The sequence below is a fragment of the Arvicanthis niloticus genome, chromosome X, assembly GCF_011762505.2.
Source record: "Arvicanthis niloticus isolate mArvNil1 chromosome X, mArvNil1.pat.X, whole genome shotgun sequence".
Lineage (NCBI taxonomy): Eukaryota > Metazoa > Chordata > Mammalia > Rodentia > Muridae > Arvicanthis > Arvicanthis niloticus.
In genome coordinates this window covers 112,491,726-112,760,628 of record NC_047679.1, presented here as the reverse complement: position 1 = coordinate 112,760,628, position 268,903 = coordinate 112,491,726, and the positions used below count along the sequence as shown (strand labels likewise).

Sequence of the window (268,903 nt, the reverse complement as noted above, 5' to 3'; positions counted from 1 at the left end):
CTCTCCCTCCTCTTCCTCCTCTCTCCCTCCTCTTTTTTCCTCTCTTAATACTTCTTCCTCTTCTCTCTACCCTCCTCTTCTCTCCATCCTCCTTCCTCCTCTTCAATCCCATCACTAACCTCTCATCTTCTTTTTCTCTCCCCTGTCTCATTCCCTTTGCCTTCTGCTTACTTCTCTTCTAATCCCTTTCTATTATCTTCCTTCATCCAACTACTTGCCTCTTCTGATCTCTTTCCTCTTCCCAACCTTTCATCTTTCTTCTTCATGCCTGTATTCTCCTCCTCTATCTTCTACTTGCTTCACTCCTCACCTACATCTTCCTCTTACCTACTCTCTCATCTTCCCAATTCTCTTTTTTCCTCCCTTCTCTCCCATCCATCCTCCTTTATTTTCTTCACTATTCTCTTGCCTCCCCTCTTCTACCTCCCCTCTTCTGCCTCTTCCCTCTTCTTTCCCCTTTGCTAACTCTATTTCATAATATTTCTTCATTCCTCCCTCCTCTTTCTTCTTTCCACCCTCCCCTTCCCTCCACTTCTCTCTTTCATCCTCTTTTCTACTCTTCTCTGTTCCATCCTCCTGCCTTTTCTCCTTCTCATTCCTTTTAACCCTGATGTCCTCTTCCCTCCCCTTTCCTTTTCCTCCCCTTCCCTCTTCCCTATTCTCTGTGTATTCTCCATGTCCCACTTTCATCTTCCATCCTCCCTCTCCCCCCCACTTGCCTGATCTCCCTTCCTCTTCCCTTCTCCTCTCCCTTCCATCCTCCTCCCTCTTCCCCACATTGTCTCCTTCCTCCTATCCTTTCTTCAATCTTGTTCCTTAGTCTCTCCTCTTTCTTCCTAATTTTGATTTCTTCTTACCTCCTATTATCTCTCTCCATCCCTCTTCTCTTTTCTGTTCCCTTCTCTTTCCTTTTCTCCTCTTTCCTTGTATCTCTACTTCCTTACTTCTTTTTTCTTTCCTTTATTTCCTCTCCTTCACTCTTCCCCCTCTTCCCTCTTCTTCCTTCCTCATTATTCCCTCTCCTCCTTCCACTTCTCTCCTTTCCCTTCTTCCCTCCTATTCTCTGCTATTCTACTTCTCCTTTCTGTCATCCTCCCTCCCCTCATCTTCCTACTTCTTTCGTCTTCCTCCCTCCTTCTTCCTTCCAACCTTTTCCTTTTTACATTATCCCTCTTCACTTGCCTCTTCCCTCCTTCCTCCTCCTTCTCAGCCCTTCCCTTTTTCTAAGTCACCTCTCCTTCATGCTCTTCCCTCCTCCCTGCCCTCTCCTCTGTATCCTCCTACAGCTGCCTCTGCTCCCATTCTTTCTCTTGTCTCATACTGTCTTCTTTTCCATCTGCTTCCCTGTTCTCATGTCACTCTTGCCCTTTCAGTCCCTCTTTCTGCCCCCTTTCCAATCTTTCTTTTCTTCCTTCTCTCCTCCCCCACTTCTGTGCTAATTCCTCTTCCTCATTTTCTCTTCCCCCTCATCTCCCTCCCTTAATTCCACTCCCCTCTTTCCTCTTCCCTTCTCCCTCCACTTTCCTCTTCCTCCTGTTCCCATCTCTTTCCTTTCCCATCTTTGCTACTCGCTTTTGTTCACACTTCCATCTACTCTCTTTCCTCCTCTATCTTTTCTTCTCCCTCATCTTCTCACTTAAAGCTTCTTTCCTTCTTCCCTCTTCTCTCCTCTTCTGTTCTTCCTTCTCTATCTTTTTCATCCTTCTCCCTCCCTTCCCATTCCCTCTGTCTATACTCTTCCATCTTCTCACCATTCCCCTCTCTCCTCTTCCTTCTGCTTGTTTTCAGAGTTTCCTCATCTTCCCTTCCCTAGGTATTCTCTGCTGTTCCCTCACATCTCCACTCCTCTCGTCCCTGCTCTTCTCTCCTATCCCCCAACTCTTTTCCAGTCTGCACTCTTTTCCCTTCTTCCATTCCCGTCCCTCCCCTTTCCCCCACTTTTCTCTTCCCTCTTCCCCTCCCTCCTCTTTCTTGTTTATAACTTTTCCCTCCTCTTTCTTCCTCTTCATTCTTCCTTTCTCTTCTCTTTTCTCATCCCTTCTCTTCTCCCCTTGTTCCTCTTCATCCACCTCCCCTCCTCTTCCCTCCCTTTTCCCTTCACTCTGTATTTTTCTTACCCTCTGTTCTCTCCTCCATCCTAGTTCTTCTTCACTCTTTTTCCTTTCTTGGTCCTACTTCCTCCTCCCTCCACTTCATACATCCCTCTTTTCCCCCTCTGCTCCTCACTTCTCTTCAGACTTCCCTTTTCTCCCATTTTCTCCTCTCCTCTCCTCTCCTCTCCTCTCCTCTCCTCTCCTCTCCTCTCCTCTCCTCTCCTCTCCTCTCCTCTCTTATTTTCTCTTCTTCCTGATCTTCACTCATATCCCCACTTTCCTGTCCCTCCTCATCCCCAATCTTTCCCTTTAGCTCCTCCCTCCCAGGTACTATTACCTATTCTCCCCTTTCTTTCTCTCTATCCACTCTCTGATTCTCTCCCCCTTGCCTATTTCTCTCTTCTTTCCTCTTCCATCCTCCTCCCCTTTTCCTCTTCTTTCCTATTCCTTCACCCCTTTTCATGCTCGCCTCCTCTTTTCCTCTCATCCATCTTCCCTCCACTTCTGATTTCCTTCCATTTCACTCATCATCTTTCTTACCTCACCTTACCTGTTCTCTCATCCCTCCTCTTCCCTACTCTTCCTCTTTTCCAATTCTCTTTCCTCCACTTCTCTCCTTATCCCTCTTCTCGTCTCACTTCTCTTCCCTCTTGTTCTTTTCTCCTGATTTTCCTTCCTCTATCTTCTATCCTCCTCCCTTTCTTCTCTCACCCTCCTCTACCTTCCTCAAACTTTCTCCCTTATTTTCCTCATCTCTTCATCTCTTTCCTTTTTGTCCCTATAACCTCTGTTTTCCTCCTCTGTCTTTCTCTCAACCTCCTCCCTACTTCCCTCCCCTTCTCTTTCCATTGTTTGCCCCCTCCATCCCCTTCCCACTTCCCCTCTCTTTTCTACTCCCTCCTGCTTCCTCATCACTTCCTGTCCTTATTCCCTCCTCTTCCGTTCTCACTTCCCTTTCCTTTTTCATTCTCTTCTCTCTTCCCTCATCTTTACACTTCCCCTAGTTTCCACATCTCCCTTTCTCTCTTGCCTCCTCCTTCCTTTTTCTTCTTCTATCCTCTTGTTCCTTCTCCCTTTCCTCCTCACAATACTTTTCATTTCCATTCTCTTCCCTCTTTTCCTTTTATCACATTCTCTTCTCCCTCCTCTTCCCTCTTTCACCCTCATCCATCCAGCCTACTCTTTCCTCTTCCTTTCTCATCCATCTTCCCTATTCCATCTTCTTTATCCTTTACCTTCTCTCTTCTTCCCTCCTCTCTGCTCTTTTTCCTTCTCTTCATTCTTTCTTGTCTCTTCTTTTCTTTATTTTCTCCTTCCTTCCTCTTTCTTCTATTTTCTCCTCCCTACTCTTCCTACCTCAACTTCCTCTTCCTACAATCCCCTTCCCACCACTTCCTCTTTCTTCCTCTTCCCATTTCTCTCTTTTTCTGTCTTCCCTGTGTTCATACTTCTCTTATATTTCATATTACCTCTTCCTTCTTCTCTTCTCTTCCCTCACATCTCCTCTTCATTCATTCCTCCTCTTTCCTCTTCTCTCCTTTTCCCTTCTTCCTCCTCCCTGGCCTTACCTCTTAATTCCTCTTTTCTATTACTGCCCTTTTATCTTTTCTCCTTTTTCCTCCTCCCTATTTTTTCTCTTCCCCTCTATCCACATCATAACTTCCTCCTGTTTTCTCCTTTCATATCTCCTCCTGTCTATTCTTTCATGTTTCTCTTTGTTTTTCCCTCTGCTTCACTCATTTCTCTCTTCCTTTCTCTTAACTGCTTCTCTCTTATTCCCTCATCTCTCCTGCATCCTCGTTCCTCTTCACTTCTCTTCCATATTCCTTCCTCTTCCTTCCTCATCCTGATTACTTTCCTTTCCTCTTTTATCCACTTGATTTCAGTTTCCTTATTTTCCTTTCCCCCTTCCTTTCTCCTCTCTCTTTCCTGATATTCCCTCTTTCCTCATCTAAGTTCTTAATAATCTTTTTCCTCTTTTCTCCTCACTACCTACCCTCTCTTCTTCACTTCCCTTCTCTCTTCCCTCCTCTTCCTTCTTCCAACCTCTTTCCTCTTCTCTTCTCCTTGTCTTCTCATCCCTCTTCCCTCCCTCCTCTTCCCCTTCTCTTCATTTCCTTTTCTTTTCACTCATTCCCCCTCTTCCCTTTTCTTTCTCATTCTTTTTGTGCCTCTTCCCTCTTCTCTTCTATTTCATCTCATTGCTCATCCCTATCTCATCCACTTAAGTTTTCCATCCTCTTTCCTCTTCCTTTCTCTTCCATCTTAACTTTTCTTTCCCCTTTCTTCCTCTGTCATTCTTTTTCTCCTCTCTTCTCTTCTATCTCTCTGTTGTTCCCTACCTCCTCACTTATTTCTCTTGTCTTTCCTCTTACTTTCTTTCTTCCCTCCCCTCTTCCTTCTTCTTCCTCATCTTTCCTTTTCTCTTCCTTTCTCATTTTCTATTTCTACTTCCTTATTCCTCCTCTTTTTTCATCTCTGCACTTCATCTTCTTCATTCTTCTTAACTGTTTCCTTCTCTTTTCTTCTTTCTCTTTTCAACTTCATTTTCACTTCTCCACATCTTTCCCTGTATTTTCTCTTTCCTCCTCCCTTTTTTGCATTTCTTCTCTCATCCTTTCTCTTTAATATTCCCTCCTAGTCCCCCCTCATCTTTCAAATTCCTCACTTTTTCCTCATCCTCCTTTTTGATTCTTCTTCTCTTTCCCTTCCTCTACCCTCTTCTTTACTTTCTCCCTCTTCATCCTTCCTCTCCCTCTTTTCTCTTCCTTCCTCCTTCCTCTTCCCTCTAATTCCCTCTTTGCTGTCTTTCTTGCTTCCCCGTTCCCTCTTTCCTTCTCTTCTCTCCTTGCTTCTCTTTCATCTTCCATTCTCTTCTCTCTCATCCATCATTTTCCCTCTCTCCTCCTTTCTCCTTTTCTCTTTTCTCCTTCTTTCTCTTTGTTGCTCCTCCCTCATTTTTTCTCCCCCTCTTCCCTTCTCTCTCTTTTCTCCTCCCTCCTCTTCCCTTGTCCTTCCTATTCCTCCCCTTCTATCTTCCTCCTTCCTTTGTCTTCTTTCTCTTTTTTCTTCTTTTGTTTATTGAGACAAGGATTCTCTTTGTAGTTCTGGCTGTCCTGAAACTTAACCTGTAAACCAGGCTTACCCAGACCTTAGAGTTCCATCTGCCTCTGTCCTCCATATATTGTGATTAAACACATGCACTACCAAGTCTGCCTTCCTCAACTGCTTCTTAACCTAGTAGGCAACTTGACTCAACACTAGAGTTCTACGCCCAACCACCTAGCCTCCACTTCATGCTCTGACCCTATATAGGCACCTCTCTTCCCCCCCCTTTACATTGTCATAACACTGAAACCTTCCCCTTACTCCCTCTTCTCTACCCAAATTTCTACTTTTCCCCCCAAATCATAAACCATATTTAGAGTCACTAGAACCTCCTTCCAGTACTTTTGTCCTACCATCATAGGTATAAGCTCAATCTTTTCCTATTAGTAAACATCTCTCTTGCTTAAGAATCACTACAAATTTTTTGTGAATGGCTACGTGTAGGTTCAAAGCAAAAGCTACATGCCCGATCCTAGGACAGGGCAGAAGGTGCTTCAGAAGTCCTGGGTATGGAGTAGCAGACCTTTGTGTACTTCATGTGCATGTTCTCCATCAAACATCTAGCCTGTGGAATAGCAAGCACCTAAATGCTGATACACATGTCCACCCAGACCATCCTACTGTGTTCAGCCCCATTTTGGACAGCCGGATCCCACTTTTCTATGACCCTTCTGCCACCATAGATACATATCTTCTTTCTCACATTTCACCCTGATCCCCCAAACCTACAGGCAAAACCAGGCCTTCTATCACACTCTTCATTCTCCTACCTACATGCTTACTCTCTTTGCCTCCCACTGACACCTGATCATCTGCACATCTTCTTGTCCTCCTGCCAAGCTTTCTGTCCCTGCTAGTCATCTTGATATATATATATATATATATATATATATATATATATATATCTTCCCTCCCGCCACACAGGCTTCCTGCCCATCCCAGATTTTGACTCTTTTCTTATCTTCCTCCTTCGTCTTTCATCTTTCTTCTTCTTAACCAATCTAGCCTAGTCACTACCCTTCCTGGTTCCTGATCCTCTCTCTAGAATCCATCTTGCTTTTCTCTCAGCTTCTTGTACAATGTATGAAGTCCCCATTATTTGTTCCAATCCTATTGATCCTCCTCCATGCTGTATTGCTGTCCACCTGCTATGATGCCAAGCATGCAGCCTTCCTCTGCAGAACTATTCTCTTCCTTTAGTCTCCTACCCTCAACATAGATTCCTGCTCTCCTGGTCCAAGTCCATCTCCCTGACCTTCTAAGCCCCTTCTAGCTTTCTCACATCTCTATGAACCTGTTGCCTTACATCTCAGTCTTTTTTCTCCTGGTGTGTATCCTGCCCACTTCAGGAGGACTGTGCTCAGGACAGTCTCTGAATTTCCCCCATGCTTAAACACTAAGGTCAAAGTCCTGTGCTTCCACACAGACTCCTAAAGCCCCATACACTTGTTCTCTACATCTGACATATAAACTTAACCTGGCCATCCTGTCATCCTCCTGGCTTACTACTCTGCCTGTCAAAATCCTGACTTCCTCTGATCCCCTTGGCACACCCTGAACCTGCTGTTCTCTTATGAAATGTATTCATCTTCCCAGACTTCTTCAGCTCTTTCCAATCTCCCTATGTGACCCTGACACCTAGATTTCTCCCTTAACTCAGTCTCTGATTCAGACATCCTAATACTCCTGCCTTCATCCCTAGCCATTAACCTCTCTCCTCAAGTTCCTGACATCTCAACCCAGTCACCTACAGTGTCCTATACCCTTCAGACAAGCTACCTTTCTGTTCTCCATCTTCTAAGTTTCAGCTGGAGCCTCCTGACCTGGTACTCAGATGCTTAGAAACCCTGGGACTTAGAAACCCTGGGACTGCTTCTGGTCCTCAGTGTCCTGCTCTCCCTGGAAATATATTTCCCTCCTATCAAACTTGTCAGCTGCAGAAGGCTCCTATACCTATCCACAGGGCTGGCACTTCCAATCGTCTAGACTTTGGCCATCTTTGTCCTACCTTTGCCCTCTACCCACGACTTGTACTCGCCCCATTCCTCCTGCTTCCCTCCTAGTTTCCAGCAACCCCACTGTGTGTTCTGCTCTCCTCTGTCGTCCTCCTAACCTCCTCTCCAGGCTTGTTCCCTGGACCCTCCTCCCCTCTCTTTTAAGCCCCTATCCTCAGTACCCTTCTGGATGCCAGAGCCTCACACTCTCAAGAGCTGTTGCCCCCATTCTCAGCCTCTACACATCATGACACCATCTCTACCTTCTTGTGTCTCTGTGCACCACCTGGAACATGATATCCTCACCCTGAACCTCCTTATTAGCCTCCACACTCGCACTCAGGCTCCTCTGTGTTCTCTCACCAGAGATCTGTCCATCTGCAGAGATTCTTGGAGTCTTCCTAAGGCTTCTGCCCTTTGAGGGCCTTGGGCCTCCTCTTCAACCTACAATGTTTGCCCTGAGTCTTCTGCTCTGGCCCTCACCTTCCCATGCTACTTCCTCCTCTCTCCCTACCATCCTCTGTAGACATTACTCTCTACTTCTTCCCCTTAATTCTCTGACCCCCTCTTCAGTCTCCTATGACCCTCGAGTGCTCATTCTCATGCATTCTGTCCTCTAGCCCCCGCTACCTCCCCAGAGTCCTGTCACTCCCCATGCTGCCTGAAGCCCTTACCCACACATCAGCCTCCTGTCCACTGCCTAGCATCGGGTCTGTCTCCCCAGATTCTTACCCTCCTCTGTCCACATATCTCCTCATATAGCCCCCTCCTAAATTACGCCAGACCGTCCATTCTAGCCTATTTCCATACTCTTGAGCTATCTGCCTACTCTAGTGCCTATCTTTACTTAACCTGCTTGCTTACCTCCCTGATCTCTACCCTGCTTTTCCAGCTTTGGTCCTGAACAGCCTATTGGTCCCTGCCAGAGTCTCCTGCTATTCTACCTAGGCCCCGCTGCATTCTACCCATGGTTTGTGCCTTTACAGAAACTCCTATGCTCTCCTAAGCATCCTTGCCAGCCTTAATCCCATCATCCTAGGTCTGGGTGTTCCTCTAGCCTCCTCCTGCCTCCTGAGTCTCCTGCCATCCTGCCCATCCCTGCCCATCCTCTCTGAGCCCTCTTCCCCTCTTCCCCTCTGCCTCCTGTCTGCCCCCTCAGCAGCTAGCTTTCTCCCAGCTTTCTGGCATCCCTCAGAGTTCCTCTCCAGGCTTCTACCTACTTCGAGAACCCTAGAATCTCCTGAACCTCCGTCCTCTGCCTCTCATCCCTTTATTGCCCCGTCTAGTGCCTAGCTCCCAATTTCACAACCGTTTCTTGAGCATCTGGCCTTTCTCCTCAGCTTCCTAGGCTACAAGTGCACATCTGAGCTCCTTTAGTGCTATCCTCCTCTCAAGGATCCTTGTCATCGTCCTCCTAGAATGTCTGCCCTCCCTGAAGCTTCCCCTCCATCCTCCTTCCCTTTTCTGGATTTGAACCATCTTCTCCTCCTCCCTTGCCTCCCATCTTGCTCCTCAGCTTTCTGTCCCTCGTCCCCAGTTTTCTTGTCTCCTCAAGCCATCTATGTTCCCCTAAACTTCCATCTCCCTTCAGCCATCAATTTTCTTTCTGCCTTCCTCCTGAGCCTGCTGCCCTCCTCCTCTGCCTTCTGGGTCAAACAGACCCTTCTGCGTCTATGGGCCTCTGGCTATAGTCACCTTTCTACTCTATCCCTGCTCCTCTCCAGCCTTCTGCTCCCTGTTAGGCTCCTCCCCCTTACTCCTGCCCTTCCTCAGACTCCAACCCCACTCCCTAGCCTCAGGCACACTGCCTCAGCCTTCTGCCCTTCTCCGCCCCTCCCCATGACTCTCATGCTCTTCTCAGTAGTAGGCCCTCCCATAGAGTCATTAGTGTCCCAGAACCTCCTGCCCTCCTCACCCACCTTTGCTCTTCTCCTGCCATCTAGGGACTGTCCTCACCAGCCTCAGGCCTTCCCTAGTCCATCTGCCCAAGTCTCCTCCTCCTCTCCTACCTAGCCTTCTGCCTCTCACATCCATCCTGGGTTTTGACTTCCTAGCCCATGTGCCCTTCTCCAAGACCTTTGGTCACCTCTCCTATGCCACCTCTCCTCAGTTGCTTCTGTTTCCTGCTGTCTTTCCAGCAGACTCCTCAGTTTTATCCTCCTTGCTTCCGTGCTCCAGACCTTTTCCTCGTACCCCAACCCAGCCTCATACCCTCCATGACACTCTGCCTGCCTCCTCAGCCCTCTGTCCTCACAAGCCCCAGGCCATTCCTTTTCCAGATCAGCCTCATGCTATGCCTCCATCCCTTGGGCCTCTCTTGGCTCATGCTCTTAGCAGATTCATGCTCTCTTCTGATCCTCTGTCCTGGCTGAGGTACCATCCTTCCCGAGGGTCCTGCACTCTTCCTCAGTCTGGGCCTCCTGTAAACCTGTCCTACTCCAGATACCCCTTGTCATCCTTGACTTCCCCCTGAGCCTGAGGCCTGCCTCTCTAGCCTCCAACTCCACTCTATGAGCCTCCTGCCCACTTGAGTATGTAACCACGCCTCAAGGCTCCTGCCCTTTTTAGGGTTTCCTGCACCCACTATCCTCCCATTATCCCCATATTCTACCATGTCCCTAGCTTGCTGTCACCCTCCCCAGAATCGTAGATTTCCCTTGAGCTTCCTGCCTTCTTCTCTTTCTTCTGCCTTCCTCTCCAGCCTTTCCATCCCTACCCCCACCTTAGCCTCCTATTGTTCCCCATGAAGCTCAGGTCCATCTCTTCAGGTTTTTGTCTTCTTCCCCCCAGACCTCTACCTTCCAAGGGGTCTACAGTTCCCTGGAGCCTCCAGCCTGTTCCTCATGATTCTACCCTCTCAGAAAAATCTCCGGACTCCCTCCTGTCTCCCAAAATACACTTGAGTTTTATACCCTCAGAGCTTCTCCCAACCTTTCTTTCTCCCTTCCTCCTCTCTGTTGCTTTCCTGCTGCCTCTTTTTCTACCCTCCAGCCCTTATAAAAAGTCCTTTTTACAAACATGCTGCCTTTAGGCTCCCGCCTCCTCCCCAGTGAGCTCACCTCACCTCAGCCTTAGAGTTCCTGGATTCTGAATGGAGTTTTGAGAGCCCAGAGCTAAGACCAGGAGAGCAAAGCAGGCATCTCTCAGTTCCAAATTCCAAAGGCAGCCAAATACCCGGAAATGAGCTCAAACTATAGGAGGGCTTCTATTGGTTAGATAAAATCCAGCATTCCTCTGGAACTAGTGAAGCCAGTTCAGTACTGTGGTGGAGGGGACAGATAATTACCTGTTGCTCCTGGAATCTCAAAGTGCATGCAGGTATCACAAGCAGTTGTTACACATTCCAAAGGGATCCTAGCAACCTTCCCTAGCTTGTATACACTCCCTCCAGTTCAAGGGCTTGCTTGCCCCCAGCTACTCAACCTTGCTATTATTGCTCTGTATTCTCCGCCCCTCCCCCAGTGCTCTGCTCCTGTGCATCTCTCTATATATTTTCTCTATTCTCTCTCCCCTGTTCTTTTCCCCTGTCTTGAAGATTGCCCTGGTGAGGCCCAGGATGCTGCCCATGCTCAGTCTCTCTCTCTCTCTCTCTCTCTCTCTCTCTCTCTCTCTCTCTCTCTCTCTCTTTCTGTGTGTGTGTGTCTGTCTGTCTCTCTGTCTCTCTCTGTCTCTCTCTGTCTGTCTCTCTCTCTGTCTGTCTCTCTCCCAACATTAAAAACCTCCCCCTTACACATACAATGCAGTAGCTGTCATGTCTTTAGTTAGTTTATACAGCACCCAACTTCAGCACCTGCTGGGTGCTTTATCTCCTCAGCAGTCTCTAGCAAGCTGTCTGCCAGAAGGCACTGAGGACTTTACCACTTACGTAACTGCAGAGCAGACTCTGGGCTGCACATGGTGGCCTGTAGAGATGTGTTGCATTTCCCCTTACTCTTGAGGTTCAACTTGCATTCAACTCCTTGACTCCAGACCTAGAATGATAGAAAAGCCTTTGATTCAGTTTCCTTCTCTGACCAGTGTGAATGAGGCCAAACTGAAGCCTTCTGAGCCTGGCTCCACAGTTGCCCACTGAGAGAGAGAGAGAGAGAGAGAGAGAGAGAGAGAGAGAGAGAGAGAGAGAGGAGATCAGAGGGTGGTCGTTCTGTCAAAGGTGATCTGATGGAAAAAGGTTCTGAAGAAGCGGGGTTTCCCTGGTCAGCTCTGGATTGCCCTCTTGGCTTGGAGCTTGCTGTCCCATATCCCACCCACTTCCCCACCCAGGGTATGGCATGGCACTCAGCAGAAACAAGAGAAAGCCAGGCAGTGTTCGGTGTACAGATTTTCTTTTACCTTTGGGAGACAACAATGTGACAACTTCAGAAACCACACCTCTGACCAGAGAGCACTGGCCATTCAGAGTCCCATCACACACAGAAATGTAAGGTCATCCAGGTTAAGTCTCTGAATTTGTTGAAGCTCCACTGCCTGCAATACAGACTGCAAATAAAGTGCGCCATGACATCGTACAGAGAGGGCGCCATGGACGAACAAGAGTAGCCAAGGGGATGGAAAGCAGAAGCTCACAGACTAACCAGGACCAGGATGGGACATGAACTTAATGCTGAGTCTTAGCTCTGCCCCCTCCTGACTGACAGCACTGGGTCCAAAGTCCAGCCCAATATCAGTGCCTCTGATCTCACACCATAGCCATGCCTGAGCATGCTCAGGGACGGGCCTTTCTGTAGTCTAAGGTCTAAGAGGAAGGGGCCTCAGACTTCATACTCATTTCTCCTAGTAGTCCATGATCTTTCCTGTACTTGGGAAACAGGGGACCCCCAGGAGCTCTTCTCCCTACCCAATGGCTCCACCCCCCATACACATTTACATTCAAGCACACACATGCATTCAGATATACATACATGGACTACTAGTGGAACTTGGGAGAAGGGAGACATCAGCCCTGTCTTATGATGAGTGGCAGAGGCCACATCGCAGCCACCATTCAGTTTGTGTCCTTTGGGTGAGACAAACAGATCTTCATCTGGGTCCCTGACTCTGAGTGGCCAGTTGTGCCACTCTGTCCCCGGGGCTGGCTGGCATGCTGAAGGTTTCTGTATCAGGAATGGAAGGAATAGACCTTGAGATACCAGTGCCAGAGGAGCTGGGGGAGTATGGGATACATAGTAAAAGTATCCCTTGGGCCATTCTTGGGCATTTAGAGATTATAACTTCTAGCCTACATAGGGCCTCCTGGACAGGCTGTTCTCAGCTTATCTGGACAAGATTTCCCATGTGATGCCAGGAATGGGCCTGCAAGCCTGGAACAGAGAAACAGGGCCATACCATGGGTCTCAGCCCACATCTCCTCAGCCTTCCAGTGACATCATGACCCTATTAACCACAATGCACTTATCACTGCAATCCACTAGCACACAAGTGCTCAGGAGCCCTTGGTCAAGCACCAGAGAAGTGGGGGGCTTGGCTCTGGTGGTGGACTAGACATTTTAGGAAATTCTTGAATCTCCTTCTCTGTTTATAAAATCAACTGTTCACCTGTCTTCCAGACCACTCCAATAAAGTACAGATGCCTAGCTACCCTATCTCATGGCCTCTCTTTCTCCCTATGTCCCCTGGTAGCTCTCTACTCCCTCCCAACCCCAGTGTCCTGCCAGGTCATGAAGAAACTGCAGAAAGGGTGGAGGAATGCTGGTTCAGCGTCCTCTTCTCTGTGTAACAAGGGCAAACCCCAAGCCTTTCCTTAAGCCCCATCGAGTTCATGAGATGGGAGAACACATCTCCCTCACAGTGTCGCTAGAAGATACCAGTGCCCAAGGTACACTGGCATCTTTTCTGTGGAGGGACCAGGAGACCTGAGCCACCTTACCCTTCTGGGCTCAGCAGAAAGGTCCTTCTTTTAGGCAGGCCTTTCTCTCAGCTGCTCCCTGGGCTGCTACAGGAGCAGTGGCACCTCTAGGATCCGAGTTGAACTGTTCAGAGAAGGGGTGAGCCATCACCGGGAAGACCAATGCCTGAGAAAGAAAGAGAAACTTCAGTGTTGGCCTCCTGTGCACTCCCTTTCTCTAGCCTGGAAGGGGGTGAGTGGGGCTCCCTGTCTGTGTGCAGATGACGAGCTGACCCTCCAAGATACCATGATCCCCACACTAACAAGGAATCCCACTAACAGAAAACATGGGAGAGCCTCACTTACCTTTTTAGCAGGTGTGCCGGGGATCTACCTCCTTACACAACCCTCTGCTTTTCTAATCTCTCCAAACCTACTGCTCTACAGTTCACCGGACGGTCCTGCTCTCACCCATCCTCCAAGTTTCTCCTGCTCTCTGACCTTCATCCCCAGTCTGTTGTCTTCCTTTAGCCTCCTCAATGGATCTTGATCACCTTATCTTACAGTTCTTATGCTGTTTCCCAGCCCTGTACCCTCTTGCTCATCACTCACTCAGCCTGTCTTCTCCTGCCAGACTTCCTGATTCTCCTGTTCTCTCCTAGACTCCTGCATTCCTCTCCTGCTTCTTATCTCAGCTGTCTCCCACCTGCCTCCTCCTTATCTTCCTGTTCCCATGACTTGTGTCTTTCTCTGCCTCCAATCTGCTTCTTGACCATGTGATCGCTGCAACCTTCAGCCTTCTCTGAGCCTCCTACCCTTTTACTGTGGCATCCTCCTCAGATTCCTACTCCTTTCCAACTTTCAGCTTTCCCACCAGCCCAGCCTGTTATCCTCATCCCTAACCTCCTGCCTTCTTGAAACCTCCTCCATGTGTTCTCCCCTCCCCGGAGTCTCATATCTTCTTTTAGCCTGCCATTATCACCCTAAGCCTCCTGTTCTCAGATTCCATGCTCTCCCTGAGGCTCTCACCACCTGCTGACATTCCAGCCTTTCTTCCCCAGACCCCTGCCTTGTCTCTAGGCTTGTGTCATCCTCTAGTGGTATCCTATGAGCCTCTGAATCTCCAACCTTCCTTCCTCTTGAAGCGTGTGTCACTGCAGTTTTTGCATGGCAAGGGCAAGGGATCAAGTGCCTTTAAAGTTCCTGTAAAGGACCCCCTTTACCCCGCAAAAAGCCTAAGTCCTAAACAGAGCTCAAAGTTCCAGAAAGCTGTGGCATTAGAAATCATTAAATGGACCTCAAAAGGAATATGCTTGGACTAAATATGAATACTGTGCTATATCTGTGTTTGTATCTCTGTGTGACAGCATGAAGACAATCCTTTGTGGTTGTAATTGAATAAATTTTGGGGATGTTAAAAAAAAAATTTATGCACTGACATCCAGAGGTTGCTAAAGGATTTTAGAAAGTCACAATTAAATTGAAATTGTAATTTTCTTTCTTTTTACATTATATTGTGTTATTTGATTGATTGACTTTCTTGGTCCTTTTATTTATTTGTTTATTTGTGAGCACATGTAGAAGTATGAGGACAATTTGTCAGGACTGAATTCTCTCCTTCTACTATGTGGGTCCTGGGGATTGAACTCATGATATCTGGCTTGGAAGCAAGTGCCTTTATCTTGATGAGCCACCTTGTCAGCCCAGAAATTGTCCCTTTCTTAAAATTAGAAATGTGGAGGGTGATTTGTTACTCCATGTGAGAAGGATTTCTTCAGGGCATTTCAGCAAATTGAGTATCTGCATATGGGATGGGTGGTCACACATATCCTGATCAGTGTAACTGTGAGGCAGAAGAGTGTGACCTCTAAGGCTCTACAGACATCTTGGTATCAAAAGAAGAAACAAGTAGCATGTCCTTAATTCCTGCTCCATTTGGAAAAAAAAAAAAAAAAACACCTCAGCCCCTTGATCATTAGGAGTGTTTCTGACACTCCAGTACCTGCCCTTTAAAAGAGGCAGGCAAGTAAGGGTCACACTTTTCTTGGCATCTTCTATTTCTTTAATTTACCACATACCTCTGCATACAATTTCCAGGTTACTACAATTACATATCCCTTGCATAGCTTGGCATTGTTCACACAGTGTGCAGTAGTGTTGTTTAATAACCATGTGCTAGAAGGCCAGTCTCAGAAAACACTGCAATCCATTTTACCCTCCTAAAAAACTCTGGCTTTCTGGTCATTGAAACATCACACACAAGGACAGAGAAAAAGACTGTGGCAGTCTGTACTGCCTGCACATACCAATTACATAGGTGAACACATGTCTCTCTCTTTCTGTGGGATTTCAGACCAACCTTGAATGCGTATGCCATCACATCTGTCTTTGTCATACTGCCCAGGGGAACCCAGGCTGCTAGGTCGTATTCCGTGCCCAAGGGGTTCCTCAGCCCATAAAATGTGAAGATACTGTGGTGTGGATCGAGGGAGTCCCACAAGGAAGATGCTGCATGCATATGGGCCTGAGTCAGCCATGCCTGGGCCAGCCTGCTGACAGAGAAAACAAAGCAGTAAAACATAGATCTGAATACTTGAGTCTAGGCTCCCAGTTCCTTTGGTTCTCCTATAGAAGATGGCACTTTAGATCCTATGACTATTATCTTTTATAATAAGGAATGAGTTGCCTATGCAGCTATCTCTCATTATGTGGCTCACCCCAACTTGGAAGAACACAGAGACCATTGCTGAGACTTTGTGAAGAGGGGTTACTGCTTGTATCTCTCCCCATCTTAGGGAAGAATAAATGAATGAATGAAAGTTTGGATGGATAAGTGACCAAAGAACTGGGCTTAGCGTTTTTCACAATAACAAGAATGAGGTGGGTAACAAAGGATGTGGAAGTTGCTTATATTTGTGTGGTCCAGACTGGCATATTCCTTTCACCTTGTATGAATTGTCCTGAGGTAAAGGGGAAGAAATGGGGAACTTTTGAAAACCCCTTTTTACATTCATGAAATGAACAGGTTGCTATCCTCTCCCCCTCTTTAGATCCTCTATATGAAGAGAAGGCCTAAGGACATGATACCCTCATGTCTCACTTTGGGTAGATATGATAATGAGTGTACAATGTGACTCTCCTCTCTCTGCTATGGTTCTCTGGATCTTCTAGCTGTCACAACCAAAAGTTTAGAAATAGATTCCACTCCTCAACACATCTAGCTGTGCTATATTGTATGATAACCAATCTACTTAACATTTAATGGGTCTTCTTTAAAGTAAAATGTAGTTAAGATTACTGAAAATTACATCAGCTCCAAATTAAGATTCTCCACGACATGAGCTCCATCTGAGGTACTCAGGATCTCTCTGTGGCTCGTGGCGCCATCATCAGGCCAAATCTGAAGTTTGGTCGCCCTATTAACAGTGAGTGGTTCTAAGCAGAGGCACAGCTGTCTAGTGACATCATGATTTCTGTTGACACAGCCCACGCCACCCATGCATATGCTCAATCAACTATTAGAATATAAGGCACTATTACTTGTCCCTTTATATCCCTGCTAGATGCCAGTTGACTCAAAGGTGGCAAGCTTCTTCTATAAAGTGGCACTGATTATTTTCAGTTTCAAGGGCCACAGTTGCAGTCTGCTGTTCTGTTTCCCCTCTTATGGAGCACTCTTGCCTCATTGCCCCGACTCATCTCACACTCACAGACTCAAGTGATCCTTCTGCCTTACCCACCAGGGTGTCAGAACTCCAGGAGTGTGCCTGTACACCCAGCTAACCAGTACTTGACAAGGTTAAAACTATCATGAGCTACTGAGACAAAGACATCCCACAGACAGATTGTCCTATAAGCCATATGGCAGTGCAGTGATGTTTTGATTAGTGTGTAGAGAAAAAGATATGCGGACTGAGAATTTCATTTACTGATAATAAATGAGGCATTGCCATTGTGTGTTGGAGAGAAGGCATGGGATCAGGAACAGTGGAGAGCCTGTGACCTCTATGCTGACTCCAGCAGAAGAGAATGTTGAAAAGGACTCTGGGGAAGGCTGGGGACTGTGGGATGACACAGAGACAGAATGGCTCTTCCTGACCCAGCTGCCTGGCCCCACATTTGGTCTAAGAGTAACCAACCCCAAGATTCTTCACCTTGTTTCCTGGCTTTCTGTCCTCTTTCTTTAGGCCTTCTATCAGGGTGAAAAGTCTTTGTCTGATCTCCGGGCTGAACGGCTCGGTCTCTGCGTTTGTGGGCAGAATGTGCAGGAACTGCTCCAACACTAGCAGCGCCAGGATCTGCTCCACAGACCGAGTCTGTGGCTTCAGCCACTGGGAACAAAGTTCCCAGAGTTTGCAGAAGGCTTTTTGAGGCCCTTCTGCTTCATCATACTGGAACTGCCTGAAGAGCTGGCGGGAGGCTTCGCAGGCCATGTCATACTCTTCAGGCTGAGGATCCTGGTGGCACAGAGAGGGGCCCTGTGTGGCAGAGCTGCTGGGTGCAGCCATTGTGCCCACTGGCTGGCTGCTTACAGCTTATCCTGGGCCTGGGGACTCAGGTCTCAGCTGTTTCGTTAGGCCTTCAATAGGGACACCACCTGCAACAGAGAAGAGGCCACCATGAGAAAGGAGATATGGGAGTGGTTGGATGGGCTCTAAAAGTCCTGATCATGGCAAATGTTGCTTACAGGCTTTGCCCTTTGATCCCTCTTCGTCTCCCTTGCTAAAAACTTACATTCCTAAAGCCAGTCCCTAAGGTCCATGCCCTTATTTGGCTATTGATTCATTCCTGAGACAAAACATCAAGGCCCAACAATCAAAATCTATTATTTAGCTAACATGTCCAATCAGGATTTACCAACTCTTCCTGACATACTTCTCTGTTTCCCACTTAAAATCTCACTCCTGTACAAACGCCCTCTCTTGCTCTTACTTCTCTTTGCCTCTGTTGCTTTTCTTGCTTGTGCTGCTGCTGCTGCTGCTGCTGCTGCTGCTGCTGCTGCTGCTGCTGCTGCTGCTGGTGTCTGGGAATGTCCTGTACCAATTCTGAGGGCCAACCCTCCCTTTCAGTGGTGACTAGAGGGCGTTGTCACTGTCCTTCAGCTTTCAGAATCTGACAAGAGGTACAGACTCTTCTCAGAAAGGTAAACATACAGGTCGGACTCTGCACCCAGCTGGCAAAAGTGTTAAAAAGTGTCCAGCCCATCAACAGATGCCCTGGGCGGATCCTTTCCATAAGTTAGCACTGGCTCACTACTGACTCCTTGTGGCTACTCAAGTGGGTATTCGTGTAAAGCCAAAGCTCCATTTCCTTTTTATGTTTACCCTGCTCCGTGGGCACTAGTGAATAGTGCTACCTGCTGTTGCACAGCTCAGCTTGAGTGTTTCCAGGGACCAAAGGCCAGGACTCCCTTCTCAAGAGGTTTAGGCCTCTAGCCCCACTCCTGGTAAAATAACACTAATCTTATGTTTTGAAATTCAGGGACATCCCAGAAGAATGAGAGAAAAACATCTACAATCGCCCTGAGTGGCCCTCAACAATCTCTCTAGTCTTGAGTTCCCCTTGATAGCCTTCAATCTGAGAGACCTATGCTGGAGCCTTGCTCTGTAAAGGTAGCCAATCCTCACTCCCCAATCTTGTCATCAAAGGCTGCTTGTGAGCTAGCGACCCCACACCCTCCTCTAGTGTCTACTCTTGCAGTAGCTGTCTGTCCTAGTTAGGTATCTGCCTGTGTGATGCACATCATAGCCAATGTGACTTTGGGAGGAAAGAATTTATTTCATCATGCAGTTTGTAGTCCATCATCAAGGAAAGCCAAGGCAGGGAGTCAGGAGAAGAGTTTCAAGCAGAAACCACAAGGAACTGCTGCTTATCAAAATGCTGCAACCTGTACAAGTAAGACAAACAAGCCCTTTCCTCCCCAAGTTGCTTTTTGTCAGTGTACGTTACCCCAGCAACAGAAGGAGACTAAAACAGATGGCCATCTATACCTACAAGAATGTTTTCTGAGTTACACAAGCGTTCAAAGGTCTAGCTGACATTTAACATACATAGTTGACCCTCATAGTGGCCATGACCTACAGTTTAAAACTTTCATCCAGGTGATCCCATTTCTTTAAACCTCCCATCTTTACAAAAGCTCTTTGGGTCTAAAGAGATTGCTCAGTGGTTATGAACACTTGTTGGTCATCCAGAGGACCTGGGTTTGGGCAAAGAGCTAGTTGCGGTTAATGTGGATTGGAATCCATGTCAACTAACTGACAGTTCTGCTGCTAACACGGCTCAACCCCCCACAGGCAATGGAGAACAGGCGTCTTGTTCTTCCTGGTGATAACATTTCAGAGGCATGGGTTTCTGTCCTTGAGAAAGATACAATATAACGTAGATTGTGGGTTGAGAACAGAGTGCTTTGGAAGAGCTATTGTCTCAGAAGGCCTCGTGAAATTCGTTGGGTTTTTATCTAGAGCCTTGAGTACTGAAAGGAGTTTAGGCCCCAGGCCACGTGAGCTGTGGGGTCTCAGATACCAAAGCCATGAAGGAGTCTCTAGACTTGGGAAAAAGAAGAGCTCTGTCATCACCTCGCCAATAATGGCAGCATGGAGCATAGCCACAGGAAATAATTTCTATCCAGGTCTAGAGGCTCCAGCCCATAATTTCAGATATCTGGCAGGTTGCTGCAGGAAGACTGCAGGTGTATCAGGCCTCCCAGGCCAGCACAATAAGTTTAGGTAATCTGAGTGAGTTGAGTGACACACACCAGCATTTAAAAGGTGGAAACAGAGGGAGGGCCAGGTCATCCTTGGCTACTTAGGCAGGCCTATAGTCTTCATAGGCTACATGAGACTCTATCTAAAAGAATGACAACACAAACAAACTGTTTAAAAACCACAGAGGCTAGTCATGGTGGCTGATGCCTTTAGTTGCATCACTTAGGAGGCAGAAGCAGACAAATCTCTGTGAGTCCAAGGCCAGCCTGGCCCACAGAGTGAGTTCCAGGAAGGCCAGGGATACACAGAGAGAATCAATGAAAGTGTAGGAGAAGCAGTTTTTCCCAGGGCATACCCAGTTGGTTATCCAGTTTTCCAGCCCTGAACAACATGCACACAAGTAACATTATTCAGACTGAATCAGTTTAATTTAAAATTGGGAGGGACCTTAGATGAAATGCCCTACAGTGGGGAGAGGGAACTTGTAGAGTCCACCTCCAGTAGAAAGACAGGGCATCAAGTGATGGGTGGGGTTGCCATCCCACAGTCAAAACTCTGACCCAGAATTGTTCCTGTCTGAAAGAACTGCAGGGACAAAAATGGAGAAGAGACTGAGGAAAAGGAGATCCAGTGACAGGCCCAAATTGAGATCCAGCTCAGGGGGAGGCCCCAAGGCCTGAAAATATTACTGATGCTATAGTGTGCTTACAGACAGGGGCCTGTCATGACTGCCCTCTGAAAGACCCAATAAGCAGCTGAAAGAGTCAGATGCAGATATTTACAGGCAACCAATGGACAGAAGCTGCTGACCCCTGTGGATGAATTAGGGAAAATCTGGAAGAAGCTGAGGAGGAGGGTGACCCTGTAGGAGGACCAGCAGTCTCAATTAATCTGGACCCTGAGATCACTCAGATACTGAGGGCTATCAACAAGGTAACATATATACCAGCTAATATGAGGACCCCAACACATATACAGCAGAGGACTGCCTGGTCTGAACTCAGTCAGAGAAGATTCATCTAACCCTCAAGAGACTGGAGGCCTCAGGGAGTGAGGAAGTCTGGTGGGGTAGGGGGTTGGGGAGTAGGTGCATTCTCGTGGAGATGTGGGGGAGAAGGTATGGGATGTGAAACAGTCCGAAGGTGGACTAGGAGGGGGATAAAATCTGGAGTGTTAAAAAAAAGATTAAAAATAAATCCAAGCCTAGTATGCTCACCCTGGAAAAATAAAATAAAATTGTAAAGAAATAATTACAGATTGGGATGCAGTTGAAACATATCTTAATTTTATCTTTATCCATTTCCTGGATTTTCAACAATACCTTGCAATACTTCAGAATGTTATTCCAACTGGGATGCTGAGATTGGCACAGCCCATTACAGAATGGTTTGTGAACACAAATATCCCCACAGCTGTTCACTTCCAGCTTCCCCCAACACCTTCCAAGCCACCTTGATCCACTGCATGAACTCGTCACTGACAAAGCACCCATCTCTCCCCATTTGAAGACTGTTTTCATTTTTGTTTTCACAGTGCTAAAGGAGCTTTAAACTTGGCATCATGGAGTATGTGCCTTTTTACAATTGGCACCGTTTCTGATTCAACTTATTCTGGGGAGACTCATGCAAGTTCTCCTGTGTAGCAATGTCCATGCTCTGGCCACCATATACACAAATAAATGTGATTTGGAAAATAAAAATAAATGCAGTCTTTGTGCCCTGGACAGCCCTGGGGTGGAGGACGCGTGATCTCTGATCTCCTCCCTCTTCCACTTCCTCGGCCTCAACTCTTCCCCCTTTCCCTCATAGTGAGACTTGTGCTGAGCCTCTCCAGCCAGTGTCACAGGCACAGGAATACTTGAGTATGTTCTACCCACTGTCCCTAGTGGGACATGCACCTCTGAGGATAGATTAGAACCTGTGCTGTCACTGCACAATCAGCACAGACAGATAAAGGGCAGGAATGGAAAATGACCCAGAGAGGTGAAGTTGTGATGCCTAAGGATCAGCTTCTGGAACTTCCTTCTTTCCTTCCTTCCTTCCTTCCTTCCTTCCTTCCTTCCTTCCTTCCTTCCGTCTTTCTTTTGTTTGTGTTTGTTTGTTTCGTTTTTTTTTTTTTGAAACAGGGTTTCTCTGTGTAGTCCTGGCTGTCCTGCAAATCACTCTTGTAGACCAGGCTGGCCTCAAACTCAGAAATCCACCTGCCTCTGCCTCCCAAGTGCTGGGATTAAAGGGATGCCCCACCACTGCCCGACTTGGGACTCTTCTTTTTGTAAGTCTGGTTTTCACTATAAAGGCTAGGCTGGCAAGAAGCACAGTATCCCCCTGACTCAGCCTTTAAAATGCTAGGATAAAAAGTTCACATTAACACATTCAGCCTTCAAATGTCACTTCAAATAACTGGAGTGATGTTTAGAATGTGCTTTCATTTTAATGGTTGAACCTCCCAACATTCCCTTTTTCTTGTTACTTAGGTTTGCCCATATCTTCATTCAATCCAGTTCTTAGCTTTCTGTTTCCTGCTGTCATTTTCCATCTTTTAATATATACACATATACATAATTGATGTTTATTCATTCATATGTGTGATTAAAGAAGAGAAGGGAGTGAATTGGAGAGAGTATCAGGGCAAGGGGCAGACATGGGAAGGCTAGGAGGGAGGAGAAGGTAAAAAATGTCATCCTCTAGCATGGGCAGGGGGTGGAGAGAGAGAGAGAGAGAGAGAGAGAGAGAGAGAGAGAGAGAGAGAGAGTGCACTGAGGCTAGAAGAGAGTGTCAGATCTCCCGGGTCTAATGCTACAGGCAGTTGTGAACCATCTGACCTGGGTTCTGTGAATCAAACACAGGTCCTCTCGAAAAACAGCAAGTGTTCTTAACCACTGAGCCATCATTCCAAACCCTCCCATCTGTCATTTCTTTTTTTTAATTTTAACTAAAATATAATAACATTATTTGCACGTCCTCCTCCCTCCTACCCCTCCCATGCCTGCTCTTCTGCCCCAAACCACTCCCTCCTCTCTTTAGCCACTGTTACATATATGTATGAATGAATAAACAACTATGATTTGTCATTTTTCTAACATAATATTTTTATTGATTATTTGGGAATTTTACATAATGCATCTGAATTACACTCACCTCCCAGTCCTTTCAGGTCTGCCCCCCCAACCTGTGTGGCTTCTCCCCACAAAAAAAAAAAAAAAAAAAAAAAAAAGGGAAGAAGAAAAAAAACGTCCAATTTGTGTTGCCCATATACTCACTGAAGCATAGTCAAACTTCTGGTACCCAGCTCCCTAAAGAAAAATGAGTCCTTACTCATTTGCAACCTCCACCAGATAATAGCGACCATGTGGATGTCTGTGGTCTGTGCTGTCACCACAAACCATGAGTAAATCCATAATCCATGCTCTCGCTGACTGTAAAGGACAAGGAAGCTACTTTTACCATAGTATTGATGACTATAGACTCATAGTTGAGAGAGAGGGACATAGAAGGGTTCTGTGACAACACTTCCTCCCACCCTTTGCCCTCCAAAAAAAGTAACAGTCTAGATGGATGCTGAAGTGTAGCTCTCCACAATTTGTAATTTGTTAATGCCCAGTTTCTTACACAATTCCCATTCTGAATTTCTCAGAGTGAATATAATTTACTTAGTACACCCATTAGTGGATAGAGCTTTTGAATGTGAGTCATTACATAGTTATAAGCTATATGTCCTTTAGGCAAAGAAATTCTTTCCCATGCATTGCAGTCTGAATCTCTGGGAATAATGATCAACTCAAGATGGCATATATTCTAAAATCCCAACCTAGTCTGCTTTGCTCTCACCACTGTACCATTGCACCAGGGAAGTCGGTTGGATTTTACAGTGGAATGTAGTGAATATCTCTGTAAAATGGATAGTGAAGAGAGTCTTTGATACTGACTGGCTATGTGCCAGAGAGTTATGCATACACAATTACACTTCAGACTAGTAATGGAAGAGACATGATATGCAATGCGACCTCCCCTCCTCATCCTCACTGCATCTGAGATCCTACAAGAAGAATATCAAGATGGTTATAATATCCTGCCCAATGCAACCCAAGAAAGCCAAGTGAAGAAACACACAATGTACCCAAAGCAGTTGCAATGAAGACTAGTTTAATAGGTCAATCATGAGAGTGGCTTGTTATGTCACTTCTTTTTAAAACATGTATTTCAAGTAGACATAAACATGAATTTTGGCAATGGCCACTCTAGTCTGGAGAGGACATTTTATTTTATTGACCAAATCCATTCAAACAAATCCATATCATTTCTGGGCCTCCCCAGCTTCCTGTCAACTAAATAGATCAGAATATTATTGGTGGACTTCTGGCTTTTTAACTCTTTCGGTGGGACCACCTCCATGTTCTGTTCTGGTGGGCTGGGGGCAGTGTTGGGATTTTCATTATCCATGGCTGGTATTATCCAAAGGCCTCAAGGCAACGGAGAAAGTCTGGAAAAGAAGATAGATGAAGCCACACAATCAGATCAACCAGAGGCCTCTTTATTGTCTGCCTCCTCCCTTCTTTGTCTGTCAGTTTCTCACACATAAATGCTACACGCAATAGTCAAATAAAGTTGTTTTGAGATACAATTTGATTTGCAGTGTCCCTCTTATATTCCACATTATCATGTCTCAGGCTAATGTCAGGAGACATGAAGCAGCATAGTCCATATCTGAATATTGGAGTACAGGCACTCACTTCCTGGGATTGCTGTGGGTCTACCTTTTGAGCCCAGAAACACGGTCTCTTAGCTATAGGAATCACACCTTTTTATCAGCTGCTTGAGGAAGAGGCAACAGTGCTTCAGTTAACTCTGTCTCCCATCAGCAGACTCCAATTGGCTGCACTCTACCTTAAAATAATTGACTGGTTAAAAGCACTTAACAGTTTACCATCTGTCAGGAGCCATAATAGGACAAGCTAATAACTGGCAGATGATCTTCCTGAAATGATCTGCTATGGATTATAATATAACCTGTGAAAGATTTGCTCTTATTAGGCAAAGCCCTAAGAGAATTAATTTTAGGAAATATTCCTGCTATTAATATGCTTTTCCTGTTATTATTAAACATATATAACAATCACTAGATATTAGCCCACCCCTTTTGAGCAGATCTCTGCAGATCTACAAAGATGTACTGTCTTGTATTGATGTTATATAGATAAATAGATGACTTCTTAAGTCTTAATGATGATCCTATAAGAATTCCTAAAATTATATCAGTGATTATTAATCTCTTTTATAGTGGGACTACTATTAGGTCCTTTTCTGATAGTCAAAACTGCAGTGAGAACTCTGCCAGTTTCTCAAGTGTCACCAGGTAATTGCTCTTAGATAGTAACCAGACTTTCTCCTACTCAGAGCACATTCCAAGAGGTTATAAAACAATTAACCGGAGGTTATAAAAAAGAAACTAACGATTCATTATAGGTGCTAGGACAGAAGATAAAATATTGACTGGGTTTACGTATCCAAAACTTCACTAATAACTTATAGTTTTAAACCTCCAGTGAACCTGTGGAGCTAGACAGGTGATGGATGTTTAGCCAGATAATTAATTACTCCTAATGGATATGCATGTAAACATTCTCTGTTGTAAACCTGTATTTCAATTTATGATTTGATTTTATGTGTGAACTTGTGATGAACATTTTAACATGTAATCATGTATTCTGAAATATGTTTTTTAAGTGTTGAGGACAAAGAGAAGAGTAAGAACTGAGCAGAGAGGGAACTGAGCTGAGGATAACCTTTTGGTTCTTGTCCCAAAGGCTCCTGTTCATATCACAGTATAAAGCACAGTCCAATATTTAAAAGTTCTACAGTCAAATTCTGCCTGCTTCTCTGGAGGCCTGCAAGACTCAGGGACATCACACAGGAGCCTAGCATCACTGTCATCTGAGGAGCTTCACCCCATAACTGATGAAAACAGATGCAGAGACGCACAGCCAAGAACTTGGAGAATCTTATTGAAGACGGGGGTGGGGTGGGGTGGGGTTGGGAGGGGGAGGCTTGAAGAAGCTAGAGAGGTCAAGGCACCACAAGAAAGCCTATAGAATCAACTAACCTGAACAGGTAGGGACTCATAGAGACTGAACTGCGAAACAGAGGGCATACACGGGGTAGCCCTCAGCATATAAGTAACAGTTGCGCAGCTGGTCTTCATGTGGAGTGGGGGCTGTCTCTGACTACATTGCCTGCCTTTGAATCCCTTTCCCCTAACTAGGCTACCTTGCCGAATTACAATAGAAAATGCACCTGGTCCTACTGCAACTTGATATACCATGGCTGGTTGATATCCAGGGGAGAACTCCCCTTTTCTGAGGAGAAAGGGAGGGCAGGAGGTTGGGGGAGAGGAGATAAGGGAGGGACTGGGGCTGAGGGAGATGCAAGCAGGATGTAAAATAAATAAAAAAAATTGAACTAAAAAAAAGTTCCACAGCCTTTATAGTTTTTGTTGTTTTTACTTTTTTATTTTTTAATTTTTTAAATTTTTTTATTTTTATTTTTTTTATTTCCCACTCGCTGTCCCCCTTCTCGTCACCCCCTCCCACAATTCTTCCCTCATATCCCCCACCTTCTCCTCTGGGAGGGTGGCACTTCAAGTCTCTTGTCAGTTCCTCCCTGCATAATAGAAGGTCTTACTAGGGGCACTCACTACAGGCCTAGAGATTTCAGGACAACAAGACTAGGCCACTTCAGATGGAAAAGGCTTCCCGATCTGGCATAAAACATAAAGTCGGCTTATTATTTTGAGGTGGGATGGAGACTATAATGTTTTAAGGGAGGAAAAATAAGAGTGGAGAAATAGGTAAAGCAAACAAAATGGATTTCCCAAAAAATGTGCCTCCAGCACAAACTTGGAAGAGTCTCTTCCTTGGCCCAACAAGGCTCTGCTAGACATCTTAATTCAAATGGGATCTGAGTTGTTTGTTCATAGGCCAATGGCCCACCCTCCTGAACATGAAGAGAAAATGTAACCATATCTTTGACTGTTGTAGAACTTCTGCTCTGCAGGAAATAGCTTCTCTAACTATAATATAAAATCCTGGGTTCTAACTGTCTATGCTCCCCAGTCGAGTGAGGTAACTAAGTTTCCATCCATCACTGGCATAGGATTAGGTGCAGTTATCCAGAATATCCACCTTGTACCCACAGGATATCACTGGGTTTATCTACAAGGTCAAATGGTTGTTCAGAACCCTGAATCTATGCAGCCATCTGCAGCCATCTTTGTTCTAACACAGTGCTCTATTTTGGTCCTAAAGACCCACTTCTATGAGCCCTTCTCTTTCTGCCTGAAACCAAAAAACACTTTCCCCTCTCACTGGGAAGTAGCCAGAGTGTTTTAAGGGAGGAAAAATAATCTCCAATGGCAGTGGGTATCAATCCCTGATCTCTGAGAGAGGGGAAGGGAGGAGGATCAGAGGAACTGGAACTAACTTAGAAGACAGGGACTGGCCCCTTAGGAGAGGTTGCTCCTGGCAACAGTTAAAGGCTGTGACTGTTACAAAGTGCTAATGGCTAGAGGACAATAAAATGAGGGAGAAGGGGAAGAGGGCTAGAAAGGGCAGAGTTCCAGGGAGCCTAAAGGAGTCTGACACAGAGTCTTCAGGAATATTCCCATCTCTGGGGCTCTTCCTATTCCCTTGATGGGAGCTGTATTTCTGTCTTAATAAGATTTGTTGATTTTGTTCTTGTTTCTCTCCTGTTGGTGCTTCTCCACCTTCTGTGCCCCATGAGCTCCAACTGTAGTTTTCACTTTGGGGTAATAGCCACTTGTTCTCTGTGTCTGTGGCCCCCAGGATCTCCTGTTGCCTTTGCTTTCTGGCAGCAGCTGCTTTCATGATCCCTGCATCTGCAGCCCTTGAGAGCTCCACCTGTCCCTTCACTTTCCTGTTGTTAGTGGCTATAACCTCCCTCTAGTCTGTTGACTTAGCTTTCTCTGAATGGGTCTTATTTTTTAGCATGTACAATTCTTTATCTGTCCCACGGAACAAACTTGGTGGAACCCCTAGATCCCAACCTCTCACCTAAGACACCTGTGACATTAGTAATAAGGTATTAGAGGTAAATGTGAGCCTCTGCTCACACACAGCTTCTGTGGCCTAAAACCCGTGTTCTGAATCCTTACTTCTTGGACAAGATGTCTGAGTTGTTAACTCTCACCATAACTCTGTTGTGTAGAATCTACTATGTGAGTAGTCAGGGATGAGAAGAGAAGAGTGGACTTGGGGGTGTCTAGGTTGTGTCATCCCTGAACCCCTGTCTTATCCCCCACATCTCAGGTCTTGGCCTACAAGACCTTATCTACTGTGTCTTGTGAAATTGTGTCTCATGCTACACCCACCCCCCCCAATGATTCCTCACAGCTTTCAATAGGGATGGTTTTTTTGGTCGTTTTGCTTTTTGAGATAGGGTTTCTTTGTGTAGCCTTGGCTGTCTTGGAACTCACTCTGTAGACCAGGCTGCCCTTGTACTCAGAGGTCTGCCTGTTCCTGCCTTCTAAGTGCTGAGATTAAAGGTGTGGGTCACCACCACTTCCTGGGTCCCCCAGGAATCTATCTGCTACATGTTTTTGTCACTCAAATAGCATAAAGGCATGGCTCAAATGAGGGGGAGGAAAACTGAATGCACTGGATATATGAGTTAACTTATATTGGAACTATGTTCTGTCCTCACATAATTATTTATGAAGTTGACTGATAGCTGCAGGAATATGATGTTAGAATCCAGACCAAACTGTTACTCAGGCCACAATAACTACAGAGGTCCTTCTCCTCTCACAGTTATGAATAGGCATTCCACTGAGGCATTGTCTGTGGATCTATAGCTAACTGACAGCTAGGTGACTGGCTTTCTCATCTGGGGAAATGAGCTCACATGAAAGAGATTATTGGTGGCTACACAGCCTGCTCCCTACCCACTTTTCTGCCTCCTGCCTGAGAATCAGAGTCTAGATGCAGGCTCAAGTTGTAAAACCACCCCCATGCTCATAATGTTATAAAAGACTTCCATTTCTGCTCCTGAAAGTCTCTGACACGCTGTTTTCTGGCTGGCTGGCTGTCCAGGGCATCAATAACTCATTTATTTTTTGAGACAGGGTTTCACTATGTAGCCCTGGCTGGCCTGGGACTCACAATCAAAATGTGTATACCAGGCTGGCTTTGATCATACAGAAATATGCCTGTCTCTGCCTCTCAAGTGTTGGAATTAACATGTGTGTGTCACCATGCCTGACTAATAACCTTTGTAATGAACTTTTTACCTCCAAACAATTCATCTCAGTGTCCCCTTAATCCCTAACATCTGAGAGTCTTCAAGAACAATTGAGAGAAATGTGCTGGTATGAAAAATTATTCCCACCTTACTGGATTCCTCCAGACCCAATACCGGTCTCTGATGACCCACATGGTACTAATCACAATTCATATCACAGGTAATCTTTCAAAGGTACAGTTAGTTCCACAGTTTTCCCACCCTTGTCTTTGAGATGCTTAGAAAGTTAAGAAAGAGTGATGACAGGAACTTCGTTATGATGCAAGAGCCCACTCTCAGTAGATGAGGGAAGAAAGCTCATGGTAAAAACCTGAAGTTGCTCATCTGTGTTGACATGAAGCCAGAAGCTGCAATCAAAATGAGGATTATGGGATAACACAGCAAGGCCTGGAATATGAGGAAGATGCATATCTTAGCTATTATTCTATTGCTGTGAGTAGATATCATGACCAAGGCAACTTATAGATGAAAGCATTTCATTAGGGGCTTGCTCACACTTTCAGAGAATTAGTCATGATTATCATGTTGGGGAGAGAGGTGGTAGGCAGGTGCTAGAACAATATCTGAGAACTTACATCATGATCCATGGGGTGTGTGTGGGGGAGAGAGAGAGACAGAGACTGGACCTGTTGGGCTTTTGAAAACCTCAAAGCCCATCCCCTGATGTCACATCTCCTCCAACAAGACCATGCCACTCAATTATTACTAAAGAGCCCATCAACTGGAAAGCAAACATTCAATAAATGAGCTTACATGGGACATTCTTTTTCAAATCACCACAATAAATAAGGAAGCTTATACTTGGGTATGAGATAACCAAGCTAAACTGATAAGAGGAAGGACAGGGCTTTGGGCCAGTGATAGAAGACCAGTTTACTCCCTCTACCCACAATAGTCTTCTTCCTCCTCCTCTTCCTCCTCCTCCTCCTCCTCCTCCTCCTCCTCCTCCTCCTCCTCCTCCTCCTCCTCCTCCTCCTCCTCCTCCTCCTCCTCCTCTTCTTCTTCTTCTTCTTCTTCTTCTTCTTCTTCTTCTTCTTCTTCTTCTTCGGGTTGGGTTCAAGACAGGATTCCTCTGTGTATCCCTGGCTGTCCTGGAACCCCTCCCCCCCCAAGTATAGGCCGAGACCAGGCTGGCTTTGAACACAAAGACCAGCTTGCCTCTGTCTCTCAAATGCTAGGATTAAAAGTGTGGACAACTACAACCCAGCTTTAACTTCTTGTTACTAATGCAGTTAATTATAACAGACTAAACTGGAAGTAAGAACTGAAGAACTAGGATTTAGATCCCTGATGAGCTGACAGACAGGGAAAGGGCCACGGGTAGATAATAAAGATGACAAACTTTTGGCTTCTTCCTCACCATCCTCATGGAAACAAAGGCTTGGCAGCTTAAAAGAAAGGCCTGGTAGGCATCTTCTCCTGTCAGAGAGGTCCCTGACAGCAGACTGGTCTAGGCTGAACCATGACACATTTACCCAAAGCAGAGGGCCTATCAGCTTCCTTTTCTTCATTTACATTGACAAACTATACATTATGGGGAAAGGCCTTACATTCAAGCCTACTAAAGACCTTTACAACCCCAAGGCCTCCAGGAGAGGTCTGACTTCAGCTTCCTCACACCCCCTACTTTTCAGGGGAGGTCTTTGCCTCTGTTTGTGTATGTGTATACATGTCTATATGTGAGTGTGTGAATGTGTATGTGTGTGTATGCTTTTTCACATTTAATAAAGGTAGTTTTCATCTGTTCACTTTATCTGCTATGTCTGAGAATATGATGTAATCAAGAAACAGCACAGTGACATCATGGCAGCTATGATAGAGTTAGCTCTCTCAAGCAGGTTATATAAATGTGAGACCCAAAAGAACTTAGTATAATACAAGACACCTCCAAGTTCAGAGGGTCGTAAAGTTGGCCAAATATCAAGGTCAATAATTAACAAGCTACTCAGTGATAAATAGGAGGGGCTTTAACTACCCCTAACAAGATGGGCAGTATCTGAACAGAAATTGGGCCGTGAGGACATGTGTAGAGCATACGGGCCCTACACTAGCTTGGTCTATGATAGCCCACAGAATTAGCTGATCTTGGCAGAGATTATCACAACCTTTGTCTAGTTTCTGCCATGGTCCTATAAAAATCCCTAGACAAAGGAGCTCAATGAGCTTTCCTTTCTTGGAAACCCTTCCTACTTTAAGGAGTTATCTAACTTTCCATCCATCTTTTACTTCTTAAATAATTCTTCTTAATAAAGCCTGTCTCTGCTTTGCATACTCCTACAAGAGTCTGCACCTTTCATTTTCATCTACATGAGACAAGGAACTCAGAGCCATTGTCTCAGGTTAACTTCAATGACCACCAGTACCTGGTACCTTCCTTAGAGGCCAGGCCTGGGTTTAGTCCATTGGGGGGGCATCAAAATGTCCTGTCACACTTTAAAAAATGTGCATCAGCTGAAAGACTTCCTAGTTTATTCTAATTGCTCCTCAATAAGGTATTCGCAATGAGATATGCTGTCAATTCTATGCAAGCAAGGAAGATGGGCCCAGTTCTGTTTAGGAGCCAGGGAGATCATTTCTGGGTTTCCATCTCCAATAATCTTACCTTGGCTCTGGGTGTCCGTCTGCACCTGTTGTCCTGTTGTGCAGTGAGACAATAAGCAGTATGGGCAAACCTCAGAGTTCCAGAATCTCTGTCTGGGAGAGAGGGATTCAGGAGCTAAATGTATCCTTTTCAGAATGTAGACTATCAGTGCTAGGGCTGCCAGTGTTCTATACCTTTACATCCACTCCCTTTCACACACAAAGAAACACAGTAGCTGAGGAGCTCAAGGAAAACTTGCTTATCAATAGCCATTGTTCCTGTGCTAACAGATTTTTTCCCTCTGCAGTACTTCTCCATAACTACTGGCTTATCAGTTTAGATTGGTTTTGGTCCACCCTCATGGCCTTCCAACATGAGAATAAGAATATCTGCTTTGCTCACGTCTGGCTTGCCAGTGCTTAGCACACTTGATGTCAAAAATGGAGTCCTGGTGTTCCCTTTAGGTTTGATTGTTGAAGAGGTGCAATTTGCTTTTGTAGCTTCCAAACTTCCAAAGTTGGAATAATATTGCAATTGAGAGAGCATGCACAGCATCCTTTCACGGGGCTGCTAGGAAGATGTCTGTCTTTCTGTCTGGAAAACAACTTGAAAATGTATGATCTAGTCAAAAACTTACATTGTCCTTACAATCCTTCTTTTAGTGATTAGTACATTAAGCCAAGGAGTTCATTATTGACATACAAAATGATTTAAACATGACAGTTTACATATTGTTTCTATGTTTCCATTGTTGTTAGTCATTTCTGATAGTTTCTTGTATAGTTCAGGTTTAACCTCCAACTCACAATCCCTCTCCAACATCTTTCCTGGAGTTTTTTTTTTTTTTTTTCTGGATTCTGGGGGATAAAGCCAGGAGTATGTGCTTGCAAGGGCTCTACCACCAACCTGTATCACAGACCTTACATAATGCCCCACAGCCAAGCATGGTTCCTCGTGCTTGTTTCTAGCAGTTGCAAAAGTGGAAGCAAGAGGCTTAGGAGCTCAAGATCAGCTACCTAGTGAGTCTGGCCTGGACTGCCTAGGGCACTGGAGAAATGGCTCACTGGTTAATTAAGATTATATACTGTTCTTACAGAGGACCCAAGCTCCAGGAGATCCTAACTCGATTCTGAGTACACACAAGGTCAATTCCAAGCACCCACATTGGATAGCTCAAAACTGTCCTTCACTCCAGCTCCAGGGCATCTAACACTTCTGGCTTTCTCTGCTAACTGCACTCATATTTTAACTGTGCACAGATAAAAATATATACACACAATTTAAAACTTAATAAAAGTATATTTTTAAAAGGGGGTGAGGTGATAGATGGCTCAGTGGGTAATGAGCTTGTCACAAAGCCTGACAACCTGAATTGTCTCCCCAGGATCCATACAATGGAAGGAGAAAAACACTTTGCCAGGTTATATTTTGACCTCTATGTTTGTGCTGTGGCATATGAATATCCCGCTTCAGTCTCACTCAAAATAAATTAATAAAGGTAAAAAACTGAAATAAGGAAGGAGGGGGCATGCTAGGTTTGTGTTACTTGAGAATTGGAGGAAGGAATTGGGGTTCCCAGAGGGGCTGGGGGGAAGGAATTAGGGGTAAATATGTTAAAGACACACTATTTACATATATGAAATTTCCAAAGGAAGAAAATGAATAGAATGTCATAAAAGAATATTTAGTATTTTGAAAAGACCTTCACAAGATTTTGTTACAAAGTAGAAACAAGATATTGTGCGGCTAAGTATATACTTTAAATTTTTAATTATATCAAAATAAATGCAAAATAATGTAAAGAAACTAACGCAGTATTCTGAATGTCTATCCAAGGTAGCATATGAATTTGATCTTTGATTTACATGTATTATGTAAAGGTTACACGCTTTTGTTACAGAAGCTATTACATTTTCTAAACTTGTGCAGTTCTGCCATCTGGTGGCTGAACTAGAGATTACCTTTTTAAATACCTTTTTATTTGTGTGTGTGTGTGTGTGTGTGTGTGTGTGTGTGTGTGTGTGTGTGTGTGTGATATAATCATATACATGAACACATGTTCTGCATGTTCTCTCTGGAGGTCAGGGGATAACTATGAATTGGTTTTCTCCTTCCACAATGTAGGTTCCAGAAATTGCACTCAGATCATCAGGGTTGGTTGCCAAGCAGGTACCTTTGCCCACAGAACCATCTTGCTGGCCATGGAACTGTCTAATTGTAGTCTGAGGGACAGATGCTCTAATCCAGATTGCAGAGCAGATACTACAGAGGGAATAACCCCAGGTAGAACATTCAAACTTTACATGTATTTAGGACAAGTAAGTATGGCTATATCCTAGAAGAGAAGTAGTTTAGAACACTGCTACATTTATAATAATACACATGGTGACAATATGCTCTTAGCTCCTTTCAAGATTTTCTTTACATGGATTCATTTATTCATTGTGTGTGTGTGTGTATGTGTGTGCATTTGTGCACTTGTGCACGCAGATGTCAAAAAGCAATTCAAGGAATTTATTCTTATTGTGGGTTCTGAGGTTGGAATGCAGGTGGTTAGGCTTGATGGCAAGTGTCCTTACCCACTGAGCCATCTTGCCAGCCCCTCACATGTAACTACTCATCAAGAACTTCTTTTAAGCTGGGCAGTGGTGGCACACGCCTTTAACCCCAGCACTTGGGAGGCAGAGGCAGAGGCAGGCAGATTTCTGAGTTCGAGGCCAGCCTGGTCTACAGAGTGAGTCCCAGGACAGCCAAGGCTACACAGAGAAACCCTGTCTCGAAAAAAACTTCTTTTACTTGCTAGTGTGTGTGTGTGTGTGTGTGTGTGTGTGTGTGTGTGTGTTTTGATGTCTTCAGAGAATGTGTGTTGTTGGTTTGGTTTGATTTATTGAGATAGGGTTTCATATAGTCCAAGCTAGCTTCTAACATAATATGCAGAACAGGGTGGCCTGGAACTCCTAGTTCTCCTGCACCTGCCCCCAAGTACTGGATTTATGAGGGTACACCAACATACTGGGTTTGGTTTTGTTGTTATTTGTTTTAAGACAAGATCTCATCCTGCAGCCCAGGCCAGCTTCAGACTTGTGTTGATCCTTTTGTCTCAAATAGCTGTTGTCATGATGCCTGACATTTTTCAAGCAACTTTATAGACTTCTTAACCCATTTGAATTAAGAATTAAAAATAGAAAATTAACAGTTTGGTGGTTTGAATAACAACGGCCCCCATAGGCTCATGTATTTGAACACTTAGTCATCAGAGAGGGGCCTTGTTTGAGAAGGATTAGTAGGTGTGGACTTACTGGAGGAAGTGCATCACTAGGGGTAGACTTTAAATTTCCAAAAGTCCATGCCCAGCTCAGGTTCTGCCTGATGAATCAGGATGTAAAGTCTCAGCTCCAGGGCTATGCTTGCATGCGTGCCACTATACTCCCAACTACAATGATGCTGCTGATGGTAATGGTAATGATAGTGATAATAATAGACTAACCCTCTGAAACTATAAAGAAGCCTCTAGTTAAATGCTTTCTTGTACAAGGGTTGCTGTGGTCATGATGGCTTCTTACAGTAACAGAATAGTGACTAAGACAGACGGGATCATGCTTTGAAGATTTCAAATGAACATGACTTTGAATATAACTGTACATAAAGTATTTATAAAAAGCTTATTAAAGCCCCTAATTGTCATAGACTTTTGAAGTGCTTTGTTTTGTTTTAGTGTTTGTTTGGACTGGCCTGGAACTTATACACAGCCTAGGCTGGCCTCAAGCTCTCAAATAATCCTGAGATTTCAAGTATGAGTCAGCCTGTCCAAAATGTATCTTGAATGTAGTGCACACACAGATCTGTCTACACATGAGATAGAGTGGAAGAATTTTATACAGCCGTTGTACTGTTAGTCGCTTTGTTTGAATGCTAATCTACAATTATGTGATATGTAACTCTGCTATGAGGGGAAGGCTAGATAGAGGAAGAATTTAAGAAGCCTGTGCTATTTTCCCAACTTGCTATCAAAGTTTCTTTTAAAAAAAATCAGTCACAATACTGAATATGATAGCAAGCACATGCAGTCCTGACACTCAGGAGGAGGGAAAGGAAGAACGGCATTTTAAAGTCAGTCTCACCCACACAGTGAGTTTGAGGCCAGCCTGGGCTACACAAGACCATATTTCAGAAATAAAAAGGTAAAACGAAGCATTTCAGTTATACAAACTGAGAAGGTTCTACAAAAGAAGTAGACACAAAGTCTAAGCAAAAAGCCTCTTCCTAATCCAATTCAGTGTCTTACAGAGAAAATACCAAGGGCCCTTTGGTGGGAAGTGTATGAAAGAAAAACCCTACAAAATATGTGGGGGGAAGCCCTGAGGGCAGAACATTGAAAAATTCAGGCCCACAACATCATCTGTCTGTACATCTACCTACACTATGTCTAGTGAACAAAAATTCACATAACTTAAAAGATCCAACAATTGCTGTTTTTAGAGACAGGACTTTGGGTTTTTAGCATGGATAACTTAGCCTAGAAAGCACCCAACATCCAGTGAACTCTTTTGGAATTCTGCAGACATAGAAGCCCATGTGTTTAAATGGTGAACTGTATCCCTTCAGAATCAAATGCAGATGAGTCTCAAACTCTGGCTCTATCTGGAGATGCTGGCAATCATTAGGGTGGCCCTGTCTGGTGACAGGTGGGGAGAGAAAAGTAGTACACAGACGCATACACAGAGAAGATTAAGAGGAGACAAACCAAGGTGAGTCTGTAAGAGAGATCATCTCGGCTCAGACCTTCATCTTGGACATCTCATATGCACAAAACTCAATTCTAGTCAGGTATCTTCATTAGGGTTTCCATTGCTGTGAAGAGACACCATGACCAAGGCAACTCTTATAAGGACAGCATTTAATTGTGGCTGGATTACAGGTTCAGAGGTTCAGTCCATTATCATCAAGATGGGAGTATGACAGTGTCCAGGCAGGCATGATGCAGGAGGAGCTGAAAGTTCATTTCCTTTTTTTTTTTTCTTTTTTCTTCATAGTTTAATTAATTGTTTTTTTCAATTTAAATACATCTTTATTTTTATTAGTAACTTTTTAAAAATGTTAATCAAGGCTTTATAAGTTTGGTAATGCTCAATAACAAGATGCCCATATAATCAGAAGTATAACCCAATACCCAACCTAGATATACCAACTATCTTTGACTGGTGGAGACACATGAACATCCACCTCCATGTCCCCCGCCCCCAGTCTCCTAGCTCCTCCTCCTCTCCTTACTTCTCATCTTCCTCTCCTTATTCCTCTCACCTTAGCAGGAGCTGAAACTTCTATATCTTCATCTGAAGGCTTCTAGCAGAATACTAGCTTCCAGGCAGCAAGGTCTCACCCCAGCAGTAACACACTTCCTCCAATAAGGTCACACTTCCTAATATTGCCACTTTCTGGGCCAAGCATTTTCAAACCACCACACCAGGTGTAGTGCCTTGTGCCTATGATGCCTGCACTTAGGAACCCAGAGCAGGAGAATTATATGTTTAAGGCAATCTAAGCCCCACAGTGCCCTCACAGCCACTGTGGATCACATAACAGAAATCTATTTCAAAACAATTTTGCATTGTTTTAAGCCATCTGGGTCGACAGTACTTAAATGTGCACTGTGTTAAATTGATATACATGGGGTTTGTAGAAGTGGGAAACAGGGGTGAGATCATCTGAGCCTCCGTGTAGATGCCAGGCTCTAGAACCTGAGCGATTTCTACTGCTAGTTTATGATAGAAGTTAAAAGTGATGTCCTTCCTCTCTGTCCATCTAGTCCCTGGAGATTATGGGACAGGCTCCTTAAAGAGATTTATCATCATGAGTTTTGACCTGTCTAGACAGAAAATGATAAATCTCATGTCGCCTCCTGCCAGACCCCACTAAGAGTACTAGTACTTAAGAAAGAATGAAAGCCTTTGATTTGGGGCCATTCTGCTCCACTATACCCTCTTCCTCTTGCTTCAATGCCCTAGTGTCAGAAATAAATGCCAGGTTTGGTGGTGTATGCTTGTAATCCCAACACGATGTGGTCTGCGGCAGGAGGATTGATGCAAATGTTGAGGTCATCCTTCCTGGGACACTTAGCAATTCCAGGCCAGCTTAGGCTATATTGGCCAGATTTCAAAAAGCATAAATAAGGGCTGGGAAGATAGCTCAGTCAATAAAGAATTTACCATGCAGCAGGAGGATCTATGTTTGGTTGCTAGTGTCCATATAAAAGTTGGACATGATAGTTTATACTAGTAATTCTAGCTCTGGGAAGACAGAGATTGGAGGTATCCCTGGGGGTTGGTGGCCAATCAACTGACACTTATCACTGAGGCCCAGGTCTTGGTGAGAGAACCCATCTCAAAACCAAACAAGGCTCTAGAGGAGCAACATAAAATCCATAAACAACTGTCTGGTATTACAGTAAAGCCAAGGCATCCCCTATGCCCATAGCTTAAGAGATACTAAGTTGTAGTAGCTTGTATGGATGTTCTGAAGGCAGTGTTAACTCTTGAAGTAAAATCTCACTAAAGATCTGAGTAGCAGACAAGGAAGATGTGAGTTTTTCCTCTTTATTGCTGTTCAAATTCTGTGACACGACACCCTCTACATATCAGCAGTGTCAATGTGGAAGCAAAAGTCTTCACATGGTACATACAGTCCAGAAAAGTTCCTCAAAAGCTCACTTGGACAGCTGGATGTGGAGGATCGTGCTTATAACCCCACCCCTTGGGAAGCTGAAGCAGGAGGATTGCAAGAACTCAAGGCCAAACTTGATTACACAATTAATTCCAGGCCAGCTTGGGCTACAGAGTGAAACTTTTTCTTCCTCAATGAAAACCATAAAATGGGCTTAGAATGCTGGCTTACTATGCATAGAGCCCCCAGTCCAACCCTTACCACCACATAAAGAAGGCATGGTAGTACATGCCTGCAATCCCAGTGCTCAGGATATAGAGGCAAGAAGAAACTCATAGTTATCCTCAGCTACCTAGTGAGTTTGAGACCAGCCTGAGCTTGTACTAGATTGTATAAGAGCTGGAGAGATGGCCTAGCAGTTAAGAGTACTTTGCTCTTACAGAATACTTAGGTTTGATTCTCAGCACCCACACAGTGGCTAAAACCATCCTAATTCCAGTTTCAGGGGATCCAGCACCCTCTTCTGACCCCCTTGGGCACCAGGCACACACACATATGCACACTGGTAAAACATTCATACACAAAAAATAAATGAATCTAAAAACACACATTTATGTATATGTGTATACATTCCTTAACATAAGCTGCTCAGTCCTATAAGGTTACACACACACACGTTTTCAGGGCTGACCATATATGCATGCAATAACAATTATGGGAAAAAAGATAATGAAACTTAAAGAGAGTGGGAATGGGTATATATGGGAGAGTTTGCAGAGAGGAAAGAGAAGGGAGAAATGTCATAATCATAATATCAAAAAAATTAAAAATAAGTAAGGATGGAGGAAAGATTCTAAGAGCCAAAGATTTTCCTAGACCTATAAGAAGTCTTACGAACATGGCTGCCTAAACATGAGCTGACCATGGACACCACCAATACACACACTAATGTGGAAATGGGAAATACCATGAGGCCGCAGCCCTACACAAAGAACTATAGACAACCAAGGAGTGCTGAGATCTGGACTGATAGTTTTCCCTGGGGAAAAGCATACCAATAGGTTATGCAATACCAGATGGGTAGCCTTAAAAATATACATAAAAGTAACATTATGTTCATATGGACTGAGTAGATAATATTTATGCATTTAGGATTACACACACGTGTGTGTATAACGTGTATATAACAACAATTAAAGAAAAAGGCCATGAATTTGAAAGACAGCAGAGGTGGGGGAGGGTACATGGGAGGTGCTGGAGGCAGGAAAGGATGAAATGCTGTAATTACATTATAAACTTAAAACAAGCAAGCAAGCAAACAAACCAACAAAAACACCAACAAACAAATCCTGTAGAAAATTGCACCTTGCCACGAAACCAAGTCTAGAATACGTGGCCCAATCAACAGATTGCCAAGAGTCTATACTGCCACTTGGGCTCCAACAAAAACTCTCACTTCAGGACTAAATGGAAAACTTGCTTCAGTGAGACCTTAATCTAAAGGTATGCATATGATCCTGTAAGAAGTTTCTGTATGTTTGCTTTAAGGGGATTCTCACCAAGAATGAAGAGAGTCAAGGCTGGAGAGATGGCTCAGCAGTTCAAAGCACTCTCTGTTCTTTCAGAGAAGCCCCCAGCAAACACACCTCTGGGACTGTTAGTTCCAGGAGATCTAGCACCCTCTTCTGGCCTCCAGGAACAGCTGAGCACATGTGACATACATTCACACAAACATATACATCATTCTGACCCAGATAAAAGTGCCAGGGAGGGAGGGCCAGTGGGAACTTGGGCTGGTCTAGTAAACAGAGACTGACCTCTTTAAGAAGAAATTTCTCCTTCCTTCTAGACTTGCCCACCACCCAACCCCTAAGATGTTGCAATCATTAAATTCACAAACTGCTAGCCTGAAGGAGAAAAGACCCTACCTAAGAGAGGCTACTCCTTGGTGGGACAGATAAGGAAGAAAAGAGGGTCTAGAAGGGGAAGGACTCAGGGAGACTATAAAGATATACCCAGAGCCCATGTGTGACTGCCTGTCTCTGAGATCCTTCATATTCACACCCATTCCCTTGTTGGGAGCTGTGTTTTGCTCCTCTCCCTCTCCCTCTCCCTCTCCCTCTCCCTCTCCCTCTCCCTCTCCCTCTCCCTCTCCCTCTCCCTCTCCCTCTCCCTCTCCCTCTCCCTCTCCCTCTCCCTCTCCCTCTCCCTGTACCTCTGCCTCTCCCCCTCCCCCTCTCTGTACCTCTGCCTCTACCTCTGCTTCTCCCTCTCCCTCCCCATCCCCTCTCTATCTCTCACTCTGTCTCTCTCTGTCTCTCTCTCTGTCTCTCTGTCTCTGTCTTTCTGTCTCTGTCTCTCTATCTCTGTCTCTCTATCTCTGTCTCTCTGTTTCTCTTTCTCTGTCTCTCTCTCTGTCTCTCTCTGTGTCTCTCTCTCTGTCTCTCTCTCTCTCTCTCTCTCTGTCTCTCTCTCTCTGTCTCTCTCTCTCTCTCTCTGGTTACACTGGTTGCCCTTTCTTATGGCAACCACAACAAAAGTTCTTGACCCCCATTTCTCCCATCCTCCTTCTCTCCTGGCCGTTGCAGTCCCATGTGGCATGGCTTCTCCTCTTGGGGATTTCAATGAAAATCATTTTATAATCTGTTGGATTTACTGTACCAAATTATCAAAACCTACATTAAAAGTAGACTGAAAGCCAACTGTGGTGGTACATTCCTGCCTCTTCGGAGGATGAGATTCATGAGTTCTGAAGCAGTCTGGGCTACACAGTGATACCCTTTCTTGAAAAACCACACATGTGAAAGTAAGCAAGCAAGCAAACAGTCAACATTACAAAAATGTTCAGTTCTCCCAAAATAGATTAATAGAAGTACTATAATCTCAGCAGTATATGAGTGCATGCATATACATTTATTTATTTTTATGAAAACTAACTCTAAATCCGAAATGTATTTATTATTCTTATGTATGTGTGTATACATTCAATTCATATATGTAAATGTGGGAGTATACAGGCCATGGCACTCAAGAGGGGGTCAGAGGGCACCGTCAGATGTCAGTACTCATTTTCCACCTTGGTTGAGGGCCTTTCTTACTCACTTCTGCATATGCCAGCCTGGCTGGCTCAGACTTCTGGGTATGCCGTCTCTGCCTCCCATCTCTCTGTAGGAGTTCTGGGATCACAGATGTGTGAGCTACTGCATTCAGCCTTCACATGGTTTCTGGGGATCCAACCTCAGCTTGCCAGGCCTCCTCAGCTAGTACTTTACCCGCTGAGCCATCTCTAGAGACCTAGTTCTAAAAGTTATATGAAAAGTCAAAGGACCAGAAATAATTTACTCCTTAAATTGCAAGAAGAAACATGCTTGCAATACTAGCACTCAGGAGGTTGATACAGGAGTGTCGGGCCTTGAGGTGAGACAGAGCTACACAGCGAGATTGAGGCCAGTCTTGCCACATGAGGTCCTATTTTTAAAACATTTATGTTTTAAACCATGACTATGCTCTTGGGTGTATACTGTTTTTCCTAAGCACACCTATGAACCCTCAGGTTTATTATTGTCTTCTTAATAATTTCCAACTCTGCTTCACAAACAACAAAGCATCCAATGTCCAAAACTGGGAAAAGTAAAATAAAACAGACTACATGGAGATTAGAGACACTATTATCTAAACCACCATTAAAGCAGGCATTAATGACTCCTATCTGTAATCTTAATATCTAGAGGAGATTGCAGCAGGAAGTTTTCCGAGAGTTTAACACCAGTATGGGCTAAAATGTGAGACTCTGTCTTAACAACAATACTGAATATGGTGATGTATGCTTGTAATCTCAGCACTCAGGAGGCAGAGGCAGGAAGATCAGGAACTCAAGGTCATTTGTAGCTACAAAGTGAAACTCAAAGCCAGTCTGGGATACATAAAACGTTGTTTTTAAAATTGTAAATAATAAAAGATTGACAAAAGAATAGACAAAAAAAGCCGAGCGGTGGTGGCGCCCGCCTTTAATCCCAGCACTTGGGATGCAGAGGCAGGAGGATTTCTGAGTTCGAGGCCAGCCTGGTCTACCGAGTGAGTTCCAGGACAGCCAGGGCTACACAGAGAAACCCTGTCTCGAAAAAAAACCAAAAAAAAAAAAAAAAAAAAAAAAAAAAAAAAAAAAAAAAAAAAAAAAGAATAGACAAAAAAGCAGTTTGTCTTCTCTGAACACTGAGACTACAAGCAGTTAGGATGCCAAGTAGAAGTTGAAGCTGAACTTCCTGGATGACTCCTCCATCGGGCCCCTCAGATGAGGGCTGTTCCCAGAGCACCTGCAGCTCAGCCTCCAGCAGCAGCTGCACCATCTGCAGTTGGCCTCACCTGCTGCTGCACCCTGACAGCCAGGCCTGATGGTCCAGATGGCTACCACTGCAGCTGATGTGCCTGAGGGCCCTGCAGTGGGGCACACCCTGGGTCACTGGGGGCTGCAGCAGAGGTGGTGATGCTGAGCCTGCAAAGCCTGACATCACTTACCAGGAGCCTCAGGGAGCCCAGCTGCAGGACCAGCAGTCTTGTGGACCTTGCTCTCTAGAGATCAAGCAGTTTCTGGAGTGTGCCCAGAACCAGAGTGATGGCAAGCTCTTCGAGGGCTTCAACGAGGTGTTGTGGCAGTGCAGGATTGCAAATGGTCTAATCTAATCAAGAAGTTCAAGCTGAAGAAATGCAAAATTGGTTCTGTATAATTGATAGTATAAGTGTGGACCCTTATTTCTAACAGTTCCATTGCTTCAGAATGGCCATGAAAGAGATCTAACGAGAGATGTTTACTGAGGCTTGTAGTGTTGGTTACTGGGCAAATATTTGGCCTCCTTGAACTAACTGTATTGTGATTGACAGTTAAAAAAATAAATTGGTTTATTCTGAAAAGAAAAAAAAAGAATAGACAAAAAAATTGGATCACCAAATGGCAAGTTTGTATATGAATATGTACTTGACATCACTACTTATCATGGTAATTCAGGTTAAAGCCATGATGTGATACCTTTTTAATTTCTTTTTTATTGGATAATTTATTTACATTTCATATATCAACCCCTTTTCCCCATTTCCCCTCCCTAGAACCCCCATCCCATCCCCCTCCTCCTTTGTGCTTTTATACCATTTTAATTACATACAAATATTAAGGTAATTTCTAGGTTGCTGGTCTAGCAATACAATAGATGCAAATAGTCAAGGAACAAGCAAGGCAATAAAGTTATCACTCCCATGATCACTATTTCTGAGGGCTTATCAGGATAACCAAAATATCTGAGCCTACTTCCCTGTCCTAACCCAAAGTCATTTTCTTGCCTGAAGCCTACTTCCTTGTTCTAGCCTAAGATTTAGATTCCTGCCTGAAATTACTTCTTTGTTCTAGCCTAAAATTTAGATTCCTGTCTGAAATAAATTCTTTGTGATACCTTTATATATTCACTAAGATGGCTAAGTTGAAAAATATGTGGGGTGTTTCTAAAAAATATGGGGAAATTTCTTTTATTGTGCTCATCGTTTAAGTTGGTGGGATTGCTTTTACAAAGCATTTGGAAAATATTAATAAATGCATTTCACTCTTTAAAGTAATTTTAAAAGATTTATTTTGAAGGGAGCATGGTGGTATATAACTTTAATTCCAGTACTAAGGAGGCAGAGGCATGAATATTTTCCCTATATGTACATATGGTGCCATGTTCATACTTGATGCACATGGAGGCCAGAAAAGGGAATCAGATCTCTCAAAACTGGAGTTACAGATGTTTGTGAGGCTGCATGTGGGGGAGTGGACCCAAACCCAGGTCCTCTGCTAGGGAAGCAAGTGTTCTAGCTGTTGAGACATTTTTCTGGACATGCAAATGCATCTTATGACTCGGCAATTCTACGTGTACTTGTATACCTACAAGAAATGCACACATGTGTGTACCAATAGACATTTATGAGAATGGCAGTAGCACACACTTTTATTTTTAGTGCTGGGTTGAAACTCAGAGAACTGCACTCTTGCCACTAAATAACAGCCTCTACTCCATGGTGACATCTACTGGAATACTAAATACCATGAAAATGAAATATTAATGAATATGAATCAATATCATAAACACATTGGACAAAAGGTGACAGAAACAAAAGAATACAAAACTGGGGGTGTGGAGAGATTGCTTACTGGTTAAAGGTTCATATGGTCCCTCCAGAGAACCCAAGTGTGTTTCCCAGCACTCCAAGGGGACCCAAAGTCTTTGGCCTCAGCAGACATCTACACTCATGCTCGGTCTCTCTCTCTCTCTCTCTCTCTCTCTCTCTCTCTCTCTCTCTCTCTCTCTCAACAAAATGCAGTAAAATTTATGACAGAAAATAAAATAAAAATAAGAACATTGTGGCAAAGTGGTTCATAATTGTAATTCCAGCTCTTGGAAGACATAGAGGATGAAGAACTGCCACAAGTTCCAGGATAGCCTGATTCAAAACTCGCAACTACATGTAACTCCAGATCCAGGGAATAAAATGCCCTCTTTGACCTCTGTTGCACCAGGCAGACACATAGTACAATATATATATATTGTACTATATATATATATATATATATATATATATATATATATATATGCAAGAAACATACTCCCACACTGTGGTGGTTTGGGCCTAGGGAGTGGCACTATGAGGAGGTATGGCCTTGTTGGAGGAAGTATGTCACCGTTGAGACCCTCCTCCCAGCTAACTGAAGTCAGTCTTCTTCTGACTGCTTTCCTACCAAGATATAGAACTCTCAGCTCCTCCAGTGCCAGGTCTGCCTGGATGCTGCCATGCTCTTGCCTTGATGATTATGGACTGAACCTCTGAATCTGTAAGCCAGTCCTAATTAAATGTTGTCCTTATAAGAGTTGCCTTGGTCACTGTGGTGGCTTGTATATGCTTGGGCCAGGATGTGTGGCCTTGTTGGAGTAGGTGTGTCACTGTGGAAGTGGGCTTTAATTCCCTAGTCCTAGCTGCCTGGAAGCCAGTATTCTGTTAGCAGCCTTCAGATGAAGATATCGAACTCTCAGCTCTTCCTGCACCATGCCTTTCTGGATGCTGCCATGTTCCTGCCTTGATGATACTGGACTGAACCTCTGAACCTGTAAGCCTGCCCCAATTAAATGTTGTCTTTATAAGAGTTGTCTTGGTCATGGTGTCTGTTCACAGCAGTAAAACTAAAACAGAAGTCGATACTAGAAGTGGGGTATTGATGTGATAGGCCTGACAATGCTTTTGTTTGGAAGAAGGTGGATTTGGGGACTTTGGATTTGGAAAGCAATGGAATGCTTTAAGTAGGGCTTAATGAGCCATCCTAAAAGATGTTAGAGTGATTTGAACTGTGCAGACCTGGCCCAAAAGGTTTCATTGGGGAATTTCAATATGTGGCCTAGAGACTGTTTTAGTGAGATTTTGGTGACGAATGTGGCTGCCTTTTGCCCTTGTATGAAGAGTCTGGCTGAGGCTAAGGTAAAGAGACTCAAATTAATTGCACTGACAAAGGAAGTCTCAAAAAAGCCCAGTAGTGACTTTGTTCTCTGGTTAAGTCAGTCACATGAAGAGCATTTTGAACAAGTGTAGCAAGTGTAGAAAGGAAAAATATAAAATATGTGGTTCCAGTACTAAAGGGGCCCCAGGAAGTGAAATGGAGCTGAGCAAAACTCAACAGCTTTGGCCATGTGTCTCTGGCTTTAGAGTCCAGAATAGAAGAGACTACTGGGACAATTGATGCTGGTTACCTGGAGCTAAGAAAATAGTGGTGATTAAGAAGAGACCAGAATTATTGAGGTGAAATGGAAGTGTTTTCTGAGAGCACAAAGAAGCTGTGTTCCAGAGATAGCCAAGATTGTACCTTGTGCTGCAGCTGTACTTGATAATATGTGTAAGAGTCACCCAGGTGGTACTGGTTTGGAAGGCATGAAGGGGTCATGAAAAGCAGCTGAGACTTGGCACTCTGAGAGGCCATAGAAGGCCATTGGTGAAGGTGCAGCCTCAGTTGTAGTTGATGGCCCAGGATTGAAGGGGTCATGCACAGAAGCTGAGGCTTGGCACCATGAAGAGAGCCTATGAGAGGCCTAGTTGCTGCAGAAGTCCAGCATATTGATGCCAGTACCATGGGATGATCACCAAGAACAGCAGCAGCAGTAGAGTGGATCAACCTGAGCTTAGAGTGCTACAGAGGGCAGAGGAGCCCAGAAGATAATGTGTGGATCCCAGACCTTGAAACAAGAAGCTGTAACATTGAAGTTGCCATGGAGACCCCAAAACGTTTTAAATGCCAGAGCCATGGACTATCTATGGAAGAAAGCTGCTAACAGGGAGTAGAACCAGCCCAGAAGAAAGAGGTTTGTTATAGTCAACAAAGATGAAGAAGGAGTTGGAGATATGAAGACTGCTTTGACATCAGCCATGGAGATGCAGATCTTGGAGTTTGCCCAGCTGATTTCTTGCCTTGCTTGAAGGATTATAGTTAAGTGACTGGATGAATCTCAGAAGAGACTTTGAACTTTGGACTTTTAACATTGTTGAGACTGCTATAGACTATGGGGACTTTTGAAGTTGTACTAAATGTAATTTTGCATTATGCTATGTTAGATATGGCACTTATATGTTTTGGTATACTCACGTTTGAACAAGCCTATTGGGGCCAGGGAGTGGAATATGATGATTTGTATATGCTTGGGCCAGGGAGTGACACTATTAGGATATGTGGCCTTGTTGGAGTAGATGTGTTACTGTGGGAGTGGGCTTTAATACCCTTGTCCTAGATACCTGGAAGCCAGTATTCTGCTAGCAGCCTTCAAATGAAGATGTAGAACTCTCAGCTCCTTCTGCACCATGCCTGCCTGGATGCTGCTATGTTCCCATCTTCATGATAATGGACTAAACCTCTGAACCTGTAAGCCAGCCCCAATTAAAAGTTGCCCTTATAAGAGTTGCCTTGGTCATGATGTCTGTTCACAGCAGTAAAACCTAACTAACACACACACACACACACAGGCGTGCGCGCAAAATAAATAAACCTAAAAAGTAATAAACTGCATTAAAAAAGATAAAATGAACATCCAGCCAAAAGCAGTTACAGATTCAATGAAAATAAAAATATACAGTAAAAATATACATATCATACTTCTCAGGAAGAGAAATAAAACATACTAAAATTCATATGGAACCAGAGAAAATCACAGATGGCCAAAGCAATCCTGAACAAAAACGTATAATATTGGAAGTTCTAGATAACAGTTCAGAAGTTCAGAACACTAGCTGCTTGTCCAGAAGACCTGGGTTCAATTTCCAGCACCCATATGGTGTTTTATAACCATCTGTAACTCCAGCTCTAAGGGAACCAATGTCCTCTTCTGGCCAGTACACACATGTGGTATACAGACATACATTGTGGCAAAATACATATAACATATACACATAAAATAATAAAAAGAATAATACTGGAGGACTTTGTATTCTAGACTTCAAGATATATTGCAGAACAAAAATAATATGGTACTGGCATAAAAACAGACATGTAGATCAATGAACAAAATAGAAGACCCAGAAATGAACACTTGTAATTACAACCATCTGACATTTGACAAAGGATATATATATATATATATATATATATATATATATATATGAATTAAGTTAGACCTATGTTTTATCATGCTGTATAAAAAATTAGGTCCAAGTGAACCAAGCATGCAAATTTGAAACCTCAAATGCTAAAACTGCTAGAAGATAGGCGGTTTCCTACAAGAAAGGAAAAACTTTCAGAACAGGGCTCTATTTGCCCAGGAATTAAGGCCAAATATTGACAACTGGGATCTCATAAAACTAAAAAGCTTCTGTATAGCTAAGGAAACATCCAACTGAGTGAAGACGAAATTCACAAAATAGAAGAGAACCTTTTCCAGCTGTGTATCTGATAGAGGATTAATATCCAGAATATACAAAGAATTAAAAAAAACAGAATTATGGAAATAATCAAATTTAATAATAGAGTAGGGATCTAAACAGGGAGTCTTCAATAGAATAAAAAAGTAGAATAAAAAATAGAATAAAAATGCTCATCACTGTGCTGTTTTATGTCAACTTGACACATGGTAAAAGGTGGAGACTCAGTTTAAAAAATGCCTCCATAAGATCGGGCAAATCTGTATGAGATTTCTTAGTGATTGATGGGGGAGGGCCCACCCCATTGTGGGTGGTACCATCTCTGGGCTAGTGGCCTTAGGTTATAGAGGAATTTTAATTCAGCAACATGGCTGCTCTGGCAAGGGACCACATCCAAAAGTATGAGCTAGCTGGAATGCAGACTCACCTTTAATCCCTCTGGCTGGAACACCCACCTTTCATCCCTCTTGCTGGAATAAAGACACACCTTTAATATACACCTTTAATCCCAAGCAATGATATCTAAATGAGGGGCAGACAAAGTAACAAATCAGAGAAAGATTTGACAGAATGAGCCAGAGATAAGAGAGAGAGAGAGGGAGAGAGGGAGAGAGGGAGAGAGAGAGAGAGAGAGAGAGAGAGAGAGAGAGAGAGAGAGAGAGTTAGTTCAGTTGTGTTTACCTCAGTTCGGAGCAGTTCAGTTTGGAGCAGTGTCCTTGGAGTAGAGAGGCTGAGTTCTGAGCAAATCAGTCATGGAGTTCAGAGGCAGTCTTTCCGAGCAATTCAATCAGAAGCCTAGAGAAGCCAATTTGAGTCAGTCAGCTTGGAAAGGAGTTTGGGCCAGAACAGCTGAGTTGAACCAGCCAGCAGAGTTCAGAAAGAGCTAGAAAGAGTAAGTTTATTCAGTAGTAAGTCTCAGAGGCTAAAACATTCTAGACCTAGATTAGCAGGTGGAGGCTGGGAGCTGAAGCCTTAAGGTCCCAGCTTGCAGAAGATTAGATTATATGACGATTAGTAGCTTCCAGGTCTAGGCCAAGGGATAGTTAGACAGAAACACTCTGGGCTAAGCTCAGGCCATGTATTTACACAGATTGGTACAGCTCTCATCTCATTCCTTCCTCTGAGGAAATAAAAGTGACATTTACATTTACACCAGGTTCTATAAAAAAGCAGGCTGAACAAGCCACGGGGAACAATCTAGTAAGTAGCATGCCCCGCCCCCCATAGTTCTACATCAACTTCTGCCTCCAAGTTCCTGCCCTGTTTGAGTTCCTGTCCTAACTTCCTTACATGATGAACAGTGCTACAGAAGCAGAAGTCAAATAAACCCTTTCCTCTCCAAGTTGATGTTTCTTCACAACAATGATAACCCTAAGACAGAAATTGGTACCATGAATAAGACACTGCTGTGTTAGACCTGACCATGTTGGAATTTTGGAGGACTGTGGAAGGACTTTGGAATTTTAATCTTGAAAAACCTTGGTGAGCAGTGCAGTGGAAGCTTGGAAGAATGTTAAGAGAAATACAGGAAATGGAGCCCTGGTTTAGAAGTTTGAAAGTCACTTAAAGACTGTCAGGCCGTTGCATATTTTGAGTTAAGAATCTGTGGTTCTTTTAGTTAGTGGGGGCTGAAGAATCAGCTACGATTATCCAGTTACTAGAACTACTAAAGTGGAGACCTTCACTTTGCTGGGATATTCGAGATACAGTTCTACAGCTGGAACTGAGAAACTAACAGTGATTGAGAGCAGTATCTTTGAGGTAAAATGTCCTGGGGAGTGTTTCTTTAGAGTCAGCATACAGAAGCTGTGTTCCAGAGGCAGCCAATATTGTACCTTGCACTAACAGCCAAACTTCATAGTGTAAGTGTCATCTAGGTGGCACTGGTTTTGAAGATATGAAGGGGTTATGGAGAGCAGCTGAGGCTTGTGAGAGGCCAGGAGTAGTCACCGGTATAGGTGCGGCCTCAATGGCAGTTGAAGACCAGGACTGAAAAGGTCACGCAGAGAGGTTGAGGCTTGGCACCATGAAAAGAGCCTATGAGAGGCTATTGGTGAAAGTACAGCGGAGTTGCAGCAGAAGACCCCAGAATTTTGGAGATGCCAGTACCTTGGGATGACCACCAAGAACAGCAGCAGCAGTGGAGTGAAACCAATCAGAGCCCAGAAGACACAGCTGTGTGTGTTGCAGAAATCAGAGCAGCCCACAAGATTGTGAATGACTCTCAGATAAGTGGACATTGGGTTATTTATACTGTTGGAGTTTGATTTTGCTTGGCTAAGGTTGTGAATGTGTCCTGCTTTTCCCTGTTTGAAGTAAGATAATACTTGGTTTATTTTTTTTTATTTTACTGGAGCCCACAATTGAGAGATGTTGAATTTTAAAAGACACTTGATTTTAAAAGAAATTGACTGAAATTTTAAAGGAACTGAAAATTTAATGTTTGAAATTGTAAAGGCTGTGGTACCTTTTTAAGTTATGTTTTTAATGTGAGATATTGGGAATGAATAAGAAAGGAAGGGTTGAGGCTTAATAGTGATGTGTTTATGTGTCAAGTTGACAAGGGGTCAGTTGTATTGGCTGGCTTTGTGTTAACCTAAGCTAGAGTCATCAGAAAAGAAGGCGGCTCCATTGAGGAAATGCCTCTATGAAATCCATCTGTAGTGCATTTTTTCGATTAGAAATCAATGGGTTAGAGCCCAGCCCACTGTGGGTGGTACCATCCCTTGCTGGTGGTCCTGTGTTCTATAAGAAAGCAGGCTGAGCAAGCCATGGTGAACAAGCCAGTCAGCAGCACCCTAATGGCCTCTGCATCAGCTCCTGACTCCAGTTTCTGGCCCTGTTTGAGTTCTTGTCCTGAATTCTTTTGATGATAAACAAAGATGTGGAAATACAAGCCAAACAAACCCTTTTCTCCTTAAATACCTTGGTCATGGCATTTTGTAACAGCAATAATAACCCTAAGACAACTGTTCTTAACACTTAAGGAAAAGCAAACTTTTGAAATTTCATCTCACTCTAATCAGGAAATGGCTAAAAATAATAATAAAAAAATAGAAAACAATGCTGGAAAACTTATGGAAAAAGAGAAGCCACCAGTCATATTTGGTGGAATTGCAAACTCATGCAATCAATCTGGAAATCAGTGTGGAGAATCCTCCAAAAACTAAAAGTAATATACCATATTACCCAGCTATATGCTCATTAGAATATGCCCAAAGGACTTACAACCTACTTTTCATATTCTTGCTCATCCATGTTCATTGCTGCACTATCACAATAGCTAGAAGTGGAAACAACCTAAATGTCCTTCAACAGTTAAATAAATTGTGAAAATATGGTACCTGTATACAGTGGAATAGTATACAGCTGTAAAGAATAACATAATCACAAAACAAATGAACCTAAAAAAGATTAAACTGAGTAATTTATCCCAGACCCAGAAAGACAAACACCACATGTTCTCATATTCATCTGTGGTTCTAGCTCTTTGCTCCCAGTCAGACCACAATAACCATAGACTAACAAAAGCCCTAGTACCAGGCATGAGAAATTTCCTTTAGAATAGTTGGTCAGGGTAGTCCAAATGACTCTTAAAACAATAAAGAGTCTAGCTGTTGCTCTTGGTTGCCTGTCAGAAGTTGAAAGTGAACCTCTATTGTTGAAGGCACTGTACATTTGAGGCATAACACTTAGATTATTCAAGCTGGATCTAACCTTAAAGTCTCCTTCCTGTGGTCTAGCTTCTATGAGACCATAAAATACTATGCAAGCTGCCAAGAAAGGGAAGAAATAAATAGTCCTACCACAATGACCAATGTGGCAAGATAGTCCTAAAAGTACAATAAGAGGTACCCACAATTTGGTGGTAAACAACAGATGTCTAATTGGATATAAGCCCCATTCAACAGGAGGGAAACCATGCCTAGTACTGCAAACATAGCCAACTTCCTAGGGTTAGTGAGGTCATGGCTCTTAGAAGAGAACCTGCTACTGTCACTTTGCTAGACCAGCATAATCCCTAACTACATTCTAAATCTTCTCCTCATACCCACAGCTAAGTGTAGCTACCACACCTCATCAAAGAAGCTTCTCTGTACAGCAAATGGAGACCATCACAGAGAACCGCAACTGGACACAATGCAGAGATCGATGATCAGGGCGAGGCCAGCCCCAGTGGGTAAGTCTACATAATCTTCATGCATCTATGGCTCAGGGAATATCTCAGAAGAGGGAGCGAAAAGATTTTAAAAACCAATAAGTGTCCTGTGAAACAGTCTTTCCTAGAAATAGCTGCACAAACAAGATCTGAACAATGGCAATATCAATACACGTTATTGATGAGGGAAAATCTCACAATGCCGCATCCCTGGACAGGCAACTGATGACTGCTGCGAGAGACTCGGCCACTCTCAAGGATGGGCTCCCTTAACTGGTTATCCAATACAAAATGGTCATCCCTAAAACCATATATACACATAAACAAGAGAACATTCAGCATGTTGCATTTATAGTATGTATATACATACACACACATATATGTAACAATGACCAGAAAAGAGGTGGCCATCAAATTGAGAAGGGTGGGGGGGCATATATGGGAGAAGTTGAGGGAAAGGGATTTGAGAGGAGCTAGAGGAAGAGAAGGATAAAAGTAATGTAATCATGTTTTCCTTAAAAGTGTATTAAAAGTTTTTAAAACTGAAAGCTATAGCTTCAAATATAACCAATGTATAGTTTTTAAAAGTTTATTTTTAAAGAAATAGTTCAACAATTATTTAATAAATGTGTTTGTCTACCTATATACTCATACTGCAGGTTAGAATTCTAGTAATAAAACCATTTCTCGGTATCAATTGATAATTACTTAGTTTCTAACAACTGATTTTAAAGCTGAGCATAGTAGCACCTAGTACTGTAATTCTAGCATCTGCAGGAATCATGAGTTTGAGTTTAGTCTCGGTGAACCTTGCCTCAGAAACATGTTTTTTTTTTAAAGGCCAGGTGTGATAGCAGACATCTGTAATCTCTGCTCTTGACAGCCCGAGGTCAGAGGAGGAGCACTAAGAATTTGAAGCCATCCTCAGCTACACAGTGAATTGCTGGCCAGCCTGGCCTACAGCAGAAAACTCTGTCTCAAAAACATGTGTCTGTTTCTGTAGCACATATACAAAAAAAGGAAAGAAGAAAGAAGAGAAGAGAAATTGACTCCTAAGTACTAGAAATTGGACCTCAGTACATGATTTTCGCTGTGTCTGAGGGACTTATGCAGATCTTGGCTTTTTCTAACAAATGGGGCAAGATGATAAAGGGTAGTAGAAGCTGAAAAGGTCTAGCTAGGGTAGAAGGAAGAAAGGCCTTGATCATTCTCTGTGGACTGGATCACTATTTTTACAAAGGTAAGAGTGACAGGGAAGGACCTTAAGGGACAACCTGAGACTTACTACCTCATGGTGCTGTAGTAATTATTAATCCCAATCCAGGGTTTCTACCCTGCCTTAATCATTCATTTCCTGGATAAAAGACACACATAGGGTTCCTTCCGGTCTGGGCCCAGGAACTGAGCAGATCCCAGACAGCAGCTCTGTCCCCAATCTCTAAGAACCCAGAGGAAGCAGGGCTCCCAGGCCCTCTAACTCAGGCAATATCTTAGGTAAGCAGACAGCAAGGCCCACCCCAAACAGGGAGTAACTGGGACCCACAAGGACCCAGGAAGTCACTCCCTGTCCAGAGCACTGTTTCCTTCCTGTCTGGGCCAGAGCACTGAACAGATCTTGGGCAGCAGCTCTGCCCCCAATCTCTAAGAACCCAGAGGAAGCAGGCCTCCCAGAGCTCTAACCTGAGGAGTATCCTGTCTGCACCTGAGCACTGAGCAGATTTTGGGTCCCAGCGCTTACCCCAGTAATTACACCCACCCCACACAATTCTGATACAACCAAGATAATAGGAAAGACAGGCTCCAGTCAGAGACAGGACAGACTAAGGGGATACAGGTGGCAAAAGGCAAGCGCAAGAACATAAGCATCAGCAACCCAGGGTACTTGGCATCATTAGAACCTAGTTCTCCCACACAAGAAAGTCCTGAATTCCCCATATCACCAGGAAAGCAAGATTCCAATTTAAAATCACTTCTAATGATGATGATAGAGGACTTTAAGAAGGACATAAATAACACTCTCAAAGAATTTGAGGAGAACACAGGCAAACAGGTAGAAGCCCTTAAAGTGGAAACACAAAAATCCCTTAAAGAATTACAAGAGAACACAACCAAACAGGTGAAGGAATTGAACAAAACCATCCAGGACATAAAAATGGAAGCAGAAACAATAAAAAAAATCACAAAGGGAGACTACACTGGAAATAGAAAACCTAGGAAAGAAATCAGGAGTCATAGACGCAAGTATCACCAACAGAATACAAGAGATAGAAGAGAGAATCTCAGGTGCAGAAGATACCATAGAAAATATTGACACAACTGTCAAAGAAAACACAAAATGCAAAAAGTTCTTAACACAAAATATCCAGGAAATCCAGGACACAATGAGAAGACCAAACCTAAAGATAATAGGTATAGATGAGAGTGAAGATTCCCAACTTAAAGGGCCAATAAATATCTTCAACAAAATTATAGAAGAAAACTTCCCTAACCTAAAGAACGAGATGCCCATAAACATACAAGAAGCCTATAGAACGCCAAATAGATTAGACCAGAAAAGAAATACCTCCCATCACATAATAATCAAAACACCAAGTGCACAAAACAAAGAATATTAAGCCGGGCGGTGGTGGCGCACGCCTTTAATCCCAGCACTTGGGAGGCAGAGGCAGGCAGATTTCTGAGTTCGAGGCCAGCCTGGTCTACCGAGTGAGCTCCAGGACAGCCAAGGCTATACAGAGAAACCCTGTCTCGAAAAAACCAAAAAAAAAAAAAAAAAAAAAAAAAGAATATTAAATGCAGTAAGGGAAAAAGGCCAAGTAACATATAAAGGCAGACCTATTAGAATTACACCAGACTTCTCACCAGATACTATAAAAGCCAGAAGATGCTGGACAGGTGTCATACAGATCCTAAGAGAACACAAAGGCCAACCCAGGCTACTATACCCAGCAAAACTCTCAATTACCATAGATGGAGAAACCAAGATATTCCATGACAAAACCAAATTTACACAATAACTTTACACAAACCCAGCATTACAAAGGATAATAGTGGGAAAGCTCCAATACAAGGAGGGAAATTATACCCTAGAAAGAACAAGAAAGTAATCCTCTTCCAATAAATCCAAAAGAAGATAGCCACACAAAGATAATTCCACCTCTAATAACAAAAATAACAGGAAGCAACAATCACTGTTCCTTAACATCTCTTAATATCAATGGACTCAATTCCCCAATTAAAAGACATAGGCTAATGGACTGGATACATAAACAGGACCCAGCATTTTGCTGCATACAGGAAATCCACTTCAGTGACAAAGACAGACTCTACCTTAGAGTAAAAGGCTGGAAAACAATTTTTCAAGCAAATGGTCCTAAGAAACAAGCTGGAGTAGCCATTCTAAAATCTCCAGCCTGAGAACACAAAGGGAGGGACTCATGGCTCCATCTGTATAGGTAGTTGAGGGTGGCCTTGCCAGGCATCAGTGGAAGTGGACAGCCTTGGTACCTGAAAGTTTGGATTCCCTAGTGTTGGGGAATTTCAAGAGCAGGGAGGTGAGAATGAGGGGATGTTGGGAGCACACCCTCATAGTAATTGGAGGAGGGGGGATGGGGTAAGGGATTAGGCGTCAATGGAAGTGGAGGGCCTTGGTGATTGAAAGGTTGGATTCCCTAATGTTGGGAAATTTGAGAGCAGGAAAGCAAAACTGGGAGGATGGTGGGAGCACACTCTCATAGAAACTCCCAGAATTATATGGATTAGACATGACAGAGGCAGGCCGCCAGAAGACTAGATTCCAGAATTCAAACAAAAAATTATCTTGATACTAAAATTTGTTTTGAGAATTGCATATTCCAGAATACATAGCCTTGGTGTATCTACTCATCAGGCAAGCTGAACAGACCTGATCGAACCTCTGATGTCCTGGAATTCCAGCTGGATGCAATGAAGACACAGTGTCAGAGGCTTATCAATTTACTCTTCCCCCAATCCCTCTTCTAATATCTCAACACCCATAGTCAGCTTGAAGGAGTTAATGAAGAGTCAATGCCCCTATGCCCTGGGCTTGGGGACTGAGGTGGTTAATATTGGGCTGTCTTTCTAGGGAAAAGTAGTGGTTTTGTTGGAACAAGGAGGATTAGCTAGGATTTATTGCATAGCCATAACCTATTGGTAGAAATATGTATAATTGTTATTAAGATGAAGTTATAATTTCTTAAATGGTACAAAATTTACTTTGATTTCAAATTTAAGGTTTTCATTGGTACGAGCTTCTTATTGATATAAAAGTGAGATGAATATTGTTACTCTCATAGGCATTGTGCTTGTATAACACATTTAGGAATACAAGGCTTAGACCCAGTCCTTCTTTAACTTTTTAAAACTGATTTGAGATGGTTAGCCTGTGAGTTAAGGACTTATAGCAAATTCATGGCTCTGAGTGTATTATTGTTAGGGTGTTTTCTATATTTTATTTAGAAATAGCTGAGTGGAGTTAACAGACAACAGTCCAGATTACCTTACATGGATAGTTGGTTTACAAAACGTCAGAATTAAAAACATTTCTGTATTAATGTTCATTTTGATTAGAGACCTGTCTGCTCCTGACAGCTTCCTGCCTTGGATTCTAAGAAGAAACTGAGCATCTTTGGAGTTACTCCAATTGTGGTGAGACAGCCACTAGGCAAGAATTGCCTCTTTCCATCTACAGACAAATTACTGTCCAGAAAAGGACACACTTGCAGAATAGTCGACTGATTATATCTGCCTAGACAGAGTAATCAGCCCTTAATAATTCTGCATCACCAGATCTGTCAGATGATCCTGGTCCAGAAGGCTGAAGATCAGATGCTCCAACGTTCTGTAGTATAGGGGCTTTTCAGGTGTTCATCAGTATCTATAAATTGGCTAAGTTTTAGAAGCTATGCTTTGTGCTTCCCATAATTTCAGTTAACTCAGTCATTCTGGATTTCTGATGGGGTTGAAAACTTATAGTCTCATAGCCAATCCTGGCTATTTACTTTGAGAGAAAAGATTTGAGAGGATGGTTTTCAGCTGACATCCATTCTAAAGCCAAGAAAAAAGCCAGGTTCAATCTTTTATTTAGGAGAGATGACAGAGGTTCTGCTTAGTCAACAAAATGATGGACTGGGTATTAGGTCTGTCTTGCACCTTACTGACATAAATTGGTATAGTTATTCTCTAACTGTATTTTGAGAGAAAAGTTTTAACAGGAAGGGTGATATGTAGGAGGAGCTAAGGTGGGAGGAGTATGGAGAGGAAGAGGAGGAGTAAGGAGAGGAGGAGGAGAAGTAGAGGAGGGGGAGAAAGAGAGGAGGAAGAGAAGGAGAGGAGGAGCTAGGTGATGAGAAAGAGAGAGGGGGGCCAGACATGGAGGCAATGTTCACATGTCTCTGCCAGTCAAAGACAGTTGATATATCTAGGTTGGGTATTAGGTTACACTTCTGATTGAGCATTACCAAACTTATAAAGCCTTTGATTAACATTAAAAAATTTGTATAAAAGCAAAAGGGAGAAGGGGGCATGGGATAGGGGTTTTCTAGGGAGGGGAAATGGGGAAAGGTGATGGCATCTGAAATGTAAATAAAATATACAAAAAAGACACACATAACTTTTTAAAATTTACAATAGGCCTAAAACAGCATAAGAGCTTGGTAGGTATCTACCCTCTATGCTATTAGAATCTACTTTCCTATCGATAACATCCAGTTATTACTTACTATGTTTTATCTGGGATGCTCTTAACTTTAATTGGCCAGCCTTCAGGGCCACATTTTTATGACTCACCTAACCCATGGTAGCTTCTCTCTCTTCCTTACCTCTTCTCCATAGTTCTCCTCCAACTTCCCACCCAGGGTCTGTGAACCCTAAAATCCTCCTATGTCTCTTTTGCCCCAGCTATTAGCTGTTAACATCTTTATCCACCTACTAGAAATAACTTGAGGGCAAGGTCACAGCATCACTTGGGTCTACTTATGGACTCTCTAGGGTAACCACGTCTTGAGGAAACAGTATTAGCATTAGAATACAAACAAGTTTAAATGGTACTTTTATATTCTAACCTGGAAAAAGAGTGAGTGATTGTAAGATCATGTCCTTGTAAAGGGTGTGAGTATGTGATAAAAAGAATTAGAGTTCTAGTCAGACAACTACATAGACTACATAGTGAGTCTGAGCCTAGCTTGGGCTGCCTATTGCCATATTCACACCTTGTCTCAAACACCCAGGGGTGGTGGGTAGGGAGTGGAAGGGAAGGAGATAGACACAGAGAGACAGATCAAAACAACCTTGAGATTCCACCTCACACCTGTCAGAATGGCTAAGATAAAAACTCAGGGGATAGCAGATGCTGGCAAGGATGTGGAGAAAGAGGAACACTCCTCCATTGTTGGTGGGATTTCAAGCTGGTACAACCACTCTGGAAATCATTCTGGCGGTTCCTCAGAAAACTGGGCACAGCAATACCTGAGGACCCAGCTATACCACTCCTGGGCATATACCCAGAAGATGCTCCAACATACAACAAGGACACATGCTCCACTATGTTCATAGCAGCCTTATTTATAATAGCCAGAAGATGGAAAGAACCCAGATATCCTTCAACATAGGAATGAATACAAAAATGTGGTACATTTATACAATGGAGTATTACTCAGCTATTAAAAACAATGATTTCATGAAATTCTTAGGTAAATGGATGGAATTAGAAAATATCACCCTGAGTGAGGTAACCCAATCACAAAAGAACACACATGGTATGCACTCACTGATAAGTGGATATTAGCCCAAATGCTTGGAATATCCAAGATACAATTCACAGACCACATGAAGCTCAAGAAGGAAGACCAAAGTGTGGGTTCTTCGGTCCTTCTTAGAAAGGGGAGCAAATAGGAAGACAAAGTGTGGAGCAGAGACTGAAGGAAAGGCCATCCAAAGACTGTCCCATCTGGGGATCCATCCCATGTACAGTCACCAAACCCAGACACTGTTATGGATGCCAAGAAGTGCTTGCTGACAGGAGCCTGATATAGCTGTCTCCCGAGAGGCTCTGCCAGAGCCTGACAAATACAGAAGTGGATGTTCATAGCTAACCATTGTACTGAGCATGGGGTCCCTAGTGGGGTTAACTCCATGGAGGAGTTAGAGAAAGGACTGAAGAAGCTGAAGGGGTTTGAAACTCCATAGGAAGAACAATCATTTCAACCAACCAGACCCCCAGAGCTCCCAGGGACTAAATTACCAACCAAAGAGTACACATGGAGAGACCCATGGCTCCAGCTGCATATGTAGCAGAGGATGGCCTTGTTGGGCATCAATGGGAGGAGAGGCCCTTGGTCCTGTGAAGGCTGGATGCCCAATGTAGGGGAATTTGAGGCCGGGGAGGCTGGAGCGGGTAGGTTGGTGGGGAAGTACCCTCATAGAAGCAGGGGAGGAGCTATGGGATAGGGGGCTTGGGGGGGGACCAGGGAAGGGGATAACATTTGAAATGTAAATAAAGAAAATATCCAATAAAAAGAACACTAAAAAACAGAGATAGAGGGACAGACAGATACAGAAAGAAACAGAGAGTGGGAAGGAGGGGGAGGGAAGAGGAGTGATCATGTGGGACAGGCTGGGCCCTGGTGTGGGACCTTGACAGTTATGGGCTATAGAGGTCAAGGGCTTAGGGGTGTAGCAGTACCTTGGGTCTGGAAAAATGAGGAGCCAGTAAACAGGAAACTAGGAAGATAAATGGATATCCAGCAAGAGGGTGGAGACCAAGAGACAGGGCCTGAGTGGGAGATGGTGGTGTGACTGCCAGAAGGGCTCTAGTGGGCAGATCTAGGGAAGAAAAGCAGTTCACACTGGACCCACAACCATGGAACCATGTCAGGTACCCAAAGCCTTCTCACTACATCATTATGAGACTAAAAGTTACCCCACCCACAAGTTCCTCTAAGCTCCAGGTTTCATTCTTCTTGAAGATCCCTGCGAGTCCTTAGACTTTTCCATCCTGAGTGGCTTCCGAGCTATCTTCTCTGAGTGTAACAGAGAAGTGTGGGCCTGTGACTGCGGCTGAGACTTAGACTAGAACCTCGGAAAGCTTAGATGAGGTTTGACTAAGCAGAGAGGACTCATTGACACAGGAGCTCTTGCCTGTCACTCGTGTTTAGTTGCCTGGTAAGGACCTAAAGGCATTAAAATCTTTCTCAGTAGCTACTTGAAGTTAAGGATGGTGGAGTAAGGAAAAAAAACAGCCTACAATTATTGAAGTGGACACGCCAAAGCTGATTAGAGAGTGGGGAAGGAGTCATAAATTGCATAATGGGAGGATGTGGAAATGGGAGTTCTAGTGTGTGGTCAGGTAAACCGCCACCTGGCCTGGCTCCCCAAGAAAGTGCAGAGACTTCTATTCACCAGGAAATAACTTTGAGCAGGTACACCAGCTTTTATTGAGGTCATGTTATGGGTTGAAATGTCCCTCCCCCAACCACGTGGATCTCTAATCTCACTATCTCAATGTTTGTCTGCCTCTCTCTCTCTCTCTCTCTCTCTCTCTCTCTCTCTCTCTCTCTCTTCCCTTCTCCCTCTCCCTCCCCTTGCCCCTCCTCCTTCCCCTCCTTTTCCCCTCCCCTCCCCCCTCTCTCCCTGTCTCTCTTCCCTCCTTCTCTCCTCTCCGTCTTTTAGACAGGGTCGCATTATGCAGCCCTGCTTGGCCTGGATCTTGTTACGTACACCAAGCTGACCTCTACCTTACAGACATCTTGCATCTGCCTCCCAAGTGCTAGACTAAAGGTGTGTGCCACTATGCCCACCCCAGCAATAGGGTCTTTAAATAGTCATTTAAGCTAATCCAGGTCATTAGGATAAACGCTAATCCAACATGAGTAGTATGCTTACAAAATGAGCTGAGAGACCCACACATACTGGCATGCAACTATAGTCCGATTACTGGGTCAAATTGCCAAGGCAAAGGATCAGGAAAGTTCAGCCTGTGCTACAGAGTGCAATGTTATCTCAAAAAATAATAAACAAATGAATGAATGAATGAATGAATGAATGCATCCATGGTGCTCAAGAGATAGCCCAATGTGTAAGAGAACTTTATATACATGTGCAAAAACCAGATTCTGAACCCCCAAAATCAACAGTCTGAGTGTAGCTGCATGTACCTGTATCCCCATTGAAGTACAGGACAGAGACTCCAAGATTGATAGGGCTTGCTGGCTGCCAGCCTAGCCACAGGTTCCATGAGAAGCCCTGTCTTGAGAGAATAAGGTTGAGAGTGACAGAGCAACAACACCCAACATCCTCTGTTGGTCTCCATAAATGTTTGGACACAAGCAAGCGCACACACACACACACACACACACACACACACAAGAAAAAGAAAGAAAGCTAGGTGAAATCTCATACACTTATTGAGAGAGCTAGGAGGTCATACTAAGCTACTTACTGAGTTTGAGGCCAGCCTGGGCTATATTAGACTCCCATGTTTGTCTCAATGTATGTTTTCAAACTAAAATAAATTAATGGATAGATAGATAGATAGATAGATAAATTAAATAAGAAAACAAAAACAGAAGAGGTGTGGAGCAGGAGGAGACTGAGACTGACTAATTGGGCTGACTAAGGAGCTGCAATCCCAACAACACAGTTAGCTAAGGCAAAAGGATGTCTCACAGAGAGAAAGTTGAGAGGAAAGGAAAGGAGGGAGGGGTAGTTAGGAAACAAACACAGAGGAAAGACCTTGTGAAAAGACAGGAAGAAAGTGCAAACTGCAAGTCTGTAAGCCAAGGACAGATGTGTCAGGAGAAATAAACCCTGCTGACACCTTCCTTGATCTTGGTCTTGTCTCTAGTACCATGAGGGAAAACCAACCAACCAAGCACTGTTCTTTATGGTACTATGCAGTTGTTATGATTTGAATGTGAAATGCTTCCTACTTTCTCTAGTACTTGAAAACTTGATTTCCTGATTGTGGCACTGTTTTGAAAGACTTCCAGAACCTGTCTTAGCAGAACTGGGTCACCAGGGGGCAGTCCTGTGGGATCATAGTTTGCTTTGCTTTCAGTGCACATTCTTTACTTGGTGGAATGGCTATGCTTTCTCTGACCTGATGGACTGACGACCTGTAGTCCATGCCAGCCCTAAGACCCCACAGCCTCTGCTTCCTGAGTGCTGAAACTCCAGAAGTTCAGGTGTTCACCCGCAGGCTTAGCTGACAAAATTCCTTAGCCACGAGCTAAATAATAAGGCTTTCTGCTTTTGTTTCCATCAAGTATTTTGTCAGACTGATGAGAGACATTAAGTAACACAATTTCTCAGTCTGGGACTCTTTGTTCCCAGAACCCAGACAGGCAAAGCCTGCACAGCTGGAAGAACAACTGGAGTTCTGTGACTTATAGAAATCTGTAGCTGGCTGATGGACATGGCATGGCAATTTTAAGAGAAAGACAGATGGGCAAGACTGGGCACAGTTGTGTATGCCTGTAATCCCAGATCCCCGGGAGGCTGAGGCAGGGTGGCTGCTTGAGTCTTAAGAGTTTGGGGACAGCCTGAACATTACAGCAAGATCCTATGTTGTGGTTTAAGGGTTAGTGCTGTGATAAACACAACCAAAAGCACCCTGGGAAAGAAAGGATTTATGCCAACTTAGAGGGGACAGTCCATCACTGGGGAGTCAGAACAGAAACTCAAACAGGAACAGAGACAAGAACCATGGAAGAAGGCTGCTTGACCAACTTGCTCCAAGGCTTGCTTCTAGTACCTTCCTGTGGTGGCCGTCAGGCTTGGTGGCAATCCTTTGCCCACTGAGCCATCCCATCAGCCCTAATACCCTGTTTAAAAGAAAAGCAAAAGAAAAGTACCCATCCTGGAGATTTAAAGCAATGGAATAAGGTTGAGATCAGCCACAGCAGTGTGAAAATCGTGAACAATTTCCAGACTCAAGACCATTCATAAACCTAGAACACAGCAACTAATGGGAAGGCTGTTTTGTCTTTCCCAGGGAGATCCATGTGTCCCTCCATAGAGCCTTCCTTGTTACTTAGCCTCTCTGCATCTGTAGACTGTAGCATAACAGCTAATATCTACTTATAAGTGAGTACATACCATGTCTTTCTGGGTCTGGGATACCTCCTTCAGGATGATTTTTTTCCCATTCCATCCATCTGCCTGCAAATTTCACGATGCCATTAAAAAAAAAAAAAAAACCCAGTTGAGCAATACTCCATTGTGTAAAATTTCCCCATTTTTAATCCATTTTGAGGGATATTTAGGTGGTTTCCAGTTTCTGGCTGTTATGAATAAAGCTGAATAGAATCTTGCTGGTGTGCTGATGATGGGTGAGGATGAGAACAGGAGAGATCGGGTGGAGGAAGGAGGAACAGAGGGAAAGAATATGGGGAAATATGACTGGAATAGGGGCATGGAAAGCATTTAGAAGGCAATGTGGAAACCTAGTCCATTGGAAACTCCCTGGAACCTATGAGGGTGACCATAGCAAGGACACTTAAGGAGGATACAGAGCCAGTACTTTCATCTTCTGTAACCAGGCCGAGGTTCCAGTGGTGGGACTGTGGCACCAACACAGCCCCAAAACCTTCAACCTACAACCTGACCTGCCTGCAAGATGTGCTAAGAAAATGATGGCTCAGAGCATGTGGAAGTGGCCAACCAATGACTTGCACTAGGACAGAGAGCCCATTCCAGACACTGCCTGGATAGCCAGGAACCAAAAGCTGGATGGCCCAGAGAGAAATGATTCCTAATGGTATTCTGCTATACTCATAGATGGTTGCCTGTGGTGGCTATTTCCGGTTGTCAGTTTGACTATATCTGGAATGAACTACAATCCAGAATGGGAGGGCACACCTGTGATCCAGACCTTGAGGCTGGAAGACACAGATTTTTGATCCAGATCTTGAAGCAACAGTGGCTACAAAAAGGTTAGGCCTGGAAGGTGATACATGCCTTTAATCCCAGGAGACTGAGGCAAGCAGATCTCTGAGTTCATCGTGGGACAGAACAAGTTTCAAGAAGAGCTTAGATCCAGGCATGGTAGTACACACCTTTAATGGGGCCTATACCTTCTGCTGGAGGTCTACTTAAGGACAATGCTGCCTGCTTACACCTACTCGCCAGCACATCTGTTGGAGCCTACTTCTTCAGGATTCCAGCTTCTACAGAAGACCAGCTGAAACAAGTAGCCTCATGGGACTGAACAACTACTTGATTCTTAGATTTCTCATTCACAGCTGCCCATTGTTGGATTAGTTGGACTGCAGACTTTAAGTCATTCCAAGAATTTCCCTTAATATATAGAGATATTCCATAAGTTCTGTGACTCTAGAGACCCTGACTAATAAATTGCCTAACCCAGTTACCTGCTATTAGGACCTTTCCCCCGACTGGGCTGCCTTGTCCAGCCTTGATATGAGGTTTATGCCTAGACTTATTACGTACCTTGTTATGCCAGGTTCAGTTCATGTATTGTTGGGAGGCCTGCTTTTTTTTCTGAATGGAAATGGAGGAGTGAATCTAGGGAAGAGGGAAGGGAGGAAGGAGGACTGGGATGGGTGGAGGGAGGAAGGCTGTGGTCAGGATGTACTACATGAGAAAATAATAAATATTTTTAAAGAAAGAAAGTGTGGGAGGAAAGAAAAAGAAGGAAGAAGAAAAAGGTGGAAGAAACACTATGTTCTCTTAGAAGGAACTCAAGTACCATGGGCCAAATGTATAATAAATATCCCTTGTGCTTCCCTCCAGAGGCACCAATATTCAAGTATATGCACTTCTACTGAGAAAAGGTTGAAGCAAGTTGGTCACTCATTACGGGTAGTCCTCATTGTTGCAGGATAGAGAAGCTGAAGAAAGATGCAGGAACCAGCTTCATTTAGAAGCTGAAGGGAAGAGAGTTACTGCAAGTTAGGGGCCAGTCTGAACAATACGATTTCCAGGCAGACCTGGGCTACATCAGAAGATGGTATCTTTAACAAGTGCAAGAACAACAGAAAGATGGAAGTCTATAAGTCAGAAAAGCCATCAATATCTTCAAACTAGACATCTGGCTTAGGCAATTGAGCCAAAGAAGGTTAATACTCAAAAGAATAGAAGCAAATACAGCCTTGGCCAATTTAGTTACACAGTTGCTCTATTTCTTAGTTTCATTTGTTTCAGTTTGGAAACAGTCTTGCTCTGTGGTTCAAGATAGCCTGAACTCACTCTATGGGCCAGATTGGCCTCCAGTTTGTGGCAACCCTCCCTCCTTAGCTTCACCATGCCTAGATTTGTTATACAACTGTTGAAGCTCTGCATGTGATAATATTATAAATGTTCACATGATTTAAAGATGCTAGGTGCTCCACTAAAGGAATCTGAACACTGCCTGGAGATATGCTCGGAGCTGACACTGTGTGGAGACAACCATCCCTTTTACAAGGATCCCTTGGGGTCTATCAATAGCAGAATGCTAGACTGTACACCTGAGTGGTCACTTCATTTGCATCCCTTCCATTTCTACAATGTTTTTGGAATGGTGCCATGTTCTAAGGTGACCCAACTAGCTAGAAAGTATCACAACTTAATGAAAAAAAAAAGCATTCATTTAAATAACAGACTCCTCACAATAAGAGGATTGGATTAAGTAATGTTTTTATCCAAGAAAAGACGGATTATAGTGCCTATGCCATTTTCAAAAATTCCTATCAACCTAGCAAAGTTATGTTGTGTTGCTGAGGACCCACTTTCTAATGCAGGAAATCCTGAGGCCTGGGGAGTCTTGGAGAGATAATCTTGGTGCTGTTTTGGCAGTCCCTGAGGGAGCCGGCTAGATAAGAGAATACTCCTGGTTTTCAAGTCCTCATAAGTGAATGCCGAGTTCAGCTCTCACTGCGAGAATGTTCTTAAGAAAGGAATTTTAGTATCAACATTAACAGAATTCCTGCAGCGTTAGTAAGTCATATCCCGTGCAGATACTTAGCAAGAAGCTTAGATAAGGTAGAGATTTTTTTTCTTTGCTAGGGCTACAGCAAACATCTGTGGAAGGATATGTTTTCATCATGAAGAAATTTTGTTCTGTACATAAACCGAGTACTACTTTTTTTTTTTTTTTAAGAAAAGCTTACTCTTTAGCCCCAGTTGGTCTGGAACTCATTATGTAGCTCAGGTTGGCTGCATTCACACAACAATCCTTCTGCATCTGCCTCCCAAGTACTGGGTCTACAGGTATGAACCAGTATGATTAAACTAATTATGCTTGTGTGTCAGATCCCAAGACCCAGTCCTCAGTCTGAGGGTCAGATATGTGAAGCTGAGGTCTCCTGACCGGGATGGGAACAGGTGCAGGGGGACTGACGTATTTGTATGTTTTGCCAGACAGATGCAACAAGCAGAGGAGCTCAGACAAGGAATCAGCTTTAAGTTTGTGTGTGTATAGCTAGAGTGGGCTCAAGATAGACAGACCGGTCTCAAAACGAAACAAAACAAAACAACAACAAAAAAAAGAGTTCCAATTTGAAGTTGCAGGAACCATATTGACAGAATCTTAGAGCAGAGAATTGACAAAACCCTCTTTGGTGTGACTCTCCCCTGGACTCTCTCTTCTGCTTCACGATGATGCCTTCTTTTTCCTCTCCCTACCATACACAAATCAGGAATCCACATGCAGCAGCAGGACATTAATTTTCAGTCTAACAGAGCAGGGTGCAAATCATGGTTCTGTCATTTGCAGTTATCCCTTCATATTAATAGATTCCACAGCCTCAAACTCGGCAAAACTATTGGCATGGTTGAGACAGGGACTCACAGGTAGACAACGCTGGCCTGGAACTCACTATCTTCCTGCCTCAGTATCCAGAATTGTTAAGATTACCATTATGAACCATCACACTTGACAAACAAAATATTTTTTTTCAAAATGGATTCCATAGGAGCTAGACATGGCAATGAATTCTGGTAGTTCCTGTACTTGGAAGGTGAAAGAAGGAGAGTCAGAAATTAAGGCCTCAACTATATACTGAGTCTGAGGCCAATCTGGGCTGCTGTGCATACGATACACTCTTTTATCATAGATAGATAGATAGATACACAGACAGACAGACAGATAGATAAATAGATATCAAAGACAAAATTAAAATGAATATGCATAAGATTCTTTGTAAATAAGATACCATTTTCTATAGGGAAGTGACTATTCTTGAATTCTGGTATTCATTAGTTCCTGAAATCAATTGCCCATAGACATCAAGGGACACACATATTTACTTGCCACATGACCTGAAATGAATAACTTCTCTGGTTTACAATGTTGTCATCTATGAAATAGAAATTCAAGGCAGATGCTGTAAGTAGAGTCTCTACTACTGAGCCTCACTGGCATCAGATAGACCAGTACAGTAGCTTTGTGGCTGCAGGAAAAGGAAAGATAATAGTTCCCATTTTAGTAAAAAGGCAATTCATTTCTCTATCTTCTGCCCTGGGGAAGAGAAACACTGCATAGCCTCAAAACCAGACCACTGCTTCAACTAGAATATTGGGGCAGAAACATGTGCTTTCTACAGCAAGGACTGTGAGCTTGTGGCTGGCCATAATAGTTGGTAGTCCTAGGGACTTAAAATGTGGAATAATGGTAACTCTCAGTAAGTCCATGCACCTTAGCTCAAGCCCTTAAACCCACTAGCTCACTAGGTCTAAATTGGGGAATAAGAAAAGGTATATTCTAGCCAATATTTCCTGTGGCTCTAACTACTCCCAAGTTTGAGGTAGCAGATGCATATGATGTGATTTTATGTCCTCCTGAGACTCCAAACTCCAGCTGTAGGAGAATTGATTTGTAGACAAAGAAAGAAAAAAAGTTAACTTATTGTGCTATAGACAAGAAAGAAATCTACACTCTGCAGGAATGGCCAGGAAAGTTTTCACAGAGAAGGATGACGTTGGCTTTGAAATGTGAATAGAATTTGAGCAGGCATAAAGAACAGGGAGAACTTCTTAGGGAGGAAAGAAAAGGCCAAGTAGAGACACAGAGGATGGATGAAATGGTCTGAGTGGGAGGCAGTGGGACTAAGGGAAGAAAGGCAGGTTTGTGACCTGAATACCACATAATGAGCAGCAGACTCTATTTCCTATGTTATTTTTGGCTTTATGAGGAAAGTTCTCACTGTGGAGCCCAGGGTGACCTCAGATCCAGATCTTATCTCCACCTCCAAGTGGGTGGCACTACCAATGCCTGATTTGGTATCTAGGTTCTTAAGGTAGGGACTGTATAGTAGACTTCTTTGAACATCCAGTCAAAGGCTATGTATGTTGGAAAAGAATATTCCTGGTGTTGCACAAAGAAACACACAAAATGAAAGAATTTCATCAAGGCAATTTGCAAAACATGCAAAGACCCAAACCAGGCAAGTACACTGGGGTGGGAATTCACTCCATTTGTATTCTAAAACAGGTGAAGGCTGTTTCTCACCACATCGTTAGGAGCTCAGCCTCACATTTTGCTGTGATAGGCTAATTCATAATCAGCTCAAAGGGGAAGGGTTTGATGAGTCAAGTGTCAGGAATGTCTGGCTTCTAATGCTAGGGCAAACATGCATATACATAAGAGTTCCACTAGATTAGGGAGGCTTATTTTAACACTGGACTTTGGTGGGTTAACCATTTTTTATGACTGTACTGTTTAGCTTCTGTCAACTTGACACAAACTAGAGTCATTCAGGAAGAGGAAAACTTCATTGAGAAGATATCTCTATCAGATTAGCTTATAGGCAAGTCTGAAGCATTTTCTTGGTTAAAGATTAGAATACACGCAGCCCATCACACTGTGGGCAATGCCACCCCTGTGTAGAAAGCAAGCTGAGCCAGCCAGTAAAAAACATTTGTCTATGGTCTCTGCATCAATTCCTGTTGGCCCCATTTTGGCCCTGGTTTGGGCCTTGTGAACAAACCCAAGCCTGGCTTGAGTTTCTGTGGCCTTGTAGGAGAGCCTAAGCCTGGCCTGAGTTTGAGACCTGTCTTAGTCTCTTCCGTACTGGGCTGACTCAACAGGACCTGTTTGTCCCTGCCTCTGCTCAGCTGTTGCTGATGTAGAGCTTTGCCATTGGCCCTGTCAGTCACCCCATACCCTACCCTCTGTCGCTCTTCCCTGCCCCCTAAGTCCTCTCACTCCATCAAAATTCCTCCTCCCTATGCTCTGAGTTTATATAAACAAGAGGTTGTTACATTAAAGTTGAGTTCCTGCTTCAACAAGACTCCTGGCCGGGTGTGTTTCTTTGGGCCATCAACACTCACCATCCTGCTCAGTCCCAAGACCCAGATGGAATGGGATCTCTCTCCTCTTGTCTGGACAGGCCAGCAAGGAGCCGACAAATTCCTACCCTGAGTTCCTTCCTTGGCTTTCCCCAATGATGGACAGTGATCAGGACCTAGAAGCCAAACAAACCTTTCCTTCTCAAGTTGCTTTTGTTCATAATCTTTACCACAGCAATAGAAAACAACTAGAGCCAGGTGGTGGTGGCGCTCGCCTTTAATCCCAGCACTTGGGAGGCAGAGGCAGGCGGATTTCTGAGTTCAAGGCCAGCCTGGTCTACAGAGTGAGTTCCAGGACAGCCAGGGCTACACAGAGAAACCCTGTCTCAAAAAACCAAAAAAAAAAAAAAAAAAAAAAAAAAAAAAACCGGGCGGTGGTGGCGCACGCCTTTAATCCCAGCACTTGGGAGGCAGAGGCAGGCGGATTTCTCTACCGAGTGAGTTCCAGAACAGCCAAGGCTATACAGAGAAACCCTGTCTCGAAAAACCAAAAAAAAAAAAAAAAAAACAAAACCCAACAACTAGAACAATAGGAAAGGTAGTTTCTCAGATGTATATATGGTAGGGTGGTAGTTTAAGGATGTTAAATACTTCCCTATGAGACTTGAAAAAAGAAAGGAATATACAGAAAATCAGATGGAGATCAACTTATGAATTTTATTAATGTTAAGAAAGTTATGTTGCCAGGCAAAATGGCTTACAATTGTAGTTCTATCCCTTGAGAGGCTGATACAGAAGAATTGCTCAGAGTTGGAGGCCAGTTCAAGCTACAGAATGCGTCCCAGGGTAGCCTGGGCTACAGAATGAGACCCTTTCTCAAAAATACAAAATAGGAAGCTGGGCACAGTAGTGGATTTGTGTACTCTAGCACTCAGGATGTAGTAGCAGGAGAATTAGGAAGTTCAATGTCATCCTCTACCACATAACTGATTGTAAAGCAGCCTGAGCTACATGATACTGTCCCCCCCCCCAAAAAAAAAAAAACAGTCTAGAGAGAATGTAGAATGTCTATAAAGACAAAGTGGACTTCCTAACCATTTCTTATGAATTAGTTGACATTATTTTTAAATATTAAATATTCTTTCCAGGTTTAGTGGAGAGGCACACTGAGACCAATTTCAGATGATCACCTTTAAGAATGCCAACTAGTAACAGCTGGGGAAGCTGGACTAAGATGTAGTGTCAGAAGAAACCCAAAAAGCAAAGAGAAATCCTTGCATTTATAGATTTAAAGGGCAGTATCTCTGAACTTAGCCAATTAGTGAAGGTGTTCTATAAGCTATACAGCCATAATTGCAGTAACTAATCCTATTGATCCATCCTGTCTTGGATCTGCCACATGCCACATGCCCTGAACTGAGCAGCTCAGGGAAGGTACTGGCAGATCGTCTTTACAGGGGCAGCCTATGTGATCTAACAGATGTGTAAAAAGGAGGAAACGCCAATAATTTGGTTCATCGATTTTAGCTGGATCTATTTGTAATCCTCAAACGAAGCAAAACTTCATCCCATAAAAATTTTAAAAAACAAACAAACAAAAACAAGTCATGCTCCCATGTTCCTAAGGCATTTGGTTTTGCAAAGTCTTGGAGCAAACAGAAAGAAGAACAAAAGAGCATTGGTCATTTCAAAGTTCTTTTCTTTATATGACAGGAAGAACAGAAGGGAGAAAAGAACGGCTTACACTAGTAATTCAGGTTACTTCTGTGCAAAGCATAAAGCAGAGGGAACTTCATTATCTTGCCACTTGAAATTGGCTCCTTTGGGAAATCTAACTATTATCTTTCTAATTCTGAATTCTGAAAAGTCTGATAAATGGCTTAATTCCTTTGTTGTTACTGTTGTTTTTAATGTTATATTTTAGTTAAAGAAAAAGATCTAAAAACTCTTATCCTGTTGACAAATGTTCCACATTAAAATCATTGATAAGGTAATATATATTTCCTATTTATAGTACCTACATTTCAAGTGCCTAGTAAGCAAGTTTCTTAGTTAGGACTTCTATTGCTGTGATGAAACAGCATGGTGAAAAACAACTTGGAGGTAAGAGTTTATTTGGCTTATACTTCCATATTGCCGTTAACTATGGAAGAAGGTCAGGGTAGGATTTCAAACAGCACAGCAACCTGGAGACAGGAGCTGATACAGACGCCATGGAGGAGCGCTACTTACTCCTTGTGTTTAACATGGCTTGCTCAGCCTGCTTTCTTACAGAACCCAAAACCACCAGCCCAGAGATACTCTATCCACAATGGGCTGGACCCTCCCTCATCAATCACTAATTAAGAAAATGCCTTACAGGCTTGCCTGCTGGCTGATCTTATGGGAGCATTTGCTTGACTGAGACGCCTTCCTCTCTGATGACTCTCTAGCTTGTGTCAAGTTGACATAAAACTAGCCAGAACAGCAACTATGTGAAGACATGTTGGACAGGAAGACCCAAGTGGGTCCTTGCCCTCCACTTGGTCCAGATCCAAGAACATACTTTTATCTAGCTCACATTTCAGATCTTAATAAATATGGACACTAAGACCACATGAGCCCCACTTTAGCTGCAGAGTTGCTATTATTTGAAAGAGTACTTCAAAGGTTTTGACCCTATTCAGATTGGCTATAGGTTGGTGATAAGTAAGTCACAGCTGTCCCCTGGAAATGGAAATAATTATGGGGAACTGGCTCAACAAGCAAACAGTGTAAAAGAAATGATCCTGGTTGGGACATAGAAGCTCTGGGCTACTGCTCCGTACTGTATGCGTGTGTGTGTGTGTGTGTGTGTGTGTGTGTGTGTGTGTGTGTGTGTGTTTCTACCAGGGCTATATGAAGATTCTTTGAAAATCTAACCAAGTGGATAGGCAAGAATCACAGACTGCTTTCCTCTTATTGAATGTTCTAGATGCATGGTGTCTTTCAGAGTTGAGCTGCTCACAGTGACCAAGCCCCCTTTGGGAACTTAGTAAGTGTGTAGGTTCAGCTGCAGGAGTCTAGCAGAGGAAGGGGAAGTTCAAATCTGCAATTCTAGCTGATTATCTATCTAGCCATATATAAAAGAAGCTGTGATCCAGTCACTGAAGCAAGAAATATGATATTTGCCATTTATATAGAAAAACGGGACAAAAGGATATGTTACTTGTTTGCAATAACCTTTAACATAGCAACCTGGCCCCAGAATTAGCAGCAATGGAATCCAGTCCATAAAAAGTATTAGTCCTCTTCTTTCTTTAGGGAGAAACAAATGAAGGGTACAGAAGGAGGCTTACCACAGAGCACAGGCCACCCCGCCATCCACAGTGAGTTCCAGGACATCCTAGGTTACATTGTTAGAATCCACTTATAATAATAATAATAATAATAATAATAATAATAATAATAATAATAAAACAAAAGGAACTGGGAATGGCAACAAATGCCTTTAACCCTGGCACTTGGAGGCAGAGGCAGAGGCAGAGGCAGCTAGATCTCTGTGAGTTTGAGGCCAGCCTGGTCTACATCTAATGAGACCTTGTCTCAAATACATACATTTATACATACATACATACATACATGCATGCATGCATACAAGTAAAGAGTGTCATTCTTAGAGGGAACAGAAGTCCCTCTCTTCTATTGAACTGTCTTCTAAACTACACACATGAACTAAAGTAGCTGTGATTACCTGCATAAGAACTCCCGTTGTGCAGTGACAGCCACTAGGCAAGAATTGCCTCTTTCCATCTACAGACAAATTACTGTCCAGAAAAGGACACACTTGCAGAATAGTCGACTGATTATATCTGCCTAGACAGAGTAATCAGTCCTTAATAATTCTGCATCACTAAGGTCTGTCAGATGATCCTGGGCCAGAAGGCTGAAGATTGGATGCTCCAACATTCTGTAGTATAGGGACTCTCCAGGTGTTCAGTGGTCTCTATAAATTGGCTAAGTTTTAGAAGCTATGCTTTGTGCTTCCCATAATTTCAGTTAACTCAGTCATTCTGGATTTCTGACGGGGTTGAAAACCTGTAGTCTCATAGCCAATCCTGGCTATTCACTTTGAGAGAAAAAATCTGAGTGGATGGTTTTCAGCTGACATTCATTCTAAAGCCAAGAAAAAAGCCAGGTTCAAAACTAAGTGTTTTAGTTAGGAGAGATGACAGATGTTCTGGTTAGTCAACAAATGATGGACTGGGTATTAGGACTATCTTGTACCTCACTGATACAAATAGGCATAAAATTATGCTCTAATTGTATTTAGAGAGAAAAGTTTTATTTTAACAGGAAAGGTGATATGTAGGAGGAGCTAAGGGGGAAGGAGTACCAAGAGGAAGAGAAGGAGTAAGGAGAGGAGAAGATGAAGGAGAGGAGAAGCTAGGTGATGAGAGAGAGAAAGAGAGAGAAAGAGGAGGGGGCATGGAGGCAGATGTTCACGTGTCTCCACCAGTCAAAGATAGTTTATATATCTAGGTTGGGTATTGGGTTACACTTCTGATTGAGCAATACCAAACTTATAAAGCCTTTGATTAACATTTAAAAAAATTGTATACAAGCAAAAAGGAAAAGGGGGTATGGGATAGGGGTTTTCTAGGGAGGGGAAATGGCGAAAGGGGATGGCATCTGAAATGTAAATAAAATATCCAATAAAAAAATAACTACTGAGTCCAAATAATTGTGCCCATATGTGTACAGATGTGGACTCATCCACTAGGGGCTATGCAACTGAGTGGCTGCCCAAACAAAGGAGAGTCTCCCTTTTGCAGCAGCTGTCAAATAGCAGTCACTCGCAGAGGCTAATTTTTAGAAATGTCTTCTCTCCTTCCACCATAGAGATCCCAGGGGTCCCATCAAGCTTGTCAGCAAGCAACTTTACTCACTGGGCTGTCTCTCCCAACCTGTACTCTGTTTTGAGGGATAAAGAAACAGTTACAAAGTCAAAAGCTAAATGATGACTGTGTATGGATAGTTTCATTAAAGGTCTGGAGCACAGATGGGGGAAGAAAGGAAAGTGGAGGGAGGGAGATATTGATTGACAACTGAAGGGTTTTCACTTTTTTCTGATGGTACTATTCAGCTTTGCTGGCTGTATTCGTTGGGGCACTCGGGGGTGGGGGTGGGGGACCCAAGTGTATGTAACTATAGAGAGAAAGAGGTTTATTCAATGAATTGACCCTTAGGATCTCAAAAGTGAAGAGATACACAGGTTGAAGCAGTGAGCTGGGAACTCAAGAAAATGTTTTAGTTCTAACTCAAAGGCAGGAGCAAAGCCAACATGCAACTTCAAAGACCACCAGACAAGAAGAATTCTCTCTTGCATGAGGGAAGTTCAACCTCCTACTTTGTACTATTTAACTGACTGGATAAGCCCACCCACATTACAGAGGCTAACCTGCTTTTCTCAGTTGATTGATTTAAATAGTAATCTCATGCCAAAACACCAACACAGACACGACTAGAATAATGTTTGCTCAAACATTCTTGACCCTGCGGTCCAGCCACGTTAAAACATAACGTTAACCATCACAATGGCTAAAACAGGTTTGAACATCACTGAATTAATTTTTAAAAATCCACCATTTTACTGATGACTAATTTGAAACCAGAGAGTGAGCCTTTGATCTCCTCATTTTCTGGGCTATATTTATTTTTATTGGTCCATTTCAAGGTGCAGAGCTTCATTTCCTTGTAGAGGTGCCAGAAGAGTCCATTTCCTTGCTTTGTCCAACTTCTGAAGGCCCCTACATTCCTTGGCTCATGACCTCCTTCCTTTCTTGTGAGAGAAGTAGGCTAAGCCCTTTTATATTAAATTACTATGGAAGACTATCCTGATTCCTTTTACTCATAAGGACCCTTGTGATTATATTGGTCCCACCTGAGCAAATCAGAAGCCAAATCTCAAAGAAGTCACTGATTAATTGGCAAGATAAATTCCATCAACTTTTTGTTGAAGTATGGTCTCACGAAGCCCAAGCTAGCTGTATAGGTAAGAATGAGCTTGAACTCCTGACTTTCCTATCTAGACCTGGGATTACAGGCATAGACACTTGTTTTTCTTTTTTTTTTTTTTCCCCGTGAGACTCGGGAGGAGATGCACGGGAACGAGCGAGTGGGATTCGAACCCGCGGGGTAGAGAGAGAGCGCAGAGGGGCTGCGCCATCTGCAGGTGGACGCCTTATGGGCTGCGCCACCGACGGTTCGCTGACACTTGTTTTTCTTTGTTTAAAAAAACAATTTTAGTGCCAGGTGTGGTAGCCCTGTGTTTAATCCCAGTATTTGAGAGGCAGGCAGATCTCTGTAAGTTTAAGGCCAGCCTAGGTATACATAGTGAGCTCCAGGACAGCTGGGGCTATGTAAAGAGACCCTGTCTCAAACAACAACAACATTTTAAAAAACTGTATGTGAATGTGTGCCTGCTTATCTGTATGTGCATCATGTGCATGCAGTACCCATGGAGGCCAGAAGAGGGCATCAGATTCCCTGTAACTGTAGTGAATTGTGGCTGTGAACCACTCAACCTGTGTTCTGGGAACCAAACTTTGGGTCTTCTGCAAGAGCAATATGAACTCTTAACCACTGAGCCATTTCCCTAGCCTAAAGTTTTTCTTGATTTTTGAGACAGATTGTCATGTAGTGCAGGCTGGTCTGAAAATCTGTAGCTGTCCTTACAAGCATTTATCCCCATGCCCAGTTTATGCAGTGCTATGTTATGTTAGAGTTTCGCATGTGAGTGCAAGCATTGTACTAAAATACACACCCAGCATGTCCTACCTAGATCTTATTTCTCCTGACCTTGTAACAACTTATGCACAGATGCTGAGTGTTATGGTTAGTGCTGCCAACTTGACAAGATTGGAATTACCTAGGCTATAAGCCCTCCTACTTCCTGGACTCTAGGTTCCTCATACAACAGGTTCTTACTCTTCTGAACTAGCATCATCATCTCAGAATTTCTTTCATTGATTGTTTGCCTAGAAGGTACTTATATCTCTTACAATCTAATTACAGAACCAACCTGAGTTCAACATCTCAGTAAATGACACACTGCAAATTCTAAGAAGGTTCTGTACACATCAGGGCCTTTATACTTACTGTTTTTAGTATCTGCAATGTTGTCTTCCCAGCTTGTGGCACTCTTTCTCTCTTCCTTCAATCTGTACTGCTTTCAATATTGTCATATGGCTGAGCACAGTGACACATGCCTTTAAAGGGAGGTCAAGGCAGACAGATCTCTGAAAGCTTGGGGCCAGGCTGGAGAGATGGCTCAGTGGTTAAGAGCACTGACTGCTCTTTCAGAGGTCCTGAGTTCAATTCCCAGCAACCACATGGTGGCTCACAACCATCTGTAATGGGGTCTGATGCCCTCTTCTGGTGTGTCTGAAGACAGCAATGGTGATGTACTCATATGCATTAAATAAATAAATAAATCTTTAAAAAAATAAATAAAACCTCTTTTAACAAAAAAGAGTCCTGGCACAAACATTTTTAAAAAAAATGAAAGTTTGAGGCCATCATGGTTCACAGAGTGAGTTCCAGGCCAGCCAGGGATACCTAGCAAGAGGCTATCACACAAAAACATGCCATGTATAAATGGCATGCCTATGTCCCATTCAATGTCTCCCTTATTTCGTTTTCTGCTTAGCATTTATCATGATGTCATACATCATGGATGATGTTTCTTTTTAATGTATTTATTTATTTATGTGTGTGCATGTGCTCTCACATGCATGTATATGTGTTTGTGATTGTACGTAAGTACCCATGGAGGGTATCAGATCTCCTGAAGCTGGAGTTACTTATAGTTGTGAGCTGCTTGGTGTGGGTGGTAGAACTCAAAGTCAGGCCCTCTGGAAAAGTAACAAGTGCTTCGAACCACAGAGCCATCTCTACTCCCATGAAGTTGCTTGTTTTGGGATTGTCTGTCTGTTTGTTTGTTTGGGTCCTGCTAATTGAACCTAAAGCCCCAAAACATGCTGGGCTTACTACTAATTTACACTAGAATGTGAGGTCTGCCAGAGCAGAAGTTTGTTTCAGTCATTGCAATTTCCCCATCATCTAGAACTAAGATTGTTATCAATTAAGCGCTCAGTAGCTGCCACACAGACTTTCAATGCACATTCTCTTGAATTTGGATATTTATTAAATCTTCTATGCTGGCCTCCAATAGCATATTTTACAGTTAAAATGACCTTTGAAAACGAAAACTACAGATATTTTACCTTGGTGACTTTGGTGGCACAGGACCATAATCCTGGCACTTGGAATGCAGCAGCAGATCACCGTCGCTCTACATGAGAAGTTCAACCACAACAACAAAAGCTTCAGATATTATTTGTTTGTTTTTGGAATTCCAAACAATCTCCCTGCCTTTGAGTTCTGGGATTGTACAAATATGCCATAATATTCGTTTTTCTTGATTTGTTCTTTTTGAGACAGGGCCTACTTCTGTAGTCCTGGAACTTACTAGGTCAAATAGGCTGGCTTCAAACATTCAGCAATCCTGGGAGCCATAGAAGCTACCTGTAATTTAATACAAAAAGCAAAGAATTTTGCCTTACACCAGCTCACCAATGCATATACTCCTTTATTGGAGAGTAAAGGCTAGAGAGGTAGAGGACAAGCTAGAGACATGGTTTAGTCACTTCCAGAGGACTTGGGTTTGAATCCCAGAACCCACATGACAGTTCCCAACTGTCTGTAAATTCAGTTCCAGGGGATCTGATGATCTTCTGGTCTCCCTAGGCATCAGGCACACATACATACACATAGACAAAACACCCATACATATTAAATAAATAAATAAATAAATAAATAATGCCAAGCTATAGTACTAGATAATTCTTATCAGCTGGAAAAAGGCCTCAGCTCTTTAAATGCATTTCCTTTTTAATTATGTCTATCTGTATATGTCCATGAGTATGCTAAATACTTCCATTCCATAATTGACCTTTAGGGCAGATTAAGGGAGGTTCCTACTGGGTTAATGGAAGCTCCTGGTAAACAGAAACTGGCCTTTAGGCCTCTGTTTGCCCAGCCAAAGTCCTTGTGTTTAGGACATTGTCATGACTGTGACTGTCATTTGGGGGGGGGGGCACTTCTTTGGACCTAACAAGCATTTTTCTTTGTAAATCAGGGTCTCATGTATCACAGACTGGCTTTAATCGTCCTATGTAGCTAAAGATCTTCTTGATGCTCTTACACTCCTAATCCTGTTGCCTTCACCTCCCATGTGCTAGGATTATAGGTGTGCCCAGTTAGTTGCCTTTAAAACTCACTAATTCTGGAACTAATGCAGCGGAGTTGTATACTGTTAGTCTCCCACTACCTCAATAGAGCTGTGCAACACATGATTATACTCTGTCTTCTCTGACTTATGGAATAATGTTTGACTAAGTGACTGTTCATGGACTTGAAGGCCATTTTTGTTAAAAAACCACTAACTCTTCACATGTGCAGTTGGTGACTTCTTGATGACAGAAGGATGTTCACCCTCGGATCATTTTAACACTGTCATTTTCTGATCACTCTACTTCTTTTAGAAAAATAAAGGTTTCATGTAGTATGATAGGTTGGCATCAGGTTCTCTATGTAGCCAAAGATGACATAGAACTCTAGTTCTTTCTGCATCTACCTCCCAAGTGCTGAGATTATAGACATGCACCACCACACCCAGCTGTCCAGCCCATAAATATCCCTAAGTCTGATCTTCAGGTTAAAGGGTCCAGTCTCCCCCTATATGATCAGCCATCTTGCAAATACTTTATTTTTCTATACTGTGACACGAACAAAGTGGGCTCAGGTAAAATACATGTGTCCCCTTCAGTGGCATCCAGTGTGAAAACTCTCTAATGCTTTCTTGTCCTCCAAGACAAAATAGGCAAAAACTTTTTCAAAGCCTGATTGTGAGGGTCCTTTAAATAGAAACCATAAGATTTTATAGTTGTACAGGGTCTTGAAAGTATTGATTTTCCCTGAGTACGGACTATCGTAGGTCCAGATGTGACTGGACTGGTTATATAGCAGATGAGACATTTAGTCCCCTTTGCCTTTTGATGTGCTCCCAGATAAAGAGATGGCAAAGAGCTTATGATGCCTGCCTTCAAAGGCTGTGGGAAAGATTCCATGAGATGTATATTACCACAATAAAAATAATAATAGCTAATACTTCCAGAAGGATAAGTTATATACAGCACCCTTGAATGAAGTACCCCTATAATTATACCCAGTTTGCACACAGAGAACCTGAGACACTGGAACGCATGTTGAAGCACCTTGAATGGTAAGGGACTAAGATAAAGGTGTTGAGGGCTATCCTGTCCAGACCTCAGCCCCTGAGTGTAATTAACCCCCATGTCTGGCCTCCTGAGCAAAATTTTGAAAAAAAAAATGTAGACACATTAGAAAACTGTTCGTAACATGCTTAACAGAAACGGGAAGTGGGGAAATGGCTCTGGGGTGAAGAATACTTGCTGCTCTTACAGAAGAACAAAATTTTGTTTCCAGCCACAGCTGTCTGTAACTTCAGCTCTAGGGGTTTTGATTTCCTCTTTCAGCCTCTGTGGGCATCCACACACCACACACATCACACACACACACACACACACACACACACACACACACACACACCCCTCTCTCCCTCTCTTCTCTCTCTCTCTCTTCTCTCTCTCTCTCTCTCTCTCTCTCCCTCTCCCTCTCCCTCACAAACACACACCCTCACATACATGCATAAAGGAGTATAAAAAGTAAACCCTTAACAAAACCAGAAACAAAAAATATACTTTAAATAGAAAAGGCTGTGGATATAATTTGTTGATAAATTATTTTTGGAATTTCTAACCAATTCATGGATCATGCTTTCTACAACAGCTCTATTAGATTCACATGCTGACGCATACATTGCCAAATTGCCTTTATTTTCTGTTTGACAAGCACGAATGCTTCAAAATGTTCTGAATATTTCTTCCTTAGAGTGTAATAAGAAGGCTGAGGGACATTTTCAGTAAGTCTTCTTAATGCAGATTATAATTTAATAATGCATGTATACCTCTTTTGTTCTGCCTCACTGAAATATTTAATGCATACTTTTCTGTGAGATTAACAGGATGGTCATACCCACCCCCCTCACCATACACCCCAGTACTGGTACTTGAACCAGGAGACTTGCACATGCTAGGCAAGTGTTTTATCACTGGACTAATGACTGGCTCTCCTTTCACTTTTCACTTTGAGACAGTCTGACTACATTTCCAGGCTGTCCTTAAATTCACTCAGTAGGATTAGTAGGTCATGAACTTGGGATGTTTCTGCCTCATATTCCTAAGTGGCTTGCATTAGAGGCTTGCACCACCATGCATGGCTTCTGTTTTGTTTTGAGACTGGAGCTCTGTATGTAGCCTTGGTTGGCCTGAAGTCCCAATGTGGCCTCAAACTCACCATGTTGTTGCCTTCTGAGAGCTAAGATTAAAGGCACATGCCATTACACCCTGAAATGACATTTTTTTGAGCACCATTTCAGTGACAGACACTATCTAGTTGATACACACACATTATAATGCCATTTGTGTTTAGCTTTATTCTGACCCTCCTGAGATTAAACATATCTTGTCTTCATTTTGCATTGAAAGAAACCAAGGCTTTTGTGGGTGGGCTACGCTGTCCCCAAATTTTGCTTTACTCATGGGATGGAGAATTTCATCCCCACTGTTTGGATTTTGACAGAGTGGAGGGCATGCCAATTCTTTTCTGTCTGCTTGCTTGTTTGCTTGTTTGTTTGGGAGTACTGAGAACTGAACATAGGACCTTTTGCAAACTAAGCAAGCAGACTCCTGCTTAGCTTCATCTTCAGCTAGCTCTCTACTCATTTTTAAAGAAAATTTTGCTCTGCAGCCATAGCTGGCCTGGTATGCAGCCAATGGTGGCTGAAAATTCACAGCAATCCTCTTGCCTCAGACTCCCAAGTAACTGCAGATTTCATAATGACATCCAAGTTTGAGAGGAGACAAAAAAAAAAAATAGAAAGGAAATAATATGCAATTTGGAGGATGTGAAAGAAAGTGAACTTGTTCCGTTTTACTTTGACTCAACTCCTAGTACTTTCATCAAAAAAAAAAAAAAAAAAAAAAAAAAAAAAAAAAAAAAACCAACTGAGAAATGCCACAAGTTATTAGGAACAGCGTGAAACACAGGTGACTCGGGTAGAGTAAGTACACTGACTTTTTGTGGAATGTCAAAGATTCAAAGCTTTATTACATACATGCTCCAGTGGTTGAAAGGAGGCCAGGGTCACCTTGAACCCTTGAAATATCACCAAGGTAATAATGGCAACAAAAACAAGATCCTAATAATAAGAATCCCTAAGCAGTCTTGCAGCTCTTAACAGACCCAATGGCTCTTTCAGCAGCTTCTCAGATTTGAGCAATGTGTGGGGCCTCCCTATCAGGAAGAATCCCTTCATCACCTTAGTGTTGATGCTTTATTTTAACACTAACCATATGACATCATAAAATGAGAGATAAACTCCTTATGCCTCATGCCATTAGACAACTGTAATACCAGAAGGATTTTTCATGTTAAATGTAAACAAATTGAAGAGTCAATACACCTTGAATTATCAATATTCAGTTAGTATGGCAGATGGCATTGATTTGTTGAAATAAAACCCCATTTTTCAATGTGTATATTACTATGTGCACTTAAAAAAAACATTTCCTTTAAGTCAATAGAATACTATCTGCCTTCATGCAGGGTAAACATTTATGCATTGGGGTTGATCTCTGTTCTTTTCTCTTGGATCCAAAATAGTACTCTTTGGCACTGTTATGTTTGTAAAAGGAGATGCAAATTTTGTTGCTACCTTTGCATGTCAGTAAGAGGTTCTAAGAGTTGATTGTCCTGGGATACAATGGGAGGATGACAGTTTGTGACACACAGGTGAGGAAGAGCATGTGTGTGTTTGATTCTGGCAGATCTGAAATTGTGCCCTGGCTCTGGTGTGTTCACGTTCTCATTGTGTGTGTTTGGATAACTTACCTAACCTCTATGGTCCTCAGTTTATCTCCTCTATAAAATTGGGAGGAAAATAATATCATTTAATTTTGCCAACAAGGTCAGTGCGGTGGTTTCATGGTAAGGGCACCTAACTACCAGCAAGCCTGACAACCTGAGTTCAATCCCTGGGACTCAAATGATGAAAGAAAAGAACCAATTTCTATGGGTTATCCCTTTGACCTCTGCATATACCCCATAGCATGCACTCACACAAACTAAATACATACTACATACATACATACATACATACATACATACATAAATGTCATTTCAAAAACCAGCCAGCTGGTATGTTGGTAGACACCTTTAGTTCCAGCACTCATGAGGCAAAGGCAGGTGGATCTCTGTAAGTTCAAGGCCAACTTGAGCTATATAGTGAGTTCCAGAACAGCCAGCACTACCTAGTGAGACCATGTCTCAAAATTAAACTAACACAGCTAGCAGAAATAGCCACCATGGTCATGACCTACTTTCTCGACATGTCAATGTTTAAGAGTGAAACTCTAGAGAAACTAGAAGTCCCTCAGTGTCACTTCACAGCTCCTCTGTAACTTGAGAACTATACGAGATTGGGCAAGTTGCAAAAAGATGTTCCTCTGCCCCCTACTCTGTCTGCCCTTTCAATATCTGCATCTACTAATCCAGGCTCATGTGTTAGAGCAGAGCTGGAAATGGGATTGAGCCCATAAAGGGAGACAGAGCAAAGGAAGGCAATGCAAATAACCAGCTGGGAATCCATGGACCACATGCCTCTAGACAGCTGATGTTATCTAAAGCCCACCGACAAGGGCTTGCTTATTTGCTTCCTGGCTTGGAACTAGTCCCTTGATTCCTGAGGCCCCCAAGGTTGAAAATAGCCCAGCCACCTGCCAACAGCTGGTGTATTTTTAGGTCTAGCAGGATTGGAAACCCAGCTCTGTATGCCTGGAACTTGAGCCAGGCTGCTTGGTGGGTCTTTCACCTTCACTGGGCTTGGTCTGGGCTGCTAGATATAATATCACAGTGGAGGAAGAGCTATGAAAAGAGACTGGATCAGAAGAAGGAATGTGTGTTTGTTTAGGGAGTGTGTATGCAAGATTTTAGCTAGTGGGTATGTAATAAAAGGATATAGGCAAGCCACAGGCAAGTTTCATAAATGACAGGACCAGACAGCAAACAAATCATAGCAGTAGACTGTTTCAAAATGATATTGGCACTGGGAAGGAAATGGAGAACATTTCCCTCTACTGTACAAGGCCCTGGGTTTGATCCTTAGCACTATAAAACAAACAATGCACACAGACACACACATACACACACACAGAGGGAGAGACAGACAGATACATAGAGAGAGAGGGAGAGACAGACATACACACACAGAGGGAGAGAGAGAGAGAGAGAGAGAGAGAGAGAGAGAGAGAGAGAGAGAGAGAGAGAGAGAGTTGAGAGAGAGTTGAGTGAGAGAGTTGACCAGGCCTAACAGCACAAGTCTGTAATCCTAGCTACTAGGGAAACTGGGGGAAGAAAATTGAGAATGCTAAGATTTCCTGGGCCACAGGAGGAGTTCAAGCTTGGCATTTTTCTGAGACTGTTTCAAGATGAGAAGCTCAATGGCAGGTTTTTTGACCAGCACACATGAGGTCTTGGGTTTTTAACACACCAAAGTGGATGGTAAAAAGCACATGACATAGACACTGTCTCAAAGGGGAAGAAATAAGAGGATGGGGATACAGCATAATGGTAGAGCACTTGCTTAGAATATATGAGACCCAGGATTCAATCCCCAATGATAATAATACATACAAAAGGCTAGAGGCATCACCTTGTGCTTATAATCCCAACACTCTGGAGGCTGAGGTAAGATAATTGTCAAAGACAATTCTGGGATATATATAATAAGTGTAGGCTATCCTAGGCCACGGAGTAAGACTTTGTCAAGAACGGTGAAAAAGGACTGAGTCTTATGGTACATACCTTTAATCCCAGAACTCAGGAGGCAAAAGCAGCACAAGTGGATTTCTGTGAGTTCAATGCCAGCCTGGCCTATAAGGAAAGTTCTAGGCCAGCCAGGGCTATACAGTGAGGCACTGTCTCAAAATATGCTTGAGCAAAAGCATCTTTGTTTGTCTTTTGTACATTGTAGGCAGGCACTGTAGCCACACAGCCCAACACACTTTAAAACATTCATATATTATGCTTCTGCCAAATTATATTAAAATAACCAAAGAATTATCTTCTTGTCTTCTTCTTTTTTAAGACAGCATTTCACATAGCCCAGGCTGGCCTTGAATTCTCTCTGTAGCCAGGAATGAGTGAACACCTGATCCTCCTGCCTCCATATTCCAAATGAAGGGATTTCAGACATCTACCACCAAACACTCCAGGTCTTTCTCCTTCTTTATCACCACACTACTCAAGAAGAAGTAGAAGGAGGAGGAGAGGAAGAGGAGGAAGAGACAAAGTCTTTGTCTCACTGTTGGTCTATCTTGATACAAACCCATCTACATGGAACACACACATCCAGATAGAGAAGAGATGAACAGATAGGATAGCAAGACAGGAGGACCTAAGATAATAAGGAAGCCAGGAAACTTTCCCCTGAGCAGGTTTTGATGGTTTTAGGCGTGCATTATCAGAACTTGGAATACTGAAATAAGAGTACATTCTTTCTAAGACTGGCTAGGGTTACAAAGTTATAGCCCAGGCAAGACCTTGCCACAAAATGAGAGCTTGGGGTGATTGTGCACCTTTAATTCTAATACCTGGTAGCCTGAGTTCAAAGTCAGACATAGTTATATAGTGAAGGACTGTCTCAAGACAAACAAGCAGCGCCGGGCAGTGGTGGCGCATGCCTTTAATCGCAGCACTTGGGAGGCAGAGGCAGGTGGATTTCTCAGTTTGAGGCCAGCCTGGTCTACAGAGTGAGTTCCAGGACAGCCAGGACAGACAGAGAAACCCTGTCTCGAAAAAACAAAAAAAAAAACAAAAAACAAAACAAAAGACAAACAAGCAGGGATAGTATAGTGATTTAGCCCATACCATTTCTGAGGGTACACAGTTCAATCATCAGTAATTTTAAAAAATCAAAATAAAGTAAGATTTCCCTGGAAAAGTGATAGAATTAAAAGTCACTATGTATAAATGGTCATAGTTTTTGTTGTAGTTTTGGTTTTATGAGGTGATTTGGGGGTCTTGAGAGTCTAAGTGTAGGTCAGGATGTCTCAAGCCAACTATGTAGCTAATGTTGACATCAAACTTTTAGCCCTTTTGCATCTGTCTCCTGAGTGCTCCATTACAGATGCGTGACACCCAGCCTATCATAGTAGTGTTTTTAAAAAGGAATTTTGTATGCATATAGATGTTTTCCCTGTACGTATGTATGTTATGTTTGCAGTGCCTGCAGAGGCTAAGGGGTGGGGTGTCAGATCCTCTAGAGCCTCCAGTTGTTAGTCATCATGTGCATACTGGGAACTGAACCATGGTCCTCTGCAAGAGCAACAAATTGTCTCAACCACTGGTTTCTTTTTAATTACAAAAACAAACCTTCCTGTTTTATTTGTAATTGCTGCACACCCAAGTCAACACAAATGTTCATCAACCTGTGGTATACCGATAGAATGAAACAGTTTCTAGTCATAAAGGGAGGCGATTAGTTAGGCTTGGTCATGCATACCTGCAATCTAAACTCTTTTGTGATTGATGCAGGAAACTTGCAAACTCAAGTCCAAGTTGGGTAACAAGAGGAGACTATCTCTAAAAAGGAGGAGGGATAAACCATTTATGCACACACAGCCATAGATTAACCTAACAGTAATCATGCTGGGTTAAGGAAAGCAAACTCACATCAGAAGCATAGTTTATTGCCATATCTATATACAATCTAGAAAATTCACATTGCTCCCATACCTGCAGAATGCATGCCATCAGTGGATGAGGGTGATAGGGAGGAAGAATGACAAAGGGGCACTGGGAACCTTTTAGGGTGGATGGTTATGTTCACTCTCTTGATTGCTGTGGCCTCATCCATATTGCATGCATCAAGTTGCATCAGTTGGAGCTTTAAACAAATGCAATTTGTGGTGTGCCAATTCCACCTTAAATAATATAATTAGAAGATTTTTTTTTCAATTTGATCTGAGATCTACAAGACAAATAGGAGGAAATTATGGGCTCTGGAGTTGGGGTATTGTTTGACAAGATGAGGGGGAGAACACTCCAGGCAGTGGGTATAGTGGCAAAGGTTCTGACATAGGTTGGGAAAGACTCAGACATACTTGAGTTCAGAAAAGTTTTGGGATCAGGTTGAGAGATCAAAGAGAATCATTGCAAGGAAACAGGTCTGCAGAGGACTAGAGGGTCAAGAACATGTAGGGCTTCCTTCCTATTCTTCTTTTGGTTAATATCTGTTGAGTCCTCACTAGACACAAAGCTGTTCTACGTGTCTGGGATTGAATTAGTTTCTACAGCTGCCCAACAACAAGGTACCACACACACTACGTGGCTTAGGTGACAGACTTACTTCCTCCCAGATTTGGAGGCTGGGATTTCAAGATCAAGGGTTAGTCTCTCTTGGGGAATTCTCTCTTTGGCTTTCAGACTGGTGTCTTCTCAAGACAGGCATGGTAGCAAAAGCCTGTCATTACAGCATTCAGAGAGGTGGAGGCAGAAAAATTAGGAGTTTAAAGTCAGTCTCAGCTGGGCGAGATTCTGTCTTTAAACAAATAAAACCCTGGAGATTTCTAGTTTCGTGTAGCTTCCATTTCAAAGAGGGAGGCAGGCGATAAATAGCAATCAAAATAAAGTATTTAGAAGATGAGAAGTGAGCCAAGTGTTATGATAATTCCTTTACTTCCAGCAACTCAAGAGGCTGAGATGGGGAGTTTTATGAGTGGGAGGTGAGTCTGAGCTGCATAGCCAGACCTTATTTCAAAACAACCAAACAGGATGAGATGTTCTTTGTAAAAATGAAAGGGCAGTTTAGGGGCCTGGGAATGTGAACTGTGGGATAAAAGGGGTGGGATGGAAGGAACCAGGAGAACCTAGGAAGTATGGTCTTTATCCTAAGGGCAATGAGAACCTGGTGAAAGGGCTTAAACAAAGCTCTGCCATATTTGATCCAGATGCGGTGGTACAGGCTCGTATTTTCAGCACCCAAGAGACTGAAGCAGAATTGTGGTGACTTTGGGGCCAAGCTGAGCTACAAAATAAGTTTTGTGCCAAGTGTGGGCTTTGCTACGGAGTAAGACCCTTCTCTTTATTTTTTTATTTTTTAAATTTTTTAATTGGATATTTTATTTACATTTCAGATGTAATCCCCTTTCCCCATTCCCCCCCCCCAGGAATCCCCTATCCCATCCTCCCTCCTCCTGCTTCTATGAGGATATGCCCCCACTAACCGTCCCACTCCCACCTCCCCACCCATGATTTCCCCCACACTGGGGCATCCAGCCTTCACTGGACCAAGGACTTCCTCACCCACCTATTCCTGACAATGGAGTAAGACCCTTCTCAAAATAAATAAATAAATAAATAAATTGGGCTGTATAGAGATGGCTCAGTGGTTCTTGCTGCTCTTCTAAAAACCTAAGGTTAGTTTCCAGAACCCAATTCAAGTGGCTCACAATTGCCTATAGTTAATGTTCCAGGGAATCCAATACCTTCTTCTGGCCTCTGTAGGCGTGTGTGTGTGTGTGTGTGTGTGTGTGTGTGTGTGTGTATGTGCGCACATGTGTATTCGAATTTTTTCAAAAGTTGTGACATAATTTTTTTTTTCCAAAAAAATCTCTCACTCCAAATTTTATTTGACATGTGTGGTGTCCAAATGTGTCTCTGCTACCCATCTGACCCCTGGTGCTGCTGGCTTGGTACCCCAACTGACAAAAGTGGGAAGTCTCGGGAGCCAGGTAGGGCCAGCACAGGGTGAGCCAATCATATGGGGTGGGAGGGCCAGGGTGGGGACGGGGGGTAGGGGATGTTTCATAGATCATGTTGTGTAATGAAACAGTGATGTTCGCTGCTGGGGGTGGGGGGGGGCGTTGGCTAACTGGATGAATGAAGTAGTGGGAAAGGCCTGAGTGTCATGTAGAGCCTGCCTTCCTTCCACAGGCACTGAGGCATAGTGTTGAAACCCAAGGCAAGCTCATGTGGTGTGCCTGACCTTCCTGTACTTGTCAGCCTCTTGCACTTAAGTGTTTGTTTGCTTTGACTTTGAAATGGGCCAGTCTTTTTGCTTTTTCTTTTTCAAGATCACTGGCCTTATTTCCTCAATTGTAAACAGTTCATATATATTTATTTTAAAGGCAGTGGATGGAGAGTGGAGACATAATTTGTTGCATGAGTACATGTGTCAGATTTTCTGTGTAAGCATGCATCCTCTGACTGACAGGGCATTTTGTTGAAAATAAAAGCACCTTGATAACCAAAACCCCTTCCAAACAGCTGCAAAGCTTTAGTGCTACATTCATAAGTCACGTTTTAAAAGCTTGGCTTTATTTTTGTAGGACTTCATAGCTGACAGTAGAACATAGCATTGGGGCTGGGAAATGTTGCTCAGTTATAGAGGGCCAGATTTTGGGTTTGATCTCTACCACATTAAATAAATAAATCCTGGAGAGATAGCTCACGTGGTAAATTGCCTGCAGTGTATACGTGAGGATCTGAGTTCAGATCCTCAGTGCACATGTTTTTAAAAACAAAACAGGTTAGGGTGTGTGTGCTTATAAATCCAGAAATGGGGGAAGGGAAACAAGAGGCTCCTTAGGGCTTGCTGACTGACTGGTCTAGCCAGTTGGTGGGCTCTAGGCTCAGAAAGAGAACCTATCTCGAGAAAAATAAGGTGTGAGCAACAGAGGCAGACATCTGACATCTATCTGTGGCTTCCACACATATAACCATGTTTGTGTACACATATGCTGCATTACCACTGAAAGAGGGAGAAAGAGAGAGATCAGGGAGAAAGAGGGCAGAGAGAGGAGAGAGACGGGAGAGGGGAGAAGAGGGAGAGAGGAGACAGAGCACATATGCTGCATTGAGAGAGAGAGAGAGAGAGAGAGAGAGAGAGAGAGAGAGAGAGAGATGGAAAATGGAATTATAGCTGAGAGAAGCAGAGAGGAGGATGTAGCAATAGCCCAGATTAGCACTGGGCAGCATTGGGCAACAAATTTAAAATGGACTGAAGAAATAGATCAATAGGGATGGTGATTGATTGACAATAGAGGGTCAAGAAACTGGACAAGTAAAGCATGACTCTTAGGGTGCTGCCCTGCATAATGAGATGGATGGTGCAGCATCCCCTAGGATAAGGAACACCAAGACCTGGTTTGCTAAGCTTGATTTAGGATGTGGTGAGTGAAATTCATTCATGATGTTCAAGTGGAGACATCCAATGGGTACACGTAAGACTGGAGGTTAAAAGAAATGTGTAGAAACTGGGAAAACAGTATTTATAAACGATGGAAGCAACAGGAATGGAAGAGATCAACAGGGCCTGGCAAGATCATTTTGTTTCTCTAGTGTGTTTGAGCTGCAATTTTTAGCCCCCAAGATCTTGGGGTTTGAACCTAGAGCCTTGCCAAGGCTACTCAACTGATCTGCATCCTTATTTCTCCTTTGACTTTTATTTTGAGAGTAGTTCTCATTGTTGTCCAGCCTGGCCTTGAACTCACTATAGCTCAGGCTGGTCTTCAGCTGGGCATCGTCCTGTGTCTACCTCTTGAGTAAGTATTATTATAGGTACTGGGATTACAGGTGTGTGTTGCCATATCTTAAACTCAGCCTTGAGGTACAGGCATTAGAATGAAAAGCACGCTTAGGCACGGGAGGGAAGGATATATGTAACTACTGAAGCGTTCTCTCTCTTAGCTTAGTCCTGACAGTCTCTAAGGAGCAAACTTGGGCCTTCCTCCACATTTCAGCTAAGGTTTCACGAACAAACAAATCTTTGAAGCAAGGCGTGGCGGTGCACACCTTGAGTCTCAATATCCAGGAGGCAGAAGTAGGTGGATCTCTGAGTTCCAAGCCTACAGAGTGAGACCCTGTCCAAAAGAAAAAGGTCATGAAAGTATCAAGTCTTGTGAGTAGCAGAGACAGGATGAGAGTTGATGACTTTGGTAATTGTTAAACTACAGGACACATCAGTTAGCTCATTCATATCAAAGGAAGCATTCCTGAAAGGAGTGTGCAGATCTACATTTTTTCTGATGATCCTGGTGATGACCTTAAGGCTTGACTATGCTGGGCAAGTGTTCCATGACTGAGATACATGGTCCCTAACCAACTTCATTCCTCCTTTTTTTGTTGTTTGAGGGTTTTGTTAATTTGGTTTAAAATAGCTTCTCATTCTATAGCACTGGTTGGCTGGGAACTCACTATATTGCCCAGGTAGATCTCAAAGTTGCAAAGATCTTTTTGCCCTTATTTCCCAAGTGCTGAAATTGTCATTGTGAACCAATATATCTAGCTAGATCTTTGTCATTTGGTTGGTTTGATTTGAGACAGGTCTCATATTGTCCAGACTGGAGCCAAGAATAAACCTGGAGACGTGGCTCAGCATGCTTGGCATTTATTTATCTATTTTAGAATTTTAATTGTTGCCGGGCCGTGGTGGCACACGCCTTTAATCCCAGCACTTGGGAGGCAGAGGCAGGCAGATTTCTGAGTTTGAGGCCAGCCTGGTCTACAGAGTGAGTTCCAGGACAACCAGGGCTACACAGAGAAACCCTGTCTTGAAAAAACAAACAAAAAAAGAATTTTAACTGTTTTTTAAGCTTATTACATTTATTTGTGTGTATTGTGAGGTGCACACGACATGGCAAAGACAGTGAAAGCCAGCAGACAACTTTTGGAAGTTGGTTTTCTCCTTCTACTCCATAGGTCCTAGGCATTCAACCGAGGTCATTGATGGAAAACACATTTATCTGCTATAAGGTTTCCTGGAGTGGTCCTGAGCAGCAGGATAGAATTACATATAAAGGCACCATACTAGGCTCATCTCTGATTTATAAATAAGAAAACCAGAGCTGCAAAGGGCAATCTTGACTATGATCACGTACATGGCTAGAGTGTGTCAATGATGAAGTGCTAACCCAGAGCTGAATGCATCTTCTCCAAGCTCTTCATCAGTCACTGCAGTTCAGTACTCCTGCCTCCTGCCATGCACTTTTGGGAACAATACAACTGGATTATAGGGCTGGTCCCTTTGAAGTATGAAATCACACGGGCTGAAGTGGAGTATAATTATACACAAGCTACGTCTTAAGTATGTGTTACTGAAGGTTCTCCCTGCATGGCTTACTCATCTCCGTCAGCAAAATCAGCTGTGCCTCTGTGAAGAAGCACTCCAGATGTTCTACACCATCTGCGCTTTCTTTTAAAATACATTTGTTTGCTGTTCCTCCCCCCAGCCCTGGGTTTATGGATATATGAATTCCATTTGTCTTCCAAGTTTGCTTGTGAAGGAAAACTGAGAAGTGAGTAAGTGTGATATTTCAGGATATTTGGTTTTTTTTTTTTTTTTTTAATATTTTCAGTTGGTGTGTGCATGAATAAGCCCATGAGCTTTTGGAGGCCAAGAGATGCTGGGTCTTCTTGTAGCTGAAGTTACAGCCATTTGTGAGCTGGACAACATGAGTGCTGGCAACTTGGGTCCTTTGTAAAAACAGGATGTACTCTTAACCACTGAGCCATCTCTTCTAACCACACGGTTTGAACGGTACTATCTTGGGGGTCTCCCTCATTTTACTCTGTTCCTTGCCTTTCACATTTACTCTATTGACTTTCTCCTACTTGGCAGGCCCATCAGGCTAACCCCAAAATGCCTACCTAGAAATTTAGATGGCATTCAATAAAATTAATTTATCTTAAAACTCACATTTGTACTTAGCCTATGGGGACACACTGTAGGGAATTTCAAGATGCACTCAAGATATAAAGCTGGGTGTGGTATCTAACACCTGTAATCCTTGCACCTGGGAGGCTGATACAGGACTCAAGTTCAAAGCCAGCCTGAATCTCCCTTCTCTCCAAAAAAATAGTAGAAACCTATTTAAAATGCAAAGTGGGATATCTACACCAACCACTTACAAACTGAGTAAAAGCGAGCTAGTATAGTGGTATAACCTTTAATCCCAGAGGCAGGTGGATCTCTGGGAATTTGTGGCCAGCTTGGTCCATGGAGTGATTTCTAGGACAGCCAGAGATACACAATGAAACCCTGTCTCAAAAAAAATGTTGAGATAGTCATCTAGTATAGAAAATGATAAGTACTTCTAGATTTTTTTTGTAGAAAATTGCAAAACTTAGAATTTGATATATATATAACAGAACCAAAATGACATGTATAAATGTCCAAGAGCAGGGAGACACTGAAATATGAGGAAGTGTAACTTGGAGCCCCTGTGTATATTACTGAGATATGAGCTGGAATTTGGAGTTGAACTCAAATAGTATTTGAGATACAACATAATTAATGCTGACATTTTTTTCTTTTGAGACAGGGTCTCCAAAGGCAGACCTTGAACTCACTCTATAGCCCTAGCTGGCTTAGAATTTCAAGTGGTCCATATACTGCAGCCTCCCAAGTTTGAGGACTCCACACATGCTGTAACCATACCTTTGCTATTTTACAAAGTATTGGGGATTGAACCCCATGCAAGCTGTCTACAAAACTGAGCTCTGTTCCCAGCAACCGCAACCTACAACGCTACAAAAGTTAACAAGTTTCTATAACCCTCGGACCTTCTTTAACATCTTGGTTTCTGTGTAATAGTATAATGGACTGAAGGTCCTCTATGTTCTAGTCTCTATACAAACATGCATTATTCCCTCAGCTGGGATGAGTTAAGTAATTTTACCCTAGTTGCCAGAGGTCATTAGTCCAAGATTTTCTGAAAGTCCACGTGCTTCATGTGCCTTATCCCCTGGCCATCTTGAACACCCAGCAAGAATTCCAAACTGGGAGAGGTAATGCTTACCTGAAATTCCCAGCACTTGGGAAGAAGCAAGAGAATCAGGAGTTTAAGGCCATGGGTGACTGAGTCAGGATGATTGTCATGAGTCTGAAGACAGCCTAGGTCTTGCAGAGTGAAACCCTGTTTTCTTTTCTTTTTTTCTTTTCTTTCTTTTTGTTTGTTTGTTTTTTGAGACAGGGTGTCTCTGTGGGCTGTCCTGGAACTCAGTCTGTAGACCAGGCTGGCCTTGAACTCAGAAATCCACCTGCCTCTGCCTCCCAAGTGCTGGGATTAAAGGCATGTGCCACGGCTGCCCAGGGAAACCCTGTTTTAAAAGACAAAAGCAGAAACTAAAACAAGCCCTGAATGTGGCAGTGAGTATCTTTAATCCCATCATAAAGAAGGCCAGAGGCAAGTGAATCTCTGTGAATTCAAGACTAGCCTGGCCTACATAGTGAGTTTCAGAACCACCAGGACTACATAGTGAGACGCTGCCCACCCCACATACCTCAAAGAAAGAGAGAGAGAGAGAGAGAGAGAGAGAGAGAGAGAGAGAGAGAGAGAGAGAGAGAGAGAAGAAAGTTTGGGTTTGAGAGATGGATCAGTGGCTAAGAATACTTGTTGTGTCGCTTGGGCAGAGTTTCATTCCCAGCACCAGTTTCATTCCCAGCACCCACATGATGGTTCACAACCACCCACAACTCTATTTCTAAGGGATCCACTGCCCTTTTCTGACCTCCATGGGAACAAAGCATTTACATGGTACACATACATACACATAGAATAAAATAAAATAAATAAATCTTTTTTTTTTTTTTTTTTTTTTGGTTTTTACGAGACAGGGTTTCTCTGTGTAGCTCTGGCTGTCCTGTAGACACAACACAAGTTCAAGAGTGGCCTTGAATTCGGAAATCCTCCTGCCTCTGCCTCCCAAGTGCTGGGATTAAAGGCGTGCACCACCACTGCCCGGCATAAATCTAATTTTTAAAAACAGAGCAAAATAGATGAAAAACAATTCCTTTCTCTTTTGTCACTACTACGTCCAAGATATTTTTGCCTTCATCAGCTTTCTTTAGCAAAATGACTTGAGAGCCTGTGTAAATAGCATTGTAATTTGACAGATAGGAAACAGTATGGGTGCCCTAATAGCCACAACAGTGGTTGAAAAGCATCCTTGAATTTTCCCAGACTCTCTAAGTAACCCACATTTCAAGTCAGAGGTCCCTCTTGCCATCTGTAAAGCTGCCTGCAACTCCTGGACCATGGAAAGTGATTCTACTCTTTAAGAAATGAAGCAAAAAATTTAAAGTCATAGATATATAATATGAACATATAGCAGACAATTTAATAAGAGTTATTTTTAAAAACTGATAATTAATTATGTTTCTATATAAAGATGTGTACTGCCTTAAAATACAGGACAGTTTCTCCTGTGGTTCGAGTCTGTAAGTTTGGAAAAAGAACCAGGCAGCAGATTCAGATGGTAATGGCCATGCTATGGGTGGGTAGGATTCCATAACGGCTGAGGGTGTATAGTTCAGCACTTGGCTACCAGTTACATGGTCCCAGCTCACTCAACACACACACACACACACACACACACACACACACACACACACACACACACAAACACACACACACTGTCATGAATAATGACATCAACACAATGTGTGCATGACATCAGGCTAAGAATATAAAGGTTCAAAGTTGAACTTCGGCTGCCCCTAATAAGTTGCTAGTCTACTGGTAAAGCACACAATGAGCCGGCCATTTGAACAACCACTCTGTGTGAGCCCGTACACTATATATAGCTCAGGGCAAAGCACTGGGTGTAAGAGGGCAGGTGAAACTAGGTCTAGCCCTTATCATCTCAGAGACAAACAGGAAAACACAACAGCACAGTTCTTAAACACAGAAGGCTGGGGACTGAGTGACTTATGGAGAAAGGAGCTAACAACAACAGTAGTTGCTCAAATCTATTGTAGCACTAAGAAAGTTTTAGAATATCACCAATTAGTTCGAGTCAATTAAGACTCTGTTTAATAATTTGACTTCCCTAGTAAATTAGTTAGATTACTTGCAATTTGGATTTCCCCTGGAGCCAGGTTCTAGAACTTTGGGAGTAAGGATAAGGAAGTCCAAGAAGGTTTTATCCAGACTAGATGTAGGCATAATTTTGACCATTTGGCTGGAGCCTTCTTCCAAGCTGTTTCAGGTTTTTTCCCCTTCTTCATCTAAAAGGCCTTTTCCAGAAAGACTTCTAAGTGAGTTTGTGTTGATATGTGACTAGCTTGCCTAAAGATAAGATTTATCTGATATCATTCTCAATTGTCAGGTTAATCTTTTTTTCTTAGTAATTTACATTTGGTGCATCTGGTACAGGGTCTGCCTTTTTAAAGGTCATTCTTATCCTTAGGCAGATTTGGAAAGTCATGGTCTAAATACACTGTCCCTAAAAAAATATAACTACCATATAGCCTAGCTAGACCACTCTTGGATATAGAAAATGAACATATGCACAATGAAGTTTAATTCAACAATAAAGGAAAAATGGAATTACAACTGCGGAAAAACAGATGCAATTGAAGATGATTATATTTAGTGAATAAGCCAGTCTCAGAAAGATAAATACTATATGTTTTCTCTCATATGCTGATTCTAGATTTAAAAGTGTGTTTATGTGTGTGCGTGTGAGAGAGAGAGAGAGACAGAGAGAGGAGAAATGAGAGAGATAGGGGACAGAGAGGCTCAGGAGTGTGTGTTACAAAATTAGAAAATGGATCATGATCATGAGGGGGAAGAAGAGATCTCATGGGGAAACAGTAAATGGACGAGCTGACATGAAAGCAGTATGGGAGACTGCTCCTGAGGACAAACGGAACTAGCAGAGAGCAGAAGGGAAAGGGTAAATTAGAACAAAGAATGATAGATATGTAGGAGAATGCTTACATTTTACTTTGTATTCTTGCTTACCTAAAAAACAAAACATATATATTAAATAAATGTATCATCCCCAGGAATTTGCGAAAAAACACTTTGATTCCTAAGAACATATGGCTAAGTTGTAGAACATTAAGTATTTTAGTAACAGAGCTGGAGAGATGGCTCAGTGGTTAGGAGCACTTGATGCTCTTGCAGAGAACCTGGGTTCAATTTCCAGCAACCACATACTGCCTCACAACCACCTGTAACTCCAGTTCCAGGGGATGTGGCACTCTCTTCTAGCCTTTGCAGCATGCACACAGAGCACATACACACATATATATGTACACACACACATGAATAAATATTTTAAACTTTTAAATTAAAAAATTTAAATAAAAAACAGACCTTATGTTTGAAAGGTATAATACAATTTATAGAATCATATATACTATACATGTTACCATATTAGAACCTCCTAAGAGCCTGTAAATTATGTAGGCTAAGAATCTGTGTCCATGTTTTGGGGTTAAGGAAACCTTCTTGTTAATAGAACATGGTCTTCAGAGCAAAACATCTGTTATCTTCCTCAGATCAACTGAACCATTGCAAGAAACCATCATAATCAGGTTTGGAGACTGGTGAAGTTCCCTCAAAAGAAAAAAAAAAAAAAAAAAACAGGCCATGGTGGGTCAATGGATCCTTATGTGAAGGTCCAGCCATTCTGCCCAGCCATTTATATATATGGAATTCTGCCTTAATTATCTTGGCCTCAGTGTGTGAAGACTTTCTTGAATGTCTGCTTTTGGGTCATTACACTCATAGGCAACCCATCACTCGGGTTTTATAAGTAAACGTTGATACTATAAGTAAACTCCTTGATACTCCAGGTTGAACTTCAGTGGAATCGTACTTTGGTTTGTTTTGGGGGCATTATAAGGAGGAGGTACGCTTTATTTTTCATCTCTCCAAGTAAGGACTTTTCTGAACATCAGTCATAATACAGTCTATAATACAATTAGAAAGCCAACACACCTTAAATGATGGAAGAACAGCTAACTCAAAGGCACCCACTGTTAGATCACAGGAGGGGATCAGCCATGCCTTACATTCTATCTAATATATTCTCTAAACTGGTAAGCATGTGGTATCCTCAAAGTAGGGAGGACCAAGAAGACAAGCTTGCTAAATTAAGGTGTGATATCCTATCTAGTACCATTCTGTGATGGCTATATCTGGTTGTCAACTTGAACTACATTTGGAATGAACTACAATCCAGAAATGGAGAGCTCACCTGTGATCCAGATATTGAGGCATAGTGGCCATGAAAAGCTTAGGCCCAGGCAAGGTAGTACACGCCTTTAATCCCAGGAGGCAGGCAAGCAGATCTCTCAGTTCAAGGCCAGCCTAGGGCAAAGCAAGTTCTAAGTACAGGCGTGGAGGTACACACCCTTAATCTGGGCCATGCCCTCTGCTGGAGGCCTACATAAGAACAATGAAAAAAAAAAAGAAGTGTTTGTGCTTCTTCGTTTTGCTTGCACTTACTTGCCAGCACAAACTACTTCTTCAAGATTCCAGTTTATACAGAAGACCAGCTGAAACACCTAGCCTTGTGGGACTGAGAAACTACTAGATTCTTGGTCTTCCCATTCACAGCTGCCCATTGTTGGGTTAATTGAACTACAGACTGCAGGTCATTTCAATAATTCCCCTTAATATATAGAGGCATTCTATAAATTCTGTGACTCTAGAGAACCCCAACTAATATACTTTCCTAATCTGCTACAGTTAGAGATCCCTACCCTCTAAACTCAAAGACCACTTACCTTCTAACGTTTACAAATGCAAGGTTTTTCCTTTGTTCTGTGGGTGGCTGCAGGACTGTCACCATATTCCAGCTTCCCCTCAGCACACCTCCCTTTTGAATCCAGAAAGAATCCTCATTTTAATGCTTACTTTCGCAGAAGACTTTATACCACAGGCAATGCACAAGGTTTGAAACAATAAGGAGCCTGAACCAATAGGAATCAAAAAGCCTCCAAAAGAAAAGTAGTACATCTGTTTCAAAACTCAATGTCTGTAGCACCATCTACTTTTCTACACTGGAGTCTCATGTGAGTTCTATCAGTTATGTCTTCCACAACCACATATTTTACCACAAACCAGTCTGACCTGCAGGAGGAGTACAAGCTTTGGTCCTTTTGCAATGTTCGGCTGTCTAACCAGTTTGTTTGCAAAAACAACACTTGGTCAGGTCAAGATAGAAAGATGTCCTAGTGAAGAAAGGGTGACTGTCATATGAATCCTTGCTTGGAGTCCTTTCTGGCCTACTAAGGATTTCCAATGCAATAGAGGCAAAGTATCTCATTTAATTAAATTGTATACAAATCTGTTGTAGAAGAGGCATTATGCTGGCAGCTATGGCCTGTTCTGAGGGAAAGGGACATGGTTATCTATGTCAGGAAGAATTACAAAACAGAATTAGCAGTGTTCTTTGCTGACAGAGTAGGAGTCAATGGTTTTTATGGAAGAGTCCTGTGGACTTGGTGATACATGCCTGTAATCCCAGCGTGATAGAGACAGGAGGATCACTGCAAGTTAAAACTACCTTGGCCTACATAACGAGTGTCAGACCAGCTAGCCCAGTAGTCAAGCCATGGATCAGACAAACAAACAACAAATGACAGTCTTATGGAAGATTCTGAAAGACTATTTGGGAAAGTGACATTTCCCCTGAATCCTGAGAGGTGTTCAAAAGACAGATAAGAACATTGCACAGAGTCTGTAAGGAAAGGTATCAGAGCCTAGGGCCTAAGTGATATCTACTGTTATAGACCCATTGATTAGGTAGAGCAACCAGGAAGAAGTTTTTGGGTCTTATAGTTGTGGAGAGGGGGCCCTTGCACCCTATTCTTCCTTTTCAAACACAATTAAGTTTGAAGTTGGAAGTGTTTTTCATTTCATTTCTTTTTCTTTTTTGAGACAGGCTCTCTCTATGAGGTCCTGGCTGTCTTGTATCCCACACACTGGGTCTTGCTAGGCAGACTAGGCTGCTTTGCTATGCAGTCCTTGGGATCTTCCGGACTTTGACCCTTTAGTGCTTGGCTTACAACAGTTATCCATGTTGAAAAGTCATTTCTCTCTCATTTGATGTTTGGTTGGTGTTGAGATGAGGTGTCACATGTAACCAGGCTTGTCTCAGTCTCAGAGATCCACTGCTTCTCCTTACAATGCTAGGATTAAAGCCCTGTAGCAGCATACCTGCCTGAAAGACTGACTCTAACCACAGACATTACTAAGAATAGAGACTCCCCCTTTTAAAAGTTAATTGTCCCCAGGCAGTGGTGGCACATACCTTTAATCCCAGCACTTGGGAGGCAGAGGCAGGCGGATTTCTGAGTTCAAGGCCAGCCTGGTCTACAGAGTGAGTTCCAGGACAGCCAAGGTTATACAGAGAAACCCTGTCTCAAAAAAAACAAAACAAAAAAAAAAAACAAAAAAACAAAAAAAAAAAAAAAAAAGTCAATTGTCACTATGAAACCCAAATTCATCTTTACTCAGGATCTTCCTGCCTCAGCCTTTGAATCCTGGGATTATAGTCTTGTTCCACAATGCCAGGCTTGAAAGGTTTTAAGTGGAACAGCCGGGCAGCTATGTAGCTTAGATTGATCCAACTGGGTTGCCGTCTGGGCAATAGTTTAGACAAAGTAACAGTAGAAAGAATGAATCCAAATAGAGAGCTACTGTAGCAAGCAGCATGAACAAATCCTAAACAGTCTGTTTTGCGGATGATAGAGTGGAGAAAGAGGGCTGGTCCTTCAGACCTGTCTCAGAGGAAGAGTCACTAGCCTTGGGTATTCATTGAATGCATTCTGAGTTGGGGAGGGGAGTGAATGAGGCAGATGTCAAAGGTCACCACCAAATGAGTGCAAAGAGATCGCACTCAGAGAAAGACTCTAATCCTGTGGGGGTGGGGGAGGCGGGCGGAGGAAAAGGAGGGGCGGCCACAGGACAAAGGAAGTAGTTTAAAGCAGTGAGAAGGAAGAAACCCCAGAAGCCAGGTGGCAACACAGAAGCCCCGCCCCCGGTTAGACCCCACCCCCAGGCCCGCCTTTCCTCCCTCTTCTCACCCACCCTCCAGTTGCGACTCATCCTCCTGGGCGGGGAGAGGTGGCAGTCGAGTCCTCCCATATCCCAGCAGGCAGTGCAGTCTGGAGACTCTGACAAAGGAGCAGGGAGCAGTCGCAGCTGCTTTCCGAGGAGCCAGTGTTGCCGAGGTGAGAGTCCCTCAATGTCCCGTCACCCACTTCCTCTGACTTGAGAGGAAAACGTGGAACTTACATGGCTGAGACCCCCCCACCCTCACCCCCGGTGTAGACAATGCCCAGGACCCATAACCAGAGCTTGGCTCTGTGACTGACAGCAGGGCAGTTCAGTGCCGGGCTTAGGTGGGTGGCGGGGACCGGGCAGCAAGTCCACCGTTCTCGGACTGTTGGTGGCCCTTCCGCAGGGTCTTCAGAGCCAGCAGAGGTGTGTAACTGCCCCTGCCTGGGCAAAGGCAGCCTCCAAAACCTCCCGCTGCCTTTCTGACAGAGTTCAGTTGCCTTGGGGATGCAGCTCCTGGGACAACTCTTTGGCGGACATTGCCTGGAGGGTTGTGGGAGGGAAGTCAGTAGACTACCCAGTTCGGGATGACCCTGTCCTCGCCCTTCCTGCAGTTCAACCGGTCCCCTATACGAGCAACTAGACGGAAACGGGGCGGGGGGCGGCTAGAGCCAGGCGTCCCGGGATGGCTTTGCCTGAAGGGGCATGAAGGAAAGTGGAGAAACTAAGGAGGGAGGGTGGTGGTCGAAGCAAGTATCTTCTTTGAATTACATAGTGGAGAAAGGAGGTAAGTGGCCTGTATCCTTACCCCTCCCTGGACCTCTGCACAGATCCTGATGGTTGCACCAGCTGCTCAGCTGTAAACAGGCTCACATGACCAGTTTCACATGGAGCCGGGTAGTGTGGTGATAGAGCTGTAAAGGCTGGGCCCCAAGCAGGTGGGGCTGAAGTCTTAGGGAGGAAGGTTTTAGCCCCTCCCTAGACCTCAGCTCTTAATCTTCTGCTGTTTCCCTCTGGGGAAAGTAACTGACATTTGTCTTTCTCTCACTGAAGTAGCATTGCTGTCCCGGTAGACTGAAAGGAAACTTCACTTGGGGAAGCCACAGGGCAAATAAGAAGTGCAAAGGGTCCGAGTATTTTGTCCTTTAAGAAAATTCTAAAGGGAAAGTAACCCTAAAAAACTCAAGTTCCTAAATTTTGCCTAAAAGGCAGTCCCGTTCTTTTGGAACACTTTTTCTTAATGTGAATTCCAGACAGAAGGAGAAAGTCTACTCTTTCGGGAACGGCACACATGGGATTTAATGCATTCTTAGTGATGAAAATCTTGTTCACACTTCCTGTAAGTATTAGGAAATTTCTTTGTCTGTGAAATACTACATTCAGGAAATTGAGTAAAGGGTAGACAGCCAGCTTTCCAATTACACAAATATTTCATATATTTGGTGCAGACTGGTGGCAAATTTGGAGAACAGGAAACATGGCCGAATGTGTCTTTAGAGTTGTCCAATCTATATTCTCCAACAGGATGTGAGATTAAACTGCTTTCTGAAGGATATGTAGAATTTACAAGGCAGCAGAGGTTTCCTGATGTGCCGGGATACTTGAAATTTTAGAACTTTTCAAATCTGTGAGAATTTTGTTGTTGTTGTTTTGTTTTTCGAGACAGGGTTTCTCTGTGTAGCCCTGGCTGTCCTGGAACTTACTCTGTAGACCAGGCTGGCCTCGAACTCAGAAATCTGCCTGCCTCTGCCTCCCAAGTACTGGGATTAAAGGTGTGCGCCACCACTGCCCAGCGGAGAAATGGTTTTGATAGACGCCCTTTACATGTAGTATACACGCGAGTATAATGGGCAATAGCGTATTGTATAGTAGTAATCCCTTTATAGGGAAAGTCATGTTTATTCTCAGATAGTTTATATTTTTTCTCATAGAAGATTTACATGCAAATTCGCTGTCTGAAAACATAAAACAAGAAACTACAAAACCTATCCCATTCCTTCCTTAAGCCCAATAAAGACATTTTTTGGGCTGAGTGTACTGGCGTAGTCCTTTAATCCCAGCACTCAGGTGGCATAAGTAGGAAGAAGTAGAATTCGCCAAGTTCTGTGATTCTAGGCTAGGCTGGTCTTCATAGAGTTCTAGGCCAGCCAGGCCTCATAGTGAGATGTCTCAAAATATTAGTACCTTCCTCCCACCTTTAAAAAAATAGTTTAAGATAAGCTGAGTAGTCTCCTCAGAGTTCTGCGTATGTGTTCCAGGACAGCAAGAGCTATATAACAGATATTTTGTCTCAGAAGCATACATACATACACACACACACACACACACACATACACACACACACTTGCACACATACACAAAAGCAAAAACAGGGTTTAAAGATAGAAAATTGAGAACATTTGCATCTTTCCTAGAAGCTAGCAAAGATTATGAGTGATGATATTCTAAAGGCTGTCTTGTCACCCCTTAACAGTCTGGAGAATCCTTACTTACAATAAATATATTAAATGTCCTCGATTTCCTCATCTTTATTATGAGGCTTTTGTTTTAATCTCTGTGGACCTCTGTAGCTCTCAGGTTACCTAAAAGTATACAGTTTGTATGGGAGTGGGGAAAGGAGTTGAGGCAGTCTTACTATGAATCCTCAGCTATGCTGGAACACATTATGTATCCCAGGCCAGCTTCCAAAGTCTAGACAGTCTGTCTGCCATAGGCTTCCAAATGTTGGGAGTCCAGGTGTGAGGCGCTATGCCTGTAAAGTGTGCAGTTTTTTGACAGATAGCTATTTTTGGACAAATGTCGGGCAAGTAAAACAAGTAAAAATGAAATAACAAGAGGTAGCTAATCCAGAATCATGATAGAAATACAAGTTACATCTTGGAAGAGTCTTGTGGCAAGTGGCTCTATGTAATTTGGGGGCCAGCCTAGTATATATTGTGAGGAGTACCAGACCAGCTGGGTTATATACTGAAACCCTGTCTCAAAACAAAAAAGATTCCCAGGAGGTAAATTAGTCATTTAGGCTGACCCTGTACCTGTCTTGCTTTTCATCAGGTAATTGAAGATGGCTCCAGCTAAATCATACCTCCAAAATTAGAAATAAGAGCTCTGCTAGGCTTTCTTGACCTTCAGGGTGTAGCCCAAAGTCTAATTCTTTCAGTTAGGTTCAAACCTCTTCCAGAATTAAGCAGGTTCTGCAATTTTAGTGACAGAATTAGGATGGGGTGGGTAACCTCACTCTGACAGCAACTGGCTTTGATCATCTGAACCAGTCTTGGCGTCTAGCTTTTTCAGGTTCACAACTTGTTTGTGTCAGCACATCCTGATACCATCAGTCTCAGTCAGAGATTGGTCCTCCTTAACTAAACTCACAGAAAATATGAATATGTTAATATAGAAACCTACTGGCTCACAGTGAGAGGCAGAAAAAAACAAGTATTCCAGAAGGGTCATGTACAAACTAACACAACCTTTGCTCTTGACTATAAAGAAACACATAGAAATTGCTCTCCTCCTCCCTTTTTTCTGGGGTCTATGGATTGACAGATTCAACAGGATGACAGCTTTTATGTAAAATCCACTGCAGTGACACATTTGTATGACTGCACTTTGGTCACCTGATTGACCTTTGGTCACTTAAAACATCTCTTCCGTTTGACTCCATTCCTACTGCCTTAGCCTCTGCTTACATCATCTCAAACCACAGTCACCCAACAGGTTTTTTTTTTTTCCTTGTAACTATCCTAGAGTCAGGGGTTGGACTTGGAGATTCAATGGCCACCACACACTTACCTCCAAACTCATCAGGTCAGTTTCTGTGCCTTAAAAATCTTTCACATTGCCTGTAGCAATAGCTCTCCAAAGTTGTTGGATCTGAGAATTACCAGATAGCTTGCTAAAAACAGGGCCAGACCCTGCTCCCACCATTCCTGATTCAGTACGTCTAAGGCAAGAAGTAAGAAATTCTATTTCTGACCAGCTCCAAGCATAGGAAAATTAGTTTATGATCTTCCACAGTCTACCTACAACTTACCTTCCCGGTCTTGTTACTCTGCCCATACACAATTTAAATCATACGCAGTGCCAGTACTCACAGTATCCCTTTTATGCCTCTGCACATTCTTTTTGTAGTTCACCCCTTCCACTTCTGGTGTAGGCTGCCATTTTATACTCCAAAAACCACCATGTCAACTGACATTTTAATATATGTCCTAATATCTCAATATCATATTCCATACTTGCTGTATGGTTTTCTTGCTAGGCCAGGGTTCTGAAGGGTGAAAATAGTATTTTGATCTTTTCCATAGTTCCATATATATATATATATATATATATATATATATATATATATATATATGACTAAGTACATGATGAATAAATTAAAAAGATTGTTATTTTGTCTTGACATAGGTCACTAGAGTTACTATATAGCCCTGGCTGACTTGGTATTAGCTATGTAGATCAGGGTAGCCTCTGATGATACAGAAATCCTCTTGCCTCTGCCTCCTGAGTCCTGGGCTTAAAGATGTATTCCACCAAGACTGGAATTAAAGACTTAAAACTCCGTGTGCTACATGTAGCAGCATACATATTTTTATACAGTGAATTAACACAGATTTTTTTGCACATCTTGTAATAACAAAAGACACTAGAATGTTTTAAATTGTGGAAATAATTCCTTTATTAAAATGGGGAAATAAAGATGGTTTTGTTTTACAGGGTATTTTGTGTGTGTTTGTGTGCATAGTTTTCTTTTTTTGTTTTTGTTTTGAGATAGGGTCTCACGATATAGGCTTGGCTGACCTAGAAGTCACTGTGTAGACCATACTGCCCTCAGAATAATAGAAAGCTGCTTGTCTCCTGTCTCCTGAGTTCTGGAATTAGAGGGACATAGCATCACACCTAGTAGTTGTGTGTGTGTGTTTGAGGCAAGGTCATCTGCCAAGTCCTGGAATTGCAAGCATTGCCACCACCCCCAGCCATATAGTTACAAAAATATGTTTCTATAAGATTTTTCCTTTTTGTGTGGTACTTGATCATGTCCAGTGTTTTATGCATGCTAGGCAAGTTCTCTATCACCAAGCTACACACACATCTCTTTTAAAGGTTTTGTTTGTTTGTTTATTTATTTGCTTTTTTGAGACAAAGTTTCAATATAGTCCATGGAACTCACTATGTAACACAGGTTAGCCTTGAACTCACCATTCTTCTCCCTTAGCCTTAGTTTTGGGACTATAAGGGTTTGTTTGTTTGTTTGTTTTTGAGACAGGGTTTCTCTGTGTAGCCCTGGCTCTCCTGGAACTCACTCTGTAGTCCAGGCTGGCATCGAACTCAGAAATCCACCTGCCTCTGCTTCCCAAGTACTGGGATTAAAGGTGTGAGCCACCATCACCCGACGGGACTATAAATTTATATCACTAATTTTACTTATTTTGAGACAGGATCTTTATAGCCATGGTTGGCCTGAACAGCTATGTAAATCAGGGTAGCCTTGAGCCCATGGAGTTTTACTGGTCTGTGCATTTCAAGTTCTGGGATTATAGGCATTATACACCATGCCCAGGTACTATTTTCATTCTGATATGGGTTCTTCCTATTTCTCCCAGATTGCTCTTAAACCTGTGGTCTTCCTTTCCCAGCCTCCTAAGATGCTAGAATTATAGACCCATCCTGCTGCTCCTGACTAGGGTGTTCTTTTAAAATCATTTACTATTCAACTTTTATTTTTTGAATGTGGATTAGTTTATCACTCTGCATGTTTTGTAGTAGTCAGCTCCACCAAAAAGATAACATATACCAAAAACCTAGAAAAGTTACCTGTTCTCGAATAATGGACATTAACATATAAAATAAACATTATGATACAATTTGTGGCCTAGGTGACCAACCATTAAGAACTCTAATAGATGATACTGGAACTCATACTTTGTTGCTGAGTTTTCTTTTTTTATTGGATATTATTATATCCAATAATAATTATATATATATTACATTTCAGATATTATCCCCTTACCCCCATTCCCCCTTCCACTCAGGAACCCTCTATCCCATTCCCCCTCCTCCTGCTTCTATGAGGACATGCCCCCACCTACCCTCCACTCCCCCTCCCAACACTCGAATTCCCCCCCCACTTGGTGTTCAGCCTTCATGGGACCAAGGATCTCATCTCCCACCTATGGCCAACAAGGCCATCTCCCTTTCATATACAGCTGGAGCCATGGGTCCCTCCCTATGTGCTCCCAGGCTGGTGGTTTAGACCCTGGGAGCTCTGGTTGGTTGGTATTGTTGCTTTCCTCATGGGGCCACAAACCCTTTCACCTCCTTCAGCTCCTTCTCTCTAACTCCTCCATTGGGAAACCCATAGTCAGTTCAATGGTTAGCTGTGAGCATCTGCTTCTGAATATGTCAGACTCTGGCAAACCTCTAAGGGGACAGCTATATCAGGCTCCTGTCAGCATGCACTTCCTGCCATCCAATCAGCGTCTACCTTTGGTGACTACACATGGGATGGATACCCAGGTGGAATGGTCTCCAGACGGCCCTTGCTGAGTTTTCAACATGAAAGAGAAAGGGCTTTTATACTAGACTCTCAAGCAGCAAAACTTATTGCTCTTACCTAATTTGCATTTTCTTGTTTTTTTTTTTAGCAAAGACCATACCCAGTGGTGGAAGACTGAGATAACTCATGCACTTAGATAAAAAGGGGGCCTGGACTAAAGGCGGAGCTGGGAGACAGAATCAATATCTAGAGGCAGAGCTATAGAGGTTAAGTAGCTGGCCCTCTGTGGCTAAGCAGATGAGTCAGTAATTCCTGTGGAGGCTAAACTTTGAACAAGACTTAGCTGTTAACAGCTTTTTTTTTTTTTAAGATTTGTGTGTTCCCGAGTGTGCATATGTATATACACTACATGTATGCTGGTGCAGGTAGAAGCCAGAAGAGGACACTGGATCTCATGATGACTGGAATTATAGGTTGTTTTGAGACACTGCATGTGGGCGCTGAGAACCAAACTGGGGTCCTGCAAGAGCAACAAGTGTTCTTAAGCTGTGAGTCATCTCTCTCTAGCCCCATTCTTAATTATTTTTAAATTTTGAACCATAGTAGTTAGTACAAGAATCCGTTCCTTCCATTTTCCAAAAGGGGGAAGGGGAAGAATATACTTTAATATAGTTTCCTTGCTTGCTAAATAATAATAGTCCTAATGGTCTTAATCTATAGTGTTAAAGTCTATAAAACTCCCCTGCTCATCCCAGAGTCTTATCCTTTCTCTGTTCAATGCAAAGTGGGGAAAACAGCAAGGACCAACAGCAGACGGGATGGCATCCACCTGTGATCCCTGCATTCAGGAGGCAGAAGCAGGAGGACCTATAGTTTGAACCTGGCATGGGCTGGATAACAAGCCCCTGCCTCAGACAATCAGGATAAAACATCCAGTGTTTACACTGCTGCCTGTGGAAGAGTAGTTTGTAAATTGGTCACAAGGTGGTGTGCACACATAAGGTTTTCTTTCAAATTTTAATTAGGAATGTTCTGTACTTTTAGGGAGAGGGTCAAAGACAAGGCAGTTTCCCATATCTTTTCTCAGCAGGACTGCCTGCCTTTATGGTTAGGGGCATGTTGGAGCCTCATGGTTTATAAACACTGCTGACCCAGATTGACACAGAGGAAATAGAAGGGAAGCAGAAGGCAGAGAAAGAAGAGAGGCAGCTGAAAATGGTGATCCCATCATCCCTCCTCCCATCCTAGCCTATGGCCAGCAGCCACCTATCTGTATGTAGTAACCTTTAGATCCTTTTATGGAAACAGCATACTCACTTAAGGGGTGTACGAATGCTCACTTATGAAAGAACTGATTATTAGTAGACACCTGGAGGAAAACCAATCAGCCCAGTGTCTTCCAAGTGCCTGCACTGAACTTGGGCCTATCATGAATGTAAAACAAGAGAATACAACATTGGTACCAGGCATAGTACCACAACCTGTAATTGTAGCACCTGAGAAGGAGAGGAAGGAAAATGAGGACTTAAAGGCTATCCTAGGCTATGTGAGACACTGTCATAAAAAAATACAGTCTGTGTACAAGGCCGTGGGTTCAATATCCAGCACGGGAAAATGAAACAATAATGCTAACAAATTTAAACTTTGTTTGGGTGAGCCTACTTGAAACATGCAGCAGAATCACAGGGGTAGGGCCTTCTAATTGAGATGCTGAGGAAATAAATACTATAAAAGAACGTGAGTAGACAACATACTTCTGTCCCTAAAACCCTGTGCAAGTCTGGGAAAATGTCTTTTTTTGTTATTTTTTTTTTTATTATCAAATCACAATTTTTACTTTTTAACACAGGGGTTATAAACACGAAAATGCAGGATGTAGAGAAGGGGATGACACAGGAGCATAGGTGTTCAGGGAGAGTACAGATATCTTTCAGAACAGGGTATCAGCTGGGTGAAGGTTCAGGGGTCAGGTCATGGGAAAATGTCTTAACCTGGGCCTGCTTTCCTTATCTGTGAGATGCTAACACACTTTGACTTGGTGCACACTAGACTTTTAGACAACTTCATAAAACTGATCTGCCTTAAGGATTTTTGTTCTTTTTTTTTTTTAAACCAGCTTAGTATATAATCTTTCCCTTAGATTTTTGCAGTTAATAATTTTGTAATATGGAGTAGGGCAAAGAGAAAGTGTTAATCTCCTGAAAACCCCACAATCACAGGTGAGTGTTGTGCTTCTGGATGTTTGTTGGCAATGCTAACGATACTCTGTCGACCTGGTGATAATTCTTCCCTTATCAGCCCTGGTTGGAGTTGAGGAGGCAACTTCTATCTTAGCCAAGATAAGTGATGAATGGGAAAAGGGATAATGAAAAAGCAATTAAACCCTTCTTTAATGTTGACAGGGACATGGCCTGTTTATGATTCATGGGGCAACAAGTACATCTTTAACTCTCAAAGAGAAAGAAAGCCTCAGGATGCAAAGGATTAAACTGTCTTCTAAGCCTTTATCCCAAGCTAATAAAATTCCTACTCTGACCTGTGCCAACTAAATTCTCCTTAAAGTTAGAACAAGTTTGGCACTTGTCTGCACGGTTATTTTTTTACTTCATAGTAAGATTTGTGAGCCATCTCATATTCCTTTTTTGTTTAAGATAGTCTCATTCTGTAGTCCTCCTGCCTCACTTTCCCTACTGGGATGACCTTTGCCACTACACCTGGCTGCTTGAAAAGTATGTATCTTAGTATTTGTTTATGTATTTGTTTGAGGTGTGATTTCATGTAACCCATGCTGGTCTGGAACTCCCTGTGTAGCTGAGGCTGGCCTTGATTGCCTGATCTTCTTGCCTCCGACTCTGAAATGCTGGGATAATGGCATGTATCATCTCACCCCAGGGTATTTTTCATGCTTTTATCTTTCCTTTTCATATAAGGGATAGTATGTGCTTCACAAAGTACTCCTTGCATTTCTCAGGTTTTCTTTTTTCTTCCTTCTTTCCTTTCTTCCTTCCTTTCTTCCTTCCTTTCTTCCTTCCTTTCTGAATGGGGAAAAGCTTGCTGGAGACTGAACCTGGGCCCTATGACTAAGCTTTATCCTCTGCCCTTCTTTTGCCTGTTTCTCCCTCCCCAATTTCTTGTTTGTGCCTATAGTTGTATTTGTTACCAGGGATTGAACCTGCACACATGCTAGACAAGTGTTCTATCACTAGCCTATAGCCCAGTCCACTTTTGTTTTGATACAGAGTCTAAGTATCCAGGCAAATCTTGAATTTGATATCATCCTGTTCTAACTTCCTAAGTAGCTGGGATTATTGGCCTTGGCCTATGTCAGCAGCTCCAGCTTTTTCATTGGGAGGCTTTATTCTTGTCCAGCTACACAAAGAGCATTCTCTATTGTTTTGATAGGTATCTTATATCCCAATAAATGGATATACAATACTTTAATAAATCCCCTATTAATGGAGAGCTGGGCTGTTTCCATTTTTTTTATTGCTATGAACAACTGGCTTATATTGAGTCCCAAGGTCTTTTTAGCAAGCTTCACAGAAATCATCTCCTTTCATCCTCAGCACTTCATATAAAAGCCTTCATACATGTAACTTCATACACAGTGGTGGTGGTGGAGAAGGGTGATGATAATGGTATATGTTCCAGAAATATTCTAAAAGTAAAATCTGTGGCTCTGAAGATATGAGCATCTCATCCTAGCAGGATGCTAGTTGTTCCACGATATACCCCCATTAGTAATATAAGAATATGCCTGATTTCTCTCACCAGTGCTATCAAGTTATTTTGTTTATGGTTTTGTTACTTTTTTACTAATCCAATATCTTTTAAGGTGTATCCTAGCATGACTTTAGCTTGTATTTCTCTTGTGAGGTTAAAGGCCTTTTGTAAGCTAAGTCCATTTTCTATAAAAAAAATAATTTGCTCTTTTGTGTGTGTCAAGCTCTCATGTAGTCCAGGCTGGTAAGCCAGTCTCAAAATTGCTATATACATAAGGCTAAGTTTGAACTTCTGACCCTCTTGCCTCTATTCTCCATGTGTTTAAATTACAGGCCAGCCATGTGTATATAGCTAAGTTTGTCAATATTTCTGGGATTTAGTTTTATGTCATTGCTAGCCTGAGAGGATTTAAAAAAATTCTTTTCTATGGTTTCTTCTGCTGTTTTGATGGCTTTTCTTTCCCCTTTTAACACTCAAAGTTTTAATCTGTTTGGAATTGGACATAGTCAATCTGGGGAGCCATCTAGAAAACAATAAAGTTGTTTTCTAGATGGCTCCCCAGATCAACCAATACTTACCGAATTATGTCTTATGTAAATCAGAGCTGCTACCTTTTAATCACAAAGTCCTTCCCTCAGAACCAAGTTTTACAATTGAGTCAGAGTTTATCACTTAATGATGTCAAATTTGGATCTTCCTAATAGCCAAGTTTCTTAAGAATAAAATTCTAGAACTTCTTGTTTTCTTTTTAAAAAATATAGCAGACTTCTAAGAGTGCTTTATCCAAATAGAAATATGTGTGACTTAGAGCAAAAGAAATGAATTCAAAGTCCTGCATGGTGGCTTAATCCTGAAGTCTCAGTACTTGGGAGGCTGATGCAGAATTGCTGTGTGTTTGAGAACAGATTTACCAGATTCCCTGTCAAGAAAAAAGGGAGAAGGGTGTGGGGGACATGGCAGAGACGAATGGATGGGGATGAAAAATAAATCAGAGAAAATGTGTTAAATTAGAATAACTTAAGTCAGATGCTTTTCAAAATATTCTTTCTCTTATGGAAATGTTTTTGTACAGTGGAAAGAATACTGGACCAGAAGGGAAGAGACCTGATGATTTTGTTTTGATGTTTGTTTGCTTGCTCATTTCAGTCTGGTGTATTTATAATTAAACACTACTACCACCAGTAATAATAGGGAACACTTAGCACTTAATATGGTCCAAGCAACACTCTACCTTATCAGTCACTCAGTCTATGTAATTAATGTAAGTCTGGGTAATCTGTTATGAGTTATGCAAACATTAGGTATTGTTACTCATGAAAATGTCAACAGATCAGTCAGCTTATTGAAAACCAAACTTGGGAACAAATCCAACATTGTCATGCTCCAAAGTAGTGAGTAGAGAGCTGATGGAGTATCTGAGGCAGCCTGGGGTTTCAGCCTTCAGATTTCCATGCCTTTGCATATGCAGCACTCTCAGTCTGCATGCCTTCCTCTTAAAGTTCATGTGTACACTTTCCGGGTTTTCTTTTTTTGAGACAGGGTCTTGTGGTAGCCCAGGATAGCTTCCTCAACCTTCAAAAGCCTGAGACTTACAGGTATACAACAGAACGCCTCACCTCCAGAGTTGAATTTTTTTTCTTTTTCCTTCCTTTTCTCTTACTATTATTTTTGAGACAGGGTCTTACTTATGTAGCCCCGCCTGGCCTAGAACTTGCTATGTAGTCCAGGCTACCCTCAAAATCAGAGAACCACTTGCCTGTGCCCTCAGAGTACTAAGATTAAAGGTGTGAACCACCATGCCCCAGCTTGGAGTTGAATGTCTTTGATGGCAGGGCCTGTGCATGACTTCCGTCTACATTTTTACATATGTTGGTATTATATCCTATTTTGGTGCAAGTTCAGAAAGCCTCAGTAAGGATCAGAGCCCTGGCAGCCAATAAAACTAAATAATAGATTCATTGGTTATACTTCCTTTTAGATGTATAGGGAACTCAACCTACGTAATGGTTTAGAGTCTATTTTAAAAGTCTGTTGTACAGAGTGGAAACTAGGCATTTTCTGACTGTTAGATTTTTCACATTGTTGGGTTGGTTGGTTTTAGAGATAAGAGCTTTGGTATGATGCCCAAATAATCTTCAAATTTACAAACAGTCCACTCTCCCTAGGCTCCCAACCAAAGTACCACAAATACAAGTTTGCATCACCATGCCTAGCCCAATTTCACATTTTGGGAGCATGGTTTCTAGGGATTGAGCCTTCAATGCTAGTTTTTATTTTTGTTCTTTTTCGTAGGCATAGTTTCATGTCACTAATGTTGGTCTCAAGCTTTCTATGTAGCAAAGAATGATTTTGAAGTTTAATCTTCTTACCTCTGCCTCTTGAATGCTGTGATTATAGGCATATGACTCCATGGCAGGTTTTATGCAATGCTAGGAATTGAAGCCAGTGTTTTGCCCACGCTAGGCAGGCGCTCCACCAATGGGGCCACATCCTCAGATCATGTATTAGTTACTTTTAGAAGGTTTGCTAAATAAGAATATTGATTACAGTGAGGTTAGGAAATAAAAACAGAAACATCACGTTAGAACAGGCAGACTTCTGCCAGCTACAACTACCTGGAATACATTCAAGAACCCCAGAAGGAGTCCAAACACGCCTCTGAAGTTGGAAAAGGCCCAGCTCTCGTGAAGACTCTGTAACTTGACATTTGAGTGGAGGAATTGGTGCCACGTGTGCCAAAGAGTACTTAGTGATTTCAAATTTTCAAAGAAAACTCTGAGGATTTCTTACCAAGTATCATTCTTTCAGCTCCCAGATGTGGATGTTTCAGTAGCAAAAGTAAGAACTGTCTTCCTCACACGTCCACAGAGCACTGAATAAATCAGTATTGACATCAGTGGGAAAGTGATTCTTAAGTATTTCTATGAGAAATAATGGAATTTTTAGTTTTTAGTGTGTGTGGTGGGGGGGGGGGGGCTGTCAGGAGGCCAGAGAGGATATCAGATCCCCTGGAGCTAAAAGTTACAGGTAGTTGTGAGTCATTTAATATGAGTTGGGTTCTAGAAACTAAACACTGGTTCTCTAAAAGAGCAGGAGCCATGTTTGGTTTTCAGCACCCACACAGACAACCGGTAGCTCCAGGTCCAGGAGGGAGCCTGCTGTCTACAGACATCCTTATATAAGTGGATATAGAGAGGACACACAGGCGCATGTGAGTGCACACACACATCAACCAATCAATCAATCAGTCTTTAGGGGCTGGAGAGATGGCTGCTCTTCTAGAGGATCCCAACTTCCTTCGCAGCACACAACTATCTAGCCTTCTAATTTGCTGGCCTGGAACTCATAAGAGATGTCTCTGCTTCTGCCTTCTGAGTGTTGGATTAAAGTCATATGCCACCGCACCCAGGCTGCATTTTTTTTACTTATTTATTTGTTCATTCATTCATTCACTTTTTTTATTCTCGGTTTCTGTTTCTATGTCTTTCTCCACCCCCGCTGTGTGTGTGTGTGTGTGTGTGTGTATGTGTGTGTATGTGTGCCATGTTTTCATACATATGTTCATGTGAGTGTGTGGGAGTCAGGACAGCTTGCCTGGCCCATTGGTTCTTGCCTTCCACCCTGTGGGACTTGTGGATGGAATGTGGGTCATCAGATCTGGCCTGGACCCAAGCATCTGCTCCCACTGAGCCGTCATGCTGGTCCCTAAATATGCTTTATTTGTTTTTGTGGAGTGACTACAGATTTCTGAAAATCCGTATCATGCAGTTTCTTTTTCTCATTTCTAGATTGCCAAAATGCTTTGGAGTTTTTAACTGAATCTAAGAAAGTCCAAAATAGATTTGAGACTGTAAAGACAGAAGCTGCAGCAAGGGGGATTCAGTGCCAATGCATCAACAAAAAAGACAACCAGAGTTAGTGGAAGGGACTCTTCCTGTCTTTGTGTTTCCCACGGAGCTAATATTTTATGCAGATGATCAGTCAACACATAAGCAAGTGTTGACTCTGTACAATCCCTATGAGTTTGCCTTAAAGTTCAAAGGTGAGTCTCCTAGCTTATGACGTTTTGCCCTTGCTCCTTCTAATTTTGATTTAATCACACTAATGGACATTGTGACTTTTTCTTTCAGTTTTGTGTACGACTCCAAATAAGTATGTTGTCGTTGATGCTGCTGGTGCGGTGAAGCCACAGTGCTGTGTGGATATGTAAGTCGGGGTCGAAGCCTGCTAGTGCATTCTCAGTGCATGGCTATGTACGCTTTAACTTGAAAATGTTCCCTTCTCAATGCTACTCCTAAGCAAGTGTTTTGATGCTTTTTGATTTGGAGCTCAACATTTATCAAGATTTAAGCAGTTTCTGAAAGAATAAGGCAATCAAATACTTAAAACAATTTGTACCAGGATTTTTTTTTTTTTTTTTTTTTTTTTTTTTTTTTTTTGAAAAATCCCCGCCGTTCTAATATAGGCAGTGATGTGTCTGGTCAGGTTCTGGCTTATTCCTTTGAACTTCTCCAGCTATGACAGGGAACTTAGCTTTCTTTGAGACATCCTGCTATTATAGTGACATTTGTGAAATAATTAATACTACATTGTAGAACAACAACAGTATAAGATCATGTGAAATGCTTCAGCTGATGAGCCTGGGATTGAATCGAAACAGGAAGCACGTGTGTGTGTAACTACTCATCTGTAAAGGGTGCTTCGGGTGCTTCCAGATCATTTCATTTCAGAGTGTCAGATGAACTATTGTTTGCTCAAGCTGTTCATATTTAATTTTTACTTTAGAACTGGGGCTGACCAGATGAACCCACTGGCTAGCCCTTAATTTGACCTACTAAGCCAGCTGTATTTGTCAAAGTTTTCTATAAGAAGCAGAGTTCTTTTCTCCTCAGCTCAAAGCCATAGATTAGGAATTCTCAGCTTATGGGTCACAGCCTCTTTGGCAAACCTCTATCTCTAAAAATATTTGCATTATGGTTTATAGATAGCAGTAGCAAAAATCAGTTATGAAGTAACAATGAAAATGTTATGGTTGGGGGTCACCACAACATAAGGAACTGTAGTAAAGGGTCACAGCATCAGGAAGGCTGAGGACCAGTGCCATAGATTGTGTCTTTTAAGAATAGAGGTCTTCGCACATTTCTTTTGGTTGTCATTCAATACACAGTAAGCAAGGGCTATTCCAAAGAAATGCAGTCTTACCAAATACATGCATTACCTTTGACCTAATTGTTTTGCATTTCCTAAGAAAAGTCAGGCACAATAAAGATTTCTTACTTCAATAACAAGTAACAATAGGAATTTATTACATGTTTGTGAGGAAGAAACTATTTTATGTGTTTCAATTTAGAAAAGAAATCTTTAACAGACATACAGGAAAAGTTCACTGCTAAAGGCAAATTTGTTTATCATTCATTTACTGAAGATTTTGATTCTGGACTAAGACCATAACTCAGTAGTAGACTGCTTGCTTGTTTAACATGCTTGAGGCCTTGGGTTCAATCCTCAGACACACCACACAGAAGATTTTTATTGTATGTTTTAACTATATATGTTCATCTAATTTCATAGTGTCCATTTTCTTCCTTAAGCTATAAGATAATTTTTCCCTTGGTGTCATTAGCAAATTTTCAGTATTTGGTTATAGTCAGCAAGATTATTTTTACCCAATTGAAATATTTTTATGCTTTCTGGTTGATAGGCCGATAGGCCCCAGAAACCTAAACAGATTTTGTTATTATTTTTGTTGCCGTTACTATTGTTTTATTATTGTTTTGCTGTTTTCAGTGTGATTCGTCATAGAGACGTTCGATCCTGTCACTATGGTGTGATAGACAAATTCCGCCTCCAGGTTTCCGAACAAAGCCAGAGGAAGGCCTTGGGAAGAAAAGAGGTTATTGCCACTCTTCTCCCATCTGCGAAAGAACAACAAAAGGAAGAAGAGGAGAAGAGAATAAAGGAACACTTAACCGAAAGTGTATTTTTTGAGCAGTCATGTCAACCAGGTAGTGTTGATTTTATAGCCCCTTAAAGCCCCCTTACATTTCCAGCTTTAATCACAGAGCTGCAGCCAACACCTAACACAATAAGGACATTAAACCTAGTCAGCAAAGTGGAGCTTAGAGAAACAGGTACCTGAAGTACATCAAGAGACTGGCCATTGGTCTTCAAGGAAGAAAGGAGCACTTGCTACCTTAGGTAGCAGGAGTACTCAGTTGCCATCCTAGGCTTTGAAATGTATGAAATACCATTTGTGTGTGTGTGTATATATATATATATATATATATATATATATATATATATATAATGTGTCTATATGTGATACATATACTTAAAGAATGCAGGTACTATACTTTATAATATCAGTACAATTTAACAATTATGTACTATTGTTTCTATGACTTTCCTATATCCTTTTTCATTTAATTAGTTTGAGGGAGGAGAGAAATTCATTTTGGCAATAGGCCAAACTTAGTGTGCTGTTCATATTATTTTGAAAAAAAATCTCATTAAAGTTGAAGTTAATTAAACTAAGTAGATTATACGATTCCCTGGGGGCTATTAATTGACTCCCTCTCCATTCCTCATTTCCTTCCAGCTTAGATACTGAGAATCGTTATGATATATACTTTCAACAGTGACACTTTCCTCATCTCCAACTTTCAAAATCAGTCCTCCTTCTTCCCAGTTTGTCATTGTTGTCCTCTGATCCAGTTGCAAGAGAGGAGAGATAAATTTTTTCATATAAAAACAAAGGGCTGTCTCTGAAACCAAAATGTATAGTTAGGAGTGGTGGCACATGCCAGTAATCCCAGCATGGTAGAGGCTGAAGCATGCGACTCTATCAGAACAGAAGAGAGGCTAGGGAAGGGTTCAGCATGGCCTAACTTGAGCAAGGCCCTAGGTTCCATCCCTAACACAAATGAAGCAAAAACCATTTTGTAAATATGGTACACTTATGAAATTAAAATAAGTTAAAACCAAAAAAAGTAAGTTAAAGACAAAAAGGAAAAGAATTGAAGCTTATATTGAAGATATTTGACAAATGTTCTTGTCTTTGGATCCATAGCAGTGTGCCTATCTTCAAATGTTTAAGAAGTCCGGAAGTGCTATCTCTGGTGTGGCCATGCAGTTTTTCCAGTCCACGAAAGGAGGGCCTAGACTTTGTGCTTAATGCAAGGACTACAGACTAGGCCTTAGTGTCCTAGCAGAAATTATTTATCTTTCGATGAAAGAGAACGTTGACTGGTGTTGCACCAGGCCCTTTAATCTTAACCACTGGGGGGTGGGGGTGGCAGGTGGAGGCTACAGGATTAGGGATGTAGAGTGGTCCTTGGCTACACAGTGCTGGAGGCCAGCTTGGCCTAAGTGAGAACCTGCCTCAAAACTCAAAGGGAAAAAAAGGGGGGGGGGATTTCTTTGAAATGACATTTTGTCATATCAGTGTTTTGAAGGTCTTTACTTAATGAGATAAAATACTCCCACTTGAAAATGCTTCCAGAACAAGAAAAGCCATTGAATATATTTTTTTCTTGACATTTAATGAATAATTAGAAATAAAGTCATTGGAGTTCACTGTTATACTTAAAACACTGAGAGATTTTTCAATTTTATTGTATTATTATTACATAGTTATTTCACATGTATTGGCATTTTGTCTGCTGCATGTTTGTCTGTATGCCATATGTATGCCTGGTACCCATGGAGGCAAGAAGAGAGAGAAAGACAAATGTCAGTTACTTTCCCCAGAGGGAAACAGCAGAAGATTAAGAGCTGAGGTCTAGGGAGGGGCTAAAACCTAAGACTTCATTTGTACAAATCCTGTGGTACTGAAGTAAGAGATAGTTGTCAGCTGCCATGTCCTAGGAACGGAATCCCTGTCCTTTGAAAGAGCAGCTAGCAGTGCTTGCACACACATGCACAGAGACAGAAGTAGACAGACAGACTGACTGGCTAGGGAGATGGTTCAGTGGGTAAAGCACTTGCCAAACAATTGTCAGGACCTAAGTTTGAATTCCCCCAAAGCCATGTAGAAGCCAGATACAATAATGTATATTGGCAATCTTAGTGTTCCTACAGTGAGCTGAGAGACAGAGACAGGATAATTCATAAAAACATGTAGGCCAGGTAGCCTGGACTATAGAATGGTTAACAACCAAGAGATCTTGTATCAAACAATGTGGAAGGCAAAAGACTGATGCCTGAGGTATCCTCTTACTTCTACGTACACAATTACACATGGGTACCTGCACTCACACAAATGTGTGCATGCACACACATACACCAAAGCTAAATAATCACAATAGGTGTGTGTGTGTGCCTGTGTGTGTGTCTATGTGTGTATCCATGTATGGCTGGCTGGATGTTTGGAAGAGTGTCTCACTCTGTAGCCCAAGCTGTCCTGGAATTTAGAGCAACCCTGCCTCTGCCTTCCAAGGGCAGGGATTACTGGTATGTGCTACTGTTCCTAGATTCATATTTTAATTTCTTAATTTATTAGTTACTTATTTTTACTTAGTTTGACTTTTTTTCTTTTTGAGACAAGGTATCATAATGTAGCCCCAGTTGTCTTGGAACTCACTATGTAGACAGAGCTGGCCTCGGAGTTGTTAATCATCCTGCTTCTGCCTCCTGGATTATGTTTTACAGGCACTTGCCACTGCTCTCAGCCTTATTTTTAGAATGAACATTAGCATCTAAAGTACAGAGAGCTATCTAATTGTAACCTTGTTGCAGGTGGATGAATTATGGGGAGGCTAGCACAATACATGGTGGTCTCTGTTTATGTCGGGATGCTCATTGAGAGCAGATGATTTTTGATCTTGTTCAGCATTATGTGCACAGAATAGTTACATGAAAACATGTGGTCCCACTTCATCTCACTGTGTACCAGTAAATAGAGTAAAAACAAAGTTTTGTGGGGATGTACGGATCAAATCCACGAAGGTTTTTTTTTTTTAACTGAACTGAAATGTTAAACAAATTGAGCTTGGTTTTCTGCTTAAAAAAAAAATCCCCAGGAAGTTTTTAAATGTTATTTTCTGCAAGCTACTAACTTAAAGATATCAACAAAAGCAAATTATTATAAGTAAAACAGTGCAATGTGACTCACTGTTAGCTGGAGATGGGTTGAAGGGAAACCATGAAATGTTTGGATTTTAAAACATATTGAGAGCTACATGGAGAGGAACATACCTCTATAATCCTAGTGCCCAGGAGGATCTTGAGTTTGAGGTCAGCCTGGACTACATAGGGATACCCTGTACCAAAAATGTAAAAGTGAGTAAAATAAGAAATTGCATAAATGTAATATATAAAAACATTTATCAGGCCAAGCATAATCCCAGTATTCAGAAGGCAGGCACGCAGCCGGGCGGTGGTGGCGCACGCCTTTAATCCCAGCACTTGGGAGGCAGAGGCAGGCGGATTTCTGAGTTCGAGGCCAGCCTGGTCTACCGAGTGAGTTCCAGGACAGCCAAGGCTATACAGAGAAACCCTGTCTCGAAAAACCAAAAAAAAAAAAAAAAAAAAAAAAAAGGCAGGCACGCATAGAAGGACTCCTCAGCCTCCAGGCTAGTCTGAGCTCCAGAGTTACATGTCAGCCAGGGAAACAAAGCAATGCTCTAACTACTTTTATATATTAAAAAAATATAGCATTGTTTTTAATGGGAAGGGGGCTGACCTCAAATGCTGAGGCACATGTGTAGAGGTCAGGGGACAACTTGTGGACATAGCTTCTCTCCTTTCATCATGCAAGTCCCAAGGATGGGACTCAAGCCATCAGGCTTTGCAGCAAGCACCTGTTGTACTAGTACACCCACCTTGCTGACAGGCATACTCTGTTACCTAGGGAATTCACGCCTGGGCCACAGGAGAACCTGTCCCCCGCCCCAAACAACAAAAGCCACACAGCAATAACAAAGTTTCAAAAGAAAAAAAAAAACACCTACAGTTTCATATACTTAACAAGTTGGCTAGTATAACTGTTGCCTGCACATAAAAATAGTTTTATATTTTGTGAATATTTTCGTGTAACAGAAATAAACTGTAAAATTAGGAGAAATACATAAAATCTGCTTTCATGAATTACTAGCTCAGGCTATTAAAGACATATTTTCGAAGACAGCTGAATATTGGTAGATTTGTCTTAATAGCTTCAATCAATAATGAACTGCAAAGGCTTTGTCACACACATTTGAGCCTGTGGCTTCTGGCTTCAGAAAATTATGCTCTTTATTGTTTGTACTAATAAAAGACTGAAAATGATCTGCAAGGCCATCAGTTGAGAATTGATTAGATTATGACTGCTTATGAGATAAGGATGCCATGCAGGCATTTACAAGGATCTGTTAGAATAAACTTTGTATACTGACTGAAAAAAGCTTCAGATAGGGGGCTGAGCCATGGCTCACTGGTCAAGAGTACCCAGGTTGGATGCCCAGCACCCACATGGTAGCTCAGGACTGACTGTAGCTCCAGTTTCAGGGGATCTGGCACCTTCTTCCCTGGTCTCCGTGGTCACCAGGGACACATGTGGTGCACAGACATACACACAGGCAAAATGCCCATACATAAAATAATAATAATTAAATCTTTTTTAAAAGTTTTAAGTACATTAGTAAATGGGAGATGCAGTTATATAACATGCTATGTATGTAAAACTTATGTACATCTTTTTATCTTTGCATGTGTAAGGTGTGTGTGTGTGTGTGTGTGTGTGTGTGTGTGTGTTTTTCTGGATGCAGGTGTAATATATGACACACCAGTGTAGAGGTCAGTCTCGGGGTCACTCTGCCTTGTTTGTGGCAGAATGTCCTGTTCACGTCTCTGTTCATCAGGTCTCTCTTGGTGGTAGAATTACAGATAAGTTTGCTCCGTCCAGCTCCACATAGGTTCTGGGTATTCGAAGTCCAAGCCTTACACTTGATACAACAAGCTCTTTATCCAGAAAGCCATCTTTCCAGCCCCTAGTTTACAGTATTATGTGGGCATTTATGAGATCTGAAAGTTGTTAATAGTGTTCTCTGTAGGAAGAGATGGTGGAGGACATTTGTTTTCTAGGATATTATTTGGACTTTTTTTTTTTTTAATTTGAGACAAGGTTTGACTCTGTAGACCCACGTTACTCCTGATTTCCTGCCACATCCAGCTTGGAATTTCAAGGCTAACCTTAAACTCACTATGAGTCTTGCAAACTGCCTGCAACTCACTATGTAGCCCACAGCCTGGCCTTGAATTTTAAGTACTCTTCAGTTCTCCCAATCCCTTGGCTTACAGGTGTGTGCCACCACACCCAACTTTTAGAAGTCATCTTTAATTTGCAGTAAATAGTGTAGTTGCCATTTTTCTTAAAAGTAATCTTGCAACAAATATAAACAATAGGTTTTTCAGTTATTTATGCTATTGTTTCATTCCACCAAATGATTTCTAGGAAATCTGACTTTGTTTTACCTATTTGGCTTTGGTGAAGTTCAATTAAGTTTCACAATAGCTAAGGTATTAATAATTTAGAAAAGTTCCACTTAATAATAGAATGAACAGCATTATTTCATTAATAAAACACAAATTGTGTAGCTCTTGGCTATTCCTTTTAATGAAAGGAAGATTAGTGGGGGAAAGGTACATAGTAGAAAAATGCTGTTACTGGGTGATTAGCAAAGGTTCTCTAAGGAACAGAGCTGATAGAATGTGTGTGTGAGAGAGACAGAGAGAGAGATCTATTATATAGCGTATACATATGTGTGTAATATATATACACATGTAATATACACACATATGGAATACACACACACACATATATATGGATTACTTACGGTGGCTTGCTGTGGTCCTAGTAGTACAGCAACAATAATTGTTTTCTGACAGAAAAGCCAAGGATCCACTAGTTGTTCAGTCCATGAAACTGGATGTCTCAGCTGTTGCAATCTGATGCTGGAGTCCTTAGGACATCTTAGAACTGTCAGTTTATGGTCTACATTGGAATCCTGAACAAGATTATAATAGCAGCAAAGAAATGAGCTTGCCAATAAGAGTGAGGACAAGCAGACAAATGACCAGCTTCAGTCTTCTATGTCCTTTTATGTGGGCTGCCACCGGGTCTGGTCCAGATTCAGGGTGGACTTTCTGACCTTGATGATCAGGAATTTGAATGGGTCAAATAATCCACCCAAGAAAATTAACTCCCAGTGTGTCTAACTGCTTTGGTCTTAGTTACTTCCAGGTGTGGTCAAGTTGACAACCAAGATTAGCCATCACACTGGGTTTCTTTAAAAGATAGTTATATACTGTAGATATACACCCAACCTGCTTGACAACAGATTTACTTTGTGTGTACCTTTAGCATTGGTAAGTTTTTCAAGGATGCTGGGCTCAAATTCAAGTCCTCTTGCTTATGCAGCAAGTACTTTCCCCATGAATCATATCTCTATTTTTGAGACAGGGCCTCACTAAGTTGTCCAAGGTGGCCTCCTAGTTTCAATACTTGAAATAGATGAAATCACAGAATTGGGCCACCATTTCCTCTGGAATAGATGGAATTACACATGTGAGCCACCATGCTTTGTCATATTTCTTTCTTTCTTTCTTTCTTTCTTTTTTTTTTTTTTTTTTTTTTTTTTTTTTTTGGTTTTTCGAGACAGGGTCTCTCTGTGTAGTCCTGGCTGTCCTGGAACTCACTCTGTAGATCAGGCTGGCCTCGAACTCAGAAATCCACCTGCCTCTGTCTCCCAAGTGCTGGGATTAAAGGCGTGTGTCACCACTGCCCGGCTCATATTTCATTTTTTATCATAAGCATATTCAATATGAGATGGTCTGCTATCTAGTACAGGCTGCTTTTGAACTTGTAATCCTCTGACCTCAGCCTTCTGAGTGCTGGGATGATAGAACCACTACATCAGCTTCTCAGCTAATTATTGGAGTTTGTTGTTATTTGAGACAGGGCTGTACTAGGTAGGCTTGACTGTTGAGAACCTTGCCATGTAGATCATGCTGGCCTCAAACTCAGAGATCCACCTGTCTACTTCCCAAGTGCTAGAATTAAAGGTATGTGCTACTACAGGTGCTAAATCTAGGTCCTATGTGGTAGAGTGTGTCTTATAAATCTATGACTAAGACTTGTGTGAAGTGAATTGCAACTCCCTCTATTTAGGCTTGTCTTCCAGGTCCCAGAAGCCACAATTCTGATTCTATGAATTTCAATGTTTTAAATCTCCAATCTATCCCAATTATCTCATTATAAATTGCACATGTTATCTGTGGCGAAAGCATTGAATGCACAGTCTCCTTCAGGATGTTGATGTTTTCTCTTCAGGATGTGCTGATTGGGTGCTACAGCTCACGACTGAGGCCTAGTATCCCAGCTCTCATACCATATGTCAGTAAAGCCTAAAAACCATCAAAATTCACCATCTGGGGGGTGCTTTCTATAATGACTATTGCATTTCATATCAGTGTACAGTTGAGCCATCTTAAGCCAGGACTTGCTGAGATATCCAAGTAATCCACTGGTGTAGAGGAATAAGGTGTTGAACATCTATTTCTAGCACATTCTTTCAGATCTATCTGTATGCTTTCTATTTTGCGTATGTACTAGTTCAGTAGTCAAAAACCATGGTGGCACATGCCTGTAATCCTAGCACTGGGGAGGCAGAGGCAGGCGGATTTCTGGGAGTTTAGGGCCAGCCTGGTCTACATAGCAAGTTCCAGGACAGCCAGAGCTATATGTAGAAACCAAATAAACAAATGAAATCCTACAGGTATTTATGACACATACTTGTAAAACTGTTTTCTACTGTAGACTACAGTAGAGTGGGGAGTTTGTAATACTGGTTTTTCACTACCTCCCACAGCCATTTAAATGAGCCAGTGGAAAATGACGAAGGGTTACATTATATATTTCCATAAGCGTACAAGATGTAAGAGTCTTCATAGAATTAGAATGGTGGTGAAGACGGAGCCAAAACACACATGCAAAACACTGATGCATGGTGGCCACTATTTGTGATGAAACCTTTGTCTTACTCATTGGTTTTAGAAGCAAGCTCAGAGATTTTTATCCTTTTTTTTTTTTTTTTTTTTTAAAAAAAAACAGAAAACAGAGCCGTCTCTTCGGGACCTAGTTTGCTAACTGTCTTCCTGGGAGTGGTATGTATTGCGGCCCTGATGCTGCCTACTCTAGGGGATATGGAATCGCTGGTGCCTCTCTACCTCCACTTAAGTGTGAATCAAAAATTAGTGGCTGCTTATATCTTAGGTAAGGTTTTAAAGACACTTTGGTACTTGTATGTAGGGGCTTACTGATTTCTCATGTTACAGAACATATGTATATGTATTTTATATGTATAAAATACAGTTGGACATAGAAGTGTAGGCGGGAGGGAGAGAAAGGAGGATTAGAAGTTCAAGGTCATTTGGCTGCAAGAGTGAGTCTGAAGCCAGCTTCTACTATAGGAGATGTCTTGCTGGGCAGAGGTAGGCAGATTTCTGAGTTTGAGGCCAGCTTGGTCTACAGAGTGAGTTCCAGGACAGCCAGGGCTACACAGAGAAACCCTGTCTCAAAAAAACAAAAACAAAAAAAAAAAGTGGGGAGATGTCTTATAACAAAAAAGTCTTTACTGATGGTCTCCTGTCAACTCTTTAATGCCAATTCTTTCTTGTGTTTGTGCTCAGTGCTCCCTGGAGTACTTGTTTGTTCTCCCTTTTTTTTCTGAGCCAGGATCTCATATAGCCCAGGCTTTCCTTGAACTCTGTATAGCAGAGAATTACCTTGACCTCCTGATCTTCCTGGACTCACTTCCCTAGTAATGGGATTACAACTGTGCAGTACCACACTAGGCTTTCTTGTTTTTAAAACTTTGGTTTGTATGTATGATGTTTGTATGTGTTTATTTGTTTTTTTTTTTTTTTTTAATTCAGAGACAGTGTCTCACTCCAGTCCATGCTGCCCTGGAACTTACTATGTATTCCAGGCTAGCCTGAAACTCATCAGGAGTCCTCCTGTTTCTGCCTCCCAGGTGCTGGAAGCACAGGCATCATCATACCTGGCTTTCTGTTTCTTAATGTCAAAATTGCCTTTTTGTTCTTCCTTGTGTCCTTACTCTCCCTGGCTCTTCCCCTTTGACCTTACCCCTCAGACCATCCATCATATTGTCAGGAGGTTGATTTCTCTTCTGTTTCAGGTTCATGATGTCTGCCTACTCTAAAGATCTTTATTCAGTCCCCAAAGTCCATGGGTAGAGTAGAGCCGCATAGCTTGACGTTTACAACAGGGCTGTCTTACAAAGCTCACTGAGCCAATCTCAAGCTATTCTGCTTTAGAAATCCTTGAACAGAGCCTGCTGGACTACTCACTGATTTTAGGAAATGTCATCTGGAATTCTGGGCCTCCTCCTAGAGTCTTGCTCATACCAGGCTCTTTCCTGAAATGCCCGCTTTCCTTCTGAATCTTTCTTGCCAATCTCTTGAAGTTTGCCTTGGCTTTTATGTTTGGAGACAGTGTTTCAGTCCCAAGTATTCATCTTCCTTCACACTGCCTTTTTAATTCCTCCCCAACATTTAAGACTGAGCATAGAAGCCAGTGTGGTGTGGCACAGGCCTTTAATCCCAGCACTTGGGAGGCAAAAGCAGGTAGATCACTATGAGTTCAAGGCCAGGCTAGTCTACCAAGTGAATTCCAGAATGGCCAGGGCTATATACAGAGAGAGATCTTGTCTCAAAAAAAAAAAAAACCCAAACCAAACAAGCCAGAAGATGGAGCATGATTTTATATTATTGGATGGTTATGGTTTTATATGTGGAGTTTCTCAAGGAAAGTAGGAATACCCTATTACTGTGTCTTTCTGGCCTTAGGGTCCTGATACAAATAGGCTGTCTTTGGTTTTACAGACACTTTTAAATGGCATGTCTGCTGTTATTACAGCTGATGTGACTGGATAAAGTAGGAGGTATGTTTGATGGTGGAATTAGCTATGACCAGACATAAGTGATTTCATTACATCTATCCAGTGACTGCCTATTGTTGTAAATTGGATTTCTTCTGTATAATATCAACTAAATTCAAATTGACTTTGAGCTCTTGGTAGAGTGTCTGCCCATGGCACTACATTTTATTTGCTTGTTGAGCTACAAACAATTGTTCATTGAGTGGAAGGTTTCATAAAATGCATTTCTCTAACGGTTCTCCATCTCTCCCCTTTCAGGTCTTATCACAATGGCTATACTTAGAACATGAGCAAGGATTAAAACTGACTTCTGAAGCAAGTTTATCTTAAACTATGAATGTGGACTGCCTTTTATCTCTTTCACTCCATTAACACACTACAAATTATTGAGTGATTTCAAATAACTGCAAATGTATAATATATATTTTCGATTAGCCTATAATTTTATTTGAAGGACTGTAGCACTTTATGTTACAGACAACAAAGATTCTTCTGAGTGATACCTAGGAAATTGTTTGAAGACATTCTTCTAAAATCTATATCTGTTGTGCAAATAAGTTCAATTCAATGTTATTGTTCATCTTTTTTATTTCGAACTCAGTTTGATAAGGGTCATGGGTCCTTCAAAGTTTAAGACCTAAATGAGCAACTGACCAGCTTGAAAAGAAAATGACATTTATTGCCTAGACACAGCACCAACATTACTATGTAAGTCATAGATCTTTTTCTATCATTACAAGGAGTTGCTGTGGTGTTTCTAAAGCAAATATATTACGGTCAGTGTGTGAGGGGGTTGAAAACACAAGGTACTTACTGAGGGATCGTGCTTACCCTGGACTCTTCAAAGAAGACAAGATGTATTAAATTATGTTGTGAAATATAGAACAGGTTGTGATTCAGACAACAGGCACCTCACAGAAGTAGATTGGTTTCTCTGTTTGGCCTGAGAATTCTAAAGAAAGGTAGGCATTTTTAAAATTAATTGGTTTGTCCTAGCTTTACTTCTGGTTAATCCTCAATGTATTACGGGGAAAATCACTTTTTGGTTTTCCCCCAAGTCCCTTGCTTGCCTGAGTGTAAATGACTTTCCCTGGTAAGGAATGTCAGATGACAACTAGTTTCTGAGGACATGATTTTTTACATTCAAACTCTTAAGCCAAGTAGAGAAAGCCCTAGATACCCATGTCTATTTTGTATCGGTAACTGGGACGTTTTTTAAGTTTTTATTTATTCAAATAAAATTTACCAAAAATAAGCCCCCTAAGCACAAGGACTTCCATTTCTTGATAGTGTTCTCTGGGGTCTCACATCTGTGCATTTAACTGTTATCACAGCAACTGATCTTTTTCCTCTTAGGATTTTTATCTGAAAGCACAATGCATCGAGTCTCTTGAAAACCCAATTCTCTTTTAGCTCTTTTTATGGAATAAACTTTATGCACTGCTAATGTAGCAATCTCAAGGAATATACGTAAACACAAATGTATGCCTGAAGTTGATTTTTTGGCAGAAAATAATACTCTGCTTCTAGAAGCTTTTTGTCTAATATTTCATAAATCATTGTTTAACCATTTGTGGAGCATAAATCATTCAGTGGATCATGTCTGTACATTGTGTAATGACTGAAAAGCACATAAATGTAATTGACTTTGAACTCATAAAGAAAACATGTTTGAGGCTCTCTTCTTTCTCTGTACATTTCTTAAGAGCGCGTGTGTGTGTACATGCATATGGGTCTGTCTGATAACACATCAGAAAAAAATAGACAATACTTTTAAAAAGAAAAGGAAATGGAGTCTTGGGTTTTACTGACTTAAGCATTTTATTTAAGTCACCTCTGTGGAACACCAAATGATTATCTGTCCTCTGTCTTCAAGTTGGTTCATATTTCTTTGATTTAATATGGAAAATAACAACTGAAATAGCTGTGGTTGCAGCTCAGTGGTAATATATAAGACCCTGAGGTCAAGATACAAAAAGAAAAAGATGTATTGAAATAAATGAGATAGAAATATCTTGAGTTTCTTGACAGTTAACAGTCTTTTAAGATTTTTTGATGTGTTTCAGTTTTAAATGTATAAATTAAATTATGTATATGTACATATGTGTGCTTGGTACCCACATAGACCAGAGAGTGGGCCAGATGCTCTGGAACTGGAGTTACAGATGGTTGTGAACTACTATGTGGGAATGGAACCTAGGTCTTCTGTAAAAGCATACATTTTATGTGTGGGGGTGTGTGAGAGACAGACAGACAGACAGAGACAGAAACAGAACTGCACGTGTATGGAGAAGAGGGAGGTTGGGTCCCCTAGTGCTGGAGTAAAAAATACTTGAAATAAAAGCATAGGTTTAGTATTCCTTTGGGTAAAAATATAAAATTGTGAGTGTTCAAAGAAGTGGGACCTGAGCCAGTCCTGTTTGGGTAAGTCTGGTTACCACACAGAGAGGGGTTCACAGAAAGGGCCAGGCTGAGCACCACAACTTCTGAGAGTTGGTTTGAAACAATGTCCAGGGAAGATACTTGAGACTGATGCACGAGCCATCCTAGTGCACTATGAAGAAAGCTTCACCATCAGTGGTGAATATGAAGTAGTAAGGACAGCACCCCGGTAGACAAGGGGCCGAATGACTTCCAAATTCAATGAAGGAAGAGGCCAAGCTGTCATTTGGGAAAACAATTTGGTTCATCCTGAAAGGAACTACCAAACAGGAAACCTGCAGAAAGACACAGGGCAATGCTTGCAATTATCCATCACTGCAGGTGTGTCTGCCACCTCAAAATTGTTAGGCTAGCAGAGTCCTGTCATCCAAGTTCACTTCAAAAGGAACTGTGCAAAGTCAGCATATATAAAGTTTGGGATTTCTAGGAGGATTCTGGGGACAAGGTCTAGATGTTTTCATTTAAGCAAGCGATTAAGTGAGAAGACGGTAGCAGCTTCTGAGGAGATAGCAACAGTGGTGCCTGTGCGTACACTTGGAACCAGACGATGGGATTTAGAAACTGCTATTATGAAAAAGATTGAGATTTCAAGTGGCACCAAATGCCCTGACATTTAGAGAAAGCATGCCTAAAAAGCAATTTAGAACTGAAAAAAGTTGGGGGAGGTGCTGACACTGTGGGACCATGATACAAGATCCAAAATGGAGGAACCAACAAGAGTCTTGCTGCATTCTCCAAGCTACTGAATGTCAAGTTATGGATTATTGCTTTAAGAAAATATTTGCTACACTTATAATCTGGGAGTGATAAACAACATGCCAGAGCAGAACGATACTATAGTCTTCAGGATTAAGTACTAAACAGTATGGCTAGTAGACCCAGCTATGAGACATTAAGATGAGACCTTGTCCAATTACACTATCAAAGGTGCCTTAAGTCAGTCACAGGTAAAGCTGGAATGAGCTCCAACACTGGTCTAAGGGACTTTGTGAGTCTGGCTGTGTCCCTCGTTTTGTTCATTTCGTTGTCTGATTTGCTGATTGCTTGGTTAGTCAAAAGCTTTTGAACACATTAAAGAGACACCTCCTCAGAGTTATGACAGCTTCAGTGCCTAATAAAAGCTTCCCACTGGAAGGGAGGCGGCTGTAGGGAATGTCCAGCTCACTAAATGCATTTTCTAATTAGCTGGGTAATTGCTTTGTGAGTCACTGCCTTAATGAACACATGAGGTGGCGGGCATTTGGGATGTGATCACGGTAGACAGCAGACAGGCCTTGTTTCAATAAAGCAAAATGATTTCTTGAGGTGGGCAGATTTTAGTCCATCAAGGCAGAGAAAAACAATATAATTCTGTCTTAAATAAACACAGTGTAAATTGTGCCTATGTGTGAGAAAACTACTAAATCTTGACATGAAATGGAGATGGCAAAATTGTGCAGGTGAATACGCACACACTGAGAAAGACAGTCACACAGACAGAGTCACAGAGACAGACACATACAGAGACAAATAGACACAGAGACACACACAGACTGACACACAGATACATGCAAATGAAAGCTCACAATAAATTATTTTGTACAATTGTAGGTCTTGAGAATCAAAGTTAGGAATAAATTTATTCAGATATTGAAACAAAAGCTGTTTTTAAAAAGAATATATCTTTTGAAGCCAGGCACAACACCACACACCTATAACCTACCAGTACTTGGTTGGGGGGGGAGGGGCAAGAAGATCAAGAGTTTGAGAGTTCAAGGAGATCCTTGGCTATAAAGTCAATTCAAGGCCCACTCTGTTTTATAAATTCAAATCTATCAATAAAACATGTATTCGATTTTTTTTTTTTGAGATAGGAATCCTTAGTTCTATCTCTGTCTTAGTTCTGCCAGTCTTGAATACCTGGGCTCAAGTCTCCCTTCTTGCTTCTTTTAACATGAGTGATTTAACCTGTGGCACACACCTACCATCCCAGGACAGGAGAGGCAACAGCATGGGGGTGTGGGCAGAGACATGACTTAGTCATTAAGAGCACTGGCAGCTTTTCCAGAGTACCTGAATTCATTCTCAGTACACATACAGTGGCCAACAATCATATGTAACTTCAATTCTGGCCTCTGATAGACAATGCCCTCTTCTGGCCTCTGTGGGTACTGCATCTGGCACACAGGTAGGTAAACAATGCTAGCAAAACAATTCCACACAGAAGATATTATTTTAAGATAGAATCAAAGACAGGAGGATTACAGCAAATTTATGGTGACTCTCACCTAAATAATAAGTTCCTAGTCACCAAGGATACACAGACACTGTCTGGAGAAATAAAAGTGTGGGCTTGAAATATTTCGTGGTGCCTATTATTAAGCAGTAACTGTATTAGGCTCTTTCAAATGATAACAAGCACCTTGCTAGGGTTGGGAGTGCTTGTGCATGCCTATAATCCTAGCATCTAGAAAATGGAGGCAGGAGGTTGGGAGATCAAAGCCATCCTCCTACATCCTAAGTTCAAGACCAGACTGCACTACATGAGGCCCTATCTCAAAGCAAGCAAGCAAGCAAGCAAGCAAGCAAGCAAGCAAGCAAGCAAGCAAAAAGACTCTTGCTATTTCAAGTGTGGTCTCAGCAGCACATATATTGCATAGAAACTTAGCAATGGGGATTCCTTAAACCACCCTAAACCACCTCATTCAGGGTCAGAATCTCACCAAAATCCCCAAGGGATTTGGATGTGTGGTAAAGGCTGAGAAGCTCCATCTGCCTCTCAGAGTGTAGACACTGCATAGCCTTCGAAGAACCTTGCAGCAATTCTACAGTGCAGGAATTTGCCCACGTTGGTGGGTGGAAACAAGAAGATCAAGAGTTTGAGAGTTCAAGGACATCCTTGGCTATAGAGTCAAGTCAAGGCTCACCCTGTTTCATAAATTTAAATCCAACAACAAAACCTGTTGACTAGCATTGAGATATAGTATTTGGCTTTCCTAGGCTCCCACAGTTAACAAATTTAGATCTGTCTGTCCTACCCATGTAGGATCTATGATGTGCCTCTCAGTTAACAAGTGCCAACTCTGTAAAAAAGAAACCAAAATGATATGCATCTACGAAATAGCCAGTCCTCTCAGCCACAACAGAAAACTGAACTGTTGACTATTGGGCTGTCAGTCACTTGCTCTGCTGAGCGGCCTTTATCCCACTTATTATGGGATCCTATAGATAGCTAAATATTTCAGTGGTCAGGAACAAAGTGGAGCAATTGTGAAAGTTATTCCCTCTTACCAGTGACTATTGAGCAAACATGAATCAAACTGCAAACTACATACTCTCCAAGAAGAAAGAGAAGATTTGCTGTAGACTCAAATAATTGGTAAATGCATTTAAAAAGGCTGTCAGGCCAGTTTGGCATCATACAGGCAGGAAAGGCATGTGTTGAATGACAGTTTTTTTCAACCACTTGAAAATTGCTTATAGAAGCATGAGGAGGGGGGATGGGATAGGAGGTTCCTGGGTGCGGGAGGAGGGGGAATGGGGTAAGGGGATAAAATCTGAAATGTAAATATGATATCCAATAAAAATAAATAAAGGAAAAAAAGAAAATTGCTTACAGGGAGAAAGGTATTTGAAAGGCTTAGACCAGGCTAGCCAATATAATGGGCCCCTTTGTTTGTGGGTAGGTAGCTTTTTTTTAAAAAAAATATAACTGGAAAAGGTATAAAAAGTACTGAGTTAGAAGCATACTTCCAGGTTATTGGGAACTCATTAGATCTCAGGAACCTTTATCGTCTAATTGTAGGAGGAGATTAGGCCTTGCCTTCTCTTTTGATGCCCTAATGATTTGGGAGGCCTGTATTAATGCATCAGCATGGCCACTTGATTTTGCAATGAGCTGATGTGATTATTAATTACCTTAGAGCAGGATTCTGATGTTGTTCTCAGCTCAAAGCCCCAGGGACCCAGCATAGGCAGTCTGCCCTCAAAAGCATCCTGGTATGCATGCGTGGGCACACACACACACACACACACACACACACACACACACACACACACAGTCTCATGTGTACTCACTTGGGTGATGAACCCTGAAAACTGGATTAGTGATAGGCCACCACTAGACTTTTATAATCAAATATCCTGGACATAATTTAAGGTTGTGAAACCACAGTCCTACTTTGTTTGAGACATCAGAGTCTCACCACCTAGTTCAAACTTACACACCACACCTTGCTTAGGTGTACTTATGAAGGACATAAAATTTTGTTATTTTTTATTTTAAAACAGGTTCTCATGTAGCTCAGGCTGGCCTTTAGCTTGCTGTATATTAAGGATGACCTGGAACTCCTTATTTCCTTGCATCTACATCTCTAGGTCTCTAGTGCTGTGACTATAAGCACAAGTCACCACATTTGTTTTATGCACTCCTAGGAATTGAACTCAGTCCTGTGTGAATGCTAGCTATGCATTCTACCCACTATATTCGCAGCACAAGATCAAATTCTATTTTTAAATGATATTTACTTTGTTTGTATATGTTCATATACATATACATGTGAGTACATCCATGTACACATACACATGCCTGGGCATGGGTATTGAGCTCAGAGACCCACATGCAAGTTGTCTCCTCCCACGGTGTGGGTCCTGAGTATGGAACTTTGGTTGTCAAGGCTTGGCAGCAGGTACTTGCCGAGCCATCTGGCTGGCCCAAAATTAAATTCTTAATATATCCTTTTTTTTTGCAATTTGAATGGCTATTTGGATAATTTGATGCCACATTTTATTTGATTTATTAATATCCTATGGCCTTTTCCCTGTATTTCCAAATATAATGAACAATACTAAAAATTAAGTCAACATACGAGAAAAAGGACACCAAAATCAAATGAAACCAAATCAACAACAAAGAACCCCTTAAGGTAAAATGCTGCAGACTTTGTAAGAGTGCTGGTGCAAGCTGATATTCCCAGAAGCACTTGGGAGGCTTAGGCAGAAGAGCATCCTTAGTTTGAAGTCAGACTTGTTTACATAGTGAATTCCAGGTGGACTTGAGCTAGAATGAATCTTTGTATCAGAGAAAAACAAAACAAAATGAAATAGTGTCAGCTCTTTATTGTATGGCAGTGTCATCTAAATTGTGTTGGGCCATATTCAGAGCTATCTTGGGATGCATGCAGCCCATGGGCCTCAGGTCAGAGGTACTTGCAAGAATTACTTTTCAGTATATTATTAATTCTGGAGAGATGGCTCAGTAATTAAAAGTAATTAATTGTTCTTGGGGCTGGGTTTCTACTCATGGTAGCCCATGACCTTCTTAAATTCCAGTTCCAGGGGACCCAATACCTTCTTCTGGCCTCTGGGTGCACCATGCATGCACAGAGTACACAGACATGCAGACAAAACACCCATACACATAATAATAATTAAGTAAATTTTTAAAAATAAACAAAATTTCAGTCAGGGCAAAATGGCTAAACACCTTTAATCCCAGAAATCCAGAGGCAGAGACAGGTAGATGTATGCTAGTTCAAAGCCGACCTGGTCTACGAGTCGAGCTCCAGGCCAGTCACTGCCACATGATGAGACATGGTCTCAAAATTAATTAATTGAAAATCCAAGAAGCCAAACTTGGAGAGAAAAAAAAAAGAGTACTTATTGTTCTTGGTAAGAGACTGCATTGTGTTTTAGCCCCCACATTGGGCAGTTCACAACTGCCTGTCAGTCCAGGTCCAGAGGACCTAATACCTTCTTCTGGTGTCCTTTGACGCCTTTGGTACTTTTGCATGCTCACGCGCGCACGCATGTGCGCACAACACACACACACACACACACACACACACACACACACACCACATTTAAAAAATAAAACAAATCTTTAGAAACCAAGTATTATGAACATTGTATTTTAACAATGCCTTGATCACTGTATTTTTCTCTTTAAAACGTTTACACTGACATTGTAAGTTCCCCTTTGATTGCAATGATTATCTTTGTAAAGACAGAAAAGCAGTTATTGTCCATCTTTGGAGGTAAGAAAACCGAGGCTCTAAGAATTCACATTACTAGCTCTCCACAAGAGGGCCTCACAGGAAGTGCAGGACAAAGCCAATACCAACAAGCTGACCATGCTTGTGCTCTAAAACTGGCTACAGTGTCAGCACAGGAAGGGCCACACAGGGGATTCCAAATAAACCAAGGCAGCTAAAGATGTAGGAAATGAGGATTGTTCTGGAAGGCAAGGAAGTTCTTAATGAGAAAGTAGGGAACTGGTCCTGATTGCCAGGATTGAAAGTCTCCTCCAAGGCAGATACTGGCTCCTCTACCTCTGGTCCCGGCTGTGGAGGGAGCCAGTAGTCTAAAGTCATTTTTTTTCTAAAGGGTACCACTTTTTTTTTTTAATTTTTAAAAGTTATCATGTGTATGAACGCTTTGCCTACAGCTATGTCTGTCTGTGAGCACATGTATCTAGCACTGGTAGATGCCAGAAGATGGAGTCAGATCTATTGGAACTAGAAATATAGACAGCTGTGAGCCACCATGCTGGTGCTGGCTATTTAACACGGATCCTTTTGAAAAGCAGCTGATGCTCTTAACCACTGAGCCATCTCTCCGGCTCATGATAGCACACCTTAAAGGTGCTGAGCCTAGCTTTGTGTGTGCACTGTTGTTAAGGAAAGGAAACCTTGGAGTTCTTTGTGATGAGAAAGATAAATTAGGGCCAAGAGTAACAATTTAAAAAGAAAATAAAGAAACAAACAAAAAACACTCCAAGCAAGAGAGAGCAGGTAGTTAATCCAAATTCATTCCAACCATGGGATAGCCAGGGTTTCCCTTTGGCTTTCTCCTTCCCATCTTTGCATGACTTGGGTTCCTTTCCTGTTTTTCATACTATGGGTTACAGAGTGTCCTGTAAGCTTGCCTACTCAGACAAGTCCTTAAAAGGTGCTGTTCCACTTAGATTACCTCAGAGGATGACTCTTGTACGTATGTGTCAGGTAGACAATATGCTCACAAGTCACCTGGGAATTCAAGTCACCTCACGTACCACAGTCAGTCATTCTTGAAAACTCCAGTTGCTGGAGGCCAGATTAGTTTGCCTGTTTTTGAAAGAATTCTGGAATTTCCTGTGAGCCTTCCAGGCTTCCTGATCCTCAAACCTTCCCACTAGGTAAAAGGAACAGAAAATGGAGCCGTTTGTTTGAGATAACAGACACCCTCTCCGAAATCCTTCACTCTAGCACCTGGGAGGAGGAGGATCAATAGTTCAAGTCATCATTGGCTACAACTTGGCCTACATGAAACTAAGTCTCAACCAACCAAACAAACAGTATGCACTCCTCAGAGAGCCTCAAAGGGAACCAAATACTGGATAAGAGCCCGACACCTCTGCCTTCATTCTGTGTCTGTCACCTTTACTCAGGCTGAAGGCACAGAGATAAAGTTTTGTCTTGAATTTATAATCACCTTGGATTCTAGAAGGAAAAAAAATCTCACAGAACAGACTTCTGCTCAGTTAGGGACAATGCTTCCTGATGATGCGACCTTCTGGGGCAGAAGGACCAGATTGCTGCCCTCAAGCCAACTAGGCTTCAGCTTGACTGGGACAGCTCATTTCCACATGCCCCCTGTCCCACTTCATTCCCTCCTCAAACTGAAAGCTCCCATTTTCCTCCCAAAGACAGGCTTGGAAATCACTAGACTCCTTTGTCTGTTCCTCCTTCCAGTCCATCCAGACTAATACCCTTTCTCTACTTTTCCCCATGCCCCATCTCTTCAGTTTAAATATTGTGCATGCTTGGCTGTATCTAGCTTGTTTTTCAAAGGAGAGGCTACCAGATCCCAGGCTTCTGTCCCCTCTAAACTCCAGCTTCAACAGGACTCTGCGAGATGAGGGTATCAGCATGTGAGAAGGCATTTGTAGCAGTTAAGCTAAATAAAGATAAGGGTTTTGCTAATCACAGAGGAAATGGCCTGGAAGCATGTCCTTGTTCTAAACATTTAGTGAACCTCATCAACAATCCTAGAATGTCAGAGCAGGCTCTGGCTTTGTAAGTGGAGCTTTTAGGGTAAAGGTCTAGGCACTGCTAACCTCAGCAAACTAGGTTTGGCCACCCTTCCCCCAACATGCCAATTCAAGGTAGAAGTAATATTGGAAAGCAGAGCAAGATTTATTCAGTGTGGTCACACTGAAAAGAAGGACAAATAACGAGCCTTAATTTCAAAGGCACTGATGCAAGGTTTAGGTTTAATCCCAGGAAAGACATATTCTTAATTAAGCGGTCTTGATCAAGGTGTGGTCCTGTTCAATGTTCGCTCGTTGTCTCGGCTGACTCTCCCTAGACTGTCTCTGTCAGAGAAGTTGTCAGAACTGTCAGAACTGTGTGAAATCCTTTCCTAGGTGGCACCCAAGTCCCATCTATTACTTTATTCCATCCAGCATGAATGAAATTTGAAATTTCTGGGAAGTTTTCCATTCTCTCTCTCTCTCTCTCTCTCTCTCTCTCTCTCTCTCTCTCTCCCTGCCTGTCTCTCTCTGTCTCTCTCTGTCTCTCTCTGTCTCTCTCTCTGTCTCTCTCTGTCTCTCTCTGTCTCTCTCTCTGTCTCTCTCTGTCTCTCTCTCTCTCTCTCACACACACACACACACATGCATGCATGCCACAGAGAGAGAAAGAGAACAAGTGTCTCTCTTTAGAACATCTCTCTTCTTGACAGGATACTTGCAATTTGTGTATGCAGCTGTACATTCAGCATGTACGTTGCAGAAGGGATGGGTACTTAACTGGAAAGGTCATACCATTGAGCCTGAGATTCTGTTAAAACTAGATATGTTGATCCATTTTCTTGAGGAAACTAACCTTTTGTGTGTGGAGCGGGGGTTGGGTTTTGAAACAGGACATCATTATGTAGCCTATGCTGGCCCTGAATTTATAGTATTCCTGGCTCAGCCTGAGTACTAGGGTGATAGGTATGTGTAAACACAGTAGAAAATTTACTTTAAAGTACTAAAAGTATAGAAATGGAGAATAAAGTAGTAGCAGGGAGTTCGGATGGTAGAGGTGAGGTGGGGAAGACTACAAAGGGGCATGAGGGAGATCCTTGTGTAGAGGGAATAGCTCAATATTTTGATTACATTTGTAGGTTCACAAAAGTATCCATGTAATAAGAAGATTGGACAGAAGTGGATACATACATACATACTGTGTCAATGTCAAGTGTTCTAGCGTTTTTAGTATACATCGTTATGAGAAATGGATTTAATGAGGAAGGCTGGATAAAGGGCAACTTCTTGGAAATCTATATTTTATTTCAAGATTGAATGTTAAGAAGAGGATTCAGGAAGATGGTTTAGTGGATACTGGGAGCTTGCTGGCCAGACAGTTCAGCCAAAATGACAAGCTCTATGTTAAGTCACAAGGCCTGTCTCAAAAACTAAGGTAAAGGTACGGACAGATGACTCAGCCTTTTAAGAACAGAAGTTCTGAGTTTAGTTGCACATTGGGTGGCTCACAAGCTATTGGAAATCCAGCTCCAGGGTGTCTAGTGCCCCCTTTTGTACTCTTTGGGCACTTGTGCTCACACATGAACACGTGATTAAAATATAAAAATAAATATTTAAGAAAAATAATAATGTGAAGAAGTGATTGAGGAGGAGGAGGACATCCTTACATCAAACTCTGGCTTCCACATGCACCCACAGGAATGACTTTACCTTTGCACACACAGATGCACATGAATATACCACACACACACACACACACACACACACACACACACACACACAAACCCTGACTTACCTAGAATTCATTCTGTAGACCAGGCTGGCTCCAGACTCAGAGATCTACTTGCCTTTGCCTCCTTAGTGCTAGGATTAAAGGTTAAGTCTGGAACCTGCCTGGAAAAGAACAGAAGCTATTTGTGTGATAACTTGGCCAACATTCTGTGTATGTGTACTCATCATGCTGAGGGTGAATAAGCAGCTGCAATTGTCAAGATCAGCATCCCTAAAGTGAAACCTCCAGTACTGGGACTACAGAAAAGTGTAGCTCCCAGAAGCTCGTGTAGTTGTCTAAGGAGGCTGGGCTACATCTCAAACTGGCAGCAGAATGTAGCAATGTAAGCACTGTTCACATGTTACTGGTTTTGAAGACAAGACTGATGCAAGATTGAGGAAGTTGTAGAAACCATTTGAGGTGTTGTACCCTGTGACCTGGTCAGAGGCTTTGTATAGAGGACCTTAAGAAGCCATTGCAGAGGGCTGTAAAGGTAAAACCTCAGTTTCAATGAAGAAATCAGTATATTGGAGATGATAAACTCTGGTCAGTCACTAAGGGAAGCTTCAAGTATAAAGGAGCCAGCCTAAGCCCAAGAGAGAAGCTATGCACACTGCTCATGGTAGCTATGAAGGGATGGGGCTACCTAAGCCATTTCATGACAAGAGTGCATTATGAGCCCCAGGTGCTAGACATTAGAGCTACAAGATTTGGTATTTTCCTTTCTGGATTTTGGCTTTGTTTTGATCTGAACATTTCTTGTGTTGCTCTAACTTTTCACTTTTAAACAAGACTAATTGCTCTGTGCCATTTTATGTTGGAAGTCTGTGGTGATTTGAATATGCTTGACCCATGGGGAGTTGCACTGTTAGGAGGTGTGGTATTATTGGAGTAGGTGTGGCCTTGATGGAGGCAGAACATAGTTCTGCTATGGATAGTAGGCTTTGGGAAGCAGCTGGGATGTTGGGGAAATTTGTGTGTGGAAAGGAGTGGTGACCTCAGGGCAAGTCCTCACCCAGCTAAGCGTATTGTGTGTTTGCAGTTGCAAGAAGGATAGTTATATCATGTTGGGAATTATTATGACCTTCCTATTTTTTCATTTGGACATAAGGAGATATGATTGTGTGTCAAATTGACAAGGGATAAATTGTGATGGCTATTCTTGGTTGTCAACTTGACTATATCTGGAATGAAGTACAATGCAGAATTTGTAAAGATCTTGTGGAAAGGTAAAGAAATACTTAGATCCAGGTGTGATGGTTTATGCCTTCAATCCCAGCACTCAGGAGAAAGAGGCATGCAGATCTCTGAGTTCAAGATCAGTCTATAGAACAGCCAAGCATATTCAAACCACTACTTATGTTGTAAGTCTATAGCTTTTAATTTAATTTTATTTTATAGGAGTTCACAGTTAAGAGACTTGGGACTTTTAAAAAACACTTGGGACTTTTAATTATGAAAAAGAGTCTCTAGGGACAAGGAGTGAAAGGCTATGGCTTTGTCTATGTTGGCTGTAGTTTATTTTCGTGTTGAGTTATCAAGGAGGTGGAGTATAATAGTTAGCTTAGATTATCTGGAAAGGAAATCTTGGTTGGCCTGTGGGTGTGTCTGTTGGGAGTTGTCTTAATTCAGTTAGTTGATGTGGAAAGACCTAGCCCACTATAGGCAGCACCACTCCCTAGGTAGAAAATCATAAAATGTATAAGTGGAAAAATCAAAGTGAACATAAGCAAGTGAGCATGTATGTATTCATTTCTTTGTGCATTCATTTGTGGGTATGATGTGACTAGCTGTTTAAAGTTCCTGCCTTAACTTCCCTACAGTGATGGAATATAACCTGGAGTTGTAAGGCATAAACTTTTTCTCTCCTTAGTTGCTTTTGTCTGAATATTTTTTGTTTATTTTTAAAGATTTATGTTTTTTAATAGTATGGTATGGATATTTTGCCTGCATGTCTGTCTGTGCACTGTGCCTGTGGAGGCCAAAAAGGATGTTGGATCCCTGGAACTGGAGTTATGGATAGCTGAAAACCAACGTGTGGGTGCTGAGAATCTAACATGGGTCCTCTGGAGGAATAACCAGTTTCATAACTAGTGAGCCATCTTCAGTCTCTTTTCAGAGATGAAACAGGGACAGTTCTAATGTGCCCGCATCTCATGGCTGTGTTCAGTCTCTAATACCACAAAACAAAACAAAAATCCCAAACCAGAACTAGGGAAGGGGGAGTCAGTGAATGCATGCGTCTTTCTTTTATTGTAATCTATGGGTATGTAGTTTAGTTAGGAACTATCCGATGGTGGTGGACTTGAACAGACTGGGAAGATTCTGTATCTGATTAAGACAACTCTTCTCCCTGCCATGGCAGAAAAAAAAGAGCAGAAAGACGTTAACTTCTTTCAACACTTCAATCTGTAAATCAGCATAAGGTAAGAAGAAGGGGGCAGGCCAGGGAGCTGTGAAGCCTTAGGGTCCTGAGATGACTTGCACCAGGCTACCATGCAAAGCCTGGAGTTCCTCTGGGCCTAGAGGCAGCTGTGTTCCAGAGATCAAGATTCATGAGAGATTGCCTCTAGAAATAATGTTCGTGGAGGAATAGCAGTTCAGCTAGCCTCAAAGGGTGTAGTTTGAGTAGAAGCCAGAAGTCCAAAACAACTTCTCTAGCTCATTTCCTCAAGTACACCAGAAGACATGGACAGAGTCCAAACCTTTCAATGGGAACAATCGGTTGAACTGTGCAGGTTAGAAAGGGTGTGGAATGGGAATGTCTGTCACAGGCTGTCAGGTACCAGACACACCCTACCTTTCAGAGGCCCCCATCTTGATCTTATACATGGCATGTATCTCCCTGTAATGTCTTCAGCACCTCTCATACAGTTGATGTAACCCAAAGTTGATAGAAGTTATCTCATCCATATTCTGGTATCATATTCAGGTAACCTGAGTATCTCTTCCATTTATTAGATGTATGTTTTTTGATAAGTTGTCTAAACCACAGTCCCTCAAACTGTTAGTCATGGCCCAATGTGAGCCTTGGGGGAAAATGGCAACACTAAAAAGTTTCTGAACATACAACTGTCAAAATTCAAATCCAGGGGCTCAGGATGTAGCTCAGAAGATAGAGTGACTGCCTACCAAGCACAGAACCCTGTCTTTGATCCCAGCACTGCATAAAACAAGCCATAGTGAAACCAGGGAGCCTATATGGGACTGACCTAGGCCCTGTGCAAATATGTAACAGTTGTGTAGCTTGGTCTTCTTGTGGGACTCCCTAACAGTGGGGACAGGGACCATCTCTGACTCTGACATCTGCTTTTGGGACCCTTTCCTCCTGCTGAACTGCTTCATCTAGCCTCAATAAGAGAGGACACACCTACTGCAACTTGATATGCCAAGACGGGTTGACATCCATGTGAGTACTCCCCTTTTATGAAGAGAAACAGAGAAAGACAAAAGTAGATATGATGGGGAGGGGGCATGGGGGGTTGGAATAAGAGGAGGTACAGGAAACTATGTTTGGGATGTAAAGTAAGTAAGTAATAAATTAATTAAAAAAATAAGACCTGGTGGCACTGGCCTGTAATCCTAACACTAGCAAAGATGAAAGGAGAATCAGAAGTTTAAAGTCATCTTTGGCTACATAGTAAACTTGAAGCCAGCCTTGGATACATGAGACCTGGCTCTAAAGGAAAACAAGCTGAAAATCAAACATACAATGAGTTTGAGTTGTCTGGAACCACTTGCCTATATTGCATCAGCAACTTCCCTGAATCTTGTTTCTCTCTGTAGGTACAAAGGGCACACTTTGCTCTACGTACATATGCTGTCTTGCTAGGTAATACCATTGACTGCTGCCTAAAATACATTAGCTCCAATAAAGTCTATTATATGCTATGGACTACTATGGATTTACTAAATACAAAGTTTTCTTTTCTTACAGAAAAATAGTTGTGTTTTCTTGAGACAGAGTCTCACTGTGTTGTTGTGACACTTGCTGTGTAATGAACTATAGAAATGATCCCTGAAAGTATAGTCTTGACACTTGCTGTGTAAACCAGACTAGCTTTGAATTCAGAGCTCTGCCAGCTTCTGCCTCCATACTTAACCAGACATAATTGTTTAATTATGAAAAAAGCCTTTAAATATTTTCTTCCACCACTCTTCAGCTTAGAAGTATCATACTAATATGTTTTTGGATTGAATTATGTTAGAATGTTTGGTTTTTAAAATTGTTTGAAGATCTGGAGAAATGGCTCATTGGCTAAGATTGCTTGTCGCTCTTTTGGAGGACCAGAGTTCAGTTCCTAGCACCCAGTTAAGTATCTCATAACTGACTCCAGGGGATCCAACAGAATTCTGGCATCTGAGTGCACCTGCATACGTGTGAAGATACACGCACATGCACATACATTAGAAAAATAAAGAGTAAATAAATAAAAATAAAAAGTGCTGTTTGAGTTGCTGACTTGAGCTTTATATTTTAAAATGTTAAATGAATTTCTGGCTTGGGATTAGGACAGACTTTTAAAAATAAAAACATTTTAAAAGTGTGTGTGCATCACATGAATGTGTAGACATGCTTATGTATATGATGGTGGAGCATCCATGCATTTGTGGAGGTCAGAGGACTGCTTTATGGAGTTAGTTCTCTCGTTCCACCTCTATAGAGATTCTGGGAATTGAACTCAGGTTGTTGTGTTTGCATGGCAAATGTTTTTATCCATTGAGCTATCTTGTTGGCCCTAGGATAGAAGTTTTCACAACTTCTAAAATTGCCATAAGCACACTTCTGCCACTTTTCTCTATGTATTTGTGGAAACTTGTTCTCTCAGGACTGATGATTACAAAATCAAAGCATCTATTACACCAAAGATGCTCTATGCCTTACTATATTAAATATTGAGGCAAGATTTAATTCTTTATGTAAAAATAAACAAAGGCATCCATCTTATTAGTATGCAAATTTGCCTTCTTCTTTAATAAATGGTAAAATGATATATTTACCAAGGGATTATTTAAAACTCTTTCTTTGTGATTTATTATCTGTAAATGTTTAATTTGTATACTTATTTTATATACCTAGGTTCCTGTAAAATTTTTCAGATGAAAAAGAGTCCCACACAGTAAAAGATTAAGAAGCTCTGGCTTAAAATTCTCTGCCCCTCACTTTGCTTATATGTTAAATGAGGGTAACTCATGCCCTTACAGGATTTACAAAAGTACTTGGCACTAAATAGTTGCTAATTCATGTTACCCTCCTCCTTGCTCTGCTCTTTGTTTTTTATGAATGTTACATTACTCTTTGCTCTGGGAGCTTCTGTTCTTTCTCTCCCAGTTATCTAGAATCAAGCCCGAGACAGTAGCTTGTTGATATGGCCTTGTGGGCAAGGCTAAATGCACAGGATCTTCTAGTGTTGCTGATGGAAACCTGGAATATGCAGGAGAGGATGCTGTAGTAGTTTGAATGAAATGTCTCCCACACTCTCGGGCACTTGAATACCTGGTCCACAGTTGGTGACACTATGTGGGGGAGACTAAGGAGGTGTGACCTTGCTAGAGGGAGTGGGTCATTGGAAGCAGGCTTTTAGAGTTTAAAGATGCTATTCTCTGTTTGCTCTCTGCTCTCTGCTGCTGTTTAACATGTGTGCTCTTAGCTTGGTGCTCCAGTCTCTCTGCCTATCTGCTGCCACACTTCCCGACCATGATCACAATAAACTCTAACCCTGTGGGACTGTAAGCCCAAATAAGCTCTTCCTTCTATAAATTGCCTTGGTCACAGTGTGTTATCACAGCAATAGAAAAATAACTAATACAGATGCCAACATTCCATTTCAGACATATGAAGGGAACATATTGAATTATTTTATTTCAATATTTAATTTCTTTTTGTTGCTCTAGGGATTGAACCCAAGGAATGCTAGGCAAGCATTCTATCTCTGATACATATCTGCAGCCAACAAACTTAATTCTTTGCTTCCTTGATACACTGTCACAACAAAACTCTTCATGTGATAAAGCCTGCCTTTTGTCCAAAGATATTTCAGACAAATGTTATATGTCAAATAAAAGTATAAACCAAAGGATTTTTAATATCTTGACAGCAATGGCTTCTTGCTCAGCTCAACAGGCACAGAAGAAGAACGAGAATCAACTCAAGACTATCATGATGGGTGTTAATCAAATAGAGCAAGAGAATCTCAAATGGACCCAGTTCCACCAATGTCCTGTCCTCTGCTTTGGTACATCAACATCCCATACTTCATCCTGTGATTAATCATGATGTACAGTGGCTAGAGGGTCAGGAAATGAAGACAAGAGGTGCAGATCAGGTTTTACTTATCCATTCATTTAATCTGGTTATCCATTCAACTGGAGGCAGTCTTTCGGTCCATATTTTTGGCTGAATAAGTGAATGACTATACTATATTTGATAACCTTCAGACATGCCCCTTCTCTCACATGAAATTTACAGTCAGTAGTTGTGTAGCCTACAAGAAGTCACCCTGTCTCTGGAACTCATGCTCCCCATCTATTAAAAGGTGACACATTTATTTATAATCTAAAGCAATTACTAGAATTGTAGGAAGGACCACAGGGGTGAAACCTCTGCAGACTCTCAGTGTTCTTGATGATTACCCTCTGTGCAATAGGTGTGTGAATAGCTGCTATTGTCATGTGAAATTTATGTCCTAAGTCTAATTCAAGGATTCCAGGTATACTCTGCCTATCTTGTTTTCCTTCTTTACTTGTGGGAAAGCCAACCAAAACTAGAACGAGTGAGAGAGAAACAAATTCTGGTGTGTTAAAGTAAATATTACATGGAGCTAGAGCTTTCTTCTGCAGTGCTCTAATGTTATAGAGAACAGAGCTCCACTTGTGTTCTCAAATGCACTGAATAATATTCCCCCTGAAAGATAGCCTGAAGTCCTGTGGGAAAATCTGCTTATGTAAGGACTTTCCACTATAAAATTACTATTGCAAGCTGGGTGTGGTAGTCCCAGCCTGTAAACCCAGGTACTTGGGAGGCTGAGGCAAGAAGATCACAAGTTGAAGGGCTTCCTCAGATATATCGAGAGTTTGAAGCCAGTCTAGACAATGTAATGAGATTCTCTCTTAAAGTAAAAATAAAGAACCAGGGATGCAATTCAGTGGTGGAGAGCTTGCTTACCAGACAGAATATACAGGTAGTTCAACTACTAGTGCAACAGATGAAGACAGTATGACAAGGTAAGACAAGGTCATTAGGGTGGTCCTTATCTGTGATCTAGCCTGTGTATAACAAGATAATTTAGGACACCCCCCAATAGTATAAAGTGAGAAAGGATGGAGGTCACATGAAAATGGAGCCACAGATTGGAGTTGTGTGGCTTCTATTGAATGAACAACTGGAGCTACCTGAAGTTGGAAAAGGATATTCCTTTATAAGATACAGAGTATGGCCCTGCCAACATATTGATTTCATATCCTAGCTTCTAAAAATATGAAACAATAAATAACTGTTGTTTACAGTGCTGTGTTACAGCAATTCCAGGAAAGAACACAATCCCTACCACATACTCCCATCTGCACTCAGTGTAGTTACAGTGGCTTTTCTTCTTCTGCCCATAAGGACAACGTGAGAACTGTGCCCTGATCTAATTAATGTCTTCTGGTTGGAAGAAAGGCTTAAATAGAACCCTGAACTTCATCTCACATCTAAAAAAAAAACTAAACATAAAACAACAAAAAAAAAACCCATAGTTTTGCTTTAACTTTTATTTTTCTGAGACAGGGTTTCACTATGTAGCCCAGACTTCCCTTGAATTCCGTTTCAACATCCATCCTCGGGCATGTGCTTACACACTTGGCTCCTATTCTTTATATACATAAGATGGAAAGGCAAAAGTGTCTTCCGTTCCCTTTTCTGCCCCCAGATCTGATAGGAAATAAAAAGACCAGCACTGGAGAGCTGTCTCAGCAACTAATAGCACCTGTCGTATAATTGTGAGGACCAGACTTCAGATCATAACACCCACAAAACAAGCTGGCCATCTCTGAAAATGCCTGTAAGCCCTCTGAGAGTTGTCTCAGAGGGATGGAGACAGGTGGATGGCTGGAGCATGCTGGCTTAGAGCCTAGATAAAAAGATGCAAGCCCCAGGTTCTGGAAGAGACTCTGCCTCTTCCAGCCTAGAAGACATAGTTTTGAGCAAGGAACGAAAGTCAATATCAACAGCTTTGTAGTGTTTTGTTCTTGCCAAATGTGAGTAACCTGACTTTCATGAGGAGGAAATACCAGACAACCCCAAACTGAAGTACATTCTCCAAAGTAATTAGCCTAGACTCATCCAAAATGACAATATCAGGTGGAGGAGCTATGTCAAGTAAATATGTGATTTAAGACAGACCATGGGTGATATAAGATGCAGTGATATAGGTCACCAGACAAGTAAAATTTGAATATGAACTATAGGTTGTATACAATGTATTGTTTCTTTTCTTTTTTACTTTTCTTTATTGTGTGTATGGTTTTTTTTTTTTTTTAGTTATGTCATTGCTATGTTGTTCAGGTTGGCCTCAAACATGATATCCTCCTGTAAGTATGTACCATGTGGTACAGGCTTATTTATGTGAGAGCTTGAGGATGCATGCTAAGCTCAGACTTCTGGGCAAAGGAGTCGGAGCAGCTCTTTACAGGGGATATAAAGATGGGGCTTGGGCATGGTGGCACACCCCTGAGGTAGAGCACACAGGAGGCAGAGACAGTGAGGATCTCAGGAAGTTCAAAGAGAGCCCGGGCTACACAGTAGGACTCCATCTAAAACAAAAGGTCTGACAAATAAGAGAGGAGGTGTAGGTTGGCTGCAGTAGTCATTTTTGCATCTCTGTGACTAAGTACTTGAGAGAAATAACCTAAGACAGAATTTCTATCAGGCACAGTGAGGAAAGTAGGGCAACTCTGTACCATCTGTGAGGGTAGGAGCATGATGGACAGGCTATCCACATCATGTGAACCATGGCCAGACCATCAACTTTAAGGGCTCACCCCTACTGACCTATTTCTGCTACTTGGCTCCACCTCTTAAAATTTCCACAGCCTCCTCCCAAAATAGTGTCACCAGCTGAGAAACAAGCATTCAAAATATGAACGGGGGTGGGGGTGGGGGTGGGGGTGGGGGTGGTGGAGGGCACTCTACACTCAAACCATAACAGTTGGGAAACCTTGTGAAGGTTTTGGGTGTGTATGAGACATGCATACAGAGGTGACTGACATTGGGATATAGGGATATATAGGAAGAAAAAAAGCCACCTGCCTCCTGAGGACAGACAACGAGGCAAGGATTAGTAGATTGTGAGCAGCCAGGCTGAAGCCACTATGGCCTCTGAGGAAACATAAGAAGAGTAGACATAAGCAAAACAAGCTGAGGTTAAATGGTTGAATACAAGTGTGCTCACCCATGACCTTTGCTGTGATGTACAACTGAATGCCAGAGACATATCAGCCCCTAGATTGATTAAGTATAGGTAATCAGGTTAGGGGAATGACCATAAATTAGTTAGGGTAGCTAATAATAAAACTGGAACAGAAAGAGAATGTCAAGTGGTCATTAAAAAAAAAAACTAATGAAGAGATTTTTCGAGAACAAGATGAGCTTTGCAAGCAATAAGAATAAGGTAGTAGCCAATTAACACCCAACAGAATGGGGAGAGATTGTCATTAATAGGAAAAATCCTGAGAACAGTACCAGGCCCCATAATAAAGGGAAATCAGCGAGGTAATGATGCTGATTCAGAAGTCAACGGGGGATGGGAATTTCCATTCAATTATGAGATACAAGGCACAGAATGAGAAAGTACCTGAATGTTCTTAGAATGAGCCTGATAGGAAGTGTTTTCTTTTTTGCAACTTTTATTTATTTGTCTGTGTGTGTGTGTGTGTGTGTGTGTGTGTGTGTGTGTGTGTGTACAGGAAAGTGTCATGATGCACTTGAGGAGGCCAAAGGACAACTTCTGGGAGTAGCTTCGCTTCTTCTACCATGAGAGTTCTGGGGACAACTCAGGTCGGCAGGCTTAGCAGCATCTTTATCTACGGAACCATTTTGCTATTCCACCTTAATTTTTTCCTTGCACGTGGGAGATAGAAACAGGCAAATCTCTGTGAGTACCAGGCCATCGAGGGCTACATATTGAGACCCTGTCTCTCTCAAAAGATGGCCATTTTAGCAGATCATGACAGGTCACATCTGCTATCAGAACATTTGGGGTGGGGGATTTGAGGCCATCTTTGAGTTCCAGTCTGGGCTACAGAGTAAGACTCTGTGTATAAAAAAAAAAAGCAATTTCATATTTCAAATAAAAATAAATCCCCATGTATTCATAGCTTAACTTCAACACATGGCCAGTTTTATTTCATCCAAACCCTGACCAAATATCCTGGCAAAGTGACTGGTTTGAAGCAAAATTCTAGTGGATGTTTTTGTTATACCTTTATTCTAATGATTTATATCTATAAAGTAGATACAAATTACATACATACATAAAACTGAGGTTGAGGGATTAAATTCATCTGTTTTAAATTGTTTTCTCAGCAAGTAATATATTCACAGGACTCAAAATACAAAAGGTAGGAGAAAGTAGGGGAAAGGAAGGCATTATGCAATAGTTCTGTGAATAAAAATGCTTGCTCGCCAGCCTGATGACCTGATTTCAATTTTCAGGAGCTATATCGTGGAAAAAGACAACCAGCTTCTACAAGTTACCCTTTGACTTCCATGTATATACCATGGTATGTACTCAATAGTGTTCATTCTTCACACACACACACACACACACACACACACACACACACACACACACAATTTTTAAAACTACAAAAAAAGCCAAACATAAAGGTGCAAGCCTTTAGCCCCAGCACTCAAGAGGCAGGGACAGACAGATCTGCCAGCCTGGTCTACAGAGTCCTAGGCTAGCCATGACTACATAGTAAAACCCTGGCATTTTTTCTTAAATGTGTGTTGGGTCCCATTCCATCTTTGTTCCCAAGTCAAAGTTCCCAGCTCCAGTCCATTTGCAAACAGCTGTCTTTAGAGAAACCAATATTAATGTTTGTGTCTCCTTCTGCAACTGTTCTATGCTGCTATTGATAAATGCAGTGCACACTACTTAGATGCTTGCTTCTCCCGATTACTACACAGTGATTGTTTCATATCAGCACATTCAATGCACCCTTTTATACCATCATATAGCATTTCACTTTATGGACTGAACATACTGCACTACAATTTGAGGACATTTCTCATCAGATGCAGTCAGAGATCTCTTCTTATGCAGTCATCCTGCACAGAAGCATGTGTGTAGGACAAAGCTTTTTATGGCCGAGTAGCTGAATGGAAGGGATTATCCTGACAGATAATGTTACATTATCCTAGGTCAGGTAGGTGTTGTTTGAATTCTGCTATGTCACGTCTTGGCTGCTTCTTCACACTTACTATCAGGGTCCCACTTCAACATCTCAACCTCAGAGACACTTCTGTGACTTTAGCCTTCTATTGCCACCCCCACCTCTACCCCCTGCCCCTAGGCTGGCCCTCATGGCTAGCACTCTGCCCTTCCTCCCCTCTTCTTTCCCAGAAGCCATTAGTAGCTTCCTGGCTTCCTTTCAGCAACTTCCAATTCAGCCCATGGCCAGCCATTTTAGCTCTGCTTGGGTTGACTCTGGGCAGCACCTGCTCTGCCAGTCCCCAGCCTTATGAAAAGCCTAGCACAGTGTGCATTCTTGCCATCACCCTCTTTCAGGCAGCCTGCTATTGCTGGAGAAGGTCAGGAAGTTGGCTCCACTACAAAGCCTGGCCGGCCAGCCCCTGCTGGGCCCCAAGGGCTATGAGGCAGTCCTTTTATACATGGAGATCACATTTCCCTCAGTGATTGTTCCAAATCCTTGCTATCTCCTCATATCCACTACCTGACTCTTGCCTTCAGAGCCCTCCATCCAGCACCTAGCTTTGGATTTTAAGGAACAGACATAGGTCATTAGGTCGTAGCCTTTTTCACCTGCCCACTCAGCCCGTGCCTTTCACTTTCCCACCTCCAGCCTCCCTAAAGTGGAGACTTTTGGCTCAAGTTGACCCCTTCCCCTTATAGCTTTGGCACTAGGTTCCCTTGCCTTTCCCTTACTCAGCTCCAGAATCTACCTCTCTTCCCTTTGGATTAACCTTAACACTCCACTATCTTTTTCCTCTTTACTTAAGAACAATTACCACCTTAACACCAGACTTTTCAGATTTGGCAATCTTTAAAATTACACAAGTAACTCATCTGCTTCCTGGCTTTACTTCTCCCTGTTTGCTACAAAAGCCAGAAACCATACCAAGCATGACGGCGTATGTTGGTAAGCTCATCACTGGTGAGGTGTGTGCAAGAAGACTGCGAGTTTAAGGTCAGCCTGGGGCACGTGGTAAGATTCCATCTCAGAAAATAATAACAAATACATAAAACAGAAGAAGAAACAAAACCACAACGACATCAACCAATTGTCAACATCTTATGTTTTCTTCTAATGTTTTCATATGCACATATATACATTTATATATGTATACATACTTTTTTTTTTTTTACAAATGGGACCATATTTGCAAAGTTTTTATCGTAATACATTTTAGGATATTGAACCCTTGCTACTTATTGTCTGGCTTCAATTAAGAAAATTAACTTCGCCTGGCGATGGTGGCACACTCCTTTAATCCCAGCACTTGGGAGGCAGAGAAAGGCGGATTTCTGAGTTTGAGGACAGCCTGGTCTACAGAGTGAGTTCCAGGACAGCCAGGGCTACACAGAGAAACGCTGTCTTGAAAAAAAACAAAAAAAAAAAATTAACTTCTCTGACTGAGTCCAGTTTCTCTTGAACAAAACACAGACTATTATAGTAACTTCTTTACCAGGTTTTAGGAATATTAGATAAGATAAAACATCACACTACCTGATAGCTGCCAAGTTAGATTGATATTAGCTACCTGGCCTTCCACAGAAAATAGTATATCTCTACACAATAATGAGTCCTGTCCTTGTGATGCTTAACAGAAGAGATTAAAGCAACTGCAGCAACTCTCCAGCACATTCTCTGACACAAGCTTGGCACATGAGCAAGCATGTGAGTGGGCTGCAAGGTTCTAAAACACAATAAAAAGCAATGTGTATTTGCAGATTTAATGTTGCTATTGATATTCACCTGTAGCCAAAGCTATCCTGGAATTCAAAATGTACCTCAGGCTAGACTCAAACTCAAACTGAGCATGGTGGCAGACACCTGTAACTCCACTTTTGGGCCTGGGGTGCAGAGACAGGTGGATTCCTGGAACTCATTGTCCAGCCAGCTTAGCCAAATTCATGAGCTTCCCTGTTCACTAAGAGGGCCTGTCTAAAAGAATAAGGTGGAGAGCAAGGAACCATGACATCTGATGTTAACCTCTATTTCCATATGAGCAAAGGAACGGATATAAGTTTGAGGCCATGCCTGCATAGAATTCCAGACCAGCTTGGAAGGAAGTATGAGACCCTAACTCAAAACACAACATAACAAACATACAATAACTACAGTAACAAAAACAAGCAAACAAACAAAACGGAATGAGAGTAGAGACAGAGATGAAAGTGGTGACAGGCAAGGGACAATAGTACATACAGCACCTGTCAGGATCATCATTGATAATTGTGATATTTCATATTCTCTCTCTCTCTCTCTCTCTCTCTCTCTCTCTCTCTCTCTCTCTCTCTGTGTGTGTGTGTGTGTGTGTGTGTGTGTGTGTGTGTGATGTGCTGGAACTTGACCAAGGACCTTGTCGCTGTTAGACAAATCTGTAGCAGTGAGCAACATCTGTAATTTGAACTTATTCTACAAAATGAATCTGATAATCATTCTGCTTACATGTATCATCATCTTTAACATATCTCCATATGACAAGATACCTAGTACCTAAAGACTTTAATTTCCTACTATAATTGATTATTAAGGGAACTTCGCAGCACTCACATGAATAAAAATCTAGAACGATAAGGCAAAGCCATGAACGTCTAGGAAAGGACGCAAGTAGAGATACTTGGTAGCTGTCTATTCTCTTCCTCTCAGAGACCACTTTGTAAATCACAAACGCTTCCTAAATTGCATGTTTATTATTTCCTAGGCAGCCTACTGTTTTACACACAGAACATGAATCCATCTTTACAATAACCTACGAAATAGGTAACATCATTGCATTGTTCCCGTTTTCTTAGGAAGAAACCTGGGTTGTATTTAACCTTCCCTGGCCACTGTTTCCAACAAACAAATAGAAACAGTAATGGGGATGGAAGAGAGAAGCCAGTGCCTGCCCCACTTCCAAGCTTAGGGGAAGCTTTTGGGGGTGGGGGATGGGGAAGGAAGATGACAGAGACTCTCAGCTACACCCAACCATGGACTCTCCCAGTGGTTGAGATTTGAGCCAGAATATGACTTATAAAAACACAAATGCCTCCCCACAGAGTTACATATATTGGTCATTTTAATTGTCATTTGAATAGGCTAATTGGAATGTCCAATTGATGTCAGCCTTGTTAGATGGGCGTTTTGATTAGAAGAAGAAAGACTCCGGCTCCTTTGAGAAGAGGCCAGATCAGGGCAAATACTGGTTGAGGAGGAGGGCAAGTGGCTGGAAGGAAAGAAACTATGAAGAACAAGGGAGGGGGGAGCTGAAGATAAACTGGCATGTTCATTTGTCTTGAATTCAAGATCTTTGAGGACAGAGAGCCCCAAATGAGGTATTGTTTACCTGCTGATTCTCACAAGACATAGGTACTGCTCTTCAATTTCCTGAGAATTCAGCCTGATATAGTAAAAAGGAAAAGACTTGTTTCGAGGGAGAGTTGTTTGTTTGTTGATAGGTTTCACATAGTTCAAGCTAGCCTTTAACTCACTATATTGCAGAAGCTAGTGTGAACTCTTAATGTTCCTGTCTCTACCTCCTAATTTAGTAGATTTTGGAAGTTCATTTATTTTGAGATAGGATTTCACTATGTATGTATCCTTGGCTGGCCTTGAATTCATAGAGATTTGCTTGTGTAAGTTTCATGAAATGCTGGTATTAATAATGGTGTGCGTCATTAATTACTGGACATTTTTGTAGAAGCTGCCTTTTTTCCAAAGGCTACATGAATATCTAGGCTGCCCTCAAACTCACTAGGCAGCTTATGACCAGCCTCAAACTCCTGATCTTCCCACCTTTACCTCCCAAGTACCAGGATTACAGGCATGGGTTCAACATCTTACAAGAAAGTCATTTTTGTTCATGAAATTAAGATTAGATTTTGCCATACTGAAGCAAAGACTCTCAACTAGGGGTACATTTCCCCCTGGTTCCACATATCATTGCATAATGAGAATTCCAGAGTCACCCAGAGTTCATTAAAGGTTCCCATCCGAAGCTCAATGTAATGGAGGAACCCTGAAATGGGATTTTCAGTGCAGTCCTCCAACAGTCCATTTATAAAGTGAAAGATATCCTCTGCATAGAAATAGAAAAGCTAAGAGTAGAAAGAGTTAATCTCTGATCAAGGAGGCATTGCCTAATGGCCCCAGATGTGATGTGTTATCTGAACCCTATATCACAGCAGAAAAAAAAAAAGACAGTCTATGATCAAAATCCCCAAAGACTGATTTCACCATGTGAATGAGGCTAGGCCACAATTCCTTTAGTTACCAGCCTGCTGAGAGCATGACTACACGATCTAGAACATAAATGGCTTTTTTCCCCTACTCAACAGTGGGTAGGTCCCAGGCAAAACTCAGCCAATCCTGGCACTTACATTATCATTTCTATTTGTAAGGCAAGATTAAAAGAGGCTTGTCACTTGCTAACATGTGTTCCATGTAAACCCTTAGATCGTTGCTATGGTCAACACAGAGCAAGTGCATTTACTCTTTTATTTAGCTTTCTTCTTCTTGCCACTGAGATCCAACTGGTAATACTATGCTTGGTAGCGTTCCAGAGAACCAATGAGACACTGGCAAGTATCTTCCTATGAAGTCAGATTCTTTTCTTCCCAGAAAATTAGAGAGTTCAGAAAGCCATGTGCACACTGAATATGTTACTGGGACTTCAACAAGTCACAAGTCCTCTTTAATTAGGTATGACCTACCTTGAATTTCCACTTTTGTTTTGGGATGGGATTTTATGTAGCACAGACTGGACTTAAGCTTACAATTCTCCTGCCTCAGCCTCCCATGTGCTAGAATTACAAGTGTACTCTATTGTCTCCAGCTTGGATTTGTATCTTAGAAGTATGACCTCACCAGCAATGGTGCCATATACCTGTCATCCTAGATTTCAGAAGGTATAAACCAGCCTAGACTAAATAGTAAAATCCTATGCCAAAAAAAAACCCCACAAACAAGCAAGCCGAAAATACAACCAGGTGTGCTGTGGCACGTGCTTATCATTCTAAATCTGGAAGACTGAGGCAGAAGAGCCAACCGTTTGAGTCCTGCCTGAGATACCCAAACCAAACCAAATCAACTCCAAAAGCTCTTTAGTCAATCACTTTGAACAGTGATCGATAACTATGTTTAATCAAATACTAAAACCCAACAAATGCAAGTTAAATTATTTGACCACAAATATAATTAGATTAACAATTCTGATAAAATAAGTATATTGAAACATATTTTTCTGCCATCATTGGTAATTTTCTTATTATATTATTATATTATTATCCAGGTAATATTGGATACAGCAAATTTCAAAATCTAGACCTCAGAATAAAAATGTTGTTTAGCCAGCAAATGCTTATAATTCTAACACTCAGGAGACAAAGGCAAGAGTTCCCGGGAGTTTGAGGCCAGCCTAGAATTACAGGCAAGCCAGGTATACACAAGAAGACACTCTCTAAAATATCCAAACAAGACAAAAGAAAGCAACAACATCAAAACAAGTGAATGAAAACCAATAATAAAATCCGCTATTTAAACAATTCGCGTATATTAAAGGCCATTCACTGTCAGTGGGAACAAAGAATGGTAAATTCATAATGAAAACAATAGGTTGGCAATTCCTTATAAGGTTAAACATACATTCATATAATCATTCTGCTACATATTTACTTAAGAGAAAGTAAAAAGATACATCTATGGGCTGGCAATCAAGCTCAGTAAATAAAAGCACTTGCTGTCGAGTTTCATGATCTGAGTTCAATTCCTGGGACTACAAGGGTGGATAGAGAAAAATGACTCCTGCAAGTTGTCCTCTGATCTCTTTGTACATGCCTTGGCACAGAAATACCCTGCCCCCTCATACACAGGTACACACACACACACACACACACACACACAGAGAGAAATATTTTTAAGCAGCTCAATCCATATAAAGGTTTAAACAGAAATGTTCACAGCAGCTTTACCGGTAATAGCTGTGAAGTAAACAAAGAGACCAATTGTACCCTACATAGATTTAGTAATAAAAAATAATGAGCAACGAATATAACAAGCAACACAGATGGATTCCAAAGGTATTATTCCAAATAAAAATAACCAGATACAAAAATGATACACTTTATAATTGTGTACATTAGATTCTACATGATGAAAAAGAAATAAGTGGTTGCCTAGAGCCAGTGGTGGACAAGCAGGAGGATAAACCCAAGAGGAAATGTTACGTAGCCATGGAAATGGTCTGCATTTTTTGATTGCAAGCTTCAAATTGGTGCAATTGTTTTGTTGTATTGTTTGAGGCAGGTTCTCATGGAGTCCAGGGTGGCCTCAAACTAGGCAGCCAAGGATGACTTTAAACTCCTGATGCTCCTGACCTCATCTTCCAGGATCTGGATTTACAAACATGTACCACTATGCGTGCTGGGAAAAATCTTAAGGAGCTGAAGATTGGGACTTATTTCTGTTAAGTAAGCCTTGTGTACTAAGCATTCTGTATAAGCTGTGCACCAACATCTGGCCGCTATAAGGAAGCAGCTACTCTGGAAAGCCTCAGTGACAAGGTTTAGTGGAAGTAACTGAGTTGTATGTTGTTTAAAGCTAGGTCATATAGTTTAGGCATTTAGGGGGTGGGGAGCTACTGTATAGGAAGAATGATAACAGAAGTTAAAAAAAAAATAACCAAAGTTTCCTTTAAGCTAAAAGGAAGAGCAACATGTAAGTGGGTCAGATAAGTCAAAGACAAGAAATAATAATGTAGAGCACTGTGGTCCCTGACCATCACTGCCATCTCCGTAGAGCTACAAGGAAAAGACAGCCTGTCCTTATGTACCTTGACCTTACCTAACTGAGCTCTGTGGGAATCAAAGTCAAACAAAACTGATACCAATGGCAGGACCTATAAGTAGAAAGTGGTGTGTGGCAAAGGTACTCCAAATTCTATGGCCAAGCTGCAGGAGTCCCTTGCCTTCCTCATCAGTATGGAAGCTCCCTTTTCTTTCAATATTTGGTAAAAAGTTCTAATAACATAGGCCCCAGTGTAGTAGTGTACGCCTTTAATTCCAGCACTCTGGAAGCAGAGGTAGGCAGATCATTGTGTTTTCCAAATTAGCCAAGGCTGAACAGTGAGGCTCTGTATCACAAAAAAAAAAAAAAAAAAAAAAAAAAAAAAAAAAAAAAAAAAAAAAAAAAAATTCTCATAACATGTCAGTAAATGCAGAGAATTGGATTGGGATATGTTAGGATCTGGAACATGTTGTTCACCCTTAAAAAATAAAAAGATGGTAGATAATGGGCATGGTGTAATATACCTTTAGTCCCAGCACTGTGGAGCCTGAGGTAAGGGGATCCTGAGTTTGCTAGCCTGGGCTACATAGCAAGGTTCTGTCTCAAGGGGAAAAAATAAGGTGAATAGACAAATGTCCTTCAAATAATTGTAGGGTAGGATTCAGAATAGTTATACTCAACTAGGTAATATAGGAAATGTTGAATTAGATTGCACTAGATCTTTGAGGGGCTAGGTATGCAGCACTTATGAAATTCAAAGGCAGTGCAGAAATCAGTATGGAACCAGACATACGCTTTTCAAGATTTGATTAAAACACTTGGTACCCAATTAATTGGCTTATATGTAATTTTATATATAACCTGAATTGCTTAGAAATAAGGGTAGCATTTTTTTTTTTGCAAAATTCATGGAGTATTATGGTAATTTCTGGGTGCCACACTTTGAGGATAGCAACGAAAAAGCTATTAGAGAAGACATCTCAAAGAAAAATGACAGGGGGCTGGAGCGAGAGGACTAGACTTTGATTCCCAGCTGCCATGTCAGGCGACTCAGCACCACCTGCAGCTTCAGCTCCAGGGAATCTGACACCTCTGTCTGGCCTCTATGGCACCTGAACCTAGCACCTATCCGCACAAAGAAACAGTAGTGGGAATGGCAAACCCACAGAACAGTTTTGTGGAAAGTTGATACAGATTGTTAGAGGTCTGCAAGCCTATTTGTGGAAATTCAGGAAATGTCATCACCCTATCTGCAAAGTATATTTATGTATATAACTATACACAATATGGACAAATACAGTGTATCTGTATACTTTTTTAAAAACAAAAAAATTCATTAGCCACAGTGGTTTGTTTTTTTTTTCAACATTGCAGTCACAAACATCTTTTTATGCCAATGCTTCTTTCCACAACGAGTGATACATGATGGGTAGCATCATTCTTAGGATGTGTGGAGATTTCTACGAAATGCACTTTATTTAGCCCAATATTTCCCAAACTGGATTCTACATAGCACCACTGCCACAAAATGGGTGCTCAGAAACAAGGACATAGGTTAGACAGTTTGAACATGCTCAACACCACTTCCCCTTTCTCAGGCTTTCACAATGACAGAGAGGTGTGTAGGCTGCAGGCAGTACTCTTGTGACTGCCCAGCTGCCCTCCCTGTCTGTGATATACTAAACCAATTCTTCTTTCTGTTAAGAAAACAGAGAGAGGGTTGAGTTTAACTGAGTTGAATGAAGTTTCTTGACCCTGGACTCTCTGTAGGTGGCCTCTTAATTTGGCAGAATATTGACTTATTTGTGTTTTATAAAATACCTAGAGAAATATTAGGCTGATAATTGATGCCAGTGTTAGGTATTGGGAGTTTTCATGTTGTGTTTTCACCTAAAACTAACCATTTAAAGTATGACACTAATTGTATTTACAATGTTGCATGATCACCAGTACTATGTACTTCTGAAACATTTTTATTATCCCCAAGCAGAAAGTATGCTCATTGAGAATAACTTCCCATATCCACTTCCCAGTCACTGGTAACCTCTAATGCAATCTACCTTCTGCTATTATTAATATGTTTATTTGAACTATTTAATATAATCAAAATTATATAATATTGGTTCTTTGTGTCAGATTTATTGTCCCTAGCATACTTTTTCAAGACTCATCAATGTTGTCAGCTGTATCAACACTTAAATGGCTTGCATGAACAACCATCCTTATTTGAATATAGATTTTTTTTTTAGTTGCTCCACCACACCACTTGTTTCTTGTTAAGCTTAATTTTGTTTTGTTTTGGTTTGGTTTGTTTTGGTTTGGTTTGTTTTGGTTTGTTTTGGTTTGTTTTGTTTTGGTTTGGTTTGGTTTGGTTTGGTTTGGTTTGGTTTAGGGGGTTCATGAGACTCCTGTCTGGCCTCAAACTTGCTGTGTAGTGAGGATAACGTTGAACTCTTAATCTTGCCTCCATACCTCCCAACTGCTACATGTGCCACCACAGTCATCTGAAAGAACTCTATGTCACACTTTTTAAAAAATGAACCCATAGAATGATTGAAAGAAAGGAATGCTGCCATTCCTGGGTGGTCTTCAACCACCAACTTTTTGATTAACAGCCCAAGACAATGTACAACAGAGACCCAACATCTTACCTGGAAGGCAATAGGCTTTCAGTTTTTTTCATTTACAATTAATACTATAATGATTTTCTTTTTCCTTTTCTTTTCTTCCTTTCTTTTTTTAAATACAGCTTCTCATGTATTCCAGGCTGGTCTCAAACTCAACACATAGCCAAGAAAGACCTTGAATTTTCGTTTCTCTTATATCACCTTCCAAGTGCTAGAATTAGAGGGTCATACCACCACACTCTGTTTATGTAGTGCCAAGGATCAAACTCAAGACTTTTATATGCTAGGCAAGGACTCTGCCAACTAAGCTACAGCCTCAGCCTCAGACTCATATTTTTCACTAAGAAAATCTATATTTGCTGTATTGGAGAGTGAAGAGTGGGAGTATTGTATACTGTGTAGAATGCTTTCCTAGTGTGTGAACATCTCTGAGGTTTATTGCCAGCACCGGCAGAAGAAGCATGGGCAGTGAATGGAAAAGGAGGCGGGATGGAGGAGGAGAAATGGAGAAGGAGGGAATGAAGAAGGAGGTTTTATAGAGACGGAGGAAGAGGTGGTGGAAACTGTTAAGAAAAAAAAGGTTCACTGCTTGAAAAGTTTTGAGCAATATCAAACTTCTACCAGCAGGATGATTAGGAGTCCAGCATCCTGAATTTCAATGCCACTTTCCCCATATTCTCAATGGCTTCACATTTTCTTAACATTAAAAACGAAACAAAAGCTGGGCGGTGGTGGCGCACGACTTTAATCCCAGCACTTGGGAGGCAGAGGCAGGCAGATTTCTGAGTTCCAGGCCAGCCTGGTCTACAGAGTGAGTTCCAAGACAGCCAGGGCTACACAGAGAAACCCTGTCTCAAAAAACAAAAAAACAACCCCCCCCCAAAAAAAAAAAAAAAAAACTCTGCTAATTAATAGGGTGTGGGAATGGATTTCAAAGAAAACTAAAGGGAGTTTAGTTTGAACTGCCTTTGACTTGCACTTTGCTTTTTTCAAGCTCTCACTCGCCCAGGAAGAGGACCCAAGAACAGGGCTTGACGTAAAGCCAGGAGGAGCTTCCTACCAGTCTAGTTAAGGAAGCAAACCAAACCCTTCCTTTCGGAAGAGCGAGACTAGAAGTATAATTAGGTTCCTCTGCTGGATAATGACATTTTTAAGTATTTCCTCCCTCAGCACAGTCACAAGCCAGCTGTTTGCAACTTTCAAGTGTGTCCTTTTTTATTCGTGTTTAATGGAGACTTACCAAGCAAAGGCCCATGCCAAGAAATAAACTAAATTAACCTTTGAGGGCTTGTCTTCTAGCCATAGAGTCATTATTGAGGAAAAAGAAAAGGCTCGTTTGCTGCAAGCTTCCTCTTTAGTGCTTCCCAGTGCTTATCGGGACAGCATTTTTATACTTGATGGCACTTTGGGCATGTCTTTCTTGATTCTCTGGAACAAACATATCAAACATAGCTCTTATTTTGTTTTGTCTCAAGCTGTAGTTACAGTACAAAGAAATTTTTATGGCAAGTGTTCTGTCCATTGGAACTTGTTATTAATAAGGAGAGCCTGAGAGGGCCATTTATTCACACAAAACAAGAAACCAGGGGGAAATTAGCTTTCTGTATTTCATCATAAATCATGCATAATTTAGGGAATAGAGGAGACTATTGATGAGGCTGAACAAAATTAGTTTCTTGTTGCCAAGAAGAATAAAAATATTCTCTACAAAGCTGTCTAATTTCCTAAATATTTTTAAGTGTCCTGAAATTTCATACCACCACAACTTTTATTGTCATCCTAGCAAAGATGGAGAAAGATATTTTCACAGACGCAATAAAAATTTAAGAGGCAGAAGGGACCTTATAAATGTCCAGTCCAATGCTATTTACAGATCAAACATCTGAAGTCCAGGGAGCTGAAGTGACCTATTCAGAGTCACTCAGAACCCCAGTCAGAACTCGAGCTACAAAAGTCAGGACTCCTGTGTTTATTGGATTCTGGAGGCAAAAGATGGCTCAGAGGTTAAGAGCACTTGATGCTGTTAGAAGACCTGGGTTCAGTTCCCAGCACCTATATGGTGGCTCAAAAACCACTTGTAACTCCAGTTCCAGGAAATTCTATGGCTTCTGGCCTCCTCAGGCACCAAGCATGCATTTGGTGCATATACAGACATGCAGGCAAAATAGTAACAAACAAAAAGTAAAAACAAAAAAGTAAAAGTCTGGGCTGGATATGGAGATGCATGCTTTTAATCCAAACTCCCAGGAAGCAGAAGAAGCAGGTGAATATCTGAGTTCAAGGTCAGCCTTGTCTACAAAGCAAGTTTTATGTTAGCCAGGGCTAGACATTGAGACCCGATCTCAAAAAGTTACAGGCTGGACCCTCCCAGCAAAAGAATTATGTGCTCTTTCTTACCAGTTTCCTTTTCATCAGTAAAACCACAGAGATTTCCAAATTGTATACAAGTAGCTATTGGTCAGTTCATTAAGGCTCCAACTAGTAATATCATTCATTTAATGCTTTGTTTCTGAAAGACCATGATCATTAAGTCTCCTACTATTGTAGGGGTTGAACACACTTCCAAGATTTCTGTAGGATGGATGATGAGTTTCTGTACTTACATATTGCAGGCTTTTGAAAATCAATTCTGTTTACTTTGTCTAAGACTGAATCTCACTATGGTGACCAGGACTCATTGTGTAGGGCAAGCTAATCTTTGATCTTGAACAGTTTCCTGCCTCAGCCTCCACAGGGCTGGGCTTACAGGTCTGTACTATCAATGCCTGGCTTTGTTTTACATCATAGACGATCAAGGAAATAAGCTGTCTTTTGGGGGAATTCATATGGTTTCCTGGTCTTTTCTAAATGCACAATTTCAACTATCTGACAACAAAATTTATCTACATAATAGAATTTTCAAGCACAACTTTTAAGATTCTAAAGTAATTTAAAACACTTGAGGGGAATCATAATTAGTTTCCCCCATAGATATCCAATACCATAGATGCATTTTCATCATGCATTTATATATAGTTGCTTCTAGGTGAATTACAATTTTTCATTTAGGCGATGAGATTAAATATAGCCTGTTGTGGGAGTACTAATAATTCAAGGAGCAGGAACAAAGATTAATGCAGATTAGAATCCTAACGCGTGTGCTTTTAGTAGCTTACTTGATTTACCTTGGCACCAAGGAGCCAATGAAACAAGCCACCCAGCCAAAATGCGAAACCTACACCCATCCTTAGTTTTTAAGATAGGAGATTTTCTCATTGTGAGGGTTGTGACAGCTACCTCATAAGAAGATTTCAAACTGTGGCTGAAAGAAGAGCTTTCTGGAATCCATTAGATTTTTGTTGTTGTTTGGTTTGGCTTTCCTTTTGTTTTTGTTTATTTTGTTGCTTTTTTTTTGAAGATAGCCTCACATAGCCCAGGCTAGCCTTAAACTTGCTATGAAATGAGGAAAGTCCTCATCCTTCGCCCTCCTCTGGAGTGCTGGGATTTCAGCATGTGTCACTGCTGTGGCTTGGTTTTGGTTTTCTTAAACTTAGGACTTTTCTATGTTTCTTAGGCTGGCCTGGAACTCTCGATCCTCCTGCTTCACCCTCTGGACCACTGAATTCTAGGCATCTGCCAGGAATTTTTTACAAAAATTACTTTATTGAGAGATTGATTAAAAACACTTCCAAAGTCCTTCCATTTTAAGAGTATCTGGAGGCAGGAGGATGGTGGAACTCTGACTGAAAACTATATAAACAAAAAGTTAGATTCTAAAGAGCTTCTGAGTTCAATAATCTAATAACTTGCACCCTCCTACAGGCCCCTGCAAAGTCTCTGCAAACTAGTCTAGCTTTTGAGAAATGAGTTATATCACCATCTTTCCCCTTCTCCTCCCTCTCTTCATTTTTGTTTGTTTTCAAGACTGGATCTCACTCTATAGCCCAGGCTGGCCTTGAACTTGCAACATGACTGCTTTAGTCTCTTGAGTGCTAGGATTACAGGGAAGCACATGCTGGACTCTCATATTTCCCTTTCATGCTGCCTTTAATGTATAAAGAGATTTTTTTTCCATTCATGTCTTTGAGGTTATGTTATTATAGATTGCCTTATTCCTTAATAATTGATTCTTCTTGCCTGAAGATAGGGATTGTATCTCAAGCTTCTTTGTATATTATACAATTTTTAGTATAAAAATTATTCCCAGAAAGTCATCAGTATTTGTTGAAAATACTTAAAATTGCTCCTTTGGTTGATTTAATTATCATAAAGTTTGTTCTTGTTTTGAGGCAGGGTTTCAGGTAGCTTAGGCTATCCCAAACTTTATACACAGCCAAGGATGAGTTTGACTTCTGATCTTCCTGTGTCTAGCTCCCAAGTATTGGGATCCCAGGTATGCACCACTATGCCTGGCTTGCAATCATAAAATTTTTAAGAACTCTGCTTTTTTTTCTGATCCAGCAATTCAACTTATTAATAAAGTGAGTTTTGTTTAATCTCAATGAGTTACTCAAGTAAATAAAGACTGCTGTCCATTTATAATGTCATGAGTAAGATAAGAATGTAATTAAATACATATATTGGGCTTAAACGTTATGCTTTGAAGTATGTAGGGTTAGCCTGAGCTACATTCCCATCCTGTTTTAGACTTTTTTACTTGTGTGTATTAACTGCATAAAATAATGGGTTTTATTGTAACATTTTCATGCATGTGTGAAGTGTACTTTGATAACATCCATCCCCTTTATTATCTTCTTGTCCCCCTCTCTTGCATGATTTTCAGAGAACTAGCTTCTAGTGCATTGTCGAACTATCTGTAGGGACATGTCACTGTGAAAAGCTAATGTGACAGTTCTTGAAATGACGAAGATTTGAGTTAAGATGGCAAAATACAGCTTTAGTACAATTTTAAAACATAAAAAACAAAACATCATGAAAAAATTACAATTGCTGTAATGTGAAAATCAACAACAACACAAAAAAATCACTTAAAGAATGGAAGGTAAAACACTGTGCCATTGGTGTTGAGGAACTAGAACCAATTAAGATCTACTTTTCCCTGGCATATTCCAAATTAGCCTCTCCCCACCAAATGAATAGAATAGAAAATCGATGGAAATAGACCAAACAGAGGGGGAATCAGTAACACAATGACGTCATTAGTGAAGATGGAGGTAAATGGAGATGGAAAAGTTAATATGCAGAAAGCGAAAGTAAAATAAAATTTGACAGAAATTAGCAAAAGTTACTAAAAAAAACATTTGAAGCAATAGGAGAAAATAAATGAAAAATAAAAAATAAATTTCACACAATTTACAAAACATATCCTTGTTTGAATTTTAAACATTTAAGTTCTAAATGTTTTTAGAGGGAAAAGGAGAATGGGCCATTGTGGAAGAGGGGAGAGTTTGGAGTTTTTGCAAATACTACCAGTTAGCGGAGTGTTGATCTGTGGTGGGCAAGAATGTAGGACTCAGTTGCTGATGTTGGTTCAAACTTTGAGAGTCTTGACCTTGAGTATCTTATTTTAGGCATAGTTGAGCACATCAAAATTTGGGGCAAAAAAGTTTCATGTAACCCCATGCACACAACAACAAAGCTTAAGACATGACTACATGAAATGCTTTGTAAAGTACAAGCGATATCTTCCATAATGATAGGTTCAGCATAAGGATCTGGGGTTGCAGGGAGATCCCATGTGGCCCAACAAGTAGCACAAATGTCACCAGGCTATTAAGCATGTCTGCTCCCAGCCTTTTGAGCAGAAAACAAGTTACACATCTCTTCCCTCAAAGGGTCAACCCTGTGTGTTTAATAATCCTCGTTTCTCTAAAGCTTATCTTGGAGCATAAGGACCTACATGTTTCCTATGGGGCAGCAAAATTGTAAGAACCAGGATTGGAAGTTTACTATGATATTGTATCTCCTAGTAATATCAGAAGCTACACCTATACAGTTTCACCAGCCTGACTACCCAGTGGGGTATCAATGAATATTCCAAACTGAGTGGAGAAAAACTCATGAGGCTTCAACTCTACACAAAGAACTACAGGGAATTTAGTAAATCTGGCAAGGGGAGAAGTCAGGGAAGAACACAACTAGTTATCTAGTGCCCACTGGTGTGTGTGTGTGTATATATATATATATATATATATATATATATATATATATATTCCATATATATATGGAATATATTATTTAGGCAAGTGTGTGTGTGTGTGTAATAAACAGTAGTTTAAAAAAAGAAGCCATTAATCTGAAGGAGAATAGGGAGGGCTATATGGGAGAGTTTGGGTGAGAAATGAACTTGGGGGAGAAATGTAATCAAACTATAATCTAGAAACTAAAAATAATTATATTTAAAAAAAGAATGGAAGCTAAGTAATCCTAATCTGTGAGAAGGTGCAGGGAGGAGGGACAGGGAAGTCAAGGTGAGCCTCAACCACATAGTGAGTTTAGGACCAGTCTTGGCAACATGAGACCCTGTCTCAAAAAAAATTTTTTTTAATTAAAAAAAATAAAGAATGAGAGGAGGATGGCAAAGGGAGAAGACATAAATATTTGCAATGTACAGACTCAAGAGAGAATGAAACACCATGTTTTCTTTGATTCTTAGCATATCACAATGAGTTGTGGCATTCTGGCTGGCTATGTGTCACAAGATTATGTTCCCAGTACTTAGGCTAAGATGAGAGAATCAAGAGTTCAAGGCTACATAGCAAACTCAGCTTCAAAAGACCAAAGAATTAAGCCAAACCCCCCAAAGAAACAGAACAACTACAGTTATTAGCCTGAGGTGGAAAAAAGTGATTGAGGTATTTATTTGCTGGTAATACAAGTTATTTAACTCAGTAGTGGTCTCATAGCCTATCATTTTGGGCTCTGTGTCTCTCTGTGTATTTCTTAGTCTCTGTCTCTCTTTCTCCCCGCACCCCTGTGTGTGTGTGTGTGTGTGTGTGTGTGTGGTGTGTGTGTGTGTGTGTGTGTGTGTGTGTGTGTGTGTGTAGAATTTGTGTGGAAATTCTAGCAGGAGAGCACAGCTGCTTGCATACCCATGATTAAAGACCATATCCTCCTCTGTAGGGGAATGTCATACTCTTTATCCAAGCACATCATTTCAGTAATGACATATAGAAGTGAGGAAGGAAGAGTATACACACCTTGGTAGCCAGCTTGTTTGGATAAGCCCTTGCATTCAATGGGATGACAGATGCTTTAGCCAGGTTGTCCTTGTGTCCTATCTGTGTGTTATGAAACAGGATCTCATGTAGTCTAGACTGGCCTTAAACTTATTATATGGTCTTATAAGGGTCTTGAATTCTTAATATTCTTGCCTTCATTTCCCAAGAACTAGGATTACAGGTAAAATGCTTGGCTTGTCAGTCCCCATTATTTACCTTCATCATTTGTCTTTATACTTGGACTTATCATCCTTTATAGTATAAAATTCTTTGGGGCTAAATGGCCAATGGTATGGGCGAACCTTTATATTTGCTATTCCCCACGTCTTCAGGAAGAAATGCCATGGCAAGCAGACCTCTTTCCTTGAAGATCCCCTCATACGTTCTTAACTGGTGCATGAAAAATATGGCAAGCAATGAAGTTGAATAACAAAGAAAATGTTTTAGTTCACTTGTCCTCCACCAATTTATAAAGTCCTGTCTCATTTCAGGGGACTATCATGTCTCATATCTCATACGTACTCAATCGAAGGGCTGGAACTATAGTTCAGTGGTACAGCACTTGCCTAGTTTGTGCAAAACCCTTGATTCAAAGTTTCCAAATTCAGCTGCATCACAGATGAACATACTCATATGTATCAGGGCCACTGTTTTTTAAATCTCAACAGCTGAGAGGTGGATCACTGTGAGTTCAAGGTCATCACAACACAGTGAGACGGTGTCTCAAATAACAATGAACAAACAAAAACAACAGCACAATCATTTTCTCAGGCCTACATCAGATTTTCATCATTCGATTATATTTGAAGGTAAAGCATGTTTCATTAATGTTTTAAGCAATGTTCTATTTCATCTGCTAGGGCAATTTAAACAAATTCTCAGCTTCATTTCATGGTGGTACGTTTCTACTATTCAAAATGCTAATATTGTCTTCAAGTTACTCAAAGCATTTTCTTTCTTTCTTTCTTTCTTTCTTTTGGTTTTTCGAGACAGGGTTTCTCTGCGTAGCTCTGGCTGTCCTGGAACTAAGCATTTACTTTAGATTTAAAATTTTTTAACTTGATGTTTTTCCTATTTAGAAATCATTAAGATTTTTTAAAAATAATTGAGGCTTAAAAAAATACAAAACCATTAATGAACACCTGTAAATATGAGGGGTTCTTTTGGTTTTTGTTTTGTGTTTGCTTCAAAAAATCCTAATATAATAAACCTGTATTTAATCAAGTCAGGCAATAGTCATGAAGATAAGCAGAAGAAAATTCATAAAAATGTAAGAGGCTACAATTTGTTGACATTTTCTTTTCCCCCACACTTAATTAGAATGTAAAGTTGATCAGGGCTCATCAGTTGAACACAAATTCAGTGAAGCCCCAATTACTTATGATTTTCTTTCTATTCAATTAGCTTTTATTCATCTTGCTGTTTCTCTATTTACACCTTCCCAACAAATTAAACACCCAAGGATTCCTGTGCAAAATAAGCAATCCTTGGATGTGGGGACAACTAAGTGCATTGATTTCCATAATTGCTTTGATAGATGACATTTCCTTCCTGTGTGGAAACTAGCAATTACTGAAAGCATTATTTAAAACAGGTATGGACATTAAGAACCTTTTTTACAGTACTGGAGATCAAACACAGGTCCTCAGGCATGCTAGGCAAGTGCTTTACCACTGGGCTGCACTTCCAGATCTAAGCATGCAATTTTAATATCATATTCCTTTATTTAATATCATATTGGTGGTTAATTGAACAATTACACTTCATTAAAATCTATAGCCTTGTATATTTAATAATTTCATTGATTTGTTCCTATAAGTAAATCCAGATCTCAGTTCTTAAACCAAATGAAGGCACCGAGAATCTGGCTCATTCATAGAGTTACTGCCTAGCAGGTGCAAAAACACAAAAAAACACAAATTCACACAAAGCAAATAAAACAAGCAAGATCAAGCAGTAGCATGAGTATGTTGGAACATACCTGTAATCACAGCAACTGGGAGGTAGAGGCAGGAGGATCATGAAGGCTAGCCTGGGCTACACGAGACCTTGCCTCAAACAAACAAACAAAAAATGAAAGTGAAACATTTTCTAGGTATTCGTGCCTGCAAGATGTATGACTAGATCTTTAGCATCAAGTTTATTTGGAAAAAACACAAAGTATTACTGCAGTGAAGTTAAGGGAACACACAGGAATCAAACCTGTGAGCTCTGGATATGTGAATTATGAAAGTGGATATGAAGCTAGTTTTTTTTAAAGTTTCACCTCCATCATAGCTTTTTTTTTCCTAGTGGATACTTGATAGTGAAAAGGTAAATTCTAAAGCACAACTCCATTGCTTCAGAATGGCCATTTTAACTGTATGTGTAGAGTTTGGGACTGGGCAAGTGTTTTGAGTGGCTGCCTTAAACTAGCTGTATGTTTTCTATTTGTGAGTTAATTAGAATAAAGTGAATTGTCTTTAAGAAACTACTGTTTTTAGTATTAACCAAATTCCATAAGGTGACTTTTTATCTTTTATCTATCTATCTATCTATCTATCTATCTATCTATCTATCATCTATCTATCATCTATCTATCTATCTATCTATCTATCTATCTATCTATATCTATTTTGAGACTGGGTCTCACTGTGTAGCCCAATCTAGCCTGAATTTAGTCTGTAGGCCAAGCAATCTTCTGACTTTACCCTCCTGAGTGCTGGAATTATAAACACGTATCACTATACTTAGCTTTATTTTTCTAAACATATTTTGTAAACATCTTAGTTATAAACATATGTTTGTAGCTAAATAGATAAATTCTCTTACAACATGCAATTAACTGTATAAACACATTTCAAAATACTAACCAGAAACATTTGCCTGTGAAAACCCAGCAGTGCTAGGCTGGGGATCTAACTGTGGCAGAATGCTTGCCTGGTAGAGCTGAGGCCCTGGGTTTAATTCTAGTTGTATATATGTAAAGGCAGAATAGCTACAGTCATTACCTTGATGTAAGTAATAATGCTTGCAGTTTACATTCTTATAATACTATCTTCCCATGAGCAAAAACTGATACTCAAGTAGAGTATATGTGAATGATAAACGATTAGGGCTACCATTTAAAAATGACCCAAGAAGGCCTGGAGGGGTAGTTCCATGATAGAATATGTGCCTAGCATGTGAAAGGCCCTGAGTTCAGTTCTCAGCAATACAACAACAAAAGTGCCCAAGAGACAGATTCACTAGTAAAAGTAAAAAAGAGAGAGAGTCTTATAGTAAAAGCGCAGCTTGCACAATGCACCCTGTTCCATGCTGGGTGATACTTAGACTGCTACAGGAAAAAATGACTCATTTTCCCCTTTTCCCTTAAAATTAAAATGTGCAAAATAAAAATGCATTTCTCATAAAAGAAAATTTGAAATATGCTTTGACAATCCTAGTATTGGTTTAAAAGTAGTATTTTACAGCTGTCTGGCATCTTCAAATGTCTTGGACTGGCCAATTGAAGCCTTATCAACTCCTGATTATCCTACAGGACTAAATTACTCCTCATCACACACACTTGAGAGACTAATCTTTATTTCATATTCCCGAACTATCCAGAGTCCTCAATCTTTTGAGCAGTTTTCCTGACCAGAATCTTCTTTTTTACTTTTATACCATCATTCTTTGCATTTCATTTGTGTTAATGGGCTCCAAATATGACAGAGGTTGTTTTCCAGGTGAATGTTAATATTCCAAAATGCTTGAATGAGATTAGATTTCAACTTACCTGCTCTTGAGTCTGATCACTAATGATCGAATAAATTTTTATCAAATTTGTATAGGATATGCCTCGGAGAGTCTGACAACATACAGACTATGTGGCATACAGAGAACTCCGCATACAGAGAACTCTCTTTGGAATTGCCTTAGGGATACAGAAACAAATAAGGCAGCTGTTTTCTAGATAGCTGAAACCCAGATATAAGATGTGTGTGTGTGTGTGGGGGGGGGACATGTTACTGGGAAGAGACCAAGGTTTTAATGCCAAAATTGAATGAGAAAAGTTGTAGGCAGTGCCAAGGATTGAACCCAGGGTCTCATGCATGCCAGGCCAGAATTCTACAACTCAGCTGCACTATCAAACCCAAAGAAAAAATTTAACTAATATATTCTAAGAAAATGTCATCATGTAATAAATGTTTTCTGTATAACTGTAGCAAAAGGAAAATAACTCCAATGCAATAAATCACCTCTAATTTAACTATTGGTTTGTTTATTTAATTAAATTTGAGCCATAAGCATACTAAGAAGCACTTCACTTCTGAGCCCTAACCTATTTATTTATTTATTTATTTATTTATTTATTTATTTAATCTGTAGCCCAGGATTGCCTGAAAGTCTCTATGTAGCCAAAGATGACCTTAAACTTCTGATCTTTTTGCCTCTACTTCCATTATGCTGGGACCCCAGGCATGCACTATCATATTTAGTTTATGAAGTGATAGGAATTGAACTCAGCTTGCTTGCATACTAGGCAGGTACTTCACCAAATTATCTACATTTCCCAGGCCCATACTTTTAAATATACAAATGACTTCAACTTTCTAAGAGCTCTTAAACCCACACCAGGTAGCTCACAACCACCTGTTACTCCAGCACCAAGATATCTGACATTTTCTTCTTGCCTTCAGGACAGCTGAAGTCACATGCATATACCCAGCCACAGATATATATATATCTGTGTATATACATAATGTATATACATAATGTATCTATATACATTATGTGTATATATATATGCATACACATAATGAAGGGGATGGATGGAAAGTATGTAAATACAGTATTCATGTATGAACCTCCTCAAAATTAAGCATTTAAAATAAATAAATTAAGTAAGTAAGTAAGTTTTTAGCCAGGTGTGGTGGGTTTTAATTCCAGCATTTGGGAGGCAAAGGCAGGTGGATCTCCATGAGTCTCATGCCAGCCTAGTCTACACAATAAGTTCCAGGCCACCCAGAGTCTAAAAGAACAAAAACAATAACCAAATAAAAACAAAAAATGAATAATATTTAATATTAGCTAATTTTACAGCATATTTTAAAATTATATCTGCCAGAATGTAAAGGTACCATTACTTTTTGATGTTTCCAGGATACTTGATCTAAAAGGTCTGACGGTCGTGTGATTTCTAAAAATAAAACCAATAAAACTATCATAATTATTACAAAAAAACTTTTAAACAAAATCAATCAATTCATTATAAACAATTAAATCTATATACTAATGAGAACTATGTATAGTATATTATACAATATCACATATTTGTGTTGCCTTTCTCTAAACATTAATATGAAATAAGATAGAAAACAAAGATGAAAAACTTCTTGCAGTTCCAGTGATTGAACCCATGGTTTTGTGCATGATAGGCAACTACTTCAGAGTACTACCACTAAGCTACAGATGCCCAGGGATTTTTCTTGCAAGTGCTTCAGAAAGCTAGGGGTATGGGTGAGTTGGTAGAGTGTTTAGCCAGCATGGTAAATGTTCCAGCTTTGATCCCTGGCACTGTATAAACTAGATATGGTGGTACATGCCTATAATTCCAGTATTTAGGAGGTGGAGGTTGGGTGATCAGAAATTAAAGGTTTTCCTCACTACCTATTGAGCTTGATGGCAGCCTGAACTATATGAGATCCCATTGAAAAAGTAAATGAATAAAGAGCTATTGATGCCGGGCAGTGGTAGCTCTCTATATGAGCTATTAATACCTGATGCTTAAGAACAAGTTCAAATTCGGTTAGAGAAAGACCTATAGTCAAACCAGGGTTAAGAAATTGCTGAATTCTTCGAATATTGTTGGTTACTTGATGCTTCCTCAAGTATAATTGAAATGATAAATGAAAACAAATGATATTTTAATTTAACTAAAGAGAAATGACTTGTTTGTACAGAACTTTGAGCTGTACTTTCTTTTAAGTCACTGAAATACTTGGGGGCCAGAGGTAAATTCAGTGACAGAGTGCTTGCCCTGCCTGCTAGCCTGAGTTTTATCCCCAGCATTGCAAAAGAAATTTACTTTACAAGTAATTTACTATTTTCAGACAACATAAACTTAAATTGAACATTGTCATTGTCACTTAGCTATTGTCATCTTAACTATTCAGGAGGTCAAGCCAAGGAGATGACAAATTAAAGGCCAGTGGGACATACACAGTGAGTTCAAGGCCACTCTGGGTAACTTATCAACATACTGTCTCAAAATAAAAAGTAAAACGAAGGCCAGGGGTATAGCTTACTGGTAGATTGCTGGACTAGTATGCACAAGACCCTGAGTTCCAGCTCTAAGAAAGAAAGGAAGGAGAGAGAGAGAGAGAGAGAGAGAGAGAGAGAGAGAGAGAGAGAGAAAAGAAAGGAAGAAACAGAAAAATAAAAACATTGCAAAAGAGAGAGAAAAAGAAATGGCCATATATGAGTCAGCACTTGGGAGACTGAGGCTGGAGGATCACAAGTTCAAGTCCAGTCTAAAGAGAAAGACTTTGAATAAACAAACAAAAACAATAACAAAAATGCTAAAATTATCACATGGACCTGTGAATGGGGCTTGAAGGCAAACAACTGTAATTCCCACACATTTGTAAGGATGGAGAAAAATCACTGTTAAAACCAAATTATAATAGACATTTTAAAATCAATATTTTTCTCAGAAAACAAGTCAGTGGCTTCCTAGGGCATGCAGGCATGATGGAAGAAGACTGAACACAAAACATCCCAAGGGAATTTATATAAAGAAACTTTTATTCTCCTGATGTAATTGTCATCTCAGAGGCTTACTGCCTTAGTCTGCTAACCTTAGGCCTAGTCCTGGAAGCTTCTAGCCTCTGTACAGTCTTATCTAGGCCTAGAATGTTTTCAGCCTCTGAGACTTATTACTGAATAAACTCACCTTTCTAGCTCTTTCTGATCTCTGGCTGGTTTGTCAGCACAGGTGTTCTGGCTAAAACTCCTTTCCAAGATGACTAATTGAATCTGGATTCTCTCACCTTCTGACTGAATTGCTCCATTTGGCCTCAAACTAACTCTAGCAATCTGTTCTAATCTTCTGTCTCCTTCTCATTCTCTGCCTTGTTCTGTTTTCACATGTGTCTAGCTTGTTCTCTCTCTCTCTCTCTCTCTCTCTCTCTCTCTCTCTCTCTCTCTCTCTCTCTCTCTCTCTCTCTCTCTCACACACACACACACACACACACCTGTCTCTGTACAACTTTCCCAGTAAAACTGCCTGCCTCCTCCTCTCTATACTGACCCTCATGTAGCTTTCCTTTCCTTTCTCTTCTCGTGAGAGTAGGGCATATCATATTCTGTCAAATCTTTCCTTGATTCATCACTTGGTCTGTCATCCAATTATATAGCACTTTCAAACAATAGTGCTTCCTTCTACAAACTAACTTTACCTTCATTGTTTGGGATTAAAGGTGTGTACTAAACATGTGTCTGTATTCCAACCAGAGGGGTTAGAGATGTGTGTTAAGGGCTGAGCCACACCACAATTAGAAAAAGTTTTTTTTTTTTCAGTGAATAACACAATCCTGGGGTTCACACTGTGATCAAATATCCTGCAACAAATTAGCATGAAAACTGCTCTAGTTACAGAAATGTACATTATTCCAAAATTAATTTATTTATACATTTAAAAGCTGCTGAATGACGGGCGGTGGTGGCACATGCCTTTAATCTCAGCACTTGGGAGGCAGAGGCAGGCGAATTTCTGAGTTTGAGGCCAGCCTAGTCTACAAAGTGAGTTCCAGGACAGCCAGGGCTACACAGAGAAACCCTGTCTTGAAAAACCAAAAAAAAAAAAAAAAAGCTGCTGAATTTAGTTGGTTGCATGTAACATAACATGTTTAAGAAATGAAAAAGAAAGTTAAACTATTTCATGAGTTGTTTTATGTTTGTTTTTGAAACAGTCTCACTATGTAACCCAAGGTGGCCTCACACTTGAGATTCTCGGGCTTCAGCTTTTCAAATTTACAAGCAGTTTTCTGAGATTACAGGCAGTTCTCACCAGGAAAACATCACAAAGACTCAGATTATATAATAGCCAAATATACTCCCCTAAAGATTTGAGTGGGTGTCTATTAAAATACCTCAACATTGCAAGAAACATAGACTTTTAGGCACTCCTTTCTTACCTTGCCAAGTTTTCTGGTGAGAGAAGCCACTGAGGAAACTGGATTGTTGTTTCTTGTAGTGGATGACTTCATGGTGTTGCTGTCATCATTCTGTGTAAAGGGAAAGAAGTGTACAGTTGTAGCACTAGCTGCATACTGATCAAGTACTAAGGACCAATAGCTATGGATGAACAGGGGAGTACTTGTACAGGATCACAGTACTACTGTGAGGCTGTCTTGCTATGAAGCAAATGGGGGGCCCAAGAATCATGTAGATAAAGCAATGGCACTCTTGACCTTTTGGAAGAGAGAACTATGTGGCGCTCACCTAGTGCCCCAGAAAGGCATTGTGAATAGTCAGTATTGAGCAATATATACAATATACTCAGGCTTTAAATTAATGTTTTCCTAATGGTTGTACCTATCGCTATACTATTGAAAAACTATAAGGTAATAGACATATTTATGCCTAATATTTCACTTATTTCTTAGTTCTAGCTAAATTGTCTTTGGTCCTTTCCTGCAAAGAATTACTCCCATAACTCAGGATTTTAAAATATATTTTTTTCCAAAACTAGGGTAAAGTTATACTTGTACACTATGTGTTCTCTTCCACTCTCCACTCCCAACATTCAGGTTCTCTTATTCATTTGTTCCAACACCTGAATTAATTAGAATGTGTTCCATTAAAAAACTCTAACAGAATTAAACTGAATTATTGTGAAGCCTGGGAAGGACCAAGACTTTTTGTTTCGGTTTGTTTTGGTTTTTTTTTTTTTTTTTTTTTTTTTTTTTGCTTTGTTTTATTTTCAGTTTCCACAGAGCTCAGTTAGGTAAGGTCAAGGTACATAAGGACAGGCTGTCTTTTCCTTGTAGCTCTACGGAGATGGCAGTGATGGTCAGGGACCACAGTGCTCTACATTATTATTTCTTGTCTTTGACTTATCTGACCCACTTACATGTTGCTCTTCCTTTTAGCTTAAAAAAAAAACCTTGATTCTTATTTGTTATCATTTTTCTCACACAGTAGCTACTTTTCCCCCTGAAAGTCTGATTATACTATATGACCTAGCTCTCAACAACACACAACTCATTCTGTCTTCAAAGGCTACTCAGAAATGAGGGCCAGGTGCCCATCTGAGGCATCTTTGAATGGAAAAGAAGATGTCTTCTGCCAACAACATATTTCCTCATCTCCTGACTCCCAAATCTGGAAGTTGACATTAGCCAGAATCTCTCCTATTCAAATTTCAGTTTAACTCTTGTTTTGTCACAGATGTTCACAGAAAAGAAGAGTAAAAGTCATGTGACAATCACAACTAAGTAACCATGTTTACAGACATTTAAAAACATAAAGTGGGGATATATCTATAGCCTAAATGTTTAAATTAAAGGCTGTATGTCAAAATATTAGTGGGAATATTCTAAATGATTGGATAAAGCCTAGTAAATCAACCCCTCAACTCTCTAATCTATAGTTTCTGAACAAAATAGAGTCTCATGTATCTAGGCTAGCTTCAAACTTAGTCAAGAATAACCTTGAACTTCTGATCCTCCTGTCTTTACCTACCCAGTGCTGGCAACAACTAAACTTCTCTTAGGTTAGCCAGAACAGAGAGCAAGTTGGTCCACTGGTCCACAACAGAATCAACCTCAGTTAATATCTCTCTGTCTCTGTCCCTCTCTGTGTCTTTCTGTCTTTGTGTCTCCATTTCTCAATGTCTGTCTCCTCTCTATCTCTGTCTCTCTGTGTGTCTCTGTCTCTGGATCTCTTCTGTGTCTTCTGTGTATTTAGCTGTCCTTGGATCTCTCTCTTTCTCTCTTTCCTCCCTCCTTCACTACCTGCCTCCCTTCCTCCCTCCTACTGTGTGTTTCCACTGTTGATTGTATCTATATCGGCACTTTACAATCCCAGCTACATTTATAGTTTAGGGTCAGAAACCTACATTATTTCAACCCCTCTTTCACATAATGACATTTAGTTTTATGGGTAAGACCATAAACTGTTTTTTTAAATATCCTTTAAAAAATGGTGTGTCTATGTGGGAGCCTGAGTTAGTTTCTGTGCATCACATGTGTGCAGGAACCCAGAGAGGTCAGAAGATGGTGACAAAGCCACTGGACTGCAGTCATGGGAGGTTTCGTGCTGCCATGTGGGTGCTGTTAACACAACATTGTGTTGTGAAAATGGAAATGTTCTACAAAATTATAATGTGAATACTGTACCAGATTTAGACATTCTTCCCAACTCTGACTTATCTGCATTGCAGTATGCATGTCCCTGAAGAAGAAAAGAAATTAATACTATAGTCAGCCCATCTGAAGGAAAAGTTGAAACTGAATATGCAAATGATGGAAATAGTAACTCAAAGTATAGTGCTCACCGTTCATGCATTGCTTCTCTGATTGCTATATTCATCCCTTCTTCCTAGAAGGGAGGGAAAGAATGATAAACCAATTACCTATTTACTACTATTCTATTACACTGTATTTTGGTTGGGAATTTCAAATTTTCACTAAGATATACTTTATTGTTATTGTCCAGGCTATGGAAGAGCTACATTGTTTCATATAAATTTTGTGAATCTCTACACAAGTGTCTGGCTCTCTACTATCTGTTACCCTCCAAATTACCATAACAGTAGTCTACTACTTATGGAATGTAGCATACCAAATGCACAGAAACTGACGGGATGAGAAACTCTGTACCTTGCAGCCGTCAAGGAGAACACCAACATTGACCATTACATGATTTTCTCTACTACTAGTACTATCTATGATGGTCTTAGTTTAGAGCATTCTAAATGCCTAGCAGTATGAATTTGTTTAAGAAAATGATGGGACTCATAGATGATTTGAATCAAACTCTTGGGATTCAAAATATGTATTACAGGGCTGGTGAGATTGCTCAGTGGTAAAGGTACTTACCATAAAGCCTGGTGACTTAGTTTTATCCCAAAGACTCATATGATGGAAAGAGAGAACCAGCTCCCCAAAGTTGTCCTTTGACCTCCACACTTTTGCACCCCATAATGCCCCATAATATAACTACAAGTATAATAAATAAATTAATTGATTAAGTAATGTAATAAAAATTTAAAACATCCATTACCTAACTGAGGAAAGGATTCCATTTGCATAAAATTGTAAGAGGGGCGTTTAGAATATTTGACAAAGAGGTAAGAAGTATTAGTGAAATTGTGAAGAAACTATAACCTTTGAATACTGTTGGCGGTAATGAAAATGGTACAGATTCTGTAGAAAAGTCCCAAAAGAGATAGAAATCAAAACTAAAATATTTTTACATCAACATCCATAACAGCACCATTCATTCAGAGGTTACCAACCAAGTGTTCTTCAAGCAGATGAGACTCAAAGTGTGCTATGCCCATACAAAATAATATTATTCAGCTATATATAAAACTTAAGGTATGGCTTAGATATGAAGTTCGGTGGTAGAGTGCTTGCTTGGCATGTACGAGAGCCTGGGATTCAACTATCGGTACTGCAAAAGAAAGTTCTGTTATATGCTGTGACATGGACAAATCTTGAAAACATTATGCTTAAGTAGAAAGAGCAAGGACAAATACTTTATGATTCCATTTATATACAGAACCTAGACTAGTCAAAATTTATAAAGCGAGAAAAATAAAATGGAGCTTACAAGCTTGGACTGGGGTGCTTTTGAGACTATAAGACTTGTTTAAATAGATACACAATTTCTTTGGGGCATGATAAGAAAGTCCTAGAAGCAGAAACGGTTGTCTAACATTGTGAATGTACTTAATACTATTAACTGTATTCTTAAAAATGGTTAAAATGGAACAAGGTACACAGTTCAGTGGCAGAGTGCATGCTTAGCATGTGTGAGGTACCTGCTACTATAGGGAGACTGACATGGGTAGATCACCCAAGCCTAGGAGTTTAAGACCAGCTTAAGGCAGCACAGTGAGGCCCCATTTCAAGTTGAAAAAAATCCTACAAATAAACCTTGGGTAGAAAATAAGTGCTAGTAATGTAAAGTTGAAGCAAAATGCTAGAACATTATAAATAAAAATTCACATTTACTATCAGTACTGAGCTATTATTAATAATATTTAAGAATTTCTAAAAACACCATTTCTTGTTTATTGTATTCTTTAGTATTTCTCTTTTGGGGATAGGGGAAACATAGTGACACAAAGTCTCTTGTAGGTCAGGGTGGCCTTGAACTTATTATTTGTTTCTTAGGCTGGCCTTGAACCTTCCTGTCTCTGCTTCTGAACATTGGAATTACAGGCATGCACGACCTATTTTGTATATAGTCCATGATTCATACAATGTACTAGCACAGTGGTATATATCAAAAATGTATAAATATCCGGGCAGTGGTGGACAGCCAAGGCTACACAGAGAAACCCTGTCTCGAAAAACCAAAATAAATAAATTTGCCAGGCAGTGGTGGCGCACACCTTTAAGCCCAGCACTTAGGAGGCAGAGGCAGGCAGATTTCTGAGTTCAAGGCCAGCCTGGTCTACAGAGTGAGTTTCAGGACAGCCAAGGCTATACAGAGAAACCCTGTCTCAAAAAACCAAAAAAAAAATGTATAAATAAACATGGTTTATATGCACTTTGTGGACATGTATACACACAGTTTTTATTGATGGTATGTGATTAAAAGAATTAAAAGGTCCAAGTATATAGCTCTATGGTAGAGTGGAAGCTTTCCATCCATAAAACCTTGAGTTCAAATCCAAACAGCAAATAAATAAATAAATAAATAAATAAATTTAGAGATTATGGTCTATAATGTGGACTCTAAATGTCCCATGTAGCTCAAGGTGGCTCAAACTCATGATATGGCTGACAATGATTCTGAACTCCTCATCTTCCTTTTTCCATCTTACAAGAACAGATTTCTGGCATGTGTCACTACACCTGGCCATTTATCTGTTTTGTTTTAGGAAACCATTCTTTGAATGTAAAATGTAATTGGCTATGTATGCTTTTAGAATTATAAAAACAGCTATAATGATAATAGCAGTAGTGGGGCTGGTGAGATGGTACAGTGGGGGAAGATGCATGCCTTCAAGCCTCCTGATGATGACCTGTTTGATTGTCAGGAAGTACATAGAGGAAGGAGAGAATCAGGTTCTACATGTTGTCCTCCAACAGCCACATACATGTCATGGCACACACACACACACACACACACACACACACTCATACATGCACACACAGATCCCAATAAATAAGTAAATCCCACCCCCAAAATTAACTTAAAAAGAACAACTTAATTTTGAAAATTCTCTAACCTGTTTGATTTGGAAAATCCGATTGGCAGATGTACGACCTCGGGGAGGTAGAAACAGCTGAAAATTAAAATATAAGAGTCAGATTTACTGTAATGTTTTTAATAATTTAAAATATAAAGTAAATGTTATAGTGTCTAAAATAGTTATTGAGTGTACAGCAGCAATGGCATCTGTTAACTTCAAAGTTTCCAAAAATAAAATTGGGGCTTGGCAGCAGTGGCACGTGCCTTTAGTGCCAGCATTTGGGAGGCAGAGGCAGTGGATCAGTGGATCTCTGTGAGTTCGAGGCCAGCTTAGTTTATATAGCGAGTTTCAGGATAGCTAGAACTACACAGAGAAACTCTGTCTCAAAAAACCAAAACCAAAACCAAAAATAAATTAATAAAATTTTGGATCTTGACTGAAATAGTGTGCTATTCAGACATCTGTATATATTGAGAATTACAATTGCTAACAGAAGAAACATGAGACAAAACATCAATACAATTTTTTGTTTACCTCTGAAGTTAATCTGTTTTTGAGACAGAGTCTCATGTAGACCAGGGTGGCCTCAAACTCCTTAAACAGCTGAGCCCCTCCACTTCTGCATACTGGGATCTCAAGTACACTACCACATCCAGCCCTATTGCCAACTTTCCTTTCTTAAGACACTGGATATCAGCTTCACCTCAGTTTTCCTGCTGCTTTTAGCCAAGCACTAAAGCTTATTGAGAGGTGTTATCAGAGCAAAAAGCTCAAACAGTTATTAAATCAGCAGCCAAGCTGCCTCACATACAAAGAAAACATGAACAGAATAATTTCATCAAATACCTTAGAAGGTTGCCGATGACAACTAATTTTCATAATATGGGTTGACTTAAGGAAAACACTTTCAAGTAGTTTACAACATTTTCCTCTTCGTTGCTAAGATACTTGTAGCCTAGGTCCTTTCTCTTTTTCAGAGCTACTTTCTCCTTTTTTGTCTTGTCTCAAAGCTTATGAAAGCCCGTGTAAGAGGAGAATGAAACAATGAGGGGATTTAAAGCTAAGTATGGACACAAAGCTTAAATTACCCTCGGAATAGATAACAAGCCTGGTTATTTCCTGAAATGCTGGGTACTGAATTTATCATATCTGGCTTTCACATTCTGATTTTATCTGTAGTGCTGGGGAATCAAGCCTAAGGTTTTATCTAAGATAGGCAAGTGTTCTACCACTGAGCTATACCCCAGGCTTATTATATATTAATGATATATATTAAGTATGTAGACAATGTATGTATATGTAAATATACATATATTTAGTGTATATGCATATATTAAGAACATATTAAGTGGAGCATTTCAAAAATAGCTAATGAGTACCTATTATGTGTTAAAGCACTTTGCTAGGACCTGAGGATCTAGTAAATACGCTATCTTCCTGACTTTGAGAAAATCAACATCTAGTTAGGAAAAACAAAACAAACAAGCAAGCAAGCAAGCCCAGGTAAGTGCCAGAGCCTCACAGAGTAGACAGAGATTCTTTTTGTTTTTAGATTTCTTTTATTATCTTATGTGTCTGAGTGTTTTTGCATGCATGTGTATATGAGTCCACATGTGTGCCTGGTGCCCTTAAAGGTCAGAAGCTTCGAGCCCCGATGTGGGTGCTGGATATCAAATCCAAGTTGTCTGCAAAAGAAGCAAGTGCTCTTAACCACTGCACCAACATTCCAGCCTAAGGAAGGACTTCTTAATGTGTACAGAAGGTATTCCAATGAATGGGAAAAAACAACTCAGGTAGAAGTCCATGTCTAAGGCACAGGGAAGCTTAAGGTATCGAAAACATACTGGGAGGAATTTGCAGAAAATAAATGAGATGAAAAGTGGCTGAAATGGAACTGTAATTTTTGGAATTTAGTCTCTGTTCTAGATAGAAAACAAAGTGTAGGCTTCTCAGCATTCCTAAATCTTAAAGGTCTTTAAAATGAACGAGTTCTGTGTGCTATGAAAGGTTAGAGAAAAAAGTAGCAACAATATGTGGGGAAAGTTTCAAGTGAAGGAAGGAAGATATAAAAAAGAGTCCACAGTCTAAGTAAAAAGGGGGTCTTGGGATGACAGGGGTGGGTTGGAATGATGAGCTCAACAGAAGGCTCAAAGAAAATCACAGGCATACCGTGGCCAAGAAAAAGAGTGAAGATGAATATGTGTCAAATGAACACATACTTTTATGAAAGACATGATGTTATGTTTTACTAGGTTTTTCAAATGTTACCACATGACTTTTGCAGGAGCAGATTACTTCACTTAGTGGTATTTTGTCCAAAGCTGGAAGAACAGTGAAAAGTGTAAAAATTACAACACAAGAGTCATACATGAACTGAAAAATCAAAACATAGAAATTACTCTAAGTCACAGAGTACCTTTAATCCCAGCACTCAGGAAGCAGAGGCAGGCAGACCTTTATGTCTGTGGCCAGCCTGTTCTACAGAGTGAGTTCCAGAATAGCCAGGGCTACACAGAAAAATCCTTTCTCACCAAGAGCTTTTTTTCTTTTAAAGGGAACTTCTTTGAGTTCCCATAGAAATTACACGTGAAGATCAGCATCACTGTTTCACCATAGGGCTCCATTCTAGAAGTATGACTAGCTCATACATTTTAGTATTCGTCATGCCCTTATTATATTTAAGGAGTTGTGTTTCTTATTGGAAGGAAAGAGAAGAGATTAAAACAGCAGCTAATAAGCTATAGATCTTAACCTTATGATTCCTTTAGGAATGATGGAAGCAGATACTACCCAAAAAAGCCCCACAAGAACTATTGGTCATGATAATGCACCCCTGCAACACCAACTGAGAACCTAAAGCAGGAGGATGGAGTTTCAGGATAACGTGGAACACACAGAACCCCAAAGAAACACATAGAACCCCATCTGAAACAAATATTGCTCCTATTGTGCTGTTTTATTTTGGAACGGAGAAAATGAAGTCTTACCTAGTGCAAATATTTTCTTCAAATAAAGTCACTTAGACAGACACTGGAGAGATAGCTCAGCAGTTATGAGTGTGTATTGCTCTTGCAGAGGACTTGAGTTCAGTTCCTAGCACCCAGGATACATGGTTCACAACTGCCTGCAACTTCAGATCCAGGGGATTCAACACTGTTTTTCTGAACCCCATGGGTATTTACACACAGACACACACACTTAAAAAGTAAAGTAAATGTTAAAAAAAAATACACACATCAAAAAAACATTTACACACACAAAAAGAACAAAAAGAGACAAGAAGTAAATGTCAAATGGAAGGAAAGTAGAATGGGATTTAAAAAAAAGGTGAGTGGACATGCAGAGGAGGAGACAGGGAGAAAGGCTTAAGGTAGCATTTGATTTGAGTTGGGTCTCTGTAATTTAACGAGTTTGGGAGCATATGCCACAGAAAATTGAAAATGTTAGCTATCTTTTAGGCAAGGATATGAACCTGTTGTGCATCCAGGAAGGGAGGGAAAGAAGACAAGGCGCTGATGCCAAAAGAGTTTAAAATGATGGAGAGTTTTATAAGCTGCACTCAAATTTTTAAGTGCAGGAAAATGATTGACTCCAGTAAATACGGGACTGGAGCAAGCAGCAGGTTATACCAGCATCTCTTTATTAGCTTTGGGATGAACATGAGCAGGTACTCACCTCTGAGCATGCCTTAGTTTCTAGCCAGAGGACCAGTCTTCTCTAGCCATGTTTTTGGCCTGATGTTGTGTGTGTGTGTGTGTGTACACGCGCACATGTGTGTGTGTGTGTGTGTGTGTGTAAGAAAAAGAGATAGAGGAAGAGAGACACACAGAAACAAAGGGACACACAGAGAGGCAGAGAAAGAGAGACAGAGACAGATTTTTGGAGATAGGTTCTCACTATGTAGGTCTAGCTAACCTGAAACTTACTAAAGGGATCAGGCTGGCCTTGAACTCACAGAGATCAGATCTTCTGCTTTCTGACTGCTGAGTTTATATGCATGCACTGTTAAGCCTGGTTTTACCTCCTGAGCCATCTTTTTTTTTAAGATTTTGTTTTGTTTTGTTTTGGAGACAGAGTTTCTCTGTGTAGCCCTGGCTGTCCTGGAGCTCACTCTGTAGACCAGGCTGGCCTCGAACTCAGAAATCTGCCTGCCTCTGCCTCCCAAGTGCTGGGATTAAAGGCGTGCGCCACCACCACCCGGCTAATTTATTTTATGTATATGAGTGTACACCATTGCTGTCTTCAGACACGCCAGAAGAGGGTGTCAGATCCCATTACAGATGGTTGTGAACCACCATGTAGTTATTGGGAATTGAACTCTAGGAGAGCAGTTGGTGCTCTAAACCACTGAGCCATCTCTTTAGCCCCGTCTTGCACCATCTTAGTGGCCCATTTGCTAGTTTCTGGATGCCCAGGACCATACTATTTTATAGAAAGCTTATAAACACTCATGTTTTCATGACTCAAATTACTAGACAGTTCACAATATATAGTGTGAAACATTAATGTTTATGAGGTTTATAATCTAATTGAAAAGTTGTGGTAACATGAACTTAAATATATGCATATTTTCTATTTCGACAACTTTGCATAGCTGAGTTTTCATTATGTGTTAGTGCATGTGAGTGAGGGAGGTGGCAAATTGTTCTGAACTCATTATGCAAATTTTTCAAAGATATTTTTAATTGATACCAAATAGGTGGTGAAGAGACAGTTTAGTTTGAGACAAAGATTTAAAATTTCCTATTGGAAAATGTTGTCCAGGAAATCATAAGAGGACAGTACAACTGAAATGAATCCCACTGTGGTGAGTGGGACTCAAGTGGACTTATAGAACCATAAGCCACTGGAAGACTTTTAAGTTGGATGCATCTAGCTCAAATATTTGATCAGCTGCTTCTTTTAGTAGTACCACTGTGGAAAACCAGAGATTGTCTTGCTTCCAGAGAAAGCAAGAACTCTGGAAGTAAGTTTCCCCCAAAGTAAAGTACTGCTGGTAATGTTGGCAGGGAAAGTGCCTTGTGATTTTTCTTATGTGGAACAAGATATTGAAGTTGAAGCAGAACTGGATTGAAACTCTCATTGGTAAGGAAGCTTGCTTAGCATGCACAGGGCTCCAACTTCAGTCCTAAGTAGTGAAGTCATTTTCTGAGATACTGATAAACTTCCTGAGTATCTTTTGTGTAAATTCTGTGTCCTTTTTCTCCTAGTCTAGGAGGATGAAGTTCCTTAGAAGGAAGCAGGAGTACCAGTGCCAAGAAATGACATCATAAGGGCAGAGTATGTGCATGCTTATGGACGTTTAAGGGAAGTGGAGGGGGGAGGGGCTGATGTGTGTGCTAGCTAAAACTCATTCCCAAGGAGTATATTTCACTGGAGAAATTAAGGAAGTCTGGATTTGTTTTCCAAAAAGAGCAGCTAGACATGGTGGCTTATGAATCCCAGCACTCTAGAGGTTGGGGTAGGGTCTTGAGTTTAAGTTCATTCTATACATAGAAATAAGAGAGGTAGATGGAGAACCAAACCTAATGTAGATGGATATTTTAAAAATTAATTCGTTTAAAAATATTATAGTTTCACTATTTTTAACCCATTTCCTATCACAGTTACTACAGATAAAATGCTTAGATAATCCTGAAGGAAGGCTTGTGGGCTATGCTTCAGATCACTCTGCCTGGTTCCAGAAATGATGACTCAAGGCAGCTTATATTCGTCCTTAACAGGAAGTAATGTGGGCTGGATAGACAGAGCACAGAATGGTGCTAGAAATGAGATGGTGCACTTGCTATTAGGGAAGCAGAAACTGATTTGAGGCTTGTGGCCACCAGTGGGCAAAGCTGATGATCAGATAGATATTAGGGGTAATATAGTTAAAATGTTTGGGCCCTCTGTTGTGGCACAAGCCTGCAACTCCAACACTTTGGCAAAAGATCTCAAGTTCGAAGACAGCCTAGGCCACACAACTAGATCTTGTCTTTAAAAAGAAAAAAGAAGGAAAAGGGAAAAAAGAAAAGGAAAGGAAAATGGATTGGGATGGTTAGAAAATCATACTTTTTAAGTCATATCATGAAGGCTTTGTTATACTGTGAAACCAGAAGATTTTAAGTCTAAGACCAAAGTTTGAAGGTCTCTACAAAATGTCTAGTTACAGTAGAGCTATGTTTTATCTGAGGACATAAAAAATTAGTGAGGCAGAGGCAGAAGGATCACAAGTTGGAAGACATCTTAGGCTACAGAGTGAAAATCCATGAAGACAAAAAGGAGGGTTGTGAGAGTCTGAAAAGAGGCAGATAATAAAAACTACTGTTCATACTTTGATGGAAATATTTAAATACTATAGAAATGTAGGAAGTAGAAGTTAAATTTGTCCTATGCTGGTATGTTTCAGAGATAGCTACTAATGACAGTTTGATAGACACATATATGATCATGTTATATACATATCTTGATCCAAGGTATAATTGCTAGAGACAGATTGTTAGTGAGGCACTGAGGAAGGGAGAGTACAGACATGGAAGCAATGTGGGTCTCTAATGACATCACTGAACGATTGAATTAGCCAATCCTGGAACCTCTTCTATCATCTGACATCTTATAGTCTAAGTCTCTTCTAATTGGATTTTGCTGCTTCTGCCTATAGCATTGTAATTCATCATGTCATTCTCTCTGATAACTTACCATTTCTGTACTAATGTAAACATATACTTACATATGTCTTATACTAATAATGAATTGATGCGTTGACACAATAAAAACATATGCCTTGTGTTATCATAGCAAGTTAAATCAATAAGCCTTGAAATCCCCATCATTAAATAAGTTAGATGACTTCAATTCTTTGCAAAAAGGACCCATTAGAAAAGTTGGTAAATATACATTGTAGTAAGCCAAACCTTATGTAAATTAAGAATCTATAATTTGTATGGATTTTCATTAAAATGTTGGGCAGGGAGCTGGAGAGATGGCTCAGTGGTTAAGAGCACTGTCTGCTCTTCCAGAGGTCATGAGTTCAATTCCCAGCAGCCACATGGTGGCTCACAACCATCTGTAATGGGATCCAATGCCCTCTTCTGGTGTGTCAGCAATAGGATGCTCATATACATTAAATAAATAAATCTTTTAAAAAATAAAATGTTGAGTACATGGTTACTATCTACACATACTGTCAGTACTAAAACCATCTTGGTACTGAAAAGATGGATCAATTTCTAGTGTTTTCTATGCAAGCATGAGGACCTAAGTTCAGATCCCTAATGTACATAAAAGCCAGGCGTGATGGTGTGCACCTGTGATCCCAGAGCTGGGAAGTCAGAGACAGGGAGATCCCAACAACCATTCTAACTGATTTGGTGAGCTCCAGGTTCAGTGAGAGAGCATATCTCAAATAAATAAGGTGAAGAAAGATTGAGGAAGACAACTGATATCAAACTTTGCCCTCCCCAATTATGCATACACACTTGCACAGGCACCTACACATGCACCCTTGTAAACACACACACAAAATCTAATATTTATTGACCATTCAATATGTGCAAGTGCTATGCTAAATGCTTTATTATGATAGATGTAATTGTCAAAAAGCCTATAACATCAATGTTATCTCTCATCTTCCAGATGATGTAATTAAGGCATAGAAAATGTAATCTGACCCCAAACAACTGAACTGAGTTTATGAGCACAGTGTTACTTGTTTGTTTGCTTAGTTGGTTTGGGTTTTTTTTGTTTTTGTTTTTTTGTTCTTTTGTTTTTAGGTTTTTTTTTTTTTTCGAGACAGGGTTTTTCTGTGTAGCCCTGGCTATCCTGGAACTCACTCTGTAGACCAGGCTGACCACAAACTCAGAAATCCACCTGCCTCTGCCTCACAAGTGCTGGGATTAAAGGCGTGTGCCACCACTGCCAGGCATGTTGGTTTGTTTTTTTAAGACATGGTTTCTTTGTGCAGCCCTGGTTGTCTTGGAACTCAGTCTGCAGGACAGGCTGGCCTTGAACTCAGAGATTCGCCTGCCTCTGCTTCGCTTCCCAAGTACTGGGATTAAAGGCATGCGCCACCACCTCCCAGTCCGTGTTATTTGTGTCCTTACTTTCCATCCTTCTTTACCAGAAACCAATCTGGCCTCATTGTATCTTACACTTGTCTGCAATGAAACTAATTTTCCAACTAAACCCAGGTCCTCTGCCAGAAGGCAAGTGCTTTTAACCACTGAGCCATCTCTCCAGCCCCACCAACAGTCAGTTTGTCATAGTTATTGTAGTAGTACCCTTCCATTGAAGATGCAAGACATGCTTGCATCTACCTTTGCCGCCACCGCCTTCTTCTTCTTCTTCTTTTCCTCCTCCTCCTCTTTTTCCTCTTCTTCTTCCTCCTCCTCTTCCTCCTTTCCCTCCTCCCCCTCCTCCTCCTCCTCCTCCTCCTTTGGTTTTTCGAGACAGGGTTTCTCTGTGTAGGCCTGGCTGTCCTGGAACTCACTCTGTAGACCAGGCTGGCCTCGAACTCAGAAATCCGCCTGCCTCTGCCTCACAAGTGCTGGGATTAAAGGCGTGCGCCACCACTGCCCGGCCCTTCGCCTTCTTCTAATCTACCTTTGACTCTAAAGGCAAAGTAATTTTAAAAAATTTTAAATATATGTTACTTATTTTTGAGATAGAATCTCATGCAGTCTGCATTGGCAATGAACTTGCTGAGCATGTAACTGAGGATGACTTAGAACTTATGGTCTTTCTGCTTCACCTCCAAAGCTTTCAGATTCCAGGTATGAACCATGATACCCAGTTTATAGGGTGCTGAGGATCAAACCGAGGGCTTTGTACATTCTGGACTAGCACTCTATACCTCCAGCCCATGAAGGTTTAGTTTTAGGGGGTGTGTGTGTGTATCAGTATAGTCCCCCAAAGATGCTAGACCCCCAAGAACAGGAGTTGTATTGGGAATGTAACAGGTGTGCTAGGAACTCCATGTCCGCTGAAGGAGCAGCGATTGCTCTTAACCTCCAAGCTATCTCTCCAGCCCTCAGGGGAATTTTGTTTGTTTGTCTGTTGTTTTGAAACAGTTTATCTTTGGAGCCCTAGATGTCCCGAATTTACTGAATTCCAGGCCTACCTGGAATTCAAAGATCCACCTGGCTCTGCCTCCAGACTGCTAGAATTAAAGGCGTGCACCACCACCACCACCCAGCCCCTAGGGTGATTTTTTTTAACTGCAAATCTGTTCATAGAAACCTCTGCCTTAGAACTCTTCAATGACTTTGACTTCTCACTGAGCATAAAATAAGATAAAATGTTTAGGGTAGAATGCAACAGCTGGGCGGTGGTGGCGAACGCCTTTAATCCTAGCACTTGGGAGACAGAGGCAGGGGGATTTCTGAGTTCGAGGACAGCCTGGTCTACAGAGTGAGTTCCGTGAGTTCCAGGATAGCCAGGACCACACAGAGAAACCCTGTCTCGAAGAAAACAACAAAAGAATGCAACAAAAAGGTCCTGTGTTGTTGATTTGTTGGTTAGGTGTGTGTGTGTGTGTGTGTGTGTGTGTGTGTGTGTGTGTGTGTGTGTTAAGACAAAAATCTTCCAGCCGGGCAATGGTGGTGCAAGCCTTTAATCCCAGCACTTGAGAGGCAGAGGCAGGTGGATTTCTGAGTTCAAGGCCAGCCTGGTCTACAGAGTGATTTCCAGAACAGCCAGGGCCGTGCAGAGAAACCCTGTCTCAAAAAACAAAACAAAACAAAAAAACAAAACAAACAAACAAAAAAAAAGACAAAATCTTCCAGTATAACTCAGCTTGGTCTTGCTATAGAGCCCAGTCTGCCCTTAAACTCCCAATTTTCCCACTTTAGCATCCTACAAACTGGAATTACAGGCATGTGCTACCACACATCAATCTATATGATCTTACACTAGCCTACTGGTTCCCACATGCCTTCCCACCTTCCATCCATTCTAGCTACAACATATCCTTTCCAAATCTGTACATACTCTCTCATCTCCACATATTTTACTTCTAGCTCAGCAAATATGCTATTTTCCTTTTTTTCTAGATTTTTAAATATTTTATTTTTGGAAATTAAAATATAATTACATTGGTTTACTCTTTCCCTTCTTCCCTCCAACCTTTCCCATGTACTCCTGTACTCTCTTTCAAATTCATGGCCTCTATTTCTTCAATGGTTACTTATTAATTTGTTATTTGTGTATGTGTGTGGGTATATGTATTCCATTGCACATAAATCTTAAGGTCAAAGAAAAACTTTCAGGAGTCAGTTCTGCCCTTCCTTCCTCAGTCCTAGTGACTGAACAAAGGATGCCAGACACTGGAGATAAGGAGACTAGGGAAGTAGAGAGGAAAGGAATCCAGAAGGGAGGGAAGGGTAGAGGAGGGAGAGTGGATGGACATGGGGAGGAGAGGAGGGTGGAGAGTGGGGACCAGGAAGGAAAGTGAGAGGGGGAGGAACTGAGGAGGGGAATAGGAGGGTGCAGGAAATGGAAGAGGGGGAGAAAAGGAGGAACGAAAAAAGGAGAAGAGGGGTAGGAGAGAGGAGGGGATATCAAAAGAGCAAGGAAGAGGAGGTAAGGGAGGAAGGCATATGTGGAGGGAAGAGGAAGTGAGAGGGAGGGAAGGGGTTTTAGGGGTCTAGGAAAAGCAAAGAAGAATCACTAGCTTCCCAATGTTTTATGAGGCTAGTATTACTAAGATACCAAGCCAGCAGAGCTATCCCCCCAAAAAACTGTAGACTAAAGCCAGAAGATTTATCCCAGGAATCTCAAGGTGATTCCAACATAAGAAAATCTGCATAAGATACCCTATTAATAACACAAAGGGGAAGAACACACAATTATTTCAAATGATGCAGAAAAAGCACAACAATTCAAACAGGTAGGAGTGGCCGGGAACTTCCTTAGCATGACAAAGGCCCTTCACACATTAGTCCTTGGTGGAATCCTAAAAGGCCGCCCACCATTCCATCACTAAGACAAAGATATGCACTTGTTGAAACTAGAGAGATGGTGATTCAAACACAGGGTGAATGCACGGAATGGCTCATTGCCCCCCTAAAATAGCTCATTGAAATGTTGTGTGAACAACAATTTACATCATCTAAAAATTTTTATATGATGAATCATTTATTCTTTTGACTTTCTGACCTATAAGAATGTTTCCTATTTTCCTAGCTTTAATTAGCAGAAAAGGAGTTATAATTTAGAGATTGTATGGCAACATTACTAATTGGAATTTTAACTACAATCTCAGATGCATGTGAGAGAAAAGGTGAACTAAAAAGGACTAAAAACTACTTTTAAGAGAGCCTGAGATGGAAACTAGGTGGCTTTACATAAGGGATTTCAAAGCTAATTCAGTTGCAGCTGCAGAAAAATCATTGTAAATGTATTGAATGTGTTTGCTTTCCCTTAGTAATGTTTAGAGAAGTTGTTTCTCAAAGCCAAAAACCTTCTAGAACATTCTAGTACATTCTCAGGCTTCATCCTAGATGTCGTAAGTTACAATCTCTGCAAAGTGAGACCTACCTGTGTTTTAACAAGCCTTCTATATTCTACACTCAAGTCTGAGAGCCACCACTGAAAACCAAGAGGTGTATCTTATATAGGGATACCATAATAAATATTTTCTTACCAAACCATGCTGATTCAGAAATGGTGACCTGTTCCTTCTCATTCTTGTAGGGCCACCTTGGAATCCCTGTGAATTATCACTAAGGCAAAAGAAAACATTTTAGTGTATAAAATCCATTACCAAATTTTTAAACAAAGATACCTTACAGCTAAAGAGGAACACTATGAATACTTTGAATATAAATGATTTCTTGGTGGAGATAGCTGTGCAGATGTTTTCACACACATAGAGGCAGGGAGGGAAGGAGAGAGAGAGAGAGAGAGAGAGAGAGAGAGAGAGAGACTTACTCAGCTAAGCTTAAACAAGTTTCCTTGTAAGGTAAGAATTTCTCAGAGACTCCATTTTACCTCTAATTGTTCTCCTGAGAATAAGCATAATTTACTGTAACCTTGGAAATAATCCATGTGTGTGTGTGTGTGTGTGTGTGTGTGTAAACCTGTAACTGATTTAATTTTATGATCAGAGCTACAATGTAGAAGCACAAATTCTCTCTTAATGTCTGAACTGTTACAAAAAGATCCATAACCAATAGCAGGCTCACAGGGTCTGCCATTGTCTGTAGGTAAACTTTGCCCTAGGGTATTAAAAATGGTTTTGAATTCATTGTGTACTCTAAAAGATTTCACGTGAAAAAAAATCTAGACTCGATATTTCTGGCTTCAATAGAAAATTTGCAAGTTTCTTCAACCCTGGGCCACATTCCCACACTGCAAACAAGAGCAGACAAGTTGAGCAGCCAAGTACTTCCCACTGAAAATGGAGCCTACGCTCCCAGCTTGAGTGTTGCCTTCACAGGTGGCCTCAATCCTCTTTGACCTTGTCACCTAGAAGAAGTCATCTTTTACTTTTCATGTTTCTTTTTTGGTTTTTTGTTTGTTTGTTTTTTTGTTTTGTTTTGTTTTGTTTTGTTTTGAGACAGGGTTTCTCTGTGTAGTCCTGGCTGTCCTGGACTCACTCTGTAGACCAGGCTGGCCTCGAACTCAGAAATCCGCCTGCCTCTGCCTCCCAAATTCTGGGATTAAAGGGGTGCGCCACCACCGCCCGGCTCATGTTTCTTTTTTATAGGAGCTTTTCAGTTTAACTCCAAAGAAGTCACAAAAGAATACAGATGGTTCCCATGTACTGTTCTCCAGGTTTCTCCACTGACTATGCTAAATTGTCTTTAGCCAGGACTGGTAGTACATGCCTATAACCCCAGCACTTGGGAAGTCAAGGCAGGAGAATCAGGATTCCAATGCCAGTCTCAGCTACATAGTGAGTTTGACGCTACATGTAACCAACTCTGTCACTGTCTCTGTCTCTGTCTCTCTGTCTCCCTCCCTCCTCCCCCCCACACACTCTGAAAAACAAAAGCCCTAACACTTTCTTCTTGTTCTGTATATCCAATCAAGAGCCAGTCTTTCAGGCTGTACCCCTAAACTCTGTTTTCTATCCATCTTATTCTTTTTTAGGACTGTTGCCAAAAACCACTTCAAAGCATTTTTTCTTATACACAAACCACACAATAGTCTCTTTGGCCTCCTCACCTTTCCTTATTGCAAGCTATTTAGCAGACTGCCAGGGTCACCTTCCTAAAGAACAGCTTGCTCTCTACCTCACAATTTTCAGTGCTATTATCTACCACACTCAGGTCTTTATTATGACATTCAAAGCCCTCCACACTCTGGCTACAGACTTTTGGATTTCAGGGACTAGGCGAATTTCCGAACAAAACCTAGACACAAACATAGTTCCTCTGTTTTTCTTTTGCCAAGTATAGCGCAGTGAAGTGAACAGAGTTCACAGCAACCTAGTCTGTAGTTTTGAACCACTACAAGAGAGGAACTTAGACGCTACAGACACAAAGTAGCTAAGACTGTTTGACCAGCACACATTATATGCATATATTGAGATATATAGGAAGTCTGAAAATGCAATTATTTGTGTTAATCTGAACTTAAAAATTTTAAGGAACTAGGAATAGCAACTACCTTGATTTGATTATTACATATCACACATATGTATTGAATAATTTTGCACCCAACAAGTATGTGCAATTAATAATAATTCATTCATTTAAATACTATTGACCACAATTTTTAATATTTGATTTATTATTTTACTTAAATGGTGGGAATTGAACCCAGTACCTAGTACATGATAGCCAAGTGATCTGCTGTTGATCTATATTCTCAGCCCTCCTTTTACTCACTGAGTTGCCTAGGCTGGTTTAAACTCACTTTGCAGCTCAGGTAGGTTTGTGTATTTGTTTGCTTGTGTGGTGCCGGGGGGTGGGGGGGGGGTCAATCCTTGGTTCTCATACAAGCTAGACAAGCACTCTACTGGAGAGTCTCACCACTATCCAAATTTCTAAGCTTTTAAATAAGGGCCAGAGAAAAAATTATTTTAAAACCTTACCTTTAAGTATAGTAATGAAAAGCCACCTTAAATGTATTGAAAAACTACGTTATGTATTGAAGCCAGGTATGTTGGTGTATATTTCTAATCTCAACACTTAGGAGGTGGAGGCAAAAGATTACCAGTTTAAAGACAACCTGTTCTGTAAAACTCTGTCCAAAGTTTTGACATTAGAAATTAAGTTAACTAAGTAGAGATTGAGAGTAGAAAGAACTCATGGTGATCCTTCCACTCCAGCCTTCCAAATGCTGGGGTTACAAGTATGACCCACCTCACTCAGCTGTCAGAGCATTTGATGTGCCACAGGGATCTTCTCTGATGTCCATGAAGTCAGAGACTTCATGTGAGGACTTTTTGTTGCATATGGCATATTTATGAGCTAGGGTGAAGTCAGAGTCTTACTCTGAAGGAAGAATTGGTCTAAAGTAGGATTGTACTGAGCCTTAGTCAAATTCATTTCCCTGTCTTAGATTTCCAGTTGCATAGGCACCATATTCCTTTACTCATGCCTCAACTTCTTAGTGTCTTACTACTCTCTGAGCTACATCTAGCAGTGAACTATTCTAGCTGCAGTTTGCTCAACACTGCCACATGGATTCCAAGTGATTTTCTAAATTTCCCATCAAATTCCATGTATAGAAAAGTATATCTTAGTAGGGCGGTGGTGGCTCACGCCTTTAATCCCAGCACTTGGGAGGCAGAGGCTGGCAGATTTCTGAGTTCAAGGCCAGCCTGGTCTACAGAGTGAGTTCCAGGACAGCCAGTGCTATACAGAGAACCCTGTCCCGAAAAAAAAAAAAAAAAAAGAAAGAAAGAAAGAAAGAAAGAAAGAAAGAGAAAAGTATATCTTTCCAGAAGCATTATTTACAGAAGTGAATTTCCTAAATGTGAACTCTGCAAAACAGTCTTACTGTTTTTAAGAAGTTCCTGGGCCAAGGCCATTGTTCAGTGGTATTCAGTTTACCTAGTACGTTAGCGGTTCTAGGTTCCATTCTTGGGACTCTCAAAACAAAAACTAACAAGTCACATATCTTGCTATGCTATGTCTTTTATTAGTAAAAATGCCAAGGTCAGAAGTTTTGATTAAATGAAATGGTGAGTCCCCAGTTCAGTGACAAGTCCTGTTTTTAAAAAGCAAGGTGGAGCCTGGCAGTGGTGGCTCACGCCTTTAATCCCAGCACTTGGGAGGCAGAGGCTGGCAGATTTCTGAGTTCGAGGCCAGCCTGGTCTACAGAGTGAGTTTCAGGACAGCCAGGGCTACACAGAGAAACCCTGTCTTGAACCCCCGCCCTCCCAAAAAAAGCAAGGTGGAGATAGAGGAAGATATCCAACACACACACACACACAAAGATGTTATTTTTCCATAGTCTCCTTTGTTTGCACAGGATTGAAGGGTTTTATTTAATATTAATGTGCAATTTGAGATAAATTCCATTGCTCAAGGTCTTATTGCATAAAGTAACATTTACATAGAAAATTGAGTTAGTAGTAATTTTTTCTGGTAAGCATTAAAGCTACAAAGCTTATCATTTATGATAGTCTGTCTGCTTGGCTAGCAAGTCTTTGGGATCTGTCTGTGGACCCCAAGTGCTAGCTAGCATTACAGGGCCTAAGTACCAAGCCTGGCTCTTATTGTAGGCACACACACACACAAAAGAGCAAAATATACTTCTGAATCAATTATTTCCTTTTTGGGGGTCTAGAGGATATTAACCACTGAAATTGTGTAACTCAAGAGGTCAACTTTCTGCAGCACCTAAAGTTTGTTTTTTGTTTTTTTGTTTTTTTGTTTTTAAAAAAAAGCCTAGGTATTAAAAAAAAGTCCAAGTTTATTTGCTTGACAACAATTCCCATCTTCAGTGTCCAGGACATAAAGGTCAAACAAAGGTGACAAATCAGCTGAGAAGATAGCTGAGAAGATGAAAAAGCAATAGTCATAACATATCTGGAAGCATGTGAGAAGAGATGCTATGTTCCACGCCAGCTGCTATCTACAGCTGGGTCCATGTAGACCCATCAGGAGAGACTGTTCAGGTTCAGATGTATTAAGGTAAGGATGGGTCAGGATGGGGTGAATGCTGTCTCTCAGTTTGCCCCATCCACTCCCTCTCCTCCACTAGGCTGAGGTGGGGTCTTTAGACACCAGGAATATAAGAGATGCTTGTAAGACCTTTCCTTGAAAGCAAGAAAATTCTATTAGATGTCATTTTGTCCAACACCCCCTTTTTGCCCTCAGGTACATCTACCCTGCTCACCCAAATCCGTTGACAAAAGGGATGCTGGCGGATCTTCGAAGGTGACTGGATTCTATAGTGTTGGAAGGTGGTACCAGGCCTAAATCCACTTCCATATTCTCCTGAGCCACATCAGTGTTGAGGATAAAGCCTCTGCCAAGTTGGAAACTTTGGAGGGTATCTGACTCTTGTTCATTTAAGGACATGTCTTGGTGGTAAGATGCTGTTAGGAGAAAAGCAAACGGCAGAGTAAGAAAATAGTGGCAGAAGCCCTTAGATGGATAAGGCCACTCACCGTTGCAGCCCTGGTGTCCCTAATACCTGTGAACATAAATGTGGGCATAACCAGCTTAAAACCTCCTAGTTCTCACCTGGACCCCTAATTGCCAAAGAGGTCTAAACCAGTGATACAAATGACTGAGTAAAGTTTCCCTTTTCTAATCCATGGCAACAAGTAACTTGTGAAAACAAAACGACAGATTAACTGTCCTGAGGAAACAGGGCAGTTATGCCTCCACCACCGTTTTTTTTGTCCAGTCAGATGATACATAATAACTAGGAAAGCAATCACCATCCTTTGTGGCTCAAGACCAGAGTAGCACATGAAGTACTCTGCTCCCTTCTTCCACGTTCTCCCTAGTGCTGTGTGCGCTAAAGGTCGTTTACTTGTTCCTATGCCGACTATAGCATTCAGGAGAGAGTTCAGAGGCATCAGTTTTATAAGAATACTTTGCTTTCTGCCCTATATTTCAGGTTTTCCAGGACTGATCTATTACCTTTCATGACTAAAACCAGCAAGCTTGCTTAATGGCATGTATGTTTCCTATAACAGCAGACAAACTCACCTCTGTAACTAAAAAACACAACTAAAGTCCAGAAAGAAAAAAAAAAAGAGCAAAATGCTAAGTGTTTATGGCTTTGATAAATTGCTCTCCCCAGTGAACCAAATGTGCAGATAAATCATCGTCTTTATAACTATTTTTTACAATAATCTGATATGAATATTTACAGTGTATTAGAATTGGCCGTTAGCCTAAGTCCTTGGCTGATTTACAGGTGTAACACAGAGAAGCTTATTTTCTTAAAACAAAAATCTCAGAATACATCCAACTCAGTGTTTCATTTTACGTGGTATTGATGCTGTATTCATTTCAACACTGCCTTCACAGTTTACCACAGCTTGAACCCTGCTTCCTCGGCTCCCAACACTTAACTTCTCATTTAGACTTTTTCAGCATCATATAATGAGGCTTGTTCAGTGCTAAAATCTTAACTTCATGCTAGTGATATTGGAGGGAGGTTGGTTATTTGAGACAGGGTCTCATGCTATAGACCAACCTTACCTGGGACTTAGCCTGTCACACAGGCTGGCCCTGAACTTGTAGCAATGCTCTTACCTTACTTAGCTTCTAGAGTGTTTAGCAGCATAAGCCACCATGCCCACATTTGATTTTGTGTTTGTGTGTGTGTGTGTGTGTGTGTGTGTGACACTAGGAAAATGCTTCACTGCTAACGTATAACTTCAGCATGCTAATAATATTATAAAGCTACACATTTTAGGAAACTAACAGAATTGGCCAAAAAGTAAATAAACCTTGTGAAATGGGATTTTTAAATTAAAATAGCTATAATATTTGAATATCACTTTAGAGTTTATCAAATGTTTTCATATGTCTCAATTGGTTCAGTCATCAGCCCTGTTCAGCTAATCAGTGGTGAGCTGAAACTAATGGAATTGTCTTGAGATAGTTTGTGAAAAGTTATGACATGTAAGATCATAATCACTTATTTTTCATTCATTCTGGGAATAGAAGAAGAAAAACTTGATTATGTTCAGCAGAATTAAATTATCTAAATCCCAGACATAAAGATGATTTGGAGTCTCTACTCCTGATGTAAGACAGGTTAATAATAGCTACCATTTATTGGGCACTTATGTGCCTGGTACTATCCTAATCACTTTAAATATGTGATCACATTTAAAGCTTACAATAATTCTGTGAGGTAGGCACCATCACAATGCCTATATTTCAAAGGAGATAGCCAAAACCCAGAGAAGTTATTCAAATTCCAACTACTGAGTAGCAAAGACAAGATTCCTGTGCCTTTCTGGTAAGGTAAAAACATAGATGAGGCACCTCTGAATATTTGTCTGAACATGATTTCAATAGGAATAAACATTCAATACATATTTATTAAGTTGCTATGTGAATATATACATGCAAATTTAAATAATCTATATATCATAGTTGTCTTGCAAAATATACACACTACTACTTTTTACAGTTCATATTGATCCCAAAAGATTAACGATATATAACTTGGTACCAGTAAAATCCAGTTTACCACTCATGATCTGAAAGGCAATGTGAAAATTCCCTGAGTACTTGGAAAGTTTGTTTAAAAAATGGATATTAAATTTGAGTATTGAGAGAATACAGGAAAAGGGTGGTGCTTAAAGACAGAAGAATGGATCAAGATAAAACTGTGTAACCAAAAACTATGGCATACACACATCAACAAAAGTTCCTGCCTCCATCTTAATTTTCATGTCATATATTAATATTCTTGGATGTAGTATGTTTTAATGACTATATTTTGAATAAATAGACAACATTTCATGTACCTTTGCATTTCAGAGAGTTTTTAAGCATCTAAATGCAGTAACACTAAGAAATAATCATAATACAATGACAAGGAAAGAGAACCAGGGACTGTGCTTCTGCTTTCCTACCAGAACTTGATGCTAAAACCCTATTAATGAAGATACCACACCCTTCTCTCACTGCACCTAGAGGAATCAAGCTGATCCTGACTGGGAAGCTTAAGTCCCACTGGGTAAGCTTCATAGTACTAGAAAGTGCTATATAGACAGCTAAGGTTTAAAAAAAGTCATGAACTCTCTTACCTATCTGTGAATGCTGTTACCCATACTAATGTTTGGTCTATCAAGCTATGCTCATGGGTACAATGGTAGCATGAATGTTGTCTGGATAAGCAATTCCTTTCTGGTTGGATTTAAGGCCCATTCTACAAGAGCAAGTTCATGTTAGTATTGTAATTCTGACCAAGAACCTGTGGCTGTGGAGGTCATAGATGCCAGGGGTGAACTTACTCTAATAATTTTATTAAATAAACATAGTATCAAACTATCCTCTAAATATGATATCTTGGTATGTACTTAGTGCTTTCCATTCTCATTAGAGAAGCTTCTTTGTACAGTGAACAACAATTAATGAGGAAATTTGCAACCGGTGGTCCAAGTGTAGAGATTTAAGTGTTTTTGAAGTGGTCACCCCTCAACCCAAGTCTAAGAGAACACTGGGAAAGAGATATGGGAAAGGTTGTGCCAATGCCTAGAAAGGGCTTGAGTGAAAGTGTTTACTGGACAGAACAGGCTTGTTGCACTTTTGAGATTACAGCAGCTGAAATTGCCTGCCAGTCAACATTCCAGCATTAAGGAAGGAGGGGGTAACAATCACCTACCCCTAACTGAAGAGCTATTGACAGTTGGTGGCTGCTGGTTGAGGGAGAGTCCATTGTCTTTAGCGTGTGTGATCCCTAGTAGACTGACCATACTGTAGTGGTTGGCCCCACACCCAAGGTCTAACAGTCACCCCTAACTGAAGAGCTACTGACAGTTGGTGGCTGATGGCTGAAGGAGACTCCATTGGCTTTAGCAGTGTGATCCCTAGTAGACTGACCATACTTTAATGGTCGGCCCCACACCCATATGAATAGGGGTAGTATGAACTGAACTCAGTGGTTTATAAAAAATAAGAAAGTGTGAAGTTGCGGGGAAGGGGGAGTTGAAAGGGTGTGGCAGACCTGGGAAGAGTTAGGGGGAGGAGTGGGGTATAAGAATAATAAAAGTACATTGTATATATGTATGAAATTCTTAAATAATAAAAAGACATTATAGTTAAAAACAGAAAAAGAAAGGGATGGCATAGTTATAGAAAATTACTAACCATATGAGATGACATTAATTCTATTACTCAAAGGGAGGAATTCTCTTTCTCAAGAGAAGATTTTTCATGTCAGAAACTGAAAACCTGTAAAGACAGACAGCAGGACCCAGTACATCCACAGGTGAGAATATCAAAAGGATCAAGTACTACAAAGCCAGAGAACAGAGAAATACAGTACCCTATTATGGTCAACATAGTATTTAAAGAGATTAGTCTTCTTTATATTTCTACCTATGTATTAGTATCCTCACCCTCAGTGGTTTCTCTTCTACAATAGGCCATGGTCTCAGATCAATGGTTTGCTTGGACCTTTACCTTAAAACTTATACTGCCTCTCTCTTCGTATATCCCAGTCTGCTGCCCAACTGCCAATGGCCTCATCTGATAAGCTGGTTCCCTAGACATGTCATAATCAGCCCTTTATTTGGTGGATTGTCATAGCAACCTTAAAGTAGCATTTCAACCTTTTAGTTCCCACATGAGTAAGCCAAAGAGAAGTACATCTCTGGTCACAAACCACAAATAATCCACACCTTTTAAAAGACTGACATGAAAGGCAACAAAAACTAGGTAGACATTGGCGGTATGAATAAAACTGGACATGGGACTAAAAAGAAATCTCAGCCATTAAAAGCGTGTACTGCTTCAAGTTCAGTTCCTAACACTCACAGCAGGCTGGTCACAACTATCTGTAACTTCAGCCCTGAGGGAATAGATATCTCTAGCCTACTCAGGCACATGAAAACACACACACACACACAATAAATAATAGATAGAATAAAATAAATCTCAAACATTATAAACTATTGCCATTGCTCCTAGTTACCCTCCAGAACTTGATGGCAAGATCCTAATTTTGAAAACACTACAATACTAGAATCAAATAACATGGGGCAATAGATCTGGTACTAAGTTTCATAGTGTTGGAAGGTGCTATGAATATTACTAGGGGAGAAATATGATCATTATTTCTACCCAACAGGGAACCATGTGAACTACAGTAATGCTTGGCCTGGAAAGATATGCTCACTGGTAGACTGGAAATTGTATCTGTGCCGTCTGAAGGAGAATAGTCTTCATAGGCTCTATGTTGAATACTTGGTCTTCAGTTAGTGGAAGTATCTTGGAAGGATTACAAGGTATGACCTTGTTGGAGGTGATGGTGTGTCACTTGGGGAAGGCTTTGAATCTTCAAAAGACTTTCACTGTCTTAGTTACTTTACTATTGTTGGGCCCAAACACCACAATTCAGACAACTTATAAAAGAAAGCATTGAATTGGGCTTATAGTTTCAGAGAGTGAGCATCCATGATGGTGGAGCAAAAATGTGGCAACAGGAAGAGCCGAGAGCTCACACCTTGATCTGAAAGAAGGAGACAGAGAACATACTGGGAATAGCCACCTTATTTTGAAAAGTCAAAGTCATTCTCATTCAAACCACCACATTCCTCCTTCATTGGTTCATGGCCATATCTTAATTCAAAATGCATGTAGTTTAACTTCAAAAGTCCTAATAGTCTTTCAGTCTCAATACTGTTTAATAGTCTAACGTTCAAAGTCTCTCTGAAACTCAAGGCAATCTCTTCCTTTTTTTTTTTTTTTTTTTTTTTTTGAGACAGGGTTTCTCTGTGTAGCCCTGGCTGTCCTGGAACTCACTCTGTAGACCAGGCTGGCCTCGAACTCAGAAATCTGCCTGCCTCTGCCTCCCAAGTGCTGGGATTAAAGGTGTGTGCCACCACTGCCTTTGCTCAAGGCAATCTCTTAATTGTAACCCCTATACAATAAAAAAGCATATTACACACTCTTAACATACAATGGTACAGAATATACCTTACCATCCTAAAAGGAAGGAATTGGGACTATAAGTGAGAAAATATTGAACTAAAGCAAAATTGAAGTCAGCAATGAAAATTCTAAGTCCTAGATGGCTCTAACCTTCTGGCTTTGCTGACTGCGACACTTCTTTCTTGGGCTGATTCAACTTCTTATATGGAGCTCTTCTTGGCAGACATCCTATGGCTTGTGGCATCTACAACACCTGGGGGTCTCCAACATATTCCTGCTTTACTTTTATAGCTTTATGCAATGGTCCTTAAAGGCCTCCATGCAAAGACTTCCCTGCCACGTGCCTGGCCTCAGAAGGTCTCCTAAACTGTGAAGGATGATTCCATAATCCCTTTAATCATGCATCCGTCATGACTCTAAGGTCAGAAGTGTGTGGCCAACACTGTCAGGGTGAACCCTGAATCCCTTAAATCACAGTTTTGGCTTGTTGTTGCTTTTTAGAAACAGAAAAATTCTTGGGCCTTTTCTTTTAATACGTTTTGAGATCATCTGGTTGGGATCTTGCTGAGGTCAATTCTCACTTTATCTCAATATAGATCAGGCCTCACCTTAATCTCCTTATCTCTTTGAGCAATGGCGTTGGCTCTAACATCAAATTTCCCAGTACCCTTTTCTCTTCAAGCTGTATATTTTGTATTCCCCTTCTCTGACTTGCTCTCTTTTTCATTGTAGACCATCATATAAATGATTACTAATAACCACGTGACAGAGCAAATATTGAGCTGTCTTGAAATCTCCTCCACCAAGGAAATTAGTCCATTAGTCTATTAGCCACTGTTTTTACCATCTAACTCTAACTGCCCGGCCTCAGTTGTTATAATAATACTTCCTTGCATGTAGTTAAGTGCCATTTATGTGCTTTTAAAATTCATTCCAGCTGGGCAATGGTGGCACACGCCTTTAATCCCAGCACTTGGGAGGCAGAGGCAGGAGGATTTCTGAGTTCAAGGCCAGCCTGGTCTACAGAGTGAGTTCCAGGACAGCCAGGGCTACATAGAGAAACCCTGTCTCAAAAACAAAACAAAACAAAACAAAACAAAAAACATAAAAATTAATTCCAGCTGTCACATGAATCATTATGATTGCTAGGATCTCCATAAACCTTGGAAAGAAAACAAATCTTTTCTTTTTGTCTAATAGAACTGAAACAGATGATCTGGGAAAAAAACATCAAAACTTGGTAGACAGAAAAACAACACAACCGAGCAATTAAATAAATGAAGCTGAAGAGATGGCTCAGAGGTTAAGGGTGCTTGCTGCTGTGGTAGGGAACTGAGTTCCAATCCCAGTACCCATGCTGAGCAGCTCACAAAGACATTCAGTTGCTGCTCCAGGCGATCCAGCGACCTCGCTGACCTCTTTAGGAATGCACGCATGCACGCACGCGCACATACTCACGCAAAGACTCCACATAAAAACAATTTTAAAAATGACTGTGGATGACAAAGGTTAGAGTACAAATTTGGAGTGAAATAACGTGAAAATCGCTTTCACTTGAATATTAGTACAAACTACTTAAAACTGAAGCTTCAGTCTCCAAACTATTGGCTCTTTTCGAAATACGGCGCCAGGGTTCCCGGACCAATGCCACGCAGGAAGATTTTGGGCCCCCCTGGAAACGCCCCTCCCCTTTGAAGGCGGGTTGCAGAGAAAGGCTATTACGCCTGCGCCTTCGCTGCAGGCCCATTGGAGCAGCTGTAAGGCGCATGCGCAGTGCCCAATGAGCGACAAGATGCGGAAGAGCTGGCCCCTCGGAGGCTCCCATTTCTGAAGCGTGGGAGGCAAAAGAGGCGGCAGGTTACAGAAATCAATTTGAGCTCCAGAGGGTCCCGCGGGTCATTAGAGCCAATAAGAGATAGAAGCAGCGCCGCGGCGGCGCAGAGGACCTATCCCTTTTCTGAGTCCTGCAGGCGGGCAGGGACCAGGGAGTGAAAAGCGCCATCCCTGCGCTGAGGGGCCCCGGGGACCGGGGCCCAGAGCATGGCGGACTGGACAGAGACCCTGAGCATGTGGAGGTGGGGCAGCCGAGGCTGTCTGGCCAGCTGTCAAGCCCTGTTTACTAGCGCTGCAAAGGCAGCCACTGTAAATGTAGCCGAGCCGCGCTTGCGGTCCTAGGCGGGAAAAATGACAGCATGAGTTCTGCCACTGCCTAGTTTCCTCCCCTGTCTTCTCCTGTGCTTTCCTCTTCCACATCTCCTGTCCTCCTCCTTTCCCATCTCGGTGCCCCTTTACTCTGACCTTTGTCCTCCTTTCCCACTTCTATCCTCTTCCATTAGTGCTATGCCCTGCCTTTCCATCTATCTTTTATCAACCCCTGTGCCTCTTTTTCCTTCTCCCACCTTTGTCTTTCCTCCACCCCCTTTTTCATCCTGTCACCCTCCCAACGCCAGCTCTACATCCTCCTCCACCCGCCCCCCACATCCTTCCTCATCTGCATCCTCCTCTCCTACTTTTCTCCGCCCTCGCGCCCAAGCCTCCGCCCATTAGCCCCCGCCCCCAGCTGCCAGTCCCCAGCAGCTCAGTCCTGCAGTGAGTCCATAGCAAAGCACCAGGAGCCGAGAGCACTGCTGTGCTGTGTTGGCTAGCAAGTCTCCGAATGGCTCAGGAGAAAATGGAGCTGGATTTTGAGGCTGACACATCTGAGGGGGGCACCCTGAGACGGTCCAACAGTGCTCCCCTGATCCATGTGCTCAGGTGAGCTGGATTGGGGAGGACGGAGTGTGGGGTTCAGAGGTTTGTCCCTGGGCAAGAAGTCTTCCTTCCCGAAAGTGCCAGTTCGAGTTCATGTAGACTCCAAACTGAGGGGTTGAGGTGTTGTTTTCTTCATAGTGACTTGGTTCCCTAGATGGAGGGAAAGTTTGACCTCACACCCTGGCCATATCTGAGAAAGGGGCCCTCCCTGTACCTGGGGGCCGTATTGTGCAGTTCTAAAAGAGAATGTGTGTAGAAACCTTTGGGCTCTGCTGACAGGTTGCTTGCTCTGGCTTATTTCCATCAGGGCAAGTCAAGCTGAATCCCCTGAATCAGGCTTGTAACTTAACGCCTGTCTCTAAGAGGAATCCTGGCATTAACAGACGTTTGCTTTAAGAAATCAGTTTATCTAATAACTTGGGATTATATGGTGTGGTCATATCCTATTAAGTGATTGGGATTTGTTACAGTGTGTAGAGTTTTTGACGCTGCCTGAAATGCGTTGCAATGGATAAAAAGAAAAAAGAGAGAGAGAAAAGGTTTATAGCTTAAGTCAGTAAAACACAGGTTTGAGAATATAATGGGAAAATCACTCCTTTAATTTTAGTGACAGGATGTTGTCTTTTTGTGTGAACAAGATACCAAGGAGTTTAAAGTAAAGCTTGAGATAGCGAGGCTAGTTGGCTCACTAAATGAAACTATCGAATTGCACTTTCGTAAGTAGACAATTCATCTGAGGTCAATTTTGAGACCCCCCACAGAGAGGGTATTAATCCTGGACAGAGCAGAGGATGGGAGTAATATTAGCCCCAAACCTTTCTTCAAGCACAGTTGAAGACTTGGTAATGCTTTGCCTCCAGTTGAACTGATTATAACATCTGTATTTGACAGAGAGGCAAGTGTTTTTTTCTAGATTTAAATGCGATTTTGAAACTGAGGGAATGATGAAGTGACGGTTGCATTTCTGATGTTGTCCTTGGTATCATCAAGGGATTTGGGGGTATTTAAGGGGAAACTGTGTCCTTTGTCTCATTGCTACCCCACCTTCTCTCTCCTTGTCTTTTGAAAGTCTGGTAAGCAAGCAATTGCTTAGGCCTTAGGCTGTCCCACTGACCTGCATTTAGACAATTGAGGAAAAAACCCGCTGTTTTGTGAACCACAATTTAAGTAATTATTTGAAAGATAGCATGACGTGACAGACAAGGGGAGAAGAGACCAAGCCTGGTCTCAATTGTCACCAACTAGCTGTGCTAATGAGTGAGTTAGTTAACCTTTTCATGTCTGTTTTCTCTTTTTAAAATGAGAATAGCTGAAATAGGTATTGCCAATGGTCTCTTAGAACCCAGCACAGTTCAGTTTTGATAATCCTTGAATTCTTATGGGCAGAACAGACTGCTAGACACTTAGTGATATCATACAAAGATGAATAAAGCACCTCTCCTGAGCAACTTAATATGCATTTACACTTGTTTTCTGTTTCTTTCCTTTTATCCCTTTTCTACTTTTGTTATGCTGGGGAGCCTTTTGCTTTAACAGAAGAAGGTGAGCTTGGTATGTAGCTGTTTGGTAGTGTGTGTCTGCTAAGCATGTGTAAAGCCCTGGCTTCATCCACAGGAACATACAGACATATGGACCATCCTGCTCTGGTGGTATAGCTCATGGTAGAGCTTTAGATAAGGATATATAATGTTCTTGATTCCATCTCTAATCCTGAAAAGAAAAATAAAAGGAATGTTTACCCAACTGTGGTGGTGTGCACTTGAGCCCAGGAGTTCAAAACAAGCCTGGATGACATCACAAAATCATATCTTTGAAAAGCAAGGAGCTGTCTCAAGAAGCTTGCCATCTCCCAGTTTCTTTGAGTTCAAAGTAGGAAATGAATGGTTGTATTACGTATGTGGGATCAGGAGAACTTTTGCTATGCTTTCATGGAGGCAAGGCTCTTGGGGTAGGTGTAGAGGGAGAGGAAGGGTTTGACCGATGACAGGGGGAAGGAGGGCATGTGAGGTTAGGGGAAACCTGAATAGAAAGAAAAATGCAAACCTCCTCAGTTACACCTATTTACTTGGACATCAGGAATCCGAGGTAGAAAAGTATTTCTAGTGCTTAGGGCAGGCATCTTGGTAAGATGACTTAAGAACTCCCCAGCTCTTCTCAGTTGGTAGCACATGCAGAGCAATAAGTAATCCTCATAGTTCTCTTGGGTAAAGAGATGAGCTGTTCACATCTGACAGGAACTGGTTTGGGGGTGTAGTTCTGACCTGAAGCAGCTGGAATGAACCAGTCTGGAGCTCCGCCCTGTACCTCTCAGAGCTGTCCCCCAACCACTGAGGAGATAAGTATCTAGCAAAAGCTGAATCTGCAGCACACCAGCCTGGCTCGGCCAAGTGGAAGGTAAGGAGTCCCTTGTCAGTAGAAGGTACGGAGTTCCTTCGGTAGGAAATGAGGAGCCATTGAAGATTCCATTGTTAAGTGCAGACTAGAGGGTGTGGGGCTCAGTTGAAAGATACCTTCCTTTAGAAGACGCTAATCCTTTTATTTTTTTTTTTCCTTTGCAGTGACCTTTCACAGGTTTTTGAGCCATATCCACTTAGAACTGGGAGAAACAGTACAATTATGAGCCATCATAGCTTGGTAAGTATCAAAGTAAGTATGTGGAGTGATTTACATCGGGAAAACATACTTTCAAATATAGCTCTTTCTGGGAAATAATGTGCTGGGCACAATTGTTTTTTGGAAAAAAAAGATTTAATTTACACATCTTGCTTACTAGTTTTGCCAGGGCTATTCAGCTTTTGATACACAGCAAGAGGGGGGGGAGGAGAGGGAGAGGGCTTAAAATTGCTTTCATTGCTCTAGGGCTTTGTATTTGTAAAAAAATTATTCATTGTTATTTATTTCTACTTGCGTCACAGTCGTGAGGTAAATCAGGAGTAACCTGCAAACATAGCTGAGCACAGTGGTCTTTATTTGTCCTAGGATGTAAAAAAAAAAAAAATTTCAAATAGTGCCTGAGTGTTTCTGACACACATCTGTCAGATAACACTGGTTGTCTAAAATAAAGACCCCTGTAAAATATGCATTTATATTCCCAGAAGAGTGGATGAGTGTGTATTTTCTCTGTAGCCAGAGCTGCTGGGAATCACTGGATTAGATAGCTGCGCTGGGGAGAATTCTGAAGAGGTTTTTATATAGTAGCACTTCACATGCGGAGCTCACTCACCCGGCAGCTTGAGACATCTGAGATGTAAGCACACAGACCTCTAAATGGCTGAACTAGATTTCCATAGTCTGTGCACAAAGGTTCATCCATTTATTTATAGGACAGCCTCTCTGACCTCTGAATCATCTAAAATTTATACACAATTATAATAAGCTTCCAACTCAGTGGTATGTTAGAGGCAGCAAATCAGAAGGGGTTCATTTGGGTTAAAGGTCTGCTAATACTTGCTAGCAAGAGAGGAGAGGGAGAAACAGAAAGCAGGCAGGTTTTTTTCCCCTCCTCACAATAAGTTTGTGGTTTGGCACACGGGCGGAGAGCCTGTTGATAGTCCCAAAGGTGTCACTAGTATAGAAGCATATGGTCATGTTCTTAAGGATCCCTGGTCCTTACCTTTTCTTAATTTCTACTAACATCTACACTTTGTATTTTCCATGTTACAAAGTCCGTTCACTCATTTGGTCTATGTAACAGTCTCCATGAAGCAGAGAAGAAACAATGCAAACGGTATTTTTTTCCTAATTAGAAGCTGCAGCAATGGACTCAAATGACATAAGTGACTTGCTTAGGCTCACACAGTGGTATGTGGCAGAGCCAGCACTAGAATAAAGATCTTCCAGTGCCATTCTGATTGCTATAGCCTGTTTGAGAAAGGGAACACTATTACATGTTTTGGAAAGCTTTCCACTGAACTGGCTGAAAATACTAAAAGGGGATGTTAGCTATCTAGAGGTTTGATTTGCTTCACCTACTTCCCTGACGATACTTGAAAATATAAGTACTTATTTTTGTTGGATATATGAAAAATGTTCTTACGTGTTATACAGCTGTGCTCCTGATAAGAGCAGCATAGCAAAGACGGGAAAAACGAATTTGCGTCTCTCCACTTCACTTAGCTCTTTTCTAAGAGGTGAAGATTCTTATCCGCTCTGGGGAGGCTCATCTGTCATCACTCCCCATCCTTTGCTCCAGTGCCTCATTTTCTAAAGGGCCCTGGTAATTCACTGGTCCTTATGCTACCCATCAACCTCATCCTCTTCCTTTCTAGCTTTTTTGCTTCTTTGGAACCGAGTTTAATCCTTATATCTCCTTTGTCCATGTTCCCACACCATCATGATATTAATGACACTCTATACTAATATTACAGTGCACTGTATAAATCTTAATGTGCTCATTCGTGTCCCATAGTAACAAGCAAAGAGTAAACATGCTGGCAAAGGCAATGGAAGGGCTGAGATGCTAAAAAGACAAGCAGGGGTAGGACCTCCAGAATTTACCAACCAATTAGATATATGTGAACCGTTTAAAATTTATACCCAATTATAGTAAGCTTCCTCTCGGTGCTGTGTTAGAGGTAGCAAATCTGAAGGGATGCATTTGGGTTAAAGGTCTGCCAATACTTGCTAGCAGTTGATTTGGAGGCCAAATCACATTCCTTCAAAATAATCATAGTCCTGTCACAAAATGTAAGATATAATTTAAACCAATGGAGTTTACAAAATTGTAGCAGTCATGATGTAAATAATTACTATTTTCCATAAGAAATACAAATGAGTATGTAATAGTATAAAACCAAATAAGACAATTATTCTGCTTAAGCAGCCTTGCACTGTTACGGCATTTTAAAAATAACAATTCTGAGAGAAGGAGGACTCCAGCTGCCTGAAATTCTGTTCCACTGTGACCAGGGGAGTGGTGTTGCCTTGAGTACATGGAGAGAAGTTGAAAAGATGGGTAGTTCTAAGGGAGATTAACTCTCTCCAGGGGAATAAGGTCCCAATGACTCCACGTTGTTCTCCCAAGCTATATTTTAAATCCTTTGTTGTTGTTTAGTCTCTGCCACCTTCCTGCTTTACTTCCAGCCAAAAGACACTTCTCATTTCACAGATCATACTTTTAGTTTTTAAAATTATTTTTTAATGTGTGTGTGAACCTCCGTGAATATATGTGCACCATGTGCACTCATGGGGGCCAGAAGAGGGTGTTGGATCCCCTGGAATTGGAGTTACAGACAGTCATGAGCTGTCATGTGGGTTCTGGGAATTGAACCCAGGTCCTCTGCCAGAGCAGTAGCTCTTCACTGCTGAGCTGCCTCTCCCATTTTCTTCTCCTTAAAACACCTTTGTCTTCACATATGGAGCTTCTCCCTAGTGGTTAATACAGTTTGGGGGTTTTGTTTGTTTGGTTTTTTTGTTGTTGTTGTTTTGAAGCTCCTGTCACTTTGCATAGATATTGTCTCCTATCTTAAACACTCAGTCCCCTCCCTGCCAAATCTTTGGCTCCCACCTTCTCCTCAAACATATTGTCTGGGATCCTGGCCTTCTACAATAATCTAGCCTTTACTGTATCTAGCCACTTGTCTTCTAATTTCCAGCTAGTTGGTAATCTTGCTGCTTCTACTACAACTCCATTAAAGACTGTCCTTGAAAATGTCACTAATGCCCACTTAAGTGTCAGTGTCAGTGTCAGGGGGCTCGTTCTTGCCCCACTTGAGCTCTTTGCTTTCTTTAACACCGTTAGCCAGCTCTCCCTAAAGCTCTTAGAAAAAAATTTCAGCTCTTAAATTATTCTTGTTTCTGATTCTAAATATAGTTCTGTTCCTATCTCTCCCTGTTTCTGAGCCACTTTGTAGACTTATCTAATATTGAGAAGTTGTATATTTTATCAATGTTGCATTGAAATTCTGACTTCCTCCACATTTTGGCTCTGCAGATGACTTCACTACCTTTGGTATTTTTTAGTTCTCTCACCTCAGCCTGTCATCTGCCCGTTAGAGCAACCCTGTTTATAATTTTTCAATGAACTCATTACAGTAATGTGGTAAGCATCTGTTGCTTTCATAATGCAAAAAACAACAAAAAACCCACTAACAACAAAACATTACAAGAGATTTTTCTTGTTTCAAAGCCTAGGAAGAAAAATACAAAAGAGGTGGGTAATGGGAGTGTATGTTTTAAGGTAAAATCATGTCTCAGTGGATAATTTTACTTGAATTAGCTGTTGCCTAAAAAGCCCATTGTTATACCACTCGCCACATTATAATTGGTTTTTTACATTGTAATAGCATAAAGCTTTTTAAGCAGAATAATTGTCATGTTTGGTTTTATACACTTACAAATTTCTTAGGAGAAAATAGTAATTATTTACATCACAACTATTACAATCTTGTAAGATCCACTGGCTTGAATTATATCTTACATTCTGTGACAAGATGGTGATTAATTTGAAAGAAAATAATTTGGCCTCCAAATCATTTCAGTTTCATGATGTTAAAAAATGAGGGCTTGGGCTGGAGAGATGGCTCAGTGGTTAAGAGCACTGAGTGCTCTTCCAGAGGTCCTGAGTTCAGTTCCCAGCAACCACATGGTGGCTCACAACCATCTGTAATGGGATCTGATGTCTTCCTGTAATGGGATCTGATGTCTTCCTATGGTGTGTCTGAAGACAGCTACAGTGTACTCACATACATAAAGTAAATAAATCTTTTTTTAAAAACGAGGGCTTGAACCCATTGATAGAGCCCTTGCCTGGGATACAAAGTCCTAGGTTCATCCCCAGCCCTCCATACACCAGATGTTCAAGAGGTGGACATTAGAGGATCAGAAATGCAAGATCATATTCAGCTAAACAGTGAGTTCCAAGCCAGCCTGGGCTACATGGAACCCTGTCTAAAAGAGAAGAAAAGATGATGTTAAGCAAAAGCAGCAATTGTTTTGAAGATTAGCCTTGCCTTCTTCCATTGATCCTAGAGCAGCATGCATGCGAGGCAAGCACTCTTCCCCCTAAAGCTGCTCTCCCTTTAACTCATGGCGATAGCATTAGAAATCAAACCTTAGACATGATTTACAGCATGGAAGCAAAGTGTCCTTCTTGCCATTTTAAAGTATTTTGGAGAACGTTAATCATATAGAAACTATTACATTGGGTCTGTTAGCCTATCTTTACTCATTAGTGCATCAGTAATAAAAATTGATAGCATTGGCACTATTTTCTTTCCCATTTCACATAGCTTCTTATTTTACATTAGTGGAATAATGAATACTTCCAAGGCGCAGTCTTGTTTCCCTTAAATTTACACAGCTTTCCATTCATTTGGGAAAAGTACTAAAGTCAGCGCCTGTCTAGCGACAGATGGTGCCTTGAGGTTGGACACCTGGTGTACTTTCTAAAGACTACATGCACTGCCTCTAGTGTATTAATGCTTAGGGGTTTGAAGAGCTAAGTTTCTAAGAATATGAAGAATTCTGTAGGAAGAGGTTGTACACTCTAGTGACTAATGCTTTGTATTGCAAAAGTAGCAAACATTTCCATTTCCTTCCCAGTTGCTGCCACCTTTACTTAATCCTATTCTTAGTAGCAGACTGCATCAAATCTGAAGGGTCATTTTAGCTTATTAGCTCAGTCTTAAATTTAAGACTAAAATCTTACAAATTATTAAAGGCGCAGCTCTAAATGCTGAGTGTACTCTAAAACACTGGCAAAGCATGGCTGATGATCTAAGGATGGTAGTTCTGATTACCTGGGATTATTTTGGTTTTATTGGAATAATAAACACATGGATGAATGTTATGATTTAACACATATGCTTATCCTTATAGGAAGAAGGCCTGGATATGATGAACAGAGAAACTGCAAATGAAAGGTTAGTGGTTAGCAAGGCAGGGCCTAGCCCCCAGTGTGCCTTGTTTGTAAGGCCTGCTTTTTTATTTTTCTTTTATTTTGTTTTAGGGAAACACACGCAGGGATGCAGATAAGCCAATCATGGGACGAAAGCCTGAGCCTGGTAAAGTGTTCTGATGTGGGCTTGTGGTGACATTTTCCAGAAAGCTTCCTGTTGTTCACCTGGCTTGGTTGATTCTCTCATAGACCGATGTCCCTCCTGCTTCCACAGTGATTCTTAGTTTTGATCTCTGCTTAATCAGCAAAATGTTTGAATGTGTTCATTTGCACTCTTTAGAATATAGGCATGTTACTGTAGTAGTACCTAAGATCTTTGATATCTTTGAATGAGAATAATACTTTATGTTTACAGAGTGATAGTGATTTTGACAAGCCAGAGAAATTATATTCTCCAAAGAGAATTGACTTCACTCCAGTTTCTCCAGCGCCTTCCCCAACCAGAGGATTTGGAAAGGTAGGATTGTTGACAAGATATTAACTGTCCTTTTCACAGCAAGCTGTTTATTCTAATACATACATACAATTCAACTCACTTCAAGTCTCCATAGACTTGAAGAGGCAATGAGAACCTGTGTCAGTAAATTGGAAAAATGTCATATGTATGAGGCACTTGCATAGCTATGCTGCTTCTGTCATATTTCAAAAGAACCTTTTGAAAAACAACAGAACAAAGGAAAGCCCCTTTGGAGAACAGAAGTGCTGTGGCTGGTGTAACAGTGCATGTGCTTTTTCTAGCAATGCTCCTCGCCGTCCTTGCAAATGTTTGTGAGTAGCAGCGGGATGCCACCAAGTCCTGTTCCGAATCCAAGACATTTTTCAAGGTATGTGAATGTGAATGTTAAATGTGGAGAGTGGAAAGATGGCTCAGAGGGTAGAAGCACTTGTTCTGCAAGCATGAGGAGCTGCAATTAGATCCCAGAGCCCATAGGAAAAGCTCAAGGTGGCCACTCACACCTGCAGCCCCAGCACTCCTATCTCAGTGGGGCTGAGATAGGAGGATAGCTCAGGCTTGCTGCATGCTTAGCCTAGCTACAGATTTAGTGAGAGACCTTATTTCCTAGGAATAAGGTAGAGAGTGAGAAACCATTTGTTCTCTGGCCTCCAAGAGCTAGTACCACACAAGCACATGAACTTGAACATGCACATGCTCCCTCACATTAATTTTATTATGGAATTTTTCAGATATACATCAAAATTGTTAGAACTTCATAATAAACAAACATATGTTCACCACTTATATTGAGGCATTAACATTTTACAAGATTCTGTGCTTGAGACTTAATGTTGATTGATGAATTGATTGTGATACTGAGGCTTGAAGCAAGAGCCCCAATGCTTAATATTGATTTATATTTAGAAAATACACACACACACACACACACACACACACGCACATCCACACACTAATATACTAACACCCATTTTAAGGATAAAAGATTATAAATCAAAATACAAATAACTTTTAATAAGATACTTTTCTTTGGGCAATTGTATGCATTTTGTCTTACAGAATATTTTTTTAAATGGCTTTAAAATGCCATGTCTTCGTATCACGATAAGCTGACTCAAATCACCCCACAATACAAGCACTTTGTGTTTCTGTGTGTATGACTGTCCATGTTTCTTATTTGGGCTATAATGTTGTTCATCTTTTATCTTGGAAGCACTTCATATCATCCTGTTTATTTGTCAAAGCAGGAGGAGTCAGAGCCCAGTCAAGTGCATTAGGCCCAGTGTTCTTGGTCCTCTTAAGAGAAAAGGTATGTGGCAACTATGGTTGATGTATTATCTATATTACATACTTTAAAACTGCTACAAGAGTAGATCCTAAATGTTCTTATCGTCTACCAGGAAAAAGGCAAGGTAGGTGTGGTCCTAGAGGTATTTGTATATGCACCAGATCTGACACTTCCCACCTTACTAAGTCTGTATACATTCACGTTATTAATGTTGGGGAAAGGATCCGTCGTGCTTTTAGACATTGAATTTAGCCAAGCTTGTATTAGAAATTACAATTCTGCTCTGAAATGAATTCATACAATTACTTTTTATCTACAAAAATGTTAAATATTTTCAATGTGCTCTGTGGGTTCTAAGTTATATAAATTATTCATTTTGTCTATATTTTTATAATTCATATATGAATCATTGTCTTATATTCATATTATCAATATATATTCCAAAAATAACTGCTTTTCAGTGATCTGGATCTAAGAGATGCACAATTTGACTAGTGTGCATGTCAAATGACATGGAATTTGCTCAGGTGGGATTCACTTCCCCGTCAGCAAAGTTTGTGTTAGCAAAGTAAAGTTTTCAAATATTCAAATCTATAAAGTTTTTTAAATGTATATTGATACTGTCTCGATTGCTTAGTTTGAACCACAAAGTACTAAAGTTTTCTCAGCAGTAGTTTTAGATTGTTATGTAAGGCCCTTGATAGCATCTGTTTCTTTAAACATGGCTTAGATATTTGATACTGGTTAAGTCATTATTCCTGGCAATTTGACTGTATGATTAGAAGTGCCAGGCACCATTTTATTTGGCTTTTTGTTGTTAGGGGTTTGGCTTGGTTTGATTTTGTTACATAGTCTTAATGTCTCTCAGGCTGGTAATGAACTTACTACATAGCCAAGACTGGGCTCAAACTCTTGGTAATTTTGCTTCTACCTCCCAGTTGTGATTCTAGGAGGGTGCTAACAACATCCACCTAGTTTTCTTTTTCTTTTTTGGATCAGCATAGAAAGTAATGGGTTTTTAAATGTATTTTACACATACTTAGTTATGTTGATCCTCCCCTACCATCCAACCTTATCCCTTTGTTCCCCTAGTGCCCTCTCTCTGTGCTTTTATTTGTATCTTTGACCTCCCTTTTTTGCTCTCCACTGAAGACCTCTTTTTTTCTTCTTAGACCTTTTCTAGTTTCATATTCTATACCCACACCCACACTCACACATAAGTGCACATATATAACAATTTAATCTGGGATCTCCAGGTTTCACAGACCCACACAGTTACTTATACATAATTTTTAAAAGATTTTGCCTACATATATGTGCATTGCATGCATGAAGTACCTACGGAGAGCAGAGAGGGCATTGGATTCTCTGGTATTGGAGTTTGAACAGATAGCTGTGAGCTACCACTGGATGCCAAGAACCGAACCTGGGTCCTTTGCTAGTGCTGCAAATGCTCCTAACCACAGAGCATCTCTCTGGCCCAAATCTACCTAATTTTAAAATAACAGCCTCTTTAGCAAGTGGTACTAGAAAAACTGGACATCTATATGCAGAAGAATGAAACTGGATCCGTATCTTTCATCCTGCACAAAAAAGCAATTCAAAATTGATCAAAGACCTTAATATAAAACCTGAAATACTGGACTTGTTAGAGGAAAGCACTTAAAGCTACAGATATAAGCACATGCCATTTTAAAGAAGAGTTTTAACAATTGCCTTAAGAAAAAAAGCAATCCAGGGTCTGAACAGATGGTTCAGTGGTTAAGGGAGCATAGTACTCTTGTAAAGAAAGGGTCTGAGTTCTGTTTCCAGCACCCATGTTAGGTGGCTTACAGCCATCTGTAACTTCAGATGCAGGGGGAATCTGATACCACTGCTCTCCAAAGGCTCCTCCACTCATGCACACACCAACACAAATGCAGACACACACGCATAGTTAAAAATAATCAAAAGAAATCTTTAAGGTTTTTAAAAAGCAGTTCAGCTTAGTGTGGAGGTTTATGCCTATAACCCCTGCACTTGGAAGGGTAAGACAATAGGATTACCAGGGCTTGGGCTGTCCTGGGCATTGTGAGTTCCAGGCCAACCTGAGCACAGTGGAATCGCGTCAAGAAACCAAAAAGCAGGGAGGTCAGGCTAAAGAGATGGCTCAGTGACTGGGCCGAATACTGCTCTTGCAAGACCTGGTTTCAATTCTAGTTCCACAAGATCTGATACCTTCTCTTGTACTTCGGACATTCTGCAGGCATCAGGCACGCTTGTAGTGTGCATGCATCTATGGAGGTAAAACACTCATACACATAAAAATAAACAAATCTGTTTTATAAACCCTCAAAAATAAGCAATTCAGATCACCTTCAGGACCAATAAAGTAATACTAGGAAAATACCTTTGGTGAAGTCTTTCTAGTCCTAGTACACACACAAATTCAGAAGTATTATATTTAAGACAACTTAGAATTAAGGCACCAAACAGTTGTATAGTGACACACAACTGTGTAATCATAGCACTTGGGTAGTGGAGACAGAAGGGTTAAGAGTTCAAGATTATTCCTCTTCTTCATAATAATTTCAAGGTCACCTGGGCCTTGAAGTTAGAGGCAGGAGGATCACTCTGTAATGGAGTAAGTTGTGTATATTCCAGTGGACAGCCTCAAACTCCTGCACATATAAACAACACTAACTGGACTTAGTAGGTTATAAAAAAATAAGGAAGATATGAAATTGGATGGAGACATGGGGGAAAGACCCAGGAAGAGTAGAGGAGGGGAACTGGAGATGATTAAGATATCATATTTAATTTTATACATATATGAAATTCTCAAAAAATATATTAAAGATGATGTGTTTTGGAAAGTACATTCTGTTAGTGACAATAATTGTATTTAGTGAATAAAGTCTCTTTATTTAATCATGCAAGCAATTATTTATAACTTTAGGAATGTTCTCAGTAGTATTAGGTGAAAGTACACTTTAAGCTAAAGCTATTATTGTTATTATTAAAGTAAAATCTGTCCAGAAAGTTAATGGAATTAGTGTTTGTTTAGTAGCTATTCCAATATTTACCAGTAGGTGGAGGGGTTCTTTGCTAGAGTTTAAAACCCTGTAGTTTCAAAGCTGCATATTAAAGCACCGAACAAAGCAAGTAAAGAAACAAAGCTTTTATGAACTTTAATAATTTTCACAGTAGCTCCAGAAGAAAAATAATATGATTTAATTCATAATAGGGGAAAATGAAGGCTATATTTGTTCTTGTTGAATCGTTTTCTGTCATGAGTAGTTCATATAGTTTTAAGTTCAGTTCCATGCTTCTGCTGAGGTAACGGCAGGCTCAATCATTTTTGCTTGCTTCCTTGCTTCTTCTGAGACAAGGTTTTACTCTGTAGTGCAGGGTGCTGTGGCTTTCTGGGTAGCCCAGGTGCTCTCAAACTTGGTGGTTCTATTCCTACCTCTACCTCACATGCTGGATTACAGACATTCACATTCACCTTAAATTGTCTTTTCTAGTTTATTTTTAAGCTCAAATAAACACTATCAAATTTTAAAAATATGCACATTTGAAATAAAAACAGAGCTTGGGGCAGGGAGAAGAGGCAAACAAACAACCCTCAATAGCAGCTAAATGTTAAGCAGTATTCCCATTGATGCTTTGTTTTCTCATTACTAGTTCTGTGAAAATCTATAGGGTTGAGTAAACCAGCGTAGTTCCAAATGTGTGAACTGAATTACTGTCATTGTTCTCTCAAAGTTGTACTTTCAACTGTATTTCTATTTTTAGTATATCATCTAACTCAACTTTCTATTTTTCACCCAATCAGAAAATATATTTTGTTGCTGTCTCAAAAAATGTTAAGATAGTAAAAGATAAAAGTATTCTTTGCTAGTCATAAACTATTCGCTATGAGTTTTAACTGGGAATACTATTTTATTTCTACCATTGGTTAGATTTTATTTAAGTTGTCTGATAAAATCATTGTTCTCTTTTATTAAAGTGGGTGTGCTCACGCACGTGTGTAAAACATGCTGTGAGTAATGCATAAAATTAAAGTTATTAATATTTGGCCAAAGTGTATAGAAGTATATTTCTTTTATGTTAAAGCACATGGGAAAGTCACTGTCATTGGGAGGAGTGTTTTGAGAGATGATCTTATATAGTGTGAGCAGACCTGGAAGTAGCTATGCAGCCTAGGTTTGAACTCTTGATCTTCCTGCCTTAGTCTCTGGAACTCTGGACTCTTGGCACATGTAGGAGCCTTTCTATAATAGCTAAAAGTAGTCTCATTTGACTAAGCAAATATCACCGTCATTTAGCGCCAGTCCTGTGTTTGTACAATTGTTTTATGGTAGCTATATTTCTTTTGTTGTAGGGGAAATGGAGCCGGAAAGCCAGCCTAAGAGACCCTTCCAGGGCACCACCAATATGCTGCCTACAGATCCTGCACAATTGTCTGATTTCAGTTCATGGTAAAAATGAAATTAAAAAAAAAAACTATTAGGGTGTGACTCACATTTTAAAAGAACCACATTGAAAGAATATTGAGATAATGTAAAATATAATCCATGCTCACATAGGGGGAGTCTTCATGGAGGTGTAAGTGATTTTGAATGACCAGGTCCTCTGAAAGCCCCAAGTAGTACTTTGGAAGTGTATGTATCCTTTTTGCACCTTTAATTTTGTTCCTAGCCTCTGTTAGGTCAGCCTTTCTCAATGGATGGGGTGGTATGGTGTAGTATCATCAACTGACTGGTCTGAAAAAGAACCCCTGGGTTACTGCGGAGAAAATGTACATTGATTATCACTCCTCTGCTTGCATTTCATGTACCATGCTGTTGACTTATAAGAGATAGCTACATCTTAACTTTGTCAGTTAAACTTAAGTTTGTCAGTTAAACTTTGGATACTTGGTGTAAACAAGGGAGGAAAGATTTATTTCCACTCCTGGTTTTAGAGGTTTCAGTCTGATGTTCTCAGACTCTCTTGATTCTGGGCCTGTGGTGATGCAGGTCATCATGGCAGTAGGAACATCTGGCAGGGGCTGCTGCCCTCATAAAAGCAAGGAAGAGGAGAGAAAGGAAGAGACTGGAGACAGGGTATGACTTTCATGGTTTTGCCCCCAGTAGCTTTCCTGTTCCAAATAGGTTCCTCCTAAAGTTTCTGCCACCCAAAATAGTGCCAGTACCCAGGCAACCAAGCATTCAACATGAGCTGGTGCAGGACATTTCATATTCAAAACATGTCTGCACTATTTGCTAAGTAATATGATCAGTCTATCGGGTAAAAATCTTTTTAGACAATTCACAATGCTCATTAAGATCGTACTTTCTCTTTGCATTTTGAAACACAGTCTTACTATATAACCCAGGCTCACCTCAAGCTCACTGTGTAATCAAGGCTGGCCCAGAACTTATACCCATCCTGTTTTAGCCTCCTGAGTACTGGGACCATGGGCATGTACCATCAGCCCCAGCTTAAATGTGAGGTTTCTTAGTAACAGTTACTAAGTCTTACGGTTCAGGTCACATGACTGATAGTCGTTCTCATTCTAGTTCAGTTCTATAATGTAAGGGTTTTCAGTATGTTATGAGAGAATTGACTTCTTTTCCTATTCTTGAAGTTGAGCACTTGGATGCCGACAGACATGTGGGAGGAAAGCATAGTAGCGGTTCCTAGGTAGTATTTTGTAATCTTTTAGGATATTCTAGTCAACTTGCTGAGTACCCATATTCTGTATATAATTGTGTAACACCTTTCAGGACTTTCTGTTCCCTGGGTTTTAAAGATTGAGAATCCTTTAAAAAAAAAAACCAAAAAACTCATGGGGGCACTCATTTTAAAAAATAGAATGGTACTTTCTAAATGGAAAAATTATAAAAGCCATTCACTCATGTAAGGGTTGACAATTCCTTCTTTCCAAATTGCATGTGTATTATTTTATTTAAGATAACTTGCACTTCTAGGTGAGCAAGGCCTAGCTTATTGTCTTTCAAGAGGCTTGCTGACTGGTACTGTTGGAATGCCTTCTAGATCATTCCTGTTTGTATCTTCCACTGTCTCTATGTGTCCTTGGTAGCTCAGTGTGCTAATTTTGGTACAGAGTATCTTCCCAGATATGTAGAGATTGCAAAGAGCGATTCCTGAAGCTGGTCAAGAGGACTAGTGGATGAAACCATATACTCGCTGCAACCTGCATGTGGCTTTTATGGTAAAGTGGGAGTATAGGCACATGATTATAAATAGATTTTCATATCCAGTTGTTTATCAAGTGATCTAATAAGGGAAAAGTTCACAGCATTCTGCCAAGCAGAAAATAAAGATAATGAGGAGCTAGGTATGTAACTCAGTGGTAGAGTGCATGTTTAGCTTATACAAGGCTATCTCCAGCATGGCAAAAAATGCATGGTGAGATTTATATATATTTATATTTTATGTCTTTTTTTTACATTGCCACAAAACAGCAAAAGAAGTTCGTGCAAATTAGAAAGCAGGAGTAGGGAGCTGGTTGTGGTAGCACAGACCTGTAATCCTAGCACAATGCAGGCTGAGGCAGCTGCCATGTTGGAGGCCAGCCTAAGCTACATAGTGAAATGGGATAGCCTCAGCTATCTAGTAAGACTGTATCAAACAAAGGAAAAACAGGAATGCATAGCCCAATGATAGAACACTTTTCCAGCTTGCTTGGAGCCCTGAGTTTGCTCCACAGCAATACCAAAATTCAAACCAAAATGAACCAAGAATGAAAAGGACTGTTTCTTTGTGGTTCTCACTCCTTGTGTGGGCATTCATGTTTTAAGCAGCACAGCCTTAGCTGGCTCTATGGCAATGCTGTTGTTGCAAACCATGAGTAAACCTGTAGTAGCTGTGCAAGTCCTGGAGACATGGATATTAATGTTAAATGAAACTTAACATGAATGGGTGGCTTCAGCTACAAGGTGAGTTTGAGACCAGCCATGGTTACATGATTGCCTTGTTTCCAAAACAAAACAAAAGCAAAACAGAAAAAAAATCACCCAAAATATATTTGCTTAATTCATGATCATTTATACACTGTGGAAGCATGGCTCATACTGACTAATAAAGAAACTTATATTTTACAATTCACAAAAAGTAAGTTGTCAAGTGCTATCCATGTCTAGTGGCACATGTCTATAGCCCTGGGCCCTAGGTTGAAAGGATCATAGAAACTAGGAGTTTGCAGCCTGGGTTACATAGGGAGATTCTCCTCCCCCAAACAAAACAAAATCAATGACTAGAAAGATGGCTCAGTAGGTTAGAACACTTGCTATGCAAGCATGTCACCCAACAACCTCCTCTGTTCACACACATGCATACACCACACACACAAATACATCTGTAGCGCCTATATAAAAGGCAGGCATGCCCACACACACCTATAACTCCAGTGCTTGGGGGAGAGGGAAGAAACAGATGCATCACTGGTGCTTACTGATTAGCCAGCATAGCCAAGAAACTGGAAACTCCAGGGATGAGACACGGTGATAAAGCAGCCCACCCAACATCCTCTGGCCTCTGGTCTCTATGCTAGCAGTGATGGGCATGAATATTCATGTGCACACACATGAATGCACTACACATACAAATACATACACAAGCCTTGCAAAAGCAGTTAATTAACTTTCAAGTAATGTTTATAGTTGAATTTGTGAAGTCTCAAAGGGTCTTAAAGCTTAAAATTATGTCAAGATCTGTGGGGCACCTTATATACTAAGGATGCTGACATTTATGTCTATAGTGAAGAAATTTTGTGAGTTACTCTTAATATTGAATCTGGAGTCTGCATTTTCAGAAACAGCTGTCTCTTAATGCAGTTCAATTGGTCAAAATCAGGCATCCATAATCTTAGAAATGGGGCAGAGATAGGAACCACCTGTGTCCTTCTCTCTGCTGCTAAATATGGCAGTATACTTGATAATGAAAATAAGGACTCTTTCTTTTAGAGAGTATCTCAAAGATCTGATAACTAGAAGATATGATCTCATCTTTTTAAACATTTCTTTATTCCCTGTCCCATACCACAAAGAGAAGGAAAATATACATTTTATAGTCTTTAAAGTTTATGTGCTACTTAATAATCTTTAAAATCTGACATCTTTGAAGTATAAATTAAATTATAACTTTGAATGTCAATCCATTTAGGCTTTGTGTTCGTTTGGGCATACTTTTTATTTCCTTTTTCCCCCTAAAAATACAAAATCTTGAAGTCACTGTCAACAGAATAAAGGGGGCATTGCTAACTACAAGGCTGGAATTATGTCATTTTACATTTAGTATTTGTGAACACCAAGAGTTTGAGCATAATTCAGAAATATGCCTTGTATAGTGCTTTGATTTTTTTTTCATATTAAGAATTCGCCTTCTGTTCCTCATTCAATTGGGAATAAAGACTGGATGTGTCTGTAGCACTGCAGAGCAAACTAAGGTATTTTCAGGCTCCCTATCCCTGTGGTAAAAATTAAGCGGTATCCTGTTTTGCCTGTAAGAGGGAAAATGCTTGAGATTTTGTGCCCAGTGCATAAGTGTTTAATGTGATGGTTAGTTTTAACATTTTGAGTTACATTTATAGTTTGAGTTTCCTCATTACATAGCTCAGACTGGTCTGAAATTTAGTATGTAGCCTTGTCTAGTCTTGCACTTGAGATTCCCTTGCCCCAGCTTCAAGAGTTCTGTGCCTATCACACTCTAGCTATCATTATTATTTTAAAATTTTTAGATAGAATTCTTACTCTTTATGCAAAGCTAGGCTTAAACTCACTGTGTAACCAAGGATGATGACCTTGAACTCCTACTTCTGCCTCTGAAATGCTGGGGTTACAGCCATGTGTCACCATGCCTGGATGGTTTTCTACATTTATCTATCTATCTATCTATCTATCTATCTATCTATCTATCTATTTATGTGGGACATGCAAATCTAGAGATCGGCAGTTGGTTCTGTCCTTTGAACTCAGGTCATCAGGCTTGGCAGCAAGTGCCCCTACCCACTGAGCCATCTCCCCACACCAGTCCTTGCTGGGATGAATTAGTTCACTGTCAATTCAGAGAGGCCTGTGTCTTAGCCTGAACTATCTTTTCTTTCCTATGATTGTCTAGTTTTAAGGCTCATGACCATCAGCACCCTCATCAGAGGTTACAGAAGAAACTAAAAAACTCAAATTGGACCAGACTCTTGCTTTTAGAAGCTCTGGTAGAAGATGAGATGGGGATTGATGCAATTTATCTTCACAGAGTATCCCTGTGAATTACACAGTTACACAAGTCCTGGTCTACACGGACCTGATTAATGATGGGGGTGACATGGCCTGCATGCAGCCTTGGCTTCCATGACTATGTGTTGTTCTGCCAGGTTAACTAGAACAGAAACCCGGTCTTAGTTCAGTGGCAATATCTACTTTAAGCTTTACTATGTTTTGAAACTAGATTGTGGTAGAGATAAAGTATAGCTATGCCTTTTGCCAACAGTGAGAAAAAATAGAGACTTCCATGTGTAGTGGTGGAGAAGATGTTTTGAAATATACAGGGTTTTTTTCTAGTTGGTAATGTCTCTGTCAGCTTTTTTCTAGTAAGTAATCAACAATGTTAAGAAAAACATTTCACTGCACAGTCTTACTTTGTTTTGGAATGAATACAGGAGTCACCTAAGCTAGCAGGTCTTGGTACAAATAAAATCTTCTAATCCTGGGCTCACTGTCATCCTGCTGCTTGCAATAAGGAATTCTTTCTTTATCTTCAGATTATCTGCATGGTGGCCAAATTTTAATCTAAGTCTTTTTCTTCATGCCAAATGGCATAGAGCATGCCCTGTGCTACTCAGCCAATATGTGCTTTAGGAAAGTCAATTCATTTTAATATTAGTCTAGGCAAAAAGCTGCAGGGGAAAATTCACATATGTTCCAAAGGCAAATAGAAAGGTCCTTTTGATTTTCCAGTGTCTTGGATTATCTGTGCAACTTTTTTTCAGTTGTTGAATAATTCATATTTTTGGACCATTTGGCCGTGTGGTTTAGCAAATATCAGAGCCAACTTAGTTTTTCAGACTTCTTCCTTAAAAGTGGTATTATTAATGATGCATTTGACAGCCATGTGCATGGTATGGGAGCAATGTGGAAGATACTATTTCCACTTTTTAATTTTAGTTTTCCAAAACCTATTTGTAATCTGTCTCCACCTAAAAACAACCCACAAGCAACAGAAAGAGATGGCAAGGAGATTGTGGTGCAGCTCCAGCGATAACATGCTTGCCCAGCATGTATGAGGGCCTGGGTCCCATCCTTAGCACTGCAGGCAAAATCATGAAAGAGAGAGACATTTCACAAAGCATGAGCAGAAAGGCAGGAAAGAAAAAGTCGCCTTTCAGGAGAACAGCATAGGCCCAAGACTTACAAATGTACTATAAGCTTCTTTACAATGGAAATAAATCAATTTGGAAACTTACATAAATAATATTAAAGGCATAACATTTCGATTCCACAAAATTAGAACAAAATGGAGTTTTGCCAAGGAGCTAGCAGCAGAGTAGAAGCCGTATTTCCTTGAGTCATAATTCCTTCTCTGTGTAAACTTAAACTGCTAGAGTACTCCTTCAGTTCGGCGCTCACTCTGTTCTCTAGACTATCCTGCCTCTACTTGCCTGCTTTTAATTCTAGAACTATCCTTGCTTCTTCCTAACCCTTTCCGAGTTAATGCCTACTCATCTTTCACGTCAGAACACAAATCTCACCTCTGAGAATCCTTTCACTGTTACTCCAGGTTAGATCAGGTTACTCATGTGTCAGACTCTCATAGCCCCCAGTATCTTTTTCCATTTATCACTGATGTCACAAAGTATAATTATTTTCATATGACCCTGAATATTTAAGTCTCTGTGTCCTCTACTATCCTGTAAATTCAGTGAGGCTGGGGACCTTGTCTTTCCTTCACACCATTGTCCTTCAAGTATCTACATACCTTCTACACTTGGCAGCCACTTAGTAAATATTAGAAGAAGTGAATGAGTGCATTCAAGGCAAATACACAATCTACAATCCCTGGGAATCGAAGCAAGCAAGGCAGCTTGATGTTAAGCAGAGGTTTTTGATTCCATAAAAAGTATGAAGAAGCCAGGTTTTCAAAGCAGACCAAGGTTGATTTCTGGGAACAGTGAGCATCTGGGCTGGGTGAAAAGCATATTTCTGGGATGGCTTATGGAGGCCCTTGGTGTCCAAATCAGTTTCAGTGGCAAGATGGGAACAGAGGCCAGTTGACTGGATTAAAGAGACGTGATGGGGACTGAGAGAAGAGAGCATTTCAGAAGCTTAGCTGGAGAGGAACTGAGAGGTGGAAGAAAAGGAGGCCTTTATGGATAGCAGGGGTTCTTTGGGTCTGAAAGGAAACATAAAAATGGATTCATAAAATGAGAATAGCAAAGGCACGGAGTTACAGGGAAAATCATTCAAAATATTTGCCTTGAATCCTCTTGGGAGTGGGCAAGCAAGATGGTCAGTTTTGGGGTGCTTGAAAGACTTTTCTCAAAAATAGAAGTAATATGTCTAAAGGCATACTCATCAAGTTTGAGAATAGATAGCTTACTATTAATAATAGAAGTTATTCTTGCTCTAAGGCTCTTGAAAGGTAAGAAGATAATATGAAGATAGAAATATTTTAGACAGAGGTCAGGAACTCCCCTCACAATAAACATGGTATGTCAAGTGGAACACTTATCATATGTTAGATAGCCAGGTACTTCCAGAGGGATAATCAAATTATACAGGACAGTGTGGCAAGTCTCACTTTGGGTTTCTGTAGCTTTATGGATTTCACAATTCTCTCAACATAGTACAGTGTGCATTTCAGTGCTGTGGCCTTTATGCTTATTATTTACCAATGCTATACTGATGTGTGTGTCCTTGAAATCATGTCATTGCATGTTATGTTGACCCTGATACATGCATTCGCTTATAATTCTTTTTGCTTTGTCCTCAGTTCAGATATTTTGGATGGCAGTAGTATCAGCAGTGGCTTGTCCTCAGACTCACTGGCTACAGGCAGCGCTCCCGCAGAGTCTCCAGTAGCATGCTTCAATTCATGCTCTTCGTTCATCTTGATGGATGATCTCTCACCCAAGTGACTTAACCATTTCTGATTGAGTGTTTTAACTGTTTCCACATAAAACATTCAGTGAGGAATGTGGAGAACTTTGATCCACAATGAGGATTAAAGTTTGGCAGATCACAACCATTCCGATGATGCTCCTATTTCTGGGCATCTTTTCTCTAAAGTTCAATTTTGCAAGCAGAGTCACCTTACTAACATCTGTTTGGGCTGACCTCAGTTTGCATTTGATGACTAAATCTCAAATACACATTTCTGATTGCTTGGAGGACTTTTTTTCTCTAGTGCCTCACAGAGCACCTACTTTCAAACATTTAAGGGGAGCATTCATGCATATTTTCTATAATTGTTCTTTTCCCAAGCGTGGCAAAACAGAGTTGATCAGAAATTCTCTTGCTTGAGAGATTTATAAAATTTCCCTGTTGACTACATATTTTCCCATCTCTTTATTTCATGGTAATATTCAAATTGCTTTTGATTATATCAAATTTTCATTTTGTCTGCATCAGCTTTAAAGTACATTGTTTTGTTTGTTTCCCTTGCCTGTTTGAGCTGCTTCCTTGCCATTTCTCACCGAGGGGAAGAAACCCATAGTCGCTTCCATCATCACCCTTCTTGCTTCTTTGCTATTGGAATGTATGCAGTGAAGACTGACTTTAGAGTGGAGAATGTAACTAGACTTACAGGTTCTTAGGGCTTTGCTACCACAGTTGCTGTTTCTCTCCCCAAACCTGGTGCCTTAAGGGATATATAAAATATTGTTGATATTTCTAGGTGGTGTTATCAAGGAGAAGAAATTCCTGCCTTGACCAGATGTGTGGAGCATCTCCAAATGAACGAATAGTTATTTACACAAACCACTGTACAAAAGCAAGCATCCATGAAGCTGTCAGTGTCTTGGGTAGTATTATGAGGCCTTAGGTGCCTTGGGGTACATTGATGTCCTATAGGGAACATGTGTCGTAGGGGCTTGTGGAAATGGAAGCATTCTGTATGTGAGTGCTATTCTATTTGATTTTTTCCTGATTCCTTGTTATCCTTGAGTTTGTTCTGTCAAGTGGTGACCTGGTGTTTTGGGTTTTGTGCTGTGCTAGAGTCAGAACCCTCTTCTTGTCCTTGTCCTATAGAGGTCAGTTTAATATCTTAATATCAGTTAAGGAAGCTTTGAGGAACTGGAAAGTTCAGTGCTACTGTGCCCTCTGCTTCCAGAAGTTTTTTGAGCTCTAAGCAGTGTATATGCAGTGTGATGTAACATACACTCTGTCATTTTTACAAAAGGAAACTCCTGATTCAAATATTTAAGAAATCCAAATGTGATCTATTGTGACACTATTTATTATGTATTACACTAGAAACAGTGTAATAGTGTAATAGTGCAATGCTTGTGTTGTTAAATTTCTTTCAGTGTTCAACCTGGTGGATGGACTATTTGTTTAAGATTTACATTTACCCACTAGAATTGTGATATTAAGTAAATGTAAGAAACAAACAGAAAATGATTAAACCTATGTCTTTTGAAATCTAAAAATCCTTGGAGTTGGTTTGAAGGTATTTACAGACTAGAAATTAGTGAGCTTGAAGCAAAACCTTTCTTCTAATTATCAGAGAACATCACTTAGCTTGATGCAGTTCCATTATAGAATCAAGTCTGTTCTTAAGTTTACATTGTAATCACTATCATAACAGCTATTACTGACTTCAGTTCCCATGTTACTTTAGCCTGTGAAAAGCTCATAATCCTCCAAACCTAACATAAATGTGCTGTTATAAAAACGGCCCACATGTGTGCTATTTTAAAGAAACAATTTTTTGATAGCACTTGGTGTATCCACTCTGTTAATGAACCATATTCAAAGGCTTTTGCCTTCATAATGATAAGAGATGAGTTTTCTTTCAGGAGACTTGTCTGCCTTCACCCTTCTGTCTTATTTGCCTTAAAGGGACACTTTGCAGTTCAAATTTAGAGTCCAAATTTAGGACTGTTAAGAAATAATCTTTGAAACGTGATGGTATCTGAACTTGTGTTTAAAATTCAATGGTAAGGTAAAAGCAGAGCAGAAATTGAAACTGTCCCAATGGTATGATGAGATCAAAGAGGCAGGAGGATTCACTTTACTGTTTTAGACCAACTCTTTTACTAATGATTCTAATGGAATGTTTTAATTTGTTCTTTCCCAAGTCCATATGTGTATACAATTCATTCTGATTCCTCTTGCTCCCCACCCTCCCTCATCTCTCTCCCACCTATCAGTCACCACTTCTTCCTACAGATTTCTTTGCCACATTCTTATCTTTTCTGTTGTAAACTAACCTTTTCTTATTGTTGTCTTCTATATTGTTTAAATGGACTCGGAAAGCTAAGTTTGTGCAGGGATTGTTTTGAAATCAATAAAACCGGTAATCTGCTAATCCACAGAGCAGCTTTGTTGACAGTACCCATTTATTTTTATATAAAGTCTAATATTTGAAATGTAGTTATTGTTATAAAGTAAAATTCTTTCTTCCTATTCTCATATTATATCATATATTTTCAGCTTCTATTTGAAAACTACTACAAAAATGAAACCATAATAAAATCCTATAGATACTGGTTTTGCTTGACTGACTTATAAATCACTGTTTTGTGATAACTGCTTTTGGAATAATAGAAAGTTTTGTGAAATGTTGACCTAGTGTATATCCTAAGGTTGTGAATTTAATAAAGTATATATGTGTATAAAAAGATGGAATGGTAAAAGTCTGCCTCTCTTATTCCTGTTGATAATATTATTTTCTGTCACTATATCCCAGGAGCTTATTCTCGGTTTCTGGGAGTAGGGCAAGTTTTGAGTAAAAGATTATCTTGCACACAGAAACTAATAGGCAGCTCTATTCTAGTTCAAGCTGTCTATCCCAGCAGAGAAGAAATCTCTCTGCATGATCTGTCACTTCTTAAAGAGTATTTTGTCACATTCAACAATTTAGATGGCTTTGGCCATGGTGACATATTTCTTGCTTGCTTTCAGTTTATCTTTTAAGAAAACCTTTATAAGCCTATATAAACAGGCAAACATAAAGACTTTATGTTTTACATTACAAACACGTGATTTTATTGTCAGTACTTTTTAAAGAAATAGACAACTTATTTTTAAAAGAGCACATTGTAAAATAATTTAAGTCAGAAAAACTGCAAGAACACCCAAACACCATATACTGTTAACCTCAGTTCCCAGTTTTTAATGTTGAGCCACATTTGTGTGTGTGCATAACTTCTGAGTCATGCAGGAATAATTTATAGACATGATATTCTATTACTATGAAATGCTTCAGAGTAATCTTCCTAAATATAAAAACATTCTAGACACCCACTCCCTTGTTACAGCTACCAGTATGACCATTAAATCTGAGGACCTGTTTCAATTATGTTTTTCTGGCCTGATGGCATAGTGGCTAGCTACCTAGGGGTGACTTTCATCCCACCATTCCTCCAATGTTTGTTAGCTGGTATTTGAAAGAGAATTTTCCAGCCACAATATATTCACATCTGTGTAGAGTCACTGGCTCCTATTTTACTTTGTGTGTTTTAAGCCATCACCATTACTCTGGAGGTTGGACAGTGAGAACTTTCTAAGCATACTCCTGTGTTACTTAAAAAAAATATTTCCCTCTCCCTCTCCTCACCCTCCCTCCCTCCCTTTCTCCCCCCCCCCCCCTTTTTCTCTCTCCCTCCACCAAATATGCCTGGGTTCCTGCTGAGTCCTAAGAAACATTGGATCCCCTGTAACTGGAGTTACAGGTAGTTTTGAGCTGCCCAAGGTAGGGCGCTAGCAACACAACTTGGGCTCCCTGGAAGAACAGCAAGTTCTCTTAAGCACTTGGCAGACTCTCCAGCCCCTTCTATGTCCTTTTGCCAGATGCTGATTGTGTGTGTGTGTTTTAAGATGTTGATTACAAGATATTCCAGATTCGTGTGTGTGTGTGTGTGTTAAGTTGTTGATTACAAGATATTCCAGATTCATACTTTCTGTATCCTAGCCTCTGAGATCAGCCATTTCTTCAAGGAGCTCTGATTCATTTGAATAGATTGATTTTGAAAACCAGGTAAGGTATGATCATTCTTGCCATCAGGGCATAATTGTTTAAAGGCCTCAGAACCCAGAGAATGCATGCATATGTAATACCACATAAATGTTCCTGTACAGGCTATATGTCTGTTTATTGAAAATCATGAGTTCTGTTATGGCACACACTTGGAATCCCAGCATTCAGAAAACTAAGGCATGGGGCTAGAGAGATGGCTCAGTGGTTAAGAGCACTGACTGCTCTTCCAGAGATCCTGAGTTCAATTCCCAGCAAACCACATGGTGGCTCACAACCATCTTCAATTAGATCTGACGCCCTCTTCTGGCTTGCCTGAAGACAACTACAGTGTACTTATATATGTAAAATAAATAAATAAAATCTTAAAAAAAAAAAAAAAGAAAGAAAGAAAGAAAGAAAACTAAGGCAGGAGGATTTTGAGTTCCAGGACAGCCTAGGCTATCTAGATTCTGACTCAATAAAAGAAAAAGAAAACCCATGAGTTCATACTAGTATCCCTGATTCCAATTCACCATCACAAGAGTCTTTTCAGAGTCTTCACTAAACGTTTTTTGCAACTCCATTTTCTGGCAGTTAGACACCTGATTCTTTTATCCGAAAAATAATTTATTTCCTTTGTAAGGTATGTAACCAGTGTCCTGCCAGCCGTCATTTTGGGCTTCTTCAGCAAGATCCCTCTCCTAGGACTAACCTTGTGGCTCCCTGCATTAGTGTCCCTACAGAAGGAAGGAAATGGACTAGAACAAATAAACAAACTAAACAAAAACCTCATTTTAAATACCAGTGATTAACCCCATATGCCTCCAAGTTGCTTTTCATTTATGTTTGACTATTTACAGCTCAAATTTTCTTTCTGTTGTTTGTTTGTTTGTTTTGTGACAGACTTTTTTCTAGCCCTAGATCCCAAACTGGCCTAGGATTCAATCTTCCTGTCTTGGCCTCCCAGGTGCTTGGATTACAGGTTTGTGCCATCAAGCCCAGACGTAGACTTTAGCTAATGATAATAATAATAATAATAATAATAATAATAATAATAATAATAACAACAACAACAGTAATAATACTAAGCAAAGGGACTGAGTAGAATGTGTTTCGGACATAAAAAAAAAAGAGGCTATGACTCCAGAAGGCTTCTCAGAAGGTACACTAAAAGCTGGAGCTGGATTTTCAGATGGATGCTCTCGTAGTTGATGGCTTGAGACTGAACCTTGAACAAACTTGAGACGGAAACAGGAATTAGATAGATGGGGGCTAGGATACAGGCTGAATAAAGATCCATTACAGAAATATAATAACGCTCTAAAGCTGAAAATGAGGTGAAAGAGGGAAACAGCTTTTGTGTTCTTTTGGGGTCTGGGAATCTAACTTACTATGTAGGTAGAAGCTATGTGTGCAGACTTCAACAGGGAGGTCAAGAGGAGACAGCAAAAGGGAAATTCTGGCAAGCATCAACATTTTGGCGTCTGGTTAAAGAAGAGAGAAGGTGGCAGGGAGATAGGAGAAAACCCTGCAGCCAATTGCTTCAGTGAAGCAAAGGAGGCAGTGATTACCAAGGTCAATTAACATTTGGGCTGATAGTTTCCCATTGTATCTGATTATTTGGAAGTCCCTGAGACATTCCTGCCAGTGTGCTTTTACTCGTACTTTAAATAGATGGGCTCAGAAGATAGAGACTATGGTGTGTTTAGTCTGTCCTATGTCTTCTAATCGCACCCCTGTCGCTCACTTTTCTCCATCTGGGCTCAATTACAGCTTATCTTCCTCTTTCTCCTGTATCTCAAGCAGTTAGCGCTGTATCTGAAAAAGAATAGTCACTCAATAAAATTGTGCTGGCTAATAGTCCTACACTCTAACCTATAGAGGGAGCTGAAAGAATGTCACTCTTACTTCTAGGCGGAGCTAAAAGAAAATCACAGGGGGATGTTAACCTATAGGAGAAGCTGAAACAAAATCTCCTGGAAAGTATTTCCCAGACATTATAACCTCTAGGAGGAGGAGCATTGGGGCCCGCCTTTCAGACATCTCTGAGGAGAACTTGCATGAGGAGCCTTTGCCAAGGAGTTCCATCTTAGGTAATATTTATTAATATTCTCTTTCTCTCTCTGGATTCTGAGCCTCATTTTCCATTTATGTGAATAGTATGAAGTTTTCTATTGAAGTAAACGTAGAAAATAAGATTTCTGAGGACCTGTGTTTTAAAAATAAGTAGCAAAGAAAAAGCTGACCTAAAGAAACGAGCTAGGGAAGCAATGGTCCTAAGCAGAATTTAAATATGGCCAAAATCTTAGGGATAAAGGTACGTAAAAACGCTGATACAGAAACACAGTGGGTCATGTTGATGTGTGGAAAAGAGAAGCTGTTTAATCTTTGTGGAATGGTCTTTTAGGGGGTCTTTCTTTGGATTCTCCTTTGGGGACACTACTCTTTGCTCTGTAAAGTATGGTAAGAAAGGCCTGCTTGCCTCACCCTCACCCTTACCTTCTTAGAAAAACCACCCCCACCTTGTCTTCAAAGACAAGAGGGAACTTGCTTGAGGCTTAGGGGGATAAGGGCCTAAAATGCCCTTAAGGCCTGTACTTACTTACTTATCTCTCTGTTTAAAGAAGATCTAAGGTCAGAATGGATTCCTCAGAGAAAGAAGATTCTGGTAAAGTTCCTGAGGCCTGATGCTTTGGGTCCAAAGAATTTTCAGGCTTAGTCTTCTGATGACGAGATGACTACCCTGAATCTAAGTGGGGTGACTCTGCCCTCTAGAGACTTGTCTCCCTTAGGGACCTGTGGAGTTCTGAAAAGAGAGGAGACTGTGTTGGTTGGTGAAGGCTCAAGAATTCTAGGATTTCTGCCATGTGTGTTGACATGTGCTTATAATCCCAGCACGTAGGAAGCTGAGGCAAGAGGGTTTATTTGATTTGTGATTGTTCTTAGAAAATGAATGACTAGAAGGGATGCTCACTGAGAGTTCAAGAATGTTCTGTGTTAGCCAAGTGGTGGCACACACCTTTAGTCTCAGTATTCAGGAGGCAGAAGCAGATGGGTCTTTGTGAGGTCCAGGCCAGCCTGGTCTATAGAGTGAATTCCATACAGCGAGTCCCTGTAGCAAACAAAAATATATTGTAAGTTGAGCAAGGTGGTGGATTATGGATTCCTTTTCATATCTATATAGTATTCTCTTTTACGAACAGTCTACATTTTTAATTAATTCTTAATTGATGCTCATTTAGGTTCTTTAATTCTCTTTACATTTATTCATTTCCTACTTGTTCACGTGTACGTGCATGGTAGAGAATGCCACAGTATGTCTGTAGAAGTCAGAGGATACCCTGAGGGAGTCAGTTCTTTCCTTACACCATGTGGGCTTGGGGATTTTACTCAGGTCATCAGGGTTGGTGGCAAATTCCTTACCCACTGAGCCATCTCACTTGCCCCATGAAATAGTTTGTTAAATATCATGTTAGTGTATGTAAGTAAAGGCTCTTACATCTTTATCTTTGTTTCTATCTGTATTTCTGCAAGTTGAGGGAGGCAAAGATTCTCATTGTGTCTCAGAGGCTGGACTTCTAACCTCTGATTCTCCTGCCTCAGCCTGTGGAGTAGCTGAGATTACAAGTGTGTACTAACATGTCTGGGAGAGATTCTTAGAGGCACTTACACGTTGCTAGGTCAAAAGGCATGCATTTTCACTTAGTTTCCCTTCAGAAAGACAACACAAGTTCAGTACGTATTTAAAAATCCCTGTGCTTGGCTGCATAAAACGTGCAGAACCAGTGAGTTTCCAGCAGAGGGGGGCTCATGAGCGCCCCCTGGCTCTAGCCAACTTACTACTGACAATTGAGGGCTTCTAAGGGAGGGAGACTCAGTTTTCTTTAAGGGCGTGGTTCCTAATAGGTCGACTGCACTCCAATGGACAGCCCACACTCAGAGATACGTGGGCAGCACAAATTGGACCTTAGTGAGTTACAAAAAAGGAAAAAGCAGAGGGCACAAAGTTAGATGTGAGTAGTGTGGGAAGGTAAATTTGAAAAGAATTTAAGGGGCTGAGTGGAGGGAATATGATCAAGATACATTGTTTGCATGCATGAGATTCTCAATGAATTAATAAAACATTATATTTAAATTTTAAAATTAAAATCAAATTGTGAAAAAGGTATATAGGGAAAAGGGTATAATATATCTCTCCTCAGAAGCAACCAATGCTAACAGCTTTTGGCAGATTCTCCCAGGGATAGTCTGTGAATTGCATATGTATTTGCATATTTTTATAGACACTGCTTAAGCCATGCCTTCGAACTACAAAGATTATACCAGTTTATGATTTCCTAGTTTCCCCTAGATATTATTCGAGGGTTCTAGAAAGACCCCAGTATAAAGAATACATATCATTCATTCATAGGAAATATATTCGGATGCTTCTAAATTCTAAATTCTAAATGAATTCCCTGCCATGTTTCCCATCTACTTTCATTCCTTTCCCCCCCGAGAAGCAATTGTTTTCTGTTTCTTGTGCTTACTGGAAGAGAAAGTTTGCATGTACAAAAAACAAAGTATCCACATATTCTTTTTCTCCCCTCAAAATGTTACACAATATGTAGCATATTTATTTGGGCATGGAGGGGAACATTGTTTTTGAAAAAAGAATCTCACGCTATAGCCTCCTATGGCCTGCAATGTGGCTCAGGCTGGCCTCTTAAAAATCCTGTTGTCTCCCACCCAAGCACTAACCCTGCCTGACTGACCCATTTAGCTTCCGAGATCAGAAGAGACCAGTCAGGGTGGTATGGCTGTGCAGAGCTCTTCACAGTTGATGGCTTCTGGCAGAGTCAGGGTGGGGGAGGACTCAGTTTTCTTTAAGGGGCTGACCACTGGAAATTTGACCATACTCCAGCGAGTATGTGAGCAACAGAAATTGGTCTTGTTTTTTTTTTTTTATTCTGTTTCTGGTATGGGGCGGGGGGATGTCACGGGGGAGGCGGGCAAGTCTGGGAGGACTGGGAAGTGAGTGTGATTGGGGTACATGATGTGAAGTTCCTAAAAATCAATAAAAAATATTATGGTGGAGAAAAAGAAGTAAATATCTCTCAAGTGGTCATATGGAAGAATGGATTTTAAAAATGATACACAGTAAAATTTTATTCATTAAAAAAGTCCTGCTGTCTCAACCTCCCAAACACTGGGATTACAGGACTGACCTGTCATGCACAGCTTGTATGAGCTATTAAAAAATAGCCTACATTACCACCTTCCCCCTTAAAAATGTGAGAGACTTAAAATAACAATTGTTTGTTTTCCTCAGCTCTCTGTGTGTAAGCTGGATGGTTCTTTGGTTCAGGGCCCAGCTCGACTGATGTTAACTTATCAGTTAAGTCACTTGGAGACCAGTTGGTCTGTCCTGGCTCCAGCTGGTATTATCAGGCTCCTCTGTCTGTTACCTTCAGCCATCTAGTGGAAAGTAGTTAATGTGATGCCAGGAGGCAATCCGGGATCTGACTTCGCCTTTTATGGCACACTTGCTCCTCTCTCTCTCTCTCTCTCTCTCTCTCTCTCTCTCTCTCTCTCTCATCTCTGTGTGTGAGTGTGCATGTGTGTTTTAGGTTAGACAGGATGTTGTATAGCCCAAAGTGTCCTCAAACTATGTAGCTGATGCTGGCCTTGAACTCCTGATCCACATACCTCTGCTTCCCACGTGTTTACATTATAGGCGTGTGCTACCATGCCTGGCTCCTTCAACCCTGATTTATTTTTCTTTATTTGTTTTTAAAATATAGTTTGGCTTTGTAGCCCAGCCTCAACTCTAAAACACACACACAGAGAGAGAGAGAGAGAGAGAGAGAGAGAGAGAGAGAGAGAGAGAGAGAGAGAGACAGAGAGACAGAGAGACAGAGAGACAGAGAGACAGAGAGACACACAGAGAAAGACAGAGAGACAGAGATATTTTTTACAGTGTAGCTTTAGCTGGTTTAGATTTCACTAAATAGACTATGCTGGTTTGACTCTGTTTTGACTTCTGCTTCAGCCTCCTAAGTACCTGGGATTACAGGTATCAATTTATGTTTACTTGCTTGGTTTTCTTTTTTCTTGGTATTGTTTTGTTGTTGTTTTGAAGCCTTCAATCCCAAATAGCCAGGGGTAGACTTGAACTCCTTACTTAGGATGCTGCTGTTTCATGTCTGTGGGGATAGTGACCATGACCGTCTTGTTTAGGCTGATAGCCTTTACTCTGTGCATAATGTCAATACTCAATTAGCATGTATTAAATGAATAGATGATGGAACTACTTTGTCCTCATACTCACCAATACAGCTCACCACATGTAAGTGGATAATGTGGGGGCAAGGCGTGGGATCTAAATACGTATTTTCTCCAGCTCTCTCCCCACTTTCAGTTCTTGCTCTCTTTCCATGCCAGTATCTCCCTTCTATCTTTTCTCCCAAATGTATGTTTCCATTTGTTAAATAAAACCTTCAGCAGTGCCTATATGCATAAACTATGTGCCGTCATCAAAAGTAAGAAAGCTTGGAAATTCTCAAGTGAAATCAGACACTAGCATATAAAGTGCTTTGAAATACCCTGCATTCTTATCTTTCTGTAATGATGTCCTCATGGAGCAACACTAGAACCCTGAGACCTAAGCAGGGCTAAAAACCATTCCAACATATGTTTCATCTTACTGCTACAACTGCTTCCGTCCTCTCATTACAGACATCCAGTATCTTAACTTTCGCTAATTAACTTGCAACTCTAACCGCTAGAACTTCATTTCTTTAAGAAAATACATTCTGGGCACCAAAAATAAAAATACCAATAAATGTTTGAAATGGAACACATTGCAAAATTGGGCAACTGTCTATTTATGAGTGCCTGTTGATGGAATGTATTAATGAGCCCTCAAGCTGGCAATTACCCTCGTGGTTTTGCTTTGTTTTATTTTTTATTTCTTCCTTCTCCCTATTTTTCTTTTCATTTTAAAATAATTTTTTTTGAGACAGGGTCTTACTGTGTCACCCTGCCTGGCCTCAAACTCACAGATAGTGTGTCACTTGAGTGCTAGGATTAAAGGTGTGGACTCCCGTGCTTCCCTTTATACATTTTTTTGAACTTGGTTTGTTGTTTTTCTACAGCCTAAGATAGCCTTATACTCACACTCTTCCTGCGTCTAACTCCTGCCTGCTGGGATTATGGTGCACACAGCCACACCCAGTCATCTTTCTTTTCTTGGTTTCTTACCACCAGAAATTCTTGATGCATTTTTTATTACATGTTTACAATGTGTAGAATAAGGTCTTCTTTATATGTTGATTTTTGCCTCAGAAGTTGAATGCATCACTTGATTTTACAAGCCTGGCAAAACAGGCTTTCCCTAAGATAGTTGTTGTAAAAGGAGCCTCTTGCCAACAGATCCTATTGTTGCTAACACAGTAATTATAAACTGACCCAATAAACATTACTTTGTCATTTTTGCCAGGTTGAAAGGCCTTATAGAAAAATTCAATGCTTAGGTAGAATGGGGCAGCTTGAACTTTGCCACAATTCTGTTTTCCTATTTTTATAGGTGGTTTAGAGTTTTGATGGAATATATAAATAAGCATGCTGATTAGCAGTGATTTATTACAGTAAATTGTGCTGTCTCTGTGTGTGTATGTGTGTGTGTGTTTGTGTGTGTTTAACCTCTTTGATGGAGATGAACTTAAGTTAGGATAATTATGAATTTGAGTTTAGATTTTGGGGAGTAATCTTCCCATAAGGCACCGAGAAAGTACTGTGTGCCACTTGGAGACCATGTGAGAAGGGGAAAGTGTATAAAATGAAAATAAAAGTTGCTGGAATTACACCAGCTGGAAACAGCTGTGTCTGTGGCCTTCGCTGCAAAATCAAGCACGTTTTCTATGTGCTGCCTTAATTTGTTGTATGAAAGCACTTAAACGTTGAGAATATGTTTGGAGGGAACTCATTGCCATCCAGGATATTGAAGTTTTATGGGTTAGCACCCTACTGTGATGAGCTGAAAGGCCTGAGTGAAGATTCAGAGTCTCGAATCCAGTCCTGAAAAGCCCTGTTCCAATTACCTGCAGATGTCAGTGTGGGTCTGAGTGTAATTCAACAGCGTGTTCCAGGATGTGGTCAGACAGTTGAAGCCCAGTTGTGAACCAGTTGCTTATTAAACAAACACCAGTTCCTTGTGGATGAGAAATATGAGCTGCAAGGGCCTTTATGCGCCTGAAATCAATCAACCTCTCCCTCTCCATCTCCCTCTCCCCACCTCTCCCTCCCACCCCCCTCTCAAAATTTAAACAAGAATGGAAACTCTAGTTACACAATTCACAAATTATGTCCTCTTGTTCCCATCTCTGATGCTTCGACCAGCCTTTCTTTGATTAGTTGTAGTACTAAACAAGTCGAGTTCATGTCTTTGGGTTTATTAAACTTGACTCCGAACCAGCCAGCCAGCCCAATGTAGCATTATGAGCTGGGTTGCTTTAATTTCTGCTGGTAAAACACGTCTAAGCACAAAGCTGAAAATTCAAATCCCCACCATGAAGGGATATCAGTGTTGCGGATGCTTGTGGCTCATCTTTTCGGTCCTGCAGGATTCTCCCTTCTATCTATGTTTGAGACATGTACGGCCAGAGCATTTATTCAGCTAGGAAACTGTCAGGTCCACTTGCATTGGCTCCTTATAGCAAAAGAACCATTCATTCCCAGGCTGTGACACAAATCTACCATCTGCTTTCTAAGCTCATAAGCTTCTTCTTAACTATAATTGTGTATAATAGAGATATCTATGTGTATGTGCATATATATGTACATAAGTTGTTGCTTATGTTTACCTAGCAACAGAATCTGTTTGGCAGAAGTCTGAGAGAAGAAAGCCTTTCTGGAAGAGTAAGTTTCTTTTTTAAAAATCAATTTATTGAATTTTTTGCATTTCTTTTTTACTCTTATTTTTACTACATTTTGATTTATAATTTAGTTAGTTTTGAAGCAGTCTCTTACTCTGTAGACCAGGATGGTATCAAACCTGGCTGTAGTCCAGGCTGCCCTTGAACTCAAGATAATCACCCTGCCTACAGCCTCCTAAATGCTGAGGTTACTGGTGTGAACCGGGAAGCCTTCCTCCTTTCCTTTCTTTTCTCCTCTTTTTCTTTCTTTAATATTTGTAAAAGAAGTTTCCTGCATCTACTGATTTTCTTCCAGTACAACAAAAGCTAGGTTACAGGCCCAAGCAATCTGCCTTTTACAGAATTTCATCTAAATTGTCCAGTCAAGGTTCATTGGGGGAGTTATTTTTATTACGTTGATTATTTTGTACATAGCTGAACGCTCTCTTAAATCTGTTTTTCTTTTATAAGCAAACTGTAGAAATCACTGTGAAAAACTGCCTTGAACTTGCAGCTATAAAAAAAAAATCACAAAGTATCGGTACATCCCACTTGTGTCCAATGTAAATTTCTCCCATTGTTTTTTTTTTCCTCCAGTGATCTTAATGTACTTATGGGTTTGTACTATTGAATTTACACTTTAAGAACATTGGTCAGGGGCCGCTGGTCTTTTAGTTACATGTGGGAAATCAAGGATCTTCTCCCACATTGTCAGTGTTTCTTTTATTTTCACAAAGCCGAATAAGCTGAATATTTCTAACCCCCATGTGCTCAGCTTTGTAATCAGCACAGTGATGTGTGTACTGAAAACGGCAGGGAGGCAAAGGGAGTTCTTGGCATCCGGTGCTGTTGAAGGCTGCCTTGTACTTTGTGTGTTCATTTTGAGAAGGGAACTAGCGCTGCCCTGTCAGCTTTCTTCACCTAACACCCACGTCTAATTTGCTTCAGGCTTATGGTGTGGTATTGCTCTGGTGGAAGTGACTGGTGTTCCACTACAATCTGCAGCAATTGTGGGGGACTCTAGAAAGAAGCAAGAGAGAGCTGCTAACCCATTCCCCTGCTCCTTCAAAAAGGGAGAAATAAGGAAAGAGGAAGGGATTTCCATGCCGTCCTGAGAGATTAGTCTGAAGAAAGTCTGCAGGGTAACGTAGCGGAGCTCTCTTCTTTAGCTAGGGATGTCCTGTGCCTTTTAGTTTGCAGGTTTTCTTTCAGCCACCCCATAGCCTCACTTCTCCACTCAGCTTCCAAAGAAAGGACAGACTACTTCTCAGAGTTAGATGTCCTCCATGGTGGTGCAATGGCAGAGCTAACTGGGATGAGGAGACAAGCTTCACTGGATCACAGGCGCCGGGCATGGATATAATATAAACATTTACTCTTGGCGCTTTTCTCTGTAAAGGCAGTCATATAGGTGAGAATTAGTCACTTAAATGGTAAGATTTGAGATTCAGGTTTGCATGTTTCTTTTTAAAGATTTATTCAACTTTTTTAATTCTTGGAAAAGATTTTTAACATTTTTATGTTTATGAATATTTGCCTGTATGTATACATGTGCACCACACCATGTGTATGCCTGGTGACTGCAGGGGTCAGAAGAAGGCATCAGATCCCATGGATAAAAAAATTATATATATATATATATATATATATATATATATATATATATATATATATTCACACTTTTGTTAGCCTTTCCTGTGCTTGTGGCTATCTAGGCTGCTTTCGTATCTTGCCTTTGCTGAATAGGATAGCAATAACCTGTATTCATGAGCTCATGAGCGGATAAAGTCAAAGGAGGTGAGCTCACAAGAGGAGGACTGGCTAAAGAGGAGAAGACTAGACCATGAAGATGGAGGCAAGGCAGGAGGAAAGCTCCTGGAGGAGTGAGTGGCCTGGGAGGCCTTATTTAACCAGCACTTATTTCTTTAGCGTTGGTGATGTGAAAGAGACAAGAGGAGGCAGGACCAGAGCAGAAGAGACATTTTAGGAGGGTAATGATTGGAAAAAAAAAGATGAAGGATGCTTTGGGAATCTTAGATGTGTTTCTGCAGACTAGACAGATTCTGCAAGACCAAGAAAGGAAAGTGGCACTGATTCTAAAACTTTGGTTGCATCTTAGGCTCTGGGCTAGGAGGGTAGGAGAGTCCCTGTATAGTGGTTCTCACTGCTGTTGGATAAAAAAAAAAAAAAAATAGCTGTCTTCCTGAGATCAGTAGACTATGACATAAGAAAGAAATCAGCGTACCCTACCAAGCCATGTTGTTTAGTAGAGTTTTCTGTGGTGACAACTGCGTGCTCCATTTGATCTCCCATTCAGTAGCCGGAGTTACTGCAAACCTGAAATGCAGCTGGCACAATAACAAAACTGAACTTATACATTGAATTCATTTTCATTTCCTTCCACTTAAATAGCCACATAAGGTTACTGACTACCATATAGGATAATGCAAAGATAGAGAGAGAGGATAAAAATGGAAGTAAGAAAGTGGGAATGGAGAAATTCTAGAGCAGATTGGGAGGTAAAAATATTCAGAAAAAAAATCATCCGAGACCAGCAAGACGTCTCAATGGACAAAGCACTGGCAAGGCAAGTCTCATGACCTAATTTGGGTCCCTGGAACTTACATAAAGGTAGAAGGACAGAACAGATCCTCTTAAATTTTCTTCTGACCTCCACATGCATACCATGACATATGCATTTTTCCTCACCCATATGCAAACAATACAACTTAACAAAAAACTTCACCCGATGAAATGTGCTCAAAGACTACTCCTTGCTGGGGGTGGGGAGTGGGAATCCTGACCAGAGTTTCAAATTTTCATCAATCAATCAATCTTGTCAAGTTGTGAGGAAGAGGACTGGGTGGGGGGCTAAGATCGACAGGACAGTGATGGAAATAAATGTGAAGCTGGCATGAACTGGTGGTTGAAATGACCCAACATGACTCAAATTTATATGAGGCCAATTGGGTGCTCATTCCAGAGAAAGTTTCTTACAAAATAAGAAAGACAATTAAAAGATATATAGAGGGGGTTTTGTGAAGTTTAATCTTTGTGAAGTTATGCTTAGGTGTATGTATCCCAAGAGCTGCGTTTCATAATTTAAACATTTCCTAGCTAATTCTATTTTCTTTTTTTGGTAAATCTAAGCTTTGATAGGGTCAAGGTAAGGCGACCTGACAGATTCCATTGCTTGCTCGCCTCTTATTCTCAAAGCTTAGGGCTACTCACTAACTCATCACTGGTGATGGGATGGGAGCTGCCAGGAGTTTCCATATAGACATAAAAAGTATAGTATTATAGTATAGTGTAGTGTAAATCCATTTCTATTTAACAAATACCCTTTGTAGATGTTTTTGGGATGGGAGACAGGGTCAAGATAAACATTTTACAATATGGATACCTTTGTGCAGAAGAAGAAAAATAAAATAATGAGCATATAGAGACTGATTCGGTGGAATTTTCTGTATGTTTCTAAAAATTATGAACTAAAGGGGTTCTTCTTGAAGCCTAGTAATTATACAGAAGTTTAAAACTCTTTCTTTTTTAAAAACAGAAACATTTCTTCAGTCTTTCTCTTGTTTTCTCCACTTAGCGTCATACATATGCTAGGCAAGTGTACTGTCGCTGACCACATCCCCAGCCCTCTTCTGATCTTGTGTCAGAGCCTCACTAAGCTGTCCAATTTGAATTCACTCTGAGATACTATATGGGGCATGAGTTTCAGTCCTCCTGGCTCACCCTCCTGAGTATCTGGGATTTGTGACTATACCAAGCCTGACTCAGTTTCATATTTGTAAATACAGGAAAAAGTCTTTTAATTAGGCTTTCCTGTTGGGCTTTGCTTCTCATTTTCTTTGCATCCTCATACTCTTGGAAGTGGCAAAAATGTGTCAAAAGCCCATTATGAGTAATCTTTATTAGAACACTTCCTCCAATATAAGATTAAAACTGAGCACACATCTCATTTATTATAGCCTGGTGGTCAGAAAAGAGCATCATGGCCTTTCCATTCTTTATCATTCCAGCCAAAGGCTTTAAGGGAAATAAAACAGATATTGGCTCCTTAACTTGCCAATATCAGACCTAAGTCATTTCCTTTCTTGCCAGTCATTTTATGGATAAAGAAAAGCAGTCCAGGGCAGCAGGATGGTTCCATTGGTAAAAAGTGCTTGCCATACAAGATTGACAGCTTGACTTCAGTTCAAACCCTAGATCCCACAGTGGAAGGAACAAACTCTCTCCAAAGTCTAATCTCTGCATGTACTGTTTGCACATGCATGCCTGCCCATATGCCCATACACACACACACACACTGTGGTGGTTTACATGAGAATGACTCTCATAGACTCATATATTTGAATGTTTGATCCCTAGTTGGTGGAACTGTTTAGGAAGGGTTAGGAGATGTGTCCTTGTTGGGGGAGGTGTGTCACTAGGTGGTGGGCTTCAAGGTTTCAAAACCCTAGGCCATTCCCAGTTAGCACTGTCTCTGCCTAGTGCTTATAAATCAGAATGTAGCCTGCTCCAGCACCATGTCTGCCTGTCTTCTGTCACTCCCCAGCATGACAGTCATAGATTAACCCTCTGAAGCTGGAAGCCTGTAAAATTCTTTCTTCTATATGTTGTACTGGTCACAGTAATAGAAAAGTCACTAACACCCACATAAGCATGTGTATACACACAAAATAATAAAACTATAATTTGAAAGAAGAAATGCAACCTGCTATAAAATATCAAGGTTTCTCCATTTAAGCCATAATAATAAGAAGAATAAGGAGAAGGAGAAGGAGAAGGAGAAGGAGAAGGAGAAGGAGAAGGAGAAGGAGAAGGAGAAGGAGAAGAAGAAGTCAGGCTGCTTTAGTAACTACAGGGGCCACAAGTAAATGAAGTTTTCAAACATGAAGGTAAAATTGTTAAGAGTAGAACCCAGCATGTTCCAAATGTATAAAGAATAAAACTCGTTCATCTAAAAGGCAAAACTGTTTCAGTTGTTCAGAGGCCACTCCCAATCCATTGATATGTCATTGGAGTCTTCTTCCTATAAAAAAAAAAGTAGGCAGAGTAGAGCAGCAAATTCACACACACATACACACAAAAGAACTTTCAATATGTAATCTCTGAACTCAATTTACTCTTCAGGAAATAAATTTAAAGAACATGAGGTTCCATATTGCATTTGAACAACTGTTTGGTTTTAATATATCAGTGGGCTTTTAACATTTTCATTTAATTTGAGCCTCACTTAGTGTGTACAAAAGCTCATTTTAAAGTATAGTTTTGGGAATCATTATGGCTTGACGTATGTTTTGTTTGATTTATTTTTTTTTCTTATCAGCAAAACTTTCCTTAGTCAGGTGCTCATAACTAGCTTCCTACAACTTCAGTCTAGAGATCTGATACCTTCTTCAGGACTCTACTGGCACGACACTCATATGCACATTACACATGAAGACACACATACAGACAAATAAAAATAAATCTTTAAAGAGAGAAAGGGGCTAGAGAGATGGCTCAGTGATTAAGAACACTGCCTGCTCCTTCAGAGGATCCAAGTTCAATCTTCAGCACCAACACAGTAGCTCACAACCATCTGCAACTTCAGTTCTGGGAATCCAATCCTCAGGAGGTGCTGTGTGCAAATGGTATGCAGACAACACACCCATACACAAAATAAAAATAAATACATCTTTTTAAAAAATCTTTATTTTAAAATTTTATTTTATTTCTCTTCTCCACTTCCTCTTTCCAAACCTTCCTGCTCTCTTTCAAATTCCTAGTCTGTTTTTATTACTTGTTATATGCATATTATGTAGAAACATGCCCCTAAGTACATACCTACAACTTTCTGAGTCTGTATTTTTAGAATTTATTTATTTTATGTGTCTTGAGTGCCCCCTACCACACATGTGTGTTTGTGCAGCACATGCATTAGTTCCCCATGAGGCTGGAAGAGGACACTGGATCTCTGGAACTGGAATTACAGATGGTTATAAGTCACCTCAAAGGATCTAGAATTGAACCTGGATCCTCTGAAAGAGCAGCATTGATTAGAGACTACATTGGCTAGTTTCTTCTCTAGCTCTCTTCCCTCCCTCCTTTCTTCTTTCCCTCCATCTCATTCTTTCTTTGTGAGACACTCTCTTTCCATATACCACAGGTTGACCTCTGTTTCTTGAGTGCTAGGATTGATCACAACTCTAATCTACTGTATTAGACCATTTCTACTCTTCCATCCTGTGCTTAGGGTGCTATGGTTTTACGGTAGAAAATGTGAAAGTGAATAAGAGTTAAGTCACATCACGCAAAATACTCATGCCACTCTTCTTATTATAAATGCCACTGGTAGGTTTCCAGAAGCCAGTGCTCTCCCTCCATCTGCTTATGGGCCCACTTAAAGCAAATTCCCGGACTTTGAGGTCATGGTTCTTTGTTTGACCCATACTGTCTCTTTTAAAAATTAACAAGCTGAATGGCCAGCAGAGACTTTCTTAAGGAGGGGCCCACTATCTTTCCCCAGATGTTTATTTTCTCTTCTTTGGCAGAGTGCAAGCTTTACTATAGGTCACCAAACAAAATAATGTCTTCTTTTAAACTTACTAAGCTCCGTGACTAGGCAACTGGAAATACAGGAGGGCGTTTCCCAGGGAGGTCTGCTCAACATTCTCCCCACTCCTGTACACATTTATCTTCCCTTCCCAGCAAAAAGCAAGCTGTCATATAAACCACTGGCTTCGCACTATTTTGGCCTCTTGGATAGTTCAACTCGAGCCACAGCAAGCCAGTAACTGAAGTTTTGGGTACGGAGTATCTATAGGTTAATGAGAGGTTTCGCTTAACTCTAGATGGCCAGTGGTGTTCCACCCCAACTCTCCCTGAATATGTCATTGTCCTAAATGAAAAATCCCAAGGGCAATGCTTAGAAATAAGTTACGATGTTCTACCTCAACTAAAGATAAAGTCCCCTAACTTCTGTGATAGAGTCTATTCTGTGCCTTGGCTCGTTCAACATTACTTCAGAGTATATGGCATGTACCCCTTTCTCCTCCAACCTCATACCTCCCTCAACACTGAGAAAAATGGTCTGTACACAACATTTCCCATGATTTGAAAAACAAATTCTAAGTCCTGTTGAAAATGCAGTTTTTTTTAAAGTATTTGCAGTCCAAAAGCAATTGTACTGATACTTATCCAAGAGCCCTGGAAGTTTCTTTGCTTCCACTCCTTCGCCTCAAATAATGTAGATTGGTTTAACAGCCCACCACATCTCCCTAACGTGAACGGATGCTTGCCTCTGGCAGTATTGACACTGGGGCCCATGAGTGGAGTTTGGGCAGTGGTCAGCTTTGCCAATGACTGTGATAAATTATCTGTAATATATGGTATATGATATGGTTAGTGGAGCCAAACAAGTCACTTGGAGAGTGAATTATTGGCATTCTGGACAGAAAAGGTATTGGGTCAAATCCAAAAACAGCACTGAATTTTCCTACTCTGTAAGCAGCAAGAAAAATGAGGGCCAAAATGACCACAATACTATCTAGCTTCTATATCTCCATTTACTAAAATGCTTTTAAAGTCGTTGATGTGAACTCCAGAAAAGCAGTGAAAACGGACCCAAAGCAGAGATGTAAAGGGTACCTTCCTGCCTTGTTAGGATGACTAGGCAGTTAGCCAGGCAGGCCACGGAAGAAAGAGCAAGTCACCCTGCCCAAGGCAAGACAAGGCAGGGGGCAGACAAGGAGCTGAAACTATTCTGCAGGAGGTGTGGGAATTTGGAAATTTAAAAACAGGTCAAGGAAGAAGTAGATGTTGAGAGTCGCACCCTAAGGCCCACAGGACTTTCCTTCATTGTACACCCCCTAGAACCAGGGGTCACAGTGAGTTCTGCAGTCTTGCCTGGGACTGAGTTTTGCAGCTTTGCCTGTGGCTACGTACATTGTCTTGGATGAATCTTCCCTTCTCAAGGCTGATTTCTTTTCTAGCTAACAAAAAGAACAGAGGAACACAGAAGGGAGCAGATTATTGTCCCCCACCCCTAACTCCCTCTGAAATTGATGCTGATGTTTTTTAGCCCAGCACCTTCAAACAAAGGGAGAGTGGGTTAGTTTCCTTCTGGGAAAGGAAGGAACCCAGCTCCCTATGGCCTGGGTCGTGTTTGCTCCTGAGGCATTAATCAGGGTCCTGACATAGCAGGAATGAGCTGGTTTCCTATTCATGTATAGAATCATAAAGGGGGCATAACACTCAAACAAAAGGCCAAGGAAACCTCTCCCAAAGATCCTATCAACCGAAGTTATGGACCAAGCAGTCTGGCCAGAAGGGAAAGCCCATTTTAGAAAAGGAGCCTGTTTTTCCAGGCAGTGGCATTCCTGTTATTCCGGATATGACTATAGTTTCAAAGAGGTCACTGGGGTAGACCTTAACTTCAGCTGGCTCTCAGGGAGAGGCCAATTGCTTGTAGCAGGGCTACTTTTTCATCATCTCTAGAATTAAGGGACTCAGCTACACTATGCTTACGATGGTGGCTGTTGTGGTCCTGATAGCCTTCCATCCATTTTACCTCTTGAACATTGTTTAGCAATGTTCTATTGCTAACTATTGTTTTGGCTATAGCTCCTTCAGATGGAGTCTAATTGGCCTGAGTCAGTCTTGGTAATTTTATGCCCGTGGGATATTTCAGATCCATCTGATTCCAAGGTTCAGTTTGGGAATGGGTATATGGCCTAGTGTATAGCAATTAAAGCTAAAGGAAAATTTGTTGTGGGCCCCTAAGGGACGACTTTTCATAACATGCAAAATATATATAAAACACACACACACACAGCACACACATGTGCACACACAAAGGAGGAAAGTGCTGATGGTACAGGCTAGCTGTTGCTAACTCTAGGGAGACTGAGGAAGGAGCTTCAAGAGTGCCAAAAGAGCCTGGGTTACATAGAGTCTGTCTTTAAGAAAACATAAGAGGCTGGGCAGTGGTGGCATACACTTTAATCTCAGCACTTAGGAGGCAGAGGCAGGTGGATCTCTAAGTTCAAGGCCAGCTTGGTCTACAGAGTGAGTTCTAGGACAGTAAGAGCTACACAGAGAAGCCCTGTCTCAAAAAACAGTGGTTGGTGGGGGCTAGGGAGCAGGGGCTGGAGACATGGCTCAATAAATAACAGTACTTTTATGTTCTCCCAGAGGACCCAGGTTCTGTTCCCAGCACTCACATGGTTGCTCATAACTGTCTGTAACTTCAGTTCTAGGGAAATGAACACTCTCTCCTGGCTTCCACAGGAGTCAGGTATGCACGTAGCAGACATATATAAATGCGGCCTAACAAGCCATACACATAAAAAACAAATAAATACATCTAAAAAGCTATAAAACATTGAGAACAAATAGCCCTATTTAGCACATATGTCTAACAAAGAGCAAAGCACCGGATGTCTAATTGGATGGCAGTAGACTCATATGAGTCGTCCGCATAGTCATAACTGTGAACTTCTCTAAACCTCGGTGGCAATCGGAAAGGTTGTGCGATTAGAAAAGAGAACACTGGCAACAATGGCTCCGTGGTTAAAGTGCTCGCTGCTGTTGCGGAAGATTCAGGTTCAGTTTCCAGCATCTACCTGGCTACTCAATCACCTGTCACTCCAGTTCCTGGGAATCCAACATCCTCTTAGAGTCTACAAGGGCTGTTACATAGACATGATGTGGTGCACATAAACTGATTCAGGTGCACACACACACACACACACACACACACACACACACACACATTCATATGAAAACAATGAACAAATAACTACAATTCTCTCCTGCCACCATGTGGGTTCATAGACATGATGTGGTGCACATAAACTGATTCAGGTGCACACACACACACACACACATTCATATGAAAACAATGAACACATAACTACAATTCTCTCCTGCCACCATGTGGGTTCCAGGGATCAAACTGAACTCACCAGGCTTGGCTACAGGTATCTATGTGCTGAGCCATCTTGCTGGCCCTATATCTTCCTTTTCTTAAAACATTAAAAAACTACATGTATTTATTTATTTATTTTGTGTGTGTGTGTGTGTGTATGTGTGTTCATGTATCTGTGCACACATCTCCTCCTATCATGTGGGTTCTGAGAACTGAACTCAGATCATCAGGCTTGAGTGCAAGCACTCGCCCACTAAGTCATCTTACCAGTCCTGTGTTTTGATTTTCCTTCCAATTTGTTTTCATTATTTTACATTGGTCTCTGCAGTTGCCACATGGTAAGCTTCCTGCACGTCCTGACTGTGCCTTTTTTGCTTCATACACTTTCAGCACAACACCAAGCAGAATGAGCACGTAGTCCGAGGCCAGTGAATGCTGATAGAATGGAATTATGAACCATTGTCTCATGTTCCGGCTTTCCTCAAGGGCTTTCAGTTAGAACATTTGGCTGGAATGCCACACAGACAAAACTGAATTAAGGGGAAAATATGCAATACATGTTAGAGTCAAGGTTTCAGGCTGACCATTTCACATTACCTAATGTTCTGACATCTTGTCAAGTTGGTTACTTATTATCTGCTCTTACAAGCATTGCTATTCTTTCCCTACCCTCTATGGGGGAGGTTCTTTTTCATTTTTCACTTCTATCCCACCCTTCTGTCTCTGTCTCTGTCTCTGTCTCTGTCTCTCTCTCTCTCTCTCTCTCTCTCTCTCTCTCTCTCTCTCTCTCTCATCCTCTAGCATACTTTTTCATCTTGCTGAAGAAGTTGACATTCTGGCCATCCAAGAGTGACTTAATTTGGAACACACGACCGTTCACTTCTGTCTTCACTTGCCTTCATTTTTTCTTCTGTCTTAAAAAAAAAAAATATTGACAGCTGCATGTAGATGACAAGAGCTCAAAGGTGACAACAGAAATAGGAGGCTCGGCCCTTTCGGTCTTCGTTGCTTGTACTCAAAGAGGGAAAGGACAGGACATTTGTTCAGAACAAAACACACACATTTGCAGAGTCCAGAGCAGGAGAGGACTTGGAGGACGCATCAGTTTGAACCTAATTTAGCCTCTTAAGGGAGTCAGCGCCTAAGTCACTGCCAAAAGTTGTCTTGCCCCTACTCGGTCATTTTTCTTAGTTTTTCAGTGTTATTTTAATTTGATTTCATTTTATTTACTAATTTGTTTGGGGTTCTAAGGCAAGGTTTCACTTTGTAGCTTGGGTTGGCCTCAAACAGGCAGCAATTCCCCTGCTTCAACCTCCAGAGTGCTGGGATTACAGGCATATAGCACCATACCTGGCCTGTGCCTTCTTTGGCCTTCCAAAGTCCTCTCTGAGTTGAAAACTAAAGCCCAAACTGCATTCTTTCATTTTTCTTCAATATCCCAGTCAGGGTGCGCACATTCTGTGTTCTCACTGCCAGGGCAAGATCAGGGAGGGAGGGCTAACCTCGTGGAGGCAAGAGTAGGCCTGTATGCTCGTCTTCGGTGATGAGGCCCCTTGAATTTACACATGTGGTCATTGTATTCAGGCAGCAATGGCCCCCTTTAAACAGACACACATGAGAGCTGCCTGAACGAGGGTGGGAAAACACCCTTTCCCACAATCCCTTCTTGGAGCTTCCACCCTGGGCCTCTCTGCACCTGTGACTGTTTGAAATCTGCACCCCGCCAGCTTTGTTCCGCAGTAATCCCTGCTGAGGGAATTTGGGCCTGCTCCACGCAGCCCCTTCCATCTGCACTTGGCTTTCGCCTTGAGTCCACAGTTCTGGCAAGTGCTAACTTCTTCAGAACCAGTGAGAGGAGAGTGTGCGTTCAGAATCATCTGCCTGGGCCTGGAGAGAGTGGAAGATGGAAAACATTCTCAGTTTGGAGGCATTTCATTCTTTTGGAAACATATGAAACCTCCACTGGTTTATTGTTTGTAGGCTGCCAAGTGTGTTTTTTTCCCCCCTTCAAGACAAAGAAACGGTCTTTGAATCTTATTCTTAACAGCACTATGGAAGGCTTCTTGCTCCAACGCACTGTAGAATTATCAGACAAGATGAAGTTAAGTAGAGTTTGGAGAAAATTGTTCATCACAACTGGGGCACAACCGGTCCACTTTGAGCAAAAGTGCTGGCCACTCTGTTGGTCCTCTCTCATTGAACATGTCTATTCCCAACATAAGACATCTAGACACATGTTGTCTCTTCAGTATTCTGTTACCTACTCCAGAAAGGGAAAAGTCCATATAAATCGGATGTTTGCACATTGCTCTGGCATTTTGGTTTCATTGTACCAGAGTTGGGAGGGAGGCCCGTGAGAGGTAGAAAGGCTGGCTTCAGGTGAAACTTAGAACCTCAAATATGCTAAGTAAACACTCTGCTGTTAAGCTGTATTTCTAGTCCAAAGTGGTGTGTGTGTGTGTGTGTGTGTGTGTGTGTGATGATTGTGTGTGTGATATGGTATGTATGTGGTATAGTGTGTGTGTATGATATAATGTGTGTGTATGGTGTGTGTGTGGTGGGTGTATGTGTGTGTGTGTGGTGTGTGTATTCAGTGTGTTGTGTATGTGTGTGTGATGTTGTGTGTATGGTGTGATGTGATATCTGTGTCTGTGGTATGTGTGTATGTATGTGGTATGGGGTGTGTGTGTGTGTGTGTGTGTGGTGGGGTGCGTATGTCTGGGTGATGGATGGCTGTGCATGTGGTGTGGTATGTGGATGTGGTGTTTGAGTATGTATGTGTATGCTTGCTCTGTTTTTTATTTGATAACAAGGAGTTGCTGAGGCTGCAACTTGGTTGGTAGATTGTTGGCCTAGTGCACACAAAGCTGGATTCAATTATCAGCCCCACATAAACTGAGCAGGATGGTACAAACCTGTATGTCTCAAGAAACTGGAGGTAGAAGTAGAAGGATCAAGAATCTAAGGCTAGACTTGGCTACAGAGTGAGTTCAAGACCCCCCACCCCCACCCCAGGCTACGTGAAAATCCTGTCTTTAAAAAGACGTGGTAGGGGTGCCTCCTATTGTAGAGCAAGCTCAAACACAAACAACAGAATCTCATATAATTCAAAGAAAAAAGAAAAAAAAAAAAAAAAAAAAACCCTCGTAACGCCAGCCTCTGTTTATTCAAAGTGGTGAGTACTTAGAAAATAGATCACAGAATCATCGTCTTTTAAAATAGATTTTTTGCTAAAGTGTAGCATACATGGGAAAAGGAACGGGAAGCATCAATGGAGAACTTGAACTTTTCTTTGCTTTAGATTAAGTGTCCTTATGCTGGCCAGGCTTGCTTCCTCCTCCTGGCTCAGGAAATCGCCCTGCCCAGCCTCCCAAGTAGTTGGCACCGCAGGCATTGAGCAGTGTGCCTTACTCTTTAGCTTGTCTTTAACTATTCTACTCATCTTTGGAAGGACTGTTTGTGGATGTAAAGATTCTCTTGCTGTATTCCTTTTTGAAATTTGTGTACCAAATAATGGGTTTCAGTATGGCGTTTTCATGCATGGTAACTTGCCTTTATCTCCCATTTCTTTCTCTCCCCTCGTTGCAATTTCTTCCTCCTCCTTTAGTAATATTCCTTCTCCCTTCCTGCCATATTGTTTCTATTTACATCTAGATCCTCCATATTAGAGAAAACATGCTATATTTGTCTCTTTTAGTCTGGCCTATTTTGCATAACATGTCTTCGCCTAACATGTTGAATTTTAAAAATCAAGGCACTCATATGACCAGAACAAGACATAGGATTAACTTTCCTGTATTAATAAGCTGTGGCTTTGGCAAAATGACTATTATTCAGTGGCTTGAAACAACAGAAATTAAGCTGGGTGTGTGGTACACACCAGTAATCCCAGAACATGAGAGATGAAGGCAGTGGGATCAGGAGTTTGAGGCCTGCTAAGCTACCTAAAGAGTTTGAGACTAGTCTGAACAATATGTGACTCCTTAAACAACAACAACAACAAAACCCAAAGAAGAGATGGGTAGGCGACTCAGTGGCGGGGGGTGGGGGTGGGGGTGGGGGAAATGCTTGCCTCATAAGCCCTGGAGTTCACAGTACAAAGGGAAATCTGACTCTTGACAGTTGTTCTCTGACCCCTACACATTCTCCCTCCCACCCTCCTTCCCTTCCTCGTTGTCTCTCTCTGTCTTTGTCTCTCTCTCTCACGTGCGCGCGCGCGCGCGCGCGCACACATACACACACACACACACACACACACACACACACACGAGAGAGAGAGAGAGAGAGAGAGAGAGACAGAGACAGAGACAGAGACAGAGACAGAGAGACAGAGAGAGACAGACAGACAGACAGAGAGATGCACACGCACAGCCACATGCACACGTGCATACTACTAAAAAGAAGAAAAGAATGAAAATGTATTGATTCCATCATAGTTCTAGAAGCCAGCAATTGAAATCAACTTTCTTCTGAGACTTTAGGGGGAAAAAATCTGCAGATCTTATGGTTTTCAGTATACCTTGGCTTGTGGCTACATCACTCTAAAACTCTCCGCCTCTGTCTTCTTCCTCCGTTGTGCCTTCCCTTCTTCTGTCTCCCATAAGGACACCGAATGTTTGAGCCAAGGGCCCTACTCAGGTAATCCAGGATGATCTCATCTTGAGATCCCCAAGTTAGTTACATAGGATTAACTTTCCTCAGGTGGGGTAAAGCACACCTTTAATTGTGTACTCAGGAAGTAGAGACAGGTGGATCTCTGTGACTTCACAGGTAAGTAAGTCTACATAGTGTTCAAGATCAATGGGGGAATCTGTCTTTAAAAATATCCTTCATCAAAGTTTACATCATCTGAGATGTGAACATAATATTTCTTGGAGGCACAGATCAGTCTATTATGTTCCTCATCTATCCTTGTAGCCACTCCCCCTTCAGATGTCACCATTGGCCCAACCTGTAACACATTAGTTGTTTTTCTAAATTTGAACTTTGTACAAATGGAATTATATGAGATATGCTCTTTTGTTGAATGTTTTTTCCCTCAACATCATGCTTGTAAACTTAATCTAGGAGATTATTTGTAGCTATTCACCATTCTTCTTGTTTCTGTACCGTCTTCCATTGGCTGTTTTATGTTTTGTTTTATCACTATTGGCCCTTCTGTTCTTGATACAACTTTTGGGTTATTTTCAGTCGTGGCTGTTATGACTAATGCCATTAGGAGCATTTCTGTATTTATTTCTTGGAAACCCAAGCATGCCTTTCCATTGGGTTTACCTAGGAATGCAATTTATGGGTCCTAAGATGTATGTATATTCAGCTTACATAGATAATGTTAAAGAATTACAGATTGTCGTTCTGGCTCAAGTATTCCATCAACATACTGGGCTAAACTCAAAGCTGTATAGTCCTTATCAGATCATGGAATTCAAAGAGAGCTCAGTGGCCTGGGGTGTGGGTAAGGCAAGAAGTACGCTGTGTGAACAAGTGTAAGGAAGGCCGAATCACTTCTTCCCTACAGTTAGGCTGCTTGTTTGCTGGAAGAGTCAACTGGCTCAGGATTAAGAGTTTCAGGCAAGCTCTCACCCTCACTTGTGAGAGCAAAGGAATATTATGTATGAAGCATTTACTTGTTTATTTATTTCTGTGGTTCTGGAAATGGCACCCAGGACCTCACACATAGTAGACAAGCACTCTACCACCGACCTCCACCTCCAGAGCCTGAACGCTTTCATTTAAAGGAAAATCTGTTAAAAAAAAAAAAAAACCCATCTCTTGGACCGTGAGCTTCAAAGGGCCAAAAAAGCAGCTCAAAGTTGGAAAACAATAACAACAACAAAATAATTTAATAAGATGACTTTCCCACACCCTACTGTGTTATTTCTTAAAAACCAATTTGCTGTAACGGTCTTTGCTTCACATAATTTTTTTTCACCAGGAACTTTAGTTTCCACAGGAAGAAATTTAAAAACTGAACATTTTGTGTCATGGTTCCCATGAATACTTTTTGTTTTAAACTTCGTCTTTCATAGTACAATATAAAACGTGTCTTCCTGATGGAGTCATCTTACTTTAGGATAGCAAGGCAATAAATCTATAATGACAATTTTCATGCAGTGTTAACCTGAATTCTTCATATAGATTCTTAGACTTCCTTGACTCCAACCATATTTTTTACATAATTATTTCTTTTAAATTTCATAATTATTCCATTCTGTCAGAAACCATCTGTCCTGCTGAGGGACAATTGTATCTAAACAAATCAACAGGTTTTGCGTCATTGTCTAAATATGAGGGAGAAACAGCCTTAAACTCTACAGTGTCACTTGAGTGGAAATGAAGAATTCTAAATCCCACATTGGGAATGCCTCTCTCCAGCTCCCTTGGAAGCGAACTTTCATAACTTGTGGAGCCCAAAACAGCGCCAAATGAATTTTGGAAAGGTCAGTGGGAACAGGATTGGGGTGGGACTTTCCCAGAGAAGTTTGGGCCCTTGCTCCAGGAGCTGTCTGGTCATTGTACAGTTTGTCCTTCCCAAAGTGGGTGGGGAAGGGAGCAGATGCAACTCTTCTCTCTCTTGGTACCTGGGCCCAGTGGGGCTGGAAACCTAAGATTTTTCCACTTGTCACCAGACAGGGGGAGCCATCTTATCCTGGGAAAGAGCTTGTTTGAAACCTGTGAACAGTACATGTCTGTAAGGAACCTGGGGTTGGAGCAGAACATCTGTGGGAAGGAAATCATAGAGAATTGTGTGCTTTGGGTGTTGTTTCCAAGGGGACTGCTGAAGTGTTCCACACAGTCCCGTTCTGTGCACTGGAGAAGCGCTTCTTCCTAAGGTCTGTTCCAGGAGCCCCTGAGCCCCAGTGCTTCAGCTGAGGGCTCCTAGCCATTGTCATTAGGAAACCCATTGCCAACAATAATTGACCTTTCTCCTTTATTTTCAATCTTCCTTTCTCTCTCATATACCATCTTGTTCCCGCTCTATGCTTTTCCCTTCATCACAGAGCTCTCCTTATGTGTTTATTTCTTCCCTCAAAGATGTGGCCAAAGAGCTCTGGTGGCTCTCAGGGTTACAAAGGAGGTTAGGTCCACTGGCCTGCTGATAAACAGAAGTTGTGAGAAAACAGTAAGTGTCTGAAGGCTCTCGCTTCCCCTTCTGATCATGCCAGCTTCACCCTCTTCTACTCATCTCTTCTCATCCATGTTGGCTTGTAAGTTAAGTTCCTCCAGAGCCTGTAAAGACCTGCTTCCAGCTAATTACCTCCCATTTGATTTGAAACTCAATCGAAAAGGACCAAAGTGAAAAATTCGCCTCTTATTCCCCATCCCCCAACTCCTCTTGACTTCGCGCACGCACCCAGCTGGCTTCCTACATACTTTGGTATGTATGGAGTTTCTGTACCTCTTCCTCCACATCCCCCTTTACAACGTCAAGGGGAAATATAAAGCAGCACACCATTGTAGTTGGGAATCAGCGGTGCTCCCAAGCATCATTCAGGCACATTCATGCATTTCCTGGCTCCTCCGCTGGCCCTGGTCCAGAATGCCAGAAAGCTAATCACAAGGAAACTGTGCGTGCATGAATGTCATGAGTGAACCAGCAGGTGACTTGCCTCAGAATGCGCCTGCGGCACCCCCCTAAATCCTAAGCGGCCATCCAGTATTGGGCAATATAACCACACTAGTTAACACCCCAGATTGGGTTGGAATTATGAATGGAAGGGACATCCCCGTGCAAAGGAGCAGCTGTCCCTTTGGTTAATTATTGGGATCCACAAGCCCATCCCCATTGCCAGGGTTTCAGTGTCGAGATGATGAAATAGGTGATTAAGGGACTTGGAGGCCAGTCCACACTGGAGTTTTGTCTGGAGTATTCCAACGACAAGTGTTATTAGTCCACTAATCATAACATTGCCTGCAGTGGAATTTCCTTGGGAAGGAATGGGGCAGCGCCTCTATGCCAGAGGGCTGCACAGCATGAAAATACTAACACATCACAATTGGCTGTTCTATGAGAAGGAGATTCCAGCATCCAATTTAGGAAATAGGTCACCAGGCTGCAAGATGCACTGCTATTTTGATTTACTTCCTTACACTCCTGTAGTTTTTATACACTTCCTTCTGGGGAATCAGACTCCTTTGAGTTGCTGGCTTCTGGAGTGCCATCCAGAGGGAATGAATGTGAAAGTCATCTGTGGAGACAGAGGCACGGGGTTTTTGTGGTCAGTCTTGTATAGTCCAGTGACTTCTAGGAATGATGGCTCTCAGGGCACTCTCCCACTTGGTGCTTTTTAGTGGAGTCTTCCACAGGTCTAGGGCCATGGTTTCTTCGGAGCTTGCAGCTGTGCCTGCCAGATGACAAATGTTCAGTGAAATGATGAAGAGGCCCAAATGGGTTGAAGGGTGCCAGAACCTTCTCGTAATGAGCATAGCAAATCCTTGGTCACCAAGGATCTTGACAGGACAAGATGTTCTCATTTGGAGTATTGTGTGCCAGGACCGTTAGTACCAGCTGTTGGATGCAGAGACACCCCTGCTGGTGGCTCAGGAGCCCAAGCAAACTTTCCTTTTAATTCTCTACTTCTAGTCGCTTGGGCCTTAAGAAATAGGAATCTGCCCCTCTCCCCCAGGCTTTGTCACCAAGCAGCTGTCTTTGTTCCCTGGGTCAGTCTAGAGTTCCCCCTAATTTTCTCTAACCCAAACAGTTGGTTGTTGCCTTGCAGTGTTGGCAAAGGGCATTTGTGAGCCTGTTAAGATCTGTAGATTTAATGTTATACTACATAGCCACACTTTTAAAAAAAGACAGACAGATGATCTGGCTTTTGAAATGACTGCCTATCCTTTTTTTGCCTTTAACCATTTCACTTCTGGGTGCTCCTGGACACATGCCATTTTTTTCTTGAACAGACAATTTTATTGGGTTTCTGGGTTTCAGCTGACCCACTCAGAGCCACCATCCTAACTTGTTCTTCTAGGAGCTGAGGCAACAAAGTGCTGTGGTAAGAGGTCACTTGGTGGATGAGACCCAGGGGTTTCCATGATCTCTGTTTCTCTGAAACCCTAGTCTCTTTGTGTGTGTGTATGTGTGTGTGTGTCCCCGCATGCACGTTCACAAGTGTGCCTGTGAGTAGGTTTTCCTTTCATTTCCCTCAATTAGTAAAGACACATATAGGCAAATAAGAAAGAGGAATCTCTGTGTTTTGAACTTCAGAAGAATTTCACTGTTTTTTTTTTTTTTTTTTTTTTTTTAACTTTGAACTAGTCCGTTGCCAGGCATGTTGGTCTGTGTCTGGAATCCCAGCTTAGGAGGCAGAATCAGAAAGATCACCCCAAGTTCAAGGCTGGTCTGTTTTCCTGGTGAAGTTCAGGCTGTCTCAGTGGAACTCTAGCTAGTTAAGTAACACACTTGACATCCTTCAGCCATGTGCTTCTCTTTTAAATTGATTCTTTAGAGCACAAGTTGTGAGAATTAATTCCCTAGGGCCCAGTTTCTAGGTATTTCAGATTACCACAGGGTTATGATAAAAAACCAGGAGAGGCCAGGCTTGGTGGCCTACAAGGCGGTCATCTCAGTACAGCTGGGGAAGGAGGATTATGGGAGCTCAAGGCTAACCTGGTAATTGTCATAAGTACCAGGCAAACCAGAGCTGCATAATGAGACTCTATCTGAAATAAGTAAGTAGATGGATAGATAATAAATTAGTAAACACCAACAACATTAATAACACCAAAACAGGAAACAATAAAGCCTTGCCTTGGAGGCGCCAAGGCCACCCGTGGGGCAGAATGGTTACAGTAACTGTGCTCTAAGCTGTGTGGGAACGTGCTTCCCAGCTGTGCTGCTCACTAACCATCCTTCCCCTACAGAGGGAAACACGGGCTCTCAGTGCACAGGAATCGGGAAGGTTAGAGAAGAAATCCTGAAAATTAGCAAAGTGGCCGTGAAATGTTGACTTTACTCACTCTGAAAATCACCTCATCGGCTTTGTCATGCCATTTCCTGTTTAATAACAGCTGAAGAACTTGCAGGAGATATTCCTCCCCTCCCCTACAAACACACACACACACACACACACACACACACACACGCGCGCGCGCGCGCACACACACACACACACACACACACACACTGGAGCCTGGCTATTTTCGAGGTTCCATTTGGAGTGGGAAGGCCCCAGCGGGGCGGGGGTGGGGGCTGTGGGGAGGGAGGCATTATTCTCCAGCTTGCAGCTGTGGCAGCCAATACAGTATCCCCCACATGCCAGATGAATCAAGCTGAGGGCCAGATCTGGGCTGTGGGCCAGAGGCTCCCCACCCTGATTTATAGTGTGGACAGAGATGTGGGTGTTTTGTGAATATATTTTGATGATGATAAAAAAAGCTGGGGGGGGGAACACCATTCCTTAAAAATGTGCTGAGGGAGAGAAGCTGAGGCCTATCCACCAGATTAGGGTAGCTTGGCCATTAGCAGTAGCTCCTTAGATTAAAGACTCCTAAAAGAACGGCTCATAAGAGGCAGTGCCCCTCAGAAGGCAGTGAATTGTGAATGAGGTCCCTGTATAGCCAGCCACTGGGGGCAGTTAGCCTTACTGTCCCCTCTGCAGGTGTGGAGTGGAGGGATTCGGCCTGCATTTTAACTCCTGCCAGCCCCCCAAGAACAGAGCAAGGGAGCTGGCTTGCCGAGCTCTGAGCTCTGAGGACACCCCGAGTCCCACGGTTTCCCAGCACTCACAGTTATCTAGAAATGAGCAAGCTTTGCTTTGGGGATCAAGTCCAGGGTGTTGCCATTGGGCAGCGGACAATACGCTAAGTGTGAAAAGGCCACCAGGATGGAGTCTGGGCAAAAACAAAGAACAAAACAAAACAAAGGACAAAAAAAAAAATCCACCTCACCTCGACAATTTATTCTCAGCCTTCACCCCATTGATTTGAAGGGGGTCACAGCTAGGGCTGAGGAAGTGGTGTGGAAGCAGAGGGGTGAGTGGGGTCTGGCAGTGGACGCTCCCACCAGAATGTTGCTCTCCCAGACAAGGCAGAGGCAGGCACAGGCTTCTTTGTTTTCCTCAGGAAACATCAGGCACAGCTGTACTGGCTTACTCTAGTTCATCTGAGCAAGAACCTCAAGCAGCTTTCCCAGGACCCACTCAGGTCTTTGAAGATGAGAGATTCATTCTACAAAGACGAAGCTACTAGACAGGCCTTGTGCTGGACATGCAGCAAGCAAAATCACATCAGTCTGCAAGCCCCGCAACACACACGCATGTGCGTGCGCGTGCACGCACACACACACTCACACACTCACATATACACACACTCACACAATCACTCACATATACACACACACAATCACACACACACTCACACATACATTCCCACACATACTCACACTCACACACACACTGCTATACACATTCACACTCATATATACACATTTCACACATGCATACATACACACTATCATTTACACACACACACACACACACACACATAGTCACTCACACATTCAGACATACACACACATAGTCACTCTCTCACATGCACTCATGTACACATTCACAGGTCACACACACACACACACACTCACACACTCACACACACTCTGGAAGGACAGTGAAGACTTTTATACTAGTAACTTTTAGTTTCTGACAAGAGCAATCTGGTTTCTTCCTCCCTTACTGCCCCTCCTGGCCTCAGGTTCCCAGGTCAGTGGGCATCCTTGTCCCTCCACCCCTGCTACCTTGCAAGGCTCCTTTTGGAATGTCCTTTGATAAGTTATGCCTTCTCCATCCTTGTACATGCCCCACTCTCTGAAGAAAGAGAGTCAGGAATCTCTAATCTCTCTACTTTAGCCAGTCTGGGGCTGTGTGACACAAACCCCCTACGTGCACATGCCCACCAAGTCCAAATTACCCTGCTAGTCAGAGAACCCCTCCAAAAAAAACCAAACAAACAAACAAAAAAAAAACCTGAACCAACAAAGAAATGTGAAGGAGAAAATGAATCTGTCTTTCCATGTGGCTGCCTGTCCAGACATAGCAAGCGTAGGAGACTGGAACCTTTCCTGTTGGTTTCCTCACCAAAACACACACAGACCCACAGCACCTACAGGGCAACCGTGGGGGTTATTGGGCATCCAGTAGGCAAATCGTCTCCTGCATTGAGCCCTGGAAGTTTTCTGCTTTGCATCTAGGATGAACTCGAAGACTCCATGAAAGGGACTCTGGTCTGTATCACTCAGGGCTAGCTCCTTCAACGGAAGGCAGGAAGCCCTCTTTTTTAATTTCCCACTTCCTGCTTCAGAGCTTTAACAAAGGACTTGTGTATGGAATGCATGTGTGCGTTAATGTGTGTGTATACCATGGGAGAATGCACACAGGACCTTTGTCAATTCATTCCATTTTGGTAGGGAGGAAGCAGAAGTGGGTGTCTATTCCTGGCAGTATCAGGGATCAGCAAGGGGGCCTTCTCATCACCCTTGTAGTTTGTTCCCAATGTCTTTTTTGTAACTCTTGGGTTTGAAGTCACACCCCTGCCTTCTGGCTATGCCTCACTCCTCACTAGCTACCCCTAAAACTGGACTATGTACAAAGGTCCGTACTACTCAAAAACCTGGGAAGACATTGTTGGCGAGGAGTGTAGTGAAGCCCATTTACAGACCGAATGTGCTAATTGTAAATGTTCTTATCTTGTCATTAAAGCAAATCTGGCAAGCCTAGTACTTGGCAGCCCTTAGTTAGCTATTAGTTCTATGCTACTGTACTTGCTGGGCAGTCGTAAAAATGTATCTCTGAAAAATGGCTCATTGTGTACCCCAGCCTCCTCTGCACAGATTAGACCAAATTGGTATGGCACGAGGGTCCAGTCTTGGGCTTATCAGGGGTTAGATTACACTTCCCTCTAGAAGAGTAAACAGACAGGAAACATACTGAACTGCATGTGGTGGGATACAGTAGGAAGACAGGACATAGCCCAAGCTCCTCCCACATCGCTCGACTTTCTGCTGGCAGTCAGCCTTCCGAGTTCCACTCCTGGTGCCTGGGCCACCCCCACACTGTGAGTCAAGCCTTGGTAAGTAACTCACTAGTTGGGAGTCCTTGCTTAGGACATGACTTTCGGACACTGTGGCATTTTAATAGGGTTCTCAAGGAGGTAAGAGCCCCCCAGGGGTGGAGGCCAACGTGCTGGGGACGAGCGCTCAGTGTTTGGATATATATTTTTTTAACTTTCTCCTCCGAAGACAGTGGGAATTTTGAGCACCAGGAGGAGTGATTGGGCTAACAGGGGCTGAGCCTTTGTGTGCCTGAGAAATGTCACAATAAAAATGTCACTTATTGTTCTAAATAAGTCCCTGCCGCATGCTGCCAATCTCTCTTCCCTCAGACAGTGTGCTAAGCTTATGGCCTTCAGAGGGGCCACTCAGGAAGTCTGGGGTAGTGCACATGCCTTTGCATAGCCCTAGAAGGAGACTAGATCAGGAGGCTGAAGGCCTTTTCAGCATTTATACTTGAATTGGCCTTTATTTGATTTAAATGTCTCAAACATAAAGAAATTACCTTACCTTCTAATGACACAACAGCCTGCATTTGGAAATCAAACCTAACCACTGCTCATTTGCTCACTTTTGAGAGTTGAGTGGTTTATGCTAAACATTAAATGTGTGCCAGATGTATTGCAAATCCTCCATGTGATAGGTAGGTACAACTGCATACCCCTTTTGTAGATAAGTAAACAGAGGCTTAGACACACTTATCAAAATCAGACACTAGAAGTAGAGATGCTGAAATTCAAACCCAGAATAGCTTGGAGCACAGATTTCAAGGTAGTGTGGCAGAAATAGTGGTTACTTTGTGGACGTGTACATAAAGATAAGCCTTGTCTCATTTTGTAAGTGTTCTCTGGAAGAGAACTCGGCCCGGCCGGCCTGAGACAACAGTTCTGTAGCTCCGAGCTTGGGGAGAGATAGTCATGGACCCCATTACAGAGACACCAGGAAAAAAGAGAGACGCAGCCCGAGAGACTTTTTCAAGGTCATGCAGCCATCTAGGGCAGAGCCAAGATCAGACAAAAACACATTCCGCCATCACAGCATCACAACTCTCAGCTGCAACCTGCGCACACACCCAGAGGCTGTCCCACCTCTGCCTCTCCCTTCTGCGCTCACTTTACAGTCAGAGAAGACCTGTTTCCCAGGTAGCAGTGATACTTAAAGGGATTTTGCTGAGTAGCAATTCCAACCTAACCGAGTGGATTCTGACATAAACTGACAACTCCCAGAAGTCAGCAGCCAGTCCCCCTGGGAAACCTTGCTCCAGTGACTCCCACAGAAAAGTCTTTCCTTGGGAGAGACTCAGTGCTGCCTGTGAGGATGAAGTGATGAGCTTCCAGAGCAGTGACTGGCATTTGACAAGGCTGAGTGTCTTCAGAATGGTCACATCTGTGTTTCACAGCTGTCTAACTTTTTCTACTGTGGAACCCTCAGTCCTTCCTGATCTCACAGTCCCTTCATGACTTCTCCCATAGCATCTTCCATTGGCTGTCTGCATGTGGGCAATAAAATTCTCTCTAGCACATCATAAAGTCTTATATGCTTTGTTAGGCCCGCGTTTTGGGAATCAGGGATATTAAGCTAAGGGAACAAACTTCTAAGTGAAATTTCAGACCTTGGTCAGCAAGGCAAGTGGGATCGTCAAGAGAGAAGGTAACTTTCTCCCTCTTCTGAAATTATATTCCTATATCAAAATGGCTGTACCCCCACCCCATTTGAGAACTAGAATATTCAGTGGAGGCAGTCTCAGCAAGGACTGACTGACATGATCAAGCAGAAAGGACATCAACACTGGAGATTGCTTTGGCTCCTATGGAAACTGTCACTTACTAGCTATGAGACACTGTAAATTACAGTGTATTGGTTCCTCTGTTTCCTCAGTTGGTAAGCGGGATAGGTATTATGTCTGTTCACTGCATGTTCTCATGAGGTTGTAAATTTAGATAACGTGAACACACACACGGGAGGGGAGTGTTGGAGAGGGAAGGCGAGAAGCACTTCATGAGTGATTAGTCTTACCATTTCTTCACTAAAAATTACCTTCAGGTTCCTGAAAGAGGTAAGTCATATTTGCAGAAACTATTGAGTATCTGTGATGTGCCCTACCGTGCTGTGCATAAAGGATACAACAAAAACCCACAAAGGAAGGAGCCTCTTTGGTGGGATGTTGTGAGCTTTCTCTCAAGAGCCCCAGCTGACAGCTTCATGGAAAAAGACCCAGGATTGTTACCTTACATAGCACAGTAAGCATTTTCAACTCTAGTTCTCAAAGTTCCACAACCAGGTTTGTGTTCAGTCCTGGTCTTTACTCTTTACTCCTTAGCTCTGCCGTGGCCCTAGGCAAGGGCACTTTGTTTTCTGCCTTGCTTTCCTCTTGTCTTTATGCATCATGTGCCCTAAATAGATCTGTAATTACCACTCTATATACTACTCTTTTATAGTCAGGATAAGGGGATTATGAAAGTATATTTAAAGCTTTTAAATTTCTCTTATATTATATTTAATATATTAAATCACATCTTTAGTTAAAATATGAATATATTTTCCCTTCCCTTTGTTCACTCCAACACCTCCTTACCTATAAACTAAATGTGGTGGCATACACTTGTAATCCCAGCATACAGGGAGGGAGGAGAAGAAGGATCAGAAGTTCTAGTTATCCTTGGCTACATAGTGAGTTTGGGACCAGCCTAGGATACATGAAACTCTGTGTCAATAAACAAAACCAAAGAAAGTGTGCTTTTAAAGATTATTTTACAAGCATTCTTTATTTCTTCAGGTGGCTTTTAATTACTATTTAGTGCCCTTTTATTTCAAACATATCTATGGACTTGTTTATTTCATGATATAAGGTTCTGACAAGATTATGTAGGCCTCTCTCTCTCTCTCTCTCTCTCTCTCTCTCTCTCACACACACACACACACACACACACACACACACACTATATATATATATATATATATATATATATATATATATATATATATATATATAATTTGTATTGGAGCAAAATAGGCGCAATATAAAATTTGGCATCTTAATCATTTCTTTTTTAAATTAGACTTTTAATCTTCTTTAAAGAACTGTAGTTAGCACTCAAAGGATCTGCTTTTTCCATGGCTTTCTAAGACAGCTGGGTCATTACACTTTGTTCTTATCCACTGTTTCTTGTAATGAAGGTCTTCTTGTAGCATACCCTCTCAATTTGCAATCTCTCCATTTATTCTTCATTCTAAAGGAATTTTTTTTTACTAGACATAGAAGCCTTAAGAGGTTTTCCCCCTCATTCTTACAGTCTTTTTTTTTTTTCCTAATGGCATTACTTTGAACATCTTATCCAACTCTACCCCCTTATGGCCTGCATATTTTTAAGAGGAATATTTCTAGGTAAGGTCTCATGTAGCCTAGGCTGGCCTTGAAGTCTGTATGTAGCCATGGGTGAGCTACAGTCTACCTCCTGGGTGCTGGGATGGCATGCACCATCACACCTTGCTTCCGATCTCTTTGGGATGATACATGGCTTCTGTCTTTCTGTTCCTGAGATCCTCTGTGTCTTTGGCCTTTCCCAGCGTGATGACAATGTACCTGTGTGTGGATAGCATTGAGGTCCTCCTTCTTGGAACTGACTGAGCTTCTTTCCTGTGTAGGTTAATGTTTTTCAACTCTTTGGGGACATTTTTGGCTATTCTTTCTTCCAACAGACCTTTTACCACTTGTCCTCTCTGTGCTCTTTATAATTTGTTGTTGTGCTAGATAAGGCCCCATGTGTCTCTTCCTTTCTCCCTATCTGCTTCTCACTCTGCATTATATCTGGATCTTCAAGGTTTCTAATTAATTCTATTGCCCGTTAATACCTACCATCGAACAGCTCTAGCAAATGGCTCATTCTTGCTATTAAGCTTTCCAGGTTGTTCCTCTCTACTTTCTTTCTCCCTTAGTACTGGAAGTTGAACTCAGGATCTTGTATATGCCAAACAAATGACCTACCACTGTTTTTATCCCTAGGCATCTTGTTTCTTTTCTAAAATGGTATCTCACTAAGTTTCCCAGGCACTCACTCTGTAATTCAGGCAGGTCCAGAAATTCTGATTTTCCTGCTTCAGCCTCCTGAGAGGCTAGGATTATAGGTTTTTTTTTTTTTTTTTTTTTTTTTTGACTCTATGCCTGGGTGTATTCTCTTTTGATTGAAACATTATTCTCATATGTTCTTTTAGTTCTTAGATACATTTCTTTTTAGCTTTTTTAGTGTTTAAAATAGGTGACTTAAATTTATCTAAGAAATCCAAAGAATGGGCTTGAAGTTCTCTCTCTCTCTCTCTCTCTCTCTCTCTCTCTCTCTCTCTCTCTCATGCATGTGTTCTTTTCTTTTTCCTTTTTTGTGGCTATACTTTCTAATAATTTGTTCTTAATCCTGTATATGGGCTGTTTATGTTCAGGATCAAATTCCTCTGAAACTTGACCTTTGGAGTATGGTATGTAGCAACCCTGGAAGTTGGATTCTTTTCTTCCCAAGTCTGCTGTGGGTGCTGCTTGTAGTGTAGTGGTTGTTTGCTCAGAGACATTCTATTTGAACTTCTAGAAGAGGTGGCTGGTCCTACCTCATAGCTATAGTTTATAAAGTAGAACTCTCCCTACTGTTTGCTTTGGCCGCTGAACAACTCTTTTGATGAAACTCGAGGCCAGTCACTTGGAAAAGAAAGGCATAAATATTAAGCTTTTCTTGATGCTCCTTAGATCTTAGCTGAGCAACCTCCATTCAAATAAGTCATAAATCACAAAGCCAATCAGTATTCATTATCTGCCTTCGTGTCAGGAAGAGAAAAAAAAATAACAAGAGATTTATAGGCATGAGAGAAGATCTCATTCCATTCTTCTAAAAGGGCTAGAAAATGCCCTAATAAAAACAAACCACAATGCAGGAGGAAAAATAAAATAACCCAGGAAAGATGGCCCTGCCCATTTCCTTCCACTCCTAACTTCCCGAGTTTGGGGCAGTTATACTTGCTTAGAAACTAGAGTTGTGTGATATTGCTAGAGACAGGCACTTGAGGCTTTCCCTCCATAGTAAAAGGGACAGCCTTGCTGTCAATGTGGAGGGTAACATGCACAACAGAAAGATTGGAAAGGAAGCCTGGAGAGTGTGGCCAGAATGAATGTCTCCAACACTGGATGGTGGTGGGACCCGGGAAAGAAAGGGTAGAAATGGAGTCTCGTCGAAACAAAGAATGGTCAGAAATACTTTGCCTCTGAGACAGGCTTAGAGCAAGAGACAGTTGGCCTGTTTCTCCCTTAGTTCATGGTCTCCCCAAGCACCTTTTAATATTGTCTGTCATCTGGGTTCTTGTAATGTTTCTCAAGTATCACCCATTAATACTCATTTAACAGATATTAGTCAGGCACTGGGAATACTGAAATGAATAAAACAGATCCTTCAAGATTGTTCAGGAAACGGGTATAGAAAATAGTATTATAGTGAGAGCAAGGCTGTGAAAGAGGGAAGCCTGAGCAGTTCAGAGGTGGGTGATAGTAGGCAGAGGGGTTCAGTATGGCCCCTGGTAATGTTTGAGCCGAAACTCATACAGAGACTTTGTCAACTGTTGCTTGCAGGAATATGTAAGGGTATAGCTCTCTTAGAGAGAAAAAAACCCCAGCAAATGTATACAGAAGCCATAGAGAATTTCTGACATATTTGCACACATTCTACAATGAGAAAAATAGTTTTAGAGGATAAATATAGGATATATAAAGGATTCTACAAGGAAATGAGATTAGAAACCTAAACAAGGCCAGATCACAAAATTCTCTGCATGCTTTAAGGAGGCATCTGTCCTTTATCTTGAAGCTTATGGAGGAGTCAATGAAAGATTTCCCAGGGGAGTGACCTGGATAACGGCAGAAAGGTAGTTAAGAGTGGAACCTGAAATGCAACAGCATAGATGGAACTGGAGGACATTATGTTAAGTAAAATGAGCCAGATGCAGAAAGACAAACATTACATGGTTTTGCTCACGTGGAATACTAAGGAAAGAAAAGTAGGGAGTCAAATACTAATTGCCAGAGAATTTAAAGAGCTAGGGGAATAGGATAGGTGGGTAAAAGTTGACCAATG

At 41.4% G+C, this 268,903-nt stretch overlaps 5 protein-coding genes across 14 annotated transcripts; 2 read left to right on the top strand and 3 right to left on the bottom strand.

Annotated features, from left to right (window-relative positions):
* Positions 1–7,611: 7,611 nt before the first annotated feature.
* LOC143435445 (zinc finger protein 500-like) lies at positions 7,612–18,127 on the bottom strand. 4 transcript variants are annotated; one of them, XM_076918154.1, is made up of 7 exons: positions 17,949–18,127; positions 17,171–17,613; positions 15,376–15,565; positions 13,059–13,203; positions 12,094–12,285; positions 11,061–11,671; positions 7,612–10,455 (listed from the first exon to the last, which is right to left on the bottom strand). In XM_076918154.1, the coding sequence occupies exons 2-4, from the start codon at positions 17,522–17,524 to the stop codon at positions 13,166–13,168; spliced, it is 582 nt and encodes a 193-aa protein (XP_076774269.1). In that variant the 5' UTR covers positions 17,525–17,613; positions 17,949–18,127; the 3' UTR covers positions 7,612–10,455; positions 11,061–11,671; positions 12,094–12,285; positions 13,059–13,165. The 4 variants fall into 4 exon arrangements, with proteins under 4 accessions (XP_076774269.1, XP_076774268.1, XP_076774266.1 ...); XM_076918153.1 differs by having other exon boundaries at positions 7,612–11,166; positions 11,525–11,671; XM_076918151.1 differs by having other exon boundaries at positions 7,612–11,671.
* Positions 18,128–23,951: 5,824 nt separating this feature from the next.
* Positions 23,952–24,195, bottom strand: LOC117694146 (embryonic testis differentiation protein-like). The gene has a single exon (XM_034484926.2). The coding sequence runs from the start codon at positions 24,160–24,162 to the stop codon at positions 23,980–23,982; it is 183 nt and encodes a 60-aa protein (XP_034340817.1). The 5' UTR covers positions 24,163–24,195; the 3' UTR covers positions 23,952–23,979.
* Positions 24,196–100,657: 76,462 nt separating this feature from the next.
* Mospd1 (motile sperm domain containing 1) lies at positions 100,658–128,461 on the top strand. 4 transcript variants are annotated; one of them, XM_076918886.1, is made up of 7 exons: positions 100,658–100,794; positions 107,491–107,668; positions 114,632–114,885; positions 114,974–115,049; positions 116,631–116,848; positions 124,933–125,094; positions 127,040–128,461. In XM_076918886.1, the coding sequence occupies exons 3-7, from the start codon at positions 114,732–114,734 to the stop codon at positions 127,069–127,071; spliced, it is 642 nt and encodes a 213-aa protein (XP_076775001.1). In that variant the 5' UTR covers positions 100,658–100,794; positions 107,491–107,668; positions 114,632–114,731; the 3' UTR covers positions 127,072–128,461. The 4 variants fall into 4 exon arrangements, with proteins under 4 accessions (XP_076775001.1, XP_034342086.1, XP_034342085.1 ...); XM_034486195.2 differs by lacking the exon at positions 107,491–107,668 and having other exon boundaries at positions 124,933–124,985; XM_034486194.2 differs by lacking the exon at positions 107,491–107,668.
* A 12,752-nt stretch (positions 128,462–141,213) lies between these two features.
* On the bottom strand, positions 141,214–200,959 carry Pabir3 (PABIR family member 3). The gene is made up of 9 exons (XM_034486308.2): positions 200,912–200,959; positions 196,647–196,848; positions 191,995–192,073; positions 180,411–180,467; positions 177,501–177,544; positions 177,343–177,397; positions 175,138–175,227; positions 172,087–172,139; positions 141,214–141,331 (listed from the first exon to the last, which is right to left on the bottom strand). Exons 2-8 carry the CDS (start codon positions 196,829–196,831, stop codon positions 172,113–172,115), a joined length of 537 nt encoding a protein of 178 aa, XP_034342199.1. The 5' UTR covers positions 196,832–196,848; positions 200,912–200,959; the 3' UTR covers positions 141,214–141,331; positions 172,087–172,112.
* A 3,194-nt stretch (positions 200,960–204,153) lies between these two features.
* On the top strand, positions 204,154–229,600 carry Pabir2 (PABIR family member 2). 4 transcript variants are annotated; one of them, XM_034486433.1, is made up of 9 exons: positions 204,154–205,135; positions 207,691–207,766; positions 212,951–212,994; positions 213,081–213,135; positions 213,385–213,486; positions 213,768–213,853; positions 214,731–214,792; positions 219,138–219,234; positions 226,748–229,600. In XM_034486433.1, the coding sequence occupies exons 1-9, from the start codon at positions 205,038–205,040 to the stop codon at positions 226,890–226,892; spliced, it is 765 nt and encodes a 254-aa protein (XP_034342324.1). In that variant the 5' UTR covers positions 204,154–205,037; the 3' UTR covers positions 226,893–229,600. The 4 variants fall into 4 exon arrangements, with proteins under 4 accessions (XP_034342324.1, XP_034342325.1, XP_034342326.1 ...); XM_034486434.2 differs by having other exon boundaries at positions 204,157–205,135; positions 214,728–214,792; positions 227,651–229,600; XM_034486435.2 differs by having other exon boundaries at positions 204,903–205,135; positions 227,651–227,873.
* The last annotated feature ends 39,303 nt before the right edge of the window (positions 229,601–268,903 follow it).

Coding starts and splice junctions, on each gene's coding strand:
- LOC143435445 (XM_076918151.1), bottom strand. CDS start 17,524: ATGGCTGCACCCAGCAGCTCTGCCACACAGGGCCCCTCTCTGTGCCAC. Junction 15,566..17,170: donor ACAGAAAGCCAGGAAACAAG/GTGAAGAATCTT, acceptor CTCTGTCAGCAG/GCTGGCCCAGGCATGGCTGA. Junction 13,204..15,375: donor TGATGGCATACGCATTCAAG/GTTGGTCTGAAA, acceptor TTTCTTTCTCAG/GCATTGGTCTTCCCGGTGAT.
- LOC117694146 (XM_034484926.2), bottom strand. CDS start 24,162: ATGGATAATGAAAATCCCAACACTGCCCCCAGCCCACCAGAACAGAAC.
- Mospd1 (XM_034486194.2), top strand. CDS start 114,732: ATGCATCAACAAAAAAGACAACCAGAGTTAGTGGAAGGGACTCTTCCT. Junction 115,050..116,630: donor CCACAGTGCTGTGTGGATAT/GTAAGTCGGGGT, acceptor TGCTGTTTTCAG/TGTGATTCGTCATAGAGACG. Junction 125,095..127,039: donor AGTGGCTGCTTATATCTTAG/GTAAGGTTTTAA, acceptor CTCCCCTTTCAG/GTCTTATCACAATGGCTATA.
- Pabir3 (XM_034486308.2), bottom strand. CDS start 196,831: ATGTCCTTAAATGAACAAGAGTCAGATACCCTCCAAAGTTTCCAACTT. Junction 177,545..180,410: donor GGATTTTCCAAATCAAACAG/GTTAGAGAATTT, acceptor CCTCCCTTCTAG/GAAGAAGGGATGAATATAGC. Junction 177,398..177,500: donor AGAGAAGCAATGCATGAACG/GTGAGCACTATA, acceptor TTTCTTCTTCAG/GGACATGCATACTGCAATGC.
- Pabir2 (XM_034486432.2), top strand. CDS start 205,038: ATGGCTCAGGAGAAAATGGAGCTGGATTTTGAGGCTGACACATCTGAG. Junction 205,136..207,690: donor CCCCTGATCCATGTGCTCAG/GTGAGCTGGATT, acceptor TTTCCTTTGCAG/TGACCTTTCACAGGTTTTTG. Junction 213,136..213,384: donor GGGACGAAAGCCTGAGCCTG/GTAAAGTGTTCT, acceptor TTATGTTTACAG/AGTGATAGTGATTTTGACAA.